Below are 221,557 nucleotides of genomic sequence, written 5' to 3' on the forward strand. Positions count from 1 at the left end.
CAGCATTTTGTTTTGCTTCTTCACTTGCATATAATTAAAAGTACCATAACAAGCAGGATAGTTTCTGAAAATAAATGTTCACTTCTTGAATATAAAAATCTCATTTGCTGTTTGCACCCTTTCTCCTTGAGAATAAAGGAATATATTGACTCATAGGCAGTTTTAGTTCCAAACTCTCTCTCTTCCCCCTCCTCTCTAATTTTAACAGTTTTACGCACATTTATTTCCCACCCTTCTTTTCCATTTCCCATGACTAATGAAGGCAAATAATGAAAACGGCCTGAGTGATGCTGTGGTAGATGACTTAAGCAAAGTTTTAGAAGGGAGAGAAACACACACACACACACACACACACACACACACACACACACACACTGCATGAGAATTCATCTCTCTTAAGGAGTTTCAAGGATTTCCTATCAATGCTGCAGCTTTTCAGTCAGCAAATTGACCAGGAATTGTGCCGTTTTAAAGATTATAAGGTCTGATTCTGTAATGCAGTTTTGCCTAGCATCAGTTTTATCTGAGTCTACTTTACAAAGCAGGTGAGGCTCTTCATCTTTGAGAAATTAGCTGGTGCCAGCATGTAATTGGGTACGGAAGTTCAGTAGAAGGTTATCCCTAACATACTCTAGTTAAGTTGCAAAGATCAGGCCAGCGTTATTTATTCAGAAGAAAAGAAAGGTGTCACAGTCTCAGCATCATTTTCATGCTTAAGTTCCCTTGCACTTGTGTGGCACCTTGCAGGCAGGATGCATTTAACTCGACTAGTGAGCTTTCTTCCGTTTTAAGCGAACAGGTCTACCTTTGATAAAGCTGCATCTCCTATATTTTTCTTAAGCATTCTAAGGAATGCAAAAATTTGCTATTGAGATTTTAATAGTAAAATCAAATAACGGTGTATTGTGGTTGACATACACTGAGAAGCATATTGAAGATTGTGCTGAACCCCCCTTTTGCTTATGATTGAAGGTGGCTAACAATATGCAAGAAGACATCAAACATTCATTAAAAACACACAGATCCAGAATATTATATAAACTAAATTATTGAGAATTGAAAGTTTTCCTGAAGAGTGGGTGGGTGGAGGGTATAAAGAGCTTTATTTTGCTAAAATAAAATGATAATTTGAATAGATGCGCATTGAAGTGTATTGTGTTTTGCATTCTCTAAGTGACATTGCTGGGTTCTTTTCAGTGGCAACCCAAATGGAGCAGCTCACTGCAGTAAATAGTTGAGACTACAAAAACGTCGGTGACAACTGCAAAGCCCTTATAACTCCCAGAAACCCTAGCGCCTGTCTCAGCAGATGCAGACAATTAGATAATAAAAAAGCTTTCATCTCTCTTGTACTGGATGTCCAGTGAAAACATAATGTTGGAGATGGTAAGAGCAGTTTGACAATAGCTAAAGGAGGGGCAGGTTTATACTTGCTCATAACTAAACGAATTTATTTATTTACAACCTTTTTTTTGTGCCGCTCAGTAACAGTGTTCTCTGGAAGGCTTACAACGATAAAACATTAAGGTATAATACCAACCAATAAAGCAATAAAAAGCAACATAAAATTTCAGTAACAGCGAGTAAGTTGGCATAATAAAGTACATGGAGGTCTGTATTCAGTTGGTTAAGGTCCAAAAAGCCTGGGTTTTTTGTGGGGAGAGGGGTGGGGGTTTTCACCTGGTACTGAGAAGAGTATAAAGAGCCACTTTCGGAGGACACACTATACTTGTGCGGATGCCTGATTATCGTCTTCCAAAGCAACTACTCTATTCCAAACTTTAAAACGGAAAGCGTAATGTTGGTGGTCAGCAAAGGAGGTTTAAAGACTCTCAAGGCAATTCTAAAAAAAATGTAGTATAAACACTGACAAATGGGAAACACTGGCTTGCGAGTGCTCCAGTTGGAGAACAGCCTTTACCAAAGGTGTCATGGGCTTTGAAGACACTCGAACTCAGGATGAAAGGGAGAAACACGCTAAGAGGAAGGCACACTTGGCAAACCCTCACCATGATCAATTCCTGCCCGGAAACCAATGTCCCCACTGTGGAAGGACGTGTGGATCCAAAATTGGCCTCCGCAGTCACTTACGGACCCACTGTTAAAACCCTGTTTTGGAAGAAAATGTTACTCGGCTACGAGTGATCGCCAAAGAAGAAGAAGATATGTGGGGTGTCATTACACATATGAAAACCCTTTCCCCAGGATCCACCTCACCTGACGTGCATGCCCAGCAGTGATCTCAGAGTCTCAGAGGATTAGAGATGCCCAGGAGAAAAACAGATAAATGGGGGTGATGTACCCACCCCCACAGTTTTCCAGGTATCTTCCTCGTCTTCCCCCGACCTTCACATCTCCAGTCTGGATAGGTACATGAGGGAGCAGATGATCCTTCATGTAGCTTGGGTGTAGGGTTCTGCTTGCTTCTTCAGCAGGAGGGAGTAGAAGAAGAAAAAACGCTGTTATCCAAGGCTATGACTCCTCTTCACAGCTTATGGATCACTCATAGTATGCATTCAACTTTAAACACTGAAAAGTTCCTACAGTTCTGTGACACGCCATAGTTACACATACGATGCACAAAAGCTTTTATTTGCTGTCTTCATCTATTTAAGTATTGCAATCAGACGTTGATTCCAGATTGGCACTGCTGCTCCCAAAGTGTGGTATAGATCTGAGGGTCATCAGCATATTGATGCTCTCTCTCTCAAAATCTTCAGCTGGTCTCCAGGTTTTGCATTAGTACAGTGCATTAGTACAGTTTTGCATTAATACAGTGGTACCTCGGTTTATGAACAGTCCTGTTTATGAACTATTAGGTTTACAAACTCCACAAAACCAGAAGTAGTGTTCCGGTTTGCAAACTTTACCTCAGTCTATGAACGGAAGCCGAACGGTGGAAGGGCACCGGCGGCAGGAGGCCTCATTAGGGAAAGCACGCCTCAGTTTAAGAATGGATTTGGTTTCAGAACAGACTTCTGGAACGGATTAAGTTCGTAAACCGAGGTACCACTGTACTAAGAAAATTATCAGGTCAGTTCCTGTGGGAAAGATATACAGTGGTACCTCAGGTTAAGTACTTAATTCGTTCCAGAGGTCTGTTCTTAACCTGAAACTGTTCTTAACCTGAAGCACCACATTAGCTAATGGGGCCTCCTGCTGCCGCCACGCCACCAGAGCATGATTTCTGTTCTTATCCTGAAGCAAAGTTCTTAACCTGAAGCACTATTTCTGGGTTAACAGAATCTGTAACCTGAAGCGTATGTAACCTAAGGTACCACTGTATAATTTTAATATATTTTTAATCTCTTGTTGGAAGCTGCCCAGAGAGGCTGGGGAAACCCAGCCAGATGGGCAGGGTACAAATATTATTACAATATTATTATTATTATAATCACCCATCGCTACTGTCTGTTACAAAGTACCTGATTACAAGTGTATGCACCAAACCTATGAAGCACATTTGAGCCACATTCTTCCCCTCAAAGTATTCTGGGCACTGCAGTTTGTTAAGGGTTCCTGTGAATTGTAACTCTGAGGGGTAAACTTCAATGCCCAGAATTCTTTTTGGGGGAAAGAATGTGTTTGGAATGTGCTTTAAAGTTAGAGTGTGTACACAGCCCACGTGAAGTACCTTGCTGAAGACTATGCACCAGATTATATGCTCTGTGTAAAATTTGATTTTACAGTGAAGTTTATTTGGTCCTGTGGGTAATGGAGTAAAAGACTCTTTTGATAATTACCGTAACTAGCCAGAGAACTGCCATCCTCAAATCTTTTTGGTTTTGTAAGAGGGCTTCCTTTATGGAATCACTACCTTATTCCATTTGGGTTTACTGGGTTGGTGTTCTCATTACAGTGCTAGAATGTGTGTGGAAGGTTGAAAGAATTACAATAACTTCACAGTTGTATGTGATGCCAGGCAAATATATCATTGGCTTGACATAAATTTATAATTTATTTCTAGCTTGGTTGTTTTTTTGAGCCAAAGCTGATGTGTAACTGACAATAAATTGCCATATGTGGTTTTCTCCCCCATTTTTAATACACAATCCAGTCAGTTAAGCACTTTTTTGATAATAAATTTTATTAGTTTTCAATTACAATAATCCAATAATAGCCACATTATTTATAACAATGCCAAATTATAATACCGTTACCAATACCAATCATTCAAATGCCAAATTATGTAATTTAGGTGGCCCCCACATGCTAGAATTGATGGTTTGATGATTTGCTTTATTTCTGTGTTCCAAAATCTTATTAATTTCAATTACACTCCAGTCAAAATAGCAATCCCTTATACAACAACTGCAATATTAACGACTTCCAGTCGTATTGACACATTAAATGATTTATAAAGCTACAGGTGAAGTATTCAAACTATATCCTTGCTCTTCCTGTGTGCGGCAATTACCGTATTCTGTCTGTGATGTTTCTTTCTGTCCTTGTAAAATATTATGTCTATCTTTTCCTGGTTGTTGCTGTTCTCATTCATGCCTTAAAGGTAAAGGTAAAGGTAAAGGTACCCCTGCCCGTACGGGCCAGTCTTGCCAGACTCTAGGGTTGTGCGCCCATCTCACTCAAGAGGCCAGGGGCCAGCGCTGTCCGCAGACACTTCCGGGTCATGTGGCCAGCGTGACAAAGCTGCATCTGGCGAGCCAGCGCAGCACACGGAAACGCCGTTTACCTTCCCACCAGTAAGCAGTCCCTATTTATCTACTTGCACCCGGGGGTGCTTTCAAACTGCTAGGTTGGCAGGCACTGGGACCGAGCAACGGGAGCACACCCCGCCGCAGGGATTCGAACCGCTGACCTTTCGATCAGCAAGCCCTAGGCGCTGAGGCTTTTACCCACAGCGCCACCCATTCATGCCTTGGGTGGAGCTAATATCCCATTATTGTTTCAGAAGTTCTCCATAGTTAAGCTCTTTTTAGTGATGTGCACTGAAGAGAAGATTTAGTTCTTAGCATCCTGGTAGGCTTGTATGGGAGAAAGTGTTCCTTCAGACTCTAAATTGTTTATGGCTTTATAAATCAGCAGAAGAACCTTAAATCTAGCTTGGTAGCAAAGTGGTAGCCAGTGCAATTCTTTCAAAATTGGTGTGGCACAATCATGGTAGGCCATAGCTGTCAACTTACAGATCTGAAAATAAGGGACCAGCAGCCTTGAAAATAAGGGACCAGCAGCCAAAATAAGGGACCTGCAGCCTCACCTGTTCCAGGCACTCCAGTCTTCCTGTCCTCCTGCAGTCTGGTCAAACTCATGCTGGTAGCTTCGAGAACACTGTCCAACCAACTTTGTAACCAGAGGTTCAACTGAATAGAATCTGAATTACATGTACCACAAGGCCTATGCAGCCTCAACTTAAAATGGCTCCCTGGCCTGGCTTTGCACTGCAAAGTTTGCAGCAGCACATGCAACAAAATGGCGTCCAGCATTCAAAACCCTCCTCAGCTTGCATTAACTAGCCACACACAAGGCATGCAAGCTCCACCCCCCCCCGGTCGTTCTTAGACTTCTTATTGGGTAAGCAACACAGCAAAGCAACACAGTTGGAGCCTCCCTCCTCCCTGGCCAGCAGGGAGGGAGGGAGAGGCGCTGCTTCCTTTGAAATATAAGGGACATCATTTAAGGGACATCCATCAATAAGGGACAGCAGCGGGACATGGCGCTGGAATAAGGGACTGTCCCTTCAAATAAGGGACACTTGACAGCTATGTGGTAGGCTCATCAGCTTCTGAACCAACCTTAAGAACAGCCCCTCATTAAAGGAGTTACACTAATCCAGTTTTGAAGCTACCAAAACATGAACCACCGCGGTGATGCCCATTGTTCCTGTCAGCTGAAGCTGGCAAAAGGTGCTCCTAGCCACCAGGATCCACAGCAACAGTGATGAACCCAGAATTCAAATGGTGTGCATGTGCCACGTCTTGTGATTGATAGGCAGGGCTTACCTCCCCCCAACCCCAGTATCTTATTCAAGTTGTTGAACACGTGTTAAACAGCATTGGGACAAGAAGATGGAATCCTGCAGCACCTCCAGCATAATTGCATGGGGACTGGGGTACCGTCTTCGCACTTCCAACCCACAAAGCCACTCTGCTAAGATACCATGAATTGATGGTATCAAAATCCAGAGATAAATCCAGAATAAGCAGCGGGGTTACACTCTTCCACTCTTGATAAAAGCCAACCAGCAGCACGGTCAGGACCATCTCAGATCAGGCCTCAACCCAGACTGGAATGGGTTCAGATAATACATTTCCTCCAATAGTGCTTTTGGATGGGCATCTCAAGCGCCTTCCCTCCACAAAGGGGATATTTGTGACCAGTCAGTAGTTACTAGCACAGACCTCCAGGTCCAGAGCAGAGCTGCTGTCGCTTCTCGGCCTAGGACCCTCGAACCTACGGGACCGCCTCTCCCGGTATGCCCCACGGAGGACCTTAAGGTCCATAAATAGCAACACCCTAGTGGTCCCGGGCCCTAAGGAAGTTAGATTGGCTTCAACCAGAGCCAGGGCCTTTTCAGCCCTGGCTCCAGCCTGGTGGAACGCTCTGCCTCATGAGACCAGGGCCCTGCAGGATCTGATTTCTTTCTGCAGGGCCTGTAAGACAGAGTGTTCCGCATGGCCTTTGGCTTGGAGACAATTTGATTCCCTCTCTCTCTTTCTTTTTCCTTTCTCCTCCTGTGATGAGGCTGCATTTTAATATTTTAATGTTTCAATATTTTAATGTTGTATTTTAATCTTGTTTTTAAGTTGTATTCATTCAACTTGTTTTTATTATTGCTTGTTAGCCGCCCTGAGCCCGGCCTTGGCTGGGGAGGGCGGGGTATAAATAAAAAATACTATTATTGTTATTATTATTATTATTGTTGTTGTTGTTATTATTATTATCATTATTATTCTCCTTCATGAAAGGATGCACTTTTACCATGCTCTGGATCCATGCTCTGGTTAATCCCCCCCCCCAAAAAACTTACTCAAATCAGGCACGATGGGCATGAGTTGAGAGGGCATGTAATCGGCTGAACAGTTATGAGCATATCCTCAGGCTTCAAGAGCTGAAACTGATCCCCTAACACCAGACTAGATGCCGTGTTGCACGGTTTATCTAGAACTGCCACAGCAGTGGCATCAGAGTCAATACAGAGATGTGGAACTTCTGTCCTCAAAGTATTCCTTACAAGCTTGTCACAGCAGGCTAAAGACTCTGACATCAGTAGCCTTGATGCTTAATTTTGTTTGGCTAGGCATGGTAAAATTGCATTTGAACTGAGCTCTGTACCTAAGTATATCTACCTGGCAGTCGCAAATGACAGTTTCCTTTAAAAATAGGAAAGTGTATAAATTCTAATTTCACAGTATCTAAGGGATGGAAGAGTAATGGAGTCATAAGGCCTTTCTATAACCTTTGATGTATCTATCCGTGATTGAAAAAAGGAGAGAACAAAACTCGTGGTATCTTAATGCCTGGCCATTGAGTACTTCCTCCCATAATAGTTTAAGACATGTGTGTTCATAGATGCTTGGGTAATTATGATTAGGGTTTAATATTATAAAAATGTCATGTAGTAACTACCTAATAATTTTACAGAGAACTGCTTGTGCTTCTGCATACCACAGAATGTGCTTTTATAAGCTAAACATAATAATCCTGAATCCAATTAATCAAATACACTAACTTTCTTTTTTTTTTTTATTGGCTTCTTTCCTGTGCCATGAACTTTTTTCATCTGAATTCCTGACACGATTGTTGTTTAATCTCAGAAGAAGTTACAATTTATTGAACTTTTGGCATGCACACTTAAAAGAGTTGTTATACATTCTGCACAGAGTTGTGATTTTTCTTATGCATCAGCTGAAAAACTGACAGTGTCTTCTATAAACAACATATTAATTGACATGTTAAAAATGCATTAGAGAACTTGAGCTGCCGAGGTTTGTAGATACACAGCGCTTGGAAACCAATCTGAGCACTTCAGTTCCAGCAATTAGCATTGCTGCTAGCTTTATAACAATTGTCTACCAAGGAAACTTCTTTAGGTGTTAAGCATTGCTAATAATTTATCATTAAGATGATAAAGTCCTATTCTACTTTATGCTATTAAAGTGACAATTCATTGAAGCTATTTGGTCTGCTCTGATGATGACACAGCTAAAGCATACAATTTTCTATGTAAAATAAAAATGCGTATGTGTGCAAGGAATATGCAACAACAAAATTAATACAAATAGCAAAAGAAAAATGAATGAAAAGAAAATCTCAATGCTGAAATGCCTGGGTATGTCTTATAATAATCAGTTCTCATCAGTCATATCATTCTGTTGTTCTTGGTTTCTATGCAGGAGTTACATCTTTTCTCCTAAGCCGTATTACATGGCGATAGACGAAGGGAAATCAAAACTGGCAGGAAACTTGCAGTCTTTACTGAAACAAATATAGAAACCATCAGGCAGGATTCAACTAAGTTGCTGTGTGCATGGAGCAAGATCTGTTTTTGCAGTGAGACTTCACCTTCTCTCCTCTTTCTGTGCTCTCCCACTGTCACCCCTAAATCTGGTCCAGAGAGTTGGGGGGAAGGGACCAGGAGTCTGACTGCATGAGCAAACCTTACATGCACACCCCGTTTAGCGCTATGTTGAATTCCAGCCTGTATTATTAAATATTCTTTAGGAGGGCCTAAAGCTACAGATCATGGAGGATAATGTATGCTGAAGTATGCTGAAGGATAGTTCTTTTGCAAGAAGTGGGCAGCAGTATAGTCAGTTCAGTGCTTTTTCTTTCTCAGTGCTTCAGTTTATTTCAAGAGACGATTGTATGGCCACATATAATAATATATCACTCAACCTTTCAGTTAATTCATTGATCCAGTGAGCAGACTCAATATAAAATACACAAATCCGTTAACTATTTAAAATTACAGAAGGCGTACTTTCACAGTGCTTGTCTGAAACCAGGAGTATTACTACTTTCTGCATTATGTAGAAACTTGTTTGGGCTGGGTGAGTGAGTGAGTGAGTGAATAGAATACAGTTTTCTTGAATTTCTGGTGTATTAATGCACAGCTGAAAGGAGGGGTATGCCCCCCCAAAAAAATATTTCTTAAAACAGCAAGCCAGCAATGTGAACAAGTCCTTGGATAATTTGTTTTTAGTTACCAAACTGGCTACGTTGCCTCAAATGAAAGCTGAGATTATCGGTATTGTCCAATAGATGTCTCAGATGATCTCAGCTTTCACCCATGTGTCAAAATGCATCCGCCCCTCTCTCAGAGAATTATCTTCTGGAGGCCCTGAAAAGGGGTAGCTCTGGTACTATGCCATGTGTTCATAACAGAACTGGACTGGAGACAAGGCACTAAGACAGGAATTAGAGGTGGGAAGAGATTGCAAGGCATGCACCTAGGAGGGAAGGAACTGAGTAAATATGCAAGTATTAAGTTCAAGGAGGGCAAGTGGTGGATTCTGTAGATGTGGATGGCACAAGAAGAGACTATTATCAACTAGAAAAAAAGAGATTAGTGGTGACATGAGAGTAAATAGGGTGAGTGGTCTGTTGTTTAAATCAGGCTGTGAGTAGATTAATGAACTGTGTAAGGTCAGTAGCAGTGTCAAAAATATTTTAAATCCCCATCCCCTCCCTTGTTATATGTCCCATTTCTCTTCTGCTACTTTTAATACTTTTGTATGATATTTGGTTTCTCTTCACCCCCACCCCGTCTTTAAGTTCAGTTCTCAACATTTCCACATCCATTTGCAATTGTTTTATGTTTTAGAAGTCAGAATGAAATTGGCCAGCATTTTGGTAAATTCTCCCCCATAACATGCACATTTCCCCAAATATAGACACTTTTGCAAAGCAATTTTCCTTATACATCTTTGCATGTTGTTTTCACTGATATACACATTTAGATGCACATTTCAAACTAGTACATGCATTATTTACCCATTACTTGGTTGGAGAACTGCTTGCAACCCGTGTTTGGTACTGAATTGCCTGTTTTCATACCAAACAGGAAAGAGCTGGAATAGTATCCTGAGAAAAATAAAAACACATGATAGACAACAGTTGGGGGGGCGGCGGGGTATGTTAGTTGGTGAAGGCTGAAGAGGAATATGCTGTAGGAACATCCATATTATTCTAAGTCAACAGAGAGAGCCGCTTCCTCCTTGTAGAAGGCAATCATGCCATAGCCTGTGGCTGTTCTTTTAGTAATTCTCACCTGAAGTAGATCGAATTGGAAATTTAGTTATTAATTCTGAAAGCGTGTATCTTGTGGGTTTACCTGTGTGACTGTTTTAGGTTTGGCCAAGAACAACAGAAGGAGTAGAGGAGCTGGAATTAGAATAGCAGCATGCAAGACCTTTTGGTATATCTACCACAATTTCTGTACCTCTGTAGTGATGCAATATTGGAGAAAGAAGGCAGAGTTCCACTATAGGTATCAGGATATGTAAATAGGAGGGAGAAGTCCACTTATTATAAAAAGGTTCTGCATGCAGAGAGGCTAGTAGCAAATTCTCCCCAATGTTTACTTGCTTGGCCTAAGGAAGGGAGTCATTTCTAAGAAGCCATGCTGCTTTGACAGCTATTATCCTATTCAAATCACTGATGCAGTAGGAGATACTGCAGAATAAATATGAGTTTCAGATTAGCCTGTTAAATGCTCATTGCAAAAGTATTTGGGTTAAGTAGGTTAAGGCCTCAAGCCTTGCGAAAGGTGTTCAGATACTGGTTCTGTGAATACTATAGCTGGTGTTTGTATGCATTTTCCCACCAGTTGGTATAAACTCCTCAGTTTTAAAAGTACAGTTTTACACTGAGCTTTCCCCGTATTTTTCTTTCACAGCTGGAGGGTTGTCTGGTTTAAATATACAAAAAAAAAACCTAAGAAGGGAGAGCAGGAGGGGCCTTGAAGTTGCCCATCTAGTTAGTACTGGTACCTGGACAGAGCAGACACACAGCTCACCTGAATGCAGTCTTCCCCACCATGGCGAGATGCATTGCATTTCTATTTCAAATTATAATCATTCTTTCTAAATTAGCAGCCAGATATATAAAGTAGCCCATGAAAATATCCTGTACATCTGTGTCATCTTTGGTCCTCTTTTTCTCTTTGAATGCTTAAATGGCTGTTTACTAATTAAGCAACATGAGCTTTCTTTCCTTTTCCTTTTTATAAAAACCTAGGTTCTGATCAGGCATTGCAGTAACAGCAAAACCATAGGTGAATGACCTAATCAGACAATGAATCCACAAAGGAATAAATATAAATACTGTATCAATCTGACATCCTCTCAGCCGGCTATGGAAGGTTCTATAACAAACTTACTGCTTCTCAGTAGAAATGAAAGAATCTTCAAAAACATTTATTCACTGCAGAGACTTGTTACTGTGCTCGATTGTGTCTCGTGAGATAAGCTTTTAAAAAATTGTTTTTATAAACAGACTATAAGTTTTCACAACACTCAGCTTGGAGCTATTAGCAATCGTGATGCTATCTCAAAGGCTGGTAACTTTCAATATTATTGGCATATGAAGTTGATAAGCACTGATCATGAGCAATGCGGCTGCTTCTTATTTTTTAAATCCAAACTGCTGCTTCTTAAAATATTTTTCTATGTGAAATATATTAACAGCACAAGTGGAAGGCTAAATTCTTGCTGCTAATCTATTGTATTTTTTTCACTAAAGTGTAGAATATAAATCACTTCCTTTGTTTTAGGAACAATTTTCCTGTTCTTCAGTGACTCCTCCTCCCTGAGTGGACCTTTTTTGCATTGTAATTACTGCTTCTTCTCATAATATCATAAGAAGAGCCATACTGGATACAGTCCGGAGATGGATTGGCACTTGCTGCAATTAGCATATTACACAGTTGTTCTCACAGAGCTGCGCTGGCTTTAAGCGTCATTTCAAACTCATTTCAAAGAGCTAGTATTGCTTTGCAATACATTAAATGGCCTGGGTCCTGGTTACCTTTTCCTGTGTGAAACCTGCCTGTATTCATAATCAGGGGCCCTTCTTCCAGGGTTTTCGAATCAGAGAATTGGAAGGGACCACAATCATCATCAAGTCCACCCCCTGCAACGCAGGAATCTTTTTTGCTCAGTGTAGGGTTCGAATCCATGACCTGGGAATAAGAGTCTCATGCTCTATTGACTGAGCTATCCTGCAGGCTGGAAGTTAATCAGTTTGCTGCAGGAAGAGCCCTCCAGTTGTGGCCCTTTCATTGTGAAACCCCTTTACTTAACTCAGAAAACACCTGATCTCCTTCATGAGCCAGGTAAAAACTTTCTCTGGTTTTGTAGCCTTGTTTTACTGTTGCTGTTTCATTGCATGGATTGTGTTATTGATTTATATGTTTATTTTAAACCGCGTCCTTCTAGGTGGCTAACCCTAATCCTATTGGAATGGGAAACACTTCCCTGTAGGTTCTGAACTGTATTTTATTCCGTGCAACGAAAACCTGGCTATGGCTGATGTGCTTTATATTGCCTGCTGCTTAATGTAACTCTCCGCACAAGAAAACACCCTTAACACGGTGATATTTTTCTGTGAAATACAGTGCATTTCGGATATTTTTTTTGTCATGCATAGCAATTCAAAATTATATGCTTAGCTGACCCTTTAATTAGTTCTCATTCTGTCTTACATGATTTATAGCTTCATGGTGCCTATGTTAAAAAAATGATATATGGCTTAATGAAGTGGAAAGCCAGTATAAGCTCACACCTCCAGTTAATTGGAGATGCCATGGTGTGCTGAGGGAGAAGGAAGTAGAAGTCAGCATCTCCCGCAGAGAGGACAGAATGGTCCAGCTTCAAGTGGTTTGAGATACTGAGTCATCTGTGCTCACAGTGTTTTTGTTCTTTGTTTGTGTTTTTTTGTTTTTTGCTTTCTTATATAAAGCGGCCGGGGGGATAAGGAGCAGAATCCAATGATCTCTGAATTCAGAACTGAGACCACCAGCAGTCCACTATGTCACAGTGATGATGACAAAAGACAATTTTCAGTTTCTGGAGGCTTTGTTGAAGTTCGGGAGCTAGATGGACCTGCAGTTTGTTTCAGTGCAAGGGAGCTTTCTCTGTTTCTAAGCTGCTGCCTTAGTTACCTGACACAGCGGAAGCAGCGGTGGGGCATCTGTAACTAAACCTGCAGCTGCACATATGCTTCCTCATCCAAAATAATTAATGTTCAGATTGAACTGAGAGGTGCACTGTGCGGAGGTGTTGTTAGGTTTCTGCATGCTCTGTAGAATGGAGATGTTTGTCAGTCAATATACTTTTGTTCTGGGCTGCAACTCATGCTTGAGAGCCTCTTAGCACATGGAACACCTGCAAGTTTTATATGGTGCACATGGTGAGCAGGGCTGGGCGATATCTGGTTTTCAGCATTGTGATAGATCACCAGCTAAACATTGTGATGTACCAATATATTACAGTGTCTGAAATAAGGATGGAGCTATGTTGAGGCATTGGCTGACTTCACGGTTTTCCCCACATGATTTTTTTGCATAACACACACATACTAGGGCTTGGCAAAAATCAAATTGAATCCACATCACGATAACAGTTTTATAATATTCAACATGGCGATGTATCGTGGATCACGATGTGTGTTTGTGCTGTGTAAGAATTTGTGATGTGGGAAAAACCATGAAGCCAGTGATTGCTTCTCTCAAGATTCCTTCTCCCCCTGTTGCTCTGTACTATAAAGTGACAGCTGTAACAATATGTTAAAGGTTAGTAAAAATTCATCAGTTTTAGACCCCTAAGTACAGTGGACGCTCGGGTTGCAAATGTGATCTGTGCAGGAGGCACGTTCGCAACCCGCAGCGCCGTGTTGCAACCCGCAGCGCCGTGTCTGCACACGCGCAGGTTGCAATTCAGCCCTTCTGTGCATGCACAAAGCGTGATTTAGTGGTTCTGCGCATGCGCGAGCGCCGAAACCCAGAAGTCACCCATTCTGGTACTTCCAGGTTTCAGCGCGTCCATATCCCGAAAACGCGCAACCTGAAGCGCCTGTAAGCCAAGGTATGGCTGTAGTAGCAGTTCACCTCCACATCCTTATTTCAGACATTGAGATATACTGTATCAGTATATCACAATGTTTAGCTGGTGATATATCATCATGTTGAAGCAAGACATCACTCATCCTTAACACACATCATGATTTGCAGTATACTGCCAGGTTGAAAATTATGAAAACAATGTCGCAATAAAAGTCAATCCTTCATTAGGCATAGCAAACCACAATGTCACAATATGGACTTCAAACCAGTTTTGGACAATATAATGATACACCGCCCAGCCCTAATGATAAGCAGCTCTCACATGTTGAGACTGGTATGTACAACCTCTATACGTGTTCAGTTTAAGAGACTTCCAATGTGGCTTTAATAGAAGCTTAATATAAAAATTAAATGTCTCAGCGATAAGCAATTTCAGCCTGTTACTTCGCAGCATCCCTTTTTGTTCACTCAGCACCATCAGGCAGACGTTGTTAATATAAGGCATCATCTAACCTATGTTGTCTCATTCTCCATGGCTGCTGAAGCTCCTATATATACTGAGTCAAACCACGAGTTTAAAAATTACTGAACGTAAAGCTTCCACATGTAGAAAAGTCAACCAATAATACTTTTGTCCTTGCATTTGGGCCTCAAAAATTGCAGGCCTCCTCTTAAGCAAGTGAGCTGAGTAGATTGTATGTTGCTTGCCAAGGTAGGAAGTAGAGTGCAGGCATCAGTAAGTGGGATTAAGCAGCCCGCGAGTTTATTGAAAATAAAGTAAGTAGATTGCATGGTCAAAGCAGGCATTTTGCTTTCTAGTGCAATAACTTTGAGCAGCTTTTGAGCATGATTAGTGCTTTCCTCTCTTGCACCTCATTTTTCTGTCCCCTGCAGAATGAGGCACGAATTACGGGGTGGGGGGTGGGGGGGTGGAGCTCTGATACTCTGCAGCAAGGAACCATGAGTTTCAACATGATACGCAACACAAAAGGAAATGCAACACAACCAACGTGCACTCAGAGAGGAAGTGTAATATATGAAGCAACCCTTTAATCTGTATAAATACCACCTAAAACTGATTATAACCTCACATTTCTTAGGCAAAGGGTGATTCCACACCAGGCGCTTAGTGTGAGATTGCAACATTTTGTTTATTGGATTATTACAAGGCAAGGTTGTTGTGGAAGGGGGAAAAAAACACCCTTCTGCATAGTCCCTGCTCTCCCCACTTTCCTCAAACCAGAGAAAGTCCAACCTTTTGAGAAGAGCAGTGTAATTGCTGCTGTTGTGTTAAAGTTGCTGCAGGTGGAATTCCTGATTCGGATCTTGAGCAGGGTAGAAATGATTTTGCTCTCCAACACAGGAATGAGTTTAAAAGCTGTACTGGAAACAGTCTTAAAATAGCTACAAATAAATGTTACAAAAATATAAAGTAACACCACTCTGGCCCTGCTCTTCTCCTTGACTCACATAGACGGGCAAGGGCCAGGGGTAGATGGCCAGCTTCCACACGTGACTTGAGCCACGGCCCCAGCGTGCTGGTGTAAGAAGAGACTCCAGCATGAAGGAGGAGGAGGAGGAGGAGGTGGAGGAGAAGTCAGGTTGGGGCAGTAGAGGGGGCCAAGCGCCAGTGGATATGTACCATGCTAGACTGGCAGCGGCTAAGGAGGAGCAGCAGTCTCTCTATTGTTGCTCAGGCTGGGCTCCTCATCAGCTGTACCCACAGCAACACAGCCACCATTTGGGGCTGGCTGAGCTCGAATATGTCTAAGTAGGACAGGAGACCCTTTTGTCCCAAAATGGGGTGATCCCGTTTTTTTCTAGGGACGGGTGGCAACCCTACTGCCCCGTGCCTCCTCCCCCTTTTGTGACTTTTGGGGACACTTCTGGGTTTGGTGCAATGTGTGCGTGCATATTGAATGTACGTAAATGGGGTGTTGCCCGTACAATACAACGTAAAGGTAGTTGAACTGCAGAGTCAAGGAATAAAAGGCAAGAAATCTTCCTCTAAAAAAATCTTGCCCAAAGGAAGCAAATAAATAAAATGACCACAAAGGCAATGCAAGTGGCGGCAAAGCAAGCAAAGAAGGAATCTGAAAAACAGTTTGTAGCCTTCCAGTCCTCTATGTTTCATTTACACACACACACACACATACCGCTTTAAAATACAAGGGCTCAGATTTGCATGGTCACTCAGCGTTTTGTGCATGCTCAGGGATTTTTCATCTCCTCTCTTCTTTAGGCAGCTGCCTCTCCCCCAAGGGTCAAGAGGAGCACATCACCACCTTCTGAGGTGCCAGAGGCTGTTGTCTCCTTCGCAGGAGGGCTGTGTGCACACGCATTAACCTCCCTGGATGCCAGCCTTTGAGCTTATTGAGTTGTCTAGTCTGTTTCCTGTAACCTTGCTTGTGTCAGCTGAGACTCTTCTGTCGCTTGATTATATTATAAACTCAAGGTCTTATTTCCCAGGCAAAGACCCTGCGCGACTGTATGTTTGATGTGCGTATATATAGCTTCAAGCGCCTTCTTGATTGTTGTTTGTTTCCGATTCATTGCCTTAGAGCCGAAGGATCTAAACTTCATGCACATGGAACACTGCCGCTTTTGTATATCAAGTAACACTGTATTAAAATGGATGAGCCTATAATCTCACTTTCATTTCTGGTCTTGCAGCGATTTCAGAGTTCCTTTGCAGAGTCCAGCTCAGTTAAAGACAGCATGGGGTGGGTTTTTTTGCTGCTTGGTTTGCTACGGAGCGACATGCATCTTAAGTGAGTGCATGTACATGAACTAGTCGCATTTTTATGCTGAATCCTGCTTCATAACATTATGGAATGTCACTGTCATAAGCTGAAAGGCCTGGAAACGATGCCTTATGAGGAACGGCTAAGGGAGCTGGGCATGTTTAGCCTGGAGAAGAGGAGGTTAAGGGGTGATATGATAGCCATGTTCAAATATATAAAAGGATGTCATATAGAGGAGGGAGAAAGGTTGTTTTCTGCTGCTCCAGAGAAGCGGACACGGAGCAATGGATCCAAACTACAAGAAAGAAGATTCCACCTAAACATTAGGAAGAACTTCCTGACAGTAAGAGCTGTTCGACAGTGGAATTTGCTGCCAAGGAGTGTGGTGGAGTCTCCTTCTTTGGAGGTCTTTAAGCAGAGGCTTGACATCCATATGTCAGGAGTGCTCTGATGGTGTTTCCTGCTTGGCAGGGGGTTGGACTCGATTGCCCTTGTGGTCTCTTCCAACTCTATGATTCTATGAAGCAGTGATAAGATAAGCACTGCTGAGCATGTGCAGAGTGCTTTCTCCTCACATGGAGCCATAGCAGCAACAACAGCAGCCAAAGTACTGTGAAATGAGTTATGTGAGCCCAAGCTGTGAAACTGGGCTGTGAAATAAGGCAAATTCTGTTGGACTTCTAAGGCAAGCTCTGCACCTTCTCTGCCAATGCAAGCGTTTCAATACCAAGGATGCAGGGACAGTGTTTCTTTTTCTTAGGCTTGACCCCAGTCAAAAGGAAAAAGAAATTTAGGACTTCCTCTAGAGTACTGATATAAAACTTTGTTTTTTACAAAATGTTGCCTCAGCATCCATCCCTTTGTAGTTGCTTGTCTGTTAAGCTCTGCAATAACATGCTGCAAATCTGTGGTTATGCAGATTCATTTTCTCGGATTAATTTACTGACGGAGGAGTCTTTCATGGCTCCAACTCTCCAAATGAAATTTTAGATGATCACTCTCCCCCTAAGTGGATTACCCTTTAATTAAAAAGCCACACCTACTCTTTGTTGTGGTATATTTTAAATGCTCCCCACCCCCCTTACTCCTGTGTTATAAAATGGGCACTCCCAATATTCAGAGTGTGGAATGAGCTTGATTACAACATTAAGCAAACTTCTTTAAAAGGTCTAGGAGTCTGTGCCGCTGTTTGCACTGCCACTGCTTACAGCATTTGCGCAACGTGTGTACTCTCATTATTGCTTTGTTCAGAAGAGCCTTAAAAACACAGCATCATCAGCATAATCATGGCGATATATCTTTTGTACTTGCTATCTGTCATAAAATGGGGAAAAACTGGAAACTGTACTTTAGGACTCTAAGGATTAAGGTTTATCTGTCTCCATAAAGGACACAAATCATCTAGATTAGAAGTAATCTGATTGTATTGAGGCACAAATTATAGCACAAAGGCTGTTCAAGTGGGTTTAAGTGTGCAGGGCTGGTAAACACCATATGACCACTGATTGGTCCATGAAAGAGTATTAACCGAAAGATAATGATGGATTTTAATCCAAATCCCTAAAGCACAGCAGCTGCAGTTCCCAAATGAGTTTGCTCTCTCGGTCTGAGTTTTTCAAATACTGATGTACTGTGTTCCTAGTTCATGTCTCAAGAGAGAGTTAATTTGAATAATTCTTTGCTCTTATATTGAGCAGGTTTGTTTGTTTCTCCAGTAAGCTCCGCCCTTGCTTCTGTTTATAAATTGATCAGAGTTGGCCATATCTCTAAACACAATCTAGGAGAGGGGATTTTGTTGTACAGTGGTACCTCAGGTTAAGTACTTAATTCGTTCCGGAGGTCCATACCTGAGGTACCACTTTAGCTAATGGGGCCTCCTGCTGCTGCCGTGCCACCGGAGCACGATTTCTGTTCTCATCCTGAAGCAAAGTTCTTAACCTGAAGCACTATTTCTGGGTTAGCGGAGTCTGTAACCTGAAGCGTATGTAACCTGAAGCGTATGTAATCCGAGGTACCACTGTAGGCCAAAAAGAAGTAGGTGTTTTAATGTGGTTTGTTAGTATGTACACTAAGCAAAATGTACCCTTATATAATTTGAGTGTGTACAGCCCCTGACATTGACATTCAAGTGCTTTTTAAGGTGTCTAGTCACACAACCCTTTTTCCAACTGCACATCATCAGCTTTCCAACTGTACATTTTGTGTCCAGCTGCATTAAAAAAAACCCTGAATGACAAAAATAAACCCTGAACAGTATTAAAATTCTAAAGCTGTGAAAATTTTGCAGTTTTTCTGTGGACCTAGGGATGGGTTTGGAAAGGGCCTTTTTCACTTCCTAAAGTGCTTAAGACTGCCTTTCCCCAAGGGCCTATGTAAACCTTTCACTTCACTTATTATTTTTTTAAAGAAATATTCTTCATTCAACAGAATGGTTGAGTCCAGCTACTTACAGCCTTGTCAACAGGTTCTGTTCTCTGCCCGAGGCATTCATGGACTGTCTCATAGTGCTTTCTGTTTATGCACCTGTAGTTGCTCTCTGTTCAATAGTAGTTCTACGTACAGGTGCCATAGATACTTATAATGAACAGCAGAATCAGCTCTCTGGCTCTTCTGCTTCTCTTACAGCAGTTGGCACCATTTCAGAGTTTGCTAGTTCTGTTCCTGTGTGGAAGAGCCTGTTGATTTTGGATGCTATCACGTCAAAGACATTGAAGGATGATCTCTACGATGTATCTCTTCAAGCAGCTTCCATTGCAGATTCTTCCTTGGATGCCAAATACACTTTAATGCCGGACCTATGGCTTTCCAGCACTGTCGCAAGGTACGAAGGTGAAGGACATCAAGCTTCAGGGAGCAGATATCATTATGATAACATCTCACTGGCCCAGGAGAGATTGCTTAAAGATGTCAGTCAGAGCCCACTGGAAGTCATCTGTGTCATGAACCAGTAGTATGTCCTTACCCTCGTGGGAACCTTCCTGCAGTAGTGTGAGATTAAAGGCAGAGTGCAAGGCATAGAGAGGAAATTACCCTCTGTTTGAGAATTAGTGTAGGATTGGTTTAGCATGGGGTTGTTTTTTTCACTGGTACTTTTACAAGACAAGTCATGAGTAAGTTAACTAATATTGGCTCATAAAAGGCATAGTGGCAATGTTATTTAATAATCTTATGCACAGGCTGTATGCAGTTTTTTTAATAAGAAAAATGCAAGGGCTACTAATGTACTTTATAAAAATAGAAACATTATTCATCATCCTGAAAGAACAAAGAAGCAGAAGAAGAAGAACTGCAGAGGGCTGCCACTTCTCCCAACCATGATCTGTATACTGGGGTAATGCTTACTCAGAAAGAACCATTCTCCATACTTCCTGTAGCCCCTGTCCAGGCAGGTCGCAAAGCCCTGCTGTTTCTTTGTTGCTCTTCCCAGGTTGGCTACCCATTTGTTTAAAAGTATAATTGTGTTCATAGGGAATGTGGCTTGGATGAATATTATACATTAGGCGAAGCTAAACATTCAGTAACAGAGATGTGTTTGGGAACCTGAATCACCATTGGAGGGGTGGTAAAGGCAGGCACAATTTATAGAGAAGAAATTGCAAGTGCTTGGAAGGAGTATTTAATTGTTATCTCCTGCAACTTTGTCCTGCAAGCCCAGCAGGCAGAAATTTCTGAAATATCATGGGGAGAAGCGCATGGTGAAAAAAGAGTTTAGGTTACCACCTGCTCATTCACATATTCTACCCTAAAAATAACACCCTCCCTGCTTGCCACCCTTGCAGTTTTGAAAACAAGTTTCCCAGACCTGTTTCTACTGATGAACATCTAGTTTTTACCTGTAGCATAAAATGTGGAAGTGAGAGCTGGGATTCTTTGAATACAATTTTTGTGTGGTGTTTTTGTTTCTAACAGATGTTTTGTTTGTGCTTCAGCTGGTCGAGGCTTTTGTTTTGTTTATGGGATAGTAATTTAATAAACATGCAGAACTTTAATTGAGTAAATTAAACAAGTGCTTCAGCTGATGCTGCTGTCTTTGAATTCTTCATTTCTGTACGTGCTTAATATACATTCCATGAATACTGAAGTTTCACAATATAGAGGCTCCAAAAAAAAAACCTGCTGTTGAGCATTATGCTATTTAATTCTTGGTGTCTATTGCCCTTTACAATAAAATACAATTTGCAGTGTGGGAACTGAACAATCTGTATTTTAATATATATATATATATACACTCATATTTTCTGAATATGAGTCTCTGAATAATACTTCTGAGTTTCGGATACCAAACAGCAAAAGGGAAGAAGAGCATATATAAAATCAATTAGTTTAGTGATTCTATATCGAATATCAAAACTGAATAGAACATTAAGTCCCAGAGCCAAAGAAATACTTAGGTGTACACAAAAGTTTGGGCATGTGGAATTTTGACTTCTTGCTCTCCAACTGTCCCATTTCAGCTGTGACTGCCATGTTTCCCCCCTGTTCCAAGGAAAGCTGCACTCTCAAAACAACCTGATTTTTCAGGAACAATTTGCCTTTCTTCCATTCTCTCATTTTTTGTCTTTCTTCCTTTGGCATCCTCCTTGTATATGGTCACTTAAGCTGAGGCCTAAATAAGTATCACAAGTCAACTGTATAGCAAGATTTTAGATATATACTAGCTTGTATGTTGAATGCCCAATAAATTTGCTTTAGGGATTTATATCTTCCCAGGCTTCAAAACCCTCCTCATAGAGGTTTACACAACATAAAACAGCAGTGGTGAAACAGGATAAAAACCAGCACTGGAAATAATACTAAAAAATGAATGGATTATTTATTTACTTATTTATTTCAGAAGTCTTTGCCTGGTGATAAAGTGAGAACAAAGTGGGCACCAGGTGAGCCTTTCTGGGGAGAGCACTCCATGATCAAGGCATCACCCAAAAGTCACTATCTCTAGTTGTCAGTCATTGCATCTATGATAGTCTTGGCAGGGGTGCAGCTAGCTGCTCTGGCACCCGGAATGGTGGGGAGGCAATCTGTGCACAGTGGCGGCATGGCGTTCCATGCACGGGGGCGGGGCGGCGGGGCGAGCTGCCCACGGAGTCCAATTGGCGGATGCAAGCCCTACAATGCTGTTTCGAGCCGCCCCAGGTGTCATCCTTGAGGGGGTTGACAAAATGGCACACCTGCAGTACGGCCAGAACTCCCGGTAAGTGCCAATCCCTTCGGTGTGCCATTTTGTCAACCCCCTCAAGGATGACACCCAGGGCGGACCACACACACCTTCCTACACCTCTGAGTCTTGGTGGGAATGGCAGCCATAAAAAAGGTTCTCTGTGAACAGGTCAGTTCCTATGGAGAGAGTCAATCCTTCAGGTGCCTTAATTTCAGTAGCAGAGTTTGTTTATTTGTTTATTTGTTTGCTTGCTTGCTTTTTTTCTAGACTGTCCTTTATCCTTACAGATGCCAGAGTGGTGTACAATAAGAACAGTATAATAAATTGCAGCACATACATGTCCTTTACAGCAATAAAAATCAAGAGTCCTAATACTAAAAAACAACAATTACCTTATTATTGCATTTTTAACGTGGTATAGAAATATTTTAGCAGTTGACAAACTGTTGTCAATTGACAAATCCTTGTAGAATATCACCTGTAAAAAGTCAATAAATCTAATGGCTTATTTTCCCAGTTTAACTACTCAGGATGTTATTTTGAGTTATAATCCTTTTCAAAATGAAGATCCAATGCAAGAAAGAGTTCACACTTCATCTGTACCCAATCTGTTCTCCCCACCCATATATGACAACATTATCTAATACTGCATTTTGACATAGCAGGTATTTCAAAGGGGCCAAGATATATTTTTTCCTGATGAAGGAACTCCTGTTAACAAGCCTTGTTATAAGAGCATCGTCTGTAAGCATAATAGCTACCAGGTTTACAAATAACACCCTCATTGGCAGCATCTGAAAAAGCATAAAGTTATCTCCTTCAGCTCTTGCGTGACATTCTGAAAGCAATGCTGCTTGTTTATAAAAGTTGTGGAGATGGAGGGAAATGGCAAACCTATTATGGGATGAAAATCTGTCAGTGTATGGCTTAAAGGATGACTTCATAAACAATGCAGATTTTACCTTATCACTGTGTATCACAGTTCTGCATTCAGTTTTGGGGTAGAAAGATGGTTCCCTTCATCCTCCTCACCCCACTCCCAAATAAAATGCACATGAAAGGCTATCAGCACTGCCTTTGGGAAAACAATAGCTCTTCTTGTGTTTTTGTTAACGCTGCTGGATATTGCATGCAAGGTGTCCTGCATATGCTGCTCACTGCAGTATCCCAGTGGAACTTGTAACCCAGATGGCTCAGACCATATGCTTCTACAGTTTTTAGCTATGCATCATGAAATAATACATAGGCCACGAGGAAAGACGTGTAACGTTTGCTCAGTACCAGATATGGCACATTCTCCTTCCAAGCATTGTAGAGAGACTATATAACACTTGAGGAAGCATAAGTGAAACACCTTTGAGGGCTCTTCATTCCCAAGCTAGGGACTTCAGAGAAGCACAAAGTTGCCAAAACACACTAGTGTTTGCCTGATTGCCCTTAGCCCAAATAAGGCTAGGGAGCAGAGCAATTAATGTTGCACAGACTGGAAAAAGGTGGCTCAGCCAGCAATCTACCGTCTTGCCCATCAGGCCCATCTCACACTTTTTAAAAAACAAACAAACCCAAATTGCCTCCAAAGATACTACCCTACATCTGAATTCTACCCTCCATGGGAATCTGAGGCAGACCATCGGTCTGTCTGGCTGACTGGCAACAGCTCTCCAGGTCTGCACAACAGGAACATTCCCAGCCATATCTAGAGACCTCCTCCATGCAAATCAGATGCTTTATCATTGAGCTTGTGGCCTTTCCCCATAGTCATAAGTTATAGAACTAGGGATGGTTGTGTGAGAAATAAGTCACCACCTCAGGGCTATGTTTGTGGTCTGTAGTGAACAAATGTATGTGCCACCACTATCAGCAGCTGCAGCTTTTTCCTAGGTACATCCTCTATAATTTATCTGCCACCTCTGATGCTGGAGGGCTCAGAGAGGGGCAATTGGATTAGAGAATGTTGTGAAGTACAGAAGCCTGCACCTACTGCTAGGAATGCAAGTTGGATGCCCTGTCAGAATGGCAGAAAACTCCAGCTGATGCGTAAGTCCCAAGGTTTGGGGGGGAAGAAGAGGACTGGGCAAAGCTTTGTGTTTGTGTCCTGAGCTACTGCTTCCCCCTCCATTACCAGCTAAACTTCTCATGGCGCCATCTGAGCTCTACACAGGGTTAAAAGCCTTCCAAGTACCCTCCTGCCCCAATCCTCTTAAGTCTCATGCTGTTGCAAAACTGCAAGTGGTACCATACCACATAGGGTGGGGGGAAAAGTGATTTGAGAATGTTTGACCTTGTATACCTGGCTAAGCTTTTTAAATTTGATTTGATGAAGGTAAAAGGCACCTTAGCAGAAAGGATTGCAAAAAAAAGACAGACTGCGGGAGAACCTGAGGGAAGGAGGGAAGAGGGAGGATGCGGGCATTAGACTTTAGAAAAGCAGATTTCGACAATCCCAGTGTCATTAAGCAAAGTACCATGGAAAGATTAAGTTATATGAAAAGGAGTGTATGAATAGGGATGGCAGCTTTTGAAAGCCATTACTATAGTTAGGAGCCACAGCCATGCAAAATGAGAAAGAATGGTGAGAACTGCCGGAAACTGATGTGATTTGGTCAGGGACCTTCTTAATGAACGGAAAGTCAAAAGGGGGAGTACAAAGGGAATCAAACACTAAGAGAAAGTATGTTTGCCTAGATGAAGTAAGTGCAAAGGCAGAAATTAGTTGTAGCTGCTGAGAGTTGAAATAAAGTTCCTTGCTAGAAGAGAAAGGAAAACAATACTCCAGGGCAGATAAGGAAGAGAAAACGTCACAGGACAAAGAAAAAGTGTGTGCCGATGAAACATATGCATAATCAGACCAAGTTGCAATAGTCCTGATGACTATCCTGTACTAAATGGTACAGGAATTGTCAGTGTAATGCAGCCTTACAAAAAGCTGCTCTACATTGTGTTAACAGGAGCTATATTTCCAAGACTTGAAAACTAGGCTATGCTGCTGTAGTCAGCACTAATAAGACCTCGTGTGTAGGACAATGTTTTGTCCTTGGTGCCATTCTTCAAGGAGAATGGTGAACTGGGGCGGGGAGGGGGGAATTGGAGGAATAGAAAACTATAAATATAATGAAGGCATTGTACATAAACTGTGAAATAGCTGAACGAATGGAATGAGTTTATCCTAGAGAAAACACACTTGAACCAAGAGAATATGGTTACCTGTTTATGATAACCCTGGAACAATCTATCTCAAGATAGATTTAGGAAACAGCAGGGAAATAATGCATGGATGTGATGCGCTAACGACTGACAAATGTATCGTGTCATCAGGTGCAGGAGTTGGCCGGGGATCTTGAAAAGGGTTCATGTGTAGTAGAGAGGAAACAGTCACCCAAGCGACAGTCAGAAAAATACAGTACTTAATCAAGTGAGAGTTTGTGTCACGTCACATTGAAATCTAAGGCTAGAAAGACTTGAATGGGACGGTCTTGTTCCCGTGGAGCCAAAAATCCAAGTTGGATGCCCACGAATGCCCAGTACACCCCAAAGAGGATTAAATCTCTGTGAGCTGGACAAAGGTTCTTATAACACTACATGGAGGATATATTTCTTTAGTGTGTCAGCCATCCCTATACAGTCCAAAAAGATGCAACATCAGTATTGCTAATAGACTTTTAACACAGCAATATCCATGTCCCCTGCTTCCATCTAATCCCTCCAAGTGTATTTTAAATGTGCTGCTGATTTAATATAGGTATTATAACAAGTGAGCAATAGTATACATGGTGCCTAGGGATGCCTTGTAATTTCTATCCTTGGTGGTTTCCAGGAAAAGATTATCATTAGGCAGGCAGCTGCTGGAGATGTTTTAAATATGTGTACATCATTTTAAGGCCACGGATTTGATGATCCAACTCTATGGTTCTGTGGTCAGTCACTGAGAGTTTGACCCCAGAGCTTTTATGAGGGTGGCTAAGCACAGTTGCTGGCACCACTATCCTTATGAATTAAAAGTTACTTGGTAATAGAGATGGGCAGGTACTTAATCTGATTAGTTGTAATGTTATATCATGCCTTCCAGTGACTTATAGCACTTAGAGATTGTTAATGGAAAGGGCTGCTGCTTAGGAATTACATCGCTTCTATGAAACAACTGCATGGTGCCGTACAGCATTGGCAGTGACCACTAACAATAGCTGAATTAATGTGAATAATCTCCGTGCTTTTCAGCAGTCATCAGAAAAGTGATAAGATTCTCAATGCCTGGGGTCACAGGACACCCTATCCCTGTATTAAACCTCATTAGCACTTCCATTTCTAACTTCAAAAAAAATGATTTAGTAACTGGTTCACACTTTGAACTGGTTCGGATACATTCCATATTATAATTATATCCAGTGTTTTTTTCGGGGGGGGGGGGAGGTGAGGGAACTCACCAGGAAGTTTGTTTGTTTATTGTGGGCCCAGTCGCAGTGCCACCCCCCACCGCTGCCCCAGGCAGTGGCTAAAAGTAAGTTGTGATTAATAAACACAAGCGGGCAATGATCTGGATTAGAAATGCCCACAACTTTATTAATTACAGATATAGGTGGATTTTTGGCTCAGGCATTGGGTGTATATCCGCCCCACCCCAGCCTAACATTTTTTTTTAATTTAATTTAAAAAAGGTACGGGAACTCAGTTACCACAAGTTCCTGCTCAAACTGCCCCCCCCCCATTTTATCATATACCACACTTTTGTAACTGTAATATAATTCCTACAAACTGAATATAAGGATAAATATTTATCTGAAGGAGGACTATAATAGTGTATTTCCATACATGACTACCCCATCCTCCAAAATTGTTAGATGCTTTTGCCCACTGTTAAGGCATTCTGCAGCGGGAACAGAAGACACTTTTAGCTCATTTCGGGTATATTTATTTTTGGGTCTCCCAGCTAAGAACAGTAAATATTACAGAATATTAAGTATCTAGATCGATGACGTGGTTGCATTTAGAATTCCGTGTACACATTCTGGTCACCCCACCCTCAGAAGAGATGACATAGTGGTGCAAAATACTTTTCTCCGTCCTTCTCCTTGGCTACAAGGATAACAAGAAAACCTGCCTGAACTCTGCATGAGGAAATATATGGCCATGTGAAATTCATGAAGAAAATATTGCAGTCAGATTAGTTGTAATGTTACAACTACATTTAAATGCAATATGTGGAGGGAGGGAAGATGAGATTTGGGCTGTATGACACCCACAGAATTTGGAGGACTGTAGAGTGGAGACCATCTGCAACGGGGGTAGGATAACCTGTGGTCTTCTAGATGTTTAAGATTCCAGCTCCCATCAGGTACAACCAGCAGGGCAAGTGGTCAGGGATGGTTGGAAAGGTAACCACACAACATCTGGAGGGTTGCCAGATGTACAGGGTTCTATACTTACTAAGTCTTGGGAGAAAGTGCTGGATTGTATAATTATGACTGTCCAGAAAAAGCTAAAATTTTCATCAGAGAACATTCTTCTGAACTATGTACCTATTGTATGGAAGTTAACATCAAGGCAACAAAAATGGATTCTACATGCTCTAATGGTAGCCAAGAGACTGATATTGATGAAGAATAAAGGATATAATCCGCTTTAATAAATGGATTGATAATATGGTAACACTCACTGCTTTGGATAAATAGGACAATATTTGGAATGACTTTATACAAAATGTCGTAGGCTATTAATATTTACATATGTATTAGGATAATAATATCAAAATTATATAAGAATGTATGAGTTAGGGCATTTTTCGTGTGTTGCCTATGTTTGTATATTCTTCCTTTCTACACATTTTTGTGCCTTTTTCTTTTTCTCTTTTTCTTTGCATCACTTTTATTTCTTTATAATTGAAAACTTTTCAATAAAAAAATATTACTACCAAACATCTGGTTAGCCTCTACAAGATCTGGCCATGCTCTACTATTTCTCGTTTGAACTGTACACCATCACTTCTGATTAATTCCTCCGTTTCAGAGAGAGGAAGGAGGGAGTTTGGGAATACAGGATGGCCTTTGAAGAAGAACATGGAACTTCAATTTCCTTACACACATCCAGACACATTAGGTGATATGCTGAATGCAAGCGACAGTCTATATGCTTGCCTTCAGTTTAACAAGCTATGTCTCATACTCCCAGGGTTCCTCGTCCTTATGTTTTTCCCCCCTGTGATTTTGCCTCCTTTTGAGGAGTCATTGGGAAAAAGTCTTTATACTTCTGGAACAAGCACAAGCGAAGCTCTACATAGAGCATCTTGCAGTAAACCTATAGTGCTTAAATGCAAGGTAAGAGAGATAATGCATGCTGCTGACTTTTACTTAAAAATAATAAAAATAGCTCAGATGGAGACTCTTATCAACAAGCCTAAAATTATGGCAACTGGTCCAGAGATATATATTTTTTTTAAATGGCCTCCTTATATTGCCCCCTCCCCTGCCATAGCCAGTTAGTAACTCTGAATCATATCCCTTAGAGGGGTGGCCCTATTTAGATCCAAATGGAATTTTCAAGCCACATGTAAATTAGACTATCAGAGACTATTCTATATTATATTAATAGGATACTGTCATTTCTCCATAGAAGGATTAACATCTAGGTGGCACTGTAGAACAGAAGTCAATTTCAGCAGGCTCCTGGGGGTTATAATTAATATCCAGAGCTAAAAATAAGTAAAAAAGTGCAAAGTAGCAATTATAATTATAACTTTTTATAAGTGACAGAAGAGTGACAAAGGCAACATTGTATGTGGAAAGCTGCCTCTTCTTCAAGTAGTACTTCTATTTAATTAGGGGGGGAAACACTAAAATGCAAAGGAAAAAACTTAAGAGAATGAACATTTTGAACAATGTCCAGGTTAACATGGTATTTTTTTAAAAATAGTACTGCCTTGCCTATCTTTTTCTAACGTCACTTCTTAACTTTTATATATGTAAAAATATATATATAACCTCACTCACCCTCTGTTAGAAGCACTCGGATCTGATCCCAACAAGTTAAAGCGTGTTCTCACTAGCAGAGAGCACGTGTTGCGGTTGGGGAACAGGCCACTGCTTCATGACTAGGCAAATTTTGGTGGAACCCAAACTCTTAAAGGGTTAATTGGGTTGCTGGGGATTTCTGAGTGTTGCCAATTCGGAGGAGGGGTCAGAGGATATAAATATAGGAGCCAAGACGATGGGCCGTCCTCTTGGCCGTTTTGCATCGGATCACCCGCCCCCCCTCCCTTTTATAGGGTGGCTTCTGGTTTATTGACCTTGCTATGCCTGTCAAGGGGTCGTCCGCCTTTGAGCGGGGGCCTGGTAGGAATTTTGCCATTTGGCTGATTGGCTGTGCCACTTGGTTTTTGCCTACTATGTAGCAAATCGTCACAACTTGTAAGGTTGGCGGTTAGGCATTGGTTAAATTGGTTCTTGGAGGGGTAAGTGCCTATCCCTCCAAATGATGCGGAAAGGGAATTCCGTTAAAGGAATCCAGGGGCTTGCCATTCTTTCGTCCTGTCCGTGGAGCCGGGCTTGGGCCGTGCAAGCCCCACCGGAACATGAGGGTGAGAAGTGTTGGATTGATTCCCAGCCTCATTTCTCACCCAATACTTGTTTCCCACGCTGGCTTCCGGTGGTGTCCGGAAGTGCCAGCTCTGTCCTGTGGGGGCAAGGACAGATAGTCAAACCAATGCCTAAGCAACCACTCACATTTTTTGTATTTGAATAAAGTTGTGGCCAAAAATTATGCCAAAAACCTTAAACAAAAAATTGGTGTGAAGTGTGAATTTTTTGGGGTGGCACTGTGGAACTCAACATGCAAATGTATATATAAGCTGGGAGTAGAAGGGAGAGCGAGAACTACCACCATAAAAATAATAAATAGAAATAATAGAATAGAAATACTTTATTATAAATCCAGTTCTTTATTATAAATCCAGTTCTTACAGCATTTTTGGAAGATGCTAAGGCCCAGATTTCTATGAGTCCCTGGTCTAGTTTCTTTGATGATTGGGAAACCACCAAAATCACCTCTAGTTCTGTTTTTCATTTAATAAATTATTTTTATTACCCAAGGAAGTATATTTTACTTCTCTAGTTCTCTAGTTGTGCTTGTTCTCTTTCGACATGGTGCATGGGTGATGCAGTCAAAATTGTGTTTCTAGGTGTCCTAAAAGAGTGTGGTGGAATATTAAAGATGTGTCTCCCAAAATTCATGTGTGTTGCCTATTCCGAAAGACACACTTTGTTTTGGTCTGTTTTTAGTCGTTTGTTTTGAAACAACAAAACTCATGTATTTTGGGTATGTGTTAAGAATGTCATACCTTTTCAATCACGACAATAAATAATAGAGATGCATAATCTTAATTTATCTGGTTGGTTGGTTGTAAGTCGCTTTGGGTTGCCCTGGGCAAGATAAAGCCACTAAGAAACTAACAACCACAATAGTGATGATGATGATGATGATGATGATGATGCCACATTTCAGCACCCCTCCATAACACCCTGCACTCCCTCTAAATTTGAGAAAGTGCTGCTGGGGGAGGGTGGGTTGATCAAAATCACCTCCACCTGCATTCTGTTAATAGATTCTTCTCTGTCAGTGAACAGCCACCATTACATATTACCCATAACAATAGAAAGCTTTGTGTCAGTACAGGAGAGGGCATGGATTTAATAAATCGTTTTCCTAATGAAGAGCTTTTCAGGCTTGTAGAAGGCTTTACTGAATAAATTGACACCTTCAGGGTTTTTGACAGTATGAAAGCACGTAGTACCCTTTTGTTTTTTCCATCGCATGTTGCTGTATTGGGTGTTGAACCATCTGAAGTGACTGAGCAGCACTTGCACGTAGTACTTAGACGCGATGCCGGAAACTCAACCTCTCCACCCTCAGTGCTGCTACTCCAGAAAAATAATACAGAACCCACACAATCTCCCATGCTGCAGAAAACCAAAAGTGTAAATGTTGGGAGATCTGGTCATGGATATAATACCATGTGGTTTGGTCCCGGAGCAGCAGTTTTTTAAAGGTGGTTATTAACTTTACAGATCATTTTGTATTATGTTAACTTGTACAGAGGGAGATTAATAAAGATATGAGGAATGAAGCGGAGAAAGGGAACAACATTTTTTCATCCATTGGCTTTACTATATTGCTGATTGCATTAAGCAACTATATGCACATCCGAAATTTAAAGGAGGAAATGAAAGTGGGAGGCGGAAGGAGAGAAATGGGAATATTATATTGAGAAGTTTTATACTGGAAGAAATATAAAAACTCTCCCTAAAAAGAAGAGATAACTACTGGAACAAGAAAATGAAGATTGTTCCCAATAATTGAATACTAACAGTTTTTATTTGCCATTGAGCCACAGCCTGTGTCACATATATCTGCAGGAACAGCAGACTATGAAGAACTGTGAGAAGCACTTCCTATATTTACTTTTTATATTATATATTTTTATTATAATAATTATAAGCAGAACGGAATAGAATAGTACATAGTGCATAATAAAAAAACAGGTTTATGAAAGAAAATGCTGACTTGAAGTACTTTTATATTTGGTTTCTGACCTCGTTCCATTGTTCCTTTCTTTCCCCCTCCCTTTTGTGTAGGTATGAAACACCCGGCAAGTCCTGACCACATATTTGGAGATGGAATTATGAATCAATCTGCATTTCTGAGGGGCTTTGAAGATAAAGGACTAAGACACGACAGGGCTGACTGTCAATTAAGTAAAGAGAAAAAGAAGATACTGTTTTCCTTCTGTGATGTGTGCAATATACAGTTGAACTCAGCAGCGCAAGCTCAGGTTCATTACAATGGAAAGTCTCATCTGAAAAGAGTAAAACAGCTGAATAATGGGAAGCTACCTGCAAACACGAACACAGGCAATTTGTTTGCAGGTGCCAGCACAGGTACATTTTTTCATTATATGAGAGAGAGAGAGAGAGAGAGAGAGAGAGAGAGAGAGATCTTAAGTTTAATCTAAAGTGTCAGAGACATTAAGGCTCCCACCCTTTTGTTTGCTCCCTGTAGTGCCAGCCTTGGAAGAAAGCTTTAATTTATTTCTTCAAGTATTGTACTGTACTCTAGACCAAGGGTAGTCAATCTGGTCCCTTCGTGGTTCAGGATTCCAGGTGGGTGGTAGGGGGTTCATGTTACTGCAGCACTGGTGGGTGGTAAGGAAATTTTACCATCAAGAAAGATGCATTAGTGGGTGGTAGGTATAAAAAGGTTGACTACCCCTGCTCTGGGATGCGGGTGGTGCTGTGGGTTAAACCACAGAGCCTAGGGCTTGCCGATCAGAAGGTCAGCGGTTCAAATCCCTGCTCCTGCCAACCTAGCAGTTTGAAAGCACATCAAAGTGCAAGTAGGTAAATAGGTACCACTCCGGCAGGAAGATAAACAGCATTTCTGTGTGCTGCTTTGGTTCACCAGAAGCGGCTTAGTCATGCTGGCCACATGACCCAGAAGCTGTACGCTGGCTCCCTCGGCCAATAAAGCGAGATGAGCGCTGCAACCCCAGAGTCGTCCGCAACTGGATGTAATGGTCAGGGGTCCCTTTACCTTCACCTTACCCCTGCTCTCTCTAGGCCAGCATTTCCCAACCTTGGGTCTCCAACTGTTTTTGGACTACAGCTTCCATCGTCCCTAGCTGGCAAGACCTGTGGTCAGGGATGATGGGAATTGTAGTCTGAAAACAGCTGGAGAGACCCAAGTATGGGAAACCCTGCTCCAGACCAGGGATGAGGAGCATATGGCGCTCCACATGTTATTAGAGTCCCAGCTCCCATCAGCCCCAGCTAGTGTGGCCAATGGCCACAGCTTCTCACTTGGTTCCATTGTGATGTCACAATTCCCACCCAATAAACTACCACCACCACCACTCCCGGCAATTCTTCACCTACTGAGGGAGCTTCAGATGCAGATGGGCTGGGCAGAGTGGGTGTATGGCTCTAGCAGCCTGGAATAGCTGCTGCCTGCTATCCTGTGCATCTATGAATCCGAAGATAGAAGGAACACAGCAGTTACAAAGTGTACTGATTCAGGCACCATCCCACCCCTTCCTGAACTTTGCGTGGGCTTGTTTGGGCAAGAGTGGAGAACCTGTGTCCCTGCAGTGGGACACTTAACTCCTGTCCCTCCCAGATAGAATGACTAATGGTCAGAGATTATGGGAGTTCTAGTCCAGCAACATCAGGTTCCTCACCCCTGATTCCCCACAAAGAGTTGGGGAACATAATTTCTGAAAACTTCTGTGTACATGAGTATCCAAAAGTGCTATATTGATGGTTCAGTTTAGGCACCAAGAAGTGATGTAATGTCATGTGCAGTTGTGCTAAGACAGCAGATGGGGCAATGTTTTATTTCATTATTTTATGTTGTTTGTTTTAATACGAGGTAGCATAGCTTACCTTATTAATGTCATCACACTTCAAATTAGCAGAAGGGGTAGGGCTCATAATCAACCACATTTCACCTAATTTTCACAAGATTCATTAAGTGAGGGTCAAATTGAAATCCCACACTTCCTGCAGCTTATCCATGTGCCTTTAGAGAAGCCTGCCTCAGCCTTTGAAAGCTAATGTTTTAGAGGGCTAAATTGCACTCTGTCTGATAATACCCAGTGCCCTGTGAGATCAAGTAAATGTTACAAGAATAAAATTATCGCTGGTTCATTTGGGGCTGTGATATATATATAGAGAGAGTGTGTCTCTTTTCTTCTCATAAAGATTCAAAATATGCTTGGATCCTATTTTCTCTTTCAATAATCCTTTGGAGGTCACCTTTTAAAAAAACAGTATCCATCATCCTTTCTTATACTAAGACAGATGGAAAAGGGTGTCTGTGTTTAAGAAACACTATCTGGAGGAGACAGAGGTAGCTGCTTTTGAACAGCTTCTGCTGGTGCAGCAAAGTATTAATGCAGTGACAGATTTAAAATCTCAGTAGCGGAGAGCTTATTTGTTTTCATAGATGTGAAGCATTCACCCTTTTACACCTTGGAAGTTTCACTTCTATTGCAGCTGTTCCATGTAAATACTTCACACTTTTTTAAAAAAGAACCCCCCTCGCTTCTGTACCACTTTTGTTTGGTTTGAATGGAACTATGGGATGATTGGCATTTGCAGTTCACACCTGTGGCAGATCAGGCTGTGTTTTGAAGGAATAAACATGAAACAAGACGTGTAGATGTAAGCAGCCCCGTTTCAAAGTTACATTTAGGGGGAAGTGCAGCTGTAACACTGGCTCTTCGCTAGTTCTAGTTAACAAATTATTTCCCTCCTTCCCAACTGTCCCTCTCATATCCTAAAGCAAATTCACCCATCACCTAAAGTTAATGCTATTTGTTGGCATTGATGTTAACTACTTCATCTTTTTTTCAATGTTTGCATCCCTCCTTGCTATAAAAATGTTATAGCAAAAGACATTTTGTTATGGCAAAAGACACACCAAAGTTCACACACACATACAACTTGGATATGAAAATGGCAGGACTCAAAATACCATCTTAAAAGGCAAAGCCCCAAAACACCCACTGAAAAAGGATACGGTCTCGGCAGTGGTGTGTTTCTAGAAAAAGAAGAGCCAGAACTCACCATGAACACCTCACTCGTTCTCTTATAATAGCAATGGCACACACCTTGGCAGGTGCTGGAACTGAGTTCCGGCTGAAAAAAGCCCTGGCTCCTGCTTATTTGCTGGCAGTTGAACAGCCACATGGCCAGACAGACTTCCTTCAACAGAGCATTACAAGTGCCTCAGTGCTGTGACAACAACAACGAAAACGTCTTGTCTCTCATGTCCGCTCTCTATTCTTTGGATGACAGAGGCCATGGAGCAGGGCCTCAGTAGAAAATCTTGGATGACAGGACAATTCCCAAGGGAGCTGGTGCTTGTCAAGATATACTGGTCCCAAATCATTCAGGTCTTTAAGGCTCCAGAAACAAACTGGTAAGCAGAAAGGCTTTCCTAGAGCGTATGTGTTATTCCTTTTCAGCACCAGATGATGACCTTACTTATAATTCTTCTTGACCTAATTTTGATATATATTGCTGTGTTTCAGTTTGGGCATAAATTGCACTAAATCTCTCTGCCGTTTTTGGTTGCTTTCTATAAGTGGAACAGAGGAAAAGCACCTCTCCTTCTCCTCAAGCAGCAAAGGGCCTTGGTCCGTCATGCATCCAATTCGGAAATGTGTGTGCGAGGGTGTGCGGGGGTGAATTTCTGTAGCTCCATATCTTTCGCCAAAAAACAACAACACTTGACAGCATTTAAGCTCACTGAAAAACTGGGCTCCCATTCCTAAAGTACCTGTGAGGTCATTGTCCAGTGATGGCCTTTTCTAGTGTTTTGCTCAACTCCACAGTGGCACATTTCAGTATATTAGTACCATTACAACCAGCACTGTGTGCATTCTCACTATCTTCCTGCTTTTTATTTACTAAGGTCACTATGGTCACAACTTTATCACTTTCAGATTTTGAATATTCTCCAGATACTGTTTTCCTTAACTATTTAAAGAGCACTGGGGGGACGGGGACAGAAACATGGTATGTGTAGGAGGAAATAGGAATGAGGAATGGACTTCTTGTATATGGGGCAATGGGGAAGAGAATGAAGTCTGAGTACCCCAGGTAACAATGACGACTGTATCAAATGTATAGTAGAAGCATGTTTGTGACTCCCCCCCCCTTTTTTTACTATATACGTACAAACAAATTTAATTCATACAAATACCCAAAACACTTAGATCATCTCCAGCGACATAATTGTTAAACGAAAATACTCATTCCTATGACATTGTTTTCTTAGCTATCACCCAGCTAGTGTGTAGGTTTAAAAAGCTTCCACAAGATGGTGCCGTAAGCATTCACAGAGTGATGGTTTTTAGTGAACTGGCTACAGTCACTCCTCATGGAGATGATTTAGGGAATGTAACTGTGTTCACACTCTCATTTGCACTCACTGTGTTTCCAGCGCTGAGCTTTCAATTTCTGTTCCTATAACGTTATCCAAAAGGTATACGTTTCCTGTAATTTGTTATAAAATACTGCTTTTTGTTTCTCAAACCTGTTTCACAGTCCTTTAAACCATTCCTAATTTGTCTCTGGCCAAGGACTGAACACATATGCATAGAGTAAAGATATCCCCACTAGTCAACAACCCCTGGTATGTGCACAAATGCAAACCAATCTGACACTAATGAAGCCTGTGCAGCACGGGAGAGCTGTAAAACACACCGAAAAGGCAACAACTACACTGTTCTCTAAGGTGGTAATGTGAGCACACCATATGTCTCTCTTCTTCCCCCTTTAGCTGCAACCTGTATGTACTTACCTGGGAATAAGTACTACTGAATTTAAATGTGAGTTACTTCAGAGTAGATATGAGAGGGGTGCTCTGCCGGTATCTATTTTGACAAAGGAGATTTCAGTCATTGCACGTAAGGCCCATTTTGTGAATCAAATGTCTCTTCTCTCCCTTTAAAGCTTCCTATTATTGACACTGCTAGGACTGTTCTTTGTGGGTGTATGGCACAGGGGAAGATACACATGTCTTTGGGGTTTTTTATTTCCTTAAAAGAATGTTTAAACAGCTGTTTATCAATCAGAGCCAAATTCCGACGTGTTTCATATCTTTGTACTAACATATGAGACACTGATTGTACAGGAGTACCAAAACAGGCTAACACTGCAAGAATCTGAGGCGTGTGTTCGAAAAACACAGGTGTATCATAGAGTATCATTTACAGTAACCAGCCTTTGAGAGGCACGGACTGAAATCAGGTATGCATGTATTTGTTGTTGTTGTTTAGTTGTTTAGTCGTGTCTGACTCTTCATGACCCCATGGACCAGAGCACGCCAGGCACTCCTGTCTTCCACTGCCTCCCATAGTTTGGTCAAACTCATGCTGGTAGCTTCAAGAACACTATCCAACCATCTCGTCCTCTGTCGTCCCCTTCTCCTTGGGCCCTCCATCTTTCCCAACATCAGGGTCTTTTCCAGGGAGTCTTCTCTTCTCATGAGATGGCCATAGTATTCGAGCCTCAGCTTCAGGATCTGTCCTTCCAGTGAGCACTCACTCAGGGCTGATTTCCTTAAGAATGGATAGGTTTGATATTCTTGCAGTCCATGGGACTCTCAAGAGTCTCCTCCAGCACCATAATTCAAAAGCATCAATTCTTTGGCGATCAGCCTTCTTTATACATATATGCAAAAAAGAAATGAATGTGGGGGTGGAAAACAGAAGGGGAAAGAAGTGAAGTTATTAGACAATGATACAGATCTCTTTTTTGGAGAATCAGAACAATTTTAGCTTAATAAGGCATGGTCTGTGTTATAGTTTGCCCTCTTGTAACTGAATTTAGCTGAGCGTAGCTGCAAAGGGATGTTTGGGAAGGCATTTGGGGATACTCTACGAAGTACAGAAAACTGCAGGATTTATTTCCCTATGAAGTTCTGTCAGTGTAGAGTGCATGGGCAAATGGTGACAAAATGACAAATGTGTCAAGTTTTGAAACATTTTAAGCCGAGCCATCTGGTTTTACTTGGCAGTGCAGCCTCTGTAGAAATGGCACATGTCATTTCAGGGTTTTCCATGGCATGTGAAGTTTTCATCTTCTGCCAGTTTTTGCTGTGTTTGTTTAATTGGGTGGAAGTATTAATCAGAGTAGTTTATTAACAACATTAAAAAATGGAAATCTCCATGCAACTGTAATGAAAATATTACTGGCTGAGATGCAGAAAAGTCCCATTAGTTCACCCTTCTCCCCCATGCTGGTTTTTTTAAAAAAACAAATAATAATAATATGATTCACTCTTTATCCTGCCCATGAAGATACATCAGAGGTCAGCTTGGGTTACAGAAAGTTTGTAAAAACATTATCAACTCAACTTTGTGCTTTCCACCCCCATCCCATTTTTGCGTTCAACTCCGCTATATTTTAATGTCATCACAGTGATTTTTCCTCTTTAAGGAATGTGAAATAGTACCCAAGCCATAATCAGTGTTCTCCAGCAATTTAGAAGTAAATGCTAAAACACTTATTTTATTTCATGTTTTATTTATCAGAATAGCAAATAATTATGCTGTAGTTATGTGTACCTACAAAATCTGTTTTTGTGATGTTGTTAGATGATTAAAATGATTAATTTACATAATTACCATTTGTAATGAGTTTAAAAGTTTGGTTTTGATCTTTAAACCAGATGCACTACAAAACAGCTTGTAACTATATGCAGTTAATGCGGGTATTTTTAAAAGAAAGACTTCTTTTTGCATGTTGCAGTACACATTTTATTCCCATGGAATATATTATAGCTGCCTCTTGATTATTGAAACCAATTTCACAGTGATGCTATCACAATAATTATTAGGCTTCCTGAATACTTTTCACATGTAGCTTTTTCAGTAAGTGAGAAAGGGCTTCTTACATCACCAGATCCCAAATAGATAGGAGTAAGTCTCGGGGCGTGAATACCTCTTGCTCATTGTTGTCACAGAAACAGCTGGTTGGTGTTTATTTCCCCCAAACAACTTGTAAGGTATTGGGATGTTGAGGTATAACATCTAAAAGGAAACATACTTATTTCTGGGATTGTGAGACCACTTACTTGTAAGGACCTATGCAGCTGTTCAGCAGATGTGCCTTGTTTGTGTACGCCATGTGTACCCTAATGTTTGCCACAGTAAAGACTGTCAGGTGTAAAGAATAAACCAATAATATCTTTCTACCTGAGTGGTGCTGTGAGTTAAACCACAGAACCTAGGACTTGCCGATCAGAAGGTCGGCAGTTCGAATCCCTGCTATGGGGTGAGCTCCCGTTGTTTGGTCCCTGCTCCTGCCAACCTAGCAGTTCGAAGGCACGTCAAAGTGCAAGTAGATAAATACTCCGGCGGGAAGGTAAACGGCGTTTCCGTGCACTGCTCTGGTTCGCCAGAAGCGGCTTAGTCATGCTGGCCACATGACCCGGAAGCTGTACGCCAGCTCTCTCGGCCAATAAAGCGAGATGAGCACCCCAACCCCAGAGTTGGCCACGACTGGACCTAATGGTCAGGGGTCCCTTTACCTTTTTACCTGAGAGAGGAACGTATCTGCTCTTCATACCTCATGATGATCACTGAAAGGAGCTGGGGAAAGGCAGGACCTGCAACACACTCCTCAGCTGCAGAGTGAGTGCTTTCTCATACCTTTTTGCAACTTCATTGACAGATAAACCATTGGCTGAAATACACATTCAGCTGAGTCTGGCCTCTTCTCCATGTTTGAGGTGAGCTTTTTGCTTTTTTGTTGTCGTATGTACAATATGTGTTTCTTTTTTATCAATTCATGCTTTATCATTGTTTATCACACATATATCCTGCCTTTTCTCTTGTGCTGTTTGGTGTGATTCCCCCCGCCCCCGGTCTCTCATCCTTGGGGATGGGAGGTACATTTGGGTTCAATGTAGCGAAGCGTACTTTTCCAGTTGGGGCTTTCTGCTTTTAAAAAGCATTTTGCAGCCAGGAATAGAGAGTCAGTTGACTTCAGCCAAGTTGTGATGGGTAAATAGAGTTTTCTTCAGCTGCATGTTGTTACCTGTCATAAGCATTGGGGGGGGGGGGTGTAGGGAAAATTTAAGATTATGGAGAATATTTTAAAGTGTGTAATCAAAGTGGAAATCACTTTTCAGAATAGTAGATTGTGATGAATAGCTCTTGTGTGCATACGCCCAGTTGTCTTTTTGTCAGGGTATTTTTATTTCTTGTATTAATAATGTTAAATTGTATCAGACAAGGACAGAGGGGCTCTTTAGATGTAGTGCTGAGAGGATATACAAGGGCAACTTTAGTGGAGTGTAGCTGGAGAGGACAGGAGTCTGATTGTATGGACTAGAGAATGGAGTTGGAGAGCGATGGCTGAATATATTAATTTTTGTTTACCTCAGTTTCTCATTTTCCAGTATTAAGTTCAGTTTTCCACATTGGTTTGAGGTGATATTTTGTGAGCACAGGCTCAGTCAGCCTGTAACAGGGCCTAAGCAGTGGCATGAGCTACAGCCACAAGACAAGGATTTGGGATCAAACAGGCCACAACTTTGTTGAATTACAGGTGTCAGTAGACTTTGGCTAACACGTTGGGTATATATCCAGCATCATCCAGCCTGCCTGCTGGATGACTGTTTAATAGGGTTGATCCTAGGTTAGGGATCACCCTAGGATGTAGATGTGTCCCACCAGAATCACCATGGCCCAACTACCCTGTGTGGGCACCTGGTTCAAAGCACCTCTCCCCTGGACCTCCTTAACAGGGTATCCCTTTCCTTGAGGGGGGCATTGAGACTCCCAACCCCACTGCCTTGACTAACAACCCATCCCCATGCCTTATCTGCCATTAAGTGGTGACAATTGCTATGAGGAAGGCGAAAACCCTGAGACAGGCTAAATATGTCTGGAGAAAAAAAATCGTGCTTGGCCCCAACAACAGGGACCGAGATTTAGATAGCGAGATCGTGCATATGACCAGCCCACTCCTTTGGGCAAGTCGTAGCGTGCTGCCAAGAGAGGGAGGGTGGGTGGGTGGGTGATCCGGCTCTGACGGAGCTGCCAAGATTGTGCGTACTCCTTATTTAAGCCAGGTGAGTGGAGCTGACTGAGGATCTCAATGAGAAGCTCCCAGTCAAGTCTGCTTCTGAAAACTCGATCCCCAGCCCACATGTGAAGTTGCAGGTGGGCCATGTCAATCATCACAGCTGGTGGAGGAGGACATGGCGTCCTCCACCGGCCATTTTAATCTCTCCCCCTGCCCCAGCAGCAAGCCGCACCATGCTGCAACCGCCGCCTCCCTGCAGAGAAGTGGACTTACTTCATGAAAATTCTCCAGCATTTTAGTGTTTAGTTTTTTCTACTGTACACATTTTTAGATACAATTTTGCCTAATATACACATCTATACATTCTTTGCATTTGTTCCATCTCATCAACAAACACTGGCGTCTGAGGGAGGTGGAAGAAGAATGGATGCAGTGAAGGGACAGAGAGAGATTTTGGCAGATAAATTGCAGTTTGTTCCTGAAGTTGGTGAGGCTCTGACAGAAACTGAGGAAGAGAAGGCAGGCTTTAGCTGAGCATAAAAGGTAGAAAAGAAGCTTCAGGATTGTTGAAAACGGTCAGTAATGATGCTTGGCCAGATAAAGAGCAGAGTATGTGGCATAGCAGCCAACTCCTTGGGGCTGAGGTCCCTTCGGCCCCACAATAAAACATTTGAGGGGGCCAGCCCCCCCAAGCTGATTAATATTTCCATTGAAATGGTGTGAATGGACAGCATCATGTGATTGATTATGAAGGGCAGGGCTTATCTGGGGCCCCCAATATTTTATTCAAGTTGGCACCCATGGTATGAGGGGAGCATGGATTTAAAATGAGCCAGTTGGGTTTTTTTAATGCCTCAAAATGCACATAGCACCCTGAGGACATGAATGGGGATAATGTATGGAAGACGTATGCCGGGCTGGGAGCAAGCGTGCCAAATAGCTTGGTAGGACAGTAGAACAAACAAGCTAAGATTTAAGTATAGGGAGGAGTTGGTGTTGAAACAACAGAGTTTGGAGTGGGGTGGCCAACATGGTGCGCTCTAGATGCTGTTGGATGGATGACAATTCCCATCTTCCATTGGGGCTGCAGGTGGGAGTTGTACTCCAACATCATACATTAGCTACCTTGATCTAGAGCACTGGTCAGATGTGCCAGGTGACATAAAGGGATGATGACACTTCAAGAGTTACCAGACTGCAGGTCACAGTAGAGACAAGAAGCAGAGGTGTGGGGGTAGAGAAGATACACACTGTGAGTGATAATGTGGTGGTCAGAAGGAGGGTGTTCTCTTAGGGCAGGGAGCCCAGTACATAACAGTTCTTGTAGAACACAAGGTCAGGGGAGTGAACGGGACAGTGAGTGGCCGAGTCTGTCCAAAGTCACAGGCCTCTGGAGGAGTTTAGTTGGGAGGGGGGAAGTGGAAGGTAGCTTGATCAGTGAGATGTTCATCCATGAATACTGAAGTCGTGAAGGGGCAAGGGTCGAGTGTTGTGAAAGAGAAGAAAGGTAAACAAAGGGCCAAGATCAGTTAAGAGTGTAGAAGTAGGTCCAACAGGCAAAGGGGGAGCACAAAGGTACAGAATAAAATTTCAAAGGTAAAAAACAATTGGTAGCTGGAAGCAATTTGGGAAGAGGCCCCACCATTTTGACTGACAAGAGTTTGGGGACTACAAAAAAAGGAGAGACTTCTGAAGAAGGAATCAGCAGTGGGGCTGGGCCTGGTGAGAGCAAGTGAGGGGAAAGCAAAAGGGTAGAGATGTAGACATCATAAGGTGCAGTTCAACTGAAGGAATGGTTGGACACCAAACGAGCACCATATGGTCTAGGGTCCAAAGCGCGTGTTCTGTTTGCTGCATATCTGTATACAAGGAAAAAATGTTGCTGAAATGAATTGGGAAGCATTTTTCCACAGTGCAAATTGCAGGCACAGGCCACCAAATCTGGATTGGGGCCATAGTAGTGGACAAAGGTTAACACCCCCCCCCCCAATTCCTCCATGCTAGGGTTCTCATCTGAACTGGATCCCCGCATTGCCAGTCTGTGCTGGTTACAAATGGCTAGCCAGTTTGCAAGGTCAGTAGTCCATAGTTTAAGCTCTAAATGTTTACCACATTCATTTCTGTCTTGGTGGGAAAAAAGGCTTTATGTTTTTAGCTATTTTAGGATAGCATATAACTGATGTTTCTTGTTTTCTGGACATGTGTTGTTCATTTTCTTAGTAGCAAAAAACAAAACAAAAACCCCTCAGTCAATATGTCACTGTTTTCCTTTTTAAAACCACCTCCAATAATAACCCCCGCCTCCCCATCAGCATATTGGCTCCGGATGTTCCTCTGTCACTGTGGAAAACCCAGAGCTAATTTTGACACTTGCTCAGTTTGGGAAGATGATTCTTCATTCTGCGTGGCTTGCAGCTATATCTGTAGAGCCATTTCATAATCATCCGTCTTTTGCTTGAATTTGATCACAGCCGCTGAATCCCCTGCGTTGGTAATGAAGCCTTAAGGTTGCCTTTTCCTCAGCATAAATCCATCCCAGAGACCTTTGACAGTGTGTGTGTGTGTGTGTGTGTGTGTGTGGTTGGTGTGTGTGTGTGTGTGTTTCAGTACGAATGAATGTGTGGAACTGAAATTGCTCTGCTTTCTTTACAAATGACTCAGTGTGCTTGTCCTTCCCTAAAATGCTGCCAGCATGTAAAGGATTTTCAATGAGCAGTGCAAATAAGCCGGCAGCAGAGAAGGTTTGGAGCTGCACTGTGTAACAGTTTACTGTCACACAGATGATCAGGGTTGGAGAGCCAAGCCTCTGTAGTGTTCACCATACCTCTTTCTGCTCACATACTGGAAGTTTTGTGTTTCTAACCTGGTTTCTTTTATGAGCTGGATATTTAGTACTACCAAAATGTGGAGTGGACTTCCTAGCAGAGGTGAGCAATGAATTTTATTACTATTATGAGTAAGCATTACAGAATTGCTTTGAGGCACATTCCTATACATTTATCCCATGCTTGGCATCATTTCTGTATGTGTGTGGAAGTGGAATTTTGTGTTTCATTTGTGCCGGCAGAGACAACACAAAAGGCTAGAAAAATAATGAGAGAATAATGACATTGTAAACGTTAACATTGTAAAGGGTTAAGCCTCCTTTCAGTTTCCTGTCATTTTACTTGGAGAAGAGGCTGTTCTAACCCTTAGTTATTTCAAATATATCAGAATCTATCTATCGGTACAATATGACAAGCTGATCATTAATTGATGAGGCTAATCATCAGTGAGATTGTGTACTTGTGATCAAAAATGATATGCAGGGCACTGAACCCTACTTAGCAGAAAGCTTGACTCGTGGAAGGGATATTATACAGGAGATAAATTACTAACATGACTTGCAACTAATAAAATAAGATAAAAGCAATGGACTGCATACTGGAGTAATGAAAACGGGAGTCTGACTCTGTGAGTATTAAACGGTATGACCTGTCAGTCACAGGACAACCTCCACTAATTCATTTGCAATGACAACTTGTTTTATGAGAGGCATAAAATTACTGTCACTGCCATCTAAGCATGCTTTAATTAAATATGACATTTTAAGTGCTGCACATCTTTCTTTTTTTTAAAAGCAGAAATATATTGCTGAAACTAATTTGTGAAGTTCATATCGCCCACCCCTTAAGTTTCAAAACATTCTGGCAGAGGATTAAGTTATGTTTACTTGTCTAAAAAGTTCTAGCCAATCACTTCAGTGTGAATATTATTCATTAAACCTTGCTGTGGGCTTGCTTATCTTCATTGAGGTAGGTGTTGTTTTAGTTATTTGTTTTAGGTGTGGGTAGTATTGTCCCCAATGAAGAGAAAATTACAAGCTAGCATTATGAAACTGGCATTTCTTCTTACAAAATAACTATTTAAGTAGCTTTGCAGATCTAGAAACTAACCTATCTAATGCTCTCCCCATTAAATTTATTCATGAAGTATTTGTTTTTATAGCTCCCAACGACTGAGTTACAGATAAGAACATGTTTGTTTGACTGAAGATTTGAGAATTTCCATTTACTGGCAGTACACGTAAAGCATGGCTAACCAGGAGCAAACCCATTTGTATTAGCCAATCTGTCTTTGCAAGTCCCAGGGCCACTATCTTGCTAGAAGCCACTGTGTGCTTTTGAAAGCATGAAATTAGTTTTATACTGAGCACATGGTTTCTCATTTAGCAGCTCTTTTTATGGAAATGGTCAATTTATAGTTCACTGCCAGGATTTCGGCCTTCTGTCAAAGCTGATAGATTCGGCTAAGGTGTCCATTGGAGATTAAAAAAATAAAAATAAAGAAAGTGGAGAAGAGAAAAATGCTAATTAGGACCAAGAGAGTGGACTTGAACCCATCAGTAAAATATACTCATGACATTATTTTAGATCTCCGGTAGTTAGGGTTGTTGTTTTCTTCAGTCATTGCCAGTTCCTGAGTTGGACACTTTTTTTTTTTATGAACCATAATGAAACTAGGAAAGAAGTTTGTCACATGTAAGGGCCTTTTAAAGTATATTTTCTAGCTCCTCTGACAAACTGCTTTCAACAATTTGGTCAATATTACAACCAAACTGTGTTAGCTTGTCAAAGGATCAAGTATATATAGAAAAGTAGGAATATAAAAGTTTCTTTGTTTTGTGCAATCCTTCCTATTGCTGTTGTAATACTTTAAGGCTGCAAACCTATACCTACTTTACTGGGAGTAAGTCCCGTTGAACTTGAAAGAACTTATTCTGAGTAGACTTGCATAGGATTTTGTTGTAAAGCTGCAATCCCATGAACACTTGCCAGGGAGTAAGCTCCGGTGAATTGCTTCTCATGGGAGTAAGTCCCACACAACTCTGTGGGACTTGCTTTCAAGTAAACTTGCACAGGTCAAGCTGTACATTAAAACAATGGAAATATATGTGGACAGCTTGCAGTTTTTCTTCCTTTGTACTATAAGCAATATTTGGTGAGAGAAGGGGAGATCTCTACAACCTGATGCTTATATTTGACTATATAGAAATCAAACTCAGACACATTTGAAACCACATCATGTCCTTACATGGTTTCTATTGCAGATATTGTCATCTTCTGGACTCCCCCAACCTCCACAAGTAAACTTGCTTGGAACTAAATTCCATTGAGGAGGTGTACATACAGGAACAAATGTTGAATGATGATTGCTTGCGTCCATGTAACTGTAAAATGAATGCAACAATGATGTTTACAGAAGCTTCCATTTTAGTCATATGCAACAGAGAGCTACATAGTTGTTACATCCTGCGATTTGTACACATGGTGGCATTTTTTTGTCTACTGTGAAGTGATCTTTACATAGTACAGTGGTACCTCAGCTTACATACGCTTCAGGTTACATACTCCGCTAACCCAGAAATAGTGCTTCAGGTTAAGAACTTTGCTTCAGGATGAGAACATAAATCCTGCTCCGGCGGCGCGGCGGCAGCAGGAGGCCCCATTAGCTAAAGTGGTGCTTCAGGTTAAGAACAGTTTCAGGTTAAGAACGGACCTCCGGAACGAATTAAGTACTTAACCTGAGGTACCACTGTACTAAGAAGTTTCAGGGGGGGCATTTATATATTTTTGGGGGGAGGGCACTAATAATTTAATATTGTGCATGTTTAATATAGGCCTGTCTGCTTTCAGGCTAAACCCACAGCAAGACTCTCTGTTATTATTATTGATTGAAACAGTTCTATTGCTGATCCGCCCCATCCTCATAGTTGGCGGACTTGAGGTGCTTCCTTTATGTAATGTGCTTGAGAAAAATAGATTGAAGAGCTGACTGGATTTTCTTCCAATATGTTGTTCAAACAACTTTATGCTGTTGTCATTCTTTTGACAATGAAGGGGCCCATCAGTTGGAAGAGACTCCTTCACAAAATGGGGCCATTTCTCTATCTACTGCCAGAGAGCTAGTCTGGTGTAGTGGTTAAGAGCTGTGGACTCGTAATCTGGTGAACCGGGTTCGCGTCTCCGCTCCTCCACATGCAGCTGCTGGGAGACCTTGGGCTAGTCACACTTCTCTGAAGTCTCTCAGCCCCACTCACCTCACAGAGTGTTTGTTGTGAGGGAGGAAGGGAAAGGAGAATGTTAGCCGCTTTGAGACTCCTTAGGGTAGTGATAAAGCGGTATAACAAATCCAAACTCTTCTTCTCCTCTTCTGCCACCCCCTTCCACCATTCACAGTCCGTACGCCTATTTCAGGAAGCCTCAAGCTCACAGAGATGTTGCTCCATGAATGGGTCAGCTCAGAATTGGGACTTGGAGGCTTCTCCTTTTTTCTTTGCTCGTATCCAGGCCCTGATCCAGGCAGCGGCTTCCATGTGCTTCCACCTCCTTCCAAGTACCCTAGCTGAGCACTTTTGTGGTGGCCCCGAAAGTCTTACCTGGAACCTTGTCAGCTATGCTCCTGTAGCTCTGGGGCAGATGAAGAGGAGCGCTTGAGAGCCAACCAGGAACCCAGTGCCCTAACCTCCAATCCTGGGGCAGGCATGTCTGGATCCAACATCTCCTCAGTAGCATTCATACTGTGGAGATCTGCCAGGAGGTCCTGCTCCCCTTGTTCCTTGGGTTCCAGACCTGGCCTGGGCTGAATCCTGACACACACTCTATTTTTTGCCACTCACTGTCACCCCCCTGCATGAAACTAGGCCAAGGGCTGTAGGTTGCCCACCTTTACTGTAGGGGGGGCCTCTGGTGATTTAAAGGGCATACTTCCATTTTATATGTGTAGATTTATATTTTATTGGTGGTGTCCTTTCGAATGCGGGTACTCTTACCCAGGACAGTCAATCCCTTCTGGGTTATGTAAGGGTGGAAAAACATTGTAGATGACCTGTGGACGCAGAGTTTCATCTGCGTGACTTTCTGATCTTATGACTCTGTGTACGCTTCAAAGGTTGTCAGATGAGGAAGGTTGACACTAGCTTGTTGGGGAGAAGTATCCTGTATCAGCAGCACATTCCAAAATACATTTGTATGAAAGACAATGTCCTTCATTGCCATCTTTTGTTCTTCTGTTTTGTTGTCATAACTACATGCTTGTTAAGCACTGAATAGTCAGGATATGTCTTTATTTTAAAATTTTGCATTAAAGATCAGTTGTTTTTGTTTCACAATATGTCATATCCAGTTCCTGGTATTTATTACGCTCTAGAACCGTGTGTTTGGCAGCTCATGGATGGTTTGAATAGTACTTTTTAATTGTTTCAAAAAGTTGGAGCAGGTAAATTTATTTGGAAACTGCTTGCTGTTAACATACTTATTGATCATTGTTTGTTGAGTCTACATTTCCAAAGAGGGCCAATCCTTTATACTGAGAATAAACAGACACTGCAATGGGATCAGAGCCAGGCTAGATGTTCAGTTATGCACTTGTAACATTTTCCAGGTTTTTTGCTCAATGAAAATTAGACTTGGGAACAGACAGAGTAATATGTGGAGTGATTAACCCTCTCTACTCCAGCCACTTCCCCCACTATTTCCATCAGATGCTTTCCCCTATGGGGGGGGGGCTTTTTTCCTCAGGACAAAACAAACTGAGTTTTAATGGGGGGTGGGGAGGAAGGTTGGATGCGAAAGGGTTAAGCATGTGAAGTTAGAGACATGCACATAACAATTGCATTCTCTTACCTGTGATCATACACTTCCAAGACTGCTACTTATTTGTTTCTTTGTTGGAAAAGATGGGAGAAATTTACACTTTCTGACTTGTTCCTAATGTATATGTTTGGAAAATAATGCAACAATTAAGGCAATAATCACCTGCTGAATAGAAACATGATAGGCAATTCATTTCTGTGAAGTCTGCATAAGACCTCAAGCTTAGCCAATATTTCATTCAGCCTTTCTTTTTGATTTTTGCTGAAGTCTGCCTGTACATTGCTTTAAAACAGTGTTGTTTGAGGTTGGGATTATTGGAATATGCAGCTAGCTTTTGGTTCAAATTTCAGCAAATCAGTTTTTCATACTTGAAGGTCTCTGCTGAAATCTCCAGCACCTCCACTTGTATACCCAGGTGCTGTGACCCACTACCCCACAATATGTATTGAAGAGACTACCTGTGACCCATTATTTTGGTTTCAAAATAGACACGGGTGGCGCTGTGGGTTAAACCACAGAGCTTAGGGCTTGCCGATCAGAAGGTCGGCGGTTTGAATCCCCGCGACAGGGTGAGCTCCCGTTGCTCAGTCCTTGCTCCTGCCAACCTAGCAGTTCGAAAGCACAAAGTGCAAGTAGATAAATAGGTACTGCTCCGGCGGGAAGGTGAATGGCGTTTCCGTGCGCTGGTCTGGTTCGCCAGAAGCGGCTTAGTCATGCTGGCCACATGACCCGGAAGCTGTACGCCGGCTCCCTCGACCAATAAAATGAGATGAGCGCCGCAACCCCAGAGTCGGCCACGACTGGACCTAGCAGTCAGGGGTCCCTTTTCCTTTACCTTTACCAGATTTTTTTCAATGAATCCAGGGACACTTTTCAACTTCAATGGATTTTGTATGGGGACAGATTTGTAAATCCGGGGATTGTCCCTGGGAAACGGGGATGTCTGGTAACCTTAAAATAGACCACAACTTTATTGATTACCATATAACCTGTTTCAACCAGCCCATTTTCTGGTTGATTCTCCCAGGGGTTGAAAGAATGGCGAGGGAGGTCTATGGCATCCATCAAATAGATGCAACCCCACCCAGTATGCCATGGAGGAAAGCTGTGGCCCTAGTCCCCACCTGGACAGGAACATCTCCTCCAGGATCCCTTTAATGGGATACCTCATTCCCTCGTAGGGGCAGACAGAGACTTCCAACCATGACTAAGGCTTTTACCCAAATCCAAAGGGCCTGGCATGAGGTCAACCTCTTTTACGTACTCTAGGAGCAGACCTGAGTGAAATCCACAATGGACCCAGTCAGATCCACCCCCTGAGTGTGCCTGCTCCCTGGTTTGACTGCTATTGGCCAATTTGCAGCTGGACCAAATTCGAACAATCCCCAGCCAGCAGGTGAGATGTTTTGCATCTTCTGTTGGCTGGGAACCTTGGTGGAAGAAGTGGTGGGATGCTGCCATGCTACAATGCCACGTTACCTGTGATGGCAAGCAGAATTTAAAAGTTTGCAGCACATGGTCAGGGAGGCCTCTTTGCAAACTGGACTAGATAATGCTGGGCTAGATGGATTAATGCCCTGATTCAGCATATCAGGCAGATGTGTGTGTTGCTATGTTTATTTTGCTTGCAGTCACACTGCATGATAGATTTTGTAGTTCTGAAGTTACACCATATCTTCCTTGCAATAGCACTGTATGAAGGATTTAAATATTTGAAGAAAATGGTGCCAAAATCTTGAAATAAGAATGCTGTTACCGTGAGAGTACAGAATGCTCATACCATTTGTAAGAGCACTTGTTGGAAAAGCACATCCAAATGCTGTATGATAACACAGGTTTCTGGCAAACGAAACTTAGATTCACCACCTGTTAATCTTTGCTAAACTGTTGCTGATTGTACATATTATGGCACTGATGAAGTAAGCTTTCCTTGCTGCTACCTCCCTGGCATAATAATTTCTTTAAAATGTGTATTTGCCTGAATACTAAACATAACCTTCCACTGAAAGTAGAAGTGCCTGCTTCTGAGTACACCTTTTTGGGTTTAGCTTTATGATACAAAGGGTGTGCAGATGTTTTGCTCTGCACAAACATCTGCACGTACCAAATGGAGGGGGCCCCAGGAGTGTGTCTACTGACCATGCCCCTGAGTGCCCTTGTGTTCAACAGTCCTACATGCATACATTTCCTCCATGTAATTGGGAACCAATTGGGCCAAGGATAATTGCTAATTATAAGTGAGAGCCCTGCGTATATACATCCATATGCACATTTGGACTGTCCCCCACCTTTTTTAAATTTATTAATGGTGAACACGTGGTTTCATGGGAAGACATGGCTAGCCAGCACAGTTCTTGTCCTCAAATGTTCACTGAATGCATTTTGCGTGTGGGGAGTGTATGCATACAGGGGCTATAGCTTCTGCAATTTTTATAGAACTAAAACACTTCATATACTGGAGTGACCTCTGCCAAGCACTAAAAGGAGAAGGCAGGCTTTCTCAAGTTTGATGGAACTTGTTTAAACCATGAGCATCCACTGCTTTACAGCACATTTGTTTTGCAGAGCAGAGAATGTGTGCTCAAGTTATTTCCCTCCCATTTAGAAAGTCTGTCTGTCTTCATGCTGGAGTGTGCCAGGGGTATCAGTCTGCTGTCTGACAATTTTAACAAGGCCATCAAGACAGCAACTGCAAATGTTGGCCCCTGGAACTTGTGCCAGATCAGTTATTAGACAGGGTGCACACATGGTTGCCAAGAAGTCCCCAGAGATCCTCTTTAGTTGGCCTCATAAGTTTGTTGAAATACAAGTACGGCATAACAGCTCTCAAGAAAGTGAAGGAACAAGTGTCCTTGGTTGCTATGTGCTATGTCCCTGGTATGTTCATTGTTCAAGAACTGTCTGGAATTTCCAGTGGTGGATAAATTTTTATAATGAAATGCCAGGTTAAATATAGTTAACCTTACCTTATAATGTTACTGCTCATATGACTAGGACAAATGACTCAAAACCAGAATTTCACATAGAAGCAGCCTTCTGTATATTTTATGTTCGGGATATTTGTGTTGCCAATTTTTATTTTTATTTTTGTAACACTGTGCTCAAATTATTCTTGTGTTCAGCATTTTTAAACAAAGAAGACAGTGTTGATTTAATGTATGATTAAACGTTTCAAGAATTCCAACCCTGTGAAAGCAAATCCTGTTATGTCCAATGGGTCTAACTCTCAGGTAAGTGCCCCTGGAACTGCAGCCTAATGAAACAATTTTAGTCCCATTCTATTAAAGACAACTTCCATTTAAAAATAAGGCTTCACCAGTCCCCCTGAGCACTTACTTAATAAATTTCATTGAGTAGTGATCTGTATATACAAGAAATACATCTAAGGGACTATAAATTGATTGAAGGTCAGCTCCCCAGTAAAAATCATTGACTTGCCTGAAGTTAACTTTATAGATTTCAACTGCAGTTAATATGTCAACAAGTATAATGGTGCAAGAATAGGCCAAGTTTCCTCATGCCGGTTTATTGGCTAATGATTCAGTCTATTGCATTTTATTCCTATGAGTATCTTCCCTAGCAGAGAAAGGCCTTGTACGCAGTGAAATGCACTTTAGTGTGGCTAAACTCTGAACAGATACTAGAACGAAGAGCTTCAGGCCTACAGTGGTTCCATATTCAGAAACAAAAATTAATGACACTGTGAATGCATTTCTGACATATTTAGTCCCCAGCTCAATGAGGTGAGAAGGTGCTGAAGTTTCAGCACTTCTTGAAATCTCGCTATTGCATATCCTGGTTATAAACAGAAAGGAAACTGACAGTCCAGTCCTGTAGGTCAGCTGCAGTCTGTCACAGTGCCATCAATTATTTGCCTTGCTCTAGCTGAGGTCAGGCTTTCTTTGCAGAGAGTCATTCACCTTCCAACTCTTTTATTTTATTTTTTGTTAAAAAAAACAAATTGGTTGATATGCATTTGTGTCGCATATCCCGGAGATCTTATTTTCCAGGAAATGCTCACAAAATGTTTCAAAGCGGAGACCCTACAGTTCTTCATGCTGCCAAAATCGATGTTATAACTGATATTTGTATGGCATTGTTGCACAGAAGCAAAGTCTGGAAGAGCACCGGCAGGTCTTCCTTAGCTAGCAGCCTGTCTCTGCTAGGTAGGGACACGGGTGGCGCTGTGGTCTAAACCACTGAGCCTCTTGGGCTTGCTGATCAGAAGGTTGGCAGTTCAAATCCGTGAGACGGGGTTAACTCCTGTTGCTTTGTCCCAGCTCCTGCCAACTTAGCAGTTTGAAAGCATGCCAGCTCTAGTAGATTAATAGGTATGGCTGCGGCAGGAAGGTAAACGGCATTTCCGTGCGCTCTGGCACTTGTCATGGTGTTCCTTTCACCAGAAGCAGTTTAGTCATGCTGGCCACATGACCCAGAATAGCTGTCTGCAGTCAAATGCTGGCTCTTTGGCCTGAAGTGAGATGGGTGCTGCACCCCATAGTTGAATTTGACTGGACATAACCGTCCAGGGTTTCTTTACCTTTACCTTTACCTTTACCTTTACCTTTACCTTTACCTTTACCTTAGCTAGGTGAGGTCCCATTGCTGTCTCTTTCTTTTGTCTGTCCTTGACTTCTGCATTCAGCTTGCTCCTTGACAGTCCTCTCTGCCAAAACTATCCTACAAGACAGCATGCTTACATCTCCTCTGATCTTACTCTCTACCCAATCTGTCTCCTGTCAAGGTTTCAAGCAGCCATCCTTCTCACTCTCTCCATAGTATCCCTCATACCAGAGCAGTGACTTCCATACTGCAATAAAATATTAGGTCCTCTAAAAAAAACCACACACAACCGTACAGATTCTAAACTCTCAGCCAAACATATACATTTTGCCAACCTTCATTAAAAAAATGAAAATCCTTCAGTTACAGTACAGTCTGTAGGAATCTTAGCTTGCTGTAGCTGTAAGGCATTTAATTATTTTGTAGTGCTATACAGGTGATTCATTTTTGTGCTTTTGTTTTATGGTTACTCTGTATTAATAAATAACAGCCCAGTGATGGCAAGCAGACAAGTAGTGGCTGTATGTGGGACACGGAAAAATCAGAAGGGTGGGGGATACAATTGCACAAATTTTAATCTGTAGGAAGAAAATCTCATTTGTTTCAAGGGAGATACGTACCGTGTAAAATTGGTCAGCCGATTCTGCTTTATTCTGTAAAGGCATCACACCTGGGGACTGAATGAAATAGTGGGGACATGAGGAAAGTGCTTTAACAAACATACCCCAGCATACAGCTTCTCCTGCTTTTTCTGCTGCACTAGGAGGAGGCCCTCCTGAGTCCTAGGTTGTGGTGGTCAGCATTCCTTCCTCTGACTGCTTAGCAAAAGTAATGAAATGATTACGTATCCTAAGCAATGGTATAGCCTGCTGAGTGCTGAAGCATTAGAGCTGCCTCCACAAATTGTGCTCTAACTTTCTTCAGAAGTGTTTGATTTTTTTTTTTTTAATGAAGACGAAGAGCATGAGGGGTCCTGCTGGCATGGGCCTAGTACATGTGTGCCCCCATCACCACGTCAGTGGCCCTGCACTTGTTCCCAAGGAACCTTTTTCTTTCTCTTATGTATATGTTCAAGGTTCTTATTATTTAGACTGCACTTTTCTTAAAGCTTTAGATAACCTATTTTGGTGCTTGATATTTCATTTTGATTTATTGGTGTGCTCTCCAAACTCTGTTTTCCACCCTGAATATAGGATCTATATATTTCTTGCCACATTTTTTTTTTTGGTCTCTACAGTGTTTTGTGCATAAACAACCATAAATATCCATTAATGTTCTTTCCTTAGCCCTGAGTGATCACTTTTGCGGGAGCCTTGTTCTGGCACATTCATTTGCTTTAGCTAGATTTTAAAGTACAAAATTCTGTTTCCAAAGTAAAAGGTAGGCTTGCTCCTGCACTCCCTTTCTTGTCGACACGTAACACTTGTCTCAGTGTGACATGCATATGGAAATCATCCTTGCAGATCAGTGGGAGCAGGGCTTTCCGTGGTACTCTCCCAGATCCAGCAGAGCAAGTCAATATCCAAATCTAACCTGTAATAAAAATATTTCCACCTTTCATATCAGATAAAGTCAGGGACAGGGAAGACATGCTCGAGTAGCGCATTCCAAAGCTGGGGTGCAGCAGCCAAGAAGGCCTTATTCCTTATTCCACATGCCCCAGATGCCCAAAGAGAGGTGATCATGAGTAGGAACTTCTCAATAGCCTTTAACTATTGCAGTAGTTCTTAAGGGGAGGGGTGCTCAATTGAGTTTACAAGTTTTTGGAAGGTTCTGCCCACCCTTCATGGCTGAGATTCAAAATAACTACAGAGAGTCGACTGGCCTTCCTCTCTCCAATTCCAGCTGGACTGGACCTGCTCTTTGGAAAGTTCAGCACCATCACTAGTCCTACCTTTTGGACAATGTCACAGCCTAAGCACATTGTGAGTTAGGGCCGTTAATGCTCAGAAAGGGCGCTGTGAGCTGCTCTCAGCCCATGGGGATATAGCGTGGATATAAAATAAAACAACCAAACAGTGGTTTCCACACATACACCCAAGCTTTTGTGAGACTCCCATGAGCTGACAAAGTTCATAGTCAACCCCAGTGCCCTTAGGCGTTGTTCATAAATTAATTGCTCGTTCTTGCTTCCTCCATTTGTTGACTCTCACAAGTGACCTACTTACAAATAAACATATTATTTATAAAAATAGAAAATGCATATGTGATAGAAACATTTTGCACCAGCACCTACTTGCACCCACTTCTTATTAGGAGGCATTACCAAATGCATCTTTGAGATTTTGCCCATATTGTCTAATGTAGTTTACTCCGCAGAGAAAGAGCAAACAGTCAAGTCTGATCATAATGATTTAGCTCCTTTTTGGCCAACTATGGAGGTTAGAAGAGCCAATGTTGTTGGCCAGCCCTTGAGAAAAGTTTCAGAAGCCACAATTTCATGCTAGTATTGTTTCATGAAAGCTAACGCCCTGAAGATCATAGTTTAACTTATTGCATTCTGTATGGCACCTATTTTTGCATTCTCACATAACCTGTAGTTTATCCTGCTTACTTAGGTGTTTTTACCTGTAGGCATCTCCTGTGTGATGCACTGACCTCTTTCATTCTATGTATCGTACTTGTTGGCATACTATAATTTAAATGATACGAGACAGGTCTAGTGTGCTTCAAGATCCTTCCTGAAGGCATTACATTAGGCTAGAATCTTTGGATTTTTCCAGTGCCTCTTATGAGACTTCAGCTAATCAGAGTTTTCCATACACCTGGTGATATTTTGCATGGGAGTAAGCCACATTTCTCCACATTTCAGATATGAATGAGCATATCAGCAAGCATGGCTTGCAAGAAAAAAAAATTGTCCAAATTTTTTTAGCTCTGTATAAAGACAGAATACTATTTTTTTAAAATATTCTGCTTTAAAGTGGGACTTCATGTACTCCACATAGAAACCATTTTCTGAGACCACAAGGTCATCAAGATAAGAATAAAATCAATAGATCTTTCTTCCTGAGCTCCCTGAGATACTATGCCTATCTATCTCTTGAGCACACTCCTTTCAACCCTGAGCCTACAGTTATTCAAATATTTACACTGTCTGCATGTTTAACATATTGTTACGTGTGTGTTTTTTCCTCAGCAGCAAAGAGATGTTTATTTGCTGCTTTGCAAACAACCCCAGCCTGATTCTCACTTTTCAGTCTCAGGATTTACTTCTCACCATGCACAGATTGCAAAGGAGAAAGGTCCAAGCACAGTGGTACCTCTGGTTAAGAACTTAATTTGTTCTGGAGGTCCGTTCTTAACCTGAAACTGTTCTCAACCTGAGGTACCACTTTAGCTAATGGGGCCTTGCGCTGCCGCCTCGCAATTTCTGTTCTCATCCTGAAGCAAAGTTCTTAACCCGAGGTACTATTTCTGGGTTAGCGGAGTCTGTAACCTGAAGCGTCTGTAACCCGAGGTACCACTGTATGGCAGGAATGGGAAAGCTCAGGCAAATGCAGTTTTCCAGGTCTCTCTCATGCCACACACCCTCTCATGGGCTCTGCTTTGCACCCTCGAGTTCTTTTTCCTAGGTGGAATGTGTCATTGAACTGTGATCATTCCTCCTGCATGCCTGGACGCAGGGTGGAGAGAAGGGTGTTTGTGTAGTAGATAACTCTGACTTTAGCATGGCTGGAATGTCCTGACTGATGTACAGAGCTGATAAGCACATCTGTTGCTCCCAGAGCTTGAGGCGTTCGTTTTTTGAAGGGAGCTATAGTGAGCCTGCCACTTACACGAAGGTTCCGTTCCAGGAATCTGTGTGCAAAGGTAAAACCCCCAGAGCTGGCCCCACAGGGTGGAGGGCTGCTTAATGAGAGCTTCCTTAGGGACCTCCTGTGACCTTCCCAGACCCTGGTAAGCAAGGAAAACCTGCTTGGGTGCAAAATAAATAAATGGAGATGAACTGGGTAGCAGAGAGGGACTGATTCATCCAGGGAGCATGAAAGGTGAAATGAGTTTTCAATACCTCTTGGACCATTTTATGATCATTCTATGCCAGTCAGCTCCTCAAGTTGCCTAGCCAAATCACAATTAACCTGAGAAACACCAGTCAATTGCTGGACAGTTCAGAAATGTATGAGTAATCTGATTTAGTGAAAAATCAGAACAGGAAATGCTACCCACCTAACCAGTGGCCAACTCCCCCTCTCCAGTCAATTCCAGCTCCACATCTAAGTCTGTAACTGGTAAGCATATACATTTCCTCCTTCCTTCACTCATACAATACCCGGCATCCTTGTTGAAAATCTTTACAATCTGTTTTCACTCATCATTAAATGAGAGAAGGCCTTTGGTACTTCAAGAAAGACTGGACGCGCGTGTATATGAGTTGAGGGAGCAGAAGTGAAATGGAAGTGAGGGAGTGTCTGTCTGCACTTGTTCCCCAATACTTGATAGTTGCTGATTGCCATTTCAAGGTCTTGGTTAAAAAGGGGAGGAATGAGAATTGTGTAATTTTATCAGCCTTGCGCCACTTATCATACATTCTATTTTGGATAAAACGAATAAACATGTGCAACCAATATATTAATAAACCACACAGTAGAAGTTATCTTTCTTCCCAGAGAAATTGTTAATGGGCGTATTTAAAAAAGATTGCTTGATATATCTTGGTGATTTTGGAACATAGCTGTTAATATTATAGGTGGCAGCTTTCGCTTATAGGTTGATAGCTGTAGGCATCATGACATTTCTTGGTGCTATTTTAGAGCCCAAGAATATAGGCTAAATTTAGATCATCCATCTATTAACAGAGAGAACAATTTCTCTTCTACAGATTATGTTATACATAGTCACTGTACATCTCAGTCAACTTTGTTTTCAAATCCCTGGAAGAGAATATAATAGTGCAACTATTTATAGGAGAGGTTCCAAGAACTGAACCTAATTTGTATAAAGTGCAGCGCCGTACTGAAATCTGTCCTCAGGTTTCTTGAAAGTTTTCTTTCCCCTGTGAAAGAACCTTCCATTTTTTCCTGCCTAATTTTTATGGCATTTGAGAATTTCCTTAGCATTTTGGTGGGTCTGAAATTTTGATATATGCCACCCTTGGCAACCTTACAAATATATGGTGGTATCTTCCTTCCAGTAAACATTTCTGCTGCTCAAGGCTACCTCATGATGGCTGTCATTGACGTGTGGGCATCTGTGAAGACTGCAAATTGCACACCACTTTTGAAATACTATGTAGACACTCTCATAAGCTTTTCAACCAGCTCAAAAATCAGAGAAGTGCATCAAAACCTTGCATCCCACCCATGAGAATTTCATTGATTTCCCTCCCTCCCTTTACCTTTGAAAAGTTTTTTATGCAATTACTTTGCTCGTTAACTGATGGAGGATGGTCAGAAAAATGACAGAGGCAAACATCTTCAACAGAACATGAGTTGAGTGGCATGCTGGATTTCATAACCATATCAGCAAACTGTTATTCTGAAAGTTTTGTTCATTTTACGTTTCAAAGTTTATTAGACTTGTTCATACTGCCTCCATCCCAAAGCCTACATCATCTGTGTTGTCATTGCATCCTTTTGCTGTATTGCTCTCACCTGCTTTGCACTCTTACTTGCAGTAATAACTGCCCAAAAGTATGGCTAATTATGACTCTTGGTTGGAGACGCTTGATGCTATGAACCGTCTAAGGAAGAGGTCCGCAAAGAAAATAACCAAAATTCTCGGATATGTCTCTGAGTGCCAGGTGACCAATTAAAACCTTAGTGACAATGCGAGATGAATTCACAATTGGTGCAGTGACTGAAAATATTGCAAAATACAGTGAGAATAGCCTTATTAGTAAGACTGTTTTCTATAATAGAAATCTTCAGAATTCCTAGCTCAGCGTTTGTGGTGGACCACAAGCTAGTTGCTGGCATACTAATCATTTTTAAAATACAGATTGCTTAAATACACATATTGTAAATATGGGAAAGTGGTTTGGGGAGCAAACACAATAGACTACTGTTTTTGCCTGGACAAGGAGGAAAATTTGCATTATACACAAACTCTTGTCTAAATTTGTATGCTTTTGTAAGATGGAAGAATACCTATGGAGGAATGCATTATAAGAATAAGTATTCCACAGTGAAGGTGAATGATTTGTGTCAATGAAAAATGAGTGTTGAGACCTTAAGGTTAATCTACCAGTGGTCATCACGCATTGTGTTTAATTCTGTGCATCTGTGATTTGAACTCTTTTCCTATAGAAATCTAAATATCACTTTACATATTATTAGAAGAAGAGCAGGAAGTTAGGAGTTTGACGGTGCTGCTAGAACCATCCTTGGCACTACGCTCATCTTCAGTTGTTAGGAGGCACTACGCCCATCTTCAGTTGGCATCAACCACTGCCTTTTTTGGACCGAAATACTACAGCTACACTCCTCCATGCTCAGCTAACCTCCAGACTGGACTACTGCAAGGTGCTTTATGTGGGGCTGCCCTTGAAGGTGATCTGAAAGTTGCAACTAGTGCAGAAAGTGACAGGCATAGTGTTGATGGGAATAGCAGGTCAGTTGCATATATCCTGCTGACTGGTTGCTAGTTATATTCCCAGCCAAAGTCATGGTGCTTATGTTGACAGCTGAAACTCTAAATAGGCAGGGTCCCAAATATCTGGGGAAAAACACTTCCTCCATTTTCAACCTGCCTATGTCTTAAGATCAGCGCAAGAAGCTGTACTGGTGGTCCATGCACTTAATGAGGTCTGTACTGTGGGGCCCATGGAAGAGCCATTTTCATAGTGTGTGGAATGATCTCCCCACTAAAGTACATCTCACTCTAGTCTTATATTCTTTTAGTTGCCAGGTAAAAACCCCTCCATTTTCACCAGGCCTTATGAGGCTGATGAGTTAAGTAATTTTTAAGAGAGCTCACTTGGTAGAGCATGAGACTCTTAATCTCAGTCATGGATTTGAGCCCCACATTGGGCAAAAAGATTCCTGCATTGCTGAGGGTTGGAGTAGATGATCCAAAGAAATATCTTCGTTATAAATAAATACTATATTAACCAGGTGGAAGTTCACTGTGCTTGTATCAAATTCTTTTTTTTTTTTAGAAAAGTACCTAATGTTAGCTTTTTATTGAGTAGAGGCCACAAAGATTACAATAAGTGGTCCTGACCTGATGTATCAATGGCATTTGTTGCTCGACAGCAAATCTCCATTCAGCATTTGTTTTGTATCAAGTTCCATATTCATTTAGGTGCGTTAGTAATGGCCAGATTATCCAGAATTGTTAGGAAGATGTGGGGTTTTTTTTAAGAATAGCTAACATCTTCCAATTTGCAATCTTTCTTTTTGTGGAAGCCATTCTAGGTGTGAATGAATGGTTCAAATGTGTTCATCACATTTGCACTCTGAAACGTCTTGCACGTACACCTCAAATTAGAATGTGTAAAAAAGCCCCTTTGGCAATCACACCTTTTTTTCTGAACAGTAATTAAAAACAAATATCTTCTTGCTTATCATGGTTCTTAGAACTGGAGTCAATGAGACTGCTGGTTTTATGTGGAAAATCATCGTGTATAAATTTATGCCATCAACATTTAAGAAACCCCTGACATCTTGTTTGCTAACCTTCAGATAGCTCAGTTGGTTAGAGTTTGGTGCCCATAATGTCAAGGTTGTGGGTTTGATCCCTGTACAGGACAGCTGCATATTCCTACATTGCAAGGGGGTGGACTACTTCCTTCCAACTCTACAGTTGTGTGATTCCATGATCTCCCAGTCGGATGGTCAACTTATAGCACCCCCTTATCACACAGCCCAGCCAGTTAGCAAACACCGAGCAACTTGTATATGTGTTTTCACACCCACCTGGTACATTTCATTTTCTTTTTAAAAAAGTTTTTGGCTTTAGCATAGGGCTTTAAACTTAATATGCAAAGAGCAGTGGCAAAATTTGTGATGAGCCTCTACTTGGCCAAATCAGGGGTGTATTGATTGTTTAATCAGGGGTGTGAATTGACTTTAAAAGGTGCATGAGCGGGAAAATAGTTGTTGCTCCCATATTTTGCTCCAGTAGATGCCATTCCATCCCCCCCCCCCCCCCGCTGCTAAAAATAATAAAACTTCATTTCAGAATTCTGAAAGGATGCCAGGGGTGTTTTTAATGAGCCCACCTCTAAATGAAGAGGAATAAGTATGATGTGTGTTGCTGTCAGCTCTTCTTGCCTGGATATGTCATTTGTTCTTTAGGGATTCAATTTCTCTGTGTAACTCTTGTTCTGTGCTGATATTTCCTGAAGACAGAAGAGCATTTTGGATATGCTAGCCTTTGCAAATGCAGGCTATCTTCCCCGCCACACCTAAGCCTTTTCTATTTATTGGAAGGATTTGACTGCACTTTCAGGCTACATTGCCATTCACACTGCTGCTCTATAAGCTTGCATGGCTTTGTGTCGCTGCTGTTGTTTTAAATCACCAGTATGACATTTTTGGTAACTAGCTATCTCCACTTCTACTTGTGTCACACAAGCTGCCGATCAGTTTGTGAAGTCCTCTTACGGTTTACAACTTCGATGGAAAGCTTGCTGATCAACTGACAGTTTTTCAGTACGCAGCTTTATTTCTGGTGACACTATTATTTTCACGTTTTTAGCATCAACAGAGCAAACTTCAAAAGCTATAAAAAATTTCTTTCTAAATAACAGTGTTTGCAAAGTCGAGTTCCTGCCCTTTAAAAGAAAGTGGAGGATATTGTTGCATGGTGTGCATTGTAAGCACATTGCACACTATTTGAGTTTGTAAGAATCACTTATTCCTTCCTTACTTTGTTTGACCTCCTTATACCGACCCCCTCACAACTTTGAGCCCTCGTCCTTCAACAGCAAAAATCTAGACTCTGTAGTTAGTAAGCATAAAAATAAATCTGTGCTGCAGATCCAAAACCCAAATTCTGCATCTCATAAAAGTTCTCTGTGAGCAGAGTACAAAACTACAAAAGCAATGCTAAACTTTTGTTTGTTTGAGAAGGCTGAATGTCATTCGCAGGGATGCTGCTGCTGCCTCTTACTGGAATGAACAGGCAGGGTCCGCTAAAGCCTTTTGCCTCCTCTGCAGGGGGAGGAGTCATTCCTCACACAAGGGGGAGGGACTTCTTTTCTTTGGGGGTGGGGGAAAGGCAAGTTGATGAGGTGTCTATTGCAATTGATGCGGCTTCTGCAGTGTTAACATTCTACCCCAGTTTTCAGTCTCTGAAGAACAGATTCAGATATGCAAGTATGTCCTTAATGAAATGGCAGCATCCCAAGAAGCATGTGGGAAAATCTTGGCATGGGCTCGTCATGTGGAGCAGAGGCGCCAGCTTGCAAGGACGATTTGAGGGGGGGCGTCGTCCTGCGTGTGAGCATCGCACCTCCCTGTCTCAGCCAGGCAGAAGCTTCCCAGGCTTTGGGAAGGAGGTGCCTGGGGAACATTTGGGGGGACTAGCCTAGTCCCCCTAGTCCACTGACCGCACATCATTGACGTGGAGGTCTGTATCAAAGCATACTTTCTAACTTTTGAATGGCCTCTCAGTTAACAAAGACTTGGAGATAGGTATGCCATAGTTTGATTATGACTGTTTCATTAAAAGCTCTTCATCTCCAATGGCTCAGTGCTCCATTTGTCTGCTGTCCTCTCCCCATAAAGGTAAAGGACCCCTGACAGTTAAGTCCAATCACAAACGACTCTAGAGTTGCGACGCTCATCTCGCTCTATAGGCCGAGGGAGCTGACGTTTGTCCGCAGACAGCTTCCGGGTCATGTGGCCAGCATGACTAAGCCGCTTCTGGTGAAACCAGAGCAGCGCATGGAAACGCCGTTTACCTTCCCTCCGGAGCGGTACCTATTTATCTACTTGCACTTTGGCGTGCTTTCGAACTGCTAGGTTGGCAGGAGCAGGGACTGAGCAACGGGAGCTTACCCCATCGCGGGGATTCGAACCGCCGACCTTCTGATTGGCAAGCCCTATGCTCTGTGGTTTAGACCTGAGCCCCATAGTCCTGCTGTAAAAAAAGAAAAAGAAATGCTGTCAAGTTTCCTTAACCTCCAATGAAAAATGTAGCCTTTGTCCTACTTTGCAGAGGACAGCTCTCTATTTGAAGGGCAGCACTGTCCGAGTCTTTGATAAAGAACTCTAAGAAGGGATGGCAGGGACCTTGAAATTGCCCATTCATGGCTAGTACCTGGACCACAGACTAAGCAGGCACACAAGCCACCTGGTCATTGTCTTCCCCACTACGGTGAGATGTATTACATTTCTGTTTAAACTTAAGTGATTATTTGTGTCTATACACCTAAGTTGGTATACAACATTTTGATGCAAAGCTGGCCCCTCTCCTGTCTTCTTTTTCTTTTTCTTCTTCTTTTTGGTGATGTATTTCTCTTTTTTCTGGTAATGCATAAGTGGCCATCACAAAAACACTGTGGGCAGATAGATTGCTACGGAACCACAACTGGAAATATCACAGCTGCTGGTTCAGTAAGTAAAGGTAAAGGGACCCCTGACCATTAGGTCCAGTCGTGACCGACTCTGGGGTTGCGACGCTCATCTCGCTTTATTGGCCAAGGGAGCCGGCGTACAGCTTCCGGGTCATGTGGCCAGCATGACTAAGCCGCTTCTGGCGAACCAGAGCAGCACACAGAAACGCTGTTTACCTTCCCGCCGGAGCAGTACCTATTTATCTACTTGCACTTTGACGCGCTTTCGAACTGCTAGGTTGGCAGGAACTGGGACCGAGCAACGGAAGCTCACCCCATTGCGGGGATTCGAACCACCAACCTTCTGATTGGCAAGTCCTAGGCTCTGTGGTTTAACCCACAGCGCCACCCGCGTCCCGCTGGTTCAGTACTTGCATGCTATTCTTTGATGGTTCATAAAGACTTGGGAACCGCAACGTTTGGGACAGCAATAGAGCAACAACTGCCTAGAACGTATGGGTTGTATTGATTTAAGTCCCACTCCGAGCAGACTTATTGAAATTAAATAAACCTAAGTTAGTCATTTCCATTACATGCAGCGGATCTACTCTTGAGTATGACTAACACTGGACACAACTCTCATGTGCTAGATAGTACTGAGCTTAAGACTCTTTTGTACAAAAGCGCAGGCCCTAAACACAGTGGGTTGGATTCAGCTAATGAGTCCCGTTGGCAGCAGCCCTGTGCGAGGGCACTGTGGGGCTTTCCCTCATGCCCTCTTGAAATTAGCTCGTATGTGGGTAAGGAGAAGAGGGACTGTTCCATCTGATAAGCTGCAGTGCTTGTGTTGAGCGGGACACTCACTGGAATGTGATGTTTAATTCTGCTCAGTGTTTATATATATATACATACATACATAGCCCTACAGGTAAATTATATGGAATTCCGCAAAAGGTGATATTTATTTGAAAAGAGGGGCCGATGTTAATTCCCTCTGTCCTTGGTCTTGATTCACTTCAGTATGATATTCATTTCTGTTTGTTCCTTTGTGGAAGACAATCAAAATTCTAGCCATGAGTATAGGGGAGGGGGCAAATCTGGGGTGTGAGAATATATAAAAGATTATTAAGCTTTAGACAGAGTAGTGTGTAACTATGTGGGATGTTTTTTGAATTTAAATGCATAGCTTTCTGTCTGGTGGATTCGGTAAAACAAGCATATTATTAGGGCTGGGGGGGGGGACCCAGCTTCTTTCCCATAAAACATAACAATTTCTGATGTATCAAACAGTATCAGTTAAAGTGTTGATTGTGTGAAAGGGCACTGGGTACCAGATGTTTACCTACAGTAGCTGAGCCTCCACAGAGTTGTGAAGTTGAAGTATCACATGAAGATAACTTTTGATACATCGATTTTATTATAGCGTCTGAGTACTGCATGCCAGTTCAGAGCAACATCTGTGCACCTTTTGGATGCTAATTGGCTCCACGGAGCATTGTTTTAAGTTGAAACGGTTCTTGTTGCCATTCTGCATTTGGGGTGGCTCTGCATCATTGACTTTGCTCAGCTGTGCTGGTTCATAAGAGCCATAGCTCAGTGGTAGAGCATCTGCTTTGCATGCAGAAGGTCCCAGGTTCAATCCTCAGCATCTCGCGGTAGAGCTGGAAATAGCCCTTGTCCGACACACTGGAGAGCCACTGGCAATCAGTGTAAGGCAATACTAGGCTAGATCAATCAGTGGTCTCACTTGGGACGAGGCAACTTCCTGTGTTCCTATGACTGTCTCTTAAAGAGGAAGTTAAGCTTGGATGTACCCTGAACGGCAGGTGCAAATTGACTCACTTTTGGGTCAGAAGCAGGATATGTGCCACCCACATATTCTCGGGGCTCAGGAAGGGATTGTTTATGTCTCCGTGCAGCTGGTTGGTTTTGACCTGAGCTTTAAATCTGCAATCCTTCACACACTATAAGCTCTACTGAAATCAGTAAATATAGTTAGAATCTAGATGTGGGTTAGCATAATAATATGGCACACACTATACTTAATTGTATTTTTCACAAAATATTGGTGTCTGTTTTTTATTATTATTTTAGAGTTACAGTTAATACTAAAGGGTTGTTACCTGATGTGTTTAGGTAGTGAACTGTTACTTTTTTTTTTTACAGGTTTTCTTTTGCATAATAATAATTAACAACAACAACATAGCATATATAAAACATAGTATACAGCATATATAAAACATGCATGTTCTTTTGCATCTTTTTATTGTTGAAGCAGATAATAGGTGAATAGATGAGAGAAGATCATGACATTTTCATTATGTTGACATGCCAGAAAGAATTTCTGTCTCTAACCGTATATAATGCACGTCTCTTTATTTATCGGAGAAAAGGGCTATTATTTTGTGGATCTTAAATAAATATGCCCTTTAGGATTCTGCTGAAAAACCCATAACAGTATGTACAATAAATTCTAACAGAGAGGAATATTTGAAGAATGACTTCTTTATATGCTTAAAGAATATTTTGGAATTGTCCAGTTTGTAAAATATTGTGTTGCTGTTTTCACTCTACTCCTTCTTCATGAAGGATGCAAAATGAGGAGGAGGAGGAGAGCTCATGCAGGGAGGGAGGCCAACTGGAGGGCATGCTATTGCCCAAGTGCTCCATCAACAACCAACAAACCTGTAGCTGGTCCTGCAGATATGTACTGACTTAGTTGTAAGGTAAAGGTAAAGGTACCCCTGCCCGTACGGGCCAGTCATGTCCGACTCTGGGGTTGCGCGCTCATCTCGCTTAAGAGGCCGGGAGCCAGCGCTGTCCGAAGACACTTCCGGGTCACGTGGCCAGTGTGACGAAGCTGCTCTGGCGAGCCAGCACCAGCGCAGCGCACAGAAATGCTGTTACCTTCCCGCTATAAAGCGGTACCTATTTATCTACTTGCACTTGGGTGTGCTTTCGAACTGCTAGGTGGGCAGGAGCTGGGACCGAACGACGGGAGCTCACCCCGCCGCGGGGATTCAAACCACCGACCATGCGATCGGCAAGTCCTAGGCACTGAGGTTTTACCCACAACGCCACCCGCGTCCCTGACTTAGTTGTAGACAGCGACAAATAACTTGATTGCAATATCCCAATGGCCACTTTCTCACACATAACACATGAATGGGATCCGCACACTGAAAGAAGCAGCAGGAAGACACTGCTGGCCCAGCCCTCAACGTTGTGCAGCTTCCGTGGCCACCCACCCCTGCTGATCAGGGGTCAGCAAACTTTTTCAGCAGGGGGCCGGTCCACTGTCCCTCAGACCTTGTCGGGTGCCAGACTATATTTTGGAAAAAAATAATGAATTCCTATTCCCCACAAATAACCCAGAGATGCATTTTAAATAAAAGCAGACATTCTACTCATGTAAAAACACGCTGATTCCCAGACCGTCCGCGGGCCGGATTTAGAAGGCGATTGGGCTGGATCCGGCCCCCGGGCCTTAGTTTGCCTACCCATGATCTGTATGTTAGGCATGAAACCCTACGCATGTAGACCTCTCGAGGAGCTGGAACCATGCATGATCAAGAAGCTTAACTGTGTAGGCGTATGCTGCTCAAATGTCTGTGCCTAATTTGTAGGTTTCAAGGGGCACAGCCAATGAAACTGTTTGACATTGATGCGGGCTAGCAGCACAGTTCCTGCTGCTTCTTTCAACAACTGTGTTCCTTTCACACATGCATCATGTTGTGGGGGCTGATGATGATCATCCTTGTTATCAGTTGCCTCATGCAATAGATCTCTGGGCGACATACAATACAATATAAAACAAAACAGTTAAAAACACATCAAAATACATACTATTTATCATCAAAATCAAGCTAGGCAGCAACAACAAAAACAACTAGCAGTTAGTTAGTGAATGTTTGTAAATAGAGAGTAGTTATACTGTTGCTCTGTTGCTACCCAAATAAACATCCCTCAAACCAACAAGGCCAAGTTGTATTGCATAAAGAGAAATATGTCAATAGCAATCCATGCAGTTATGGGGAGAAATGAAGAAGGATCATATGCACAGCTCCTGTGGATTTGAGACATACTCTTGTTTTCTGAAATTGATTTGATTTGATGTATTATATTTCTATGCTGTTATTCATTCAAAACATAATAGAGCATCACAAAATACAGCATAAATCATTTAAAATAATTAACAAATAAAAAAAAATCACAAATAAAGCAATTACAGTCTATAAAACTATCAACGAAACAGCCACTAAAAAATAAGCTAAACATCACAATTACAGGGAAAGTCATATTGTATGATATAAAAGATTAATATGGCATCTACCGTATTTTTCAGTGTATGAGATGCCCCCATGTATAAGACTTTTGGGGACCCCAAATTTAGAAAATGGGGAGGAGATGGCCCAGAGGAGATGGCCAATCACTGAAGATAACAAGTGTCTGCCCCCTTGTCACCAGCATCCGCCAATCAAATGCACAATTGCCAAAGCAGCAGCCACACAATCGCCGCTAACAAGGTTCTGCTGCAAACAGTCACCCGCCACGCATATGTACTGTCCGTGTATAAGACGCTCCAAGATTAAAAAACTTATTTTAAAGTACAAAACATAGTCTTATACATGGAAAAGTATGGTATAATCTATAATGCCATATTAATAACAAAGCAACTAAAAAAATAAGCTAAGCACTGTTAAGTTCATACGCACACTCCCCACGGTCCCATGACTTAAAATCTTTCACTCTATCCAGTTCATTAAAATACACATAAAAGTACATATAATGCCAGTTGCTAAGCCAGCTCAAGTCATTTAGGGTGACAGTATCTTGGCCAGGTACTAAATCTGATAGGTAAATACCACAGTGCTAGAGACTGGAATTTCTTCAGAATAAGTGCATGATGCTTAGTTATTTTTGAGCTACCCAGCCACCACCCTTCCCCATTTTTACTAGATAGATGATTCAGAAAGCAATCCTCCCAATGACTAAACCTGCTGAAGCCTTCCGAGGGGGAAATAGTTCCTTCTTGAAACTCTGATGAAAAGAACACTTGTGCATTCATCCCTGTGGTGTATTCATACCTGCCATGAGGTACAGCACTTTTTGGAACGTTACACAAACTTCCTTGTTTTAAAGCATGCACCAGTTCAGAATATGCAAACAAGAACTGAAAGAGACCTTGCAAGCCAGTTCTGCGTAAGCAGGAAACCCAATATTTACACAATAATCAATAGGGCAGCGAGCACAAAGACCAGCAGTGACTTCTTCTACAGAGTGTGGTTTAAACCCAGTAGGAGAAGCTGGAATCTTCTCTTATATTTCCTAGGGAGACCAATAAAATCTAGGATAGTTTTGAATTAGAATTGGGGGGGGGGGGGAGAGAAAGTAAACTCGCTTAAAATCTTTCCATCTAGTTCAGAGCTACAACCTTATTGTATATCTATACAGAATATAAGGCTCTGTAAACATGGGTTTTTGGGTGGTGGGGTATGTTGCCTGGTTTTGCTTTAATATAATGGGTGGGGGAAGTAGGTGTTAATAAAGTATCAGCTATGATTACTGTAACTGCTACTATTATTTCTCAACAGGGAATAAGCCATGTGAGAAACTGTAGACTCGATCATGTTGTGACTCAGGGTGTGGCACTGTGTGATTTTTTTTTTTTAAGCACTCAGTGATACCCTAGCACAGCGGTTCTCAAACTGTGGGTCCCCAGATGTTGTTGAACTACAACTCCCATCATCCCTGAGCTCTGGCCTTGCTGGCTAGGGGTGATGGGAATTGTAGTTCAACAACATCTGGGGACCCACAGGTTGAGAAAAGCTGTATGAGCACTTTCCATATAACCCTTTCATCAAAACAGTCACTGGTGTGTGTGTGTTTTCTTGCAGTAATATATGCACACATACAACTCAGCACAACCTCCCGGCCAATATATGGGGCTAATGTATACTTTCCATCTGCTCTGCAGCCCCAGAGCAACTAGCAGTTGGAGCTAATTGTTTGTTTCTGGTAGGGAGGAGGGATGCAGGCTCCTTGCAGCTGCTCCTTTTGAGGCTGATGGAATGGGCCATGCTGATGCGCTCCCTGGACATGACATCCCCGTCCCCCGGTTGATGGCGGAGGCCCAGTGAAAATTGCCACAAACTACCATGGTGCTTTTAACTGAGGATAGCTCAAGACCGCTGCCTAGGGTGTAAAACTGCTAAAGAAGAAGGAAAAGACTTTTCCAGTGCTACCCTGACACACATTCTTCTACTGAAGAGAAAGAGCAACAAGAAGGCAGAAAGTATCATGCTGTAAGGAGGCAAAGAAGAAGCAAGGGGAAAGGCAGAGATTTAGCCTGCAAGCAGGAGGTTCAACACTATGGGTGAACAAGGAATTTGAAATCTCACTGACACATGGAGGGGAGGTACCATGCTGGTACCATGAGATAAGTAAAGCAATAATAAAGGAGGTTCTTCTTCTGGGTTCAACAAGCCATGGGTGACATAGAATGGGTAAAGCGAACTAACTAGGGATTTGAAACATCATCATAGCTGGGCATTGTTTGGATCATTTTTAGTTGATTCTGCCTGAGGATGTTGACAAGGCACTTGTAGTGATGCATTGGACCATGTGCTCCCTTGAGCACACAGTTTAATCTGGCCAGCAGGGCTGTAAGAAGATACCTTCTTGATGCAGAATCGCTCTGGAATGTTCTGCAAAGAAAAGGAAAGAAATGATCACAATAGTGGTAGTGGGTGTACATTCTCACCTCCCCACTCCAGCAGCCCCGGTAAAGATGGTGTAGTCAGGTCTCTCTGAGAAAAGAAGCAGTGTAGTTGAAAATAACTTGTAGTTGTGTGTCAGAGTGTAAGACAAACTGAAAGCTGAGTTTTGGACTTCGTACGCTATACAAACACTATGCAGTGATGGTTCCCTCTGGTCTTGAGATCAGATTGTGGGCAGTGGGATTTGCTGTTGGAGTGTTTCAGCTGTGTGCTTCCACTGTGCTTAAACTGTGTATTTGCAAATGTAGTCAAATATTGCACACACACACACACACATTAAAAAAATTGTCTCATTGAGTCTTTGGTGAGTCCTCCATACAAAGGAAACCAAATCCAAGTTAAGCTCCTCAACCTCTGGAATTTTCACTCCTTGAGGGAATTGGGATGAGCATAACAACTTGAAAGGAAATTTTCTGTTCCAGAGAGTGTAGGATAAGGTTCACAGTGACATCATTGGGAGGTCAGCCAGTCAGCATCCTCAATAGCTTGTTTTGGTTGTAAAAATGTTGTGTGTATCTTGACCACTTGCGATGTTGCTAAAGATGGATCCAAACAACTCAAAGTCACAACCAAGTTTTTCCTAATGAAACATGAGGTTTAGTTTGTTTTTTCTGCCTTTTTGAAATAAGTAGGGAATTTTAAGGGACAAAATAATAATAATTTCAATAAACTACAGTCATACCTCGTATTGCGTCCACTTCATGTTGCATCTTTTCACGTTATGTCCCGCTGCAACCCGGAAGTCCCGGAACGGGTTACTTCCAGGTTTTGCTGCTCGCGCATGCACAGAAGTGCTAAATCGTGCTTCGCGCCTGTGCAGATGCAGCGCTTTGAGTTGCGGGCATTTTACCTTACGGATAGGCCTCCGGAACGGATCCCATCCGTAACACGAGGTACCACTGTAATTAACTTTTGCCATGAAGTTTCTTCATATCCTTGGAGAGGGAGTTTTCTTTTCTTTTACCCTGCTATGATCTCTGCTCAAACCATCCGTGGACTTCCTTTGGAATACTTTAAGCAGCACCTAGAAAAAGCCAAAAGGAATGACTAGCAATACAACCAAATAAATGAGCTGAATTATAATATAGCTATGAGAGGGTTTCATGGTGCTCCTGTTTTAGCAACTACCTTGCCTGAAACTACCCCCTACCCCATAGGGGATGGAAATATAAGCAGCTGACTCTTTAGGTGGTAATTTTTAAAGGAGTTTTGGTTTGAAGCCATGGCCCATTGCTGAATATATATAAATTTAGATTAGGGTTGGAGTGTTATCAGTCTTCTGTATGGTTAGTGAGTTAGGTGAGACTCTGGAAATATAAATCACTTTCCTCTGTCCAGAGGAAAAGAGAGACAAAGTCCCTCCTACTATGATTAATTTTTCCACCCTGTAATTCTTTTGTTAGGAATCCATTGTGGGTGGCTCTAACAATTTTAGTCTGTGAGGGCTAATATTTTACTCTCAGCAAACGGATAATGTCCAATAATTATAGGCTGATATTTTTAACTCTGCTAACGCAAGGCACGCCGTGTGTAGCAGCAACAAGACAATGCCTAGCTATGAAGTCAAATCTTTCCCGTGCATATATCTTTCCGTATTGCAGCATTCACTCTTACCAATTTCCCGGGCAGTATCTGCATCAAGCCACTGCCACCTGCTGCAGCTATTATCCATTCTGACACAAATTTGAAGCATAGGGCTACTTCCACTATTACTTCCCTCCTCATTTTGCTAATGTGTGTAGGAAAATTGAATTGTAAAAGATGGGAATAGGCAGATATGAAAATGAGACACAGATCTGTTAAAGTGCTTGGGAACTCCTCAGCTGTTCTTTCTTTCTGACCTTTTTAATTTTTATTTTAAATATGAGTAAGGAAATGTAGCATGGTATGGATGTTTGCAAGGCACCATGGCAGAGGAAACATGAGGGGCCATGCTCCTTTCCCACAACACTTCCATGTCATATCTGAAGAGTCATGCCCCACGCAGAGGCATAGGAAGGTCAGGTGGTGCCCGGAAAATTTCTTGTCACACCTCCCCCCCATTGATCGATTTATTTTTTGCCTGCAAAAATTGTTTTGAGTTATTTCATATTTTCTTACAAAGGACTAATAAATAATAATTAATAATAATAATGATAAACTTTTATTTATATCCCACTCTCCCCGGTCGAAGTTGGACTCAGGGTGGCTAACATCAGATACGTAAAGGTAAAGGGACCCCTGACCAGTTGTGAGTGACTCTGGGGTTGCAGCACTCGTATCGCTTTATTGGCCGAGGGAGCCGGCGTACAGCTTCCGGGTCATGTGGCCAGCATGACTAAGCCGCTTCTGGCGAACCAGAGCAGCGCACGGAAACGCCGTTTACCTTCCCGCTGGAGCAGTACCTATTTGTCTACTTGCTTTCAAACTGCTAGGTTGGCAGGAGCAGGGACCGAGCAACGGGAGCTTACCCCATCATGGGGATTCGAACCACCGAACTTCTGAATCGGCAAGCCCTAGGCTCTGTGGTTACATAACATTGGTTTAAAATCAAACAATAATTAAATTACCTCCTAAAAACATGTCAAAATCAAATTAAAGTCTAATTAGATGGCTTTCCGCTGGGTTAGGGTTGGGAACAGTAAGTGCTCCACTGAATTGAAATTTCAGCCTTTACAACATAGGAAAACAGCCAAGTAACCAGCTATTTTTGTGGAGGAGGGTCAAGATATTAACTGATATGCATGAAATTTCATATATAGCTATATAATCCCTAGTGTAGTAAGATAAGACTTTGGAGCAGGCATTTTTTAAATAAAGTTTTTTATGAACCGCCTTAGCAGGGCAGTAATTGTTCCTTGATAATTTGTCACCCCCCTCCATGACGGCACCCAGGGCAGCCCGCCCCCCTTCCTACACCCCTGGCCCCACGATGCACACCTACCTTTGAGGCATGAATGATGCCCTACTTACCACAAATCAGTACTTACAGTTTTTTGGTATGAGTTGTGTTGTCTAGAGCTGCTAAAGCACTGAGACCCAAAGAGTAAGGCGCTTGATATCATTTTTCATCTGAGACAGTGTTTTGTTGCTTGTTCACCCACACATGAAGTCTTATTTTCCTCTTAGATAAATCAGTGTAAGCCCATTAAGGATAATAGGGTTAACTCTGATTTATACCCTCAAATGTTTGAAGAGGGTAACTTGTGTGAAGTTTATAAAGAGCAGTAGATTGGTTGTCAGCAGTGTGAAAAGCCCTGATGGATCACCGAAAACCAATAATTAATTTTGGAGCACATATTTTCCAGAGTGTAACAAAAACCTATATGATGTCCTTGAGTGTTGAAATTAATGCATAGAGCTCTGAAGTGCTGGAAGATGTGTACAAATTCATGAAGATAGATCAGTTTTACCTGATACTCCATTTTTAAAGAAAGGTTATAGACATGAATTCCATCCTTCCAAAATTGTTTATGATTTGTGCTTTCTCCACTGGCTTCCCATTTAAAATATTAGCAAACATTTGAAAAGAGAACTCTAGCTTTTCCCTTTTCATGCTTGAAATGAAACAATCTTATCTTTGTCATGGGAATTTAAGCCAAATTTTATAATCCTAAAATATCAATATAAAGCTACCTTGACTGTCATTTTACACATACTGCGAAGTCTTGCTTTCTTTCCAATGAAAACCCATGTCGCAATAAATCCAATAAGTCTTTAAGCTGGTATCACAGGACTTTTTGTTGTTATCCTGAAGAAATTGGGGCATCCGAAGGTTTATCTCTCAAAGAGCTGTAGGATACACAGACAGATTTATTCAATCTATAGGAATTTCTTACGTACACACAAGGATAGAGCACGTGTGTGAGAGAGAGCAAGGGCTGGTGTAATGCAGTGGCTAAGAGTCTGAGCTATGAATCAGCAGGTCCCTGATGGAATCTCACCTCAGCCATGAATTCACTAGGTGGGCTTAGGCAATCTACTGTCTCTCTCAGCCTCAGTCCCTGCATCTACAACAGGGAAGGGTGACCTGAACATATAAGACAAATTCTGTCATTACTGTGCTGACTACCAGTTGGTTTCTGGGCTCAGTTCAAAGTGCTAGTTTTGACTTTTAAATCATTACCCAGTGCAGAACCCACATTGCCTCTTCACACATGCACCAGCTTGGACACTGCCACAATCACCTGAGGCCTTTCTTCCTGTACCCTTCCACAGGTGGTCTGGAGGGTGGCCAGCAGGGGTGGACTTTGGTCTTTCAAACTTCAGCACTGCCCTACAAGAGGTCAAAATTCAGTGCCCCCAGCCTCTCTGTCCATTCTGCTCAATTCACAGCAGTTAGCACTGTGGTCTAAACCACTGAGCCTCTTGGGCTTGCCGATCAGAAGGTCGGCGGTTCAAATCCCCGTGAGGGGGTGAGCGCCCATTGCTCTGTCCCTGTTCCTGCCAACCTAGCAGTTCGAAAGCATGCCAGTGCAAGTAGATAAATAGGTATTGCTGCGGCGGGAAGGTAAACAGCATTTCCATGCACTCTGGTTTCCGTCACGGAGTTTTGTTGTGCGCCAGAATTGGTTTAGTCATGCTGACCACATGACCCAGAAAGCTGTCTGTAGACAAACACTGGCTCCCTCAGCCTGAAAAGCGAGATGAGCGCTGCACCCCATAGTCACTTTTGACTGGACTTAGCCGTCCAGGGGTCCTTTACCTTTTACTACGTCACAGTTGTGACACCCTGTAGCACCCTCTAGGCTCAGCGCCTAGTGCGGCTGAGCTAGTTGCATTGCCCTAAATCTACCTCTGGTGGCAACAAGAGAATGGACCTTTTCAGTTGTTATTTCATGCTTATTGAATGTTCTCACCAGGAAGGCGTGTATGGCACTAGCTATATCTAGTTTTTGGTACTTTTGTTGCTACCTTGGCCCTCAACTTGATGGCATTTTAGCCTCTTTTAGCAAGGTGAGAACTGTAGGCCTGCCTTTTATCTGTATTGCTGTGTTTAAATGCTTTTAACGTAAGTTAATTGCTTTTAACGTAAGTTGCTATGTGAGAAAAGTGACTAACAAATACAATAATAATAATAATTTGTTGTTTTTGTTGTTGTATTTTGGGTAGCTCAGTGCAGCTACCCAAAATTTCTATTCTATGCAGTGTCAAGACCCACACCTATTTAGCTTGAACAAAGCTGTAGCATTTGGTACTCCCGGGCTATTAATTAAATGCTGTTAAAGTGAGACAGAGAAATCTTTATTAACCTGTCTTTCCCAACTTCGACTCACTTCTGGATTGCTTTGCCTAGGTCCACCTCATTCAGTGTAGTTCTTGGCAATTTATTCCCAGGGTTTTTTACTTTTCATGCCCCTTGGGTGTGAGCAGTGCTGTTTTTCTAGAAATTGAGTTCCGGCTGGGGGGAAAAGCCCTGGGTGTGAGTCTGGAAGTTTTAAGGCCGTACAGAATATTCCCCTTCCCCATACAGTATATCCAATCCACGACCTCATCTGAAGGCAAGAGCCCTGGTTTGGATACAATCTTTGACACCAGCTTGTTTGAAAGTCTTCCATTTGCACTGACATCTCTCCTTCATCATTAGCTTGTTCAAATGGCATCTTGTCATTTTGGAGGATGACTCTTTCATACATTTATTTTTAGTGATTTACACCTCTGTCCTAAACACAGCACTCGGATAGGCTGGTGCATTGATTTCAGCGGCACTTAATGCTATGCAATGTGTTCAGGATCAGGGTGTTAATCTGTTTTTGGAACTAGATGTGGCGGATAGAATATCCCTCATATCATTCTTTACGCAGAAGTCTTATTTTTAGCTTCGGAGAATGGTGTCTGTTTATTCACCAGCAGGTTCATTAATAGCACTGTATTTTTCCTGTTCCTCCCTCCCCTCCTTTTAAAGATGCATTTCCCAGAAGAGTCAACAGTAACTGTATCACATGGAAAGTTCTTTCTTTCTTTCTTTCTTTCTTTCTTTCTTTCTTTCTTTCTTTCTTTCTTTCTCCCTGTTTTCTTTTATTTGATTGGATGGTATATATAAAAAAATACTTGTTTCCACTGTAGAGCAGGCAAAAAATAATAGTATTTTAAACAAAAACACTACAGATCAGCTTTTGGACAACTGACGGGAGATTATGAGACAGGTCCAGGGGGGAAAAAAGTGAGAGCACAAATACAGTGGTACCTCAGGTTAAGTACTTAATTTGTTCCGGAGGTCCGTTCTTAACCTGAAACTGTTCTTAACCTGAAGCACCACTATAGCTAATGGGGCCTCCTGCTGCCGCTGTGCCGCTGGAGCACGATTTGTGTTCTCATCTTGAAGCAAAGTTCTTAACCTGAAGCACTATTTCTGGGTTAGAGGAGTGTGTAACCTGAAGCGTATGTAGCCCGAGGTACCACTGTACTAGGGAATTCTGATTGATGGAGGAAGCGCTTGAGCGAGAAGCCATATTATCTCCTACCTCCATAAGACAAGAAGTATCCCCTTTCCTTAGCTGGAGGGATGTTTATAGGAATTAATGATAAATCTCCCCAGTGTGGTAGTTTGCATAGCAGATGTTTAGCAAACTGGAGCAATAAATAGAGGCAGTATAAGTGTGTGTGTGTGTGTGTGTGTGTGTGTGTGTGTGTGTGTTCTCTTGAAAAAAAACTAAGCTACCTGCTAGCTTGGGCACAGGGCTGGGTTGATATAGCTTCCTTGCTTTGGAGTTCACTGTCAGGTAAGTGGGATAGGATTTCAGCCTGAAATCTCGATAAAGAAATATTTAGGAGAAAGTAACAGCTGCAAAGATAGGGAACCTCTTTCCAGAGCTACATTTCTGCTGAAAGTCTCATTACAACTCAGTTAGTTACTCTCCTTTCCAGTGGGCATATTCTTACATTGGAACAGTGCTTTTTTCTGGGGGGATGCAGGGGTACGCATACCCCTAAACATTTTGTGACTCTTTGTACTTTTGTCCATTTACTGTATTTATTTTCCCTGATTTGAACTATAAAATGGTGGTTTTCTTGAGGCAAAATGAGAGTACTCCTAAATATTTTTTTAAAGAAAAAAAAGCACTGCATAGGAATATAAGTAGTTGGATTTTACTGAGTCAGACCATCAGTCTAGCTAGCTCAGTATTGCGAACACTGCCTGGCACCAGCTCTCCAGGCTTTCAGACTGGGATTCTCTACTTGCCTTATCTGGAGAGGCTAGGAATTGTAACTGAGACCTTCTGCATGCCCTTACCTTCTGTGGTTCACACCTCTGATCAGGTTCTACCCATTAGGAAATGGGAATCTAGCAGTGAATGATGCATTGCAAATGTTATAGAGGCCCTTTCTCCAGTTGCTTTGACACAGTTGTAAATGAACCTGTTCTTAGTCTATGCTGTAGCCTCCTATAGCAGAGGAGGCTATAGCAAAACTGTAGCGAGAATGCACAGACACTCAAGCTTTCAGTCTACAGTGGTACGTCGGAAGTTGAACGGAACCCATTCGACTTCCAAAACGTTTGGAAACCAAGGCACGGCTTCCGATTGGCTTCAGGAAGCTCCTGCAGCCAATCAAAAGCCGTGGAAGTTGCATCGGATGTTCGGGTTCCAAAGAACGTTCACAAACTGGAACACTCACTTCTGGGCTTGCGGCATTCGGGAGCCAAAACTTTCAACTCGCAAGGTGTTTGGGATCCAGGGTACAACTGTATGAAGTTCTGCATACTACTCAGTCTTTATTTCCCACCCCTATTTCAGATAATAATAATAATAATAATAATAATAATAATAATAATAATAATAATAATAATATATTATTTATACCCTGCCCATCTGGCTGGGCTTCCCCAGCCACTCTGGGCAGCTTCCAAAAAAATATTAAAATACTGTAATACATCAAACATTAAAAGCTTCCTTAAACAGGGCTGCCTTCAGATGTCTTCTAAAAGTCTGGTAGTTGTTGTTCTCTTTGACATCTGGTGGGAGGGCGTTCCACAGGGAGGGCGCCACTACCAAGAAGGCCCTCTGCCTGGTACATGCAACACCCTACCCCCTTAGTGATAGCGAAGAATTACAGGTGTGGCTGCTTTGAAATGCAGTAGATAAACTCATTTGGCAGCATCAACACACGACAAATCGAGTGCCCATTCCTCCTTTCCCCCTCCCCTCCCCAATGCCAATCTAGTATGGTGGATTTGTTTCTGTCAAAATAAAATACATGATCCTTGCTCAAAATATTATGAAATATGATGATTTTTCACAATATTGCATTTACATAGAAATACCTTTTCCCCAGAAGGAAAATAAATCACAAAACACTTACCTGTGTGCAAACACAAGTTTATAATGGAGCCAAATGGTTTGCAGGCAGTGTCTATTGGGATCTCTCCAGAAAAGCACTGGGGGTGGTGGGTGGAGAAGTCCTAGCTAATGCAAGAAGTTTAGAGGAAGCTATAGTATTGCACAGTTTAAATGGCTTTTCTCACCTGGTGTTCTTGAGTGCTAGTATTAGGATTCCATGGATTTTTCAGTTATGATGTTGGCCACTTACAGCACTGGGACAGAACAAAGGGAAAGGAAAGACAGCCGAAAGCACAAGGGCACATTAGAGATTTGATTGCAGCCAGCATTATCTTCTTCTTCTTCTTCTTCTTCTTCTTCTTCTTCTTCTTCTTCTTCTTCCTGACTGGCAGTCAGGAAGGGCAGGGCAGGGCAAGGCAAAAAAGGATGTTTTCATCCTTTGTTTTCTGTATATAAGAAATTTGGCATTTCATTCTGCAAGCCACCATTTACATCCAATTTTTAACTGGCCAAATCTTGATTCAGGTAGGTAGCCGTGTTGAAATAAATTTAAAAATTAAGAAATTGTCCAGTAGTACCTTAGAGACTAACTAAGTTTTTCTGCATGCACACAGAAGCTTATACCCAGAACAAACTTAGTTGGTCTCTACGGTGCTACTGGACAATTTATTTATTTATTTATTTATTTGACCAAATCTTGCTACTGAGACTAGAACTTCCCTTGCTTTCAGTCACACATGGTATTCGGTTGGTCCTGGGGATGAGAGAGAGCCAATGGCAGATTCACGGTTCAGCATCCTAATAAATCTCTCAATGCAGGAAGCAAATGAAACGGAATGCAGATTACCTGTACAACATGATATAATATTTTATGCATTTAAATCTGCATTAAACGTCTGCCCATGCCCCCTCTCTTCCAGTGAAGAGATTTCCAGTAGCCACCTTTTTAATGGCAGGAGCTAAAATGCGACCGGTCTGAAAGATCTATCTTATGTTTCACAACACTGATTTAAATGGTCTGGTAGCTCACGCAGAATAGATAACATGGCATTTGAGGATTTGTTGCCTTTTTGAAATAGGCAGGGATGAGCTTTTCTATCAGGATTGCATCAACAATATCTGTTCCATTAAACAAACACATTACACAGGAGCGCATGCCTTGTCTGCCCGAGGAAACCTGAACAAACAGATAAGAATTGGCTTTGACAGCCTTTTGTTGGTGGTCAGAGGCAGAGGCAGCAACTGGTACACAGCTTTCAGCAGTAGTATGTCACTAGCCAAGCAATGCTGCTTTCTAACAGGACCTGCACGTTTCACCCTTGAGGTATCTCTTTTATAATACAAAGTGTTTTACACGTACAATCGTTGGCACTCTTCTGTTTCCCTGTCACCTTAGGTACGTGTGTGCATTCTTGTTTAACAAGTCGGGAACTATGACACTTCCACTACATGTTTCAGTGCAGCCCATTAAAAACAAAAACAAAAAACCCTGCATGTAGAAAGTTAGCAGGTCAAGGAGATGGCAGATTCCATTGATATACTAGCTTTCCATGGGCAAGGAATGTGTTCACGTGGTGAAGCGTTCAGATCGTGCAGCCCAAGGGCTGTAATAATTCTTAAAGAACAACAAAACCCTGTGCTTTTGAAATGTGTGACATGGCAGTTTCCACTCAAAGAGCTCATTTTTAAAATAGGAAAATTCCTTTTTTAAACAACAACAACAACACATCATTGGCAGCAATGGTTCTAATTCAACAGAAGCTTCAGAGAAGAGTTATTTAAGGTTAGTTGCTGTAACCACCATCTCCATTTGGTCATCTCCATTCATCAAGCGGTGTTTTCACCAAAGTGCTGTTATGATCAAGTCATCTGAAGGTTACTAGACCTTGAAAAACTAACAAAGTTGATGTTTTTAAAGAAGACGAAAACTGGAAAATTTGATGCACAGCTCTACTCATGAAGAATTTTGCATTTCAGGTTTGCTTGTTGTTCACAAGGAACATCCGTTAAGTTCTCAGGGCCTATAGGTAAGAAATTTTATCCAGTATTGGCTTATTCAAGGTGGGACACCTGATTGGGAAACCCTGTGGAACAGTCTGGGGTCTGCAGTAAGGTGGGGTGTCAGGAAAAAAAATATCAAGTGCCTCTCTTTGCATAGGTAGAAATGCTTTCCCTAGCACAAAGCCAGCATTGGATAAAACTCAAGGTTTTAAAGGGCCAAAAAAAGAAGGCTGGAGGAATCTGTAGCAGTTATCAAGATGGTTGTGTAAACAGTTCCAACAACTTGGAATGGTTATATCTCTGATGAGGTTCTCCAAGAAGCCAAAAAACCGAAGGAGTTTGAAAACGAAGAAGAAACCCGGTTCAAGAGATTTAAGAAAGAAAAACAACAAGAGTGTATTATGGCACCTTCAAGTCTAGAGGTTCATTTAGGCATAGGTGGAAAAGGTAAATGGTGAATGACCCCTGGACGGTTAAGTCCAGTCAAAGGCAACTATGGGGTGTGGCGCTCACTCGCTTTCAGGCCAAGGGAGCCGGTGTCTGTCCAGACAGCTTTCTGGGTCATGTGGCTAGCATGACTAAATTGCTTCTGGCGCAACGGGAACACCGTGACAGAAACCAGAGCACACGGAAATGCCATTTACCTTCCTGCCTCAGCGGTACCTATTTATCTACTTGCACTAGTATGCTTTTGAATTGCTAGGTTGGCAGAAGCTGGGACAGAGTAACAGGAGCTCACACTGTCATGGGGATTCAAATTGCCGACCTTCTGATCAGCAAGCCCAAGAGGCTCAGTGGTTTAGACCACAGCGCCACCCGCATCATTTAAGGATAAACTGTTAGGAACTAGAGTCTATTTGCATCTCATGGTACATGTCCACGAAATGATATGCCATAGTAAGTATTTTAGTCTTTAAGGTGGTATGGGTCTATTTAGTGCATTTGCTGGACAAACTAACATAGCTACCTCTCTGGAAGAAGAAAAGTGTTACTTTTGAAGATTATGCTTTAATAGAGAAGGCTGGCAGAAAAGGTGATTCGGATTCAGAAACTGGGAACAGTGAAGAAAGATTGTTTTTGAAGCCACTGACACTGAATGAAACAGGCAATGCATTTTTAAAAAATGCTGGAATTCATTGCTAGATCATTAATGAAATAAGGCCTCAGGAAGTAGTAGCTGGTGCTATGAGTATGAATAGAACCAAGCAGACCTATGGCAGAGCTTGGTGTCTATCAGAGAAGGCGTCAGTGACCGTGGAGACAAGACAGGAATCTTTCCCCAAGTTTGTTCCAAGGAGAGAGGGCGAGGGGGGAAATGAAAGAAGCAGAGTGCCAGAGGCTCTGCCTCTCTTCTTTCCCTTTCTCTGGCTGACAGGTTGGTGGAATCTCACCTAGAAAGCTGAATTAGAGAGGGAGGGACTTGCTTCTCAACCAGGCAGGTGGTTCTGGCTTTCAGTTGCAGAGAGGGAAGGAGGCAAGGGGATGGGAAAGCAGCTGGCTGAGACTGGCTGGCAGAGTTTGGAAAACATTTTGCTTCCAAGCTGTTCCATACGAAAACTAGATGAGGACTGGGAAGGGCAGCAGAGGAGGAGAGCAATCCAGCCCATCAATAAATCTTTGGTCCACAATATTTTATTGAGCCCAACATGCTTTGAACTATGTTGAGGGCCCTTCTGAACAACCTATTTCAGTCTTGGGCCTATTTTCCCTTTTATAAATACTTTTTAGCAAACTTGAGAGTAAGCCTCAAGAACTCGTAGTAATGTATATGGAATAAAAATGGACAAGCACCTCAAGTGCCATTGTTTACAAATGGCTCAGTTTTCTAGCCAGGCTGAGAAGCAGCTGCTTAAAGTGATGGCAAGGTTAAAGGCTGCGCTTGGCAGCTTGTGTGGCAGGGAAGGTCACCTTGAAAATATTATTGCTATCATGGAGCTGGCACCCAATATACTTTGCATGAATATTACACAACTGAGGTGCACATCTTCTGTGACATTGCTTGGGCAAATCCTGGTGCATTAATAATCTGAGTACTGTGGCCATTCAGTAAGGTGGAGCTGGCAAGTAGTGGTACTGTTAAATATATAGTAGATTGTGTTTTTTTAATATGTAATTGGCTCAGGGGCGGACTTTGGTAATCCTTCATAATACAGTGTCCCATGTGAGGCCAAAATCTGGCACCCCCAAATAGATCTTCTCAGTTATGCATCATCTCAATTTTGTACCCCCTTGGCTTGGCACCCTGTGCAGGGGAACCGCCCACACTGCCCTAAATCTGGTGCTAATTGACTCTTACTTCTAAGCCACCTTGGAAGGATTTCTATCCTGAAAGGTGGGATATATTTATTTCATTGGAAATTAATATATATATATATATATATATATATATATATATATATTTGCTTTCGTAGATTTTCACGGGTACAGGAATGCAGGTTTTGGTGTCCTCGGGTATCTTCCCGTGTAAAAGTTGGGGTGTCTAGGCGACGTTTCGACGAGGTCTCACTCGTCATCTTCAGGCAGGTGCTTTCGGCTTCTTGTTACTGGAACTCAAACACTGAGATCCTGCTCTGTTCCAGTAACAAGAAGCCGAAAGCACCTGCCTGAAGATGACGAGTGAGACCTCGTCGAAACGTCGCCTAGACACCCCAACTTTTACACGGGAAGATACCCGAGGACACCAAAACCTGCATTCCTGTACCCGTGAAAATCTACGAAAGCAAATATCTCACCTCTACGGGGAGGAAACCTTCCGGAACTCAAACACTGAGATCCTGCTCTGTTCCAGTAACAAGAAGCCGAAAGCACCTGCCTGAAGATGACGAGTGAGACCTCGTCGAAACGTCGCCTAGACACCCCAACTTTTACACGGGAAGATACCCGAGGACACCAAAACCTGCATATATATATATATATATATATATATATGGGACTTGTTCACACATGCTAATACACAGTTTTGGCTTGCAGTGTATTGGGTGGAGCTAAACCCAGACTTGCATTTCATGTGACCTCCTATGGATGAATCAGGCTTCAGCAAGCATATGGCAGAGTGAATAATCTCTTCTAGGTAAGAAGCATTTCTTGTGCAGGAAAATCACTCTTTGTCTACTCGGTTGTCTCCATAACAACAGAGAGTCTTAACAACAAAAGAATAGCCACTGAGGCTGTCACCTAAAAATCTCATGTTCAAGTTATTGTTGATAGCAACACAACAGATGCCAGGACAAGAGGTTACTAGCAGACAATAATAGGCACTACACCTATCCCTGAAGTATTTCGTGTGATGCTTTTAAAGTAGAAAACATACCAGAGAATAAGGCAGATGCAATCGTCGTCATTACATAAATTGCACATGATAGTATGTTTTTTTGGTTTCGCAAGAAAATGCTGTTTAACTTCCGTAATGGGGAAAAATTGAAAAGCACTTGCTGCAAATGTTGCATTCCTCTTTAGGGTAAGTACATCCAGGTCTTGAACAGTGAGACTTGAAATCATTAAACATATCTGATCATTCATATATGCAATACATATTGCCGAGGTGTGGCCACGAGAAATGGGTACCTTAAAAGGGTGACATTTTTATTTTATTTTAAAAAACAAATCCATCTGCAACCAACCTTAATGCCAAGATGCCCACATTCATCTTCACTCTGTGCACTTCAGCCTATACAAAAGCACTAGGCAAAACTGCTAGCAATGAATGGAATTTTTTTTTCTTTTTTGAGGGGGGGATTCATAGTGCTAATCCATTATCATTGGACAGCAGCGTTGTATGCGATTCTTTTCTTGAAAAGAGCTTTCCCTGAAACTCGAAAGCACACATAATAGAGCAGTCATCTACATAATAGCTAAATTTCCTAGAGTCTTTCTGTTAGGGCCAAACTACACAAGGCAATGCAAAATGCAGCCATGGGGTTTTCCTTTTTGGACTACGATGATGGTATTGAGAGGTATTCGCCTCCTGTGCCATTTTCCCAATGAACACGCCCCCTACCTCCAGAGCTGGCTCTTTGTACATCAGGAGATGGTGCATTTACAGTGCTTCACACACATGCAATGGAAGCTATTTCTTCTAAGAAAGAGAAAAAACATGGGATGGTTACTGGGAGAGGGAGGGAGGCATAACCTTCAACATTTCTCTGATGCAAATAGAGACATCCTGTTCCATAATAAAAATTTTACTATTTATATCCCACCCATCTGACTGGCCCTGAGTAAGCATGGTTAAGTTTCTGCTTCATGGCTCTCCTTGGACACACACACACACGGTTTTTTAGAGCAAGCCTCTGCATCTATGTAGTCATTTCAAGCCCAGTGCATCTGTCTGCCATGCAGTCTCCAGCTGACCCTGACGTAATATGTGAGGCATGTTACTCATTTCAGTTCATGTGATGGAGAGTGGATATTATTTAGGAAAGTCTCGCCCTCCAAGAGTAATTTTTCCACTACAGCCCTACACATGGACGGTGCACCCACACTACCTGTGCCTTTGACCTTACTTCTGGCTGCTTCTGTATTGTATTCATCTTTGTCTTTTGGATGAATGCAGTGGTAGAGATTTTCAAGACGTCTCTAAACTAAAGGTGTCTCTGGCAGTTGGTGCATTGTGTTTCATATTGTCCGATTCCATCTGGGAGGACTTAAAACACCTTAGCAAATACTTGAAGCGCTGAAAAATGGTGCCGGTGGTGAGCCTGTTCTTTCACTATTTTATCTAAGTGTGGTGTTCGCTTTTGTTTTCCAGTTGTTGCTTGTGAATGGCTTCAAGATGTTTTGCATAGTCCAGGGAAAATAGTTATAGTGTATGGCTTTAAATTGTGACAGCCTCTGAGGTTGCCCCAATTGTTTCATCAAACTAACTATTAAATATTGTCCATGGGATGGGAGGGGGCAGTGTTAATTAATACTGTCAATCCAGTCTCTTGCGCATTGTTTATTTTACATAAAGGTAAAGGTACCCCTGACCATTAGGTCCAGTCGTGGACGACTCGGGGGTAGTGCGCTCATCTCACTCTGTAGGCCGAGGGAGCTGGTGTTTGTCCGCAGACAGCTTCTGGGTCATGTGGCCAGCATGACTAAGCCGCTTCTGGAGAACCAGAGCAGCGCACAGAAACACTGTTTACCTTCCTGCTGGAGCGGTACCTATTTATCTACTTGCACTTTGACGCGCTTTCGAACTGCTACGTGGGCAGGAGCAGGGACCGAGCAACAGGAGCTCACCCCGTCGCGGGGATTCAAGTTGCCGACCTTCTGATCGGCAAGCCCTAGGCTCTGTGGTTTAGTTAAATATAGTGATTTGGCAAAAGTGAGTGTAGATGATAACATTGCATGTATGTGTGGGTTGCCTTACCTCCCACCAACCAACCAACCACCCATATGTAAAATACAACATCAGTTCTCTGTGGAACTATGTATGTATGTAAGTATGTATACACACATATGCATATGCACAAGCAGTGATTAGAGCATGGAAGAGTCTGTTTTCTCCAGGGAGAAAACCTTATAAAACTATTCCTTTGATTGCATTTTAAAAGTCATTTTGTGATCCATTGCAGCAAGAAATTAAACTTTATCCACGTCAGTAATTCTTTTAGAGTTATTTCACAAGGCCAGAATCTTTAGCACATGTGTTTAGAAGCAAAACAAGAAAAATTGCTTCCTATTAGGTGTGGCTAAGACCAGAGGAAAGCTATGCATAACATCCCTGATACAGTGGTACCTTGGTTTACAACCATAATCCATTCCGGAGGTCCGTTTGTAAACCAAAACAGGCATGCTTTCACCAATGGGGCCTCCCAAAAAAATTTGTTCGTAATCCCCCCCAAAAAATATGGGTTGTAATCTGAAAAAAGGTTGCAAACTGGGACACGTACTTCTGGGTTTGACGTGTTTGTAATCCAGAGTGTATGCAAACCAAGATGTATGCAAACCAAGGTACCACTGTACCTCCTATTTTGTAACTTCAGAGCACTCTTAGAGGTAAGGGGGCCAGATGCTAAAGACGACAAGGCCGTTGCACCTTTATTTAGTGCTGTGCCCCACCCCACAAAATCCTGTTTTCGGGGGGGGGGGCATTTTCAACCATTCTCTATCATGACAAAAAAAATAATTTGGTTCAAAAATTATCAGAGGGCAGAGAAACGTTTGGTGAAATTCCTCTGGGTGGGGTACAGGATTGTTGATGTGGCAAGGGGCACCTTGTGCTTGCCCTTTCATTCTGCAAATCATGCACTCTGAAACCTTCCTGCATGCTAGTACTTTGAATAATGTCCAGAGGAAAATATCACAAGGTAACTCCTTCCCAGAAAGGTTCTTTCAGATCAGAAAGTGGGAGCAGCTGGTAAGACTGCAAATTGCTGGGAAATGTTTACCGGAAAGAAAAAAAAACCATACATACCACCTCACAGTGATGATAAATTAAACTCAAAGCCCCACACTAGGAATGGGGAAGAAATTTGATTCTGTTCACATTTAGATGTGAGCTCACCTAATTTGCACTTTCAGAAACAAGGTGCGAACTGAAACACAGCCGTCCTTCGAACTTCACACCTCTCTGAATTTTTCAGTGTAGTTCTCCAACTGAGTAGCATGTACAATAATGCATATACCCAGGTGGAGAGTCCATAAAAATGCATCTATTAGTGAAAGTAACATGCAAAAATGCATTGTTTCGGGGAAATTGTTTCGTGAAATATGTGTCTATTAAGCACCATTGCATATAAGCATATACATTATACAAATTCACACTAAAATGCTGGCAATTTTCCATGATGACTTTTTTTTTTTAATGCATCTTGCCATGGAAATGTGGAGAACTGGATTTAAGACTGGGAAAACAAAAAACGGGGAAGGAAAATTGACAGTTGCCTCATTCCGCCCCAGACCCACCAATATTCTAAAGATGTTTTCAAATGTCCTGACAGTGAGGCAGAAAAACAGAAATCTTTTCCACAGAAAAATAAACGTTTCACAAAACTGAAGGACAAGTTTCAGCACAGTGCCACCTTAAATCGTTGTGGTGAACATATAATTCCAGCAGGTAAAGCTTGGAGGAAAAATGCCTTATTAATTTATCCCTATCATTTTATCTTTTCCATATTTAACTTAACAACTGAAAATGATGCTGAAATCTTTTGAAATACATCTTTAAATACTGTGTTTCACAAACAAGATAATGTACTTGGATTTAAAGAGCTCTAGTTCCAATAAAACCCATGGAATTAAATTAAGTTAAAAGCAATTATTGTGTACTGTATGTTTCCTCAGGTCCCCCCCCCCCCCCCGTATCCAAGTACACATAAATGGAAAGGAGTGAAATTGTACTGGTTCAGTTGAAGTAATCTGTGGATTAGATAGACTTTCCCTTTGTTGATTTGCTGCTTCACTCAAGCTATATGAAAGCATGCTAAGTAATTCTACAGGGTATTTGACTCCATAGAGCATATGGTGACACCCCACTGCTATTATAATGGAAATATTAATCAAATTCTCCACCATTTTTTTCTCATACAGCTTGATTATAAATCTCCTTTTAAATTGTATTCCATTATTCTCAGTTCCTTTCTTTATCTTCCTTCTTTATAATCTTGGGAAGGAAGCAAACCTCTTTATTGATTTTATCATCGTCCTCAGTTCATGATCACTTACTCAGGGTATGCATATTTTAGCCTTCCCTCATCAGTCATAACATTCAACTTGTGCTTCGAGGACCCAATCCCCCCCCCCCCAAAGTGGAATGAATACACAAGGACACGTGATATAAGGTTAATGGGCAAGAAAAGGCCACGACTTTATTGATTACAGCAAGTGAAAAGGTATTGGCTTAGGCATTGGATTACGTCAGCTGACTCCACCCCTCAGAGAGGGGTGAGTCTGAAACAAGGGGGGTTTATTCACCAGTAGGTGGAGCCTGTTGATGCTAATCCAACTATAGGCTCTCCCCTAATGTCACCGAGGGTTGTGCCATGGCTTCCCGCCAAGCAGGCATCTGACAGAATACACGACCGCCAGATTTCTTTAACGGAATACCCAAAAATTGAAGGCATAGGCGATGGCCACACCTAGCCCTTCGACATCACGACACATTATTTCAATGCCTAACCTACCCACCAATACCATGAAAGTTGTGACAATTGCTACGAGGTAGGCGAAAAAACCAAAAAGCCTAATGCCAAATGGAATTCCTACCAGGCCCCCCGGACAACCAGGGTGACCAACCTAAGGTCCATAGCAAGGCCAAGGGAAACTAAGCCCTGAGCTCAAAGGGAGTGGAGGGTGGGTGAATCGCGACGGGACGACGAAAAGTGAGGCTGAGGAGGGGCTGGCGCCGTCGTATTAAGGCTGTTATACACGCCCCCTCGGAGGCACCTGGTTGGGTGCCTGTCGATGGGCGTGGGCGCCAGCCAGGTAAGTGGGAGGCAGGGGGCTAACGCCCCCTGCTAGAGGCGGGGCTCGGGCTCCCGCCCACAACCACTCCCCTCTCTTCAGGAGGAGAGTCTATGCTAGACATCTTATCTTTCTTTCATTTCTTTCCTTATCGTTAGTTTCTTGTAATTAGATGCTTGATACCTAATAACATAATAATAATAATAATAATAATAATAATAATAATAATAATAATAATAATAATACTGTATAGGGTTCTGTATAGGGTTGCCATACATCTGCAATTTCCCCTCATCGGCCCTCATCAACAGCATCTGGGCAGAAATCGCTGACATGTCCGGGGAAATCTGGATGAATGGCAGACCATACAAAACCGAAAATGTTAAACAACTTTGGCCAAAAAGGAAGGAAGAAAAGAAAAGCTCAGCAACTTTTGTGTCTGGATATTTTTGAAATATGGCAACCCTAATACTGCATGAGGAAGCAGTTTGTGTTTGCCAAGTCTGTGACATGTACATAGTGATATTTGTGTAGTATTTGATCTGCCCCAAGGCTAGATAGATCCAAGTAAACTGAATTTTGTTCACAGTCTTGAGAAATGGATACTGAGGACTACTTCAAGAGTTAGGCATTGTCTATGTGAGAAGTGTATTTGTGCAAGAAAACAAAAGTTAAATCCACATATTGATTATATTGTGTGATGATTGCAAGCACATCTATTTCATGTCAGCCAAGACCAATTAAAGTGGAAAATTGGTTGTGACTATCTACACATATCTAACGTGTGATTTTTCTATGTCAAAGTCTAGAAGTTAAATAAAAGAGTGATTGTCATGGACTGGCTGGATGCAGAGGGGTGGTGGGAGGCACCAGCTGGGGACCCCCCAAGGGAAGAAGACTCAGAGCCAGGGGATTAATGGTGGGTGGTCAGGGGGAGATTAGGGAGCAGACTGAGAGGAGGAGGTGTCAGAAGGTGTAGAGGTAACAGGATTTAGTGAGCAGGAAGAGTCTGGCAGAGGGAAGTCCGGAATCAGAGGTAGAAGCAGGAGCTGGAGAGGAGGGGAGCCAAGAGGCAGAGAAGAGGCAGGCTACCCCTACCCCTTGTTTCACAGAACCACAAAAGGTATGAAGAGGGCAGAGCAAAGCCAGACAAGGCGTCACAGTCTCAGATTGCTTGGATCAGGGGTCAGCAGGGGGCCAGTCCACTGTCCCTGAGACCTTGTGGGGGGGCGGACTATATTTTTTTTGGGGGGGGGATATGAACAAATTCCTATGCCCCACAAATAACCCAGAGATGCATTTTAAATAAAAGCACACATTCTACTCATGTGAAAACACGCTGTTTCCCAGACCATCCGCAGGCTGGATTTAGAAGGCAGTTGGGCTGGATCCAGCCCCAGGGCCTTAGTTTGCCTACCCATGGCTTGGATGGAGGAAACTTGCCCCTCATTGGGGCAAGATCTACTGGGAAGAGTTGCTTTGCTCACTAGGCCTGAGTTGTTTTGTGTCTGTGAATAAAGAATTAACTTCACTGACACCTTGTGAGTTATGTCTGACCTGCTCCTAACACATGCCCCGACAGTGATGTTTGAAGTAACTCTTAATCTGTAGATACCTATTTATGCTGACACTTTCTAAGAGTCAAGCCTTTTCACCCTTTCACAATCTCAGTTTGTAACACTGGCCGATATCCCTGAGCAGTGCTCCACATTCGTTTTGTGACAGTGTTTGATGCAGTCTAATAGCATTTCATGAAGCTCATGTTCGAAAACCATGTGCCGATATTAAATAAAAATAAAAATCCAGAAATGGTAAACTTATCCCGACTCTACCACACAGTGGTGACAAAAATAAAAATCAGTCTAAACTGTGGCTCCAATCTGCATGGAAATGTATGTGCATAAACCTCCGCTTTAGAATGGACAGAACTTGCCACTGTATAACTGGGCTAGGATTGCAACCCTTTTGTCAATGTTCCTCAAATTTCTATTCATATCATTCTCCGAAATGGATATTAAAAAGCTATTCATGGTCAAAATGAATGCACCGCTGAAATATTTTTGCCTATCAGTATTCCATTACTGGGAGATACTTCAATTATTAATCAGTGGCAAATTATGACTTTGAACTTGGACTAAATAAGCTCCCCTTTTAATTTAAAGTGTTTAGTGGCACTCCCATGATATTTCCCATAGAGTCTGTGTTGCTGCTTTGTTGTCTACATGAGGAGTCAAATCATAAAGGTGTCATTAAATATTGCTTTGTGCTATTGACTCTTTAATAAGTCACACAATAAAGAATGCCCACTTCGACAATGAAACGAGGGGGTGTTACAGCAGCTAAAAGCTTTTAAAATTAAAATATACTGCAGCGGTATTACATAAATTTAAAGTGCCCATAATCTAGGCTTTAAAATGTTCATAAATAAAAGCTGTTAACATTTATTTTGTTGGCTATCTTCCTAGTAAACGAAAGGCATATTGATCCACTGGGTATTGTCAGTCCCATTAGCTTCGTGATACGATGTTATCAATATTTCACGTGGAATATTTATTTGTCACAATTCATCAACAAACAACTGTTGGCTAAGCGTATTTTAATGGGCTAGTTGCAGAATGAAAACCAAGGTAGCTGTAATTACTACAACAAGCACATTTTCCTTCAGCTTCTGCTAACCTGGCGCCTCCAGATGTTTCACCCTGCAGTAGCCATCAGCACTACCCCAAAACCTCTGGAGGGCACAAGGCGAGGGCTGTTTTACTTTCCGGGTACCGTTTCCTTAAAAAAGGGAACAGTCAAATTTCACCTTGCAGGAAAGTTTCTTCACTTTCATCCTCAGTGAATGTGAGTCAGGCTGGAGCTGCTACTGGAAATAAGAGGTCTGCATCTCCTCCTCCTGCTCCTCCTCCTCACTTTCCCAAATAATGCATAATAAAACAATCTGCATCGTATGGTGTCATTGGGATGCGGGTGGCGCTGTGGGTTAAACCACAGAGCCTAGGACTTGCCGATCAGAAGGTCGGCGGTTCGAATCCCCGCGACAGGGTGAGCTCCTGTTGCTCGGTCCCTGCTCCTGCCAACCTAGCAGTTCGAAAGCATGTCAAAGTGCAAGTAGATAAATAGGTACCGCTCTGGCGGGAAGGTAAACGGCGTTTCCGTGCGCTGCTCTGGTTCGCCAGAAGCGGCTTAGTCATGCTGGCCACATGACCCAAAAGCTGTACGCCGGCTCCCTTGGCCAATAAAGCGAGATGAGTGCCGCAACCCCAGAGTCGGCCACGACTGGACCTAATGGTCAGGGGTCCCTTTACCTTTACCTATGATGTCATTACGTTCCCAAATTAACGGGCTGCCACTTGTGGGCTGAGGAAACTCAGAACCATGAAGACCATGACATTGTGTCACATCACATTGCCTGTTGTAACAACACATTATCAGGGATAAATGAGGGTGAAACACAAAGTTGTTTTTAGTAACATTCACGCATCCCTGGCAATGCGTAGTTACTGCCTCATTGAAGTAAGGATTCCCATATTATATAGCATTCAAAAGAAGAATAAGAGTTTGGATTTGATATCCCGCTTTTTCCCTACCCGAAGGAATCTCAAAGCGGCTAACATTCTCCTTTCCCTTCCTCCCCCACAACAAACACTCTGTGAGGTGAGTGGGGCTGAAAGACTTCAAAGAAGTGTGACTAGCCCAAGGTCACCCAGCAGCTGCATGTGGAGGAGCGGAGACGCGAACCCGGTTCCCCAGATTACGAGTCTATCACTCTTAACCACTACACCACACTGTGTATAATGTGTTGTGTGCCCAAATCAGCAGCATTTTAACTGTGTTTATGTTAATGTTGGTCTCTCCCCCTGCCATATCTTTGGGGTTGTTTTTTTCAGGGGAGGGGTATGCTATAGGCCTATCAGAAACACTAACATTTATAAATATACCGCCTCCCTTGCCCACTGAATATTCATGTTGTTTTCATGCTATTTGGTGGCCTTTTGGTCCCCTGGCTGGTGCTTCTTCTCAGAATAATATTTTCTTTTTTTCTTTTCTTTTTAAAATTTTATTTGCATTCTTACAATTTCAAGAACCACATTCACATTGAAATCATTCGTACATATCTTACTTTATAATGATGTAATCATTTACGACTTCCATTCTTCCCCTTCGCTGGTTCCTTTGATTTCCCCACCATTCCTGCATATATATGCATTTAGCTCTCTATCCCTTTATTATTCCTTTATTTTATATTATACTGTTGAATTTACCTTAATCCTGCTAACGTTTTCACGTGTTTACAATTATTTTCCAGATAACTCCACAAAGTTTTTCCATTCCTCTTTATATACTTGATCCTCTTCTTCTCTTGTTTTACTAGTTAAACCTGCTAACTCTGCATATTCTATCATTTTTTAATTTCCAATCCTCCTTGTTAGGGACCTCACCCACCCAGAATAATAGTTTCTCCTTCTTCGCCTTTGCTGACTGTAGCTTTCACTGCTTGGTTGTGGCAATTCATGTGGTTTTGTTTACAAGTGTTCGCTATGTCATTGCATCAGATATATCATTATGGCAATGTGGCAAACATACGCACAGCCATTCGGAATGGCAGTGAGTGCAAGTGAGACTGAGGTTTAGTGAGGGCAGAAAAATGACGAGGAAAGCAGCATCGGAGATTAAGCCACATCCAGCAAGTCAAAAAGAAGCTCTCATTCATTAATGCAAATATAGTTGCATCAGCTAAAAACAGAAAACTGTTCAACACACAAACAAACAAGCAACTAAGTCATTTCAGCTCTCCCTGAAGCCCCATAATGCACCTCCCTGAGTATGTTTCTCAGTATAATGTAGTTGTAAAAGACTCCCAGACCTTTCAGTCATGAGTACTTTAGGAAACAAAAACAAAGGGGTCGTTTGGGTTTCTTGTCTGGTTATATTGCCCATTAATCTTCATCCTACTTAGCACCTGATCTCTCCAGTAAATTTATAGACAGCAAGACTCTAATGAGCTCTTCACAAGTTTACAACTATGCTTAATGCTACTTGAGCATGTGCCCCGTGCAGTAATGGAGTAACCTTAGGTGCAATGTTGCAGGATTCTTGAAAACTCTTTTCCCTATTCCGTATCTACATACTATATTCTTATTTATTTAACCGATCTGTTTCCATGCTACCTTTCATGTAAACATCACAAGGTACATTAAAATAGCATTAAGTCTTACTTGCAGAATAAAATAGCAAGCCAACAGTAGTCCAAAACAAGCATGTTACTGTCAACTAGCATGACAATGTCGCAAAGGACAAAGAGAAAGCATTTCAACAGATGTTAGTATGCCATCGTTGTCAGCACCAGCCTTAATTTAGAAGGGAGGTTATTTCAAGGAAAAGATGCCACAGCCCCAAAGGCCCGCCCTCTGGTTTCTGCCAAGCGGATCCCACCTACCAGGGCCACTAGAGCAAGTTCATCCACACACACTCCCCACCAGAAAATCAAAAATATTCTTGCACAAACATGAGTTGCCAAATGCCATTGCCTTGACTTGCTGCTACTGCTGCTTATATAGTTATGGCTTTACCAACAACTCTTTAGAACAATGCAATGAAATTACACCATCTTTTGCAGAGCTGCGATTTCAATGGATTGTTCTAGAAGTTGTTAAGTGGTTTTTTTATTTAAAAAAAATCATGAAGGGGAATTTCCAGCAGCTTGCACCTGTGTGAAGAAACAAGACATAAAGAAATCTTACAGTGTCTGGCTTTTAGGTTATATTTGGTCTGGTGATGTCATCAAGTAGGCTGTCCTCTTACTGGAATCAAGTTGCAAACCTTCTCCTCAACTGTAATTAGAGCTAAGCAGCGGTGTCAGGGAGCAGGATTTGTTCAGGCTTATCGCTTGCCTGCTGTCTCTTAGCACCAAACATCACAAAAGCACCGTGGTGAAATGAAGGAATTATTTATGTCTAGATATGTACTTTCACATCTAGTGCCTAAATGCTGTCATGGGCTATAATCTTATAACCAAGGTAAGCATTAAAGGGTCTCTATAGCACACAGATTATAGCACTTTTTTTTGCCATTTTAGAACATTGCAATGATGTGTCAAAGGAAATAATTTGGGCGATGGGGAGGGAAACAACCAGGGACTGGGATACAGCTGTAGTTTTCCGAATACCAGTCAGCAAACAGATACAGGTAGGTAAATAACACCTGATGCAATAGCATGGGAGTCGACTGTGCTTCAGAAGTGGCAATAGCTGTAGGAGAGGAAGGCAGAATCTGAACAGTCTAACCGAAGCATTTCTTGATTCTTGCCTCCAAAGTTCTTCGATTCAGTTGAAAGGAAAGCTATTAAATTATATTAACACAATATAATTTAGTTCTGCTCGGGTTGCTGTCATCTGCCACTCTACCACCACCTAGCAGCTTGTTAAAAATATGTAGTGCCCTCCTTTGTTTGTAGAGCCTCTTCTGAATTTGAGAAGCACTTGAAAATCCCGGATTGGCTCTCAGCATGGGGGCTCATGGTTTCGTGTGGGAAATTTGGAGGCTGGTAAGATAAGGTGAGGCAAGTATATGCACTTTTTTGTCATGCTGGGTTGTAGGGAGAGGAGAGGTTATTGATGGTGCTTTGATTATTCATTTGCCAGAGTAACGATTAAACATGCATTCATCCATATGCTTAATCTGTTTCAAAAAGTAGATACCTGAAGCCAGACAGAGTCCACTTGTCTGTCTACTGAAGAAGTCCATCAAGTACTGGAAATTTTACTCTCATATTTCGCATATCAGTTTTAAACGCATGTTGATTTAGGCAAGGTGGATGGAGTTAACCCTTAGATTGCCAACATTTTACAGTGCCTGCTCATTTGCCCTTCAGCAACAGGCAGACACAATGGAATCTGTGCTGGCAGAACCTCTCACCTCCATTTTTTACAGGTATGCAAAATATGGTGAGCTTTCCTTACCAATTTTCTGTGTGTCACACTGATGTTAAAGGCACACACCTTTAATTAACCCTTAATTAAAAATCAAACAAACCAAAAAAATAGAAAAGGATAAGGGGCCATCTGTAGAAGAAGCAGGTGTCAAGCTGGGTTTGGCAACCCAGAATGCTGTGGAAAATGGAAGCGCACCAGGTGCTGCGGATAAGCCTACATCTACCGCATATGTTAATATTGTTCCCACCATTTTGGAGGGGATGGATTCGCTGCACCCCTGGAAGAAGAGGAGAGGTGGTATCTCCCTAGGGGTGATTTCACCCAATGGGGAGAGGTGGTGACAGGCTATTTAAGCTTGCTCTGCCCCAGCACCCTTCCTTCTTTATTCGGCACTCACTCTCCCACCCTTTTGCAGTGTGGACCTACAGGCTACTCATTTGCTTTCCATGGGCTGAGTAGGATTTTTTTTTTTTTGCTGGGGGAGACCCTAATTGGCTCTGGGTCTTCTCTTTTTGCCTACTCCATACTGATGGCTGATGTTTGTTGCAGTGCTGTTCCTTCTCTTTGGCTAATTGGTGCATAATCCAGGCAGGTGAGAGGGTTTCAGGAAGAATGGAACACTTAACTGAGTCAGGGTTGGGTTGTGGGTGTCCCTGAGTCACTGTTGTCAGGTATGTCCTGTGGGTGCTGGAGGTGCCCTATGGCCTGACGGACACATTGGGGCGAATGTTGGCCAATGGGGCTACAGTGGGCCTGTTGGGCTCTTATACCCAAGGTCCACACAATGGGGAGGAAGGAATCTTAGGAAATCTTGCTGCATGCACACAGTGCTAACTTGCCCAGGAGACTTTTAATGAACACCTACCCGGACTTAAGTTGATTTGGTTACATTGGTTGAATCTGACTAGATAACTTGTTCTGCAGATCCTCAAGTTGTTATATTTAATAGATATAACCTATTCTTCCGTATTTGAATGTCTTGACTCTTCTTCCTGGTGTGTTGGCAAATTGTGGTTGTCTTTAAAACGTGTAGCAGCTCTGAATGGTGCCTGTTCTGTATATCTTGATATACATAACTCCATATATGGGCTGGGGAGAACTCTGTATATGGACTGGGGAGTGCGGGGGTGTGTGTGTGCGCGGGATCTGAACATGCAAGGCTGCCTTAGTTAGACCATTGGTTCATGGCTAGGTAACTGATAGCAGCTGGCTTTCCCCAACTTTAGACAGAAGATCCAGACCTGCTGCCTAGATCCTTTAACTGGAGGTGCTTGCAACTGCCCCTGGAACTTTCTGCTTGCAAGGTTAATGGTGTTAATAGTGGTGCTAATGACTTCAGATATATGTGTGGCCTTACTGTGCATTTTCAGGGAGCAATCTGTGTGGGCTTCCTGCCTAGTTGAATAAATTGGCTTGTTTGCTTTAGAAGTCTGCAAAATCAGATTTTCAAAGAAACAAATGTGTCTGTGCTACTTCATTATAGGAGTAAATTATACTTGTACAGCAGCCATCATATATCTTCTAAAAATAGTGAGGACTGATTCTTAATTTATGTAATTGCTTAAGCTTTGACAAAGAGCCAATTCTAATAAGCACACATTTATATTATTAGCATGCTGGAGCTAGAAAGAGCTTCTTTTCCTTGTGATTATAAATATTGAAAAGGAAGTAAGTGCAACAGTGTCAGATGTCAAAACAGCCCATGTCAAAACGAAAGCCATATACGTGTAAGGAAATAAATGTGAAATATACTTTTAGCATCTGCTTGCACAAAACAATAATAAGTGACTGGCAGCCACATTCAATGAAATAACAGTTCTTGCTGCATTTGAAATGCTAGCTTTTATAAGTCTTCGTGTTGGCCAAGAATTTCCTTGTCAGCTTCTTATGCATACATATGTAGCATCAGTGAAAGATGAACAGAGTGTTTGAGAAAGCATGAGAAAGCATTGAGAGGTGTGTGTTTCTAGATTTCTGATTATATGTACTTCAAAATAGACCCAAGGAGGATTGGCACCCCCCCCAAAAAAAAACACCTCTCTTCATGAGTAAAACAGTGGTTGTGATCCAGAACTCTGAGGTGATAATAAGTGTCATGTTTCCTCTTGTCTATGAAAAGGCATGGAATCGTCTTTTTCAGACTGATGTTCTGACTGAAAAGCTGCCATTTACAAGGAACTCAAATGATAAATTATGGGTGGTTGGCCATGTTGCAACATAAGGTAAAGGTAAAGGGACCCCTGACCATTAGAGCCAGTCGTGACTGACTCTGGGGTTGCGGTGCTCATCTCGCTTTATTGGCCGAGGGAGCCGGCGTACAGCTGGTCATGTGGCCAGCATGACTAAGCCGCTTCTGGCAAACCAGAGCAGCACACGTAAACACCGTTTACCTTCCTGCTGGAGCGGTACCTATTTATCTACTTGCACTTTGACGTACTTTCGAACTGCTAGATTGGCAGGAGCAGGGACCGAGCAACGGGAGCTCACCCTGTCGCGGGGATTCGAACCGCCGACCTTCTGATCGGCAAGTCCTAGGCTCTGTGGTTTAACCCACAGCGCCACCCGCGTCCCATATGTTGCAACATAAGAAACAACAAAAGGAAAAAAGCTTTGTGGCACTTTAAAATATTGACAGCTTTATTGTGAAAACTTTTGCCACAGTGTCAAAAAAAAGTTGCCATCTCTTAATAATCTAGGCTACAGATTAATTAAACCTATGTTCCTTGGATTTGGTAGTGTGGTACATTGTGAAGCGAGGTGGCCTACATTAAGCGTGTGAAGAGTGTTTAAGCAAGTTGCTTGGTTTTGTTGACTGAATTCTTCAAGCAGTCATGTAGTAACACTGAGGGGAACTGGGTGTCTGGTTGAGGGAGTTTGGGAATGGGTAAAATAGGAACAAAGAAGTCAAAGTGAGAAAATGGCCTTCATTTTCTTTTAAAAATTTAAGGAAGGTCACGCTGGATTCTCACTAGATTAAAGGTAAAAGGTAAAGGTACCCCTGCCCGTACGGGCTAGTCTTGACAGACTCTGGGGTTGTGCACCCATCTCACTCAAGAGGCCGGGGGCCAGCGCTGTCCGGAGACACTTCCGGGTCACGTGGCCAGCGTGACATCGCTGCTCTGGCGAGCCAGAGCCGCACACGGAAACGCCGTTTACCTTCCCGCTAGTAAGCGGTCCCTATTTATCTACTTGCACCCGGGAGTGCTTTCGAACTGCTAGGTTGGCAGGCGCTGGGACCGAACAACGGGAGAGCACCCCGCCGCGGTGATTCGAACCGCCGACCTTTCGATCGGCAAGCCCTAGGCGCTGAGGCTTTTACCCACAGCGCCACCCGCGTCCCTTTCTCACTAGATTAGGCCACGTTTAACATCCTAGTTTAGCATCACTAGATTAGGTCAAGTTTAGCATCCTGCTTCCACCATAAGCCAGTCAAATGCTTCCAGAAAGCTTACCTGTTTGGCAGAAAGATAACTGCCTCCTCTGTTGTTTCTCTCCCCCCCCCCTTTCCCTGCTCCTACCACCAGCCACTGGTACCCAATATGTACATTGCCACTAACCCCAGAAGCTTCATTTAGCTATCACAAATACTATCAACCCTACATGAATTACTGGTAACCCTTTCTAAAGTCAGTGGCCATCTCCACATCTTGTAGCAGCAAATTCTACACTGGATTTCATAGCAGTTGCAGCTTGTACCAGGCAGAGGATGCTGCTACACCTGCCAAGCCAGAACTAGTTTGTCTCTACCTGGCTACAGTGGGGTAGGCATAACCTAGAGTGATGTCATTAGTCAATTATTATTGTGGTAAAGGTAAAGGTACCCCTGCCCGTACTAGTCTTGGCAGACTCTAGGGTTGTGCGCTCAGTCAGTCTTGACAGACTCTAGGGTTGTGCGCTCATCTCACTCTAGAGGCCGGGAGCCAGCGCTGTCCGCAGACACTTCCAGGTCACGTGGCCAGCGTGACAAGCTACTCTGGCGAGCCAGAGCTACCCACGGAAACGGTGTTTACCTTCCCGCTGGTAAGCGGTCCCTATTTATCTACTTGCACCTGGGGGTGCTTTCAAATTGCTAGGTTGGCAGGCGCTGGGACCGAGCAGCGGGAGCGCACCCTGCCGCGGGGATTCGAACCGCCGACCATGCGATCGGCAAGTCCTAGGCGCTGAGGTTTTACCCACAGCGCCACCCGCGTCCAATTATTGTGGTAAAGAGTACTTATTCAGCTCTCCTAAACCTTTGGCCCTTCAGATGTTGATTGATTCGGTTTTTTTAACAGTTCATTATTTAAACTCATTCAGTAGTATTCTCTATGTAAGGACAACAGTGGAAAAATTAACTTTATTTGGCTTAAAAGAAAAATGCTTCCTTTGGTGCAGGGATACCTATATACTCACCCTTAAAATACAGTGGTACCTCGGGTTAAGAACTTAATTCATTCTGGAGGTCCATTCTTAACCTGAAACTGTTCTTAACCTGAAGCACCACTTTAGCTAATGGAGCCTCCTGCTGCCACCGCACCGCCAGAGTACGATTTCTGTTCTCATCCTGAAGCAAAGTTCTTAACCAGAGGTACTATTTCTGGGTTAGCAGAGTCTGTAACCTGAAGCGTATGTAACCTGAAGCATATGTAACCCGAGGTACCACTGTAATAAGCTGAGTTATGGTATAAGCATGTTTTACAGGGCTTACAAGATTTTGATAGTGAATTAGTAAAGTCTACCCGGTGCAGTAAATCTTTAAAGGGGGAGAGGAGTTGTATGTTGAATTTTGACATAACAATGTTGTTAAAGTTTTGCTTGGGTTTTTTTTTTTGGTGTTTTTTTATTTTTTAAAGGAAAACAAAAACATTAATTTCCTGCTTACTCTCCGGGGCTGGTACTTGAGAGGTTTAAAGGGAGAGAATAATGTGAGTAAATTAATATGAAAGTTTATGGTGAGCCCACAACCTTAAAGAAATGCAACCAAACGTAGACCTTCATAGGGGGTACATTGCTTGAGTGCCTGTCTAGTGACCTGATATTTCCTTCTGAAATGGCAGGACTTAAAAAAAGAGAGAAGGGGGGTTATCGCTTTTTTCACACACACCTCTCTCCCAAGTTCTTGTATTTCCCCAAAATTCAAGGTGTTGCTCATAAAGAAAATAAGGCTGCAATCCTAACCACATTTACTTTGGAGCAGTAGTGGAGCAACAAGAGGAATATTGCTTTGTTTCCCAGGCTTTGGAACACAGTGCTTCACTGCCACTCACCAGGAGAGAGAGGAGGGCGGCCAAGGCAGCACATTGTGGATGCAGATGATGATCTGATTGGGTCTGCCACGGTGCCCACACCTGTTGAGCTCCCAGCTGCCATGTCCTGTCCCCCGTCCCCCCCCACCAGTAAGCAGAAGCTGGGAGAGCACTGACACCCTGCTGGTCACTACTAATTTCAATAGGAGCTATTCTTGGTAGGATAGACAGGGCTATTAACAGAAACAAACCGGACAACGACTCTGGGAACATATAGAAAACAGTGAGGAAGAATTCCGGAGACTTTATGGATACTGTTTTCTTCTGACTCCAAGGTGCCCTCCTTTGGGGAAAAATAAATTCCAAGGACAGCTGTAACAAGAGACTTCAGAATGAGAGATGGAAATTGGACCATGATTTAGTGTTTGAAGAAGGCTTTTCAATGCTGGGTTTATCCAAAATTTAGCACTTTTTAAGTTCTCCATTATTTCAGTGGGAAAGTTTGTTGTGAGAAGTAATTCTCTTCATAAAGCATTTAGTTTTTACATTGTAATCAATAATGATGTTTTGCAAAGTGCCGTGCAATTGGCAATGATTCTGATTTTGCTACCACTGCTGGGAGCGTCCCTGCAATGGAACTTCCCTGAGGGGGCTGCTCTGGCCAGCAGAAGTGGGGAGGGAACTTTTACTGCTTCCCCCTGCAGCACCCAAAAAATCTAATGCCTTTCGGTTGCCAAAACCAATCCCGCACATAGTTATCCTTGTGCTGTTAGTTGAAGGATCAGGATACCCTTTTATCTTGTGAAGTAATGGAACTAACTGAATTGAAGCTTGTGAAACTAATTTCATTGAAGCTTATGAAAGTAATTTCAGGATCTTAAACCAAAGTTAAAGGATTTTTAATGGAAACAAACCTTCATATTTTAAACATGACTATAATCATTCTGATACATTTTCATCATTTTCCATGGCATTTCACGCATTTTGTGCATTGAAGTCCAGAATCTGTTAGGGTCACCTTTCTTCCTTTAGATCTGCGTTGTAATGTGAGAGCTTTTAAAAGCAAGCAGATGTTTGATGTAATGTCTACGAGATAGCCCAGTTTTGAGCACATGGGTACAGAAGAATTAATGGGTGCTCAGATCTTTCCCATCTACAACACCTTTTCCATTTCAGTTCAGTTGGTTTGGCTAGTTGGTTGCTAAGGCAACTTTCAATGAATGCCCAGAGTGGCTTGCAAAATTAAACTTATAATAAAGTAAATTGCCCACAATATAAAATAAGAGTTTAAAATTGGAAGAAATCAAATCAGACAAAACTCTTCATGAAAACCAATATGCAGAATATTAAAAAGCCTGGGAAAATAAAAAGGTTTGTACCTGGCACCAAAATGACACCAAGGGACGTAGGATCCACAGCTGGGGTGCCACCACCAAGTGGGCCCTTCCTCCTCCTGTTGGATAGCATAGCTCCATGTACACAAAGACCACAACCCTTTTCACACATACTTAGAAATAAGTCCCCAATAATTTTAATGGATAATTTTATTCCCAAGTAAATAAGTATTGGATCGCAACATATCTGTGCATGCCCATATGCAGAAAGCTCTTCCTTCCATTGAGCTGAATTTGAATCCATTCAAATCAGAGCACACATCAATCTATGAATTGTTTATGCATGCAGACGAGGCAGTTGCCACTAGGGATCATGAGGCTGGCAAATGCTAGAATCCCTAGCTGTGGTTTGCCTGGCCTCACTGCCATTGTGACAAACCACAGTTTACTGTGATATATGAGCAGAGCCTTTGTGATAGAACAATTATTCAAAGTGGAGGGGCGGTCTGGAAATGTGAGCACCCCTGCTTGAATTATAATCGTTTCAGTCTGAGGTGGGCACAGATTGGGCTTTGAACTGGCTCAGGCCTGTTTTGGGATCACACCACATCAGTAGCTCAGCGGCAGAGAGCACTTTGCATGCAGCAGGTGCCAGGTTCAATCCTTGGCTTCCCCAGGTTGAGCTCATTGCCGGCCAATGCAGTGTACTGAGCTAGCTTGGCAAATGGTCGGACTCATTGGAACGCAACTTCCAAGCATTTTGATGATTGCATGCCTGTGCCAAATCCAATGCAACCTTATGAGCTTAGGAGCCTTGATGTGAACAAAAGGCTTATGGTAACAGAGGTAACTGTTCCGTTTATTTAAATGGACGCAACCAAGTCACGTGTACAGCTCTTTGAGTAAAGAGAATTGCTGATCCATTTGAGTGAGTGGCTCATTCGGACACACAAGTGGTCTGTTGATAAGTGGATGGCTCCCCCCTCCCGCCCATGCAACACTGCTTTTCTTCTACAGCCTTTCAGAATTGAATACAGAGCTCTGGGCAAAGGGCGATAGCATTTTGGCAAAACCTATTGGTTCTTTTGCCTTGGATTTTGTTTGTAGGAAGCATAAGAGTAGACATTGCTGAAATAGGCAAAGAAGGAAAATAAGCACCGAGGAAACTAATGCAGCAAAACAAATCCATGGCGTGTTTTAACTTAAAAGACTCTTCAATCCAGGTAATTTGATGCCTAAGTAAGACAAAAAGTGAGAAATGTGCTTGTAAACAATCTTCTTTCTATAAAATAACTTGCAAGCTTAAAAATTGCTTTAAAGTGGTGGGGAGGGAATGACTGATGGGAGTATAGTCAGGATTCCAGTGGTGTTTGTTCCCTGGACCGAAGTTTTTTCAAGCACCCATTGCTGGAGCTCCCTGTGCCCCATGAAAAACCATTCCTGAACTCAGGAATGGCCTTTGATGTATCACGAGGACAAAATAGGACACAGGTTGCCATAACAGTTGCACGTGCAAGTTTACAAGTTCAAATGCAAATTTATAAATAATTGTTATAATTTAAATAGAAACACCATGGCAGGGGAGACTGTCCAGGTCATCTGTACGCCTGCTCAGTCTGCTGCCCAGGTGTCAGTAGTTGGGGTGGGGACTTCAAAGCCATTCCCTGTTCTCTCTGCTTATGGTTCTTTAGCTTTAAACTGGGCTTGGACTGGAGAGCCCTTCAAACACAGTGTCATCCTCTGTAAAATAGGGCACATTGCCATCTTTAAATCTGTTCTTCTTGTGTGTGCACAGTCCTCTTTAGATTCCTAAATTTATAGGAAAATGTCAGCAATATATCGGTCATTGTTACAGAATACTACAGCTGTTCTGTAGTTTGGGGTAGTGTGTGTCTGGCCTGTTGGAATTTTGTAATGTTGTGTTTATTAAGCTGTCTTGTAATACTGTGTTTGGTAAGCTGTACTGAACTTCATAGAAAACGGAATGCAAATCTTGCAAATGAATATTTGTGTGCCCAAGGTTGACTAACAGTTCGAAACCGTCTGTATTTTACACACTAAATTGTCCTTATCATTAAAATGCTAATTAAATTGTAAACATCTGTTACATTCATAGTTATAATGAAAATTGGCAGCTACATCTTTCTTGTGTCGGTGTTCTTGCTAGCTTAAGTCCAATTTGCATACAAATTTGATTGGGCATTGGTGTAAATGTCCCTGACCTTTAGAGGAAATAGTTCTTGATGGAAGTGAATATAGCTGGCCCCTCTGGTTATCTTTAACCTGCTAGCATTGTCAGAAATGTTTAGGGAAAGAGGAGCAAACACTTGCTTGACAGTGGCCTCAGAGTAGAAAGAAAGAAGGGTGCGGTGTTAACATATTTTGCAAGTACTGGTCTCATTCTAAGGCTGCAAATCTGTGCACATGTCTCCCAAGAGTAAGCAGTACTGAACACTGTGATTTATTCTAATGATTCTAAGCATGCATAGGAACACACTCTTGATTATTTAATCCGTGGCTGTCACCCACCTCCTGCATTTTTCACCCTTGCTCGTTACATTTTTTTGGTATGTTCTTGAATACAAAATTAGTAGTTTAGCTTGGATTTTTACAACTGCAGTGAAGTTGCTAGGAGACAGCTCTAGAGCTCTGTGAAGCTCTTAGTGGTAAAAATGGTTAAATATACTACAGTCCTATACAGCAGTAGTGGAACTGTGATGGGATGATGAGCTGCTTGTGCGTAAAATCCTAGTCCCTCAGAGTTTGGCCAAGTGCGCAAACCCCTGCCTGCGACGGAGCCCCTCAGACATGGCTCTGTCAGTCGCTAGCAGAATCCGAAAGTGGTCTCTTACGGAATCTCTTCCAGCATAAAAGCTCCTTAACGGAAACACGTCTTCTGGACTCTCGGCGTGACAGTTTCCGGCGAGGAGTGGGTGTCCCTATAGGAGGTCTTGACACCTCCCCACTGTTTTCGCTGGAAGTGTCTCTGAGCCATCCCTCCGACTCACTTTCCCCTGGAGCCCCTCCTCTCCCTCTGCTGGTTCCCTCTTCAGCTGCTATGTCTGTCTCAAACTCCGGGAGCCTCTCCACCTCCTGTCTTTCCGATGGCAGTTCCCTGACAGGAACCTTCAGACTCTTATTTTCCATCAGCCTTAGCCAGCTTGGCCAGTGGCTGGGAATGAGAGGAACAGTAGTCCATCCACATCTGGAGGGCCACAGGTTCCCCACCCTGCTGTGCATTCCTGCTGAGTTCAACGGGAATAACCCCCAGATATACTAAATTGAGAGTGACGCGGGTGGCGCTGTGGGTTAAACCACAGAGCCTAGGACTTGCCGATCAGAAGGTTGGCGGTTTGAATCCCCGCAATGGGGTGAGCTCCCGTTGCTCGGTCCCAGCTCCTGCCCACCTAGCAGTTCGAAAGCACGTCAAAGTGCAAGCAGATAAATAGGTACCACTCCTGCAGGAAGGTAAACGGCATTTCCATGCACTGCTCTGGTTCGCCAGAAGCGGCTTAGGCATGCTGGCCACATGACCCAGAAGCTGTACGCCGGCTCCCTCGGCCAATAAAGTGAGATGAGTGCCACAACCCCAGAGTCGGTCACGACTGGACCTAATGGTCAGGGGTCCCCTTTACCTTTACCTTTTATGCTAAATAGAATTGTAATCCAAAACATTGGGAGGAGGGAGGTACCAGGTTTGCAAAGACTGACCTAAGCCATGACTTTAGTGATTAGGAATCCATTGTGGTGGCCCTCAGGTTCTTGCTCCCCATTTCCTCTTCTTCTCATGAGAAGAGGAGACCAAATACTTTTTTTAAAGAAAAGAAGAAGCTGCAGTTCATCATTTAAAAAACAACAACTTTTCCTTAGAACAAACCACTGTTCCCCAAGTTCCTACAAAATGTTCTAGTTCACACATAAAGTTAAACCATGGTTTACATTAGTGACTCCTCCACTCCCATCTTCTCCTCTCATATGGCCAGGAGAATGGCGTCTGTGCTTTCCAAGAACTTCAGCTTATAATGATATCATTACATATCATCACACACAAACTGGGAGTCCTGGTTTAAAACAAGCCAGCTTCATAAGTAATGTTTTAAAGTTAACTTGCTTAGAAACTGACCAGAGGGTATTTTTTTTCAACAATGATCCTTGGTTTCAACATCATGCTAGGCTAAGATTCTTGCAAAGCAAAACTGTACTCTGCAGAAGCCCTCCTCTTGGTCACGTGGGGGGGCGGGAGAGGACAGGAGAGTACACAAGCCTGAGATTTCACTCATGAAGGCTCATCTGTGCTAAACCATTATATGCAAATATTACCAAAAGTGGAAACTTCCATTTTCCTCCTCTCATGCATGAAGAAGGAGAAGAGAGGATGAGATGCACATACATGTCTGTGGCTCTCCATAGTACATTCCCAATGACCTCTAAACCATGGTTTGGGATAACCTAAGAACTGTGTCCAGCTCTCACCTCCATATGGAAGTGAGAGCTGAACCATAAAGAAGGCTGATCACCGAAGAATTGATGCTTTTGAATTATGGTGCTGGAGGAGACTCTTGACAGTCCCATGGACTGCAAGAAGATCAAACCTATCCATTCTTAAGGAAATCAGCCTTGAGTGCTCACTGGAAGGACAGATCCTGAAGCTGAGGCTCCAATACTTTGGCCACCTCATGAGAAGAGAAGACTCCCTGGAAAAGACCCTGATATTGGGAAGGATTGAGGGCACAAGGAGAAGGGGGCGACAGAGGACGAGATGGTTGGACAGTGTTCTGGAAGCTACCAACATGAGTTTGACCAAACTGTGGGAGGCAGTGGAAGACAGGAGTGCCTGGCACGCTCTGGTCCATGGGGTCACGAAGAGTCGGACACGACTAAACAACAAGAACTGTGTACTTTGACAGAATGCTGTTGGAACTGTATTCCAGCAGTGGGTTGGGCAGACCCCAAAGTGGGTGAGTACAGATACCCACACCTCAAACATACATGTAATCACACAAACATAGACATGCCATATCTTCTCCCTACTCAGCTGATCTGTGTAGAAACAGGTGGGTTGTTTTCTTTCAAATTGGAGCATGCTGGCTAGAGAAGTTCAACACAAGCACACACCCCCCCAAGATGTGAATGAAAATTGCATGCTCTCTGCTTCTCAGCCGATTGGTCTAGATCACCTGAGGAGTTGCAATGCACTCAGGGTGGAGGTGAAAACTGCCTATTGCTTCAGCCAAAGTGACAGCTGTCAGTTTTCTTCCCAGCCAAAGGGAAGGTCAAAGCCTCCCCATGCAGCACTCAGGATGAAAACTGGACCACCTCTGCGCCTTAGCTGGATCTATACTGTTCAGCTAAGAAGTGGCGAGGGTACTGCTTCCATCCCAGTGCTGGAATGAGGGAAGCCTGGCAGGCTGGAGTAGGGGTCCACATCCCTAGTCTGTTTGTTTCTTTATGGTCCTTGCCTATATCTTCTCACCCAGCATGACCTTAAAAGCAGGTCGTTTTAAAATATGTATATAAGAATAAGATGGACAAAAACCATAAAGCTGAGCCAATGAGTCAGTATTCTCATGTCAGTCTTACCTAGAGCCTGTACAGACAGAATTGCTGGCTCCCTCTGAATACTGGAAGCTACAAGAGATCAAGAAACGGCGACAGGAAAGCAAACTCCCAAGGAGCAACCAAAGTGCTGCTTCAGGACACATTGGCACCAATGTCGACTGCGCCTGAGGCTTTTTAGGGTTCCCATTTAGCCATGCTTTGAAGCTGTGGTTGTGAGTTTGACCCTTGGACTCTTCTCAGGCTTCCGTGAGAAGGCCTACTAAATGTGTGCACAAGCTGTGTGGCAAGGCACACACACTGAAGTTTAGGGGGGGGTGTTCTGTGGCTGTCAGATATTCAGGGATCACAGCATTATGCCCTCTACGCTATTATGTATCATTTTTTGTTTTGTGGGAAGTTTTTCATTTTGAACGCTGATGGCTTCAGGCTAAATGCTTTTTGGTATTAAGTGCTCCCTATTTGCTCAAGTGGTGATGAGTCATGGGGAAATGCTAACTCCCTTGAGGTTAGAAAGCACTGGGGACCTACAAATGCAAATTGTAAGGGTGCTTAAAAGGTAAAGGTAAAGGACCCCTGACAGTTAAGTCCAGTTGCAGATGACTCTAGGGTTGCGATGCTCCTCTCGCTTTACAGGCCGAGGGAGCCGGCGTTTGTTCGCCGACAGTTTTTCCGGGTCATGTGGCCAATATGACTAAGCCGCTTCTGGCGAAACCAACGCAGCTCACGGAAACGCCGTTTACCTTCCCACTGGAGCGGTACCTATTTATCTACTTGCACTTTTGGGGGTGCTTTTGAACTGCTAGGTTGGAAGGAGTTGGGACCGAGCAACGGGAGCTCACCCCGTTGCAGGGATTCGAATCACCAACCTTCTGATCACCAAGCCCAAGAGGCTGTGGTTTAGACCACAGCGTCACTGGCATGCTTACATACCAGCAAAATTCAGGTTGCACAACTAAAGTTAATTTGATACTCTTGTGTAGCAAACTTGCTCCCTTCTCAATGTCGCTCCCTTCTCATTCCCATGCCATGGCCCCTGTTGTTGTGCTACCTGCCTTCGCTTTTGTTCCTCTACCCAGCTCTGACTTCATGCAATTCCAGGATTGTGACGCAGCACTGCAAATCCTCCAGTTGGGGCTGTGTAATGACATTCTGTTATACAGAGCGATAAACAATTGATGAGTCTCAGAGTGTACTGACAGACTTCAATTTGACAATAACTGTAACATCCAATTGAAGGAAAGATATGTAATTAAATATAACATGTGGATATTGTACTGGACTTATGGTTAATTACTCAGAGCGAGCTGTTAAAGCTTTAGACCTTTTCCTCCAGTTTTCTTTTCCTGCTTTCCCCCCCACGTGCAGATTTACAGAGGATGGTATTTGCATGTTAGAGTGCCTTTAGCAGTATTTTTTTGTATTTATGAATACACTTGAATAAGCTCCTGACTTACAGATAATTAAGCACAACTGTCAACGTGCTTCTCAGGGCTTATGCAAACTACAGGCACCGACTTACTTAGAAGATTTTAAAGAAAGTTTTGCATTCAGTAAACAATGGGGGAGGAAAGTTGGATTGTATTTTTTGCACATTATCTGTCAGGATAAATTCCTCATAAAGTAGAAACACAGCCAGCCGGGTAGGGACATTAACAACAGTTTGTGATTATTCACTTTGTCAGCCACGTCTCATGCTATATAGTTTTCAAAATGCTAGTAATCTCAGTGCCTAAAAATAAGTGCAAACATGAGGCCTGAATGACAACACAAACAACAAGGACCAAGGTAAGTTGCACAAAAGACAAAAGGTGGGGCAGCAGCTCTGCCAGAGATGGCTCAGCCTTAAGCAAGTCCTTGTTAAGCCATGTTGACCAGGTACTCAACAGCGTACACAGCATGAGAGGAAGAATGAAGGGAGTTTATTTGACAGGAATGACCATTTATCTAGTGAGTGAGATTTAAAAGAGCCCTCACCAGGGCATATAAAAGTGCACTTAAGAGGAGCCCTGCAGGACTAGACATAAGGTCCATCTAGTCCAGTATTCTTCTCCCACAACCAATTTCCTTTAGCCCTGGAAGTAAAACACAAAACTCAGCTAGATTGGCAAAGAAAAAGTGATTTATATGCGATATAACATGGTGCCACCAGAGGGCGCTGTGGAGTCCCATTTTTCTCTACCAGTTTTCCCCCTGTTTAAATTTACAACACATTTAACTGAAACGCTTCTTTGACGTGTCTCGACCCAGACTTAGTGGTGATTGATTGATTGAAATGAGATGGGATGCCAAATCAAGTTATATAATGCTCCAGCATTTACAGAACCGAAACAGCAAGAGATCTGTGGGGACTTGGCCTTCCCCTTGTTGTTGCTTTGGTGAAAGTTTTATTCTGTGAACCGCTCTTGAGATCTTGTGATGAAGGGTACATAAATTTAATAAAGAAATAAACAAATAAAACTCATGGAAGCATTAATATATTAGTATGTGTCAGAAATAATATCCCCAGGGCATACTCTCCAACATTTCTCCAGTGAAAACAAGGATGTCCTGTTCCATTATTATTATTATTATTATTATTATTATTATTATTATTTATTATTAATTTATTTATTTATATCACTTATATCCCACCCATCTAACTGGGTTGCCCCAGCCACTCTGGGCAGATTCCAACATATATAAAAACATAATACAACATTAAACTTTAAAAAATAGTTCCCTATACAGGGCTGCCTTCAGATGTTTACTAAAGGTTGTATAGCTGGTTATCTCCTTGGCTTGGGGTTTGCATAACTCTGTACCTTCCAGTATTACTCCGATGAAGATAGGGACATCCTAAGGAAAAGCAGGACATTCTGGGATCAAATCAGAAACCAGGACGGCTTCTGTAAATCCAGGACTGTCCCTGGAAAATAGGGACACTTGGAAGGTCTCACCTTGTGTTATTTAATCCCTTGGAATGTAAGATGTGGATGAGGTAGTGAAAGATTCTGAGGCCAGGTATGGAGCGTAGGCGAGTATTCAACAGCCCTTTGGGATCCTATGAATAGAGCAGGGATCGCTAACCCTTTTAGACTAATGGACACATTTGGATTTTTGAGCAAGGGAGGGAAAGGGTACCCATTCTGAGCACTTCAGGGCCAAGGGAGTGGCGGTGGTGAACTTTGTGGGCACCAGGAGAAGATCTGAAGGGCACCAGTGCACTCATGGGTGCCATGTCAGCAACTGCTGGCATAGAGTTATTGAGGCAAGCATCACAGTGGAGACATCTGTCCGCCATCACTATCAGAATGGAATAATAAGTGATTTGTACGAAGGAGAATCTCTGCTTTGGCTTTGTGATGCGTGCAACTTTTATAAAATGGTGCTGATGTATCTTTAAGGAACAACTTTTTTGTCCTGTGTAGCCTGTAGAATATGAGCTGTGTGTGTGCAGATAGCAAAGAGCAGCAAGTCTGCTTGTTTTGTGTGCTCCTCCTGTTTCTTCTTAAACATTTGGCCTTTAGCCTTCAAATAAAGTCAGTTGATGCCATATAATATATTTGGTGTGTAGCCTGTACTTAACAGGCTTGACAAGTCATGGTCAGGTAAGTTGCACGTACAGAGGGCACAATTTTTAATATTTTTTCTGGAGAGCCAGAATGCTTGAGGCTATGATTGGGCTCTTCGTTTTATCTTCGTTCTTTGAAACAATCTGTTGGAAGGTGGAGGAAGACACCCGTTTGATGGAAACGTAAATTTGAAGAGCTTTTGTGGCTGGCAGTTTTGAGGAAAGGTAGATCAGTTGACCGAAAACTCAAGGAGGTTTGGCATAATGAGAAACGGCAGTATATTACTTCCTTATTAAAACAAGAATTATAGAAAAACATAGGGAGAAGCATCCAGTAAAGGATTACTGGATGAGACTGATGGGAGTTGAGGTTGTTTTGATGAGCTAAGTGGGAAAGATAATGAACTGGGTGGTTTGAAACGAAAAAGCAGATGGATTATGAAGCTGTCTCATTGCTTGTCAAACTAATATAATTGATTCATAGACTGAGGTTGTAAGGGACTATGGATTTGGTAGATAGTTCATTGGAGTGGGATAATTTATAGAAGTGCATTCTTTAACCTTATGTAGTTATGACAGTGCTGTGATAAATATAAATAATTGTAATAAAACCTATTTTTCATATGCCTGGTTTTAATAATTAGCAAAATCCTCAGTTGAATGTGCAATTAATTTGAATCATCTAAAAATCATGTGACACACATACAATGTAGAACATCGTGCAACATGTACTTCTTAAGGACCTTTTTATGAACTGAAACTTCTAGCTTTGGTTGCTGGGGCAAAATTTCTCAGTTTTGCAGACTCCAAACAGTTCTGATAATGTAAAAGTCCTTTTTGTTCTTTAGGAGGACAAATTGCATTCATTCTTACCACCAAATGGTGATGTTTAGGTTCAAACAGAATTCACCAGTAAGGATTCATGTCTACAGTGTGGATTAAAGTGTGTGTGGGGGGGGGGGTTAATTAAATAAATCTTTTTTATATATAAATATTTTTCTCTCTGCAGGCAGCACGTGCCACACAACTACGCTCCCTACCCTTGTCCGCACGCCTACGCTCATGATGCAACCCTCCCTGGATATCAAACCATTTATGTCCTTCCCAGTGGATGGCAGTCCTGCTGTCGGACTTTTCCCAAATTTCAATACCGTGAGTAACCAATGTTGCAATTCCCCACCCATCCACCCAACTGCCCTTGCTTTTTTTGCTTTCTTTGCTCCCTACAGTGAAGCACATCACATGTTGCTCGTTGCCGATGGAGTCATAAATGTTAGAGAAAGGTAGACTGGCGCTGTGATCCCAGGAGCAGCAGAGACTGGTGAGGCCATGGTGGAGCACTATTCCTCTCCTGGCTTTCCAATATGGTGGGTCTCTGGCGCTTACTGAGAGAGCAGAGGGACAGGAAGCTTGGCATGGTGTGGTGCAGTGCAGCCGATCCGATGCTGCACCATGCCAAACACCTAACTCCCCACTCCTCAGTCTCAGTTGCTCATGGTTTTGGAGCACCGGTGTGCCACCTCACCAGCCACTACTGCCCAGAAATCTTTGTCCCAGTGCTTAATGAATCATTTGACCTTTGTGAATGCTTGCCACCTATACAGCTTGCTTCGTAAACTTTGGCTTGTGAGCACAGCTTCTTGTGGAAATACTGAGAGGTAGGATGAAAAATTAGCGTTCTATTCATCCTCCTGTTAATTTTGATACACCTAATCTCTCCTCTTTTCACCCTGATCCCTGTCTGAAACTTTCTACAGAGACCTGCGGATTATTTCCTCCCTGGGCGGCCATTAAAGAGATATTTAAACTCCCCCTCCCTTTTGCACTGAGCTTATGAGACTTGATCAATGAAACAGCAGGCAATGTTTGCCTTCCCTTAGGATACAGCTTTGCTCACTGTGCTAGGGCAGCCTACCTCTCCCTGATGCCCCGATGATGCTTCAGAGTCCCCCTCTCACCACTCCTGGATATTGGCCATGGTGGCTGGGGCCAATGGTCCAAGAAATCTGGAGGGTTAGGAAGGCTGCAGTTGTGTCATATTGAGGCTGTGCACCTGGTTTTCTGCACCTGTGTTCTGTTTGTGGCACGTTGGTGATTTGGTGTGTGTAACTTGAGGTTGGGAGAAACAATGAATACACGGCTCTGCCTTAGAGAATGGAAATTGGTTTGGATGGTTTTTAAATTGCATGTAACTCTACAACTCTCTGGTTTTGTATCTAGGAAACTGGAGAAGTTATTGTAGTATACCTGCCTCTATATTATGTTCCTAATAACTGTTCAGTCAGTCCGGTTGCATAAGGCTTAGTGCTAAATCTTGCAAAATTGCACATTTCAGAGTTAGCAAGCAATATTTCCACATTAATGTTATTCGTTTTTGGTTTTTTTTTGTTTTGTTTTAATTTGAGAATATAGTAGAAAGAAAAAGATAAAGGCAAGCAAATAATAATAATAAAAACAATAATAGAACAGTATTGACATTAACAATAAGAATATTCTCTTAGTTCTGACATAAATGTGTAAATTAGCATAAGCAGTCCAAATGTCCAAATGAAATATATAATTACAAGCCATGTGATTGAAATTTAAAATGAGCAGTGAGATCTTCATTGGGTGTTAGGTAGTTGATGTTTGTCTTTCCAGCCTTGCAGAGTAATCCTCTTAGCCACCGTGGTCCATCTGTTAGTCCTCACACACAGGAATATAACATGAATATTTGTGAGTGTTCACAAATACAAAGGATCTCTCCAAAACAAAGTTAGTATGAGCAGTTATTTTTATACTGTAAACCATCCTATGATGCTCAGATGAAGGGTTGTATATAAAATAAATAAATAGATAGATAATTTATCACGGTCAAAGACCCGCTTGCATAACACAATAAAAACAGCATTCATAAAGATAAAATATACAATCAGAGCAGATTGCAGCAATAGCTCATGAGTTAAAATTGAGATATATACATACACCCAAACAACTGAGATTTGGGCTACCCTAAAAATTGACCCTGAGGCACCCCAAAGGGCGACTTCAGCATTTCCCTAGTAAGCTATTTTATTCTAGAGGATGATCTGTGCCTACAAATCTGGGCGCAGAATCTAGATACCAGCCAGGTCGTCTTGTGAGCTTTGCCTAAGAGGAGAGAATTAAGTTTAGACTTGTCTGAAAGTTCGGCGAGCCTCTTCAGCAAAGGATCAATGGTGTCTCTACGAATCTCAACATAAAAAGGACATCTAAAAAATATATGTTCGGGGCGTTCCTATTTCCCCTAATGGGCAGGCGCAAAGTCTCTGTGCGTACGGGACTCTTCTAGAACCGGTGAGGGCAAGGCCGAGCTTCTAGCAAGAGTGAAAGCCCTTCTTGCGTTTCTGGATGCGAGATATGTTGCTGGAGCGGCTACGTATCTCCCGTTTTCTATAAATAAATAAATAAATTCTAACGCGAGGGCCTCAGTTCAGCTCCAGCCTTTGTCAGAGCAAGTTGCTCGCTAGGAGCTCTTGCTGGTACAGCGGCAACCAACCTGCCTTGGCCCCTTGCTGTGTGAGCTCTTTGGGACCACAATGGGATTATTAAGCATTTAAATGCTTGAGCTACCAGTGCAGTGTCATGAAACATATTTACATAATTACTGCGCTGGTCTTGCACAGGCCTCAGTGTGCATTAGTTCTCTTCACTCGACAAAACGTGCCGTGTTTGTTTATCTATAGAGCCTCAGTCAAGCTTTTGTTACTCAACCTGAAGTGCCTGCATTCTCCCATTCCTTCTGAACTGGTTCTTTTCCCCCTCTCCTCCTTTGCCTTCTCTGCCACCTTATTCTCTTTGCTCACCACCCGTCTTCATTTTAAGTTCAGGAGTTTCCGCTTTCATCTCCTGCCTTTGTGCCTTTTCCTTTGCTGCACCCCATCTTTTGAATCCGCCCTCCCCACCCCACAGTGTGTGCATTGTTTCATCCATCTCCATCTCCATGAAGTGTTGAAATATTACCTTTGCCCAGGCCATCCTTCCCCCATAGGATTTGCTTCTTCTGCCCCTTGCATTTCCCGACCCCTTATTTATCATGTATTTCATCTTACGCTGACTGTTGGGAATCGTCTCTTTCTAATCTCTGTAAAGTACCTAGCCTGTGGGTTGGACCTTAATAATTTAATATTAGGATGCCAAACTGATGAAAAAGACTCTCTGTTTAAGTTGTGGGTTGTGTATACAGTGTACAGCACTGGTTTTGAAGGATAGCACCTCCCTTTCCCCCTATAATTTAGTAAATGGCACAACCCACCCACCCCAAAAAAGAGGTAGAGGGGTTTCTTAGCTAATTTTTTTATAGGGGGGAGATAAGCGTCAAAAAGTCATATGTCACTCTTAACCTTCATTTTTATAATTCCTTTTCTTGATGCTCTCAAAATAGTTCCCAAATAGATTCCAACGGAATTTTCCTATAAGCTTATATTGCATACCATTTGAAACCAATATCTTGCATGTTTGCAAAGCCAGCATTGCCCTGTTGAGGTTATTCAGCAGGGACCCATTGTGTAAATAACAAGCTCATAGCATTAGAAAGAAGAGTGACTCAAGTCATTTTGTGGATCATGCCGTCCAGTGCGTACATACAGTTTGCTCATGCATAATAGTTACAAGATATGCAAAGCATTATATAATAATTGTAATTTCAAGGGTGGGGGGGAACCTCTATTATCAGCACCGCCAGACACTGGGGGTTGAACCAACGCCAGCTGTTGCTTTTCATTCTTCCCCTTTCTGTCTCTCTCCCTCTAAGAAGTTTCCCCTATTACTTGTAAATAAATTCTGCTGACAGACTTTGTGTTTCAGTACAAAGTATTAGAGAAAGATGATAGAATAGCATTTGCAATCTTGAAAACAAGAATAAGTAATACCTTTAAATATTAATGTATTCATTTCAAAGCAGCCGAATCTGAGAATCTGATAATAAGTATGTGGCACATATTTATTTAAATGTGGGTGACAGTCTGGGAGGTGTCGCTTTGCCTCTCTTTCCTACATCAAAATATATATATATATATATATTGCTGGATTTTGTCACACGTGGGCAGTGTCATGTTATAAGTGGCAGTGCTGTAGGCTGAAAAACTGGTCATGAGCCCTTGATAGTTACTTGATAGGAGTCGTCACAGTGCATGGCCCCAGGCAAAACTATGGGCAAATAGAAGCTTTTGCTTATTTGCAAAAATGTATATACTGCCAGCGCTAAGAAAAAATACATAATGGCAGTGAACAGCATAAGATCAGCAATAAAATTATATTAATGAAACAAGTACAAAATATATAACATTATAGAAACTAGCATTGCCACCAAACCTTGAATCTCCTTCCTTGGAATCCTGGTGGTTCATAGTAGCTCAGTTTTGAGATGGGCATTACAGCCCCAAAGAACTTATCTGGCTTGGATTTTAACCTAAGATGGAGAAGAACTTAAGTCATCTCTCACCCACACACTTAGATAGATAGATAGATAGATAGATAGATGATAGATAGATAGATAATTTATTACGGTCGGATACCAGCTTATAAAACACACTTGGGCGTACAATCCCAGAAGGAAAACAAACATTTAAAACAATGTACAACAATAAATTTAAAATTTATAAATGGGATAAGTGTATAGACACTTAAAACTTTAAGATAAGCTACAGCAGAGAGATGACCCAGAGTCACCCATGGAACCGAGTTTGGGGATTTTCTTAACCAACTAGTTTGGGTTGGTGGATGGTCTGCGCCTACAGATCTCTACACAGAATCTGGCAACCATCCAGGTCGTCTTCTGATCTTTGCCTAACAGGAGAAGGTCAAGTTTTTGCTTTTCCGGGAGGTCAGCGAGCCTAGCCAGCAGGGGATCAATGGTCTCACTACGTGGATCTTCATAAAAGGGACATCTAAAGAATAAGTGCTCTGGGCTTCCTATATCCCCCAATGATCAGGCACAAAGTCTCTGAGCATATGGGACTTTTTTAAAGGATCCTTCCCGGACCGGCGAGGGCAGAGCTGTACCCATGCACTTATTCACCTTTCTTCTCCATCAGCAGTGATATAATGAAGGAAAGAGAGGGAGGTTTCTCTCTCCTTTGCCACGCTACTGTGGGTACAAGCTAGGCTTCAAGAGTACACCAAAAAAAGAGGATGTGGTACTCAGAGAGATGTTTCAATTCCTCCACTGCTGTGTCAGCAAGCCAGGTAAGCAGCAGGGTGAGAGGAGCAGGACCAATAGTTGGGTGGGGAGGAGGAGGCTCAGAGGCTTCTTGAGGAGATGAGGTTGGAATGGCAAGACCCATCTCACACCAGATGACATCAACAGGTTTGACAGGGCCCAGTTTCGCTTGGAATAAGCCAAACTGTTTACTAAGTTTTGGGGTAAATAGATTGGTTTTGAAAACCAATTGTCAGGCTCGACTGGGGAAATTCCTTCCATCACTATCCAAAACCCCAGCGAAATAGCTTAGAATTCACTGTCAAGCAGCTCACTTGTTTTCTAGGAAGCTGTCCCTTCAGTACCATTCCTGATTTATTTATTTATTTAAAAATCTTCTTGGCATTTGAAATAGTTGCACTCTTCATGCTAAACCTGTTCTGCTTTGAGCACCAGTCCCAGCAGTACTGAGGTTCAGGTTTGGGCAAACAGTGTGAGGCAAGGCTTAATTGGTGTGCTGGGCTCAGGTTGGAGACTCAGTGAAAGAAGAGCTCTAATGTTGAGAAGTCATCCTCAAAAAGGAGGTTTCGATAGGTGCTGCAGCTCTGAACAGTTGCCAACTCTGCCTTCTGTGAGCAAAGTCACTTCATTTAATGGAGTCCAGCCTCCTTTCATAGTTCTTGGCTCACAGAGCTGGGGAAGGTTCCACGAGGGCTTTGAGCTGGAGTCTCTAGGGCAGTGTGACCTCCTTAGGCACAGCAGCCTCCTCTTATGCATGTGCTTCTGTTCCCTGGGAACAGATTCCACTCTTGATACTTGGCCTCATTCTCCAAAGGGGTGTGCATCTCCAACCTCAGGGCCATGACAGTCCTACTGATAAAGAATTCCTGAGCGAAATAAGTTCCAGCTACTTTGTATACCGTAGATGCCACAGGTACAATGCAGTCAGGCTAATTCCCTCTTTAACCTTTTGCCTCTAAACCATGTCAGAAGCAACTCAAGAGAAGGAGAGACTGCCAACCACATTGTACAACAGCCTCCTGTCAGAAAAGGGAGATACTTTTCACGGTACGCTCAGTGCTCACCCAAAACCCTCATGATTTAGCAGACATGGGTTTTGCAAGTTGCAGTGGTACTTCGGGTTACAGACACCTTAGGTTACAGACAGGTGCTTCAGGTTACAGATGCTTCAGGTTACAGACTCTGCTAACCCAGAAATAGTACCTTGGGTAAAGAACTTTGCTTCAGGATGAGAACAGAAATCGCGTGGTGGTACGGTGCCAGCGGGAGGCCCCATTAGCTAAAGTGGTGCCTCAGGTTAAGAACAGTTTCAGGTTAAGAACGGACCTCCAGAACGAATTAAGTTCTTAACCCGAGGTACCACTGTATATTTTCTTCTGGCTCTTCATCTACTTAGAATTCTGTATGGTGTCTTGTGTGAATATTGTGCACACATCACCAGTTATAAGCATTTTTTAATCAGTATTGCAACATGCTCCCCACCTCTAGAATGAGGATTTGGTACCAACAATAAGGACTTGCAGACATTTACAAGGGAAGGTTCTGAACAAGTACAAATTTTGAAGAGCAGAACTCAACAAAGTTGGATTTAATAGTATTACCTCTACTTATAAAATGAAATATATGAAACCATAAAGGTTTCTGAAAACGAGCTGTTAGCAGTTACCAGGCACCATGTTATATTGTGCAGCAAACAACCATCTTCCTACTTCCTCTGATCTACACTATTTATTTATAGCTTTATGGATTGAAAGCCCCTTGTCTTTAATCTCCTCCGTTTATGATTTAGGCCTGTTTTCTTTGTCTTCAAGGAGCTGTCTGTCATTGATCCTCCTCCAAAATTAACTTTTAACATATGGGGTTGTTGTTTTTTTACAAAAAAAAGATGTTGGTTAATGGCTTTTGCTGATGAAATGTTAATAATTGATTTTAGCAGAAGGATGTACTAATTCACATAGTGCTTTCGACAGGGCCAACTTTGTACTTTGGAGTCTTGATACCCTTATGCTTAATATTTTGTATCTTGATTTTTTACAACCTTTTTCCCTCTAGCTATTTTATTTTGGGAGACATAGCAAAATTAGCAGTATAAGCTGTTAGCCCATGGAAAGCAGGCACTTGCAGCTTTTTAGCTTAACAGTCTTCATCGTCGATCTGAGATTCCTGGTCTGCAATATGCTTTCATTCTGCTGAGTATAAAAACAGGATGAAGTTCCCCCTTCACACTTTATTGAAAAACCCATGTTAGATCCCCCAAATGGGGAAAAAGATCTGATTGCAGGTCTTCTGTAATCAGTATATGGGTCACTAATTCTGTGATTTCTTTAACTAATTTTGAAGCTCTAGCCAGGTCGCAAATTTTATCTTCGGTTCACAGCAGAAGCAAAAAAGAGCTAGGCAAGGAGTGAGAAGGAAGCAGATCAGGACAGAGGCAGCCCTACTGTTAGGTCATTATAGACAACAAATTGCCAATTGTTTTATTTATTATTACGTTTCACCACCTACAACAGTGACATTTGGATTTTCTGCCTTAGGCACCAAATTGTGTTGGCCCTTGTGTGTAAGGAAGGAAGCTATACCCTCAGGCCTCTGCAGATCCTATCCAATTCCATCTGTGATTTCTGACTTTTTATGTCTACTACCTGCATATTTTCTGAACTTTCTCTACAACTCAAATGGATATAAACTATAGGACTTAGCAAAAATGCCTTCCCAAATTGGTGGTCCCACTTGCAGGTGGTAAATTTGGGAGAACCACTTCAGAGATTGGGGGCAGGGGAGAGACAGTGAAATGATATGCCAGCTTTACAGGTGGGTACTTACTTGGCAGAGCAATGGCCCTCCCCACCCCTTAAAAAATGGTTTGTAGTGACAGCTGCTTCCCATTGACCACCCTGAGAATGATGCTATATCATTCCATGGTCAATATGAGTGTTTGTGGGAGTCAGCTGGATAGAGCGTGGTGCTGATAACACCAAGGTTGTAGGTTCGATCCTTGTATGGGGCAGCTGCATATTCCTGCATTGCAGGGAGTTGGACTAGGAGTTGGTCCCTTCAAACTCTATAGTTCTATGATTCTATCTCCTACATGGTCCTCTTAAAGTAAGGACACCAGGAATTGAACCAGGGACCTTCTATATGCAAAGAATGGGCTGTACTGCTGAACTATGGCTCCTTCCGTAGTAGAACCTTCTTACATATTCAGAGCAAAGACATGCTGAAAGAAAGAAAGAAAGAAAGAAAGAAAGAAAGAAAGAAAGAAAGAAAGAAAGAAAGAAAGAAAACCTCATCCAGCATTAGGGAATCGGGATGCACTGAGCATCAGAGTGGTGGCATCACACTACATAGTATATTTGCATAGGAATGGATAACACCTTGTGCTCTCTGTTATCCCATAGCTGTGAGGGAATGAGCTTTATGTTTACCTGGCACCCTCACCATTTGCATTCTTTTCTTACTGCCCAAACTGGGTTTGTCACTTTCAGACAAAAGGGGATGAGCACTGGACACAGCAGGAGAAAGGATAGTGAGGTGGGGGTAGTTGCACATTCTAATTTCTTTTCTGAAAGACCACAGTTGAAGAATATAATTATTTGCTCACTTGGCAACTTACACACTGCAGGTACTCCTCTTATTCAGACAAGTTTCTGCGAGTATGCATCCATATTTCCTTGTTCCGCTCTGCTCGTGAGAGACAAAGCTGTGGCAGGCTTGTCCTTTTTCCTATAAAGTGGGTTACAGGCTTTTTTATGGATAAACTATGGGGGGATAAAACTGAAAGATGGACAAAAGGCAGAGGGGATAGTAAAAACCTTAGAATACTCCCAGTTGTTTCTCGAACTGAATCCATAGATATGGGGTGCTGCAGTGCTTTGCTTCCTCCAGGGGGTACTCAGGGGTATGCAGTACCGGCACCTCTTGTTGTTGCCATTAAAAAGTGTGGCGCTTACTGTAACAACTTCATGGTGAGTACCGGCACCCATTTTTCAAGGGGGGGGGAAGCACTAGGGTGCTGCCACATGGCATGGCAGCTTACCATGGTTATGGTGCAGCTCATTCAAACAAGATTTTACATGATGTCATAAAATGCCACCTCACCACACCCACACCCACACCCACACAGAGTTTAATGCAAATTTGCAATTTCTGTGTTGTTACTTTTAACTTGCTGGATTGTCTGCTTTACTGGTAAATCCAGATTAAATAGCAAAATAATACGGGTCCACACTTCCTTGAAGATGATGTTGTGCAGGTGCCAGGGCTGGCCCAAGACATTTCGGCACCTGAGGTGAACCCTAAAATGGGCTTCTTCTCTGCCAGGGAAGAAGGGAGTCAGGGAGGAACTACATCAAGAACAAGGGGTGAGGAAGAAAGATTGACATCAGGATATCCTGCCGCCTGAGGCGATCGCCTTGCCTCATGGGTGGGTCAGCCCTGAAAATCTTACATGAATAGGCAGCACTGAGTCCCCAATAGCCTTGTGGAGGTGCCCTCAGTGCTGTGAGGCCTGATGAGAATAAATTTCAGTCCCAGATTTAAAGAGGTAAATTCCTAGGTTCTAAATAGCATATGGAGAAAATGCATTTATCTGCTCGCTCGCTCTCGTCTAATTCCTTGTCTGATGCTGTGTGGAGATAATCAGAGCCACAGCAATTCATGGTATCGGATACCTGCAATGCAGGCGTTAGTTTCTCTCCTAAATCATTGAATTCCTTTTTTGAAAAAATGTGTTTGTGACTAAAGTTATAAGAAATCTCATTTGGTTTTTTAAAAACAGAGGTTGTTGTGTTGAATTCTCCTGCTTTACTGTGCAGGTTGGAGGCAAATAGTTGGAAGATCCCAGTGGCTTAGAGCTAGTTTATCTGTCCTGGGGCCCTTTAAATTTCCAGAAAAGCAGCCAAGAAACATAAACAAGGGGACTTGTTTCATAGATAGATTTTCATCATCCCTCAGCCCCCAGGACATAATTGTCCAGGACCACCAGAACTCTAAAGGAAAATAGGTACATGATAGTATACACTCACCATACTAAATAAAAAATAAAAATATATTTGTCTGTGTCCCATACAACTCCAAGAGCACACATGTTCAACAAGTTCTCAAAAAGATTTGATAAAGTACTTAAAATAAAGATTGGTTTTTATGTTTATTTTGTGGTTTTACATAGGCCTAGTTCAGACAGTGTGAAACTATAGTTTAGTGCAGGGTTTCCCAAACTTGGGTCTCCAGTTGTTTTTTGGACTACAATTCCCATCATCCCTAGCTAGCCAGACCAGTGGTCAGGGACGATGGGAACTGCAGTCCACAAACAGCTGGAGACCCAAGTTTGAGAAACACAGGTTTAGTGTTATGTGCATGAGCAGCAGATTTATACACTTGCTCACTCATTCCTCCATTCTCCTCCTCCAGTGTGGCCATCAGGAGAATACTGAAATAATCTGCTTCCCATTTAAAACTAATTATAGTTTCTTGTTATGTCAGAAGTGAGAGAACCATGGTTAGTTTATACTGTCGTTTCAGGGCCAGCCCACCCGTGAGGCACATACCTCAGGAGGCAAGACCCACAGGAGCAGTAATGTAGAGCTTTATTTCCACCCTGTTCCTCATGTAGAACTTCACTCACCCCTTCTTCCCAGACAAGGAGGGGGGCGCCATTTTGTGGTTCACCTCAGGTGCCAAAATGTATTGGGCCAGCCCTGTGTGGTTTGCTAACAATACAGCATGGTGTGATCCTGACCTATTTGAACAAACCATGACTTATATTGACCATAGTGTGCACAAGTTCAGCTATAACTAGGAGCAACACTCCTCAGTAACAGCAATCCATTTTTCTTCGTGTAATGAAAAACTGAAGCTGCTGCTGTCTCTCAGTTATTAACCATTCTTGTTTAGTGTTATGTTCACTAACAGCAGTGAGCCTTGAGCTTGCGTTCTCCCTCCTCCCCTCTGCTCCTCCAGCACAGCCTCGAGGAGGAGATCAGAAGTTTCCACTCTTAAGCTAAACAGTTTAATGGTTATTTAGGTGTGTTGTTTCCAGAACTCCTGGGCAGAATGTAGTGTGGTAGTCTTATAGCTAGTAAAAAGCTCCTGAAGTGAGTTATATCATCGTGATCTTCCATCAGCCACCAGCTGCTGTAGGAGCCTGAATCCTTTGAGCTGAGCTATTGAAACACCGATCTTAAATTATTTCAGGAAGTGAGTTCCTAAAATCACACACAGAGAGAGTCTTCTTAAAAAGTTTGGTACATAGAGATTGCCAGCAATATCTTTTAGAGCACTCTGCTTTTTGAGCTAAAAAATGCCCAGTTGCATTCAGATGATGCTGTGATCTTTAGTAATCTAGTAGCAACAGAAGCCCTGAGATTTCAAAATGAGTATCTATTTAAGACTGTTTAGAGATAGAGGATTTGACCCATTCAGTGGGTTGTATGAGACTAACCTTCACCTCTGCCTATTTGGTAACTTAGTACTGATGAGAACAGGCCTTTTCTGTGGTGGCTCCCCATTTGTGGAATGCTCTCCCCAGGGCGGCTCGCTTGGCACCTCCATTACATATACAGTCAAACCTCGTTTTGCAGACGGGATCCGTTCCAGAGACCCATCCGCAAGCTGAAAATGATACACGTCAAAGTGCCGCATCTGTGCACATGCGCAGCGCAATTTAGCATGCGTGAGTGGCGAACCCGGAAGTAAACCATTCCAGTACTTCCGGGTTTGCCACAGACATTCACAGAAGCGGACGCAAGCAGAGGCGGGCGAAGAACAAGGTTTGACTGTATTTAGATACAGTGGTACCTGGGGTTCCATACACTTCAGGTTACATATGCTTCAGGTTACAGACTCCGCTAACCCAGAAATAGTACCTCGGGTTAAGAACTTTGCTTCAGGATGAGAACAGAAATCACACGGTGGCAGCAGCGGGAGGCCCCATTAGCGAAAGTGGTGCTTCAGGTTAAGAGCAGTTTCAGGTTAAGAACGGACCTCCGGAACGAATTAAGTACGTAACCAGAGGTACCACTGTACCAGGCAAAAACACTCTTCTTCTCCCAGACCTTTGGCCGGTTGAACAATCTATGGCCTTTTAAACTAGGGACCGGTATTTGTTTGTTTGTGCATTTTTGTGTTTTCATACCGTAAACAGCCCTGTTAGCCTTAATTTGATTTATTAATAATGGAATGATGCATGACATCCTTATTCACATGGACAAGAGAGGGAAGCTTTGCTTAAGACACCATGCAGTCCCATGCAGTTTTGCACAGGCTGACCCAGCCTGAGGCCTCTCTGTTGGGCAGAAGTGATGCTCAGTAGAAGTTGGCTCCCATGCCACTTCTGGCTGGGAAGACGAGGAAGAAAAGGTTGTTGTGGTGAAATCCTTGAAGCTGAAGATAGACATGAGTCTCAGTAAGATCAGTTCTGTTCTTCGAGCGTGTGTGATGAAGTAGTTTTTTATTACATAGCATGTTTTTGTTAATTGTACGCTATATCTGCAGTTGTAAGTCTTACAGAGGTATTTTGATGCAGAGGTTTGTGAAATAAATTAATACTAAAAATAAGAAAGAGAGTTCTTGTTTGTGTAAGGATGCAAAACTAATATCTGTACTCATGTGAAGATGAACAGATAACTTCAGGCTTTGAAGTGGCTCTGTACTGTTGATGAATTTATAGAAGAAAGAAGGTGGAATTGCTGGAATATGTTCCAGGGTATTAGTTTAAATCAAGGCAATTTAAATCACCAAGAGAAAAGACTAATTTAAATAACTGATATAAATCAAGTTTCCCATTACTACTTTTCTTATTTCCTAGGCAGAAGCGCTCAATAATTTGTTGGTAGAAGTATAAAAAACATGATCATTTGCAACCAAAAAGAGCACTCAGATTCCTAGAACTGTAACCCAAAAGCACACATGGGGGACCTCTTGATCAGGCTTCCTCAACCTCAGCCCTCCAGATGTTTTGAGACTACAATTCCCATCATCCCTGACTATTGGTCCTGCTAGCTAGGGATCATAGGAGTTGTAGGCCAAAAACATCTGGAGGGCCAAGGTTGAGGAAACCTGCTCTAGATGTTGTTGACAACTCCCATCAGCTCCAGCCAGCTTTGTTAATGGACAGGGGTAATGGGAGTTGTGGTCCAGCAACATATGGAGGGCCAGATGTTCCCCATCCCTGCTTCAAACATTTGCTCAAGCAATCCATGTTGTTGTTTTTTGCACAGCATTATTCAATGGTCTTTATCCAGCCACCCTTAAATTCTTCACAAATCCATTGTGGTCATGGTGGAAGGTGGAAGGAGGGGACAAAACAATTGGGCCCAATCCCTTCAAAAGCTGCAGGTTGATGCAGTGGTCAGGTCTGGATCCAGCAGATTCTGGGCCAACTCAGTCATGCTCCCTCCATGCTCTCATTGTGCCTCATTTTGGAATCATCCACTGACAGAGAATTTTTCACCTGCCCACAACTTCAGCAGCTGGCAGGAGGCTGACTCAGTCAGCAGAACTGAACAAAGACACCTCTGCTCAAGCAGCAGACATCCCCCATCCATCACAGGGTTGGATTTATCTGCCCATCAGAAATAATTAAATTCCCATTGAGTTAAGCATGACTACCTTCCATTGGATTAGGAGAAAAATGATTTTAAACAAATAAAATGACACTTATTTATTTTTTATGTGTGTACATGCAAGGACACTAAATAAGACCTCTTAGTTGAAGAATGCGCCCAGAGTGTTACAGAATCAACTAAGAAGGGGTAGTAGTTACTAGGCATATTGAAATTGTCCCAGAGATGGGAAGTGTATGTCTGTGTTGCTTCTACAAACGTTTATATCATGAGAACTGAGCAAATTACAGAGCTCTGAAGCTTTAAGAATATAAGATTTCAACTGAGGTAACCAGACAGGCTGGAAAAGATCCTGGTAAAGTACAAAATGATGTCTTATAGAGAAAAGAAGTGGTTCCCAACATCTGTAACGATCGTAGTCTATGTAGAATCAAATCCATGTTCATAAACACACTACACAATATGGCATATCATGGGCAGTATTTATAACACTTGATCTCAAACAACACACAGTTCATTCTTTACCTTAAAGAACTGGCAAAGCCATAGATCCAGATTTAAGAGAATATAAACAACAGCTTGCATTTTAAATGTTTGCATTATATTCAAACTTTATTTTAAACTATCGTTATTAAACTATATGTGAAATTTAGAAAACACTAAAAATCTATGCATTCATTTTTTTAATTTCCATTTTCATATTTAAAAACCATTCATTTCCACTCACCTTTTAGTGTCTCATCAAATTTAGGAAGAAAAAAGGTGGGGAAATATAATGTGGGGAAATATTGCATAGTAATCCATGTTAACCAGGGCAAGTGACTCACATGAATAGGGATTATTTTCCTTTGTATGGTGCAGAAGAGAACAAGTTGTTTCTGATTCTTGATGTACTACTGATACAGTCCAACAGGTTTGCCTGTCCCTGTTTCAAGCAACTGTTTACAAAAGAGATTAAACGGAGAATACACCTGGAACTTGCCTGCACTGCTAACCATGTTAGTTGGTATGTTTTGCCCATAGCTAGCATCTCTCCAAAACACAGCGAATACTGGGTTAAACGCTTGTCAGTTTCTTTTCAGCTAAATAGACCACAATTATTAGTACCTGACAAGCTAGCTAGTTTCTCTGAGAAGCAAGCAGCAACTAACACCAACAAATTATGCCAGTTACTCATCATGGCATGTTTAATTTTATTTAGCAATCCAAGATCGGTTTAAAAACACAGCACTAACCTTCTGGCAGACAGGTACTATTTTGCTATTCAAACATGCTGTAATCCACCCTGCTTTCTGACATATTTAAAGAGTATTAATTGTTAATGCTGAGCCTTCTTGAATTCTGTTCTGGAAGCAGGCTGCATTCAGTCCTCCAGTTTGGGAAAGAACATCAGTTTGCTCCCACAGGAGTACTGATCTTCGCCTTGGGAGACTCTGCCAGCCGTATTGTTTGTGTGAGTTTCTCCTGGTTGCCGCTTGCTGTTGGAGACGAGGATTTTCATCACAGCCTGTGTTGCATTGTAGTGTTGCCTTTTTAATTTTAACTACCAACTGCCTGGTGTTACCGCTGCGGATTATTATCTGGAAATCTCTGGAGGAGCACTGCTGGGTCTTCAAACAGCTCTACAGACGATAGTGTTTCTTTCTGCCTTTCCTCTTTACTGGTGCCAGCTACTTCTGATGGTTCAGGTACTTTGCATTACTGCAGTATTTTGTGATTAACAGCTGTGGTAATTAGCAGACTGGTTTATTATTTATTTACTTATTTATTTAAAACCCCTAAAAGACACCACAGTACATTAAAAAAGCTACCTGCCGATAAGAGAATTTGCTGCATAGGTGCAGAAGGATGTGTGCATCACCTGCGTACTTAACGATATTACATGCTAACAGAAGCAGTAGCAAATGGTGAAAATAATACTGTGGAACATCTTGGAGCAGGAATTGGATATTATTAGTTAAGAAATGTCTTGGGTATTTGCATGTGTAAATTTAATAACTTGCCTTAGGGCATTTAATGTGTACAGTGATTTTGTAAGCGTCTGGCTTCAATAGAATCTGTTGCTCTGAAGAGCAATATTAAATTTCCGGGCGAATTGTTCGAAGGTGTAGCTGTTCTCGTGCGGTTGGAATAGAAACGGGAAGGGTTTCATTCCATGTGCAAGAAGTTTTATTACAATTAATGATTTAGCCCTTGTTACCTGACTACATGTTGTTAATAAAATCTATTTAACAAAATATATGTAATCCTGTTTTGGGGATCCGCCAGCTGCGGGGCTTTGTGATTTGGCCAGTGCCTTGCTACACCAGCAGAGCACAGGGTACACCATCACTATGACAGGTGTGCTGGCAAAGCACTTTGGATACACCGGTGGAACTCCTCGCTACTAGAGGTGTCCCACCAGTGAAGATATGCTGGCATAATGGCTGAAATTGGGCATAATGATGGGCTGGATGTGGGTGACACATGGGAAGAGCCATTTAAAAAGAACTGTACCATTTTTTTTAAAAAGTAGCCACCGTATCAGTTTACCATCCCAGCCGCATCACTGTGACAGAGCTGAGCGTTGGATACCGTGGCCATTCCACCAGCATATTTACAGTTCCGGGGTAGCATATTTACAGTTCCGGGGTAATATGGGTATAGAATTGCTTAGCCCATAACAAAAGCAAAACAGAATTATCCAAATGGTCCTGAATGAACACATTTTAGCTGTGAAATCCCCTTTTATCTGCCATTTGGAAGCTAATTAGTCTCAGTCATAAACTGGCTGAACACGTGGTGTTATGCAAAACAGCCTCATGTGCCTGTGTTCTAGTTCAGTGCAAATGTGTATGGAAGTGATTTACATCGGCTTCGTTGATTGCCTGGTTTGTGTGATTTAAGCAGGTGTTGGGGGACCTTCTCCTGCTGCACTTCAGGTGCACAGTTTTCCTAGTGCAAGGCAGAATCCAGACAAAATTAAGCACTAGTAGTTGACCCATGTGGGTGAGATATGTGCTTAAACTTGCCCAATTAAAATCATTAAGATTATTATTTTTAATACTTTACTTTGGTTCCATCATACCCACAGTGATCATTTCTGTGGGAGAAAAAATGAAGTTTGTGAAGCAGCTCATAAACAAAGCCACTTCCCCATGGGGGCTGGTTATTTCGATAGCCCGTGTTCTCTGATATCTACCTGAAGGACCATATCTCTCTACATGAGTCTGCCTGAGCTTTGAGATCTTTTGGGGAGGCATTTCTCTCTGCCCCTCCACGTTTGAAGGCACATCTGGTAAGGACACAAAAGAGGGCCTTCTCAGTGGCTGCTCCCAGATAGCGGAACTGGCTTCCACAGGATGCTAGGCTAGCCCTCTATTTGCTTTCCTTTTTTGCCAGCAGCAAATTCTTTTTTGTTCTTACAGACTTTTTTGTCTGTAAGACAAGTCTGTACAGACTGGCCGTTGTGAAAGAGTCTTTTAAGTATTGTGTTGTGTGTCTGTGCTTTTAAACAGTTTTAGTGGGGTTACTTACTTGATTATTTTTTAAAAAATACTTACATTTATTGTGTGTTTTAGTTGTATCTGTTTTAATTTCTGCTGGGAGATGCCTGCTGGGAGAAAGGCAGAATAAAATTTAAATACAGTGGTACCTCGGGTTACATACGCTTCAGGTTACATATGCTTCAGGTTGCTGACTCCGCTAACCCAGAAATAGTACCTCGGGTTAAGAACTTTGCTTCAGGATGAGAACAGAAATCGTGCTCCGGTGGCGCGGCAGCAGGCCCCATTAGCTAAAGTAGTGCTTCAGGTTAAGAACAGTTTCAGGTTAAGAATGGACCTCCGGAACGAATTAAGTACTTAACCCATGGTACCACTGTAAATATGTTATGTGTTTGGTTTAAGATAAGAGTGGGGGACCTGAACTCAAAGTCCCATCAGCTTGCAGGCAGCTTGACTAATTTTTGTACTCTCACATTCCCCTTATTTCTGGTTTAAGATATCACTCCTCAAATTTGCCACCGGGGTGTTAGAAAGGGATTCACTTAATGTACCTGTGAGCAACACCAGAACATCTGCTGTTTTCCATGGAGAACCGTGGGACTGCTAGTCTCAGGCCAATGAGTACCTGTGGCTATTTAGAAAGACAGCTGTTCAATTAGGAAAGACAGGCCATTACTATGGAAAGTTCAGGGGAAGGGTGAGCTGTAAGCATCTAAATGATCTCAGGAAATTTGGAGATAGTGTCAGAAGACCACCTGATAAAACCTCCTGGCACACCTGGTTTAATGCATTCCAGTGGTTTTGATCATATGGAGACAGTGCTGTGTAAGCAACAATTTGGAGTTGTCCCTGAAAGACAACTATTTTGATGGTACCTAATAAATCCATTGGTTTATTATGGCCATTTGGAAGGAACCAATTGTCTACAATGGGTTTTTGGTGTAATTTGTGTTTCAGCCCAGTGTTTTATGGTGTTTCTTTGCTCAGTTTTGCTTTTCATTCTTGTGTTGGTAGTTTTACATTTGTTGAGGTGGAAGCCAAAATAAGCCTGCTCTGGGTCCAATAAAGTTCCTGTTGTCTTATGGTGAGATGGATTTATGGAAGTATAATCAAACATAAGAAAATGCAGTGATTGTGATTAATAGAGCAGTTGGGAAGGGAATGAGGAAGACCTGAGTTGGGTAAACAGCCTTTTCCAGTGCCATGCCAGGCTTGCACTGGGATGGCAAAAGTGAAGCCACAGCAACTTTTCCTTTACTTTTGCCCTTTTCAGTTTGTTACTGCCCTCCAAAAAAAAATCCCATCCATCGTTTCCAGTGAAAGGAAATGCCTGCACCAGCTCCAGAGTAGGAATGTGTAGGTTTTGGAGATAGGCTTTGGGATGGGGAAGTTTCTGCAGCAGTAGAAAGAGGCTTTTTGGGGGGTCAGATCACCCTCTACAAGGGCTGGCTGTCTCGCCACCCTCTAAGCCAGCCTTTCTCAACCTGTGGGTCCCCAGATGTTGTTGAACTACAACTCCCATCACCCCTAGCTAGCAAGGCCAGAGCTCAGGGATGATGGGAGTTGTAGTCCTACAACATCTGGGGACCCACAGGTTGAGAACCGCTGCCAGAAGACCCAAAACATCCCAACGCCTTCCCATGGACCATAGATTGCAGCCAGAGAAAGTAAGCTAGAAAGCAATTTTCAAACCACAACCACAAACCATGCATTAAAAATCATGTAAGAAAGGTGAAAATCAATTAACCATGGTGGAAAGATTAATTGCCTGCATAGATAGACTTGGCGGAACAGAAAAGTTTTCATTTAAAAGTTGAAATAGTTGGAGTACTACCAATGTTATACCTCTCACTAATGCAAAACAAGTCTTAAAAGTCATTGTCTGAATAATCTTTAGAATTGCATCACTTGTTGATTCTATAATAGAGGACATAGGGGAATACGAGTCATTTTTTCCTAGTATGATAAAAGTCTAAAGATGCCTGCTTTGAACAAACACTCTTACCAAAGATGAGTTTCCCAATTTATTTTTTGTGCGAGAGAAAATGAGAACACTTTTGCATTTCCTCTAGGATCAAGAGTGGAGCAATTTGTCTCCAAGGAAAGATTAAAGCATTTAGAGTTTTTTTAGCTTTGGAAGAAAAATAAGACTTACCATGGCTTATAAAATTAAGGTTGGTTTAGAGAGGATGGATAGAAAGGTCTCTCTCTTTCTCTCGTAAAATGAAGCTCAGGCTCACCCATTGAAATTGGTTGGCACTAGATTCAGAACAGACAAAAGAAAGAACTGTTTCACACAACTCAAATTAGCTTGTAGACTTCACCAACACCAGGCAAGGTTATGTGGTCTTTTACATTAATCCCACCTTTGTTTTTATTGGTCCCGCCCACCCCTCAGTTTGAAAAACAGCCATTCACATTCCACCGGGGGGGGGGGGGTGCCAGACAGTTCTCATCTTAAATTTCAGGCTTCCAGGTCAGTTTAGCAAGACTGGTTTGGCAACAAATGCAAGCTAAAGAAGCCCTACGTGTATTAAGCATAAAAATTCTCCTCTTCCTTCTCTCTCTTGAAAGGTGGCTTTAATTTTCTCTTTTCCAAGAGAGCAAAGAAACCAAAGTCCCTTTATGGTGGTCAGCATTTGGCATTCTACAATATTTGTCCATTTTACAAACTGCTTCCCATATTCACTTAATTGTTCGTTTGTTTCTGTTCGATTTGGAATGCTGTTCGATCCTCTTAAGAGCAAAGTTTTTTTTCCGGGAATGGGTCTAATTTTCAGCTTTTCGTTTTCTTTGCTGCACGTCGTGTGAAACTGTAACTTGGATATTTTATTTTATTTTTTATTTGCTCTCTTCAGATGGATCCGGTTCAAAAAGCAGTCATAAACCACACATTTGGTGTGTCGCTCCCCACAAAGAAGAAACAAGTCATTTCTTGTAATGTCTGTCAACTTCGCTTTAACTCTGACGTGAGTATCATCAGCTCTGTGTGTCTTCTTTCATACTGCTGCTTCTATGTGCTTGGAATAATTTTTTTAACATGTTCATCATACCAGTAGATGGGGGGGGGGGGGAGGGATCTGACCGTTCTTAAGTGGATCTTTGAATTTATTCAACTGCTTGATGCGATGCCTTCTACTATCTGCTGGTTGTTAGATTTATCAGATTGCATTGGCAACCGGCAGGTTAGCGTTTCATGTTTAATAAGCAGGGACGGACAAATGCAGTGTGCATTTCCCTTGATTTTTCATCCTATATGACGAGCCTGTAGCCAAAACTGTTTTGGTGAGGGGCAGGGGAATCATTGCAGAGCAGATAGAACATAAATACAGGTAGACTTGAAAGCTTAATGTCATTCTGCAGTATTAAATATTGATAAAATATACTTTTATGAACTTTAAAAATAAGGGCTTGCCAGTTTCCCTACCGCCTTTGTATTCCTCGGTGAGTGAGACTGGAAGGTGGGAGCAGCCCGGTTTCCCTTTTAAGTGAGTGATTAGGCAATATTCTGCCCACATGCTTCCCCTCGTAGGTTAGGAAAGGATATTTTGTTTACGGGAACCTATAGCTTCAGGGAAGAAGTCTGGCGTGTCTCTAAGAAGGCTAGTCCCTTACAGTGCGCATGCACATCCCTGCCTACAACTCTTATCGGCTAACATCCCTTTTGAACTAACCTCAAAGGAAAGTAAACTGTCTAAAAGTGGGTTGGTGAGCATTGGGTGGGGATGTGGTTGCAGGGGTGAACGAAGGCGTTGTGACACCCAGGGTGGGGCGTCGCTACGTAGGGCGCACGTGTAGCGTCACTACGTACGAGGCATGCGTCGTATGTAGCAACACTGCACATGTGCTATATATAGCGGTTTGGCGGCGGCAGCACTCCAGCGTCGTATGGACGGTGCCGGGATCCTCTGCTCATGGCTGCAGCTGCAAACGGAGGTTCCTCTACATGCGGCTGTAGCGGCCATGGAGGGATCCCACCGTCATTCGTATGGCGCTCAAGCGACGCCAGGGCAAACCGCTATGTACAGTGCAATTGCGGCTTCGTTACGTACAGTGCATGCGTGTGACGCTGCACATGCACTGTATATAGCAGTTTGCTGCCGACGCCAGGATCCTCTGTTCGGAGCTGAAGCCATGAACGGAAGATCCTCCACATGCGGCTGTGGCGGCGCAATGGCTGCTCACATTGCCGAGAGCCCCCATGGGGTGCCTTCTTGTCATACACCCCCCCCCCAGACATGGCACTGCCCTCCCATTGCGACGCAACTGTGTGGTTGTGGGGTGTGTTCCTGTTCTGCATTCTAGGCCAGCCACACCTAGAGCCAGTGTGGTGTAGTGGTTAAGAGCGGTGGACTCGTAATCTGGTGAACCGGGTTCGCGTCTCTGCTCCTCCACATGCAGCTGCTGGATGACCTTGGGCTAGTCACACTTCTCTGAAGTCTCTCAGCCCTACTCACCTCACAGAGTGTTTGTTGTGGGGGAGGAAGGGAAAGGAGAATGTTAGCCGCTTTGAGACTCCTTCGGGTAGTGATAAAGCGGGATATCAAATCCAAACTCTTCTTCTTCTTCCAGAACGCTCTGTTTCATTTGCCCTCCCTCCTGGTGTTCTGTTCTCCCCCGAGTGGCATCCCTTTGGCTGCGTAAGGGCAGACTATCGGGCCAGGGAACAACCCCTAGTGGTGCAGCAGTAAAACTGCTAGCACATTCATAAAAGCTAAGCAGGGTCCTGTATGGTTTCCAATTGGATGGGAAACCGCATGTTGAGATACCTGCACTGCAGGGGGTTGGACTAGAGGAGCCTTGCGGTCCCTTCCAACTTTACAATTCTCTGATTCTTATGAGTTTGCTGTTAGTACGTCGAATATTTGTTCTGAATAGGGACAGATGCACATATGTGCTGGTGTGCTGCCATGCCTTTGGTATTTTACTTGACTGTTGGAAATAATAATGAAAATAATAATAATGGAAATAATTGATGATGATGGAAATAACAATAATAATACAGACTTGGGCTTAATATGAGCAGGGCTGGACAAACGCTGGAGACATTTGAGAGCCTGTGAGTGTCTGTGGAATAGTTTTCCCCTCACCAGTGGATAACCTAAACAGGCATCACACATCTGGGATTAGGGAGCAGAGCCTCCTGGCTAGAAGACATGGATTTTAGGCACAGCTAAAACTTGAAGGCAGTGCTTCTGTTTTAAGGACTTCTAGGTTTGTCCTCAGTTTTTTGAACAGTTTTTTGTGTTTATATAGGAGGCTCAAAACATTCCCTAGAACAACTCAAAACAATCCAAAAGAATTAGGGGGCAGAGATAATTACAATCCCTTTTCAACAGACATCATTAGTTTTCTTTGTGATGAATTATAACCTTATTTTCTTTGTTCGTATAAATTACAACCTGGGCAGTGTGATCCTATGCATAAAATCAGAAGTAAATGTCAGATTGTGTTCAGTGTGTCTTGAAATTGTATGTAAGATTGCGGCTTCAAAGTACTCTACCAAATAATTTCAGTCAATATGCATGTAATGCACGCACACGCACACATCGTGGTGACTTCAGTTTCTGTGAAGGTTCTGTGTAAGAGAACCCAGATCAAACAATTGATCCTACTCAAATAGTCCTCCTTTCAAAAAGCGCATGAAATGAATGCCAATTATAAGTTTACATCTGATTAACATTTCCCTTCAGTAGTTAACCTCAAGGCAACTAATTATCATGTGCAACACATTTAAAACATTATTACGCATATTACTGAAGATTGCTGTTGATGCTGCTTTGCTGTCATTAGCACAGGCATGACATATAACATAAAGAGCAAGCGTGTGACATTTTGAAATCAAAGTTAAGGGCTTGCAACGTTCGCTTTAGCTTATTTATTTGTTAGCTTAGTTTCCAGTCTTCCGTCCAGTTTTCACAAAGTAGTTTGAGCCTCACAACAACCCGGCAGAGTAGGTGGGGTTGAAGAGAGGGTGACTTTCCCATCTGCCTGTGAGTGTAGGAGCTCAGCAGGAATTTCAGCATGTCCATGCCTGAGCCTCACGTCGTTGCTCAAGGCTAGCAGCCAATATGCAGCAGACTATATGGTGCCCTCCACCAGGTGTTTGTTGGACTACAGCTCCCAATATCCTTGACCATTGGCCATGCTGGCTGGAGCTGATAAGAGTCCACATCAAGGGGCATCTTGGAATTGTAGAGTTGGCAGGGACCCCGAGGGTCATTTAGTCTGACCCGCTGCAATGCACACTGGTTATTTCTCTTCTAGCCATTTACACACCCTTGCTGCTTCTTATAACGGCCTCTCCAAACACTTCAGCAAGAACAGCAGCTACGTCATGTTAAAGTCCTGAATTCTTTACAATGTTGTTCAGGAACTGCATGTGGCTCTTCTCTCATTTACCTTCTTTGCTGCCGCGGGGCTGGCTCAACAATTCACCTCGAAGAAAGCATGCTAAAGATGTGGTTTATCACGTTTGGCAGCTCTGTTCTCTGAGGCCATTTAATAGTCTTCCCACTCCAAGCCAAGTTCAGAACCAGCTCAGGGTATATTAATCTCCTCTGCCTTTCTTCTAATTGTGTCCTTTAAACTCCCTGCCCACCACTCCCACTGGTAGTTTCTTGTTAATCTATTTATTATAACTGTCTTTAACTGAGCAGAAAACACCAACCCCCAATTTTTGGTTCTTCAACAAAGCGTGATACTTCTTGCCGATAAGTGACATATCTACCAGCTGCATGCTCTTTGTATGATCCAGGACTTTCCCAGTTCAAATCATGGCTCTGCCATGAATTCATTAGATTTTAAGTAAGGCATTCTCTCCTTGAGTCTCTCATTGCTCGGTATTATTGCTGCAAGCACCAGGACACAATTCCCTTTGCATCTTTATTCTCTCCTTTTCACCTGTGAGGTCAAGGACTCCCTCTTCTGGACTTCTGCCACACTGCACCATGATAAACCACTTTGTGCATGACTTTTTACTGAGTGAGTTTTGGTGCTGATAACTTTATAATACTGCCAGTAACTCGAATGGCTTGTGATAAGACAATATGTGGGTTCATGTCTCTAAAGAACCCACCTTTATGATGGCTTCAACTGTACCTGACTACTCGACTTGCAAGTTTCCCCCTCTTGGAATGCTCTAAATACCTGCCCACCTTTCTGGGTTTTGTTTTTTTGAATCCAAACACTCCCATTTATTCATCCACTGATGCAGATTTATGGAACTCTTAGAGAAGATGGAAATGGAAATCATTCAGCCTTAACTCGCTATTCCAAAAGAGCTCTTAATTCACTCAGCTGCTAACCTCTTTGTTTCTTTGAGACTTTGTGAGCAGTTTCCTCTGGAAAGATCAGTGCACAAAGATTAGGGGCAATTATCAGTAATTTCAGCCATTCTGTCATGTCTTTTTTTGGGGGGGGGGAGTGGAAATAACATTATTATCAATATATTAAGAAGTGTGAGAGGGCTGTCTCTACCATTAGGGAGAGTAATAGATTGTGGGTGTCACGAAAGGCAGCATACTATTTAGTGATTTAATTAATTATTGCTGCATTTTTACTACTGTAGAGAGATGCTTGTGGGATTTTCCACATCGGTTGCCAGAAAAAATGCTTAGCACCATGCGCCTTGACTTGGAGAAAGGGGTGCCATTTGCTACTTCACCTGAAACGGCAAATTCTCTTTGGCCAGCCCAGACGATACCATGTACAATGGAAGTTCAGGAAAGGAGAAGACTTTGTCGTTTAGTCATTTAGTCATGTCCGACACTTCGTGACCCCATGGACCAGAGTACGCCAGGCACTCCTATCTTCCGCTGCCTCCTGCAGTTTGATCAGACTAATGTTGGTAGCTTCGAGAACACTGTCCAACCCTCTTGTCCTCTGTCGTCCCCTTCTCCTTGAGGATAAGACTGGATATGCTTATTCATGTCCCAAGAGTGCATGATACTGGGAAGAATTATGCTGTATAAGCAATTGTAGGCACAGAGGCTGCTACTTCTCAAATAGCCATTTACCGAATAGCTTTCAACAAAAGATCCAAAAGCCTTTAGAATAAAACAAACATCAAGGTGAAAAGTCCTCCTTTTTCTTACTTTCACATACAATTCTTTCAACCGCATACACATAAACATAAAATCAGGCCATGAGGTTTCACTTATAACCTAGGCACACAAACCCTACTTGCTAGTACATCTGCTTCTGGAGACTTCCAGGAATGGAACCAGGAATTTTGCTATTTGCCATATGCACACATGAAAGTTCAGATTTTAGAACTAGTTAAAAGTTACACAGGTGTTCATTTTTTTAAAAAAATGCAATTTGCACTGATCGTTAATACTTCAATGAATGCCTGTATGTTGGTGTTGTGTATTCTCTCTCAAGCATACCTTATTTTAGTATGCCGCTTTGAAAAGTAAACGTTGCCATTCTTATTTGTATCACTTACAGCTGATTGAATTGATTTGGTGTCAGTTACCCTTAAACCAAGTCTTTCGAACATGGATAAACAAATGCAGGGATATCCTTCTGCCTGCTCAAGTTTCTGTTTCTTTGCATATCGCAGATCTGCAGTTCTAAAACTACAGTGGCACCAAGTGCTCAAGGCTGCTTGTTTCTACGGTGCAGTTGTGCCACTAGAGTCCATTGTGGTCTGGATTAAGGATATAAATCTGTGCTTTGACAAGAAAGCTGTGCACTGGAGAGGATCACATGTAAACATGTAGACACTGTGAGGTACTGGATAAATGCATGGGGTAAGCTTGTCTGCTTCAGACTGAAGGTGAGAGCCCACATTCTGGAGTGCTCTTACACTTAGAGTGGGGGACGGACAAAAACATAGAAAACTAGTTTTAACTAGCAAACACTGCTACCCTTGCTTGCATGCTCCCCAAAGATTGCCAAACGAAGCCTCCTTTTTGTGGAGTATGAAAACGATACTTCCTTTCAGCTCTGCTGTTGGAGGCACAAGAACTTTTCCATTAAAATGTGGCCACAGCCCATCATGTTTCTGGGATTCCTTCACTTAGCTTCAGGCTCTACAGCCCCATTGCCTCTGTCTTTCTATTCAGTTGCCCTGACAACATTTCTTCTTCTTTTTCTTTGGCGATCACTCTTAGCCAAGTAAGATTGTCTTCCATGAACACAGTCTTAACAGTGAGTCCATAAGTGACTGTGGAGGCCAATTGTGAGTTGACGCGTCTTTCCACAGTGGAGACATAGGTTTCCAGGCGGGAATTGATCACAGTGAGGGTTTGCCAAACGTGCCTTCCTCTTAGCACGTTTCTCCTTTTCACCCTGAGTTCATGCTTCTTAAAAGTCCATGACAGCTTTGGTGAAGGATGTTCTCCAGTTGGAACGCTCGTAAGCCAGTTTTTCCCAGTTATCAGTGCTTATGCATTTATTTATTTTTAGATTTGCCTTGAAAGTGTCTTTAAACTACTTTCGTTGTCCACTGGTATTTTACTTTCCATTCTTAAGTTGGGAATAGAGTAGTTGCTTTGGAAAATGATAATCAGGCATCCGAACAACATAACCAGTCCAACGAAGTTGGTGTTGAAGAGTCATTGCTTCAACACTGGTGATCTTTGCTTCTTCCAGTACACTGGCATTAGTTCACCTATCTTTCCAAGTGAAATGTAATTTTTTTTGGAGAAACCACTGATGGAATCTTTTGAGGAGCTGGAGATGGCGTTTATAAGTGATCCATGTTTCACATGCATACAGTAAAGTTGGTAATACAATAGCTTTGTAAAGAAGTATTTTGGTTTCCCTGCAAATGTCCCGGTCCTCAAACACTCTGTGTGTCAATCAGCAGAAAGCTGCGCTCACAGAGCTCAGGCGATGCTGGATTTTGGCATCAATGTTGGCCCTTATGGAAATATAACTGCCCAGGTAGGAAAAGTGATCAATATTTTCCAACGTTGCACCATTAAGTTGGATTTGTGGCGCTGCATAGGGGTTGTTTTGTGCTTGTTGGTGCAGCACTTTGGCTTTTTGGATGTTGAGCGATAGGCCATGCTTTGTCCAGTCCTTTATCTGCTAAGCTGCTATGAATGTTTGCGAAGACTTCTTGACATCACTGCGGATTAGCCATTGGTTCAAAGAGGCTTGTAATGATACTCAGGGAGCAAGGCCAAAATTTAACCCTTTGTATAAGTGGATTTGAGAAGGAATCCCTTTTTGGAGAGCATTACAGTCAAACCTCAACTCCTGAACAGCTCCGTTTTCGAACGATTCGGCTCCCAAACACCGAAAACCTGGAAGTAAATGCTCCAGTTTTTGAAGGTTTTTCGGAAACCAAACGTCTGACGCGGCTTCCGCTTGAGTGCAGGAAGCTTTTGCAACCAACCGGAAGCCGTGCCTTGGTTGTCAAACCTTTTGGAAGCCAAACCGGATTGCATTCAACAACCAAGGTTTGACTGTATTTATTTGCTTGCTACATTATTATCCTACCATTCCTCCAAGGAGCTCAAGGTGGCATAATGGTTCTCTCCCTTTCCATTTTATCCTCATCACAACCCTCATAAGAAAGGTTAGACTGAGAGACAGCAACATCCCCTAGATCAAAGGCTGAGTGGGGATTTGAACCCTCATCTCCCAGATCCTAGTTTTGACACTGAAAGCACTTTGTGTGGTGTTCTCTCAGATACACCACTGCAGACAAGAGGTCAGGTTCCTTCAACATCATGTTGTTTCATTTACTTAACTCTTGGTGGGATAGTTTTGACCTGGCTTTTTTTCAGCTGGAGCTCACCGGAGCTCAGTTCCGGCCCTTCTCATGTAGGCGCCATTGCCATTATAAGAGAACAAGGGAGAAGTCTGTGCTCACTTCTTTTTCTAGAAAAATAGCACTGGTCTTGTTCTGTATCAGCTGCCTCACATTCAACTCTCACCTGTAGTCTGCACCTTCTGACTTGAACCTTCCATAGAGTTTCCGTTCAAAACATAGCAAGCCTCTTAAACATCACACTAGCTTTCACACCAAGTTTGCCTTTTGCTTCTCTCCAGTTTTGGGATAATTATGACATTTGTATGCATAGATAACGGCCAATTAATTAAACAGTGTATTTGGTCTTTTGGTGTTTCAATTGACTTTTTTTTCCTAAACAGTGGCAGCAACAACAAAGCCTTTTTTCTATCCTTTTCCCTTTCTGTGTTAAGTAACAGAGCAGGTCAACAGTAACAGAGCACAGAGAAAAGAATCCCAAATAGCTCAGTTTCAAGAGTGTACAGCTTTACCACCATCTGCCATGTGACAGCTATCCTCTACAGCAGCTGTTGCGTCTTAGGCGGAATGTCCCTGAAACAGCTCTATAATGTCAAGTATCTAAAATACAGCTTTTCCAATCTGCAAATCCTGCTGTGGATCTCTATGCATACATCCACCAAGTTGATAGCTGGCATTGTTGGCACGGAAAATGAAGACACGGAGGCCGTGATTCACTGCCCCTTCCTGCCCACTCCTAAACACTTGAGGGGTGAACCCAAAGCCTACACCACCCCACTATCTGTTAGTAAATGCACAAGATCCAGGAAACGGAACTATGCTGAAATACTTAAGTGGTACGTCTGGCCAGATCCAGGTAGCTTATTATTGTTATTGTTTCAACATCTATGGACCTGGAGTTTTACAAAGGTCCCTGCCCCAAGGGATATTACAATCCAAATATACACACAGACTAAAAGGGAACACAAGAAAGGAAACGAGAGCAGGGTTGATAGGAGCCAGAGCTCAACAACATCTGGAGGAACACAGGTTCTCCATTCCTACAATAGTGGGGGGAACACTTTAAAAGACGTAATGATGATGAAGTGGCCTTATTTTTTGAGAACTGACAAAGTGGTCTTAAATGCTGAAGTGGAAACACCCCAAAGAAAATACTTAAACACGAATTAGGATTATAAAAACAACCCCAATAGGGACCCCAAGGGTCATCTTGCAATGCAGGTATCACAGCTAAAGAATTCCGTACAGGTGGCCCCCCAACCTCTTCTTAAAAACCTCCAATGATGGAGAGTCCACCAGCTCATTCTGCTGTAGAACAGTCTTTTACCGTCATGTTTAGTCGGAATCTCCTTTCTTGTAATTTGAATCCATTGGTTCGGTAACCAGTAACTTCTGCAAATTTCCAGCTGCCATTGTTATTTTATGCATGCTCCTGGCCTGTACTATTTCTAAAGGCGAGGACCACATTTAAAAACAGATGAATTGCTAGCGGATACAAAAGATGTAGAAGGAATCAATAACATCAAGTGGAAATCCACCAAAAAAAAGTATAGCTGGAATTTTTGTCAAGCATTCCCCACCCCTGTCTAAATAAGACTATTTATATTGATTCTTTAAGTTTGGAGGGTATTGAAGCAGATAGGTGGTAATTAAAAGCATAAATCTCAGGGAGCCTGTGAAGGTAATTCTCTTCTTTGCAGACAGAACTGACAAAATGATGAACACTTCAGCTCCAACATGACAGAAATATTACATGATTACAGGCTGCTGGGGCATAATGTGCAGAAAGTTCTCTTCAACAGAGGCTATTTAACAAAGCTTTTAACAAAAGTTCTTAGTTTTCCATTTGAATCAATTTAATGGTTATTAGTAAAGGGTTGATCTATGTTTCTCCTGTCTCTGTGTCATTTTCAGTGATACCCTGTTTTGCATTAATTTTTAAAAAAATAAACGAAATGCAAAAAGCACTGATAATTTGAGGAGGAGAGGAAACTGTTGCATTTTGGAATATTGTAAGGAAAGCTTTGCATTAGTTTCACTTGGTGGGTGGGTGGTTGTGTCTGTCTGTCTGTCTGTCTATCCATCCATCTATCCATCCATCCATCCATCCATCCATCCATCCATCCATCCATCCATCATCTTCAGATGGCAATTCAAAGCAGGTCCTGCCTTGGTAACAACATTCAGTCCTACTTCTCCTTAGTAAGCTTAATAGGGCCTTCTTGGTAGTGGCACCCACCATGTGGAACATCCTCCCATCAGATGTCAAGGAAATAAACAACTTTCTGACTTTTAGAAGACATCTGAAGGCAGCCCTTTTTAGGGAAGTTTTTAAATGTTTTATGTTTTATGTTTAATGTTGGGAGCCGCCCAGGGTGACTGGGAGAACCCAGCTGGATGAGCAGGGTATAAGTAATAAGTTGTTGTTGTTGTTGTATTTAAATGCAGAAAAATGTGGGTCAGGCAACCATCGTAACTTGCTCTTGGAGGTAATCAGGAGAACGAAATGTACATAAACAAAGTAGCAGCTTTGGTAGTTCCAAAAACAGAGTTTTGCGCTGTTAAAATTATAGTAGTCACATGAGACAGACTCACGATATTCACAGTTTGTTTCTGTTCATGGACCACTATTGCTGGATTGATCTGAATATGTTTAGGACGCTGGTGTGAAATATTTATGAAACAGAGTCAAAGTTTCAGTCTCTTTTTTACATTTTCAAAGTTAGCTTTGGCAAGAGTGAAATACTCTCCCATTCCATAGCTTTCAGTAATGTGTGGTCTTTAGAAGTAAATAGAAGTGCTATTATAATGCGAAAGAATGATTGATTCACACATACAACTGTAATAAAACACTTGAGGAAGCTTGTGATTTTTAAAATTTATTTTTAACACTGTTTGATATTTAGTGCTCACAGTGTTGGGGGTTTCAGTAAGCAATCTCTAAGCTTTGTGTAGACTACAGGCATCATAAACTAAAGGTTAACAAGATTTCAAAAAGCCCTGCTATTATCTTTGGAATTGTTACTTTTTTATTCGTTTTACTTTTTCATGCATTTGATTGTTACTTTTTCATTTCCATTTCTGGAACTGTGAGGAATTTCATACACTGTATGTGTAGAATGCACACCTAGGGCTGGTCATGCTTTTAGTTGATATGGACTAATCTGTTAACAAGTTTGTTTTCGAGGATTTGGCCTCAGAGTAGTGAATTTGACTCAGTTTTTTTCATTCCCATAACTATATATTCCAATTAACTGTACATGCTCCATATGTTTAGCATTAATGTGAATGTATACATCTTTAGCAGCTTCTAATGATGAGAAGTTTCTCTGAGCAATTCGTCTTTGTTTATATAATTATTTATATAATTAACTCAAAGAACCAGTATATCACAAACGCAGCATAAAGAATGACAAACAGCACAATCCTTTGTCACAAACATAAAATCAAAGGCGGTGCTTCATTCTTAATATTATCCTTTGGTGTTGTTCTGTTCCAGGATTGAATGAAAGAGTTCCACTGCTCATCTGACTGGATTTCTCCTAGCCATAGTGATTTAAAATAAGTTACCATATTTTTCCGTGTATAAGACGCTTCCATGCATAAGATGCCCCCTATTTTGGGGGACTCAGATTTAAGAAAATGGGGGGAGTCACTATCTGTGTATAAGATGCCCCATAATTTTTGACATTATTTTTAAGGGGGAAAACCTAGTCTTATACATGGGAAAATACGGTAATTCGCTTATCAGTGTACTATTCCTGAGTGGTTGCTATAATGCTGCAATTTAAAAGACATTACCAATACTTTGGAAGTATTGTAATGATTTTTAGAAAAACTGGAAAAGGAACTCTACCTTATTTATTAGACCAGTTACACATTTGCTAATAGGAACTTTATATGCCATTTCAGATAAGCCTCAAATGAGCCCAAATCCAGCGAGAAATTTACTGGAGATCTGTTAATGGAGATCAATTGGTGTGGATTAATGTTCTCCAGCTCTCGCTCTCTCTTTTTTGCAAATTGGTAGTCAATCTATACGCCTGTATTACATATTTGTACTTTCTGTTTCATAGCTATCCATCCTAACTAATCGCTTGCAGCAATGGCTCCATCCCTGGATTTTGTAATCTGTGGGTTGTCTCTTTAACATTATTTCTCCAGACTCTAGTTTTAAGTAAAGTTGTGAAGCTAGGAGATTTTCCATCTTCAAAAGAAATAGCTGCTGTTCATTAAGACCAAATCTAAAATATTTACACATATGAGAATATACTGCTTCCCCCAAATCATAACGCTTTCATGCCTCGTTCCCCACCCCCATCCCCGCCACCTCATCCAGAAGTTTTGAGTGCATCTAAAAGGCCAGATTAATCAAAGGAATAACAGGTATATATTTTATAGAGCTTATATTTGAAGAGCAGTGGGTGGCAACTGGCTAATTTGCATGCCATTACCCAACCTTGTTACAACCAAGGAAGGCAAGCACCAGGCTCCATACATATAATTTTTATAATTATGATTCTATATTTTAAATGAGTTGGAATAAAAGTCCAACTTAGTGCAATGTATCATTATGAAGCAGGCCGTCTCTAACGTTAGTCGAGTGAGACACACAGCTTATTTAGACGGGTATGACTCAAGGTAGTGCTGGTGGTGTTTACTGCCCTGGTTAAACTAAAATGCTGCCCATTCCCATGTGTTATTGTAATAATAATAATAATAATAATAATAATAATAATAATAATAATAATAAATTATTTTATTATTTATATGCCTCCCATCTGACTGGGTTGCCCCAGCCATTCTCGGCAGCTCCCAATAAAATATTAAAAACACAATAAAACATCAAGCATTAAAACCTTCTCTGAACAGGGCTACCTTCAGATGTCTTCTAAAAGTCAAATAGTTGTTTATCTGGTTGACATCTTATGGGAAGGCATTCCACGGGGTAGATGCCACTACCAAGAAGGCCCTCTGCCTGGTTCCCTGTAACTTCACTTCTCATAGTGAGGGAACCGACAGAAGGACCTCGGAGCTTGACCTCAGTATCCAGGCTGGACAATGGGGGTACAGTTGCTCCTTCAGGTGGACAGGACTGAGGCTGTTTAGGGCTTTAAAGGTCAACACCAACACATTGAATTGTGTTCGGAAACGTACTGGGAGCCAGTGTAGATCAATATAACAACAGCACCTTAAACACGCAAGAGTTAACCGGGATGACTGTTCTCTTATTTTCATTTTTAAAAAATGTCTGTCACTTCTCTGTTTCCTTTCCTTCACAACTATGACTTTGCCCTCAGGCAGCTGGTAGAGATGGGGGGAAAATGTTCTCAATCCTGTCCCTTGGAACGGAGGGAATATCAAAACTGCCAAGGAGCTGCTAACCTGCTTCTGTACCTGCCTCCTCCAGAAATGAAGATGGCAGCTTGCTTGCTCTCCGCAAGGCACTTTTGTAGCCGAGGCAGGCACCTCGGGGATTGTGGCGCCTCAGGTAGTTTCCTAGCTTGGTTCTTCGATGTTTCTGTTGAGCCACATAAAGCTAATATTTCACTGTAGTGACCAGTACAGTAAGAAACTAGGAAGCAGTCCTATACTAAGGTAACCAGCTGGCGTTTCTCTATTATTTATTTATTCATTAAATTTGTATACAGTGGAACCTTGGTTTTTGAGTGTCTCAGAAGCCGAACGGCGAAAACCCAGAAGTGAATGCTTCTGTTTTCGAACGCACCTCGGACGTCGAACGGCTTCCGAGGCACGTTTCTCCATTTTCTCAATGGATTTTGCTGACCGCCCATTGCACCTCAGGTTATCGAATGTTTCGGAAGTCAAACAGTCTTCCAGAATGGATTACGTTCGACAACCGAGGTACCATTGTACCACTCTTCATTTGTAGATCTCAGGGCGGATCATAACAGGTCTATGCTAGGGGTTCCCAAACTGTGGTACTTGGACACATGTGTTTCATTCAAGTTGCCCATGGCATGTCCACATTAAAGATTCATACCCAATCCACAAACACACTAGATAGAGAGATATCTGATGTGTGGCCTTTGTACATGCAGAAAAGAAAAGAAAATCCTAATATGAAGCAGACCCCAAAAATAGATTACAGAGTTCCTGAATACATTCAAGTAGTAAGACATTACAGACCACATGTTACAGAGGAGCAGTAACTAAAAAACTTTCAGGCAAAGGGTCCCATGTTGGGCAGGCGTCTGAAAGCAGCGAGGGGCTGGATGGGGGCCAATAAACTGAAGCTGAATTCTGGTAAGATGCAAGCACTGTGGATGCAAGTTCCTGTGTGGACAACCTGTTCTGTCAGAGGTTGCAGTCTCCTGAAGGAGCAGAATTGTAGTCTTGGGAACACTCCTGGATTCCATTTTGCCACTGGCATACCAAGTGCTTTCTGTGGCTGGAAATGCTGAGGCCCCGCACAGGCCAGCTACAGCCATCTCTGGAATGGGATAGCCTGGTCCCAGTTGTTCATGCTAGATTACTGCAATGCACTCTATGTGGACCTGTCCTTGAAGATAACACAAAAGCTGCAGCTAATGCAGCTGCTAGGTTGAGTGCGCAGCCCAATTGTTGCAGGAAATCCTGCCCAATCTCACGAGTGAACAAAGAATCACGTGGAAAAGGGAGTCCAAAGTTTATTTCTGAGCAGAAGTTTGATCCAGTAGGATTGCTCCACAAAGAATGGGCCCAGAACATTGCAGCACACGCCTTTTCATATAGTTTATGTACATTCCAATACATTTCAAATCCTCCATCCAATCAGAATGCTTAGTTCCCCTCTCCCCATTTCCTTATAAGGCACGTAAGTACAGTCATACCTCGGGTTAAAGTTGCTTCAGGTTGAGCATTTTCAGGTTGCACTCCGCAGCAACCCGGAAGTAACGGAATGCATTACTTCCGGGTTTCGCCGCTCACGCATGCACAGACGCTCAAAATGACGTCCTGCGCAGAAGCGGCGAATCGTGACCCGCAGATGCAGGTTGCATTTGCTTCAGGATGCGAACAGGGCTCCCGAACGGATCCCGTTGGCATCCAGAGGTACAGACAACGCTGCCTCCCTGTGATTGGTCTGATTTTACCGCAGTGTTGAGGATGTGTACTGTTTCCTTATGTATACGTTTCCTTGTGATTGGTTAGAGTTTGCCACAAAGCTGAGCATGCTCAGAACGCCGGAACCTTATTTAGTGTGTGTAATTCCCTGTAATGCATTACATCACAATGGTACCATGTGCCACAGGTCCTGAAAGTTCTGCACTGACCGCCAGTGAGCTACTGAACCCAGTTCAGGCAGTTGGTGCTGGTGCAGAAAACTCTAAACAGTTTGCTTAAGTATCTAAAAGACCACCTCATCCCGTAACAACAATCTGAGACCTTAGAATCAGCAGGAGAGGCTCTGTTGGTACTGCTGCCATGTGGTGCTGCCCAGTTAATGCCCTCTCAAGTAAGGTGCATTTGTTTCACTCTTTATTAAGATGGGAGAAGGAATTTAAAGACATACCTGATGGCTGAAATATACTGTTTCTGGCAACCTTGAAACTGCTAGCTGTGAGGTTATTAGACTGTTTTTAAATGTTTCTAGATACTCTTAAATGTTTTTAAATATTCTGTTTTTATTTTTTATCGTATTGTTTAGCTTTGGTGTTTGTTGCCCTGGGCCACTTTGGGAGGAAGGAAGAGATGGAAAATAAATAAACGATCTTGTTTTGCAGCCATCCTTAACTGTGATTTAGGTATTCGGACATAATGCTTAGCCATGGTTTGTGAAAACAAACAACAGTTGGTCCTTATGTCTGCAGTACACACAAAAACCAGCAAACTAAAATTGTGTCCTACAATACAAACGCATTCAAATCAAACAATATACAAGGTGGGTCATGAAATGCGGGGGGGGGGGGAGTGGGTCAAATTATTTTTCATTACATCTGCTCCTCTTTTCATAATTGCAGTGTTGTTGTGCCTGTTGTCATTGTATCTGGCAGGGCAGCTCTGCTGGCCGGTGACAGAAAAGCAAACAAGAATATTGTCTGAAATATAATACATGGCTCTAGTTCTGCTGTTATGCAGGATAATCCTTGAGTGCAATGAGAATACTGCTGAATTACATCACCACACAAAGTAATGAGTTGCCTTACGCTTATTCTCTTACCATCTGGCTCCTTCATTGATGCAAGCCAGTAAGGGGAAAGGGTATATAATTTTGTCAAGATCAGGTAACAGAAAGCTACAATTAAAGTTCACAACACTTCATGCATCCATATTAAAACATTAAAAGAATTCCCAAACTTCTATTACAAATCATGTAATTTTAACAATCCAGAGCTAAGAAAGAAATATGTACATAAAGAGAATTCAAAGTAATGTCTTGTGCCTGCCTCGAGCCATTAAAAGCATCTGAAAATATGTTCTCAGAAGGTTCTCAGTAGTTTCCTTATGCTCCTTTCACATAATCCCTAATTCAAATTGCTAAGTAGGAAATAACTGAGAGCAAAACGCTGAAATTTTATTTGCTGTTCATTTCTTAGTATACTGTACTTTTGTTTTGCTTCTCTCCTGTTAAATTTGCAAATAAAAAAATGGCTTTAAAAGTTATCCCCCCAAAATATAATTACATTCATATGGACTATTTCAGGGGTTCCCAGTTTGTGGTCTGTGAGCGTCATTCAAGTGCTTGTGGATCAGTGGTTGAAGGAAGAAGATGGTGCATCCATCTCTTTAAATATGTATATTAAATTTTAATTACATTTTAGTGCACCTTTAATTTCTTATATTGTGTTTTATTGTATTCTATAGAATTCAGTTTGTAATGCAACAAAATAAAATATCTATGAAATTAGAAAGCAATTAAAATACAATTAAAATCATGCAGCATTTAGCACAGTGCATTACACTTGCTCAACAGACTGATGATGATGATGTGGTCCTCCAAGACCCTTGACAATTTTTAAGTGCTCCATGGGAGGGGGCGTTTGGGAAACACTGGACTATCTTCCTTTTTCTTGAGTTTCCTGCTTAGACAAAGCATCACATTCAAACATATGTTCTAGAGATGGAATGTGGGGTTTCAAGGTAGATGACTGCTTGTACAACGCTCAGAGACAACCATCAATACAGTCAAACACTGAAATGAATATGGGTCCTCTGTTGAACCTCTGTTGAATGAGGACAAATGTTCTCCTAAGATGCTGAAACATTAGAGTGCCTTTGTGTCATCACCCCACAGTGTGGCACTACCTTATGGATTTCATTTTGTAGGTAGGTTCAGGCCAAACATTAGGCAGAGTGAGGCAGATGTGGCTGGGAGGGGAGGGGGAGTTTGCAGGGATTGGTGACAAGTTGTGTGCCCCACAGCCTAACTGTGCCATCAAAGATAGCTTACTTTCCTCAGGTGTGGTGGAGGACATTGTCCCATTACCAGTGTTTAAGTACAAATCATCTGCAAGGCCAGTTGGCTTTAATACATGGAATGGGAAGGTGTAATGTTTTCACCTCGGGAAACAAATGTCTTGGTTTGGACCTGTTTGCAGGTGCCACCTGTTGAAAGTCCCATCGAAAGGTTGTGAGATGGTGTATCTCTGTGTACTGTAAATTTAGAAAGTAGCAGACCCAAAGGTTTGTGTTTTTTATACTGTGATTTTATGTTGTGAAGCGCCCTGAGATCTACGGGTATAGGGAAGAAGAAGAAGAAGAAGAAGAAGAAGAAGAAGAAGAAGAAGAAGAAGAAGAAGAAGAAGAAGAAGAAGAAGATAGATGCTTACAACCAAAGGCTGGTGAATTTAAAATACACACCAAACTGCTGCCCAGTTCTACTTCCCATAATGCTCTTGAGCCTTAGTACAAATTTTGGAGTGGACTCCTGCATTGCAGGGGGTTGGACTAGATGGTGCTCAACGCTACAATTTTATGATTATATAATCCTGTAGTTGCTGAGGCTACTTTGAGATAATGGTTACCTTTGGAGAACTGAAACCATCATAGGTAAAAAGCAGTGCTTTGTAGGTTGTGTTGCAATATATTTTCCAATGAAAATCAGTCTGTATGACAGTAGTTGGAGTTAGTTCTGCATTCCCCAGTACATTTGACAACCTGTGTATAGCCTTTTAAAAATATGACTGAGGTATTTGTTGCAGGAAACACAACATATAAAAAGATCTTCTGTTAACCCATCATTGAATTAATGCCATCTTCACTCATAGTGGGGATTTCAGATTTAAAAGATTTTGTTCATGTGTTGTTGTTTTTCTGTCCATTGAAGTATCTCACTTGGGTGTTCATTGGTTAAGTGTTTGATATATTTCATAACTGAGTTTATAACTAGTTTAATATATGTCTGGGCTTTGTTTGTTTCCAACAGGTTTCATGTACAGTAGATGAGGAATGAAGTGAATCAAAGCCAGTAGTAGGTTATCACTGATATTGCAGGCATCCCCATTGCCAATATCAGCCTTTCTCTTCAGTACGCCTCTGTCTATCATGTCGTAGTCATTTGTTTTTTGCCTTGGGCCTTTTCAGCAGCACAAGCTATGCAGTAAACATAGTTACAGTCCAAAAAATTAAAGGGACACTATCTATTTGAAAGTTGCGTAGCCATTTGAAAGCTTAACAAACTGTCATGGTAATTTAAAGGTCTATTGACCCCAGAAAACATCTGCTTCTCAATTTCCATGGACCTTGACTTCACATGCTGCTTCAGCCCTTGGAAACTAGGTCATTTAAACCGTGCGCAAGTCAACCCGAGCTTCTTGGAGACCTGGAAGAATAAATAAGTATGTGTAAATAAATTAAAAATACTTAGGTAATAAGAACAGCAGCTGAGATGGTGGCTCAAGCTCTCCCAACCCTTCCCCTGTCCGCTTCCTCACAAGTAATGAGTGAACCAAGAGAAACTGCATTTGTTTGAATATGAGAGATCCCCGACCCTTTGACAAAGAAGCTGGGGAAAACAGGAGAGTAAAAGGAAATGGAGGACAGCGCCGAATCCTAACCACTAGACCACCAGGCATTTGGCTCATTTCCCTACAAAAGAATTGATAATATCAATATTCAATGGTTTCATCATGGTATCTTCCAAACATTTAAAATAAAATCACCTTTTTCAAAAAAGAACAAAAGAAAGAGGGTTATATTTCCTTCTATCCTCCCAGGTAGATTTAGCTTCTGGAAATGAAATACAGTCATACATTGGGATAAATACGCTTCAGGATAAATATTTTCAGGTTGCGCTCTGCGGCGACCCGAAAGTAACGGAGTGCATTACTTTCGGGTTTTGCCGCTTGCGCATGCGCAGACAGTCAAAATGACGTCACGTGGAAGCGGCGAAACACGACCCATGAAACACCCAGATGCACAGTCGCATCTTACGTTCTGTTCAGGATGCGAACGGGGCTCCAGAACGGATCCCGTTCGCATCCCGAGGTACCACTGTAGCTTCAGAGCAGGCCCCATCTGTTGACACAGTTTTCATATATAGCGAGCGGCAGGACACACTGCATGTCTTAAGCTCAACAATTGTTTATTTAAACCTACAGAACACAACGTAACGAATAATAAATAAATAAACTCAACGAATAATGTACGGGTTACTGAGTGCCTTCTTGACCAGAACTGCCTAGGACTTTTAATAACTTAGTGCAGGGGTGGGGAAACACTGACACACTGACCAGTGTTGGCCCACCAGAAGTTCAAATTTAGTCTCTAAGGCTGTTTTCTCCAAACCACCCCTCCTCACCCCACCCTTCGACATCATATATGATGATAGATTGTCTAGCATCATACATGGTGAAAGGCAGTACAGCTGAAGCCTCCTAGGTCACCTGCACAGATCACACACCTGATACCTGCAGAAAGCAGGCTTTAGCTGTGTGGGATGCTCTGAAGTTCCAATCAAAGCTCCTAATCACCTGACACCAAGTGATTGACAGGTGGGCAGCCCCGCCCACTTGTCCAATCTAGCTCGCGAGGCTAGATCCTGAAAAGGACCTGGTCTACAGCCACCAAAACGGTTCCCTGCCTCTGACTTAGTGGCCCTAACCTCCCCCTCAGGCTTTGCATCCAAAATTTAAAGCATTATTTCCTGTTCCTCTCACATCCTAGTCCAAGCCATTCTGGGCTTCATCTTAAAGAAGCAGTATAAATATTCTGTACATAGAGCACATGGTTTGTTTTTCTGTAGCTTCTAGAAAACTAAAAGTAGCTCCAAAATAGGTAGCGGTGCTCAGAAATGCAATGTGAGGAATATAGAAAACACATTGTACAGTTTATTTCAAATACCTCCCTACCGATAGAAAAAAGAAACATTTTTTAAAAATAGAATTGTAAAGGATGGTGACGGGGCAAAACCTCCATCAACCTTTTTAATAGCAACCCACCATACAACAACTTGTTAATATTTAATAAAAGCATATATCTCAAACAAAATGACCAATTCAAAAGGCGAATTGTTGTTTTTAATTGGTTAAACTTTAAATGGAGCAGTGTCTCTTTAAGTACTGTACATGTAAAAGTAGTGATTATTCAATTAACAGTACAATCCTAAGCTTACTTACTTGGAAATATATCCTGTTGAACTCGGTGGGACTTACTTCAAAGTAAACATGTTTAAGATTGGGCTGCCAATTAATCAGATTCCCTCTTTGTGTGGTGCCTAATAATAATGAAAAGGATGTATACTTTTGCAAGCAGTCATCCTTAGCATTTCTGCTATAAATATTATAGCCAGTATTTTAACAATTTATCCTAAGTTTCTGGATATCCCCCTCCCCATGCTAACTCTTTTCTTTTCTTTTCTTTTAAAAAAGTTTCTGCACAGTCCCCTACCAAAAAATACAATATAGAAATACAGTATGTCTTACTCCTTTTCCAGGTGGAAAAGTTGGTGTTTTGCATCACATGCACCTTAAGCCTATCTGCTGGGTCTTAATGGCTGTTTTTCCTAGTGCGAATCCATGAGGGCTGTGTTGCTGAGCACAGATGTACTTGTGTGTCTTCCCTTCCGTTCCATCTGTTCCTACCCATCACTTGCACCCAAGTGACGAGGCTTTGTTATTACACAATGTCCCTAGGTGACTTTTCGATGGGACCTAGTTTCACTGAGACTAATACAGTTGTCCTTCCTATAGCAACAAGGATTTAACAACACCCAGAGGGTTTGGAACCCAGCAGAGGTGTTGAGGAAAGTTTGTGCACTTGGTTTTATGGCTTGTTTTCACTTTTAACACAATGAGCAAAAGTGCAACCTTCCTAATCCATGTCAGCCGCGGTATTCTTAACAGTACCACCTGCATGATACAAGAAATGTCCCTTGCATTGTATTTCTATATGTGAGATGTCAAGTTGTGGCCATATCTCCGTGCCCTTTATGAAAAGCATGATTTCTTGTTCGTCCCACCTCTAAACATGTCAGGTGGGAGCATTTTGTTGTTGCTGCTGTTAAAATGAGTGGGGTTTATTCCCAATCAATGTGCCTATGGATGAGGGTGTCCTGTGTGTTAGTTTTTATTGCACTTATAATATTAACTTAAATAGTTAATATGTACACTTCAATAATGGCACAGGCATGTCCATGTTCTGTTATTTAAGTTAAGTAAACATTGGGTTTAAATATTTTATCAGGAAATGTTTCTAGCTCTCTGACCTCAGTCAAAAATATTCCAGGAACGAATTTAACAATATCTAGGACATGTACTACTGAAAATATCTGGTTTCCCCACCTACCCTTTAATGCCATTATAGGTTTAGCCTTGTTTCTTAATAAATGCAGCAAGAAAACCCAGTGGACGCCACTGTGCACCTCTGGAAAACAAAATGAACAAAAGCAACCTTATAAAGTTAGCAGCTGGAATCCGATGCATGTCTTCTGTACATGTGGAAGTAAGCCACATTGCACATTAAGTTCAGTTTGGCTTACCACCATATAAGTGGGCATTGGATTGAAGCTGAATACAAATGTTCAAAGATTGTAAAACACACCCAATAAATATATACAGCAGCCATCCCTCTAAAGTGGTATGGCTTCCAAAAAACACATCCTATGAGAGGTTGAGTTATGGTATAGAGTATGGTGCAATCCCATACATGCCTGCTTGGAAGTAAATCATATTGAGTTCAATGAGATTTACTCCCGGGTAAGTGTCCATAGGATTGCAACCTGACCTGTATAATTTTGCCAGCAAATATGCCTTTTTCCTTAGTATTATGAAAGAACCATACCTTTTAAATTTGAATTTTATATGCTCCAAAATCTATAGCATTGCTATATTTTGAGAAATAAGGGATTGGAGTGATACCCAACTAAGCTGTACTCAGAGCAAACCCACTTAATGGATCTACTCTGAGTATGACTAATAATCTAATTATTTTATGCCTTTAAGACTATAGCAATATTTCCCCCATTAATTGCCTGATTAAATAATGAAGTGATGCTCCCCGGAATGAAGGCTTGTGAGGAAACAAATCTGTTTCTACCGTTAAAACAAATGGGGGAGCTCAGTGTGTGTTCATCAGCACTATCATGCCCATGAGAAATTGATGAATCATATGGTCTGTCTTAATAAACCCCAACACACCTGCTGGCATTGTAGTGATGTAACTATTCGTAGCCTTACGTTGGTACAGGCCTACACAGCTTGCCAGCTCCCAAAATGAATGAAATCTACCAACCATATAAGGTGGCTCAATGGAGGTTCCATAAAACCTCCTGTTGTTGTTTTTCTGCAAGCCCGGGAGTGCAGAACCTTACGAAGGAAAGGTGAGTTCCATGCACATAGAAGGACATAATATGTGGCTGGCCAAGTGCATTCACATTGATAGGCCTACAAGTTGTACTAGGGTACACAGAAGATAAAGGCCACCATGCACAAGAAGTATATGCATTATATGCACTTATGTGCAGTAATTTCTGTAGACTTTGGTACTTCTCTCTGTTTAGGACTGCAGCCTTAGCAATCAGACTAATATGCATTTTCTAAATTGGATATATTTACCTCCAAGCAACAGCTTAAGACTTCAGATAGAATTCTACTAAGAGATTAGTAAAGAGGATGGTCCTCTTTTTGTATGCCATAAAAAATAATAATGTTCTGCATTTAAAAAAATAATAATCTCTGTTAATATTTATCTCCTGAATACATTAAAAAAAAAGTGAGATCAATAATATAAAGTGCGACAAAAACTTGTCAGGCAAAGAAATGTGGTGCCTATTATTGAAAGTTGTATAACTTTTTATCTCTCTCTACATTGTCATCCATCAAGTGATATGAAGTGCAAAGTGTGAGCCTGATTTGTTCTCCTTTGTAGAGCCAGGCCGAGGCCCACTACAAAGGAAGTAAACATGCCAAGAAGGTCAAAGCACTAGAAGCAACGAAAAATAGACCAAAAGCTGGTGCTTCCAAGGACAACGCAAAGGCTAATGCGAACTGCTCTGCTACACCAGTCCCAGCCAGCATCTCTGACAAATCAGGTCAATTTTCATTCTATACATTCTTTGCTTCTTCTTCTTTTGCGTGAGATCCTGAATGCATGCTTCCTATCCATTATGGTGTTGATAAATACTTTGTGATGAGAAGAGCAAAACCGATGGACAGTGTTGATACATTAGCACGGCAACTTTTAGATCTCCAGTATAACTTCTTCTCCACACATGCTTTTTGTGTGTCCCCTAAATCTATTCTGGGGGTTCCTTCAACCTCCCTGGAGCACTTTTAGAGAGCGCATGAGGGTCATTACACTAGTGTAACTGTTCAGCTGGATACTGCCCCTGTTTTCTTCAAACCACACAGGTGGAATATAAGATTCAATATACGTTTTGCAGCTTAATCCAAGTCTCTGATTGCAAAAACAAAAAACAAAACCAGAATACTTTCCCCCCCAGGCACATTTCATCCTCCTGTGTAAAGTCGTAGAGTTCTACTTAGACCACATGATGATCATTATCAGAATCATCCATTCTTAGTGCTTCCACCAAGGATTCAGTGTGTATTTCAATATGACAATAAATATCGTTACAAAGCTGTCTTTTCTGAAAACGGAAACAGATCATTTAAAACAGCGGGTCACATTCCCTGTACAGTTTGACCGGCATATCCATTGTCCAGCTGAACGCAGCCATTTAGGTTGTGAATGAGGACAAGCAAAGATGAAATTGCCCGGTAGAGATGTGGCAATAGAGCTACTTCCCTGTCTACATTAAGACCCATATTACCTACTGAGTGCAGGAGGTGAGATGATGTGACAGTCCTGCCTATGGGGTATGAACAAGGGAGCGAATAGTTTGCTTCCAAGTGGCATCAAACAAATCCTGCTTTGCTGTCTATGAGCTTTCATTTGTCTGTGGCTCCATGCTCTGAGCTTGTTAACACTGTCAGTTATATTGAGATGGAGATGATAACCTTAGTCACTTGTGTTTGTAAGAGAAAATCATTTTTATCAAAAGTGATGTGAAGCTGTCGGATAGCTTCTTGACTGTCTTGTTTTCATCCTGGGATAAGTTATCCTTTCAAATGTGGCATAGCCAACCGAGGTATGCAAAGATGTATGGAATCCAAACTTCACCTCAGAGATGAAGTTATCTACATTAGTAGTGAATTATCTATGGTAACAACTTGCAGAGAGTCATCTAGCTTCCTGGAGGTAAATGCCAGCTCTTTGATACGGTAACCAGAAGAAGGAAAATACATGCTGGTTGTGATCTGAAGACATGAACACTCAACAGTGGGCTGCTCATGGCACTGCTGCAAGCAATTAAAACTTCATCTGCTTGCGAACCAATTGATGGCCAGTGTTGTGAAACCTAATGAGCTGCTTCCCTTTCTCCTGATAGTAGGGAAAGGTGGTACGAAATTGAACACCCCCTCACTCCACAGCTGCCAGATAGGTGATCAGAGCTGAGAGGGCTGCTAATTTCAACTGATGCTTAAAGTCACACAAACACACACACACACACACACACACACACACAGAGAGAGAGAGAGAGAGAGAGAGAGAGAGAGAGAGAGCCCTAAGCACTGGATACAGGGATTTAGTACCAGGGTTCATAAACACAGCATCCTTCTAGAGCAGTGTTTCCCAACCTTGGGCCTCCAGCTGTTTTTGAAGTACAATTCCCATCATCCCTGACCACTGGTCTTGCTAGCTAGGGATGATGGGAGTTGTAGTCCAAAAACAGCTGGAGGCCCAAGGTTGGGAAACACTGTTCTAGAGGCATGGTTCCTCATCCAGCGGGGGATACGTATATGTGTGGAATGGATTGCTTTCACACATATGCCCCTGTCACTGGATTAGTGTGCATGCCCCAGAGTGGCTCGGAATAATGAGCAAGCGGGCTGGGGGTCGGGGCTGGGGGTCTTGCCTATGTAGCCAGTGCCTCGGGACACTCTGGTGTTTATTCACAATAATAAGCCTGCAGCAAATAACCTCTGACTCTTCCACAGATATTTGGAAGCAAATAGCCATGTAAACAAGCCCATAGGTGCTCCCTATAGCACATTTCTCAAGCTCTTGCTTGGTAATGTTGACAGCAAAATCTAGTGGGAAGCCGTGCTCTGGTCTTTCTGCATAAACCAGTAAACCTTGGTAAACCTCATGAATAGTCCTGAAACATTACAGTCCCTTATAGAGTAGACCATAGAGGCATCATTAGTTCCACATGCAGTGGAACGAAACGGGCTGCTATTTCTTTTTGAATCATATTAAGTAGATGTTATGAAATATATTCCTACCCCACATGACCCTTACTTTTATTTATAAATGCCGGCTTAAATGTGGACCCTGAGAAGAAATGTTTTGCACTTCACTATTTGTGCTTTGGATAGTAGGGTCATGGGTTGGGACTCAGGACCAGCAACTGAGTTACAGCTGCCCATCACTGAAAATGGTTAAAATATGGTTAAAAGCTGGGACTCGTGCTACATGATTGAGCTAAGGGGTGGTCTGAAGTCTGCAAAGGTTGACGTCCACTGCAAGGTATTATTTATATTTATCTGTTGCTCTTCTCTCTCTCCCTTGAGAGAGGGACTTAGCTTAATGTTAGGACTCTTCTACACAGCTGCAATTATAACGTTATAAGTGCATTATAAAAATGTGACACTAGATGCCAATGTAGAGCTCAATGGCAAATTGCATATATATATATATCGGGGAGTTTTCATAGCATTTTCATAGCGTTTTTTATATCTGTGTAGATCCAGCCTTAGAGTTAGTGACTAGCCCAATTGGTTCAGGGATGATGTACAATTGATCATGTACCAAACTGAAACTTGCAACTTGGACAGACAACCACATGGGACCACCTACCCATGAAGTGGAGATGGTTTTAAGAAAACCTTCAGCCACACTTGCTCAGAAATTCAAAGCAGCCATCTTCACCCGTCCCCCCAATTCAATGTCCCTGGCAGCCTTAGGAACTAGAGGCTGATGGAAGGAAGCAAAAGTGGTAGCTCCAAGAATTAGTAATTCAGTTTTAATTTATACCCCACAAAACCAATCTTAGCTGTGTGAAGATGATTAAAAAATAACTCCTACAATAAAGACACGTAACAAATGTGCACACACATTCACAAATTCTCTCCAGGCAGAATAAACTGAATTAAATAGTCAAGGTACTCAGTTTTGTGAGCTACTGAACAAGATGAGTGCCCCAGCTGCACCTGCTTACTTATCAAATGAAAATAAGGATCCTTTGATCACACATTCTAAATCAAAACAAATATACTTCAGAGTTGGAGGGTCACAAATTTGAATTCCACATTTTTGTATCTTCCTTTTGTGCTATAAAGGATAAGAAAATAAATGCAAATGTGTTGTTGGTTTTTTACATAAAAGAGAACAATATATGCTTCTCAGAATATAAATGTAGGGCCTATTGCTCCCTTTGAGCCTCTCTTGCCTATGATCTCGTCTCAGCGATGTCAACTTGGGCTTAGTTGTGAGATTTCAATATTTAGTCCTAACAGTTCTTTTTCTAGGACTCTGCAATATTTTTTATGCTGTTGGCATCCATCTGTCTCAAGGGACAATCGACTGCTTCTCTGGAGGTGAAGACAAACCTCTGTGTTAGCAGCACACAAGTTTTAATTAATTTAATAAATTTTATATTTATGTCTTGCACTCCGGGCTGCCCAGATGCGAAGACTCCCCTCTCAGCATCGCTGATATGGTCTAAAGCAGAGCAATACGTTTGGCACCAGCTGAGCTGCAGGAGTTGCCAGGAGGAGGCATACAAAGCGCCATCCAGCCACCTTAGGGATTTCATTCTGGATTTCTGTAGTGTTTAGTCCTTAGCCTGTTCTTATCCCAAATATATTCCGCTAGGGAGCAGAAGTGTAGGGCCAGAGCTTTCCTTCTCCTAGATGGGCTACCTTCTCAAGTTGAGGAGCCCCATCCTCCCCTCACCTCCCTCTACGATAAGTGCAGAGACCACCTTCTTGACCATGGGACCCACTATTGGTCTTGTCCACTCAATCTTCCGGAGCCTGTCTTCGCATGCAAGGGAAGTCCCTAACTCACCAATGGTTTGAGACCCATCAGCTACCCTCACCTGGTTTAGCTGGCCAGTTGAAGCTATTCCCAGGGTGTGGCCACTGTCGCATCCTAACAACTTCTAGGAGCCACAGGTGGAGCCGAGAGCAGGGTGGGGACCAAAGGTGAACGGATTACCCCAGAAGGGGTCTCCCACCAGAGGTATTAAAGGTAGTAAAGGGACCCCGACCATTAGGTCCAGTCGTGACCAACTCTGGGGTTGCAGTGCTCATCTTGCTTTATTGGCCAAGGGAGCCGGTGTACAGCTTCCGGCTCATGTGGCCAGCATGACTAGGCCGCTTCTGGCGAACCAGAGCAGTGCACGGAAACACCGTTTACCTTCCCGCCGGAGTGGTAACTATTTATCTACTTGCACTTTGACATGCTTTCGAACTGCTAGGTTGGCAGGAGCAGGGATTGAGCAATGGGAGCTCACCCCATCGCGGGGATTCGAACCACCAACCTTCTGATCGGCAACCCCTAGGCTCTGTGGTTTAACCCACAGCACCACCTGCATCCCACCAGAGGTATTACACCTCCCCTAATACCCCATACAGTTGTCAGTTTCAGATTATTTCCTTGGCTACTAATGCTGTGGAGCACTCATTCTAATTTGTTGAGAAAATGTATTTACCATCTGGAAAATGGGTTGATGGTCCTTGCTTTTATATGCACTATTGAAAAAAGAGGTCCATTCCACCGTAGCACAGAATGTCAGGGTGGTGTGTACAGATATTATTATTTTTAAAAAACAAACAACCTTTAAAAGTAGGACATTGCAGGAGTCCCTGTTCTCATGTTGAAGGGAAGCATCTCCTCTTCTGAGCACTAGCTCCCAGTCCTTTGCCGGGCAACCAGCACTTCTGCATGAGAATCAGCAAGGGGCAGATGCCACTTTTCCCTTCCCTCAAAAGGACACAGGGCATTGAATGAGCAGACCAAAAGGGAAAGCAGCTTTCTTTTCTTTTTTTTAATTTTTAAAAGACTTTATTTTATTCCAGCATTTAAAAACACATAAACATATCAAAACATCCAAAAGAAACAAAAACAAGAATCAAATTACATAAAACATAAATACTAAAACATTAAAATGAGTGTCCTACCAAGATTGATATTTTTATTTCAAAACATTCCAGTAATCAGAGGCACGACAATGTTTAAGGAGTGGCAGAGGACCCTGTCCAGATTCATCTGGCAGGGCAAAAGAGCTAGAATTAAATTTAAGCTGCTCACTGATCGAAGAGAAAGAGGAGGGTTCGCGGTCCCGAATTTACAACTATATTATGAGGCCTCGTGCTTATGCTGGATCAAAGAATGGATAGTCTTGGATAACACGGACCTATTGGACTTGGAGGGTTTTAATGCCAGATTCGGGTGGCATGCATACTTATGGCACGACAGGGAAAAAGTACATAAGGGATTTTCCAACCATATTATTAGAGGGTCGTTGCTAGAAGTGTGGAACAGAAGTAAGAGATTGATAGAAAAGGACACCCCATGGTGGCTATCACCAATTGACATCTTGGCAATTAAAAAATTAAACATGGAAGGCCAAAGATGGACCTATACAGACCTCCTGATAAGATCGGATAAAGGATGGAAAATCAGGCCCTATGAAGAGTTAAAAGATAAACTAACGGGGTGGCTACAATTCCATCAAATTAATGCTTTATGGAATGAACATAAAAAAGCTGGAATGAATGAGAAAAAGTCTAAATACCAGGTAGAAATAATAGAAGGGAAGACCAAACTCTTATCCAAAATGTATAATCAATTACTAGATTGGGACACCATGGATGAAGAGGTGAAAGAGGTCATGATTAAATGGGCCGTAGACCTGGGGTACACTCTAGATTATGATAGGTGGATAAAACTCTGGAACAAGGATATGAAATTCTCAGCTTGTGTTGGACTCCGAGAAAACATGGAAAAGATGATGTACTGTTGGTACATCACACCAACAAAATTGGTAAAGATGTATAAGACCGGGAACAAGACCTGCTGGAAATGTAAAAAGAAAGAGGGAGACTTCCACCATATGTGGTGGACTTGTGAGGAAGTGAAGAGGTTCTGGGGTCTTATCTATGATGAACTAAAAAAGATTCTAAAGTATACTTTCCCTAAAAAGCCCGAGGCGTTCCTTCTAGGAATGGTGGGGGACGAGATTAAGAAAGACGACCAAACCCTATTTCAGTACGCAACGGTAGCTGCCAGGATATTGTTAGCGCAGAACTGGAAAACACCTAACATCCCAACAATTAGAGAATGGCAAACTAAGTTATTTGAGTATATAGACCTAGCAATGATGACACAGAAAATCAGGCATGAGAAACATACCAAATTTATTAATGATTGGAATAAATTTATCTCATACATGGAAACGAATTTAGGAAATATCAAAATCACAGTAGGTGTAATATAAAACCTGCGAGGTAGAGACAATAGTTGGTAAAGGACACTGCAGAAGACAATATTGAGAGATAGCTCAAACCGTGGTGGGGGGAAGTCAGACAAAAGTCATAGAACGGTACAATGTTTTAGTATTTATGTTTTATGTAAGGGAAAGCAGCTTTCATTCATACTTTCATTCCAGGTTTTATCTGTCCACCTGTCTTTCCCTCTCTCACACACAGGCATTTCACAATACAGTGGTACCTCAGTTTAAGAACGGTCTGGTTTAAGAACGATTTGGTTTATGAACGCCGCAAAACCGGAAATAGTGTCCCGGTTTGAGAACTTTACCTCCGTCTAAGAATGCGCAAAATATCGTGTGAAGCTCAACATCAAAAAAACGAAGATCATGGCCACTGGTCCCATCACCTCCTGGCAAATAGAAGGGGAAGAAATGGAGGCAGTGAGAGATTTTACTTTCTTGGGCTCCATGATCACTGCAGATGGTGACAGCAGCCACGAAATTAAAAGACGCCTGCTTCTTGGGAGAAGGGCAATGACAGGCCTAGACAGCATCTTGAAAAGTAGAGACGTCACCTTGCCAACAAAGGTCCGTATAGTTAAAGCCATGGTTTTCCCAGTAGTGATGTATGGAAGTGAGAGCTGGACCATAAAGAAGGCTGATTGCCGAAGAATTGATGCTTTTGAATTATGGTGCTGGAGAAGACTCTTGAGAGTCCCATGGACTGCAAGAAGATCAAACGCATCCATTCTTAAGGAAATCAGCCCTGAGTGCTCACTGGAAGGACAGGTCGTGAAGCTGAGGCTCCAGTACTTTGGCCACCTCATGAGAAGAGAAGACTCCCTGGAGAAGACACTGATGCTGGGAAAGATGGAGGGCACAAGGAGAAGGGGGCGACAGAGGACGAGATGGCTGGATAGTGTTTTCGAGGTTACCAGCATGAGTTTGACCAAACTGCGGGAAGTAGTGGAGGACAGAGGTGCCTGGCGTGCTCTGGTCCATGGGGTCACGAAGAGTCGGACACGACTAAACGACAACAACAACAACAAAGAATGGAATCTGAACAGTGGAAGGGCACCAGTGGCAGGAGGCCTCATTAGGGAAAGTGCTCCTCGGTTTAAGAACAGACTTCCAGAACCGATTAAGTTTGTAAACCGAGGTACCACTGTAGTTGGGAAAGTGGTCTGGATGAATTATTAAGCTGCAACTTTGATAAACCGTTCAGTATCTCTCCCCCTACCCCGCCAATCTTTTAGATCATATGTGATTATTCTCATATTTTAGGATAAGCTGCTAGATTTGCAATCCCCACGGTAGTTGCCTTGATCTCTGTTTGCCCCTTCATCCACTGAAAAGAAGATTCTTCTTCCCAGGCCACTCTCCCCCAACTGAACATTAGTCACTGTTTGAGCCTCTGACTGAGCACTATCAGAATATGACCTCCACCTTTAAAATTGTGGCAGGAATAAACAATCCTTAATTGTACAATTTATTCGAATTTCAGAATTTGCTTGCATCAGCTTGAGATGGTTGAGAAGTGAATGGAAAGACGTTGTACGGAAAGAGTTAAGAGGTGTTCTGCTCCAAGCTGATTTGCATGCAGGTCTACAGGGTTATTCTATTTTCTGCACCATCCCATGGTTCTTTTTTTCCTCCCCCCCCCCCCCTTAAGCCTCATTTCTCAATAGAATGCACAACCATTTAGGAAGTTGGTACTCTGAGTGACACCCATTAGTTTCTCATTATTCAGAAAATGGGGCAGTAAAGCAGAAAAAGAATTGTTCTAAAACTCCTTATCAAATCTGCCAAACTTTGTCTTAATGAATGTCAAGGAGTAACGTGGTGCAGTGTTTTTGTTTGTGCATGTGTGTTTAATGATAATGAAATTTAGGACAGGAAGCCTTTACAATTGAAATAAAAAATACCACCTTGAACAACTTTTTAATTACCCTATTTCTGCTGTCTAATTCCTTATGCTTATGCCATTTATGGTATATGTTATTAATCCTGCCCTTCAAATAATAATAATAATAATAATAATAATAATAATAATAATAATAATAATAATAATAAATTTTGCAAATGAGTGATCCTGAACCTTAAAAACATTTGGTTGGGGTAGGGAGCCTTCTAAACTAGAACAGTTCCTTCCTTAGTATTCAGACGGTTGGTCCACAACCCAGTCTTCTATGACTGTCAGCTAATTGACTACTTTTCCGAAGTTTCAGTTGCCTTATTTTGTGTGGGAGAAAGAAACGCATTTTGAACAGGTAGGGAAAAAAAGAAACGTCAATTTAAATTTTGTTTCAGATACGCCAGGTATCTAAAGTGTCAACTCCAAACCTTTTACTGAAAGTTACTGACAGAATTCTTTCTGTATGTTAAATATATAAATTCCACCCTCTGTCTGGAATTATTTATTTGATTAGATTAGCCTTCCACAGCACCCCAAAGGCTTGTGGGGAATAAAAATAGGTAAAAGTCATACAGCTCCTTAAAGTGATTTTAAAAACCACCCCCATTGTACCCTTTCCCAGAGCATCAATAACTAACAGATTAAAAAACAAACAAAAACCAACCACCGCTTAAAGACCCTCAATTTGAGGCCTAAGTCTTACATTATGGTTTTAATTCGACTTCACTTCTACATCATTCCGGAAATGTGAAATGGTATCATTTATGTGTATATATGTATGGTGATTGGGTCGTAGGAAAGTATCACATTTTCATGTCTTGCCGCTAATGACCATGTGCACTGTTCTTAATTTTTAATTTCTTATAACTCATAAGTATTCAGCATCCATAAAATGCCATACATTTTAATTTTTATGCTGTCATTTTTATTTTCATTAACTATTTAGGAGTTCTTTACACATTCAGTAGAGAAGGGTGAAGGGGTGCAGGCAGAGGGGAGCCTTAAATGGCTCAGGACCACAATACCTCATGGACCAACTCTCTCCATATGAACCTACCCTGACCCTGATAGCATCTCCTGAGGCCCCTCTTCGTGTGCCTCCTCCACATGAGGTCCGGAGGGTGGCAACATGAGAATGGGTCTTCTCTGTGGTGGCTCCCCATTTGTGGAATGTTCTCTCCAGGGAAGTTCGCCTGGCACCTTCATTATATATTTTTAGGCACTAGGCGAAAACGTTTCTCTTCCACCAGGCCTTCGGCTGATTAATATCCTACAGCCTTTTAAATGTGTCTGTGGAAGGGGGGTATTGTTTTGATGTTTTGTTTTAATTATTTGTTTTTATTTTGTGAACCGCCCTGAGATCTTATGATCAAGGCCGGTATATAAATCTTATTATAAGATCTTATTATAAATCTTATTATAAATCTAAAAAAGAAAAAAGGGTTGGTAGAGGAATTTTACAGTTTATCAAAATATGATGGCCTGCATCTCACTTTTGTACAAAAAAGCACGGCATAAACATAGTAGTATACACAAGCAAACTATTAATAAATGCATGAAAACTACTTCAAGACAATGCGTCTGATAACATAAGAGACAACAGCTTTTGTCATATTCAGCCTAAAGTTTTGCTTAATTAGAGGGATTTTTTCTCAAGACTTCAGCATAAATGGAGTTATTCTTTAAAAATAAATGAGAATGAGAAAGGAGTTTACATATATGCCCTTTGCAGGCAAAAGTACATTCAACGTTTGAAAAAATGCTCACAAAACAAATATTTCCTCTGTTCATTGCTTAAGGAATACAAGAACAGTGCCAGGCCAGAGGACACAAAATATTTCCCATGTCCATTTGTGATCAGATCGTTTTGTTTGCTTTGTAACACACACAAAAAAACCTTAATAAAAACTTAAAACTTTAAAAAAAACCTCATTTCCTCCTCAGAAGTGCTATTGTTACCATAGCATTAGGTTTCCCAGAACTGTCAAAGCTTTTCTGCAACAGCTTGTTCAAATTCCGATACAAGAACAAAGGGAGAATACAGTGCACTCTTGAGAAATGTATTCCAGTAGGTGCTGCCTGCAGGTGTTTTAGAAGTCTGTACCTCTTTTATGCGAGTGGCAAAACTAATGAAAGGCATGCTCCTATGCTTTGCTGAGCTGTCAAAGGAAGTAGCGAGGATGAGGTGGATTGCAGCCTGCTGCGGAAACACGTCAGGATCGCGAGCCCAGGGTGACAGGGTGTCAAAGCTAACTGGGGACAACTTTCCTAGTCACCACTCATTTCCCCCTGAACGATGCTATAGAAGTGGTAAACAGTCGTGTTGTTAAAATACTCCCCTGCACAGATAAATAAGATGCGCTGCTGCTTCCGTTTTTTACAAACTTGCATCTCCTACACGGCCATGCTCTTGAATGTGCCAGATTAGGAAAGCAGGAAAGAAAGTTCTCCAATCTTTTACAAAAGCCGAGTATTACATAGTAGGTGCCTGACTGTGTTCACTTCTTTGCTTAAATTACATTAGATGTGTCGTGATTGCTTTGTCAAACTCTGTCTGACAACATGATAATAAATTTATTCATCCCTTGCAAGTTTCCTGTCAGTGGGTTACACTCATTGTATATAGCATGGCTTTAAAAAAAGAAAAAAAGAACTATTCGTTTATATACTGCCATCAATGTGCACAGCATTTCATAATGAAACATACGACGACAACAGCAACAAACAACCCCCACTTTGAGGAGCTCCCTATCTAATAATTAATACAAGGAGTGGAAACAGAAGGAGGGGAGGAAGATGTGAGTAAGGGAAATGGGGAATTATGCTGAAGAACTAAATAAAAGGTTTAAATTAGGGTGGCTCATCTGGGCCCTCTAGCTGTTGTTGGCTTGTGACTCCCAACAGCAAACCCCTCCAGGAAGTATGACCAATTGTCAGGGATGATGGGAGCCACAGGTTTCCCAGCCATGGTTTACAGGGGTCAGCAATTTTTTTCAGCAAGGGGCCGGTCCACTGTCCCTCAGACCTTGTGGAGGGCCGGACTATATTTGGGGGAGGGATGAACAAATTCCTATGTCCCACAAATAACCCAGAGATGCATTTTAAATAAAAGGACACATTCTACTCATGTAAAAACTCGCTGATTCCTGGACCGTCCGCAGGCTGGATTTAGAAGGTGATTGGGCCAAATCCAGCCCCCAGGCCTTAGTTTGCCCACCCATGGTTTAAATCAGGGGTCAGCAAACTTTTTCAGCAGGGGGCCAGTCCACTGCTCCTAAAACCAGTGTGGTGTAGTGGTTAAGAGCAGTAGACTCGTAATCTGGGGAACCGAGTTCGCATCTCCGCTCCTCCACATGCAGCTGCTGGGTGATCTTGGGCTAGTCACACTTCTTTGAAGTCTCTCAGCCCCACTCACCTCACAGAGTGTTTGTTGTGGGGGAGGAAGGGAAAGGAGAATGTTAGCCGCTTTGAGACACCCTAAAAGGGGGTGAAAGGTCAACTGGCCTTTAAGTGTAAACCGAACTGAATTTCCCTGAGATAGTGCCCTAAGACACTGGTCGTGTCTGGTCCTCGTAGCATCATCTGGATTACAGGACAACCTGGCAGCCTAATATTCTTTCTCTCTCTCTTTCAGAAGATAAGGCAAACCTGACAGTGAATGGCTCTAGTCAGCTTCCAAATGCTGAAGTGGTCTCTTTTATACCTGAGCCTGGAGCTACAGCAGTGCTTGTCACCTCCGCAGCAGTAGCAACAACATCTACACCCTCATCATCAACTTCTTCCAAGAGCACAAATGGGACTACTAATGCCATTTCTGAATCAGAAGAGGAGAAAGCCAAAAAACTGCTTTACTGCTCATTATGCAAAGTGGCTGTGAACTCCCTATCACAGCTAGAAGCACATAACACAGGTGAGTATCTGCCAGAAATAACTAAAAGCATCATTGAGGGGTGGGAGGAGGGCTGAAAGAAGTTAATATAATTGGCATTTAGACATGGTGGTGTATGTAATAATTCTTTGCCTCTCCTTTATTTATTTTTTAAAGGAGAGGGTGTTTTATGTAAAATATACAGTGGCAATTACGGTACTAGATTCCTGTCTGCAGACAACACAGGATGCATAAATCCTGTTCTTTATTAAAGCTCTGAATCATCTGGTTATACGGAAATAGGCATCTACTGCATGCTTAGCGCTGCCATTTCCTGTGAATGCGCTTGTTGCCCAGACTGATGGTTTCGCCCAACTTCCTGGGCTCTGTATTTCGCCCTCTTACTCCAGGAAATGCTGTTGCAGAACAAAAAAATCAGAAGGCAGTTTTCACGATTTCACATTTCAAGGAGAACCTTTGAAGGCCACCTCACATGCATATCCTTCAACATTTCTCCAATGAAAATAGGGACGTCCTATTCCATTATTCTTATTACCATTACCATTACCATTGTTTTATTTATAGCGCTCCCATCTGACTGGGTTGCCCCAGCCACTCTGGGCAGCTTCCAACCTATATTAAAACATAACAAAACATCAAACATTTAAAAACTTCCCTATGCAGGGCTGCCTTCAGATGTCTTCTAAAGGTTGTAGAGTTGCTTATCTCCTTGGCTTGGGGGTTACATAACTCCATAGCCTCCAACATTTCCCCAATGAAAATAGGGACGTCCTAAGGACGCGGTGGCGCTGTGGGTTAAACCACAGAGCCTAGGACTTCCCAATCAGAAGGTCGGCGGTTTGAATCCCCGCGACGGGGTGAGCTCCCGTTGCTCGGTCCCTGCTTCTGCCAACCTAGCAGTTCGAAAGCACATCAAAGTGCAAGTAGATAAATAGGTACCGCTCTGGTGGGAAGGTAAACGGCCTTTCCGTGCGCTGCTCTGGTTCGCCAGATGCAGCTTAGTCATGCTGGCCACATGACCCAGAAGCTGTACGTTGGCTCCCTCAGCCAATAAAGCGAGATGAGCGCCCAACCCCAGAGTCAGCCACGACTGGACCTAATGGTCAGGGGTTTCTTTATCTTTAAGGAAAAGCAGAACATTCCGGGATCAAATCAGAAACCGGGATGGCTTCTGTTAAATTCGGGACTGTCCCTGGAAAATAGAAACACTTAGAAGGTCTGCATATGGTAACTGCTGAAAAGGCCTTTCCTGATGTTCTCAGTGATCAGGGTAACACTGGTCAGCTGCTGCTTATTCAGTGTGTCTCTCCATTCCTATGTAGGACCTACACGCCTTTTGTCCTGGTGCAAGGACTATCCAGTGCTGGCACAGGAAGGGCTCTGTAAGAGACATTTTAAAAATAAATAAATAAGGAAGCCTTCAGAAATTCTCCCCATCTGAATTTCTCCAAGGGTTTTGGAGTTCCAAATTAGCCTGGTCTCATTTCCAAAGCCAAACCAATGTAATGGAAACCCTCCATCACTCATTTTTATTATTTATTTATTTTATACATGGCATCGTGCATGTTCAGTTTGCCTCAACTTTCAGTTCCTTTGTGTCTTTCAAGAGCCAGTGTAGTGCAGTGCTCGAGAGGGTCTGTCTTTGAACTGTGGAGACTCTGATTCAAATCTTCACCCAACCATGGAGATGGCTGAGCGATGTTGAGCCAGTCACTATCTCTTTGCCCTGCCTAACTGGCAAGTTTGGTGTGAGGACAGAGGGGCCTTGGTGGAAAGGCAGTATATAAATCTAAGAAATAAAATAATTTCCCCCTCTCTCCAAATTTACCGTGTGCCTTTGCATCACTGGTAGACACAATTGCATCGAGACTCCTTTCTGTGGAGTATTTTCCCTAAGTGAATATTTTGATTATTTGTATTGATAAAATATGGCCAAAAAAGCCCACCATCCGATCGTGATGTGATTATACAGTGTTTGTATATTCTTGCATGTTTCTCCAAGGGACATGAGCACATGTATGAATGAGTAAAGCACCTCATAAATAATACTGATGTAAGCATATGTCTTAAATCTGCTTCCCCTCCCCAGTGTTTTAACTAGGTATAAGTATGTTATTGTGGCAGAAGCCTTTGTGAGCTAATATCACTCATGCATAAGAAAAAGTAATGCATGAGTGGTATTAAGTAGATGAAATGAACCAAGTAACTGAAAGAATATAGATTTTAAAAACCTACTATTGCTTCTGCGGGAGAAGTTAATTATGCCTGTGAATCTCATACCTCAAAGTGTTTTTTTGCCTTTGATTTTTTTTCTTTAAAAAAAGACCGATAACAAGAAGCCATATTTTCCTTCTGTTTCCCTCATGATGGTAACAAACTGCAGAACAAAAGTCCTGTGTGCCTTTTTTTCATGCAGTCTTTACTTATTTTCTGGTGAATAGAAGCTGCTTGCATAACTTGAAAGTTGCTGGAACCCTAGAAACACCACTGGTGTTTCCCAGACACAGAATTGCTGGTTGAGAGTAAAGTGGACTGCAACAGGAGAATTAATGGCCAGGGAGTGGGTGGGTGGTTTTTTTCCTTGTGGACCAGTTCTCTGCCACACCTCCCCAGAGAAACTTCCTTCCTCCATAGAGCTTATTTCCAGTCATTGAGCCAAATGTGGGATGAATGGGGGAAAATGGAGATAGCTCAGTTGGTAGAGCATGAGACTATTAATCTCAGGGTCGTGGGTTTCAGCCCCACATTGGGCAAAAGATTCCTGCATTGCAGTGAGTTGGACTTAGATGACCCCGGGTCCCTTCCAACCCTACCATTCTATGAATCTATGAAATGGAAGGTCACGGGAGAATCAAATGATGGGAGGAAATGGCCCGGCACCTACACATCTGCCTACTGATTCCCCTTTGCCCCCTACATTAAGCACTTTGAGTCAAACTCAGGAGGACTGGGGTTTTCCAACCCTCATGTAGTTCTGTCCTTGGTTTCTGGTTTTCTCATGAAATTCCATTGTTAGGTGAACAAGCTGAAAAGCTTTCACTTCAGCAAAACAGATAGGTGATCTGTTTTGCTGAATTGAAAGCTTTTCAGCTTTCTCGTGCTTTCATTTGTAGCACTGGGTGAACATGATTTTCCAGCACTTCTCCTTTGTGCTGAAATAAAAACTATTTTTTAAGATGGCAAAAATGACTTACAGATCAAAAGGAAAAACAAAAAAATTCCTTCCAGTAGCACCTTAAAGACCAACTAAGTTAGTTCTTGGTATGAGCTTTCGTGTGCATGCACACTTCTTCAGATAAGTAATTGTGAGGACAACTCTATTTCCTGGAGAAAAAATATTTTCCTCCACCTATGCCAAGGATTCTAAAGTGGTGGATTCTGGGAGACTCTTTTAAAGGGTCACCAAGATCCATATAGTTGGAACTATGGATTATGTGGCAAAAGAGGATTTTTCTTAATCAGTGCCTGTAATGATAGGTGGTTCCTGAACAATCTCACAGTTCAGCAAAGGGTTTCTCATTGAGAAGCATTTAAAAACTTAACTTCACAGAACACGGGTGGGACAGACTCCCATCATTCCTTACTGTCAGGGAACTGCCATCGGCTCAGGGGGGAGAGGGGAAAAGCCGGATGGATTACAGAGAGCCCCCAAAGATCATGGGAAGCAGCTCCTCCTCAGCGGAGGAGAGTAACCACGCCTCCAGTGGAGAGGAGCTTCAGGGCTCGGAGGAGGCGAGGCGGTGCCAGGACACCTTGCCTGGGCAAAGCGGGGAGGAGAGAGGTCCTCCGTTACCCACACCCTCCTTGCGCAGTAAGCTTTTGCACCGAGAGGGGAGGCGCAAACTCGGCGTCAAGAAACTGCTTTGCTGGGGAAAGTTTAAGGACCGCCCACTCACGAATTCTGCCAGTGAATGAGCCAGCCACAGGAGAGTGGCACTCTGCATAGAGAAAATTTATTTTGGCATCAAAAGCAAGGCTTCACAGCCGAGCAGGGAGGCATTTGCCTGCTTGCTCTGGAGCAACCCCTTGGAGCCCTAACATTTACCATTGGCCATTTTGACCTGGGCTGATAGGAGCCCAGCATCAACGCAAGTTCCCTACACATGGCAAACAAAAAGGCTTAGTATAATGTTTGGAAGATTGCAATGGCCAAGAATATAACTGGTAAATCTGGTGACATGAAGGCAAAGAAGCAGTCGAACTTCTCTATTCTACCTGGTAGATCTTGATTTCTTACATTTCAGAAAACAACCTACATGATTCCTTACGCAAGCCAATGAGAGAAATATGGACTTCTTGATTAAAAGGATGGATTAAATACATAAATGCAGTTATACTTACTTGTATATAATCTAGTCATCTCCATACTGGCTTTCCATGCTGACGTGTTAAGTTTTCGTTGTTTTAGTCTCTCCTGAGTTTGGGGGTGGGGTGTTGTTTTGTTACTGCTTGTAAGAAGATATTGTTCACTTTCAAAAACCCAAGGAAAAAGAAGGAAAAAATGCCTTTGGGCAGGTAACAAAAAAAGCAAAGCCCTTCCTTCATAGTTACCCTATGTGTAAATATGGAAAGTGATGGAAATGGTATTATGGCTGAAAATGTTTAGTTGGTCATTTAAGGGAGAAACAATCTCTGATGCTTTCGCAATGTGGCTCATCAGGTTCCAAGCACAAGACAATGGTTGAGGCTCGGAATGGAGCCGGTCCAATCAAGTCTTACCCTAGACCAGGATCCAGGCTGAAGGCTCAGAATGTCACTATGGGCTCAGGACTGCAGAACAAAACATTTCATTGTGAGATCTGTGACGTCCATGTCAACTCAGAAATCCAACTTAAGCAGGTATGGCGACATCATCAGGAATCACTGGGTTTGCATAGCGCATGCCACATTCATGGATCACGGGAGTCCTTTGTTTCGTATCACACGCTCGTCGGATTAAATGGCTAATTTTAATTTGGCAGACCAAATTCCACATGTTAGCAAAGGAATCCAGCTGCCTTGTACAAAAATATGGTACCAGATCCTGAATCTCAGGTTTTGCTTTTAAATTGCCAGATATATAAACCTCATAGGTGCTCAAGAACAAGTCTGAAAATATTTAGGCAGGATTTGCTAATGGCTGAGAGCCGCTTCCTCTGCTGATGAGAACAGCTTGTGTACGGGCCGGGATGATTCCAGTCAGCCGCTGTGTGCTGGCATGGTACTGGCTGCAGCACTTGCAGCCTCCCAGTGCTTAAATATATAGGGATGAGAATTCCCTTCTTTCCTGGATCATCACCATCCATCTGCTGCTGGCAATTTCACATGGTAAGACCAGTGCTGTCATCCAGCACCTTCTCCTCTTTTTTGATGCACAATCTATCGCTTTGATTTTATTGTCTCCTAATGAAAATCTGAGTATACACAGATTTTTAAGTAATAAGTTTGGGAGTTTTTTTTAATGTACCTGATTTGTACAATCATAATATCTAAATGTTCCGGTTGCATGGTTTTACTGGGGTTTTACTACTGAAATCTAAATCTGCTGGAGCTCTATGCATTTTATTTTCTTGGAGTAAGTTCACAGATTTGCACCATAACTGCAGCAGGTGATATACAGTGTTAGTCAAACCCAATTGAAATCACTGGACTTGTGTAACTGAAGTCCCCTGATTCCTTTGAGTTTACTCCAATTATGGCTAACATTAGATATCATCCGGTATTAGGTAATGACTTTTAAACTGAACATTTTTTGTTTTGTTTTACATTTCCAGCACATTTCCAGCAGAAGACACAAGGACAGAGTTGCAGGGAAGCCTACAAAACCGAAATATAGCCCTTATAACAAACTACAACGTAGTCCAAGTATTCTAGCAGTAAGTGTTGCCTGAGCATAGCAGTATATTTTTCCGTAACTGGGGGATTCCAAGTGCACTCAAGTTTAGGTGTATGTCAAATGTGAATCTGCCAGTCCACACACAAAGGAAGTTAGCTGCTGCTGGAGGAGAGGAATAAACCATCTGAAATAGAATGAGTAGCGTGTCTTATTTTTCTTTTTAGAAATGCACTCCATCTCTTTTAAAGGCCGAAGCAGTGCACGTTAGGGGAATACATTTCTGCCTTTAAGCAAGCCTTTTTTGCAATGTCCCGTTCTTCTCATGGTTCCAACTGAAGGCAACAGCAGGCAATGCTTAAATTGAACCCTAGAGGGTGGAACAGACTCCACTGCATTTCTCTTGATTGTTTCTCACCTTCCTCTTGCCCATTCCAACGGCAGCTATTAAAACTACTGTGGTGCTACGGAATAGTTCCAAGTCCTCAAAAAAACAGAGCTTATCTTGCAATGTAGAAATCCTTCCCCACATAATTTCTCTTTCGTGGGCACTCATGTCCAGGATACAGTGTTGGAAGATTCTGTGACCATCTCTGTGTTAGGGAAGATATCTAGAAGAGGCTTTCAAGGGCTGCCAGCCATGATGGCTATGCTCTGCCTTAAGGGTCGGATGCAGTGATGCTTCTAGATACCAGTTGCTGGAAAGCACAGGAAGGGAGAGTTTGCTTGGGTCTTGCGTGGCCAGGAGGCTGGAGCAGCTGGGCCATTTCCCTGATCCGGCAGACTCTTCTTATGTTCTTACGATGGGTGTGAGCCTCCTACAGAAAGAGGCTCCCCACTGAAGTCGGCCACCATTATTTTTAATGAACCTTGAGTGCATCCACGGTGCGCTGCAAGCCAAGGATGCCTAAGGAACGTATATTCTCAGTTTTAAAGTGCAGCACGTTCCAAATGACCTTTAGAAGCAAGCAAGCAAACAAACAAACACTAATATCCTTGCATAATTATAAAGAATAAAATTAAAATGCTTCAGGCTATATCCACTTATTAGTTTCACGGTAGGGGAGCTGAAGCAGGTGCGTGCTGGAGCACAAGACCCAGTTAAGTGTTTAATTTGTATCTGTAGGCAGGCAGTGAGTGGGTTTGGGCAGCTCTGAGGACCAACTTCATACATTGCTGCTTGTACAATGTTTTCAGGACTTTTGACCACCACTGTTGTCTCTGAAAGTATAGTCAGGGTCCATGAAGCTGACTACCTCAAGAGGTGCTATCAGGCAACTCTGCATACACATCTTTCTCAGTTAATAAAGTGCATTAACCACTTGTGCATGCTAATTTTAGCTGTATCAGGGACTGTCGGGGGGAAATCACCTGCTGACTCCTATCCACAAATAGAAGCGAAAACGAAGAAAATAAACCGGTAATGGTAGGCTGTCAGTGCCCTTTAGAAAAATAATCACATTAACCTTGGCAAGAAACATTTTAGTGGGTCAATTCTGCTAATCCATATAATGCGCAGCGATATTGACATTCGGTAGAAGGTTAACCTTAATGCAAATAGCTAATTGCAGTCTGCTTTACAGTGTTATGGCATCACTTGGATGTTTTTAACCTCCTAGGCAAAAAATTTAAAAAAGGAGGAGGTGGAATTTTAAAGCACTTATTCGTTTGCTTAGGTATTTATACCCCACTTTTCCGGGCAAAATCTTCCAGAAAACAGCTTACAACATAGTCAGTGCAGCACAATGTAATTATGTGTGTGTGTGTGTGTAAAGAACCTGTTAAAAATAACATTAACATATGCAAACCCAATAAAGACAAAACACTGAACAAATAGTAATGTTTAAAGCATGTATAAGCATTAGCAATTGAAACAGAAAAAAGTCAGTAAAGTAACTGAAGAAAAGGAAGGGCCAAATGTACATCCCATAGTAGGGAGTTCAGCAGTGATGGGGTCACTATGGAAAAGGCCCTGCTGTCTCTCATACTTACTAATGTAGCTGAGCTTGTAAGGAGGGCAAGGGAACCCCTTGGTTGTCACAAGCTGCTGAACTGGAACTTACAAACCATCTTCAAAGGGTGCTCCACATTTGGTGCACTGCACTTGTCTAGTCTGGATGTAAGCAGGTAACAAGTAACCATGGCAAGGTCTGCTTTTCTTTCCTAGGTAGGGGCAGAACAGGTAAACCAGCCCAAGCTGATAAAAGGCCCTCATTGCTGCTGGTCTTCCCTGTGGAGGTTGGGGGCATTTATTTGTTTTGGTCCCCTCCCCCATTTTATATTGTGAACTGCCCTAAAATCTTCGCATAAAGGGCGATTTAAAAATTTAAATAATTAATAATAATAATAATAATAATAATAATAATAATTAGTGTTTTTTTCAGCTGGAGCACGCCAGAGCACAATTTGGGCACCTCTCCCCGCCTGCTTCTTGCCTTTACATACTTCTGAGAAGCCCGACACAAACATTTCATGTCAAAACAGAAGCTGGCCTGCGTATGCGAGTCTACACTTTTTTTTTAGATCTATGACTCCACGTAGCTCCTAGCTGCTCCTTGCTATACTTGGTCAAGCTATAGGGCGGCACCAATTTGTATTTCTTTTTCATCAATCTGACTCCTGTGTAGCGGTGGCGGGCTTTAAGCTTTCCAACCAGACCTCTGCCATTGCATGTGTGTGCATTTGTGCAAGGGCCCTTCCTAGCTGCCCTAGCCAACTGCCTGAATCTAAGAGAACAAGGGAGGTTCTCTTTTTATTAGATCTGCACCAGAACCAGGGGTGACCCCCCACACCAGCTAGGGAGACTGCTTGCCATAGTTTTTAGCACGTCCGCAGGTGGTGAACGTGGCTGTTGTCAAACCTGTTCAGGGCTGCCTCAAGTCTCCCAGAGATTGTAACAACTTCTTGAGTTCTGGCACTTAACTGTTCTTGAAAAAACAGCACTGGTTGTTGTTGTTGTTGTTGTTGTTGTTGTTGTTGTTGTGTGGATTCTCCCCTCCTTTTTGGTTGGTCTCATAAATGGGTGAAATTACCATTTAATGTTTTTTGCCCCTTCTTCCTGTAGGCAAAACTCGCATTCCAGAAAGATATGATTAAGCCATTGGCCCCTGCGTTCCTTTCGTCTCCTCTTGCTGCTGCCGCTGCCGCGGCAGTATCTACTGCTTTAACTCTTCCTCCACGTCCTTCAGCGGCTTTGTTCCAGACACCTGCAATACCCACGGCTCTCCTAAGGGCAGGGCACGGCCCCATCCGAGCTACTCCCACATCTATCCTGTTTGCACCCTACTGATGATTGAATCAACAGCATCTCATTGCTACGGCCATTTGGAAGAGAGACCGGAGGAAGCAAATAAAGATTCTGTATTTTTCCAGTGACTGCGTTTTTAAGGCACTAACGCTTGAAAGCGGGTTGTGGGACTCTGCATCGACGGGTATTGCAATCTAGACAACAGAGGCTTGTTGTTGTTTTGGAGTTGGTTTCGTTTGGTTGTTTCAACGAACACAACTTGGATCGATGGTTTACGAAACGTTTAATTGTGCACAAAATATAGCGAGAGTTCATCCGCTTTTTAACTTAGACACACGACATGCGTTAAAAAAAACAACAAAGAACATGGGATATTTTCCTGTCTGACTTGAAAACTAGGATCTTCCTCCCTCACTGCAGCAAAAACTAGGTGAAACAAATGCTTGAATTGCTGACGACAGCTCGAGAACAGATTGCAACTTATTTCCTATGTGCTCCTGTTGCTAGGGATTGTGTGTTGTTTTGGGGCTCCGTGCTATTGTATTTTGTGTAGTACCCGAGTTTTACCTCTCCTTCGATTTTAAAGCATTTTAGTTGCCGTGTAAATGTTTGGAAGCAGAGCAGCCCTGGAGCTTTTTCTTTTAAAGAATTTAATGTATGTCTTTAATTTAACATTTTATTTAGAGAGATCCAGAATAAGAAAGCCATATATGAGATCGTTAAGATTGTGACTCATTTACTATTTTCATTTAACTTATTTTGCTTTGGTTCCCACACCCCTCCCACTGGTGTTGCTAAACAACCGTTTCAAAAGAGAGTTTCCTAATTTATATGTTTACCACATTTCGCGCTTGTTGAGGCAGCGGACCAGTGTATTTATTCATAAATATATTTGCCATTTCTAAACTTCTTTCCTATATGATGACGCTACATAGAGTTGTGGCTCCCAATGCAATAATGTACAGAAAATAAGATATTTATAAAATTAAGTGTCTCTTCTCTTAATATATTGCTGTTCCGGCCCTTTTCTTCCCTTGGGTTCCCCCACTTCATTTTATAAAGGTGATCCGGATACCGAAGACACACCAGGTGTCGTTTGGGACAACAAGGATAATCTCCAAAAACATCTTTACCTGCAGTCTGTAAAGAGTAAAATATATGTGTATTTTTTAAAGAAGGCACGTTTTTAATAAAACAACATGGAAAAATAGCAAACTGTTTATTAATGAGCAAAAGAATTCGCGTGGAACCTTTAAATGAGACCTCTGTTTGAAAACAGCATCATTATGGCACAGCACACTAGGAAGTTACCAAACGGCGGCACAGTCACTTGATTACACCGTCATTGTTAATGAATGACTGAAATTATGAATACATGGATATAATGTACTTTGCATATCACTGTGGAATGCTTAATGTCTTGCTGTGCTGTGTTTTTAATTCGGTGAAAGCAATAATGGGAAACCGTATGAGATACACCTACCTAAGGCTGCGGTTCTGTGGTCCTTGGGAGGGCATTCCAGGAGCCCATAGGACAGATCGGGTCTCCCTCCCTGACGTTGGAGAAGAAGATCCAATGTCAGGTCCTCCCTGCCACCACTGGATCATTCAACTGGAGTACCAACATCAGTATGGGGAAAAGAGCTGTGTTGCGGGAGCAGCAGCAAGCAGGGTTAAAAATGCATACGTGTTGAGAGTCACCTCTAATTTTCTCCCTCCCTTTTTCTTCCCACTGTTTCCAACGGGAGGGCAAAGTTTTTTAGAAGATGGTGATGATGATCTAAGAACCTGGAAATGGATGGAACAATGCAGAGCATTCTCTTCGCTGCACTCGAGCTTGGCATGGCATAAGACAGGCATAGGCAAACTCCGGCCCTCCAGATGTTTGGGACTACAATTCCCATCATCCCTGACCATTGGTCCTGTTAGCTAGGGATGATGGGAATTGTAGTCCCAAACATCTGGAGGGCTGGAGTTTGCCTGTGCCTGGCATAGGATAAGGTGGTTAAAGCACCTTTGGATTCCTTGCTAAAGTGAGCGATGCCCTGAGCACACATCCCTGCACAAAACACTTCCGAAATGAACTCCAGCAGTCTGGTGCCATTATAGTTCAAGTAGAGCTGTCTTTTTGATACATGGCTCACTGGCCCAGAAACATTCCCCATATGGTATCGTTGAATCACACTGCTTAATTTGTAGCATAGTAGTGCCACTAAAAAACAACCTGGAATTAATTTTGGATAGCCAGGTGAAGCTAGTGAACCTTGGGATGAATGGCCTGTGTTGTACACCCGCATATGTTTGGAAATTTCTAAATCACATTTGCTGCTGGGATTTTAGAAGGGACTGTACCTTAGCTACAACATGTGGTCCATAAGAGTTTGAAGGCTGGGATGTGTAGAAAATGCGTGAAAGGATGTGGGGTTATTTCCGCTCAAGCAGGGGGAGCTGTTTTGGCATTATACGTTTTAAAACACTGGATGGAAACTTTTGCCTAATGAAGTTTTGGAGCAAGATGATCTGCAACTGGTAAATGCCCATGTTTTAGTTGCTTGAAAAAGATATTCTGCTGTGGGTTATGGACAATGCATATTAGCCATTTGGAAAAAGAGATCCATTATCAACAATGGATGGGCTGACATTTGTTTATTTGCACAAACTATCTGGTGCCCATAACTTCTTGCTAGTCCTTTTCAACAGGAAGTAGTCACATTTTAGAGGGAGATCTCAGCATGGTTTCAAGGTGAAAAAAAGAAGCCTGGGACCTTAGGGTGAAGGGCAGGTAATTAATAATGATAATAAATTATTATTTATCCCAAATTTTTGTTAGGACAAGGGTTGCAGGTGTTTAGCCTGAAAACAGCATGGAGAGAACCAGAACATAAACTCTAATATATTACATTGGCCCATCTCTGACCATTGTTCGAAACTTCCATTGTTCTAGGCGCATTTTGTGACAGGGAATTTCATTAGCATGAGTACTTTCTGAGTTCTGGGCTCAGTACTGTGCCTGAGAATTCAGATTAAAACTGCAGAGTGGAGGGAAAGGAGGACCTTTTTCTGCCGTCCCACTTCCAGCTACTCTGAAGACTGGAGAATATTAGAAGAGTGGCCAGGGGAAGGACTAAATGAGCATAATAATTTAGCTGCAGTTCATTTTCACCTTGATATTCTTGTTATTTAAAATACGAACCTAGACATTCCATTGTTGCGCCCATAACCTAGGTTTAAGGTGCCTTTTAGCTCCTAGCTATCATATCTCAGTTTCTAACACTATCTCTGACCCAGGAGGCTCATTGAAGAAGAATGTACTTCTGATGCTGTGTAAAGTTGTCTCAAAATAATTGGTCTCCCTTTGCACTTTAGAGAGTTTTAAGAAACAAGTAATGCCTTGTGTCAAGTGTCATTCCCCAAAGTACACTTGAAATTTTAGCCACGTTGCCCACCCGCTGCGGCTTCAGAAGCATGCACAGCAGTTCCGGAACCTTCCGAAGGGTTTCAGATTCAACTGCATTCAAAAGATTCAGAATTACATTCAGCTTCTTGAGCATCTCTGCAAAATGACTAGCCTTTCTTTCAGGAAATTTGGGAATACACAGGGTAATTGTGATTTGATAATTGAAAAATTCAACATGATGTGAAGTAGCGGAGTAGCTTAGAGCCAAAAAGGCTAATAACTCTTCTGGGTAACTGAATAGATTCTTTTAATAAATATCAAAATGAAGAACATGTTTACATGCTCATGTTCATACGAACATGGGTCCAATCTCACTTAGTTTCCACTTCACTCTTTACCTCAGCAAAGAGTTGTTTCTTTATTCTTTATAAAGAAATCTCCTGGACAGAATTCTCCCTATTTGCATTATAGGGATCACCCTCTTTCTGACTTATTACAGAAATACAACTGTCTTTTACGGTGTCCTGTATTCTCCTCACAGACACACCATGGAGATGCAGTAAAAGCTGGACAGACAAACTCACTAACTATCAAAAAATACCTCACAATCACATGAGAGGTGTTCCTTAAAGAAACCCCTCCCCCTTTTAAAATGCATACAGCTACACAAATAAATATTCCCATTTCAGGAAAATTAAACATCTAATATCCTTAACAGTAATGGCTTCTGTAATCCTCATAGAACTCTAGCCCAATCAATGGTTGCCATTAATTTGACTCTCAATTGATTTTAGAATGTATTTCAATTAATTGATTGTGATTTTATGTGAACTGTGTTATTTTTACTGTTGTTAGCCACTCTGAGCCTGGCTTCGGCTAGGGAGGGTGGGATATAAATAAATTATTATTATTATTATTATTATTATTATTATTATTATTATTATTATTATCCCAGAAACTGCTATAGCGTTCTGTGACCCACCCTGTCTTTTCTGCGAACCGCCCTGAGACCTCCAGGTATAGGGCGGTACGTTAATAATAATAATAATAATAATAATATGAATGTGACCCTGGTGGCTTGAATTTTGCCTCACCTTTGCTTCCGACACTTTTAGGGCAAATGATGTATGTTGCTGAGAAGTATTGCAAAGAAAGTTGCCCTTTTACAAATCTTGGGTCAAGTCACCTGAAAATAAGGCTTTGACATTTTTTGTTTTGTCTGCTTTATGACAGAGCCGTTAATATTATTGACTGAATTTGGTTTTTATGGATTCTGTAATTTTTGATTCTGAACTTTGTTCTACACACCCCCCCCCCATATATTTTTAATTCTTTTTTTATTATTTCATGGTCCCCTACTCTGGGAATGAAATAGTCAGTGAGTGGTGGGTGGTTGTTATCGTTCTCTCTCTCTCTCTCTCTCTCTCTCTCTCTCTCTCTCTCTCTCTCTCTGTGTGTGTGTGTGTGTGTGTGTGTACGCACTTGTGTGTTTGTATTGCTTCGTTCCAGAGACGCCTCTTCGCAAGCTGATTGAGGGGACCCAACACAACGCCCAGAGGTCACATTTGTGATGTCTCAGGGAGCCAGGGGTCAGAGCTGAACACCCTCTGAACATTGAGGGGGTCCAGACCCCTAAAAATATATGGGGGGGGAGGGAGAAACTGCCTCAGGTCCTAGAAGTTGGCGTGCATGCTTCGTTTTATATTTAAGAAGCAATTAAGCAAACAAGCACACGTATACACAGAGAGAGAAATCTACAGGAAATTTACCTTTGACTTTCAGAGGTGAAAAGTTGTTCCTCAATGAATTATTCACAGGGAGAAAGAAGACTGGAGGCAAGCAATGCCACGTCTCTGTGGCACAAGTTCAGATTTCATTAGCTAACTTCTTTTCACCTGTGACAGTCCCCAGTCTGTAAATCTCCATGCCTGATGTAAATAGGATGCCATTATGCTCCACTCCCCTTGCCTGTCTTCACGCTATGGAGGAGGGGAAAACAGACTTCCTTGCTTCCTTCCTTCCCTTCTTTCTTTCATTTAATCTTTCTGCCAAACTGAGCCTCTGAACTGCCAGCTTTGGCATTAGAATCATAAATCAACTTCAGCAATTACTCCCTGAAAATGATTTAATGCAAGCTGTACAAAACTGATTAATGATACTTACGACCCAGAATGTGTGTGGGGCTTGGGGGGGGGGAGGCGTGTTAACACAGTACATTGAGCGATACGTAATCTTCAAAAAGTTGATGTCAAATCAAATCCTTCCTGATGCATGCCTGAAAATGAATTTTGACAACAACAACAAAACTTCTGTTGTCCCATTCCTCTTAACAGTATTATTATCATCAGTCTGCTTTTATATTCTCCACACCTGAACAGATTCATACTGCAGGTAAAGAATAACAAAGCTGAGTGAGTCCTTGCAGATGAGGCTAACCCAAAATGGAGGCAGAACATCACCATTGCGGCTCGGAGCCTTTGATACCCTTTGTTGTTGTTTAGTCGTTTAGTCGTGTCCGACTCTTCGTGACCCCATGGACCAGAGCACGCCAGGCACTCCTGTCTTCCACTGCCTCCCGCAGTTTGGTCAAACTCATGCTGGTAGCTTCGAGAACACTGTCCAACCATCTCGTCCTCTGTCGTCCCTTTCTCCTTGTGCCCTCCATCTTTCTCAACATCAGGGTCTTTTCCAGGGAGTCTTCTTTTCTCATGAGGTGGCCAAAGTATTGGAGCCTCAGCTTCAGGATCTGTACTTCCAGTGAGCACTCAGGGCTGATTTCCTGAAGAATGGATAGGTTTGGTCGAGTTCTCTTTTGCAGCCATCCAAGTTAGTGGCCAGCACCATCCTTCCTTGTTGAGGCAGAGAAGTGGTGGTTTAGTGTATGGCTGGCAAAACATCATGAAATGGCGTCTGCTATTCCAGCAAATGCGGTTTAATTATGTGGGCTCATCTATTCCAGCAAAGGAGGTTTAAAATATCAGGCTTGTCAGGTTCAGGGAATTGTGACAGGGAGTTGTGTGGAACAACTGCACTCGTAAATCACCTCAGTGTATGGCTCATAAAGTGCAGTAGCAAGAGGGCTTAGAAAGCTGGAAGGGGCAAAGGAGGAATGGCGTTTTGGGAATCACTAGGCACTCCTACTGTATCAAAAACCAATAGTAATGGAGGTGTGCCCTATCTCAGGTTGCATACACACCGTACATTTAAAGCAGATCTGTCCCTCCCCGCAAAAGAAAATCAGAGGAATTGTAGTTTACCCCTCACAGATTTAGCAAACTATAGTTTCTAGGAATCTTTTTGGAAAGAAAATGTGTTTTAAATGTGCTTTTGACGCATGGTGCTTATGCAGCCTCAGTGAAATAGCACCAGGGAAATGATTTCTCTTCTCCAGAGGACTTCAGAAGCAGGTAGAAGAGGCCTCTCAAGACTTTTATCAACAAAGCTGATCTCTTTTGCAGCATCTTATAGTGGTAGTTTATCAGCAGCCAAACCTTCTGTAAATTACCAGAGTTCTTCAAAGTACACACAGATTTTATTTTATTTTTTTAAAAAAGAGGACCTTTAGGGGAGGTCGAAAGGAGCACAGCGAAGAGGAAAGGTAATTTCTCTTTCTTTTTTGAGGAAATAGGAAGGATAAAAATAAAATGAAGAAGATGACACTTGCATGCAAGAAGAAAGATTACCCTCCTGCGTCAAAGGAGCTGCCTGAATATGTTTCTCTTATCACAACTGAGTGAGGAGATTAAAATGATCGAATGTTTGCAGCTCCATATTTCTAACACAAATAGTTTACAATTTCCCCCTCATTTCCCTGAGCTTGTCTGCATATTTCTCCCACTCTTTGTGCTGAACTGTCTTTCACCCTGTAACTTTTTCTGTTTCATTTATCTGAAGCAAAGGAGAAGGTATTTGGGGAAGGTATTATCTTTCGTTTGCACATGATTGAAACCAGCGGACCTTCTCACATTGTTAGAACGTGGGGGGGGGGGGGGCATTGCCATAAACCCCTCCCCTGAACAGCAGCCTGGGCTTTTGAGCCAGACAGAGGTTGGGGCTGGCCAGTTCCATCAGGCCAGCAGCACCAGAGGAAGAAACCAACCTGAGCTCCAGCATCTTGACCAGGTCAGATCTTGAGCCCATGAATCAGATGGCCTCAGGTCAGAACTTCTGTAGTCTGTACCCTCAGAGCATTGTGGAACCAACACCACTTCTGCTCCAGGGACCCACATTTCCCTTAGGAAGGGTCATAGCTTAGTGGTGGAACATATGCTTTGCATGCAGAAGGCTCCAGGTTCAATCCCCAGCACAGCCAGTTGGAATGGAAATATCCCTTGATATCATGGGCCCAGTAGTCAGCTTCACCTGCTAAACAGCAGCCTGAAGGGGGAGAAGATGGAGTGAATCCACCTGCAGCTGATCAGCCATCAAGGACAAAAAAGAGAAGGCACTGATGAGAACCAGCTGGCTTCAGCTTTTTTCAGCAGAGCTTCCAGAAGCAGTCAGATACTGGTAACAATGCCTGTAGTTCCTGGCCTTACCTTGCTGCTTGTCTTGATCCTTGACCCCATGATCACCGGATTCCCTGACCCCTGGACTGTCTGACCATGTGGATTGCTGTTTGTCCAACTCCAGGACTGGACCTGACTTTGGATACTGACTCTACTTCCAGGTAAGTACACCTCAGAGACTCTGCTGGTTGGCTGGTCTCCCACTCCACTGAGCTCTGCATGTTGTTGCTCAGCAATGAGACTACGACAGTTCTCTAAAGCCCTTGAAAGCTGCTGCCAGTTAATGCAGACATCAGCTGGATGATCAAAGGGTCTGACTTAGCTTATGGCAGCTTCTTATGTTCTGTGTCAGCATACTACTAGTAGTACTACTACTAATAATAATAAATTTTATTTCTACCCCGCCCTCCCCAGCCAGAGCCAGGCTCAGGATGGCTAACACTAATAAAATCACAATAAATACATAATAGGGGGGAAAGAGAGGGGAGAACCAATTTAAAATACCATTTAAAATGCAGCCTCATTTTAAAGTAGCCGATAAATCAAGACCATAAGGGGAGGGAAACATAAGGGTCAGACAGAGTCCAAACCAAAGGCCAGGCGGAACAGCTGTGTCTTGCAGGCCCTGCGGAAAGATGTCAAGTCCTGCAGGGCCCTAGTCTCTTGTTACAGAGCGTTCCACCAAGTCAGGGGCAGTGCTGAAAAGGCCCTGGTCCTAGTTGAAACCAATCTAACCTCCTTGAGGCTCGGGACCTTCGGAGTGTTGTTATTTGTGGACCTTAAGGTCCTCTGCGGGGCATACCAGAAGAGGTACGAGGGTCCTAGGCTGCATAGGACTCTAAAGGTCAAAACCAGCACCTTAAACCTAACCCTGTACTCCACCGGGAGCCAGTGCAGTTAGTAAAGCACTGGATGAATGTGATCCCACGGCAAGGACCCCGAAAGGAGCCTTGCCACGGCATTCTGCACCCACTGGATTTTCTGGGTCAGCTTCAAGGGCAGCCCCGCGTAGAGTGAGTTACAATAATCAAGCCTGGAGGTGACTGTTGCATGGATCACTGTGGCCAGGTCAGGGCGAGAAAGGTAAGGGACAATACAAGGAAGAAGCCTGGTGGGAATCCTTGGAGGAGAATCATAGAATCATAGAGTTGGAATAGACCACAAGGGCCATCGAGTCCAACCCCCTGCCAAGCAGGAAACACCATCAGAGCACTCCTGACATATGGTTGTCAAGCCTCTGCTTAAAGACCTCCAAAGAAGGAGACTCCACCACACTCCTTTGCAGCAAATTCCACTGTCGAACAGCTCTTACTGTCAGGAAGTTCTTCCTAATGTTTAGGTGGAATCTTCTTTCTTGTAGTTTGGATCCATTGCTCCGTGTCTGCTTCTCTGGAGCAGCAGAAAACAACTTTTCTCCCTCCTCTATATGACATCCTTTTATATATTTGAACATGGCTATCATATCACCCCTTAACCTCCTCTTCTCCAGGCTAAACATGCCCAGCTCCCTTAGCCGTTCCTCATAAGGCATTGTTTCCAGGCCTTTGACCATTTTGGTTGCCCTCCTCTGGACACGTTCGAGTTTGTCAGTGTCCTTCTTGAACTGTGGTGCCCAGAACTGGACACAGTACTCCAGGTGAGGTCTGACCAGAGCAGAATACAGTGGCACTATTACTTCCCTTGATCTAGATGCTATACTCCTATTGATGCAGCCCAGAATTGCATTGGCTTTTTTAGCTGGCGCGTCACACTGTTGGCTCATGTCAAGTTTGTGGTCAACCAAGACTCCTAGATCCTTTTCACATGTACTGCTCTCAAGCCAGGTGTCACCCATCTTGTATTTGTGCCTCTCATTTTTTTTATTTTTTTTTTATTTATTTTTTTTTTGCCCAGGTGCAATACTTTACATTTCTCCCTGTTAAAGTTCATCTTGTTTGTTTAACAGGGAGAAATGTAAAGTATTGCACTTGGGCAAAAAAAAAAAAAAATGAGAATTAGGCTCCAAGCCTGCCCTCAAAAAAATGGTGCAGTCTGAAAGGGGCTATCTGGACTTGGGGAGCTGAAAGTCTTCAGTCAAGTCCCAGATGGAGGGCTCATCTATGCTTTGCTTGTCTCACACCTAGAAAGCATGGGTGTGAGTCATTTTCTGCTCTTCTTGTGGGTCCACATGTTTTTCCATTTGCCCTGCTCTTTTCCCTGGGAACGCACACTCTTCAGTGCTGAATCAGAGCAAATGTCGATCCATGGAAAACCTAATTGACATATGCTCCGATTCAGTGGTAAAGTTGCAGGACAAGTGGAAGTGTGGATGAGCCCATAGTCAAAGCAAGTTGCTCACCTGGAGCTTTCCATGGTGCTGCAACAAGCAGCTCGGCTTGCTCCGTTGTGCCCTGGTGGTCTCCTAGTTCTGGAGATTCACATTAGGAAGCCTCCTTCATTGTAGAAATAGATTAGTCAGTCACAATGAAAGTTCCTCTCCCTGCCCTATTGCAAATAAGCATTGCACTCCAACAAGAGAAGTGAACAGCATGCATTACTGATGTAGAGGCACATGAGAAAGAATATCCTGATCACAATTATTATGCTTCTGTTCAAGGGGCTACATGTGTCCTTTAATAGGGAGCCACATCTGAAGTTACAGGTTGTAGGTGACTGGTTGCTCACAACTGCACCTTAATTGGGACCATTATTATTGGCCGTGATTGGTCCACATTCAAGCTTCACTGCAGTTATACTTCATTTGTTTTGTATGTGGTGACCCATTACAGTTTTAAGCTGCGATTCTATCACGTTGTAGTTCATTGCCACTAAAGCCTGGTTATCCTGGGTCTACATATCAACTTGTCTTTAGAAGGAGCCTCTGACCACTCTTCTAGGATACTATGTATATTGCTGTTGGAAAAGAGTCTATTCACATCCACTGGTGGACATATATTTTAAGTTATTTATGAAGGAAAATCACATATAATTACATATAGCAGAGAATGATTGGGAGGAAAACTTGGCTGGGGGAAGAGAGATGCTGTAGAATTGATTTAGCACCTTTGACAAGTAGCCAAGAAGATGGGCTCTAAAACCAGTCACAAATCTTCACACAATTGCTGTGAAAAACCACAGTTTTGTTCCAATATTCTCAGTGCTGAACCTCAATAACATCAAATGGACTTGCTACAAATTTGAAATGTGTGTTGCTGCATCTCTCTCTCTCTCTCTCTCTCTCTCTCTCTCTCTCTCTCCTTTTTGTAAGACACACATTCACAGAAGGCACTTAGGCTAATTCCCCACTTTGCAACTCTGATGCCTGTCGATGGGACACTTGGCTTCAGTAGTTTTCATTAACAGTAAAACCAGACAATTAGCTGTGTGGTGAGGTAATCTCTTTTTCTCAGTTCCTTAGTCAATATATTCTACATGCCCAATACTTCTAAAAATCAAACATTTAATAACACTGTGCTAGCATCACAGCAAATACATTACAGTGGTCTCATTTCCTCTCCATTATCTGCACTGGGTATTTAACCACTTCCCATTCCTAGTGTTTCAGCATAAGCAACCTGCTAGTTCTATGGTTATTGTTAGCACACACCCCCTCAAAGGAATCACTGCTAAGTCCCTGTTAGAAATAGGCTTTGCAGAAGTTGATACACTACCAGCCACAAACACCTCATATTCCCTAGAGTGCTGGGACACGATGGGTGCTTCCAGATGGCCATTCACACCGTATCTAGTGTGCTCTGGGTGGTGATTAGCTTATGAAGAAATTTGATTTTCTGCATCTACATATTTTTCTAGGAGTTCCTTTTTTCCAAACAAGTTTTTTAAGCTGAACTGAATCCACCCAAACAGACTTCTGCCTTTTCACTCCAAGTGATGGTCAGGTTCAGAGAGAAGCAGCAGGGTCAGGCTTCAGGGTAGTATCTGGATGATCAGAGGCCATGACACAGTTCCAAGATCAGCTGGAGGTCAGGGTCCCAAGTAGATGGGAAACATGGTTAGCCAATAAAACATGGTTATTCCCAATAAAAAGTTGCTCAGACTGAGGAGCTGTGTCTGGGGCCAGGGCTTTATAGCAGTGTTTCCCAACCTTGTGCCTCCAGCTGTTTTTGAACTACAACTCCCATCATCCCTGACTAGCAAGACCAGTGGCAAGGGATGATGGGAATTGTAGGCCAAAAACAGCTGGAGGCACAAGGTTGGGAAACACTGCTTTATAGGGCAAGGCAAGTCTGGATTGTGTTGAAGGGTTGAAGGGTTGAAGGGTTGGTGGGGGAGACTTCAGCCCTCCATATGCTGTTGGGCTACATTGCCCATCATCCCTGAACATTAGGGTTGTCATATGCCCTCTTTTTCCAGGACATGTCCTCATTTTCATGGGTAGAGTCATCATAGTGAACCATAGTTAAAACTAGAAGTCGGGGAATGTGTCCTCTTTCTTTGCTCTACAAAATATGGCAACTCTAGCATTCTGGCTAGGGTTGATAGCAATTGCAGACTATAACTTCTGGAGGGCAACAAATTGTGGAGGGTTGTTCTAGACCAGCTCTCTATTTTGAACCCTTCCATTGGTCACTAACAAAATTAATAGGTTGACTCCAAAGGCTGTGTCCTTCTGCATGTGGCTAATGATTACTATAAGACACTGGTTACATACAGACAAAGTCAACCTTTAGATCCAACCCATTTTAAAATAAGGAGGGGGTGGGGAATGCTACCTTATGAAGGACAAGCAATTTTCAGTTTAAATTGTCATTATGTCTTTGTTGTCCAGAAAGCTGTCTCATTAGTCAGTGCAAGGGAATTAAAATCCCTTGCCAAGGATTTGGGAGGTGATGAAGGAATGTTTATACCAGACAGAAGAGTCAAACTTTTTATGGGATTCGCCAGGCTTGGAGCACCTGAAGACTATGCCAAGACTAAACTCTTTTGAAAGTGAATAGAGATTTGTAATAAGCAATCTTTACTTCTCATTTCAAAAAACATAATAATGTAATATACAGCTCATAACTAGGTTAAATCCCTTAATCAGAACCTGCTTTTCTCAAAGTTCCTAGTTGTTTGCTTTTTAGGAAGGAATGTGATATAGCAGATGGAGTGTTGGATCAGGAAGAATTGTGTTGAGAGCACACTCGAGGACCTTGGGGCTTGCTGCCATCTCTCCCCCCACCCCCCAGGCAAGGTCATTTGAAGACAAAATAGGATAACTCCAATGTATGCTGCCCTTGGCTCTCTGAAGAAAGAGAGGGATACAAAATGTGGCAATAAAAAAGTGGCCGTCTGTTCCATTATTATTTTTTGCCATAAGTCTACAATGACTTTCCGACAACTAGCCTTCACAGGACTAGATTTCTTCTTTGCTAAACAAATGTATTGTTAAATGCTCATCAGATACATGTTCTGGACACATGTACACCAGCAATGGGCTTGGATCTAAAGGCCTTCTGCTCACACCTCCCCCTTCCGTCCACAGCCCCCAGCATTGTATCCAATGCCATTCCCAAACATCTCCTTCAGGCTTTTCAGATGGGCCAGGTGCCTCCAGTGGAGAGGGAGAGATGGGAAGAATGCATTCCATGAGCAGTTTTTTGCTTGGGGTTTTAGGAGGTAAACCTCTGTGGGCCCCCCCCCAAATAAAATTGCATAGATGCTCCTTGTTGGCATGCAAAAATACTAAAGTGGCTCTGGGTATAATGCAACATGCAAAACATGAATCATGTGGCCTGCATTTTGTAGCTACGAGTTCAGTGGGAGGCTATTCTGCATGCAGATTAGCTGTTGCAGAAAATTCTGCGTAAGGATTGGCTATGTGTGAAAAGCTGTAGCTCAGTGTTAGAGCATCTGTTTTCCGTGCAGAAGGTCCCAGGTTCAGTTCCCAATAGCTCCAGGTAGGCCAGCCCTGTTGGAAACCTTGGAGAGATACTACCATTTAGGGTAAGCAGTGCTGAGCTAGATGGACCAGTGTATCTGACTCAGTGTAGGGCAGCTCCCTAAGATCCTATGCTATTGCAGGAAAACACTTGCATTCAGCTGCCCCTTCTCTCCTGTTCTGGGTCTAGAGACCCATGAAAGCCGTATCAAGTTGCAAAGTTTGTGTATCACTCTGTACATTCTCTATTGCCCACCTTCCACCAATCGTCAGTTTGGCTGGGAAAACAGCGTAAAAATAGCAGAACCAGCAAGAGCGAAACAACATAAAATAGCCAAATATTTGCTCAATCAAGAAACAGCGGGTAGTAGAATAGGCTGGGAGGGGCGAAACTTGGGACAATCGCCAAAATGTATAGGTAAAGGTACCCCTGACCGTTAGGTGCATTCGCGGACGACTCTGGGGTTGCGGCGCTCATCTCGTTCTATAGGCCGAGGGAGCCGGCGTTTGTCCGCAGACAGCTTCCGGGTCATGTGACCAGCATGACTAAGCCACTTCTGGTGAACCAGAGCAGCACACGGAAACGCCGTTTAGCTTCCCGCCAAAGCAGTACCTATTTATCTACTTGCACTTCGATGTGCTTTTGAACTGCTAAGTGGGCAGGAGCAGGGACGGAAGAATGGGAGCTCATCCCATCGCAGGAATTCGAACCGCCGACCTTCCGATCGGCAAGCTCTAGGCTCTGTGGTTTAGACCACAGCGCCACCCGCCAACCCTGCCAAAATGTATAGTACTATTCATATAACATGAATATGCCCCAGAATAAACAATAGTTTATTCAAAAGTGTTTTTTCAGCTGTTTTGCCTGCTTTTTACGAGCGTACATTTTGAGTGGGAGTACTGTATAAGCCCATTACAAAACTGCCTCTTTAGAAAAGAAAAGAAAAGTCTACAGAGGCTTCTTCAGTAAATTCAGAGTGGTTGCCATTTCTAAGACTCAAGAAATCAATGCCTGTATGCGCGTAAGGTACAATTAGGATTGCTGCATACTGCACACCAGAATATCGGCAAGACCAAAAAAATCACATTCCTTCACTGTTTACCTTTGCAGGTCAATGATGTTATATTTATGGTGTTGCCTTAAAAGGCAGGGCAACTTCCGCTCAAGGCAGGATACACAATTATGCAGCCCAGAGGACAGGTAAGACAGACTTATGGGAAGAGGAGAATTCACCTTTCTTTAGCCTTTGGGCAGAGCTGGGAACAGCTCTATAGCTCCGAATATAGTTGGATCAATGTTTTGCTTAACAAGAGAAATGGAAAGATAACCTGATTCAGCACCTGGTACAACTAGGAAAAATGGTTTTCTGCAGCAGTCTTTTTGATATAAAACAGAAAGCTATTATATGTTATCTTTTAAAAAAATCTAATAGGAATGTTACACTGAGTGTACAGTGGGCTGGATGCAGTTAACCATGCATAGAGTAAGCCCATTGAAAGCAAATCACATTGATTTTAATGGGGGTTCTCTATGCATTACTAACTCTGCATCCAGCTCAGTATTTCTAATATATTAGAAATATATTAGATGTAATATATTAGAAATGTATGGAGGAAGACTTCAGTATACCCTGCAGCTATGGTCACTGTGAAGGGCTGATTTCCTCAGCCAAGGGGAAATGGTTCACAAATAACCATTTTGTATTTTCGCATTCTTACTATTCGTTATTATTTAGCCCTGATTGACAATCTTGTATAAACTCCATTGTGTTTGCATATCAGGCAAAGGAAAGCAAGTGGCGTAGGATGAGACAGCAAAATGATAATGCAACTTTATTGAGGTATTACAGTGTTATTTTTCTAGAAAAAAAGGTGCTGGAGCTCACCCTTGTTCTCTTATAATGGCAGTGGCGCCTACCTGAGAAGTACCAGAACTGAGTTCTAATGAGTTCCACCTAAAAAACACACACCCTGAGGTATTATATAACAAACCTATTCTGTATTCAGAGAATCCTTTGACACTGCAACAACAAAAAGGAACAAAAATGTGAATTTTAAATGCATAGTATAATTTGAGTTTTGGGGTTGTGTCCACACACCAACCTAGTGCTCCAACATGACCTGGGGAGCACCTGACCTAGCCCCAAAATATTGATGAAAATGCTCCACCTCCACACACAAAATGGGTGACGTCACACCAAAGTTACATTTCAGTCCACCATCTTGATTCAAAATGGTTCCTGGTGTCCAAACATCAACAAAAACTGCCACCCCTGTCTTGAGAACCCTCATGCTGAGTTTTGCAACAAGAGATGTCCAAGCCCAGTACTTTTTTTCTGGGGGGATGCAGGGGGACACATACCCCTAAACATTTTGTGAATCTTTGTACTTTTGTCCATTTATTGTATTTCTTTTTTCCAGTTCGAACTATAAAATGGTGGTTTTCTTGAGTCAAAATGAGAGTACTCCCAAACATATTTTTTTTTTAGAAAAAAGCACAGTCCAAATCTATAGAAAACAAGCATATGAGCAGACGGACAAACCACTATCTGAAATATATAGTAGATAAGCAAATACATGACCCATGGCATACATATCTTAGGAAAAGAATGGTGCTGAAAAATTCAGTTTGGGTTCATGTCAGTGTTCAGGACAAATGTTAAGTTGTAGAAAAGGAAAATGTGTGAGCTAATGAGGAATGGAAATTAGAATATACAGTGGTGCCTCGCAAGACGAAAATAATCCGTTCCGCGAGTCTCTTCGTCTAGCGGTTTTTTCGTCTTGCGAAGCAACCCTATTAGCGGATTAGCGGATTAGCGGCTTAGCGGCTATTAAAGGCTTAGCGGCTTAGCGGCTAAAAGGCTATTAGCGGCTTAGCGGCTTAGGAAAAGGGGGGGGGCGGAAAAAATTGCAAGACTTGCAAAGCAAGCCCATAGGGAAATTTGTCTTGCGAAGCAACTCAAAAACGGAAAACCCTTTTGTCTAGCAGGTTTTTCGTCTTGCGAGGCATTCGTCTTGCGGGGCACCACTGTATTTCCCAGTTGATTTGCCACAGTTTGATGCAGTTCCATAGCCGTTCCCCATTCAATCTATATTTGACAATACTGCTTCATCTGAGCACTGTTGATATAGCAGAATGGAGAAAGGTAGATTTTCAATCCCTGGTCATGTCCCCCCCACCTTCAGAAAATGTAATATTTATTTATTTATCATAGCCGTGTAAATAAAATGTTCTCATTTCATAAGTAACTTTGCCACAAGGAATGCAACATTTAAACAGAAAAGGAACATTTATTCTAACCGAATGACTTCTTGATTTTTGTACTGGAGTCTGGAACTGAAAACTAGAAGGACTTTGAACACTCCATACATGTCTAGGAACACATTTATTATGTAAACTGGAATTCTGAATAAAAAATAGATGGGGGACCAAATAACCATATTAGGCATTGTGGTTGAGGGTCTTTTTCAACTTAAGACATTGTTTGTTGGTTTATTTATTGGAGGGAATTAGAGTGTCTTTAAGAGCAAACCACCCTTACTGGAACTCCTTAATGTCTAGAATCTTAAAACTGTTTGTTGAGCTACAGAATGCTGTGATAATAATGCACTTTTGACAAGGTACCTCACCAAAGGCTCGTGAGTAGACTTAGTTGTAAAAGGAGAGGTCTTCTGGTGGATCAGGAATTGGTTGAAGAAGCAGAAAGTAGGAATAAATGGACAGTTCTCCAAAGGGAGAGTTGTGGAAAATGGAGGCCCTAAGTACTAAGTCCTATGCTTTTTGATTTGCTCATAAACAATCTAAAGTTCAAGTTGAGCAGATAGTTGGCACAAATTGTTGTTCTGGCCAAGAGGGGTGTTATTGTTGGTTTCTGCTTTCCTTCACTGTGCAGCGAAAGGGCTTGTCACGAGACAGGTGTTTACATTCCACAGTCTGTACTGTTGGAGTTTCTCACGGGAAAGGGAGACTGGATGTGACGTACACTGGTTTCCTGTTTTTCACTGTGTGATTCTCTCCAAGCTGTCAAGGAGAGAGGATGCATTATCTGCTCCTGCAGAGGCAAGATGTCTTTCTGTAATATATCAGCTTTGAACTGTAAATAAAGCAATATAGAGTATGTAGTACGTACTCCTCATCCTTCCGCTGGGCACGGAACTCTGCTTTACATCAACACGTGGTTATGGGCTCCAGAAGTCGAATCGGAGTGCCGGCAAAGGATCGGAATGCAGAGGGACGGATCGGATCGGAATCTGCTCTGCGCGTAAACATGATTGATGAGGTATGTGCTACTGCTCCGGGCGGCCTGCCAGCTTCTAGTTAATGGCTATATGGCTGGACTTTGAACTTTTAAAGCCGTTTTGCCGGGAATAGGCAAAAGGCTCCCAGGCTCAAGTTACTATGCTGGGGAAATCGAAAGTAACTTTTAAGTGCGCTTTTGGAATAAAGCAGCTGCAGCAGTGACGCAGCAAGATTTAAAGCAGCATATATGACGCTGAAGGCTAATGCCAGAGTCATGATGGCCCTTCAGGATGCTTGTGGGATTCCTAAGCTCAACAAGAAAAACTATGCGGACTGGGCTTTGTATGCAGAGGCAATTCTGCGGAAAGAGGGTCTGTTTACAGTGATTACAGACACCCCCCCAGCTCCAGTTACAGATGAATGGGCAGCTAAGGATTCCAAAGCAAGGGGAACTCTTACATTGATAGTATCCCCAGAAGAGCTCTGTCTATTGCGTGATAAGACCTCAGCCAGAGAAATTTGGGACTCTTTGAGAGAGGCTCACTTAAGGACAGAAGCTGGATCTACTATGTTTTATTTTAACAAGCTGCATAATATGGCTCTTGCTGAAGGTGGAGATGTGCGTTTACATCTGATGGAGATGCAAAATCTGAGACATGAGCTGCAACAGAGAGGACTCAACTTTCCAGAGGCTGTGTATTCTTTCATGATACTACAATCTTTGGGTTCAGGTTGGGAGTCTGTTGCAACCCAGATTGCTGTGCAGCCAACAGCTCAGCTGACAGTGGACTTTGTTACTGCCGTGATTTTAAATGAAGCGGATCGCCGGGGTGCTAGCTGCATGGGCAAGGGGGAGTCTTCGCAGACGTCATCCCATAGTGCAGTGGAACCACCAGATGGCGCCAAAGCTTTGAAGGCAGTGAAATGCTACTCGTGTGGACGTCTAGGCCATATGAAGAGGGAATGCAGATATCCCAAGGCCAAGACAGAGCAGCGCAGCGAAAGCTCATCGTGTGGAAAAGGCCGAGGCAAAGGCAAAGGTCCGGTGTCTAGGACAACGCAGCACAAGGCTATGGTTTCACGCTTCACTCCAAAGGTTGCAGAGGTCCAGAAGACGTCTAGATCTTTCTTCGTTGTTGATTCAGCGGCGACCCACCACATGTGCAACGACAAGAGACTGTTTGTGTCTTTTACACCGCAGGAAGGTGCGATTCACCAGGCGGATGACCACACTATTCCCAGTAAAGGCTACGGAACTGTTGTTCTTCACAGTTTGGACTTATCGATACAGAATGTCCTTTACGTGCCAGACGCCAAACATAATCTTCTCAGCGTTGGACAGCTGAATGAGCGGAACATTGACGTGTCCTTCAAGAACAAGAAGTGCATCATCACAAAGAAAAATGACTATGTATTGCATGCTGAATATGTTGATCGTTTGTTTGTTTTGTATTATGATGATGTTGTGCAGGATGACACTTGTTGCATTGCAGATTCTAACAAAAGTTTGCATGCAGGATGTATTCATGATTTTCATCGAAAATTTGGACATTTGCATTTTGAGGCAGTATCTAAAATGCCTGCCTTGGTTGAAGGTATGACTATTAAACCCTGCAAGTACCACATGAAGTGCAAAGCATGCGCAGCAAACAAGGTGAAAATGGCTGCGAAAGGTAAGGTGTCTAGTAGGCAAGCTACGGAACCATACCAGGTTGTTCATGCTGATTTGGTTGGACCACTAGCGCCCTCTTTGGGTGGAAATAGGTACTTCATGGTTCTCATTGACGCATTTTCGAGGTATATTTTTGTGTACAATCTCAAGCAGAAATCAGAGGCTTTTCCTAGGTTCAAGGAATTCTGTGCTTGGTTGGAAAATGTGCATGGTAAGAAGATAAAGACTCTTTTCAGTGATCGCGGGGGAGAATTCACTTCTCAGCAGTTTGAAGCTTTTCTGACTGAGAAAGGAATTCAACACGATTTGTCTAGTCCTCGCTCGCCATGGCAGAATGGACTTGCGGAACGGGCAAATCAGACATTGCTTCAAGGGTTAAAAACCTTGCTGCATGATGCCAATCTTCCAGAGAGTTATTGGGCCGAATCTCTCTCGTGTTTTGTTTACAGTTACAATCGCAGGTTATCTTCAGCGATTGGTTGTACCCCCTATGAGAAGATGTTTGGCAAGAAGCCATACATCAAACACATGAAAATATTTGGTTCTGACATGTGGATTCATTCACCACAAAACTCCAAGTTAGACAAGCGTGGATTGCATGGTATCTTTCTAGGTTATCAGAAAGGGTCTTACAGAATAATGATGACTGACTCTAAGACAATTAAGCTCACGAGAAGTGTTGAGTACAATGCAAAGTGGGGGGAGAATGTGGGAATTTTCCAATGTTATCCTGATGACGGTGATGAGACTGAGGATAGTCAAAAGCAACCACAACAACCCACTCCCACTGATGAAGGTTCTGAGTCTGAATCAGAAACTGAATCGGGTGATTCAGAGGATTTCAAGAGTGCGAAAGCCTCTATGCGACCCTCTGAAAGCTCTGATCAAGAATTGGAGGAACCATTGTTCACAATAGGACGTTTTTCTCCTAAGAAGGAAGAGGAGAGTGTTGAAGACTTAAGGCTAATTCGTAGGTCACAGAGAGCCACAAAAGGCAAACCTCCAAAGAGATTTGCTGATGAGTTTGCTACGATAGCAGTAACAGCTGTTAAAAGCTCCAAGAAGGTATTTGAACCTTCAAGTTTCCAAGAAATCCAGGGTTTGGATTCAAAGGAAGCTGAGCCATGGTTAAATGCCATGAAGGCTGAGCTTGATTCCTTGGAAAGGAACAAAACATGGGAGCTTGTTCCAGTAGTTCCAGGAATGAAACTGCTTGGAAGCAAATGGGTCTTCAAAGCGAAGACAGATCAAAATGGCAAGATAGTCAGACACAAAGCCAGATTGGTAGCCAGAGGTTTTGCACAGGTACCAGGTGAAGACTATCACGAGACCTACTCACCCACAGTGAGGTATGAAAGCATTAGGCTTATGCTCAAGCTAGCTGCAGAGGAAAATCTACACATTAGTCACCATGATATTAATACAGCTTTTCTGTACGGATCTCTAGATGAATCACTTTATATGCTTCCACCTGATGGCGTACAGGTAAAACAGGGATTTGTTTGTGCTCTGAAGAAATCCCTTTATGGTCTCAAACAAAGTGCACGGTGTTGGCACACAAAACTCACTGAAGTATTGTTTTCTCTAGGTTTTCAGCAAGGGAAAGCTGATCCATGTGTATTTGTCAAAGAGGAGGGGCAAAAGAAACTGTACTGTTTGTTTTATGTTGATGATTTATTATTCTTTTGGAAAGATGTCGCAATGTACAATAACGCCCTAGCTCAACTGAAAGAGCACTTTGACATGAAAGATCTTGGTGAGGTAAACAACTACCTATCTCTGGAAATAGAAAGAGATCAAGATGGTAACATTCTAGTACACCAGTCACGGAAAATTGCTGATGTGTTAAGCAAACTAAACCTGATGGATGCTAACCCTGTAGACACACCGATGACAACAGGTTATCAGGTAGATGACAATGAAGAAGCATTTTCTGACACTACACTGTACAGAAGTGTGCTAGGCAAGCTAAACTTCATTGCCAGATGTTCAAGACCACACATTGCTGTTAGCTGTAATTTGCTAAGCAGACAAGTCAACAATCCTAGTGTCAAGGATTGGAAAGCTCTGAAACGCATAGCGCGGTATTTGAAAGGCACTATGCATTACAGACTGAGATTTAACAATCAGAAGTCTGGTGGTCTTGAAATATTTGCAGATGCAAGTTTTGGAAGTGACACTACAGACAGGAAAAGTACGTCTGGAGTTTGCTACATGTACAATCAGGGTCTGTTTGATTGGTCATGCAAGAAGCAAACAACAGTTAGCTTAAGTACTTGTGAAGCTGAACTGAATGCACTGTCTTATTCACTTAAGGATTGTGAATGGTTGATACAATTGTGCAAAGATATGAAAATTCCTGTCAAATGTCCAATCCAGGTTTACCAGGACAACAAAGCATGTTTGGCTTTGCTGAAGTCTGAAGGTTGTAAGCAAAGCACGAAGCACTTGCAATTAAAGTTGCAGCATGCTAGGGAATGTATTCAGAAGGGACTTGTAACGGTGTCCTATATGCCAGGTAATGAAATTCCTGCTGATGTATTGTCCAAGATTGTATCAAGGGATCAACACTGTACCTATGTGCAGAAGTTGGGTTTGTACTGATGTTGTACGAACACGCTGCCCAGTGATGTTCACAGAAAGGGGGAGGATGTTGGTTTCTGCTTTCCTTCACTGTGCAGCGAAAGGGCTTGTCACGAGACAGGTGTTTACATTCCACAGTCTGTACTGTTGGAGTTTCTCACGGGAAAGGGAGACTGGATGTGACGTACACTGGTTTCCTGTTTTTCACTGTGTGATTCTCTCCAAGCTGTCGAGGAGAGAGGATGCATTATCTGCTCCTGCAGAGGCAAGATGTCTTTCTGTAATATATCAGCTTTGAACTGTAAATAAAGCAATATAGAGTATGTAGTACGTACTCCTCATCCTTCCGCTGGGCACGGAACTCTGCTTTACATCAACAGTTATCACTCGTTCTCTTTTGTGCATAGCTTGCTATCTACCTTGTGCCCCGAGCTGCTTGGAAATTCTAAGAAACTAAAATATATTTGAGATTTGAAATCAGTGGTTAAAGATCAGTGCAGTTTTACAAGGTTCAGTCTGACATTTTGATTCAAAATGGCATGCAATTGTATCCAGTTGTAGACATAAACCCTGCTTCTCAATCTCGGGAACCATCACCCAAAATTTGGTGCCAATATCTTTAAGAGGTGTTCAAATGCATAGCGAACAAACAACTTTCCATAATATATAGTAGACAGATAACCATTGATCAAGTAATGCTGATGCTATTTCAGCACACATGGGTTTGTCTATTGACTTAAAATGATCAGGCCACTAAATGAAATGTGTTTGAACTGAATCGCAAGGCACTTTATAAATGTCAGCCTGCAAAAGGGGGATTTATGTCTGTGTGTTTTTCAGTTAGATACCACACTGTGTGGTGTAAGGTTAGGTTGGACGCAGAGAGATTATTAATTATGCTTTGGACTCCTTCAATGAATCTCCGAATGGATAGCATTTGAGAAATAAAATACTGGATTGGGCATCCTTCAGGAGCAAAATTGGCTTACTAGATGCCCCTTTCTTTCAAGCTGACAAGTTCCTAAAGGTCACTTATGTTTGCATAATAGAGAGTCTATTAAAATGGCATAGGAAGATTCCATACAAAGGAACAGCTGGAAATACAGTGAAGGCCATTTTAGGGTTAACAGAATCATAGAATTGTCGAGTAGGAAGCAACTACGAGGGTCCTTGGTCCAACCCCCTGCAATGCAAGAATCTTAACTAAAATCATACATCCAACCTCTGCTTAAAAATCTCCTAGGAAGGAGCGCCCATCACCTTTTGTGGGAGTCTGTTCTACTGTCAAACAACTCTTACTGTCATAAAGTTCTTCCTGATGTTTAGTCAGAATCTCCTTGTAACGTGAATCCATTGGTTCGCGCCCTAGCCTCCTGTTGCAGAAGGAGGCATCTTAGACAGGGCATCTTAGGTGAATCTCACCCATTATGTGACCTCCCAAACTGTTCCTTGAGTTAGTCTGACATGTTTTAGGAAGCGAGCGATTGCGATGAATGTTGCTCCCAGGGCTTACAGCATGTCAGATCACCGAAGAGCTAGATCTTTAAAAATGTTTTTTCCTATGTGGAAAAGCAAGGGGCGGGAGCATTCTTTCCTCCTAAGGAGGTCTGTCCTGATTGGCTGGCTGGCATCCGCCAGTTCCATGACTGTTGACAGAATAATGCTCCCCTGAATGTTCACACACCCTGGGCATTTCCCCCCAATTTAAATAAACCTGTTGATAATGTAACATAGTATTCCTGCTCCTGAATTCCTCTTCTTACCCACACAGCAGTGAGGTCATTTCTCCTGATTTTCTAAGCATGCTCACAGGCGAAAGCATGAATCATTTGGGACTAAGTTACTACCCAGAGACTCTGAGCAGGCTGCCCACACAGAAAACCACCAATGGCTGTCATAAATCTCCCAAGATAATTTGGGGGCTTGTTGAGCAAAAATAGCTGCTTATGGTCGCAGTCCCCATGGGCCGTTTCTGGTGGCGACAGAGTACAGATTCTGCCTCAGAGCTGCATGAGTATGATAAGGAGATGAATCATTAAGCAGAATGAAGTCACAGCACCTAGACAACTATGAACATTGAGCAGTGTAGAAGCTCATGTTTTCTAAATGGAAATACTGTGAAATTATTAAGGTACAAAATAATTCATGCTTTCAAGCTACCGTTTCAAGGGAGTAATAATTGATGATACTCCATTTTGAATTATTTCTTCTGAAATGAGTACCAAACAGCCTGTAAGGTGCTTAGAAAGGGCCAAGGAATTACAGAGCTTGGGGCACCTTGTGGGATAGATGGCAATCTGTAATGCAGAAAAATATGAAGAATGTGGCCCTGTACCTGCTTTTCCACTCCAGCTTTCCACGCTGCTATAATTCATTCTTATCTTCTACATTTCCACAGTGGCACACCCTTCATCGCCCGCCATGTATTACATTCATTCTCCTGTCTTCACCACACTTAAACCTGAAGTTCAGAAATGATCCCAGGCTCATTCACACAACTACCTGAATCTGTGGGAGCTCGGTGTTTTTGGTTTGTTTTAAGGTTGTGGTGTTGACATGGCACCAGATGAGCCAGTCATGTGACAGATGCTTCACAACCACTTGCAACTGAGTACTGTTTCCTGGGGTGCAGCTGCTGTTGCATGCTGACAGCTTCCTGGAGTCACAGGTGAGAGCTGAGTGCAGGGTGGGAACCAAAGATGGACAAACTATCACAGAAGGAGCACAACGTGTCTCCCTCTAGAGGTACTGTCCTTCCCATAACACCCCACATAAGTTTGTTTTGATTGTATCTGTTGTTTTAATGTTTCCACTTTAGTGACAAGCCACCTACACCATCCACCTTTGCCATTTGTCACCTCATTCACAGGTCATTTGAGCAGCACATTTGATCGTAGAGATGGCAACATTCCCTTTATTGGCTTGTGGTCACCCTTCCTTCCTTCCTTCCTTCCTTCCTTCCTTCCTTCCTGGACTGTGCTAAGGAGGGCTGCACTGAGGAAGAATGGTGGGAGCCTGCCCCTGCCCCTGATCCCGAATCTTCCCAGGAGCAGGACGACAGTATAGATTTGGAACAGTGGTTTGCAGAGGGACATAGTTCAGAAGGCAGAAGCTGGGAAATACTGGATGGGGAACAGCTAGGAGAAGAAACACTAGAAGAGAAAGAGCTAACAGATTCACAGTCTCTGGACAGCATTCACTCCCCTTCCCCAAAGACACGAAGAGCTCAGAAAGTGATAGAACAGAAAGCACAGAGGGTACAAGCTCAGGTTACAAGATGTAGGAGTGACGTATATTAATAGGAACGAAGGGGGGTGAAACTTAACTGGGAGCACTGCCATTTCTAGGAGATGTGTCCTTTGTTCTCTTGCTGTGATTATTAAAGAGTCTAACTGGTAAGACATTCCTTCCGTTTGATCTTATCATTCCTGGCCACAGGGTAGGAAGCCAATTCCCTTAAGCCTGGCTCCTTCCTTCCCAGCCATTCCCTGAAAAGAACACTACAACATCACATAATGGTTATTCTGAGGGTTCCAAATTTCATTTAGATAGTCTGCAGAATGTATGTGGAAGAGGGGAGATGGCACATCCATCACTTTGAATGTTCATATTGAACATTCTTTTTTTCCTAGCAGCTGCTAAGCAAGTTGCTACCATCACTCCTGATCATGAAGAGTGTATGGGGGACAGTCCTTGTGCCAGAGGAGATGGTGGGAAGAAATCATTGCATTATAATGACAATCAAACTAGTAAGTTATCCCAACCATTTAATTTGCTGGCGGGACCATGGCTTGGATCCTGTGAGTAAATTCCATTCATATGTTGATGCCCAATTTGCTTGCTTATTCTGGGATGTTGAGCACAATGCATAAACGCATCATGTGTGGCAATTAGATAGAACCAGAGCCTGCAAGCAAGGGCTATAATCTTATCTCCAGCTTTATGTGTTCCGGCTTAAGCCTAAAGCTGACAAGGCTACATTATTAGCAGCCAAATTTCTGTTCATTCTAACAAGAATCTGTGCAAAACCAGTTTTCCGATTCTCATTTAGTGGGGCGCTATTGGGTAGACTGAGCAAGAAATGGGAATGTGCTCTTTCATGTTGTGCAATCTGATTCCTAAATTGATTTAAAAAAAAAAAAAAACTGCAGCACTTGAGGATTAGATTTTCTAAGCTACACAAATACAAATATAACTTCCTACCTCATTACTGCGGTTATTGCTTCACTAATATCAAGGCTACATTGCATCCTAGACATCAACAAATGGTAAATAATCTGATTCTAATAGCAAGAAGAAAAATCACAAAAAAGAGGAAAAGTTTGGAAAGCACCCTGTCTGGCTAAAAAAGAATGTGTGCTGTGAAATTTAGTCACTTGAATCCATTTCATCACTAAAGGGGGAAAGCTATTAAGGTTAAGAAGTCAATATGAAATTCAGATTTTTTAAAGGATTATTTTGGAATAGACTGTAGATTCAAAATATTTCACTGGAATTAGTGGCATCTTGAGTCTGATATATTCTATTATATTTATTGATCTAATAACGTGAACAAAGTTTGTATTCCATAGCTGACAATGGGTCAGACATTGTGTGTTTCTCTGGATTTTGGACATGGCTTCCTTCACAGAAATAACTTTAGGGAGTGTTTCCGATGTCCCTATATCATGGCATAATGAAAACTGGATATAAATTTGACCTTTGGAAATTAAGGGCTAGGGTTCAAGTGCAGAGGGATTAACTACAAAACGTTTTTATGTTCAGTTTTGTCTTTCAGGTCCTTTGTTTTTGTTCTGCCTTGGCAAAGAAGCCCCCCCCCTTTATTGCCCCTTTTGAATTTCACCCCCCCCCACCTTCTCCCAAAATAGCTTTGCAGAGAAAGGATTTCTATTTAAAGCCCAAACGTGCAGAGCGTGTTCAAAGTCTTTTGCCAAAGAGCACACCGGGACAACAGCCAGAAACCTGAATCCAAAACCAGATTAGGCTGGTGGGTTTTTGCTCTTCATGTGAATGAGAGATTAGAAAGCCTGCAAAGAGACTTTGCTTAAAAGCTGAGAGAGGGGAGCGTGGGCTTCTGGTGCTAGGGAGTAATCTATATTGCAAGTTTCCTTTTAAACGTAGGATTAAAAGAACAACACAAAAGTAGATTGCTTCTAACAGCTTTCATCTTCCAGATGTGGGAACAAGATTGTTTAAAGAGCTGATCACTAAGGACGACTCCCATTATCCCTGACCACTGGCCAGGATGGCGGTGGGTGGTGGAAGTTGAAATCCAACATCCTTGGGAGGACATCCTTTTGAATACCCACAGGTGCTTGTAAGAATCCACAGATGAGCCCAGGAAAACGAAGACAGCGGGTCTAAGTGGCACGTGGTATTATTACTGCAACTGTGGTCTCAGACAAATACGGTACTTTGAGGAAAACTTGTGTCCAGCTTGTGGAGAGATAAGAGAACTGGTGTCCTAAGTAAAACCTAGGCCAGAACTGCATCAGGGTCCAGTTATGCTAAAACTGCTGGGAAAACATGAAGTGGACTTTTAAACAAACTGCGCTCATTTAGAGTCAAAGCTTTTTGTGCTGTTTTGTGGGGCTTTAATGTTCGTTCTATTATTTTATTGTGCGACACATACCCGCCAACATTTCTCTGATGAAAATAACATCCCATTCGATAATAATGATAATGATAATAATAATGATAATGATAATTTTATTATTTATACCCTGCCCATCTGACTGGGTTGCCTCAGCCACTCTGGGCAGCCTCGAACATAGATAAAAAATATAATAATACCAGTGCTTTTTTTCTAGAAAAAGAGGTGCCAGAACTCACCATGAACACCTCCCTCATTTGCTTAGAATGGCAATGGCACCCACCTGAGAGGTGCCAGAACTCAGTTCCTGTGAGTTCCCCCTGAAAAAAAACGCCCTGAATAAAACATTAAACATTAAAAAACTTCCCTATACAGGTCTGCCTTCAGATGTTTGCTAAGGTTGTATAGTTATTTATCTCCTTGGCTCGAGGGTCACTCCATACCCTTCAAAATTTCTCAGATGAACAAAGGGACGTCCTAAGGAAAAGTGGGACATTCAGGGATCAAATCAGAAATTGGGATGGCTTCTGTAAATCTGAGACTGTTCCTGGAAAATAGGGACACTTGGGGGGGGTCTGGAGTCTCAGTTTCTTACACAGCTTGCCCTGAAGATATAAATTTTACAAATAACAGAAACAATTCTTGGACTTTGCATGCAGGCTTGGACTTCACATCCAGTTCTGTCCTATCAACTCTGACTAGCAGTGTTTATTTTAGACAGGGACCTCCTCCAGTCCTACTTGGAAATGCTGGGGCTTTCTCCAGCAGTGGTTGGTGGTGTTTCCTCAATAACATATCCCAACATCACTCTTTTTACTGCTCCCTGTATGAAATTTCTGTCTGGCAAGGAGAGGAGGAAGAAGAACAAGAAGCAATTGTATTATTCAGAGAAGCTGGGCTGGCTGTCAGAACTGTCAGTTTGCTGACCTCCATTTTGTGTGGAAAGATGAACAAAAAAATAAATAGGGCAATGTATAGATTCTTTCCACCACGGACTTAGGACTAGACATCACATATATTAACTAGAAGCCAGGTACGAGTCTTGACATCACTTGAAGTGAGCTGCTCCAAGGATGAAATTGAAAATCTCTTACCTGAATCCTCACACATATTCCCTAAAAATTATTAATGGGAAACTATATTGGCGTTTATAGCAGAAGCCGTTTCATATTATAGTGTCAACATTTTGCAATTAAGTGCTCTGAATTATTAAAACATCTTATTACAGCGAATCACACCTCGGGTTTATGCCAGCTGCCCCTTTCTTTCTTTTTAATCAATGTGAATGAAATTAACTGCCTCTCCGTCAGTTTACATCATGGTGCTTAGCAAACCTGCACACCTCACCAAAGCGTGTTATGGCTGCCGTAAGTTGTCAAGTGTGTTGCCAGGTGCTTCAGTAGATAACTAGAAAGGGGGTATAACTGGTAGCTACCAATGGCCACTGTGTTAAGAGTGTCAGTGGGCTAATTCACAGTGAGTTGAAGTCAATGACCATCATTCAAGATGCCAGGAGACCGTCAACATCTTAAATAAAAAAATCACTCTTGGTTTAACTCAGCTATTTAATTAATGTGTTTCTCTGGAAGGGTTCCCAGTTTAAGACCAAGACTGACTTAAGTTTACAGTGCTCATGACACTATATCTTTAGCAGGAACTAAGATCACCAAAAGAGTAATGTCATTTACCGGATGGCCATTTGTCCTGATCCGCAGGCCCCATTTGAATTATAAAATAATTACTGTTGTGATTAAAGTATATTTGTATACTGCCCTGTACTCACAGGTCTCAGGGCGGTCACAACATAAAAACACAAAGTACATAATCAAAATAAAAATGGAAACAACCCAATAAGTTAGTTATTCACCAAAAAATCAAAACAAGTACATAGTTAAAAACAAAACAGCGAAATGGTAACTCCCTCTTTCCAGACACATTTAAAAGGCTGTAGGATTTGGGCATCTCCTCCTTTAACAGTCAGGCCTGTCATCACATGAAAGAAATAATATCTGAATTGGAAGTCATTCATGGGACTGCAGGGACGCGGGTGGCGCTGTGGGTTAAAGCCTCAGTGCCTAGGACTTGCCAATCGAAAGGTCGGTGGTTCGAATCCCCGCGGCGGGGTGCGCTCCCGCTGCTCGGTCCCAGCGCCTGCCAACCTAGCAGTTCAAAAGCACCCCCGGGTGCAAGTAGATAAATAGGGACCGCTTACTGGCGGGAAGGTAAATGGCGTTTCCGTGTGCTGCGCTGGCTCGCCAGATGCAGCTTTGTCACGCTGGCCACGTGACCCGGAAGTGTCTCCGGACAGTGCTGGCCCCCGGCCTCTTAAGTGAGATGGGCGCACAACCCTAGAGTCGGACACGACTGGCCCGTATGGGCAGGGGTACCTTTACCTTTACATGGGACTGCAATGCTTCCTGCAGTCGTGATCGCTCCCATATATTTCTTCCGGGATTGGGGAAAACTGTTGCAATCCCATCTATCAGCATGAGCAAGCACATCTGGTTCCCATAAGACCATGTACCAGCGGCTGAGTGTACAACTCGGCATATCTGCTAATGAAATTTGGCTGCGGCACCAGACTTGTCCATGGGAACTAAATCCACAGATTAATTACTGAAAACAAAAAAATGGTTCCACCAGAAATTCAGTCCTTTGATACCTGGTTTGAGAAAGCTGTATGTAATTCTTCAACTTTCTCATTTAGGCAGCTTAAGCTGTCTTTCTCCCCCGCTCTTCTCTTATATATAGATAGGTGAATGTACGTGTGCATGCATCTGAAAAATGGTTTATATTTCTGCAATTTGAGATTGTAAGTAAACATCAGGTTATTTCTATTGCTCTTGGTTTGCACACACACAAAAGCCTGAGTCCCTTGAGAAAGATCATATGCGGTGATTTGTTCAGACATGAACAAATAAGATTATCTCAGGCTTTACAAATATGAAAATATCAAAGCCGGGGACAGCAGGCCTAAGTAAACAGAACTACACCCAGGAATGAAATGTTCTCTGGGGGTGTTTAGCCTTTGTCAAAGAAAAAGAAGAATATTCTTAAGCACAATTAAAAATGCCCACATCACTGTCCCAGGACTGTTGTTTTTAAGTATTGGGGGTAGGGTCATTTTAAAGTTAGAAAATGCAATTAGTGTGAAAATAAATCTACACGCACACACACAAGATAGATATGGATGTTTCATATGGGTAATATTGCTTACCCTTATCCCCACTTTTCAGCTCTCATCTGATAGCTTTCTAATGGTTGTAGTTTTATCTAGGGCGGCAGAAGTCTCACAACTATATCTCTAAGGGATAGACTTATCTCTCTGGCTGACCAAAATGTGGTATAAAAAGAAAAATAACCTTACTTTGTAATGGGAACATATAGAAGAACATATATTCCAGCTGCAATCTTTCTGATTCATGTCAATTTTAATGAGCTTTCAAAACTTTTAAAAAATTAATAAATGTGCATCTGAACCCATATTCTGATGTAGCAGCTTATAAGAACTCAAAGCTATTGCTTATGCCTTGCTAATGTTACAAGCACTCCTCTGCATGCAAAACATCTCAGGTTCAGCCTCTGGTGTCTTCATCGAGGACTCCACTCTGAACTTAGCTTAAATCAGGAATGGAGAACCTGCGACCCTACAGATATTGTTGCTGTTGTTGTTAATTTAAATCTAATACCGATTTTCAGTTGTTACATTCAACCTAGTCATGGGCGTAGCCAAGGGGGGCAGGGAGGAGCAGCTGCTCCCCCCTAAATCAATAAAAATAAATAACAAAACAAAACTGAGGTTCTGCTCCCCCTCCCAACAAAAGGCCTGCCCACCCCCGACAAAAATCCTGGCCAAGCCCATGAACCTAGTTGAAAGGAAACAATCCTGATTTTAGCATTACATCATTACATCTAAAAAGCAATCATTTATTATATGGCAAAACTGTGTGCTTAGAGCTGAATTTTCATTTTCATTTTTGCTAGGTTAATAGTCACCTAACCGTTGTTGTTGTTGTTGTTGTTGTTGTTGTTGTTGTTGTTGTTGTTCTTCTTCTTCTTCTTCTTCTTCTTCTTCTTCTTCTTCTTCTTCTTCTTCTTCTGTAATTGTTGTTGTTGCTGCTGTTTATTAAATGTGGTGTTGTTGTTTAGTCGTGTCCAACTCTTCGTGACCCCATGGACCAGAGCACGCCAGGCCCTCCTGTCTTCCACTGCCTCCCGCAGTTTAGTCAAACTCATGCTGGTAGCTTCGAGAACACTGTCCAACCATCTCATCCTCTGTCGCCCCCTTCTCCTTGCGCCCTCCATCTTTCCCAACATCAGGGTCTTTTCCAGGGAGTCTTCTCTTCTCATGAGGTGGCCAGAGTATTGGAGCCTCAGCTTCACGATCTGTCCTTCCAGTGAGCACTCAGGGCTAATTTCCTGAAGAATGGATAGGTTTGATCTTCTTGCAGTCCCTGGGACTCTCAAGAGTCTCCTCCACCACCATAATTCAAAAGCATCAATTCTTTGGCGATCAACCTTCTTTATGGTCCAGCTCTCACTTCCATACATCACTACTGGGAAAACCATAGCTTTAACTATATGGGCATTTGTCGGCAAGGTGATGTCTCTGCTTTTTAAGATGCTGTCTAGGTTTGTCATTGCTTTTCTCCCAAGAAGCAGGCGTCTTTTAATTTTGTGACTGCTGTCACCATCTGCAGTGATCATGGAACCCAAGAAAATAAAATCTCTCACTGCCTCCATTTCTTCCCCTTCTATTTGCCAGGAGGTGATGGGCCCAGTGGCCATGATCTTTGTTTTTTTGATGTTGAGCTTCAGACCATATTTTGCGCTCTCCTCTTTCACCCTCATTAAAAGGTTCTTTAATTCCTCCTCACTTTCTGCCATCAAGGTTGTGTCATCTGCATATCTAAGGTTGTTGATATTTCTCCCGGCGATCTTAATTCCGACTTGGGATTCATCCAGTCCAGCCTTTCGCATAATGAATTCTGCATATAAGTTAAATAAGCAGGGAAACAATATACAGCCTCGTCGTACTCCTTTCCCAATTTTGAACCAATCAGTTGTTCCATATCCAGTTCTAGCTGTAGCTTCTTGTCCCACATAGAGATTTCTCAGGAGACAGATAAGGTGATCAGGCACTCCCATTTCTTTAAGAACTTGCCATAGTTTGCTGTGGTTGACACAGTCAAATGCTTTTGCATAGTCAATGAAGCAGAAGTAGATGTTTTTCTGGAACTCTCTATCTTTCTCCATAGTCCAGCGCATGTTTGCAATTTGGTCTCTGGTTCCTCTGACCCTTCGTAATCCAGCTTGTACCTCTGGGAGTTCTCGGTCCACATACTGCTTAAGCCTGCCTTGTAGAATTTTAAGCATAACCTTGCTTAATTAAATTAAATTAAAGTATTTTTCGCTCTATAAGACGCACCAGACCATAAGACGCACCTAGTTTTTGGAGGAGGAAAACAAGAAAAAAAATACTCTGAATCCCAGAAGCCAGAACAGCAAGAGGGATCGCTGCGCAGCGAAAGCAGCGATCCCTCTTGCTGTTCTGGCTTCTGGGATAGCTGCACAGCCTGCATTCGCTCCATAAGACGCGCACACATTTCCCCTTACTTTTTAGGAGGGAAAAAGTGAGTCTTATAGAGCAAAAAATAAATTATTAAATGTGTTAGTCACTTCATCTTGCCCAGGGCAACCCAAAGTGACTTACAAAAAAACCAAAAAACGTAGATACATTAAAACCAAGTAGGAAAAGAAATACATTAAAATCATCCCACCCACAGATAGTTAAAGGCCACCACTAGTTAAAGGGTCAAAGGCCTGATTAAAGAGGAAATTCTTCCCCTGGCACCTAAAGATATGCAATGAAGGCATCAGGCAAGCATTCCACAAATGGGGAGCCACTGCAGAAAAGGCCCGCTCTCGTGTTGCCACCCTCTGGACCTCTCATGGAGGAGGCACATGATGAACCTCTCATGGAGGAGGCACATGATGATGATTGCAGGATCTGGGTCAGTTCATATGGGAGGAGGCAAAGTTTTACATGTCTAAACCAGCACTTTGAATTGGGCACTTTGAGTTGTGCCTTTAAAAATAAGATAAGAATTTTGTTGATGACACAATATGCTAGAAGGAGACAAGGAGCGAAATGGGGAGAATTTTGCCTTTGTGTGCTTAAAATGTAATACTCTGCCTGCGTAAGCTTGAAAAGGTCAGGACTTGATTTAATAAATTCATCTTTCAAGAATATAACATTCCTTCTTTAAAGTTTAACGTTAGCACTTACTGGGGGAATGGATGCGCGGGGCATCGGTAATGAGCTCTTTAACATGCAGGTCACAAGTCAGGACACACATCACAGAGCCAGAGAAGAAAGTCCTACCTCGTGGCATTTGTGTGATCTCTTCTGTTTGGTGAATTGGATGGTTTTTAATGGAGAGTAACAACTATGGAGCCTAGTAACCTTTTACCCACAAACTACAGTTCTTGGGATTCTTTAGGGAAGTCATGGCTATTAAAGTGGTATAGGAGTCCTTTGAATGTACAACCAGTTTTGTGCTTTGTTGTACATTCTGCACAGTATGGAAGTTTAGTTATTTATTATTACATGTATATTTCCCCTGTCTTTCAAAGAGCTGAAGGCGATGGACACAATTCTTCCCCTTCCTGTTTTATCACCAAAACAACATTTCTCTGATGAAAATAGGGATTTCCTATTCCATTATTATAATAATTTTATTATTTATATGCCACCCATCTGACTGGGTTGCTCCAGTCACTCTGGGCGACTTCCAACATATATAAACACATAATAAAACATTAAACATCTTTTTAAAATCCCTATACAGAGCTGCCTTCAGATGTCTCCTAAATGTTGTATTGTTACTGTACTTATCTCCTTGGCTCAGGGGGTCATATAATTCCATGCCCTCCAACGTTTCTCCAATGAAAATAGAGATGTCCTAAGGAACAGTGGGACATTCAGGGATCAAATCAGAAACTGGGGTGGTTTCTGTAAATCTGGGACTCGAAAATAGAGACACTTGGAGGGTCTGTCAACCCTTTGAGGCAGGTTTGGCTAAATCGGGTCCTCCCTTAAAGAGGGCACGTATTGCGGTGAGACCTGGAAAACCGACACCCTGTGTTGTGGGTGGGTACGATTGGTCAGCCACAACACCCGATTGGTAGGTCCCTCAAAGCTGGGTGCCATCTGGCCAATGGGACGCAGTCCAAATGGTTCGAGGGGCCTATTTATGCCCATGCATGGGACCCAGAGCTTCCTCTTTCAGCGCGTGCATTCGGAACACCTGCCCACCTCTCCCTACTTTTAGGGCTTTGCGCTTGGTATGCCGTTGTGTCTCATCTGTCGTTGGGACAGGGGCACGGCAGGAATTTTCCCCACGGCTTACTGGCTGTTGCCATTTGGGTTTCGCCTGCCGCATAGGAAATCCTCACAACTTGTAAGGTTGCAGATAGGCTCTGGTTCAGGTGATGGGGATGGGAGAACACTCTCACCATCCCTATGTGAAGGGTATTCCGTTAAAGGAATCCAGGGACTTGATGGTTTGGTCAACCCCTGAGAGGGGGTTGTGCCCGTGCCTGGGTCCAGGGGAGCATTTGGGTGGCAGAGATAGCCTGTTCCGGCTTTCCGCTTATCCAGGTGTTCACCCTATGCTGGTGCCCTGGGTCAGCGCTACCTGCATGGCAGGGAGCTAGTCACACCAGAGACTATGCAACCAGTCACTTTCTGTAATCAATAAAGATGTGGCCTAAATTCTGCCAAAAACCAAACCAAAATTTGAGTCAAGTGTGAATTTATTTAGGGGGGAGATTTCTGGGTCTGAACACGCAAAAGATAGTGACAGATTCAAGGTCAGCTTCATGCCTGTGTAGGGATTTGAACCCTGATCTCCCAGGTCCTAGTACAACAATAACCACTACACCCCATTGGTCTGTTAGGGTCCCAGCTATAACATGTCATGACCCCTCCCAACTTGCTCTGGTGCTCAGCTCCGACCCCGTACACCCCAAAGAAACTGACATACCTAGTGGAGGCGTTGCTAGCAATCTGTAAATGAAAAAAACAGCTACACAGGCAAAAGAGCTTCCATCAGTCTGTAGTGCATGTAAGCAACTTGGCGTGTAGGGTTATCACTCTTCCCAAGGACACTGGATTAATTGGACAAAGTTGAAAAAGACAAATTAGCCAAAACAGACTTTCAGCCAGTGTGCCATCTCCAGATATATATTACACCCTGTTGTTTACTTATAACATTATTACTTTTGATACATCGATTCTTGGTTCCGTACAGTGCCATTTTCATATCTGGGGGTCTCTTTGCTGTTTATGTGCCGTTGCTTCAGTACAAGCAGCCAACTCCTGTGAGGCCCAGCCTTTTGAAAAGGTGTGGGGGGGAAAGGAATTTCTTTGCAGTTTTTAGACGCCTGTCATTTGGAGATGGTGATCTCAAAATGGTTTTGTGAAATAAGAGTTGTCTGCATGGTTGATAATGTGTAGAAATAATAAATGTTCATCATCTGCTGTGGGGTTACCTGGAACAAGGGTCCTCTCTTAAAACAAAGGATCGCTGGCAACGCTGCAGAAATGCCTCTGACGTTTGGCTCCATATCCTTATGGCAAGGTCTGTGTTACTCAGATGTGATCACTCGAAGCAGGCTGTGACTCTGCTCCCGAGTCTGCCAACGTTTGTATTGCACAACAAACCTAGACTTTGTACCAATTGACATCTTCAGAAGGCTGTGAAAAATAAATGGAGTGGCTCACACAGCATGTTTTGTGGGTGGTGCCTTGTACAGATAATTTCTTGCCCTGCAGTTTGCTGATAAGGGAGTCGTTTTAACCCATTGTTGCCAATTAGTTCCATTATCGTAGAATCATAAGATTGTTGAGTTGGAAAGGGACCCTAAAGATCCTCTAGTCCCATTCCCTGCAATGCAGCTGCCCCATGCGGGGATCAAACTTGCAACCTTGGTGTTACCCCAGCACCACTTTTTAACCAGCTGAGCTATCAGACAACAGCTATTGGTGAAATCTGCCATGCAAAGTCAATCCTTTTAGGGGCCGGGCTACTTTAAGAGCTGTCTCACAGGTAGACATATAGCAGGCAAAGTTTTCTCCAGCACTCTGACTCTCTAGGTAGAGAAAAGCGCCGCCTGTTTAATTTCTGCCTGTCGTGCAGGTGTTCATGGTGAAGCAACCCCCGGCAGAGAAAAAGGAGGCACCAGGGTACATCATTCTAGCCATGGCAATTCTGCAACTCACATTCTTGGCAGCCAGGGTAATCTGGCTGCAGCGAGCAGCAAAGTTGTTTGGCAAAACAATATCTCAGCTGCAGATAATGGCCGAAATCCAACAGAGCCATTTATCCTTGGACAAGGGAACGGTGTGCACAGCTGGAGCTTTCTTTGTCGCTTTTCATCATGCCGTTCCCGGCAACCTCTGCAATTGCTGACCACGTGGTTAGAATACATCTCATGGCGACATACCGTGCTAGTGATAAACTTGGGCATTGTTAGAACCATATAATCTGCCCTAACCATACAGAAAAGTCTGTCGTTGGAGACTGCAATTTAGCTGATGTTAGGCTGCAATCCAGGGACGCGGGTGGCGCTGTGGGTTAAACCACAGAGCCTCGGACTTGCCGATCAGAAGGTTGGTGGTTTGGTGGTTCCAATTCCTGCGATGGGGTGAGCTCCCGTTGCTCGGTCCCTGCTCCTGCCAACCTAGCAGTTTGAAAGCAGATCAAAGTGCAAGTAGATAAATAGGTACTGCTCCGGCGGGAAGGTAAACAGCATTTGCCAGAAGCGGCTTAGTCATGCTAGCCACATGACCCGGAAGCTGTACGCCAGCTCCCTCGGCCAATAAAGCGAGATGAGCGCCGCAACCCCTGAGTCGGCCACGACTGGACCTAATGGTCAGGGGTCCCTTTACCTTTACCTAGGCTGCAATCCTATGGAAACTTAAGGTTCACACAGGAACATTCTTCTGAGTAAAGATGCAGAGGGTTGTATGGCATGTAATTCAAAACAAGCAAGGTGGTATATTTTTACTCTGCAATAGCTTTTTGTAGTGTACAAATGTGCAAGTTTCTGGGTTCTGCAGAGCTCTGCATTGTTCTGCATTTTAAGCTATTTGACAGTGGAACAGTCTGCCTCGGGAGGTGGTGGACTCTCCTTGCTTGGAGGTTTTTAGGCAGAGGTTGGATCTCCAGAGACAGTTTTGGGAAAGTGTGACTGGTATTGCCACACTGGGCACCAACACAAGAGGGCACTGCAGGGTCCCTTACAAATCTACAATTCTATGATTCTATGAGATCTGTGTTCAGTGATACTTTGGGTTATGAGCTTAATTCATTCCAGAGGTCCGTTCTTAACCCGAAACTGTTCTTAACCTGAGGCGTGCTTTCGCTAATGGGGCCTTCTGCTGCTGCCACTGCGCCGCTGGCGCCTGGTTTCCGTTCTCATCGTGGGGTAAAGTTCTTAACCTGAGGTACTACTTCCGGGTTAGTGGAGTTTGTAACCCGAAGTGTTTGTAACCCGAAGTGTAACCCGAAGTTGAGGCACCACTGTAACTCAAAAGGTTCAGAGACTTAAAAGAGATCAGATTAGTGGTGGTGTTCTGGAAAAAAATGTGTGGGTTGCAGGCCAAATGACAGAAAAAAATATGTGGGTTGCAGGCCAAATGATGGAAAAAAATATGTGGGTTGCAGGCCAAATGATGGAAAACGTGAATATTGGCTTTGGATCCCATTCTGCTACCATTGAGGCAATGCAATTGAATAGGCCACTGGATGGCCAGAGATGGTTTTTAAAGCAATAGAGAACATGAGTGTGCTTGCTCCCCCTTGTAAACATTTAGCCATGCAGAGAGGAGAACGAACACTCCTGAAATGCATTACTGCATGTAGTAATGTAACTGATATGATGCCCGTCAGGCACTGGAGAAATGTAAAATGTTGTTTCAGTAATGGAAAAGAGATGATGAAAAAGTCCCTTTCCACTACGCACCTGCCTTTTCTGTGGATTTTGTCAATTGGGTTGTGTGAAATGTCACTGCACGGCAACTGCAGGCCTCTGAAGAATTGTTTTATTCTGCTGAATTGTGGACCGAATTGCTTCACTGATAGCACTTGAGATTTTTGTGTTTGGGCGGCATGTTGGCCTCAAGAGCCACTTACATTCTGAGATAAAAAGGGGAGGAAAGAAGAAAAGAAAAGAAAAGAAAAGAAAAGAAAAGAAAAGAAAAGAAAAGAAAAGAAGAGCAGCTTGTTGTAAAGAGGGCACTACTCTCCTTTTTAAGGAGCGCTAAATTCTGTAGTTTAAATTATTTCTTGCTTTAGCTAGAGAAGGAGAGGTGTGGGAGAAAACCTTTGCATGGCGTACAGTTTAGACAGGCTTGTTATTCTGGCTGTGGAGATCAAGCTCGATGTGTTGTGCTTGTTTAAACCAGGGATAACCAAAGAGATGCCCTTCAGATATTGTTGGACTTCAACTGCCATCAACCCCCATCGTTCAGCCCGGTCACTGAGGTCCAGCACCGAGGGCCTTCTGGCAGTTCCCTCTCTGCGAGAAGCGAAGTTACAGGGAACCAGGCAGAGGGCCTGCTCGGTGGTGGCACCCGCCCTGTGGAACGCCCTTGCACCAGATATCAAGGAAATTAACAACTACCTGACTTTTAGAAGACATCTGAAGGGAAGTTTTTAATGACTGGTGTTTTAATGTATTTTTAATCTTTTTTTTTTTTAAGCCGCCCAGAGTGGCTGGGGAAACCCAGTCAGATAGGCGGGGTATAAATAAATATTTCCATCGTAGAAATGTTGGAGAGTATGTTGTTGTTGTTGTTGTTGTTGTTGTTGTTGTTGTTGTTGTTGTTGTTGTTGTTTTTAACTGCTTTTAATTAGCTTATGTGTATGTCGCCTTGAGATTGTGGTTTAGAAGGCCATTAATAAATCTATTGAAGTATTAGCAGCATTAATAGTAATACCGCTTTTAATTTATTTTACTGTTTTAATATTTTAAAGGGTTAAAATGAATTGCGTATAGTCCTTTGCAGTCGTTTTGAGCCTCTTTGCATGCCCGGATTAGTTGATATGGGATTTTTAATAAATAAATTACCTGCAAATAGATCACTCCCAAGAGGCATTGTGCTGACATGTAAATCTTTACTGAGGAATAAGGATAGGGAATACAACTAGCCATAAAAGTTTAATGTCATAAAACATGATAGCGTGTCAGCACTGTGGAAAGATGATCTGATAAAATATGTATAATGTGGGTGACAGCATATGCCTAAAGAAATGTTATGCTTTATTTGCGTTCTTTAAGGCTGGCTTGCATTTTCCCAAGCCATCGGAGTGTCTAAACTGGCCGCCTTGGGTAAAAGTTAAGCTGCCACCAACAAAAAAAGTATGTATTGCCAGGAAAAGGTTGGTTTTTTTGCCATTCCTATCAAATCCTGAGCCCTCTGGTCTGCATGGTTATGAGGAGGGGGAACTGAATGAGATTCTGATCCTGGGGGAAGGGCAGAGGTCAGAGATCTTGCCACACACTCATCAACCCTTCACTTTGCCTCTGTCATCGCTACTTAGTGCTCACATTGGAAAATGGGATAAGGCCCATCATTCCTGACCATTGCTGACTGGAGATGGTGGGAGGTGGAACCCAGCAACATCCAAAGGGTACCATATTGGCTACCCCAATATAATTGTTTCAGTTCCCTTGATTATTTTTCATTTTGAACCCTTGCTGCAGGGGTCCAGTTGCAGACATACTGTTGAGGGAGTAAGCCTAAATGGATGCAATAGGGCTTACTTTCAAGTAAAAATGCAGAAGATCGCTCTGTTAATCAGCTTCTCCATCTTTCATCCTTTCCCCCCCTGCCCTACTTCTCTGAATGCCTCCTTGACCAAAGATAATAACTATCTACATGGGCATTTCATGTATTAGTGATTTCCCACAAAGGCTGAAAATGCAAGGAATGTTTCAAAAAGAAGAGAAAACCACTCCGGCCTGTTTCTCAGCTTTGAGATAGAAAATTCTCAATAAAAACTCCCAAGCTACTTTAAATAATTTAAAAATAACTGGCACTATCATCATCAGGCAGCCAGAGTAGAATGTTTTTAAGCCAGCCTTCCTCGTGTGACTGAAGAAATGGCTGTGATCATTTTTAACCTTTCATCAGGATAATTGCCAAAGAATTAACAATGATAAAATGATTACAGAGTGTGAGGCGTTAGAGTGATTAGCATGAAAGTGCATGGCACATTTGACTGAGATGTGACCTATATATCCTGCCTGCCGTGTGTCTGGCAAAGGCTGTGGCAGTGAAGTCCAAAAGCACCTGCATGTTTCGGTGGTGCTATATTTCTTACAAATGTTTCCCATAACATTTGTTCCCAATGGGTTGTTCAGCTTTTCGTCTCAAGTGTCTGTAAATCCTTTGAATATAGCACCGGGCTCATGATCCTTTCGAGCTGGGTTTATGAAGTGGTCCAGGACATTCCAGCAACAGGTAAAGAAAGATGCGCAATAGTTAAGGAAGCTCCCTTTCCTTGCAGGGCCCAAGATGTTTTGCTGAATGAGGGAAAGGTCAAGATGAGACTTTCTTCCTCCTCCCACTTTCTACATACAGAAGTTAACTAGACTAGCAGTGAAATCTTCTTTTGGCCACATTCTCAGCATACTGCTTTGACAGACACAGCTTCCCTCAAATGATCGAGGGGACTGTGATTTTTTAAAGGATGCTGAGAGTTGTTAGGAGATGCCCTCGTTTCCTCTCAAAGCTACAACTCCTCTGAGAAGAGGGATTGAATGCTAAATCACTCTCGAAACTCTAGCTCAGGCTTCCTCAATCTCGGCCCTCCAGATGTTTTTGGCCTACAACTCCCATGATCCCTAGCTAGCAGGACCAGTGGTCAGGGATGATGGGAATTGTAGTCTCGAAACATCTGGAGGGCCGAGGTTGAGGAAGCCTACTCTAGCTCTTTGAGGGTGGTGCTGTGGGTTAAACCACAGAGCCTAGGACTTGCTGATCAGAAGGTCGGCGGTTCGAATCCCTGCAACGGGGTGAGCTCCCGTTGCTCGGTCCCTGCTCCTGCCAACCTAGCAGTTCAAAAGCACGTCAAAGTGCAAGTAGATAAATAGGTACCGCTCCGCCGGGAAGGTAAACGCGTTTCCGTGCGCTGCTCTGGTTCACCAGAAGTGGCTTAGTCATGCTGGCCACATGACCTGGATCTGTACGCCAGCTCCCTCGGCCAATAAAGTGAGATGAGCGCTGCAACCCCAGAGTTGGCCACGACTGGACCTAATGGTCAGGGGTCCCTTTACTTTTACCTTTAACAGTTCTCAGCATCTTTAACAAACTACAGTTACCAGTATTCTTTAGGAGAAGCCACAAGTGTTTAATAGTGCTTTAGAGACATGGTGCAGCTGTGGCCCTCGACACTGGAGATGGGGCAGAGTTGTTCACTTCACCTGAGGACAGCAGGCTAGTTTATAGGCTGCAGCCAGGTCAGATTGCTTGGCACACAAAATTTTGTCCTCCATCTTCTCATGTCCATCATCATCCTCCAGCCACTGCTACCTGAGTTGCCCCCTCTCTGCCCAATGGCAGATGGGCTCTCTTTCTGGGACTGAGTGCAATTTTACGAGTTTGTAGATTATTAATAATAATATATAATAATAAAGGAAACTGTAGTCCTTTCATCGTGGGAATACCGAATATTTGGTTATGTGGACCAAATATTTGGTTATGCGGAATGCTAATGTATCTGATGTCATATTTACTGTTGCCATATGTGCAAATAGCTTTTTCACATTCCTGGTTATTTAAGCAACTGAAAGTCATTAGTATGAGTGAATGTTTTTGGAACAGCTAATTAACAAGAACACTGTGATTCAATAGAATAAAAAAACACACCCACGTATTAAAAAAAAGTGTTAGGCAAGTCATCCCTCTCCCCACAACACCTCAGCAACGCAGATAGAAACTCCCTTAGCAAGCAAGGACATGTTACTCTTTATTATCTTTGAAAAGATGTTAATAGAACCTTAAAAAATGTCATTCATAAATAACAACTGCTAGGAAAATAATTGCATGAGGTCCCATTCCATTACTGATAAGCAGAATTTGTTTACCCTAGTTATAATGTAAGCATAATCATCAGGTTTTATTAGGTTTTCTAGTCTCTCTTTTGCATGGTCTAATTTCATTACTTCTAAGTACACAATTCAATATGTATTGAATTGAGTGGGTTTTGTTGTTTTTTACTTGAAAAATTAATGTATTAAAATAAGCTTGATAAAATCCAGACTCTAAGACAGACAAGTGTGTTCCGCACATATAATGTATTTGTCTACTTCTTGGACAAAATGACTGTTGTTCTTTTTATATATTATTTACTTCTGGCTATATAACACCTCCCCTCACCAAGAAAGGAAACAATTTGTTTTAAATAGCGTAGAGGAGGCAAGGAAGCAAAATAAATAATAATAATGTGAAAGTTCGGCCATAACAGAAAAACTATCCGGGTGAATCTTTGAAACTCAAATTAAAAGTAAGCAAAATTGAAGGCCCGGTGCTCATTTTAATCTTTTACGTGCTTAAACCACCATGATGCAACTTTCCCCTGTCATTTCCCTTGTGAAAAATGTCATGACAACTCACCATCCCATGATGAGATCTCGACTTACCTTATCAGGGAGCTAGAGAGAAGAAAGGATATAGGGAACCATAACTGAGTAGGTTATATATCTAAACATTTACCTTGTAAAACCAAAACAATTTGATGAGACAGAACTTCAAATATTGTACATGGCAGAATGAGAGACAGGATTATGTGTGTGAACCAAGAAAATATATATATATATATATATATATATATATATATATATATATATATATATATAATTGCGCATATACGGTATGTGTGTGTGTGTGTAACTTAGGCAATAATTTTTACATGGTTAATCATTCAGGAAGTTCACCTGTAAGAATTATTGCAAAAATAATTTAAAAATTTTATCCCTTCAGAGTTTCCCAAGCCACTTAACATACTTCTCAATTATAATGATGAAATAATTCATTTCACAGGTAAATGAATAAAACATTTACTTCTTGGGTCCTTAACACTCCACATGTTCTGCAGGGTGAGCATTGCTCAATAGCAAAGCATCCAAAAATATACTTCTCTTTTGCCAGTCTCTTTTCTGATTAAAATAAAATGAAGCTAAACTGAGGAGCTAGGAACTTTAAAAACTGTCCGTGGCCTAATCCACAGAATGTCAAACTTTGGTTTGATCAGCTTCTGTATTAAAATAAAGTCGGGGGGGGGGGGAACATTTTCTTATAGAGCGACGAGCTTTGAGTTGTCACCACTAAAAATAGCTCACATTTCTCATCTTTATATTCAGTGTGTGGGCTATAGGAATGTCTGATTAGCATTAGCAAGTACCCAAAGACTTGGTCACTGCATGGAAAAATGAAAATCCAAGTCAGAAGGAAGTGATGGTTATATATAGCATATATTTAAGATCCATAACGAAATGTTCTAGAAAGTCCAGGTGGCAGGAGACAACCTGATATTAATAGGTCCACAAGAATCCTTCCTAATCCACTTTCACTTCTGCCCTTCACAAAACTAAAACAAACCTTTGCATCTGCTCTGCTCTGGTTTAAGATACAGCAAATCTGAAATTGAATATATATAATTAAGCATCCAGGCCATGATCACAACAACCACTTGACTCTT

General features: G+C 42.4%; 1 protein-coding gene across 9 annotated transcripts; it reads left to right on the forward strand.

Annotated features, from left to right (window-relative positions):
• Window positions 1-31,522: 31,522 nt before the first annotated feature.
• Window positions 31,523-178,325, forward strand: ZNF385B (zinc finger protein 385B). Of its 9 annotated transcripts, none has more exons than XM_028748307.2 (8): window positions 31,523-31,845; window positions 112,186-112,328; window positions 132,259-132,369; window positions 155,436-155,598; window positions 167,619-167,891; window positions 172,531-172,709; window positions 173,624-173,725; window positions 176,747-178,325. In XM_028748307.2, the coding sequence occupies exons 1-8, from the start codon at window positions 31,545-31,547 to the stop codon at window positions 176,969-176,971; spliced, it is 1,497 nt and encodes a 498-aa protein (XP_028604140.2). In that variant the 5' UTR covers window positions 31,523-31,544; the 3' UTR covers window positions 176,972-178,325. The 9 variants fall into 9 exon arrangements, with proteins under 9 accessions (XP_028604140.2, XP_028604148.2, XP_028604135.2 ...); XM_028748302.2 differs by having other exon boundaries at window positions 31,525-31,845; window positions 167,616-167,891; XM_077916540.1 differs by lacking the exon at window positions 31,523-31,845 and adding an exon at window positions 42,891-42,997 and having other exon boundaries at window positions 167,616-167,891.
• Window positions 178,326-221,557: the final 43,232 nt, after the last annotated feature.

This window comes from Podarcis muralis, chromosome 1, assembly GCF_964188315.1.
Source record: "Podarcis muralis chromosome 1, rPodMur119.hap1.1, whole genome shotgun sequence".
NCBI classification, from domain to species: Eukaryota; Metazoa; Chordata; class Lepidosauria; order Squamata; family Lacertidae; genus Podarcis; species Podarcis muralis.

What these genes read in the sequence shown, in the direction of transcription:
- ZNF385B (XM_028748302.2), top strand. Translation starts at nt 31,545, where the DNA reads ATGAAACACCCGGCAAGTCCTGACCACATATTTGGAGATGGAATTATG. An exon ending in GTTTGCAGGTGCCAGCACAG is followed by an intron (nt 31,846 to 112,185) that starts GTACATTTTTTC and finishes TTCTCTCTGCAG; the next exon opens with GCAGCACGTGCCACACAACT. An exon ending in AACTTCGCTTTAACTCTGAC is followed by an intron (nt 132,370 to 155,435) that starts GTGAGTATCATC and finishes TCTCCTTTGTAG; the next exon opens with AGCCAGGCCGAGGCCCACTA.